Source organism: Onychomys torridus, chromosome 19 (genome assembly GCF_903995425.1).
Source record: "Onychomys torridus chromosome 19, mOncTor1.1, whole genome shotgun sequence".
NCBI lineage: Eukaryota > Metazoa > Chordata > Mammalia > Rodentia > Cricetidae > Onychomys > Onychomys torridus.
The window spans coordinates 59,471,709-59,734,114 of NC_050461.1; the positions used below are offsets into that span (position 1 = coordinate 59,471,709).

General features: G+C 43.5%; 2 protein-coding genes, 1 non-coding gene and 1 pseudogene across 26 annotated transcripts in view; 3 read left to right on the forward strand and 1 right to left on the reverse strand.

Moving 5' to 3' along the window:
* Nucleotides 1-16,014: 16,014 nt before the first annotated feature.
* Nucleotides 16,015-16,118, forward strand: LOC118570748. The gene has a single exon (XR_004943240.1). It is a non-coding gene; the product is annotated as a U6 spliceosomal RNA (small nuclear RNA).
* An 89,573-nt stretch (nt 16,119-105,691) lies between these two features.
* Nucleotides 105,692-108,685, reverse strand: LOC118570447 (annotated as a pseudogene).
* Nucleotides 108,686-108,902: 217 nt separating this feature from the next.
* Afdn (afadin, adherens junction formation factor) lies at nt 108,903-241,041 on the forward strand. 24 transcript variants are annotated; one of them, XM_036169159.1, is made up of 35 exons: nt 108,903-109,112; nt 149,316-149,511; nt 150,732-150,847; nt 152,676-152,839; nt 154,711-154,871; nt 162,416-162,573; nt 168,282-168,393; nt 169,732-169,899; nt 172,582-172,626; nt 175,456-175,550; nt 176,616-176,878; nt 179,090-179,159; nt 182,225-182,343; nt 185,145-185,206; nt 185,316-185,521; nt 187,093-187,113; nt 187,845-187,990; nt 188,262-188,356; nt 189,463-189,728; nt 191,014-191,157; nt 193,703-193,901; nt 197,174-197,277; nt 198,957-199,043; nt 214,460-214,525; nt 214,694-214,767; nt 215,234-215,352; nt 217,138-217,332; nt 217,898-217,989; nt 218,357-218,542; nt 220,964-221,956; nt 223,847-223,882; nt 229,911-230,045; nt 232,841-233,123; nt 236,830-236,914; nt 239,006-241,041. In XM_036169159.1, exons 1-35 carry the CDS (start codon nt 109,005-109,007, stop codon nt 239,157-239,159), a joined length of 5,523 nt encoding a protein of 1,840 aa, XP_036025052.1. In that variant the 5' UTR covers nt 108,903-109,004; the 3' UTR covers nt 239,160-241,041. The 24 variants fall into 24 exon arrangements, with proteins under 24 accessions (XP_036025052.1, XP_036025056.1, XP_036025059.1 ...); XM_036169163.1 differs by lacking the exon at nt 223,847-223,882 and having other exon boundaries at nt 150,735-150,847; XM_036169166.1 differs by lacking the exons at nt 187,093-187,113; nt 223,847-223,882 and having other exon boundaries at nt 229,917-230,045.
* Nucleotides 241,042-248,713: 7,672 nt separating this feature from the next.
* Nucleotides 248,714-262,406, forward strand: part of Kif25 (kinesin family member 25) — a 16,707-nt gene continuing 3,014 nt past the window's right edge. The window contains exons 1-6 of the mRNA XM_036168705.1: nt 248,714-248,752; nt 249,412-249,550; nt 251,338-251,441; nt 254,700-254,788; nt 256,862-256,898; nt 261,205-261,242. Coding sequence (XP_036024598.1) covers nt 248,714-248,752; nt 249,412-249,550; nt 251,338-251,441; nt 254,700-254,788; nt 256,862-256,898; nt 261,205-261,242 — 446 coding nt within the window. The remainder of the gene's footprint in view (nt 248,753-249,411; nt 249,551-251,337; nt 251,442-254,699; nt 254,789-256,861; nt 256,899-261,204; nt 261,243-262,406) is intronic.

Genomic DNA, 262,406 nt, shown 5'->3' on the forward strand with positions numbered 1-262,406 from the left:
GATTTGAGGAGACAGACAGATTTGCCTTGATTTAAGCACTACCCAGCATGCACAAGAACCAAAATGTCTCCTGGGACTCAGTGAATGTGTTGAGTGGGAGGAAGAGACATAAGAAGTAATGGCATCTGGCTCCTTCCATGGTATCTCTGTCCCTCCCAACAGCCTCTTTGCTCTGAGAGGATGGACAGGCATCTGAGTCTCCATCCAAGGGTTTGATCGACATTTGGACATCTGCTCAGTTGAGCCAGAGGGCTGTCCTGTCCTCTTAGGAGCCCAGGAGACTAGGCTGACCCAGCCTGGGGTGGGCTGCGTGTTTACTGTAAGGCTGTTGTTTACCTCAGCTTTGCTAGTTAGCAGAGCATGCTCATACGTCCTGCCACCCTCCAAGGGTTTTGTCAACAAGCAGCCACCTCTGCCCTCATGCCCCGAGATATGCCAGGCCACAGGAGATAACATTTTCCTTTCACTGAGTTTCTGGGTCAAGCCAGCCTTGTCGCTTCCAGGTTGATAAGGGGATGTGGCAAGACGTGGCCAACCTCTGATGGGCCCATTTGTCTCCCATGTTCCCGGACATATTCGCTACTTCATTGACACAGCTGTTCCCAGAATGTAGCACGTCTGTCAGTCCTGGCACATCTCCTCTCTCAGTTTCTTACCTCCCACTGAGAGGCCTGAATCGGGAAAGGACACAGCCAATTTGATTTTTCTCTGGTCAGCAGGGATTTCTAATGCGGGCAGGACTAAGTACTATGGAGGAGGGTTGGGGGGACGTGTGACGGAGGTGAACATCAGGAGTTCGGTGAACATCAGGAGTTCGGTAGACAGAGATGCAGACACACCAGCAATAGCAACTGGAGCTCACAACTCAGGGACACCAGGGTGTGATGCCGGGGAGGGGACATAAAGATAGCAGTCCGCACCAGAAGCTGACCCAAACACAACAGAACCTAGATGAGCCCAATTCTAGCAGAGCCCCATCCACCCACTCCCAAGTTTTCACCTAATGTGACTAAATCACTATCCATCCACAGAATCAGCTAATGATCAAAGGAATTTATTTGAGGGTTAACTCACAAGACAGGAATAAGGGATTATAGCAGGATCCTGGAAGTGGCGAGGCAAGGTCCAGGCTGTTCTCTGCCTTAATCTATCTCAGCATCCAAAATCCATGAGGTAGAGAGAACGCATACGTGCATCCCAGATCTCAAGGGTCCCTGGTGGCCACGCCCAGAGAGCAAGTCTCTAGCAGCTACTTGCTGCTTCACTAGGGGCAGTGCTTCAAGGCATGGAACAAACAACCACCCACTCCCAAGCTCCCACCAAAACGGGTCAAATGGTCACAGACCTGGCTAAGCAAAGCACACTGCTAGCTTGGGGTGTCTTTTCCAAAAGTGGCTTGTTTTCAAGAAAGCATGTTTAAAACGATGTGTTGGTGATATGGGATGACAAGATGGCAGCCTACAAGAGTGAAGGCTGGACAGGGATCAAGAACAGGCTCATACTTGAGCAGGAAAAGTAAGCGGCCCCACCTCCCAGGCACCCAGGAGCAGCTTATTATCTCCCCCGCAGATGACCCTGATCCAGACCCCTCTGCTGCTGAGGTGAGACAGGAAGTGGACATGGCGTGAGATCTAGGGAGAAGTTCCTTCTCCATGAAGCCAGTGCCCTGGGTTTTGGCTCCTGATATACAGCAAGGGTTGAGTGAGGGGTCCAGGGGTTGAGGAGGAGGCATTGGGAATGCTCATTCTCCAAACCTACCCCCTCTCCCAACCCCGTAGCCACAGAACCAGCTCTGGGATGGCCAAGAAGGAAGCAGAGGCATCTGCAGAGCCCCAGGCCAGTCTGGTCCTGTGCTTCACTGGCTGTGCACCCTGCAGGGATCATCTGAGCTGTGTGTCCTCCTGACTGAGATGTGTGGGTCCAGGAAGCTGACAGAAGAACACTTTTCATGCACAAAGCACATCTTGTGTTCTCAACCTTGCTCTACATAATTGGGCAGCAGGTATAGCCTTTCACTCAGACTTTGGGGAGCATGGTGTAAACCTCAGACCAAAGGCTTGAGGAGATTGACTTTGAACCTATCTCTTTGGGGAGGATACATGGTCACTTGCCTCAGTAACCTGTGTGCTTGCTAGACCAGGATTTTTCACCCCTGAGGTTCTTTTCCCCCAAGGACAATATAAGTCTAGGTATCTCCACAGCTTGAACCCAACAGTTGCATAGGCCATTGGAACATGCCTCTATTCCTCTAATCCAAGAGAGTGTCTCTATTTCTCCAACCCCATAGGATGTCTTCATTCCTCCAATCCCAGAGGGCTCCTCCATCCCTCCAATCCCAGAGGATGTGCCTTCTGGCAGAGAGTGATTCTGAAGTCTTCCCGAGTCATGGGAGCCGCTCACATAGCTTTACATAAAGGCCACCAAGACAAAATCCCCAGGAAAGCCTAGAATGTGAGTTCCTGCCTGTTTCTTGACCTGTGGTGTGCTGCTAGCCTATCCCACTCGAGAGTGCCAACCAGGACTGCTCAGAGCCCCTGGTCTCATGTCTCAAGCTCACTGTTCCTGTGGCTTCCTGTAAAGAATGTGTGCGCAGGGGATGCTGGGCAGCCCAGAAGCTGAGAGAATTCTGTTAGCATTGTGGACATCAGAGGATGTCCACATGGCTGAGGTCATGGCACTGCAACTCCCCTCAGCAGCTCAGGATGCCTAGGGTTCAGGTAGCCTCTCTCCACCCCCTTAGTATCTCTAGAGCACCCAGGCCCCTGGGCTGAGGTCTGCCCCCTGGGAACTCATCATGTTCATTCTTAGTGAATGGCTGGCTGCTCCAGGAAGTAACTCAAGGGGAGAGAGGGCAAGAGTAATTCCAGGCAGGCATCAGGTGACCCAGCCGTCCTGGACACGGTAACCCCACCAAGCAACACAACCTTTAGTTCTCTCATACTTCCTTCTTACAGTCAGCTGAGGTGTGGGGCCTGCTGGCCTCCAGGGCTCCCTCAGGGATCTAGACACTTAGCAGTTCCCAGGGAAGTTCATCAGGTCGCTTCCCAGGCGAGGTGCCTGCCTGGTCCTGGAGTGTGAGGACTAATCACCATCTAGTTTATTGTTCTGTTCTGAATTAAATACTAAGATGATCCAAAGTCCGCTCAGACGGGATGGAGATGCTGTTTGGACATCAGACCATCTGAACACCTTCTCCTGTGGGCAGGGCAAAAGCCAGACAGCACAGGGCTGCCCTTCACTTCCATCCTCACGTCTGCGTGGAGTTTAAAATGCTTCTGCTTGGTGTGGAGACTGGATGGTGCAGATCCCAGGCAGCACACCTCGTTCGTCATCAGGGCAATCATCAGCACGCTGTCACCGCCATTGTTTCCTTCCTACCACAGCTCTGAATGAGGTCTCCACACACTGTCTCATCAGAAACAGAACAAAAACACTTTCTCTCGATTCAGTAGAGCATGGCCTCGCCTGAGCTTAACGTGCTGGCCATGTAAGTGGGACCATTGTACAGTTGTATAGGAGAATCAGTACTGATGTAGTCCAGAGCCAAGAGGCCAATGTCCAGCATTTACGATTCACTAACCGTGAACAAGCCACTGGGAGAACTGACCTGTGCATACATCATCCACTCCGCAGTTCCCCTAGGCTCCTGGATACATATTTGATGACATGTTCGGTTTTGGTGGGACCAGATACCCATGAGAGGAGATTCATTACATTGAGCTGAATAAACTTCAGGGCAGCAGAGGGGGATGAATAATCAAATTAGATGAAGGTCAGGATTGGAGGAAGAAAAATTACCACTCTCCAAAACCAGGATTCTAGAGAATAACCAAGCAAAGAGTAGACAGCCTCCCATCTCGTTTTCCTTGGGCCAGTTTCCTTCCTTTAGGCACGCCCTGGTGCTCTGGGAGCACCTTGTATGGATTAGGTAGAGAGGAAGTGCATGGGACAAAGGACTGGCTTCTCAGAAGGCTGGGACAGAGGGCTCGGAGAGCTGACACACAGAGCGTTGCACGTTAGGACTTTCTTAGAGCACTTCTGTAATCCTAGAACCACAGGTGAAGCAAGGGGCAAGGCTGTGAGAGGCATGACGTAGGCCCGGGGCCTCAGGTCTATCTATTAATCTCTAAGCTGAGGCCACATCCTGGATGAGCACCAGACATGGTCCTCTCACCCCATCCCAACCATCTACAGAAAACACCTACTCCACCCATTTTCCTGTACAGAGTGGTTTGCTGATCGTAGGCAAGAAGTTCCCAGAACTGAAGCATCCTGGGAAAAGTCCCTAGGGAAGGCCCCAGGGGAGGGGCCAGTGGATTAACTTCTCCCCCAGCATTGCTGTTTCCCATCATGTGGCCCTGCGTTGGTTTGACGCTACAGTTCTGACCCCTCCACACTCAGGTCTGGGAGGGACTTCTCACCACTCGTTTGGAAGCACCGTAAGTGGGGAATGTTGCCCTCACCATGAATGTCTCACGCCCCGAGACCTTCCCTGGACTCGCCCTCAGTCATCGCCAGCTCTTCCCTTGGGCTCTCCCAGAGCGCCCCAGCTCTTCTCTCCTACACTGCTGGAACTCAGTGGAGGTTTGTCTGGTTCCCCAAGAACTTCTTCTCCAAACAGCACATCACAGCGTCCTCGCCTTTCTTGAAGAGATGTCAGACTCCTCTACAGCTTGGCTAGCCGTATGGAAAACAGAGCTCTGTTGCAGAAGGTCTGAACTTGGTTCACACTGTGTTAGGAAGGTGGTGAGCCAGCAGAAGTCAAGTGAGGACGTCATCCTAGACAGCCTTACCCAGTGGTGGCTACAGCTTCTAGGATAGGTTGCGCATAAAGAATGCTGGTGGTCCTGAATGGATACATTTGACATTTGTCGGCTGCAGGAGGTCTGAGCCGCCTACTCACATTAGTGAGAGCAGAGGCTTGCACCAGATTAGTATATTATTCCTCTGTGTGTGCGTGTGTGCGTGTGCGTGTGCGTGTGTGTGTGTGTGTGTGTGTGTGTGTGTGTGTGTGTCCATGTGTATTTGTGGAGGTCAGAGGTCAACCTCCGGTGGTACTCTTCAGGGGCCATCTGCTTGCTTGTTGAGCTCTCACTGGCCTGGGGTCCCTGATTAGACTGTCTGTCCCGGGGATCTGTCTGTCTCCACCTTCCCAGAGCTGGGGTTACAGGCATACAGTGCCACACCAGCTTTTTACGTGGGTGCGGGAGGGGGAAGTCAGGTCTTCCTACTTGCCCAGCCAGCACTTTACAGACTGAGTTGTAGCCCCGGCCCCACATCTTGTTCTCTTTGTTGATTCCAGATGCTCTCCGTCTTATTTTAATGTTTCTGGGGAAAAGCAGCCTCTCACATAGAGTGTGGGTAGGGGTTTTGTTTTTGTTTCCTTGAAAAGGGATTATTAAGTCAGGGCACATCTTACATGTGATGCAAGACTGTAGACAGTGATAAGTGTGGGCCAGACAAAGGCTCTACCTGGGATGTCTCTCAAGAGAGACAGTCCTCAGAAGCGGCCACACCCAAGAACTGGGCATCTTTCATCAGTAAAAGAACCACCATCAGTGGTTCCCTCCCTTGAGCTCCTGCTTACACAGGAACTGGGAGGTTACAGAGCCCCAGTGATCCCCAGAGCAGCTGCAGCTAAGACTCAGCTAACCCTCCATTCCCCACTCTCCTCCGAGTCTAACTACTGTAGAGGGCAGCTGTGGGATTCCTGGCTTCCCACTAACTTCTCTGAAGGAAGAGAAAAGCCAGATGGACAGATCCCGATGGCTCCCAACCCATATTTCTCTGCTACCCCAGCCTGTGTGCACACTGTCACTGATGTTTTAGCTCCAGCCTTGTGTGTGTGTGTGTGTGTGTGTGTGTGTGTGTGTGTGTGTGGTGTCTGTGAACTGTGCCATCACTCTGTCCACGGAAACAGATGTGGGCACAAGAGGGACAAGAAGACCTGTAGGCTAATTCAATGCCACTCCAAGTGAAGACCTTTGGAACTGTGAGGACCTGGGGGTCTCACAGACAGTGGGTTCTAACAAGGAGGCCACTCAGGACCCACCTAGCTCTGAACATTCATATTCCACAGCTTTATGAACAGAGTCACCACCTCGTCACAGCTTCCCAATGAACTCTTCTGACTGCTCTGGAGAACACTCATGTGGAGTACTTTAATCAGGGTTACAACAGTGTGTCCTTCACCAAGCCTCTTCCTCATGTCTGAAAACTCAGAGGAGCCCTCTGCTCCCTGGTCTTCCTTTTCACAGAGTCCAGGCAGGGGTGAAACACAAGGTCTCTCCTGGTGGTGTCTGGTCCTACCCTGGCCCCGCCCAGGGTTTTAGCTGCCAAGAGTACACCCCCTGCCCTGCAGTTATTCTGTGTGTCCTCCACTGGCTGGTGGGATTAAAGCCGGAGCAGCCACAGGACACAGCCAGCATGCTCACTAAGGTGGAAACACAAAGGCTTCATCTCCCGGGACTGTCACAGAAGCATCAGCTCGGCCGCAAAGGCTACAGATGAACCCACAAGGCTGGGGACCACAACACTGTTCTGCTGGGGCCTGGGGCTTTATCAGATTCATCTCCAAAGCTCTGCACACAGGCTGAGAACACAGAGCCTGAGAGGGCCCTCCCCACCACACACATGTACACACACGAGTCCCCAGGAGCAGCCTCCCTCCATGAAGAATTCTACCACAGTTCCGTTCTCCTCCATGGACCTGGGGTCTGGATCACAGCAGCCTTGACTTTCACGCGTAAGCAACACTTCCGCTGCCCAGGAATACAAAGTAAAGTCTGGGGCTGGTGATGGTGGACACAGGAAATGGGGGCACAGGCCTCATTTAACTGGAAGTTAGTGTTTTAAAATTGCATTTACATTTTGTTTGTCACAGTGGTAGGACACAGAAACCGAGAGACGTTTTCAAAGTCTACAAGCCATGAAGCTGTTACCAACCCAAATGTGGTCAGGCCTCATGGCCACCCTGCCCTAGGGCTGGAAGGACAGATGTCCCACCTGTCTTGAGCTACCTGAACAGACCCTGATGGTTACAGACTACTGCTTAGGTTTCCTGCCCTCTCACCTGAAACCTGGCACCACATGGAATTCACCATGGAATGCACAGGACTTCTTTACAGCAAAGGTTCTCTCTCTCTCTCTCTCCTCCTCCTCCTCCTCCTCCTCCTCCTCCTCCTCCTCCTCCCTCTTCACACTTAGACATACATACACACACACACACACACACACACACACACACACACACACACACACACAGGTCAGAAAGCCTTTTCATTGCTGGTTTATGAATGAAATCATACAACCTGTACATGAGTAATGGTTTCTACAACCTAGACTCACACAAAGAGTAGCCACCTCTCCCAGATCCTGTTCTCTGAGCCTCTTGGCCCGAAGCTGGCTGTACACGTGGTCACCTTGCACTCCAGCTAGGAAGAGGCTGAATTAATTGGACTCAGCTTGGCCATCACCCAAGCAGGGCTGCCCTAGTAAAGCGCCATTCTCTCCTGCTTTGGTAGCTCCAGCAGAGAAAGGTTCAGCTTTCTGCAGAGCTTTCTGCCCTCTTTGGGGTCCTTTCTAGGGCCCAGGCGGAGCTCGGCTGAGGTGGAGAGAGGGAAATGGGGCTGGAGGAAGCTTCCACGCAGAGCAGTCAAATCTGGTTCCCACCAGATAGCACCCTCTCCACAGGAGTCCACAGTGAAATGGCATTGGGCACCAAAGACTAAGCATTTTCACAGAAAGGTGAAGCAGGTTTTCCTTTCCAGGGCACAGAGGAAATCCCCAAGGCTCCTGGGATATTCGGTTGGAACTTAGAGCTGAGTGCTGGGGTCTGAGGTCCACTCAGATTTAACCTTGTAACCTCGCAGCCCCTCCAACCCCCCACCTCCCCCACCCCGTCATTGGCCGCTCTCAGCGTTTCCCTGTGGGGCTTATTTTTAAACACTATTCACGGGAGCATCCCACAGCGCACAGTGTGGGCCTGAGGCAGCTGCGCGCTTCCCTCTCACACCAATTAAAGCTTGATGCTCCTTAGCATATGAATCAAGGCACCAGGCAGTATATTTATTGCTTGCTCATGCGTTGTTACCTTCTCCAGTTCTTCTCCCATCGGACTCCTCCTGACTCCTGGCCCCTGAGCCCGGGGTTGGCCCATTACACCTGCAGCTTCCTTGTGCTATGCCCCCGGTCCTGAATGTCTAGTTTGCACTGACTATAATCTTTCCCTGGACCAAATCAGGTTTTATGCATGCTCCCAGGGCACCTGGGATCTGTACCAGTTGTAAGGAAGATGTTTTTGATGAAATATCAAAAAGAATGGGAAATGTAGGGATTCAGTTGACTAGCTGGCTGGCTGGCACCCTTGAATTTGAATTCTAAACTAAAAAACCATTGAAGGGATTTTGAGATTTATTCGGGTCAGGAGACATGAGGAATTCTTCTAATGAATGCACTGCTCCTCGTCTTTCCCATTTCCAGCTTTTAAAAAAATTCTCCAGGCTGACACTGCCTATCATGATTTTAAGAGATTAAGGAAGATCTTTTCTCTCAGGCCTGTCTGTGAATATGGATGCTGTGGGTTACTGCGTATGTGCTCTGAAATGCAGCAACCGTGTTCTCCAGGAACACATGGCGTCACTGGCTGGAGGCAAGCCCAGGCCTTTGATATTGATCAACACACGGGAATTAGCCAGTGAAGACAGATGAGGATAATGCATGATAGCTCTGAGATCCACAAACCCTCTGACACAGGCTTTGCCTTCCTGTGAGACTCTCAGAAACAGAAGAATGGCTGGAGACTGTGTTGTGTTTGCATGGCGTGTGTGTGTGTGTGTGTGTGTGTGTGTGTGTGTGTGTGTGTGTGGTGAAGCATACACATGAATGCACAGATGCTCCCCAAAAGGCCAGAGAAAGACACAGAGTGTATCTTCCTCTGTTGTCTTCTATCTTATTCCCTTAAGATCAGGTCTCTCACTGAGCTGGAAGCTCACTGTTTTGGCTAGGCTGGTCAGCAAGCTCTAGTGGCATACCCATCTCCATTTCCCAAGGCTGGGTGACAGGCACAAAGAGCCATGACCGGCTTATTATGTGGATGTTGCACAGCAAGTGCTCTTACCTACGGAGCTGTCTCTCCAGGCTTGTTTGACATTCTTTTACCTTTCCCGAACCTTTTAGAGGTCCTGAGAGGAGTCTAAGCTGAGCCCTGGGTTGGTCCACAGGCTTTGATTTTGTCTGTTCACAGCTCACTTGGCATCTCACCTAACCCTGAGCCTTTTGTTCCCAGAATCTCTAGTGGTACTCAGAGGTACTGTGTAAACAATACAGGATGCAAATGGCACTAAACACCTTCCCTGTGTCAGGAGCTGAAAAGGATGCTTTGTGGACCTCCAGCCCTCCTTCCTCAGGAAGGCAAAACAGGCAAATGAAGCAGGAGACCCAGGTGCCCCTCTCTTCAGCAGCAGGAGTAAGCCAAGGGGACGCACCAGCTGGTCACCCTTCCCCCATACTGCTCTGGCTGACACACAGCCCTGATGTTCTTACTCAGCAGAGCCAGTACTAATGAATGCCCAGCGAGCTCCAGCAGACGAGACTGACCACCATGTGTGCCAGGGCAGGGCCCTGAGCCCTTCTGTAGAGCATGTGCAACCATTCTGCTCTGGAGAGGTTGCGGGGGACTTGATGAGGGGTGTGGCAAGTTCAACTATCACTTGTTCCGGGGATAGGTGGTCCCCAGTCAGAATCAGGAGTCAGGTTAATGGGTGAGGACCCAAAATGAATGTTTTGGACAAAACTAATGTGGACGAGGACACAGCATTTGTCAAAGGACAACAGGGCCAGTGTTCTAAGAACACCAGACTTCTCATAGCCGGAGAGAAGTGGGTCAGTGTTCCGATGCAGGAGGGAGCTGGCTGTAATTAGTCTCTTCTCCCTGTCCCTTGTCCATCAGCACTAATAAATATCTGTGTAATGGGTACACTGATGGTTTTCTTAGACCTCAGGGAGCAACATCCCACACTGATTACTCAGGTGGAAGCAGGGGCCGGGGTGCTAGGCTCCCCAGGTTTGGCATGGAAGTTAGAAGCATTGGGACGTAGATGAGCAATGGCCTGGGGCCTGAAGGGCAGCCTCCTTCCTGGGAAAGAGAAAGAGGACCGAGACCCACTAGCCTTAAAAACTGTTTGTTTGTTGGCTGTCATAAGCTTGTGCTGTGGCTTTGTGCTTGAAGTGCCCCCAAAATTCACCTGCCAGACGCTTGTTTTTCAAGCTGGTGATGCCGGTAAACAGGGCCTTCGGTAGTGATTAAATCATAATCACTCTTCTCGGAGTCCTCGAGATGGGACTGGTGTCCTGATAAGAAAGGACAAAAGTGATTAGCCAAATCAGGACACAGGGAGGAAACATTCTCTGCAAACCAGGCAGAGCCTCCCCCAACACCAGGCAGGCCAAGGCATGACCTTGAACTTCCCACCTCTGGCCCCAAACAAACAAATCCATTTGCCTGTATGCTGTCCAGTCTGTGGCTTTTGTTACCGCAGCCTGAGTGGGCCGAACCCCACGTGTTGGCAGTGTGGTAGTTAGGAGACCTGCACCAGCAGAGATTGCTCCCTACCAACAAGAGGGAACCTGGGAAACGGGAGAGGAGAGGGGGAGGAGGAAGCTACAGAAAGAGAGGTGTGGCCCGGGGAGGGAGGCCAAGCTGCAGAAGTCAAAAACGGGGAGCATCTGGGGACAGGGGATGAAATTGGCTTCTTCCATTATTTCTGGTCCAGGACTGCACTCTTTGAACCTAGCCTTATCTCCACACCTTCTCCTAGAGGCAGGAGCTCACTTACTCACGGCAGCTCTTTGTGGGGGCTCTTCAGGAAGAGAGAAGTGGGCTCTAGAGCCAGGTAGGAGGGACAGAGACCCACGAGTGTGGGATCCAGAAGTCCATGTGGGCCATGTTGAAGCTTCTGGAAGAACATGATCCATCTCCCCACCACCACCACCCCCGACAGCACAAAAAATATTCCGAAATTCAGGAAGGAATATGGGTTTGCCACATGCAAAAAAAGACTGAGGTGTGTATGCAGTGAGCAAGGGAAAGTGCACACCCCGTTAGAAGATGTCAAGGAGAAGTAATTCAACAACCGAGTCACCTATGTGAGTCCCAACATGTGAGCTCATGTTTAGTTGCAGCTTGCCCTCCTGCTCAGCCACCACGGGGCAATGCTGTCTTGTTCCCTCCCCAACCTGCTCGCGGATGGTGCTCCTGGGCTTCCCTCTGAAGGCTCCCATTAAGCCTAGGACTGCCATGCTGAGTATGAACACCAAAAGATGCTACACCTTTTCCCATTCAGCCTACCAGGCATCCTGTCCTCACCACCAGGCTCCAACTAATATCTGCTTTTCAGTGGTACTATGGATAATAGATAAATATTCTTTTTGTCTCTGTAACCTCCATGTTGTCTCCAGATCAGCGGTGATGTATTCAATTCAGCAAACAAACTTAGTGGTCACCTCTGCCCTGCTGCCGCAAACGTTCTGAAGGGGGCTAGAGAGTCAGTCAGTGAGTAAGTGTTTGCTACACAACCATGAAGACTTGGTTTCAAATCCCTAGCACCCACATACAAAGCCATGAACAGCCTACAACCTCTACCCTGGGGGTGGGGAGGCAGAGAAAGGAGGGCTGTGGACCACCAGCCTAATCCCAGGTTCAGTGAGAGACCCTGTCTCAAGAAGTAAATAGCCTCTGCAGGTACATGGGTGCACACATCCACGTGCATGCATATGCACAGACAAGTACATACATACATGCACACAAAAAATAAACAAACCAAGTATTTTTAAAAACAAAGCAAGTACTTAACAACTTCATTATGTTAAATTAACTTTAAAGGCATAAATGTAGTGAATTTCCAGCTGTCTAGCTTTAGGTCCTGCAGAAAAGAACTTGTGGTCAGGAAGGGTCAGCACCCTTCAAGCCTGCTCCCCTAACTCTAAGGTCCACAGCTGGGAAGGGTCCTCCCTTCTTTCCCTGGAATCCAGAACTGGAGGTGGCTTTGCCCACACTCCCCCTCTCCGGCTGTTTGTATAGTCACCGCCTCGCTGGAGGACAAGAGAGCTTTGTTAACTGTGCTGGGGAGGTCAAGGTCCTTTGCAGCTTGCTTGTAGTTTCTCTCTGAGACAACTTGGCCATGAACGTTGCCCCTCTGGGCAGATGCCAGTCACCCTTCCCTATTGTGAGCGGGAGATGTCTGTCCTGCATGATGGGAGACAAGTGGCTCCCATGAACCACGTAGCCCACCAAAGAGAGTCTGCTGGGCCTCAGAACTGGCTCCAGCACTGAGGAACAGCATTCTGCAGCAGAGTCCCTGTCAGCTCCCACTCAGGCATTGATAAGAGCCTGTCTAAGCACCTGTTAGAGCTCATGCCTCAGAATATGGAGAAGAAGCATAAACGGCACTTGTTTGTTTGAATGCTTGGTATGCAGGTGTGCAGTGTTTTGATGGGGTGCAGACTTTGTCTTGAGGAACAAGTCTTTGAGAATTTTAGCCCACCCCCACTTCAGATCTGTGGTGAGGGACCATAAGACACACTGAGGCAGGCAGGCAGGAGGTAGCAGAGTGGGTCATCGCACAAGGTTGTAGATGTTTGGTTCCCCCACATAGGATGGAAACTGGAAAAAGTGTTTCCCATCTCAACATGACCAAAACCGTCCTGGGGCTGGTAAATGGTTCAGCAGGTAAAGGTGCTTGTCACTCAAGCATTTGACCTGAGCTTGACACCTAGAACCCACGTAAGAGTGGAGGAAGCCAATGAATGCCAAGTTGCCCTCTGACCTCCACACATGTGGCACACATACTTGTCATGCATATGTGACAGTATGAGGGCATGAGTGTGTGTGTGTGTGTGTGTGTGTGTGTGTGTGTGTGTGTGTGTGTTTATATTCAAATAGTTCAGGCGGTAGCAAGTGTGGCTGAGCAGTCTGAGCAGTCTGAGTATGCATAGTTCAGTGTGTGTGTTTATATAAGTGCAAAGGGATATGTGCATGCATGTGAATGTGTCAGTATGCAAATGTGTGTTAAGGGAGTAACCACGTTTTTGCCCTCAGTGCTGGTGGAGAATGACCAGGCTTCTTTTCTAGCCCTTCTGCTACTGGCCACCAAAGCAAGAGAAAGTAGACTGAGCATCTATCTTCCTGGCTCTGGCCCTGTGATTCGGTGATATGAGGTGTGGATTTCATGATTAGGTGTGAAACAGATTTCTCTCCTAGGAGTGAGAGAGAGGCCAGTAAGCTACAGAATTAGCTTGGATGGCTGCTGGGGGGTGGGGAGTGTCATACTGACAGGAAAGCTGTGTTTGATGTCTTGGGGTCCCACAGCAAATGCTGAGAACTTCCCACCATGCTGGAGGATTCATCCAGAAGCAGGAGGCACAGTTTCAGCCGGGATCCCTGACCCTTCCTGAAGTGAGTTCACATGCTCCCATGAGAGCAGCAGTGTGATATGAAGAGAAGAATTGGGAGAGAGCAGCAGATGATGCTAGAAAAATCTGGAAGGTTTCAGGAAGTCAGGTCAGCAATCTGAAAACAAGCTCAGAATAAAAATGTTTTATCATATGTAACAGAAGTCCCCAAGGGCAGCCATCCCCTGCAGCCCTGCATTTGGCGTTTTAAAACAAGTGTGTATGTGTATGTGTGTACATGTGCCTCAGGAGGCCAGAGGACAAACTTGGCTGTGGATCTTTGAGTTCTGTCTACTTTGGCTTTTGAGACAAGGTTTCTCATTGACCTGAAGCTCATGGAGTTAAGTATAGACTGGATGGGAGCAAGCCCCAGGTACCCTCCTGTCTCCTACTCCCCAGCACCAAGATTATATATATGAGCACCACTATGCCAAGCCTTCTTCTATGTGGCTTCTGGTGGGGGCTGGGGGGGGGGGGGCTCAGGTTTCCATGTTTACCGAGTGAGCGATCACTTCACCCACGTTTGGCTCTTAAACACAGTCTGCTCGACACAGTCCGTCACTCTGTTGTTGCGTGTGCCATTTCCTACAGTGAATGATGCATACACACATTGCTGTGGTGTGTGCACGCTCTGGGGGTTCTTGGGTCAGAACGGTGAGTTTCGAAAAGAAGAAATGGTCTGTGATCTTGAACATAGCCTACCATGTGCCTCATTGAGCCTGACACTGCAACCCATCACTCTGCTCTCCCTTGCAGGAATGCGCTGTGCACGTGTCTCTCCCCTCCAAGGTGTCTGTGTGAGGCAGAAATCTTCACCTCTGAGTGAGGAGGTCTCTGTGGGCTCACAGTCCTCTGAGCTGCTGGACATGGACATGCATTCATTTACAGTGAATGTAAGGAATCATGTTGGCCTCTCCTTCTTGACAATGGCTGTAGTGTATACCCTAATAAACTTGCCTGGGGAATCAAAGGACAGAGCCAGCCACTATTAGACAGTGTAGGTTAGACAGTGGTGGCACACACCCTTAGTCCTATCACTCAGAAGGGAGAGATCAGTCTGGATCTCTGTGAATTCAAGGCCACACTGGAAACAGAGCCTGGCAGTGGAAACACACGCTTTTAATCCCAGTGCTGGGAGGCACACATGCCTTTAATCCCAGGAAGTGATGCCTAGGCAGAGAAAGGTATATAAGGCGTGAGGAAACAGGAACTCATTCTTTTGAGGCTGAGGATTCTGTAGAGGTAAGAATGTGGCTGACTGTTCTGTTTCTCTGATCTTTCAGCTTTCACCTCAATATCTGGCTCTGGGTTTTATTTATTATTATTATTATTATTATTATTAAGACCTTTAAAGATCTGTGTTACAAATAGCAGTGAGCTGACATTCACTGGAGACTCAAAGCTTGCTGCATGCCTGGCACTTTCCTCCACAGAGCAGGAGGGACGAAGCTTGACCAAGGCATCTCACTGCCCCTCCTGAGTGTACCTGTGCAGTTTACCTACAGAGTTAGCTCAGGTTCTTGGGGCACCTTGAGGCATTGCTCACAATGGTGGCTGGGCTCATGGATTCATACAGGTATCACAACGTGACGCTCACATTCTTTAGTCACAGGACATTGCCCATGAGGCTCTGGGTCCCAACATGACATAATCAAGATTAAGGTACAGAAAAAATATTACGATCAATCACATGAGCCTATTAAATGGGTAACAGAATTTACTAATATATAAATTGAGGAAATACACCCATGAATACAGAACGGAGTAGGCAGCTGAAGTCGTCCTCTGGTCTGACTGGGAGTGAATCCACCTTGCAGGCAGGATCAGGGAGAAGGGGAATGAGACTCTTCTCCAACTCCTTATAAGAAGTCAGTACAATGGCAGGAAGCACCTCCTCCTTTGGCACACCTCCCCCCCACCCCAGCCCAAGGTCATGGAGGAGCAAATACCACTACAGAACAATGTTTCTTAAAGCAGAGGGGAAACAAGGAATGAGACAGGTTTGGCCACAGTTTATCCAAGACACCCATCATCTGGTGCTGGGAGGTGTCTGTCACATGGCCTCTAGGAGAAATGGCATACAGCAGGTGGGATTTATGAAAGTTGCAGAGGCTCCCTCACCTCCCTGCTCTTCCTGATTGTCTTCTAGCTGCCACTGTTTCCTCTTCACAAAATCATCCAGACATTTGGCTAAGTGTTGTGGTTTGAATCTGAAGATCTCCCATAGGCTCACATTTGGACATACGATCCCCAGCCAGCAGAGCTATTTGGGAAGGTTGTGGAATCTCTAGGACTTGGGGATCTTACTCCAGAGTGGGCCTCTGGCCATGGGCCTTGAAGTCTGATAACCCAGCCAGGCCTCTTTGCCAGTCTTTGCTGCCCCGTTGTAGTTAAGCTGCCTCCGCCTCACACCTTTTCCATCGCGATGGTTTGTATCCCCTCCAACTATGAGCCAAAAATAAACCTTTCTTTCCTCAGTCATTTTGTCCCAACTTTCTTGAAAACCTCCTCCCCTCCTCCGATCTGAGCTTTGATTCCGAGGCCTCTCTGAACCAGAATCCAGGCATGCTCACTTTGGCAGCACATATACTAAAATCGGAATGGTACAGAGATTAGCACAACCCCTGTGTAAGGTTGACACAAAAATTTGTGAAGCCTTCCCCACAACACAAAACAAAACAAAAAAAACCCTCCAAACCAGAAGCTGGGTGGTGGTGGTGGTGGTGGTGGAGGCGGCGGCGGCGGCGGCGGCGGCGGCGGCACATGCCTTTAATCCCAGCACTCAGGAGGCAGAGGCAGGAGGATCTCTGTGAGTTCAGTCAGCCTGGTCTACAGAGTGAGATCCAGGACAGCTAGGGCTACACAGAGAAACAATCCCTGTCTCGAGACACCAACCAACCAAACAAACAAAAAATAAAATGAAACAACAACAAAACCAGAATCCAAGGAGGGGATGCCCAGCTCTTTCCTCATAGGTCCATGCCCTATGGAAACCTCATTTCTTTCAAGTTAGCCTCCAGCCATTGGAAGGTCCTAGAAGCCTCAGAACCCACCCCCCACCCCACCCCCACAAGGGACCATTTTCTCAGAGGATGTGTCCTAGGGGACAGATTCAGCCTGAGGCTACTCTCCTAGTGAAAGGAGTAGCCTGTGCGCAGTGTGATCTCAGCTATGTCCTTCAAATTCTCAGTGCCATGCTCAGCCCAAGCCCACGGGGCTGCCACTTGCTGGCAAGGCCAGAGGTCAAGATACAGGATGCCAGTCCTCCAGGGGGCAACACGCTGTCACTCACTAGATACCAAAGTATAGAGTGCACCACATGGAATAAAGGCAGGGCCACCTTATGCAACTCTGTGCCCAGACATGGTGTCCTGACCGTCCTGATCATGTCCCCCAGGTTTGCTCCTGTGTGTCCCCCACAGGTCACTCTCCAGCAGGACAGTTTTTCCCTGGCCTGGAGATACAGACAGGCCACGTACTGTTGTGGCCACCACCTGCTGCTGTCACCACGTGGGGATAATTTTTCAAACTTCTCTTTTGTTGATCACTTACCATTCATCAGATTTCTGGGTCAGTTGTGAACAAGCAACTTTAAATAGGAAACAGCTTCCTGTGTTTGGGGAGGAAGAAATAGCATCCCAAGTTAAAATGAGCTCTGTTGACGGCTCACTGGGCAGAGAAGGGAGCCTAGCACTGGGCCGCACTGCCTCTCACCCCTCCCCCACCTGTCTGTTTCGAGGAAGACCGCTTGTATCAGGCTTCCAGCTGTGCTTCCGGATCCCTTTCACACTAGGACTAGAGCACGACAGTGTGGGTGCTGCTTATGGAAGGAGCGAAGTGTAATTGCAAGATCCCACCTGCAGGAACCCGGGGAACAGATTTAAAGACTCAAAATAGACCACAGCCTGCAGCGTCATGATGTGCTGGCTGGAGCTGCTGCTGCATGCCCTCGGCCCAGCTCTAGATTTAAAGAAATCACCAGATCTGGTGGGAGAGTCTGTGATTGAACTTTCCCATCAGTACATACTGGCCAAAGCTCAGACCTCAACAGCGGACACCATGCTGGGACTGTAGCTTTCCTGTAGGGTTCATTCCAGACTCAAAGCTTAGCTACAGGGAAGAGAATCCCTATCTGCTCTAATGTTTTGTCTCACCTATAGCTCTGATTTTGTTATCTAAGCTTCATTTGATCTTTGAGATGGCCTTCCAATCTCTAGCCACCAAGGTGTCTTGTTATTTTTATTTATTTATTTGTATTACTAGGGATTGAACTTAGGGCTTCATGCATTCCAAACAAGTGCTCTACCACTGAACTATGCCATGGGGTGGTCCTTCTGTATGCTGTGAACATGTGTTGCTCCCATTGGTTGATAATAAAGGTGTTTGGCCAATGGCAAGGCAGGATAAGGGTAGGCGGAACAATCAAACTGAGAACTAAGATGAAGAAGGGTGGAGTTGGGGCAGATGCAAGCCAGCTGCCCAAGGAGCAAGATGCCAAGTAAGCCACAGGCCATGTGGCAATGCATAGATTAATAAAAGTGGGTTAATCAAATATAAGATCTAGTTAGTAATAAGCCTGAGCCATCAGCCAAGAATTATCATAAGCCTCTGAGTGATTATTTGGAAATGGCTGTGTGGGGGGGGGGGGCAGAAAAGCTCTGATACAGAACTATATCCACAGCCAGCTTGAACTTTTTATTCTGAGGCAAAGTCTCACTAAGTTAACCAAGTTGGCTGTGAACTTGGTCATCCTCCTGTCTCAGCTTCCCAAGTAGCTGGAATGACAGACCCTTTCCACCAGACCCCGATAAGTCCATTTTGAAATATGGACACACTGAATCTCAGAAGTTGTGGGGAGAATGATTCTGGAGTCTATTTGCAGAGACAAGTGTGAAGAGAGAGAGAAAGTGTGATGATAACTCAGCAAAAACACTGGAGTCGCGCCTCAGATGACCTGGACTCCAGGGTGAGGGACATCAGACCCAGGAGCACGAGCTGTTCTCCTGTGACAGAGAACTGGAGTTGCCCCCTGGAGAGACCCCCATAGCTGCCGGTCCCTGCCTGATTCAGCCTGTCCCAAGAGTCACTCCAAACACAGCTTATAAGTTACTAACTGAGGCTTTCCGACCATGGTTTAGTGATAAACTTTGTATGTGATCCAGCAAAATAGAAGCCACTATGTTCAAGCCAGCAATAATCTTCTTAGCTGGGTGGGAGGGTTGGGAGGGGGGGCGCGGGGGTAAGGGCAGAACAGAGCGAGAACACAGCAAGAAACAAGAAAAACACGACCTGTTCTTAACTGGAAGGAGAGCCTGGGTGTGGTTCAGTGGGCAAGTGCTTGACTAACTGTGAGTCCCCAGGTTCAATACCTAATACCACCTGAAAAAGAGAGAAGAGAAAGCAAGCGGGGGTGGGGGGACTGAGAGGGAAGAGGGAGCTGGGAGAGGAGGAAGGAGGAGTGTTGGAATAGTGGAAGAGGAAGAGACGAAGTCAGAAGGAGAGAAGAAATGGAGGAGGCTACCATTTGGGGAGGAAGAGGAACAAAGAGGGGTGTGTACCATGAGAAACAAAGATCCTCACTTCACAGTAAGAGTCCTGGCAACTCCGGGCAGCCAAGCTGTTTGATTTTTTTTTTTTCCGACCCTGCAAAGAGAAGCATCAGCATAGAGAAAAGGCAAAAATGGCTGGCACAACAGTTCAGCACACAACAGTGTTTTTGGTGTGTGTTCCTAATTGCAGTTCTCTGCCCCACCCCCCCCCCCCCCCCACTTCGATCCTTCATTGTCTGAATTCTTCAGGGAGAGACTAGATTGTACCTCCTGTGATTTCCCAGGTTCAGAATGTGAATCCCTGTCTATTGTGTATTCAGAGACTAGAGACTCCCTCCTTTTCTGACACCTGGGCTCAGTTGTGCAGCAGGCTACCTGTAACTTCAACCTGGGAGGAGCTGAGAACGCCATGGTGAGCAGGGCCCAGCTGCCGGCCCTGGAAGATAGGGGCCCAGTGCCTCCTGCTCAGTTTAGGTTCTCTAATGCAGCTCATTCGGAAGGTGAACCATAATGATTTATTTATTACAAACACAATAAGGCAAACCCGGCAGGCAGGCAGGTCAAGGGAAGAAAAGGTGTCTGATGATGATAACGTGTAGACATATCAGAAATCAACCAAGCCTTGGATCTAACCCCAGTGGCCATCACCACCTTAAGACAAGGGGACAGCACACACAAAACCAAGAACGGAATGACCGGAAATTGCCTGCCTTGTCTCATGCCATTCACATGTCCAAGCGGAAGAAATGGCTGCCAATCACACACACACACTGGGGGTTTCAGCACGCTTGAAACCTCCCTCAGAACTCTCCTTAACTTCATGATGAACTCACAGGGGAGCAAGGGACACGATCCCCCTTCCTCTTTCCTTCTTTCGCTTTTTCTTATAATGAGAATGATCTTGCTGTAATGGGTTAGAAGAATTAACATTTTTTTAGAATGTCCGCACTACCCGATGCAATACCACCATCCTAGTCAGTGAAATTTTTTAATCAAATTTCAGATATTATATTTTACAGAAATAATAAAATAATAAAATTCATATGGCATTTTTTTAAAGCTCAATAGATAAAGCACTCTTGCTTCAAAAGAATAAAATTGGAAGTATTGCACTGTTGGGTTTAAAGATACATTACAAAACCACACTAATACAAACAGAATGATAGTGGTTAAAGACAGACAGACCAAACAATGAAACAGAATCGAATCCCCAAAATAAACTCAAATATGTAAGTAAATTCATCAGCTTAAAAAAAAAATTCCTTTTCCTTCTACAATTGTCTTTAAATAAATAAATATATCCGTTTTCTTTCCTTCTTTTTTCTTTCTTGAGACAGTCAGGACAGGGTGGGTGGGAAAGCCAGGGCCAGGAGTAGGGCTTTGGAGAAGATCCCCAGCTTAGCAGACCTTCCAAGAGACCAGCAGTTGAAAGACATGCCATTGTGGAAACGTTTCGTCCATAGTTGCTGTCAACCCCAGATTTCTTTGCAGGAGTGGAGAGCTGGGAGGGCAGGGCAGGTGCAGAGGCTGCTTTCTCCAAACCTTGGCTACCAGGAGTGACCACAAACCACATTCTTGCAGTGACATGTTGGAAACACTGTACAGCCTGTCCTCATGGCCTAGGTGAAGCATGTGGAGCCAGCATGTTCTTCCCCAGGCATTGGAGCACAGAGCTCTGTGACTTGTGAATCAGAAAGTCCCCAGGGGGCCAAATCTCACCTGGACTGATCATTGGGGTGCCGATGTTGGGGTTGTGGGTGCTCTTTCAGTCTCAATAGTGTTGGGTCCTTTGATATACACCCACAGCAGTATGGAAGATAAACCAAGATTATGTGCCTCTTGGGACCATTTCCTTAATCCAAGACAAAGGCCACCAGCCCATGAAGCTGTCTCTACTTTTAGCCTCCTTTTTCTGTACACAAGCTCACATTCTTCCCTGAGAACCTGAGTTCAGATCCCAGAACTCATGTAAAAAGCCAGACACGGTCGGTCACACATGCACCTGTAATGCCAGCTCTTGTGAGACAGAGACAGAAAAATCCCTGGGGCTTGCTGGCTGCTCCCTTACCTCCATGTTCAGTGAGAGACCCTGCCTTAAGAGAATCATACAGAAAGTGGTAGAGCAGAACACCTGATGTCCTCTTCTGGCTTCTGCACACACACACACACACACACACACACACACACACACACACACACGCCTCACAGATCCTAAGTGGTGAGACATCTGAAGACCACCGTTAGGAAATTTCGGCAGAGGCACATGTGGGGTGTGTTTCAGCTCACACTGCCATCACCTGTGTAGACAGAGGGCCATGCACAAATGGCACCCCTAGCCAGACAGTATCTCTGGACTGAACACATGGAATTATGGGAGCTTTTAGTTCTTCTGATTTCCCCCCACTTCTCTGTTGTTTAGAGTTTTGTTTTGTTTTGCTTTTTTTTTTAAACTAAAGAGATTATATTTATTTCACAGATGGGAGAAAGCAAGAATGAGAGTTTTAATGTAAAGTTGTCTTTAAATGAGTTTTTAAATTGTTCCTTATAATAAGATGCCTCTCAAATGCTGGGTCATTTACCGTCTTAGTCTATCTTCAGAGTTGTTGTTACACAGCACACTTTCCCCTCTTTTCCTCCTCACCTTCGCCCTCTTCCACCTCCAAAAAAAAAAAAAAAAAAAAAAAAGACGATGGACTACACTGGCAAAGGATTCCTTTTATTTTGACGGAGAGTTAACTTTTTGAAGTATAGGCCATCATGTTTCTATTCACACAACAGCATTCTCAAAGTCCAACAGATTTCACTCTCTGAAGCACTTTTCTATGAATCTTTTTTTTTTACTATGGTAGAATAAACTAATGAAATCACTTAAGTAAGTTCTCTGCGACCTTTGTGACCTGTACACAGTGTCTGTGACCTCGCAAGACATGAGCTTAAATGAAGGACATGAGCAAGCTGGTTGGTTGGGGCAGCTAAGATGGAGGGTCTGGGAACACTGGCAGCCTGGCCTCAGTAGACAGCGTTGCTGGCAGCTCTCCCCAAATGGCTGCCTCAGTTATCCTCTTCACAAATCCACCTGCTCCGAGAGGAGCATCTGCTCCGGGAGGAGCACCTCGGAGCAGCCCCCAAACCTCACCATCTGAGGGCCGCACCATCTTTTCTATTTCTAGCAGAAAAACAAAACCCAAAATGCTTTTGCTTTTCTTCTTTCTTGAGCTAGCCAGTGAAGACAGAAAATTCTTCTTTTTAAAAAATAATTTACTTTTAATGTCATGTACATACATGTATATGTATAGTCATGTGAGTGCAGGTACCCTTGGAGTCCAGAGGAGGGCACTGGATTCCCTGGAGCTGGAGTTACAGGCAGTGGTGAACCACTTGATGGGGATCGGAACTGGGGTTACCTCTCCAGGCTCAGTCAGCAAAGTGCTTGTCTCAAGAGCTTGAAGGCCTGACTTTGGATCCCCAGCACTCACACAAAAAGCTGCAGTGCCTGTCTGTAAACCCAGTGCCCGGGAGGTAGAGAAAGGAGAATTCCCAGAGCTGGCTGTCCTACCAGGCTAGCAGCTTAATTAGTGAACTCTCAGCTCCGTGAAAGTACTCACTTGAAAAGTAAGGTGGAGTGTGATAGAAGGAGACAACCACGATGTACAGGCTGATAACACGGGAATACTACGTGCAAATGGACTGATATGTATGCGTACACTTCGATGGAACATTTTATTTTCAGTCGGGCTTGACCAAAATGCCTGCGGTGTTCCCCGTCTCCTATCTCCACCAAGTGGGTCAAGCCCCCTGCTCTCCACATGCTCTCGGGGTCCAGGGCCTTCTCAGGCTCCTTGGTCTACATCAGCCTGGGACTGTGCCCACCTCAGGTGATCGTGGGAGAATGCAACTCTCTCTTGCAAGTCTCAGCTGCCAGGCAGTCATGATTCAATCTGAGGCTGACCACAAAACCACAAGAGAATTGAGATGTGGGTAGATGACAAGGCTGCCTGGGTCACGTGGCTAGGTGCACTAGCTGAGGTCAGCACCCTCAGTCTACTCTGGTGAACTGCTAGCTGTTCTGTCCCATGGGCCCCCGACACACCAGAGAACAGGTCACAGGCCGATCAACCTTGGGGGAGGACAGGGTGAAAACACACCTTCCGACTCTGGACATGCCGTGGCAGATGAACCACCAGGAAAGTCTCCAGGGACTCCAGGCAGGGGCATGAAAGGAGGCCCCCAGGCAAAGCCACCGGGGAGAGAAGAGGCTTGTGAACTAGAGAGAAGGAGCACTTGGGACTGAGTGGAGAAGTCTGAGGAAGAAAGGGTGGTGGTAAAGGAACCAGCAAGATCTTCACCGCGCCTTGTGGGAAGCCCAGTGTGTGTATGGCTGAGACGCTCACTCCCCATCCTGTCTCCTCACTCAGCACCCACGGCAACCACCTCACAGCTGCAGTGAGGGTAAAAGAGAGGGCTTCTATCTGCTGGGAACCTGGCCTAAGGTGGCCACATGCACATTCAGGAGGTTGTACGCCCTGCATGCTGGGGCAGGTGTGTTGCCTGAACAGAAGCCCTAGGGCTCCTGCCCCTGCTACTAGGGTTCCCACCAGAGTCTAAGACCCTCTCCCCCAGCTTCCAGCCTGCCCCACTCCCTCGCTCTCTACCTTACCTGGGATCACAGCTTGGCCCGTACTCTGTCCTTGGAGATATGTAGTGTTCCAACTCAGCTACCCAGCACTTCGTGGAATTAGCACTTTTCCCGGGCATCTCTGAGTCCTAGCACTGGGAGACTGTGGAGCTCTGACCACGTGCACCACCTCCATTCCCAAAGCCAGCCCCCAGGTCCTTTCTGTGCCTCAGAGGCTGGAGAGCACTTGGCCGGTGGGTACAGCCTCCATTTGGTCTCCTATGGCTCTTTTTCCTCCTCACCATTTAGAAGACAGGAGAAGAGGTGAGACTCTGCCCCCATGCTAACGAGGGACCACCAGGAGCCCCTGACAGAACAAGTTTTGTTCAGAATTTCTCTCTCCTCCCTCCCTGCCCCCTGGGAGTTCCTTCCTAGGTTGCAGGGGTGGATCCGATTGGCCTCAGCAGAGTGAACTACAGCCTCGATGAGCATCAGATTGGTTAATTACAGCAGGCCAGCCCACCCCAGGGTTGGGCCTGCCTCGGTGCTGGTGTCTACATTACTAACATGTTGTCCCCTTTCAGGACTAATGCCCTGGGAAGGAAAGAGTTTAAATTAATCTCTCTGGCTGCAGAGGGTCATATCCCATGGCTGGGAGTTGGGTCCATTCCAGCAGGTGGTGCAACCAAGGACCCCACCCTGTTTCTGCTCTCAGAGCCTGACAGAAGTGGAGGCAGACTGGGCCAAAGCCCCTGCTGGGGCGGCCTGGGGAGGAACAGAAAGCCCGTGCCTTTGTTAAGTGTCTGAGTCATCCCACGGGCAGGCCACACCTGCCCTGCACTTCCTTTTTCCTGACTGTGAGGTGACCATTTCCTTTTTATGTTGAGGCCAGCTTGAGTCAGAGTTTCTGTTTCTCTCGCTGGGAGCACCACCTATTTCCTCCCATTCAGCAGGACCCAGAACCATAACGTCGAGTCTGGTGCACAGAGAAATGCTGTATTTTAGGCCTATTACGTTTTAAGAATGCGATTGTATGCCTCCTTAGGCTCCTGAAACTAGGAGGTTGAAAATAAGGACACGTCAAAATACACCCTGTCTGTTCTTCAAATATCCTATCCAGGTATGCTGAGTAGTAGAGTCAAAACTTCACAACACACACACACACACACACACACACACACACACACACACACACACACACACGAGAAAGAGAGAGAGACAGAGAGACAGAGACAGAGAGACAGAGACAGAGACAGAGAGACAGAGAGAGAGAGAGAGAGAGAGAGAGAGAGAGAATATCCTATGTCTTAAGTACAGAGTTTCAAAACCACTGGTCTGTGGTATAGTCTCTTTTTTATACATATGAAAACACCCTCTTGATGTTATTTCCAAGCACATCATTGATACAAACTTAATATAACCATCTCTCCCCCTAGCATTTTTTAAAGATTTGGTTGATGTAACTTATTTTCTTTCTAGTCATAGTAGTTCAAAAAAAAAAAAAAAAAAATGAATGTTTTTAGCTGTCTTGTGGTTTTAAAATTTTTAAGTTTTATAATCAGACCCACAATCAACCATTAAGAAGAATTACACACTAAGAAGGCATGGAGACCTTTGTATAAACCAAGAACAAGGAGCTTGTAGGCAGCTCAGGAAAGTGCTTGTTGACCAAACAAGAGGACTGGAGTTTAACCAGACAGATCCTGCAGCACATGCCTATAACCCCAGGATTGGGGAGACAGAGACAGGAAGATCCCTGGAACTCTTTGGCCAGCCAGTGTAGTAGCTAAAGTGTCGAGTTCTAGGTTCAGTAAGAGACTTTGAAAGATAAGGCAGAGTGGCCAGGGCATGGTGGTGCACATCTTTGATCCCAGCACATGGGAAACAGAGGCAGGAGGATGTCTTGTGAGTTTGAAGCCCGTGTGGTCTACATACTGAGTTTCTGGCTATCCAGAGCTGTATAGTGAGACCCTGTCTCAAAAATAAATAAATAAACAAACAAGTAAGGCAGAGAGTAATTGAAGCTATGAAACATGGACCTCTGACCTCAACTCACAGATGTATATGCAGGTAAAAAGATACACAAATTTTCAATGAGCGGAAAATAGTAATCTTAATGTAATTAGCTTCCAGTTTTCAACTTGACACACCAGGCAACGTCTATCAAGGAATGGCCTCTATCAGACCAGCCTTTGGGCCTATCTGTGAGGTATTCTCTTGGCTGCTGATATAGGAAAGCCCAGCCCACTGTGGATGGCACCTTGCCTAGGCAGGTGGGCCTGGGCTGTATGAGAAATGTAGTTTGGAAGCAAGCCAGTAAGCAGCACTTCTCCACAGTTTCTGCTTTGGTTCCTGCCTCCAGGTTCCTGTCTGCAGCTCCTGCCCTGGTTCCCCTTGATGATAGAATAGAACCTGTAGGCTGAAATAAACTCTTTCATCCCCCAAATTGCTTTGGTCATATTTATCACAGTAACAGAAAGCAAGTGAGGACACTCAGTTTTGTTCTTTTCTTGCTAGCGCCCATGGTGAGTATCTTTGCATTTCTATTGCTGTGAAGAGACATCACAACCACAGCAACTCTTATAAAGAAAACATTTAATTGGGGTGGCTTGCTTACAGTTTCAGAGACTCAGTCCATTATCATCCTGGCAGGGAGCATGGTGGTATGCAGGCAGATGTGGTGCTGGGGTAGTAACTGAGAGTCCTACATCTTGCAGGCAATAGGAAGTCAATTGAGACACTGGCTGGTATCCTGAGCATAGGAAACCTCAAAGCCCACCCCCATGATGACATTCTTCCTCCAATAAGCCCATACCCATTCCAACAAAGCCACACCTCCTGAAAGTGCCACTCTATGGGAGATTATGGGGGCCAATTACAGTCAAACTACTCAGAGAGTAGGATGCCAAGTCCTTGTCCACCATAAATGGTAGTAGCCTTCCTCTCATAGGTCCATGTCTTCTCCCAGGGCCCTCTTTGAGCCATCCTTACCATCTTATTCCCTCTACAGAAATTCTCTTCCTCTCTTGTCAATCCACAGAGGCCTAGAATAGTGCCAGTAACCCTCCTCATCACAGTGTTCTCTAAGTCCTGAGGCAGAGGTGGGTCAGGAATGACCAAACCAGGTGTCTGCTTGCTCCTCTTCCTTAGTGTTCCATTCCAGGCGTGCGGCCTGTGAGCCCTGTTCACTCTCAGACAGAGGCAGAGCATGCCTTCCACTCTGGGTTTTGGGTTCAGTATTCTCAGAAGTGGGGCTTCAAAGCACAGGGGGCACAGGCTGAAGATCAGCAGCATGCTTGCCCTAACCTGACTTAAAACTCCAATAATAACCAGGAACAGGATAGGTGAACCCCCAAAGAGGGTGGTTCAGAGGCTTCAAAGGATCCTCAGGATCCCAGGCCTATCAATGGTGAGACTGTCATATCCAGAGGACAATGTCCAGGGGAAAAGCACACCTCTCCTTGAATAGCCTTCTTAGAGACCAGCTATCTTTCCCATTCATGACAGAATCTGTCTGGCTTGAACCAGAACCTAAGAAGTGGCACTTGTGACTGGTAAGGTCTGCTCCTGAAGATGGTGGCTCCCACTCAGCATCCCCTCCAGTACCTAAGTGCTATCCCCATTCAATGATGAGGACAGCTCCTGCTCTAAGTGCTGGGGGCCACTCCCAGCGCTCATGCTCAGGGACATGAGGTCAAACTTCCCTGTGTCCAGTGTGGGGATGTGTGACTTGCATGAAACAGCCACAGAACCTCAGTGGTTGAGCCTTGCTGAGCCCTCTCTATATCTGGAAGAAGCCACTGGCCTAAGAGGACTCATCAAGGCTCAGAAAAGCCACTTGATGCAGCTGGCTGGTATAGATATAGGTGTCTTCCCAGGACTCCATCACAGACTTGCCAGAGAGCACCCAACCTGGAAAACAGAAGCCCCATGTTCTATGATGCCAATGAGGCCTTATTGTTGTTTCATGTGAGTAGCCTGGACGTACTCTATGGACATGTTCCATGGCTATGCTCCATAGTGCCTATGTTGGATGGACAAGCTCCATGGACATGTTCTGTGAGCATGCTCCATAGTTATGCTCCATGGACATGCTCTATGGGCACACTTCACCAAAGTGTTCCGTTGCTATGCTCTGTAGGAATGCTCTGTGAGCATACTCTATTGGCTATGTTCTATGTCTGTACTCATCATGTGGGAAAGTGTAAGAGTGTAAGAAAGATCTCCTCAGCAGGAAAGGGTACCCCACATCCTACTGCAAGCAAATCAAGACATTGGGACCCCAGAAGTAGGGGAAATGCACTATGATACTCAAGCTATGATTGCCTTACAAAGTGAGTAGGAAGACAACCTACTTCAGTTTCCATGACAACGAGAGCAGCCATGTCAAAGTGTAGAGAGGGAGGAGGGTGACCCTGAAAACTCATTATTCCTTTCTGAGTCACCAAGACAGATGCAATCCTCTCCTTGCCCTACCTTGGTCCCATGGTCCTGCGTCCCCAAATGGAGGTGCAGTTGGAGGAGTCGGAGCACTGCCAGGCAGCATCCTTTTGCAGTCTTGTGAAGTAGAAGGCCAGTGGTTCACACCACAGTGAGCATGTTCTGCTAATGGCCATCCAACACCTGCTGCATTCCTTCCAGGGAAGGAATAGCACAGGGGTAAGGCATGAAGTGCAGGGTGTGATTGCAGGAGGCTCTCGAATGGCCACAGCATGACAAAGAAGAGGTCAGCAGAAGGAGCTCATATCCCCGGTGCTGCCCGCTGCCACAGTGATGGAGTGAACCGGAGGACGGGCTGCCCCATTTCTTCTCTCAGAACCTGCAGGAAACAGCTGATGTGGACCCCCTTCTGAAGCCATCTGTGTGTAAGCATGAGTCCCCTAAACCCCAGCACCTGGTCCCAGCAGGGCCTTCTGGAGCCGGAGTCCTCAGGTAACATGTGTTGTGTGGCTTGTCATTTCTTTCCTTCTGGGACAACAATGTCTGCACTTTTCCTTGGCCAGGGTCCAAGAATGGATGAAGTCAGAGAGCAGTTGGCATTGCCCAGTGGTGTGTGAGTGGCCTTCATGTCTTCTACTCTCCGGTGGGGATGTCTGCTTCTCTTCAGGATGCCTGCTGCAGGCAGGGCACTTGTAGCCCAGCTTGAGTTCAGGGAGAGGCTGTGTGTGGCATTTGCCTGTGCATTCAGGATCTTCCAAATGTCAGTCAGTCATAATCTTTGTGCCACAACTTGGGGGAAGGGAGTGTCAACAAGAATAAGTCTGTGCCATTTACCAACTCCTTTAAATTGTCCTCTGCAATGCCCCACCAAACAAATATAACTCAAAATATTTTAAAAATAATTTTTAAATAGGGAAATTCCAGAGTGAGGGCTGAGATTCATTTGGGGCAAGGATTGTGCTTACAGCTTTGGCTGATGGAAGAGACTTGAGCTGGCCCTCTTCCTTCTCAAATTCCAAGCGGTAGGCCCAGTTATGGACACCAGAGAGGGACTTGATAAGTAGAGTCAAGTACGGAGAGGTGGGGAAAGTGCTGTGTGCTCAGATGACAAAATGCAAACACAGGTACCACAGCCTCAGAAACAAAACCAGCTGCAAGCGCACAGCGCCATTTGTCAGTTTACATTGACATGTCCCCTAAGGCTCATGCAGTAATGGTTTGTTTACCAGTTGGTGGGCTTTGAGGAAGTGATTATGTCCTAATTAAAAGATCAATCCCTTGCCGGGTTCATAATAAGACGAAGTTCTTGGGTGGGGAGCCCTAGTTGGAGGAAGTACATCGTTGAGAGCAGAGGGGTTTGATCTGAAAAGATACAGCTTTATTCTCAGCCCCTCCCCCACTTCGGACCGCAATGAGGTTAGCAACCTTGTTCTGCCTTGCCTTCCTCCATCATGTCCTGCCTTTTCCCACAGCTCCAGAGACCCTGGATCCAGCTGTCCCCTGACCGTATCTTCTGAAACCGTGGGCTGAGACAAACCCTTCTGCCCCTAAACTGTTTATGGAAAGCTGACTTACACACCATTCCTTTAGACTTGGATTCCAACTAAAAGCATTTTCCTGGAGCAGAATGATGAAATCAGCTGGTAGTCAATAACTACCGGTTCACAGAAAGAGAACTTTCTTCTCAAAAAGTGTGTGTCCTTTGGCTAAAGGGGTCAAGAAATGTGTGTGAAAAAAAAAAAAAAAACAACCAAAAACATGGCTCCCTGCCCAGAGTACTTACCAGACCTGTCTCTGAGGCCTGCACCCGCCCCAGGGAGAGTCCTTCAAGGAGAGACAGTGGCTCCAGGCATGTTCCTCTCCTCCCTGGGCTCCAAGCATGCTCCCGGAGCAGCCCTCACTGTATGAGGGACTGACTAAAACGCCTGGTGGAACTCTTCAAGCAGCTCACGCCCCAGAATCTTGACGACGGACAGGCTAGAAAGAGACTGGCACACATGTTTATTTAATGTAAGCTTCTGTGACATGGGAACCTTCCTAGGGAACGGAGATGGAAAGGAGAAGCTAAACATGGCTACCTGACAAATGCAGGGATGGGGAGTGGACAGGTGTGAGGAACTGTCAGATGACAGAGAGGCGTGGCTTGAAAGAGTAAACAGAGGTCTCATAAGGCCTGTGTCAGGGTTCTGTCTGTCTGTCCCAATTCAGGGATCATGGCTCCATCAGGGCCTCCTGTTTGGTTCCATACTCCCAGGTTTGGGTCTGTGCCCCATGCCCCAAAGTTTGGGTCTGGAATCCTCCATGGTCCCAGGTTTAGATTTGGGCTCTATACCCTAAAGTGTGGATTTGGGCTTCTCCATGATTCCAGGTTTGGATATGGGCTTTCCAATGCTCCTTGATGTGGGTCTAGGTTCCTCCGTGCTCCTGTGTTTGGTTCTGGGCTCTATGTTCCTAGGTTTAGGGCTGGGTTCATACTCTTTTGTTAGTCTGAAAATGGATTAATCGGGGATGCATTTCATTTGAGTGACTTTACTTTTGTCTGCCTTTCTAGAAGTCTGGGAAGTCAATGTTCCCAAGCTTGAGCTTCTAGAGACCATAGGGAGCAGACTGGGACACATTGTTGCTCTTCCTCATTATTTTATTCCCTCCCCCTCCCCCCACTCTCATAAGAGTATCAGTGACTTAATAGTGAGGACAGGCTCCCACCAGCCACAGCATCTCACCAGGTCTTTTCCCTCTGTGTTTGCGTGAGTATGTGAGGGAAAACACGCCCTCCTCTCTCTACACATTGACAGGGCACCTCAATGACTGAAGCAATCTGAGGAGAAATTTCTCTTTTAAAAAATGTCCTTTGGGTTGGGCATGGTGGTACACACCTGTGGTCCCAACACTCAGGTGGCAGAGGCAGGGGGATGGATACATGACCAAGGCCAGCCTAGTCTACAGAGTGAGTCCCAGACCAGCCAGGGCTGCACAGTGAGACTATCTCAAAAATAAACGGGGGTGGAGGGAGACAGAGAGCGATCCTCTGGCTTGAGAAGAAGGTGGTCATTACAGCAATGGACTTTAATCAGGAAAGTGGTCGTCTGGAGAAATTGCAGGGTGTGGAACAAAACAAAAGGAAGTGGGTAAAGCAGCCTCCATCCATTCCCAGCCCTCCCCTAACCCCAGCAGTCTTCTCCCGACCTGCCCTCATCTCTCCTGGAATTTGATAGGAAGATACCTACATAGGTAAGAAAATACAGGGTGTGTTAACCCTTCATCTTTCCTCATGCTATACTAATCCTGCGTCTCCCCATCATGTTCTCTCTCTCTCTCTCTCTCTCTCTCTCTCACTCACACACACACACACACACACACACACACACACACACACACACTATACAAACCCTCATGTCCTCCTGCCCTGCGACCTGTGGAATCCTCTCTAGGTCCCGGTTCTACACTTAGCAGTGGAGACATCACAGCAAATGAGGTCACCAACCAGCCAATCAAATGCCTCTGGCCCAAGGTGACACGGGAAAGGGGGTGGGGCATAGAGATGAGACACTGCATGCCTCACCCACAGTCATATGCTCAGGGTCTGTGCAGCTAACAGTCATTCCTGTCTTGCTGGCTAGTCATAAAACACCTGTGAAGCAGAGCAATGGCATTCCCTGGTGTGAATGGGTTTCCCATGTCCCTTTAGAGATAGCTGAGCTGTAGGACATAGTTGGGTGAGACTTCCCAGACACATGTTTAAAAGAGGAAGACGGAATGTAGATGTAAGGGTTGCAGCAGCAGCCACTTTGCAGCCATGAGGGAATGTTGCAGGAGCTGGAAGCTATATGCTGGGGACTGTGGGCCTGACAGATAGAAAGGACCCGAGTCCTTGAGGCAGAGAACAATATGCTACTTGACTTGCAGTTTTACTTTATGTAGGAGACATACCTGGGAGGTGTCTAGTATATGGGCTCTGCAAACCTCGAGGGACAGCTGGAGCTCCAAATAAGACAGCAATGTCCCTTTTCCTAGGCCCTTCCAGAATTTATGCATTGCACTAAATAATTTAGCTGCAAGCTCTGTGAGTATTTACTGTTTTCTGACTAGCTTCGTGATGGATTACTCCCCTTTTACCACAGGATCCTAACCCCAGGCACAGAAAAAAACATAATTCATCGTTAAACCCTGGACAGGATGCAAAAGGAGGGAGTGAGTCCTGGGTCAGCCAACCCTCCCTCTCCTTTTCTGTGTGCATGGTCATGATGTCACGCTCAGAGGGAAACTGAGTCCCAAGATCTGCTGTAGAATGAGAGGTCACAGGCCCAAACCCGACCCCCAGGAAACCATCAGGATGAGGTTGGAACTCACTGAGTGATGCCCAGTAGTTGCATCCACACCACCTTATCTCTGGACGCCACACAACCCACAGCTCTTTGGTCATCAGTTTCTCTGAAGAAGAATGGTACTGACTGATTTTTTTTTTTTTTTTGAAAAGACGTAAAAGTTAAAATAAAAGTCTACTTTGTTCTTTTCTGACTGATCGGAAGTGAGTACAAACTGATTAACTCCCTCCTGGCATTACATAACCTAACAGCAGCAGCTGCCTCCTGGGGAACCAGGAAACAGAGTCGGTGGTGATCTGTGTTTCTCTGCATCAGTGAGCATCAGCAGGCCACAGGTTGACTCAGCCCTTCACCCTCCCGGTGCCCTCAAGTCTCATCTCTGGGGGGAGGGTTGGAGCTACATTGGGCCCCACATCCTCAGACCGACTAGCAGGGGGTCAGTCCCTCTGAATATCTGACTGCAGTCCTACAGCTCCTCACACAGGGACGTGGTGGTGGGATGAGCGGAAAGTCTCTCCCCAGCCTCGTCCAGACAAGAGGCAAAGAGAAGAAAAGGGACCACAGCTGCTGGATGCCCCGCCCCTCTTCACTTGAGAAGACCTGTTCCTGACCAGCATTGTCCCTGCAGCCTGTGGTTCCTGGTCAACTCTAGCTCTAACCTCTGCTTGCTCTCTGTGCTGAACACACCTAAAGACAGGCCCCTTTGTCCTTGTGTGCCTGCACCTGGTCCACCAGGCGTCCTGGTGATGGCTCAGGAAACCTCTGTCCCCTGTCTCTAATGTTGCCACCTCCTAAGGGGCACCTGGGTTCTGTTGATTCCCAGAGCAACTTCTCTGCTGAGTTCCAAACTTAATGATGACCTTTCCCACAACCTCCCTGCTGACTGGCTGGTCACCTTTTCATCCCTGAGCCCATTCCTCGGGCTCTCCTCTTCCCAGGCCTAAAACAGACTGACCTATCAGAAGAGGTCATCAGTGATGCTGCGGAATTCCCTTTCAACCAAGGAAGTGGGCAGCAAGGAACCTGCCAACTCCAGCTGAGCAGAAGCTCTTCCTGCTTTCTGCAGAGTGCCTGTGGAGTGGATACACATCCTCACTATGGCGGGTGCTTGGGACCACAGAAGCACACCCAGGCCCCTAACAGTAGTCCTGTATCCCCCCTCCACCCCCCCACCCCCCGCCCAAGTCAGGAGGCCTCACCTGGAAGGGAAGTAACAGGACAATCGGAGGAGGATGTTTAGAGAATGCAATCAACAAACACAGATGAAGCCAGCAGGATGGGGTAGCTGCTCTCTGAGCCTTCCAAGGAAACACAGGGTAGTCAGTTCAATTCCAATTCCAGATAAGAATGAATAGGAGACATATTTAGATGAATGTCCTGTTTTGTTTTGAAGCATGCTTGGCTTATCTCGGATCCATCTGTGCTTATGCCAGCCCCACCCTAAACTTCCCAGGAACGAGCTGGTGTCCCATGTGCAGGAGCTCTCTGTGGGGTCCTCTGGAGAGAGTCCACTCCACCGACAAAGAAGAGAAGATGTTGTCATGGCTATGCTAGGTCAGGAGGAACATGGTTCTAAACTTGCATCCTTGGAGAAGGAGCTGCCATTGTATCTGGCTGTGTTTCAGAATATCCGGGTCCTGGGCTGTTTTCTCTGACTTTTTTGGGCTGCAGATTCAGGGCCGAGGCTCAGTGTCCTGGAAAATGGAAGACAGCATACCTGCCTGCGGCTGGGAGCTCAGGGCCTTCATTCTCCAAGGCTCAGGGTCTCCCACAGCTTGCTTCTCTGAGGGAATATTCTGAACAAAAGCCACAGGCTTCTCTTGGCCTCACCTGCAGGTTACAGGATAACATTTAGGTGCCAACCTGCTAGTGAAAGCAGATCATTGATTTGGATTTTGTGTGCATGTGTACATACTGTACATTACAATGGAATAATAATTTTTATGTATGTATGTATGTATGTATGTATGTATGGATGTATGGATGGATGGATTGATTGATTGATTTTTTGAGACAGGATTTCTCTGTGTAGCTTTTCGCCTTTCCTGGAACATGCTCTGTAGCCCAGGCTGGCCTTGAACTCACAGAGATCCGCCTGCCTCTGCCTCCCGAGTGCTGGGATTAAAGGCGTGCACCATCACCAGCGGCTTAAAAAAATTATTTCTTATCCTGGAAATTAAAATATAACTTCATATGTTAATTTTGGACACTTTTAATAATGTTCTTTTTTTTCAGGCTTCTTCAAAATTTATTTGTTATATGGGGAATAAAAAGAAAGGTGAAACAAAATTATTGATTAAAGAGACACAAAGACATGAGCAATTACAAATTTGGGGCATGTTAAAGAACATGGGTTATACAGAAACAAGCAAAATCAAAACATTATGGCATTTATGAAATATGATAGCCTGGGGCTCTGGGCCAGCTCGGAGATCGTGACAGCTTCAGCTTTTCCGGCCTCCATCACAGCTTGGATGAGCCGATTGGGTAAACGAAGTGCTCACAGCAAACCTCTGCTTTGCCAGCTTGTTCTTTGCTCTGATGTCAGCTACTTTTTAGGTACACGAGCTGTAGTGTGGAGTCCAGACTCCAGGCCCCTGGCACCGGTCTGTGTTAGTCCCACGGGGGCTTGTCTGACACTGCCAGATGATAGGAGGACCCACTCCTGGAAACAGGCTCCAGGGACCTGTGCTCTGCTCCCTTTCCATCCACACAGGAAGAGGGGGCCACGCGGCTCCCGCTGACACTGCAGGTCCCTGAGCCAGTGCAGAAAGTTACTCAACTGTAATAAATCCGCCTGTCTCTGTGGGCCACGGAGAGAAAATCCAGGGTGATTGACAGAGCAAATTGGATCCCCACTCCCCAATCCTCTTCTCATTTGCAAATATATTAGTAAGAACCTGCTGTGGGCCACTGCCAGGAAGCCATCAACCTTGCCTAACAAAGCTGGTGCCATCCCTTAAGACAATGCAGAGGATGCTGGCTTCCCAGCTGTTAGTTGGCAGGAACTTACCCAGTTGTGGGGAAAATAAATCCAGGATAAAGAGCCATAATTTACAAAGGGCAGCTCCTGCCCACTGGGACAGGACAGGGTTTTACTGACCTAGTTTGGAGTAACATCAAATTCCCAGCTTCCCACTTAAGAGGGACACAGAGTTATGCTAAGGAGTCTGGTAGGAGAGCTATGACTGAATCCTTTCTACCCTCCTCTAAGAGTTCCGAGGCAAACAGGGTACAATATATAACTTTCTTGGTGTGGTTTTTAAACAGTAATGAATCCACAGTCATCACTAGACTGGGACAGAATGGGACAAACACAAAGCAAGGTTCCTGTGTTCTCACTCTTCTGGCACCAGCCAGTCACAGGAGACCACACCAGTCCACCTGAGCACTCAGGTGGGGACAACAACAGGGTACAGGAAGGAGATGAATGATCAAGAAGGGAACTCTTCCATCCCATCTGTTACTCCCGCTGTTGTCTCAAAGAAGAGAAACAGAGCATTTGAAAAGCAATTCTCAAAACAAAAACAACCTTTAAATAAACAAGTAAACCTTACAAAAGAAAGAAAGGAAGGAAGGAAGGAAGGAAGGAAGGAAGGAAGGAAGGAAGGAAGAAAGAAGAAGAAAGAAAGAAAGAAAGAAAGAAAGAAAGAAAGAAAGAAAGAAAGAAAGAAAGAAAGAAAAGCACTTCTCTTAATTACGTTGTCACCTGCTTTCCCCGAGGGCCTGTGGGCCCCAGAGAGAAGCTGAGCTCAGACATAGGTGGCAGTCAACAGGCCTGATGCCATTGGTGGGACGTCAGCACTTCGGCACATGTCCTACAGCCCACAACTGCTCTGCTGTGGGGTCTTCTCTCACATTTGCCCTCCTTCCTCCCAGCCCCAATGGAGGAATTTCTCCTGAAGAAATTTGGAAATAAAGGTCTCTTGTTGTGCTGGGCTCAGTCCTAGGTCAGCTCTCCACAGCCTTATGAGCTTCTTCCCACAGACCCCTGAAGTACTGCTCAGAGCACTGGGAATGTTCAGAGCTCTGAACCTGAAGATGCACTTAAGCCTCTCTGCTTGGCTATCAAAATATCAGCTCCCCTAGAGCTGGAATCAGGCATGGAAAGGAACTTCCTTGGCTCAATAAAGTGTTCCTCCAGGAACTCCAAGGTGTCAGAAGACTTAACGCAGAGAAAACGGTTAACTCCACTACCAAAGGAGTTGTAATTTAGCAGGCTTCGCGTGGGTGCTGATATGCAGCTTTATTAATAATCAAAAGTAACCCAGATGCCCTTCAGGCAATTAGGTAAAAATGATGGTATGGTCAAACAATGGAATATTTAGTTCTAAGAAATAAAGAACTCTCAAACCATGAAAAGAAGTAACAACTGTACATGCATATTGATAAGTGGAAGGAGTCAATCTTAACTTTAGCTATACCGTATTCTGGAAAAGCCAAGACTATAGAGGTAGTAAGGCCAGTGGCTATCTGGGGCTAGATGGGAAGGGGTGCTGCAGTCTGGATCTTGGGTGTTCTGCAAAAGCCTATGTGTTGAGGGCATGGTCCTCAGCTTGGCACTATGGTAAGCGAGCCCTGGTGGGAAGAAGTTAGAAGTTGTCAGTATGGAATGAAAGGGGGATATTGGGACTCTGGGCTCTTCCTGCTTGTCTCTGCTCCTGATGGATGTGAGGTGAACAAGTCTCCTCTGCTATATGGTCCCACCACATGGCGCTGTCAATGCAAAAACAAACCACAGCTATCGTCTTACAGGGGATAAGAGAGAGTTGATTCTGGAGCCATTTTTGAGTGACCTATGGTCCGGGAACACAGGTTTAGTTTACCCCAAATTCCAAATTTCAACATGAAAGCAGTTTCATGAAGTTTTACAAAAATCATAAAAAGAAAGTCATAGATCAAGGCAAGTTTAAAATACATGTGTAGGGACATCAGAGAGGTGGGTACAGTAAGATGGGAGGAGTTTTTCTATTGGCCCAAGATACTGTCTGATCACAGTCATAGGCCTGCTAATAGAGTCTGTCCTATTAGTCACAGGATGTTAGTTCTTACACAGAGGTGTATAGAAGTTTTCCTGGGTCCTGCAGCCGCTCGGTCACAAACACACAGAGGCTTATATTAATTACGAACTGTTTGGTCTATGGCTCAGACTTATTGCTAGCTAGCTCATTCATCTTAAATTAACCCATTTCTATTACTCTGTGTATTGCTACATGGCCATGGCATTACCAGTCTGCTGGCATGTTGCTCATTGGGTGGCTGGATGGCGTCTCTTGACTCCACCCTTCCTCTTCCCAGAATTCTCCTAGTCTGTCTGCCCCGCCTACACTTCCTGCCTGGCTACTAGCCAATCAGTGTTTTATTAAACAATTTGAGTGACAAATCTTTACAGTGTACAAGAGCATTATCCCACAGCAGAGGTGGGCAAACAGTGGCTATTCCAGAGGGCTAGAAGTAGCCCACAATAAGGTAATTGACCTCTGTACCTGCAACATTCTGGTTTCTCCACAGTACTGAAGTTTTAATCCATCAGTCTGTCTCTACAGATATAGCTTCTTTTCTTGATCTGTTCACAAAGCTGCCCCAGGACAGGCCTGAGAGCCACAGGTCCATCTGCTGAGGTCCTGTGAGCCCAAGTGAACCTTTTTTCCTTCCTAAGTTGAGAATTTCTGTTATTTTGTTACACTGATAGAAAGCTAACCCAGGAGGGATGAACAGGCAGAAGCTGGGGGCTTTTAGGGTGGTGAAAATTCACATATGCACATATTTTTGTACTCTTGAGAAACTCCTAACCAAATGTGGACTGTGAGTGGTGATGGGTAGCTGGAGGTTCCTTAGTGCGGCAAACGGACCACTGGGACATTGAGAGAGGGGAGGAAGGCCCTGCTGAGGGCCCGTTGGAAATCTCTGCATCTTCCACCTAGTTTTTCCTGTGGGACTAAAACTGCTCTAAAAGCAAAAAGTCATTTTAAAACTGAGAGCCCAGCGGGCATGAAGGCTCTGTGGTGATAGGCATTTGCTGACAGGTCTGCCAGGCTGAGTTCAATCCCTGGAACCTCCATGGTGGAGGGAGAACACAGGCTTCCTCAAGTTGTCCTCTGCCCTCTGTACCTGTAGCAAGGCACACACCCACTCCCTCCCCCACAAAATGAGTAAGTGTAATTAAAAAACATATTTAGTGACAGCTAAACAATATCCAAGTAAATATTAAGCACTTGTATATTTCAGAGACTGGGAAACTGAAGAGCATTAGATACTGTGTCTGAGTATAGGTGTGTATCCATCCACCCTTCCTCCGTGTGGAGAAGTCCTCCGTCTGTGCTGAGCAGTCCTGCGTGTGGCCTGTGGTTCCCCTTCCCTACTGTCGATCTTACAGGCCACACCCAGGAAGACCACTGTGGGGACAGCTTTGCTGTCCCTCTGCTGTTGGGAGCTAGCATCCCTGTGGCTGTGTCTAAGACTATTGACTTTATGCCACACAGAACCAGGGAACAAACCCAAAGTGGAAGAGAGGCGGGTCGAGAGACACAGCCCTCCCTGTCAGCTCTCCCATGGCACAGCATGTCTGAAAGAAGCAGTTTGTCCATTCTGCATTCCAACGCACACGCTCATGAACTTGTCTGGATTCCTCACGCACTCGCCGGTCATCCCCTCCACCCATTAGGGTCCTCCCTCCAATTCCTTTCTCACCCTTGTTACTGTAACAGCTTCCCCCACATTGTCCACCTGTGTGGGGAACTCCAGCTTGGAAACTATCCCCTAGGGTGTTGAGAGAACACTGTCCAGGGCCCAGCATTCCAGTTGCATCCCCTGAGCGAGGGAAGGAAATCCTGTGTGGACACACAAGCCTTCCTTAAACCTTTGACCCATATCCAGCCCTGCTGTTTGATCCTTTCCCTCTGAAGTAGAGCATGTTTCAAAGAATGTGGCTAGGAATGGATACAGGAACACTCCTAAGGTTGCCAGCCCTCTGTCTTGCAGTGGACTCCGGCCTCTCTTGGTATTTGTACAAGTGTGGGTTTTCTGGCCAAACAGCTCATTGTAAACAAAAGCCTAAATTCATCCCGAGACTGGCATTCAACCTACTCCGTTCTATCTTTTTTGAACTCTACTGAGTCCTGGACTCAGATTTGACATTGTGCAACTTCCTGACAGTGTCTGGCCATTATCCTGCAGGGAAAAGGCTATTTAAGTCCCTACTCACAACCATACCCATTAGCCACAACAAAAACAGGCCTTTCAGTGCCCAGGATGGTGCCCTGAACTTGCAATGCCCCTTGCGATCTGAGTTAAATTACAGTGCTTTCAAAGCTGCTCCCCAGCGAGCCTGCAGAATGTGGAGGCTTCGGTCTCCCGCCCTCCTCTGTGGATCACAGCTGCAGCTCCAATCCACATGAATGAAATCGAGAGGACACCAAGGGTGTGACCTGGTGCCTGGGCCTCAGACCTTGGTAGAGCCCAACACTGCAAGGCTATGGGAGATCCAAGGTATCTGAGGCTTGAGCTACACAGAACCTTTTAGATATCTGGAGCTAGCCAACTCCCCTCAGGATACAGTCTTCATGCAGAGATGCAGCCCCTAGCGATACCTCCAGGGTCCTCTGTCTTCACATTTACCTGTGAAGCTAGTGGACATGGTGTCCTCATTTCACAGATAAGAGCTCCTGTGAATGAGAGCTTCTGTGAATTCCCCGGGATTCCAAAAGAAGAGAGAGACAAAAACTCACAGTTTCTGCTGGCTTCCAGCCCAGCCATGCTGTCAGGGTATGAAGGGACAATAAAGTACGTGGAAAACTCCTCAGCACCCTCCTGGCTGACTCCCTGACTGCTCTGACCCACGCTCTGTGCCATGGGCCCCTTCTCTGGAGACCCTGCTCTCAGCCCTACAGGGACCTGAAACTGCCTGTAGAGTTACTGGGCTTGCAAAGACTGGCCTACAACATGCCAGGCAGGCGGTCTCCTGTCCAAGATGTCTTTTGGCCACTCATCTCCTCTCTGATGTTACATATGTATGTGCCTTCCTCCATTTCTGCCCACTGGAAGCCCGGGCTTCTTGGCAGAAAGAGCCCATCCCAGAGAAAGTCCAGTGTACCAAGCGCACAGGGGACAAAGGGAAGTGGGCTCCTTGGACCCTGCCTTGGGGTCTTGCTAGGGAGGAAACAGTCCCTAGGATTGCTCCTGTCTGTCCTTGCACCAGACACAGACAGATGGTCAGAGCTGAGGTGGGGACCCTCCCCACCAGGGCTCACTCACCACACAGATGGAGAGCCTGTGTTTGAAATCGAGCAAATCTTCTACTTACCTACTGAAAAGATCCATGACTTGAAGAGGCCCTCACAGTTCACTAGGGATTAGTGACCAAGATGGGTGACCAAAGCCACCACTCAAACCAGAGTAACTGCTGCCAGCAAAGCTGCAAAGGCACCTTACCTGCACCAAGGAAGGTCATTTGCAACTTGTGTAGTGCATTAAAAAGAGAGACTAGGAAATCAGGGGTCCTGCCTGCACTGATACCAAAGGAGATAAAAATGGATCCCACGGTCCTCCTGGCACCCCACTTTATATCAGTAAACAGGCAAGGTGGGGTGCAGTGTCTCTGAGTCACATGATAGCCACACTGCTCTTCTTGGACTGTCCTAGCCAGGAAGGTCCTTGGGGTCCACTGGGCTATCCCTCTCTCAGGACACCCTGAAAAGCATTTCTACCCAAACACACACTTGGGAGGTGTTGGGAAAATACCTACAAGCACAAAATGCTCAAGATCTTACAAAGTCTGGAGAGATTTTTTTTTTAATAATACCAACCCAATTTGGTTAAATTATAGTACTTTCATATGATGGAATACCATGTAGTAATTAAACCTTGTGTTGCAGAATACTTAGTTGCATGGATCCCTTTGGTATGTATTAATTACAAATACATTGACATGGAATATACACTGTAATCACAATTTTGAAGAAAGTATATAGCAAAGAAGGAATCCAATGGTGACAGTGAAGTCATCTTGGGTAATTTTCTTCATACACCTTTGTGCACATTGTGGCCCCATGTTGGGCACCATCTGTGGTAACCTTTTCCAGGGTTCCTATGAGGAGGAGAGAGGGATAAGAGAATATTAGATAGAAAGATAGCAAATAGGAGAAAGACAGAAACACAGGATAGCTTCGGGAGGACCTGGGTCAATACCCCATGGCCTCTTCTGGCTCTTCAAAAGGGCTTTTTATAACAATGCCAAGGGGCGGGGCAAAAGATCTCCCCCTTGCTAGATCAAAGCACACCACACAGCCAAGTGCAGATCCTTCCAAACACCTGGTAACCATGCCTGTGGTCAAATCATCTTGTGCAGCCCTGCTGGATAAAGCAAGCTCAGATTCTTGGACCCTGAGTAAGTTCTCACTAGGAAAACTCTGTGGGTCTCTGCAACACATTACATTTTTTTCTGCAACAAATTCAAACCCTAGAAGAACAGGGATGATGAGTATATAATGGAAGAAGCAGAGCTATTGACTATTTGCTGGCCCAAGCTCACCAGCTTCCTTAAGGTATGCACTGCAGCCTTATAGGTGGTACAGGCAGGGCCTAGCCTGTATGTCACCATACATGTACACTGCTGAAGTTCCTCTTCTATCTATGAATCATCCAAGCAGGCCTTTCCCCAGATCACGTGTGGGGAAACTTGAGTTCCAGAGTGCTTGCCCTTAGAGAGGGCAGACTATCTATCCCTAGAGCTCATGAGAGGCTGGTGGCCCACAGTTGGACAGCCTGGCCATAGCTGAAGGAGCTCATGTTTTCCACAGGAGAAAAGTGGCTCAAGATAAGCTCAAGGGGGAGGAAGGGGAGCCAAGCACTCCTGAATTTTCCCTCTTTGATTTATGTATGATAGCACAAAATAAACAGAGTTCCTGTGTGATCAGTGGACCGTCACTCTTCCACACATCAACCTAACTGTCTTTCTATCACCCTGGAAGTTTCTTTCTATGCCTTTCCAATCAAACCCTCCTAAGTTCTGTCCTCCGCTCAGGCCTCCCCGTAGAAGCCCGAGCAGGTACAGTTCAGCCCCTGGTGCTGGGCTCCTCTGGTGTCCAGAGATGCTGTTGTTTGTGTCTACCATCTGTCACTTTGTTACTAAATGGTGTCCTACTGTGTGAACACCACACCATTGGTAACTCACTTCCTGATTACTGGACATTTTGGCTGTCTCCCATTTGGGATTGCATCCAGTTTGGTCTGTGTTGTAAATTCCAGAACAAGTGTTTGAGCGAATACAGTTTTCTGTGGCCTTGGATAAGCGTGGAATTGTTAGATCATAGGAAAGATGTATGTTAGGTTTGGGGGCTTTTGGTTTGGGGAGATAGGGGTTGAACCCGGGGCTTTGTGCAGGCTAAGTATGTGCTCTATAGCCTTGGCCCTGGGAGATGCATGCTTGACTCAACCAAAAGGTGTAAAGAGCTCTCTCAAGCAGATGCTCCACACAGCACTCTCGTCAACATGACCATCGTTCTAATGATATTCACTGAGGTTTTAATTGGTACCTCTGTGTTGACGCACGATGCCAAGCACCTTTCATCCTCTTGGTTTCTGTGTGATGTCCACGGCTTGTTTGTCTTGCAGTATGATTGTTGGTTTGGAGTTATTCAGGCTGGATCCTAGCTTTGCAGTTACGCATGTGGCAAAGCTCCCCTCTCAGTCTTGACTGTTAATTGTCTTAATCTCTTAATCTTTTAAGGAACAGAGATTCTCAATTTTCATGAAATTCAAATTCTGTTTATCACCCCCACCCCCTGCCACCCAATGTGCTATGTTGTCTTGGCTGAGCTCAATTTATTGGGCTCAATTTATCCTCCACCTCAGCCTCCTGATTAGCCACAACTATAAGTGTGCATGTCCATACTTAAATGTGCTTTGTTTTTATAGTTAGTGTATTTATGTCTTGTACAAGAATTTCTTGCTTAACCCAGGGTCACTTGAATTTTTTCCTATATTTTCTTCCAGAAACAGGATATTCAGGGCTACAGTCCATTTAAATTATGTAGGGGCAGAAAAAGAAGTCAGATTCCTTTTAATTTACCTACACATATTTATTTTAATCCAAACATCTGTTTTTATATTATGTATATATGTGTAGGTACATGAATGCAGGCTTCCTCAGAGTACAGAGGGATTAAGCCCCTGACACAGGAGCTGGGAACCCCTACAAAAGCAGTGTGCACTCTTAACTATTGCCATCATCTCCCAAGCCCCTCAAAACATGTATTCTAAAAGACTGCTGGGGTTGGAGATATAGCTCAGGAGTTAAGAATGCTTGTTCTTGCAGAGGACCAAGGTTAAGTTTCCAATACCCACATGGCAGCTCACAACCCTTCATAACTCTAGTTCCAGGAAATCTGAAATGCTATCCTGAACACTGGACACCAGGTATATGCACATGGTTTGCAGACATATATACAAACAGTTCATCCACATAAAATAAATCTTTAAAACAATTTCCATAAAAGGCTTTGCTTTCTCCATTCAGTGGACTTGGCAGGTTAGTTACAAGCCAGGTGGGCACACATGAGCAGACCTGCTTCCAGACTGTGCACCTGTTCCAGATCTGTGTCTCCACCTTTCTCCGAGTAGCCTGATCCCTGTAGCTCTGGAGTCAGCTGTAAAGTTTGATCATGCATTTCATTTCTCCAGCTACGTTTTTTTCAAGACTGTTTTGAATATTCTAGATCCTTTTAAAATCTTGGCATTTAGAATGATATTATCAGTTTCTATTCCTAAGACCCTGCTGGGTTTTTATAAAGATTGAACTGCATCTGTGCTCACTTGTAAAAATTGACACCATAACAATATTGAGTCTCTTTGTCTGTGGACAGAAGCCAAGGCTCTTTTGAGACTTCTTTCTCTCTCTCTCTCTCTCTCTCTCTCTCTCTCTCTTTCTTTCTTTCTTTTTTTTGGTTTTGTTTTGTTTTTCAAGACAGGGTTTCTCTGTGTAGCTTTGCACCTTTCCTGGAACTCGCTTTGGAGACCAGGCTGGCCTCGAACTCACAGAGATCCGCCTATCTCTGCCTCCCAAGTGCTGGGATTAAAGGCATGCGCCACCACCACCCAGCTGACTTTTTTCATTTTTATGAGAAATGTTTTCTGTTTTTTCAGTGTCGAGGTATTACATATATTTTATTAGATTTATTCCCAGGTATGAATGTTTTTGATGTAGGTTAGACAATAGTGTTTGTCTTTAATTCTTATTTCCACTGCTAATGCATGGAAATGTAACTAGTATCAGTCTTCACATTGAACCTCTGGCCTTGTTAACTCATTTATTCTAGAATGTTTTTGTATATCCCACAGGGTTTTGACCATGTGCCACAGTATGCCATCGGTGAGGAATGACAGTTTTACTTTGTTTCAGAACTTCCTGCATCTTTTTCATTGACACTGGACCACCTAGCCCCCTGTGCTGAGGAGCACTGTGAGAACAGCTTTGTTCCCAGCGTCAGGGGAAAGTCATTGTCCCTGCCCCGTGCACCAGGACAGCCACTGTAGACCTTTAGAGATTAGTGCTGAAGTTCTGTGTTCTTTGTCAAACATCTGTTAGCACAAAGTTCATAAAGTGCTTGCTGATGGTGCACGCCTTTAATCCCAGCACTCAGGAGGGAGAGGCAAGTGGATCTCTGTGAGTTCCAGGCCAGTGGGGTCTACAGAGTAAGACACTATTTTAAAAAAACCTTTTCTGTGTCTACAAGATCATCTCACTTTGCTCTTCTGTTGCTGCAGCTGCTTATTCCAGTTAAAGATGCATTATTCTAGTCCTCTAGGTCAAGCTCAACACGGGAAACCATACATCACATTTTATTTTTTTGTTTTGTGTCTTAATTTTTCAAGACAGTGTTTCTCTGTGTATCCCTGGCTGTCCTGGGACTCCTGTGTAGACCAGGCTGTCCTAGAACTTAGAGATCAGTTTGCCTCTGCCTGCTGAGTGCTGGGATTAAAAGTGAGCCACCACCACCAGGTGTAACCTTAAGTTTCTGTTAGAAACAAACTTTCTAAGAGAAGATGCTAGAGCACCTTCAAAAGGATATTGTTACTATTATTCATTGGCAACTGCATATTCATTCAAATACCAGTGTATCAAGCAGTGTGGTAAGGGGGTGGGGGTAAGAAAAAGTCTATGTTCCTGTCACTTCCGGGTCAGGAACGTGAGGGATCCTTGATCCAGCATGTTTTTTGGGATGCACTTAGTGTCAAGGTGAGTAGCAGAGATAGTGATATGCATGGTTGACAAGGATAACCCCCTATACCTAGAACAGTGCTCAGAAAATTGTTGATTTTTTCCCCCCTCACTGAATACTTGTTAAATAAGTAAACAAATGAATGGCAGGAAGAGGGACTGAGTGAATGATGGGATGTGTGGATGAGTTAGTAACCAAATGAATGAAACATTATGTGAGTGAAATGCTAATTATCCAGTTGGTGCACAGGTTTATAAAAGAGTAGATCCCAATCCCATATGTGTGCTGCTAAGACACAGCAGAAAAGCTGTTATTGTGGGAAATGCAGAAGGAAAAGAGCAGACAATCAGAGGCTCTGGCCACCTCCTCGGTTTAGCAATGCACACATTTCTATTATTTTTGTTAATCCATTTGTTTCTCTGTGAAAAGGAAGAGTCAAACGTGCTTATATTCATCCATAGCAAGAAAACGGGGCCACTTCCTCCTCTCACTTAGAAAGAGCAAAAGAGGAGTTGGCCACTCTCCATTGCCCCTAGGGAGCCACTAACAAAATATTTGCTTCCCAGCTTCATGACCTTGACTCCATGAGGCCAGAGGCCTTGGGTCCATGGGGAGGAATGCTTCCCCCATGGAACAATGACAACAATGATTTCATTGAGCTGGAAGCTACGATGTCATCTAGCCACTCAGGGGTCCTCATGCATCTGAGTCAACAGGCAAAGAATGGGGAGACTGTGCTGGATGATGCAGGATGATGCACATGGTGCCAGGGAAAGCTGGGATGCTTCTCCAGCATGGCCAGGAAGAGTGTGCCTAGATGCAGCAGCTTGCTGCGGGTAGCTCTTGCTACAACCATGTCTTGAGTTAAAGATCACTGAAAAACTGGACTTCAATTCAGATGCTGTGGCCAATGGCCCAGACCCTTTAGAAAGTCAACAGGCAGCCAAAAGAGGTGCCTGGTGAGGGCACAGGAAGCAACACAGTGGACAGTGGAAGAACTGAGAATGTCCTCTACTTATACCAAGAATAGGGTGTTATCTCAACAAATCTATCATAAGTGAAAAATATCAGAAGTCAAAAATGCACTTATCAAATGGTTGGGTACTTGCCTCTAGTATGCCTGAGGCCCTGAATTAAATATCAGCATCAAAGTAAGTAATTAATAATGAATAATTCTCAAAGCTGAGGAGGAAGGTCCATGTCTGCTGTGGAATAATTCTTTTGTACACTGTGAAAATGTGTTGCTCTCATTGTTAATAAAAGCTGATTGGCTGATAGCTAGACAGGATTTTTAGGGCAGAGAGAATGCTGGGAAGAAGAAGGGTGGGGTCTGAGTAGTCTCGAGCCAGATTTGGAAGAAGTGACACGGGAAGTTCATAGATGAGGGAAACAAGCCTTGTGGTAGCACATAGATTAATAGAAATAGGTCAGTTTAAGTTGTAAGAGCTGGCTGGAGATAAGCCTAAGCTATCAACTGACCATTTATAATTAATAATAATTCTCTGTGTGGTTATTTGGGAGCAACTGCCAGGACACTGAGAAACTGCCTACATGTGTGTGTTATCATAGATCTTGAGAAGCTAAGGCCAATGGATCATGAGTTTAAGGCTAGCCTGAGCTATGTAGTGAGACTGTGTGTGGAGATCAGGCTGTGCCCTGCTCTAAATTAGTCCATTTGTGTTGTTGTTTTTCATTCTTTTAGGGGAGCCTGCTACCAGCTTCCAAATAAATCACACACAGAGGCTTATTCTTAATTTTAAATGCCCAGCCTTAGCTTGGATTATTTCTAGCCAGTTTTTCTTAATTTAAATTATCCCATCTACCTTTTGCCTCTGGGCTTTTCTCCATTCTCTTACTTCTGTAAATCTTACTCATACTCTGTGGCTTGCTGGTTGTGTAGCTGGGTGGCTGGCCCCTGGAGTCCTCCTCCTTCTCTGGCTCCTCTTCAATCTCTCCTCTCAGATTTCTCCTTCTATATATTCTCTCTGCCTGCCAGCCCTACCTATCCTTTCTCCTGCCTTGCTATTGGCTGTTCAGTTTATTAGACCATCAGGTGTTTTAGACAGGCACAGTAACACAGCTTCACAGAGCTAAACAAATGCAACATAAACAAAAGTAACACACCTTAAAATAATATTCTATTACATATCTGTATAGTGAAAAACACAGTTTCAGGCTGTGTTTGCTCTAGGGGACTGACTCCATTTTATGTAGCAGATTTTTTACTCCATTTTGAGTACAAATGCGGAAGCACAATGACTCTGCATCACACTGTGTACTCACCTGTCCCAGCACCAACCACGAGGCACAGACTGATAAATAATATTCCTATAATAAAAAGGGCCCCACCTTGTCAGCTTGGCACACAAACACATCACTGTTAAGCCACAAAGCAAAGCTCAGAGGATGGAGAGGTTTAGGGTGGGGGAGGGGTGTGAGAAGTATTGAGAGGAACCAGGGCTCTGGTGGCCAGCTTCCACTTTGATATGTTAATAGGCATTCAACCTTTTATCTTGGGTTTCTTTGGGATCTAACAACTACCACTTCTACACCAATCCGAAGTTGACTGGTCACAAGTCAAGTCATCATAAGTTGGGCACCATCTGTAGCTATAAATACTGGTTCGAACCCCAAGACCAGCTGTAGAACTGTGTTGTTGGGAGACTTCTTCCTGAACGTTCTGAATGCTTGTATCCGCGTTTACTCTTTTCTTCTTTCTTCATTGTCTAGCCGGAGATGAATTAATAGCAAGCAACTATACACCACAGTTCACGAAACACAGGCTGTCAAGGGGAAGAGAGACTCTCAGCTAAAGTCAGGTGTGCCCCTAGAAGGAACAGCTAACTGTGTGTGTGTGTGTGGTTGTAAATGATAGTGTCGCTGAGGACAGAGGAGTGGCTTTGCTGTTGGTGTTGACTTGTCCAGCACAGGCTGTGGGAGTTAGTCAATGTGTCATAGGTTGGGTTCAGCTCCTGTCGTTGGTTAGACACCCTATAGATAGAGCCAACATTGTGAAGGCAACTACTTCAAATAAGGTTCATTATCACTGGGCTCCTGTAAAGTAGCTGGATCATCAACTGAAGGCATTCTTGGGTAAATGGAGTGTTCCCAAGCAAGACACTCTCCATCAACAGACAATCCAGTGGTCCAGTCTGTCCTTTCTGGTGGCCTGCCTTATAGAACTGCCCACCCCCAAAAGCCACATAAGCTAATTCTTTGCACTGAATCATATCACATCTATGTCTACTATCTCCTTTTCTCTGGTTAAATGTGGACTGGTATGATTTTGTTTGTTTCCAGAAATGTAGAGAAACCAAACTGACTAAAAGCTGAGGATTTTTTCTTTCAGGAGAATGAAGGAGAAAGAAGGGCATCAGATCCCATATCACAGCTGCAAAATCAGCTGTGAGCAGAAAAGGGCTCACAGTCAGCTGGCAGCAGAGGGGTTTAGTCATGGCTCAGCTGCCCTGTTACTGAGTGTGAGGTCAACAATGTGGAGTCATATGGACCTGAACTTGAACTTCAGCTCCCAGGATTAAAAAAGGAGGCATCCCTGGAAGAGAACGTTATTGTGGATATCACAGAACCACGTTCATGGTTGTCTTTGGGAGCAAGAGCTCCTCAGAATAGTATCTCTGAACTCCAAAGGCCCATGAGAAGTAGCAGAAGATGCCCCCACTTTAGCTCCGTCTATCACCCACAATTAGACTTTCATGTTCAGGAGAGTTTGCTACCACAATCACAGTGTTTGTGTGACCTTACTCCCCACAGCCTCTAAGTTATGAGCCATCCTGAAGCTGCATCCAGAAAAAGATGTCCAAAGCTAAGGGTATCTAGGCATGAATTCTGGATTTGAATGCAGACATGGGATGCAGAAATTGGCATACACCAGACAGGCCTCTTTCTGCGGACTAGTTGTAGGGTTTTTTTGTTTGTTGATTGGTTGGTTAGTTGGCCTTTCTTTTTTTGAGACAGGGTGACAGGGTCTCTATACATAGGCTCTGGCTGTCCTGGAACAAACCGTGTAAACCAGGCTGGCCTCAGACTCAGAGAGATCCACCTATCTCTACCTCCCAACTGCTGGGACTAAAGACATGTGCCACCACACTCATCTGCCAGTTGTAGCTCTTGACTCAGTCTTATTGGAGCTATGAAGTTCCTCCAGCGCCTCCACCTACCAGGGCTGGGAGGTTAAGAACTAACTTTGCTCATTTAAAGAAGCCTGAGCCACTCCACTGCTACCCACAGACTCTCCACCCTCCGGTGTAGCCCATAGCTTCCACTCTGGAACGCCAACGTTTCCAAGTGGTTTAGGATTTCAGTCATTGAGAAGTTTAAAATTCTTTGTGTACCAGCTACCAGGTTACATTATAGGTAGCTTTTTGGTGATCCATTTTTGTCTGAGGCCTCACCAGGCTAATGGAGACACCTTTGGCTGGGGGAGGTGCCTGTCTTAGGAATGCTGGCTTATCTCCTGACAGGCTTGGTTCCAAGATAAGAAAGCCAAAAACCCTGAAGAATTAAACAACCTGCCACGGACAGAGGGCAGGTCCTGGACCTGAGACCTGAGAACAGCTTTTGGATTCCAGAGATTACATGCTTTGGACCCAGGAAATAAAAGTATAAATTTCTCATTGTAGAAATTCAAGTCTGATGAAATGGGAGGGGAGGCACCCCTCATCTGGTTCTCTCTCTCTCTCTCTCTCTCTCTCTCTCTCTCTCTCTCTCTCTCTCTCTCTCTGAGAAGCTCCAGTGTTCTTGCCTCCAGGCTTTGGGACAGGAAGTTCTTGCAGATCACACTTAGATGTGCTAAATTCCAAGCATTTTGTGAGCTTTCACTGACCTTACTCTGGATGACTGGCTGGGTTACCCTCTCTCTTTGTAAGTACAGTGATGGAAGTCTCTTTTCTGTACCCTGCTCGGGGAGTCCCGTGATGTTTCTGATCCACCTCAGATAAGAGAGGCCTGGGTCTGGGAGGGCATGGGAGGACTTCGGGATTCATGAGGCATGCTTTTCCTGTGTGAGTGTGGCTGGCTCTGATGCAGACATGGGTCTGGGACAGAGTTCTATCTATGCACAGCACCCTCCCCTACCAGGGAGCAATGGATTCTGAGACCACTGTCACATAGCTCTGCAGATCTGGGGACCTAGGGTCAGGAGAACTGTAATAGCACTTTATGCCTGCCCCGTCCTTCTCACAGCATGGAGCAGTAGATTCCCAGGCATGGCACAATGTCACATAGCATGATGTCACATAGCACTGTGGATTTGAATTCTCAACCCAGCTTCTCTCTAAATGTTACAGTGACTGCTCGTGGCATTGGCTCCTCTCTGTCAAACAGGGAGCTGTGTTCATGACAGAAGCTGGAAACTATAGCCTAAGGGGCTGCTGGTGAGCCCTTACTCAGTCAGCTGTGGTAAACTTGTGTCTTTAATCCCAGGACTAAGAAGGCAGAGGCAGGAGGATTTCTGAATTCAAGGCCAGCCTTGTCTACAGAGCTAGTTCTAGGACAGCCAGGGCTACACAGAGAAATCCAATCTCAAGAAGAAAGAAAGAGAGAGAGAGAGAGAGAGAGAGAGAGAGAGAGAGAGAGAGAGAGAGAAAGGAAGGAAGGAAGGAAGGAAGGAAGGAAGGAAGGAAGGAAGGAAGGAAGGAAGGAAGGGGGAAGATCCAGATTACTACTGGCTTTAATTGTTCCCACTGCTGAGCCCACCAGCGCTCCAAACCCATGGTTATTGGTTCACCTATGCGGCTCACAAAACAAAACTAACAGATGTGAAAGTGAGAGATTTGTGGTAAGGGATACGGACAGGGTTTGGTAGGGAGGTGGGGGCTGAGAGTGGTCAATATGCATGGTATACATATACAAAAGAGAAAAATAATAAAAATTTAAAAATTGCCAGCTTAATTTTTTTTAAGGCAGCCTAGGCCCTGCTTCCTATTCTGCTTCCTGAGCTGCTGTGTGTTAGCTCCCCCTGGGCTCACATTTTAGCCCAGGCCTGGAGATGTTTCTGACCTAGCAGAGCTGGCTTTCATGCCCTGGCTCTAGACTGGCCTGGAGCTGGCCCTTGCCATGCTGGCTGGCCTGGCTAAAGAAGATGCCCCTGTGACATGGGACGTGGAAAGGAGCAGCTAGGGAGAGCCTGTGCCCCCTCCACAAAGACCTCAGCCTGAACAAGCTGGGTGCTCTGACTACCACCTGCTGCTAAACCTGGGAAGGAGTGCAGAAGTTCTGGATCCATGTGAGCCAGGAGTGCCAGCCCTGGGGAGACCCCCCCACTCATCCTCTCCTTGGATTTGGGGGAGGCACAGGCAGGAGTAGTCTGTGGAGTGAGACCTGTGTCCCCTGGGTGTTGGGTCTACCTACAGGTGGTACCTCCAGCCAGACCTCAACTCTGTCTGAACAAAAGCCAACTCCATTGGCTGCCTAAGCACTGGCTCAGTCTAGAGGGTGACATACAGCTGTTTAGACCCCACAGGATCTTATTGATGCCCAGTCAGGTCATGCAGGATATGTTAGTGATTAGATTTGCAAGAGCTATGCTCTGGGGATTTTGCAAAGAACAAGTTCAAACCAAATTTGGGGAGCTTCTTGGTGGAAGGTGAAGAAGCACTCTGTTCCTTTGGTTCTTCCTCCACCATGCCTACTGGTGCATTCCTGAGAGCATCACTCCCTCAGATCCTAATGCCTCAGGGGCTGGCTTTGCAAACTTCAGACTTCAACAGAATAGCAAAGTCTTTAGGTTTGGGGTTTACCACAAGCCAACAGCAGTGATGTGGATGAGGCCCTCGGCTACCATGACACCTTGGTGGGTGAATGAGTGTGGAATCTCTCTCATCCTCTGGCCACCTGACGGCCATTCTCTCACTGGCCAGGACTGTTTAGAGAAGGTAATGAAGGAGGAGCCCTCAGGGTGAGGTGTGGCCTGAAGTGAGTCTTCATTCTTCTCGGAGTTGCATTATTGATGAGCACACTATAAATTTTTAAACAAAATAAATAATGTATTTAGAGCAGCGCCGGTGTGTGCATATTTACCAGTTTGAGTGACTTAAATAGTGGACAATGTGAAAATGCTTGTTTTAAATGAATGCTATGTTTAGAGAGCAGATTCTTACTTTCAAACATTTCTTTTGCAAATTATTGTGTTGATTAGTGTCCTTGCTTGGGGACGGGATATGAAATCATGTTTATTTAATACCTGTATCAGACTTGTTGCTAGTGTGTGCATGTGCTTATGTCTGTGCACATCCATGCTGGGCGAGAAGGGGGCTAGGAAAGCCCCCACACAGCTGCCCATCCTTAGTGAGGTTCCTGTCTTTTCAGGAGGAAAACAGCCCACACCTGTGCCCTAATGGGCTCTGTTACTCAGAAGGGATGAAGCCAGGGGGGATCTCATGCTCTTGGCTGGAGGATTCATCAATGTCTGACCTAGGGTGACCTCAACTTTTCCCTACACAGAAGGGGGAGCCCACCGGTTCCTGCCTACCTCTGAAGCGGAGGTTCCAGTGCAGATGGGGTGCCCCAGGAACTTCCCTCTACAAGGTATCCTAGTGAACAGCCCTGTCACCTAGGCATAGAGGAGCCCTCTGTAGCAAGAAAGTACTCAAGCCCCAGCTATAGAGTTTGAAGTGCTGCAAGTCATGTGTTGAACTGATGCATCTGCAGCTTATTGGTGAAATTATTAAGGCCATTCCATGTAGTTTAAAGGGAGGTTTATTTTGTGGGGTAACTTACAAATGAAAAGATAGGTTGCAGGTTCTGGGAAAGGTATGGCACAGTCCAACGGTGTTCTCTGGAGAACTCTGCTCCATCTACCTCCAGCGTCCAGGGTCCCAGAACCAAGAGAGGCCTCTCCTCTCAATCCTGGGTCTTCCGCTTCCTCCTCAGCCCTGCCTTGTGGGCGTGACCATTACCGAAGCCTCAATGGGGGCTGGAACTTCCAGGCCAAGGCTGGGATGGCTACCCACTACAGCAGCTGTCTGTCAGAGACTCTGCTACCCGTTCCCCCAGCTGAAGAGAGGCCATCAACCTGTAACCCAAGGGATTGCCAGTCACCTAAATGAAACAGGTGCAGACAGAATCATGGAATCTGCAGCCCAATCACTAACAGCACTGCCCCTCCTGCCATGCCAGTGGCTGCTGTGGTCATGGTCTCCTGTTCCCAATGCCGTTGGTCACCTAGGAGAGGGCCTCCGCCCTTGGAGAATCAAGTCACCTTCAGTGTGGTGGGAAAGGACACACCTTAGTTTGATTTGACTGCTTGAAAACACCGGCAGTGAAGCATGGCTGATTACAAATGCTGGCCTCTTGGTTAATGGTTGCAAGCCACTGCCTAAGCAAGGAAGGCATGCCCGAGCAGAAGCCATAGGGTTATCACCTAGGCCACTGATGGAGGACTAAGACCATGGGCATCCTGCAAAGGGCTCAAGGTCAAGGCACCAATGGACCTGAAATTCTTGTGGCTTGGGCCTGTCGCTCCGTTGGTAGAGTGCTTGCTTTCCTGACACACACAAAGCCCTGGGCTCCATGCTCAACACAATGTACCAGGTAGAGCAGAGTACCATGCCTGCAATCCCAGCACTCAGTAGGGGAAAGAAGGGGGATCCTCAGCTACATACTAAGCCAGACTGGACTAGATGAGAACTTGTCTCCAAACAGATAAATAATGAAAATTGGAAGGCTGAATTTCTCGGTGTTGCTGTGGGGTTTGTTTGGGGGCACGTGTTTCTGGGAAAGAGATTTGAAACGTGTCTGGTTTGTAGAATTCTTCATCCTGGAAAGTTAAAGACCACAATGGAGGAAGACCTTACATGTGATATAATAGGGAACATTTTGAACACAAAGGAGACTTACATTTTGAAAATGGAAAAAGCTTGCCATAGAGGAGGGTCTCATCACTCTTCCCTAGGGAAGAAGACATGAACAGCGTTTCCTTCTGTCTTTGAGAAACTTTACTTCCTCCATACCCAGTTTTCAGACTCCCACACACCCCTGTGAAAACTGTTTCACCGCATTTGGTACAATGTTGTCTGTTGATGACCAATCGAGTCAGCCTTGGTCTCTTTGGTATTTGGAATGCATAGTGTTCCACAACGTACAGCCTGGAGGCCCTGAGACAGTCACTTCCCCTTGGTGAACATGCTTCCTTAGGTATTAGGAGACGCACTGGTGTCCACTCAGGGAGATATGTCTGGGTGACTGACAGGTGCAAGAGCCTTACAAAGCTCACAGAGGATAATCAGGCAGTTACCTCGTTCCTTCATGAATATAATAAAGCTCACAGAGGATAATGAGGCAGTTACCACGTCCCTATATGAATATAACTGATTTTCTATCTTTTTTCCAGGAATCAAAAGACTCTAAAGTCTCACAAACTCCTAATCCTTCTATCTATTGTAAGATTCAACTTCTACCTCCTTATAGTATAGTGTATAGGCTCTTGATAGCAGCCTGGTCTGGTGCTCAGAACCAGTCACAGACTCTGCTCTGGCTTCTCATTGACAGTGGCCTAGATGCACCCCTCACCCCAGGGGGAAACAGTTAGCCCCTATACCAGAGGGTGTCTGTCATGGGAGTATCCTGCCTCCACAGGAAGGCTAGGAGTCCTGGATCTTATGCTCCAGAGCCAGCTCAGGGCTTCTGAATCATCTTTCTGCAAGTACAGTCACAGTCAGCTCAAGCTCTGGTCACCCACACTAGATTCCAGGGCCAGCCCCTGGAGGAACCTGTTGGTCTGCTTACCACCTGGCCCTGAGAAGCCAGGCTTGTTTGTGATTTCAGTAGTAAGTTACATAATAGACCCGGGCTGGCTGTTTGGCATGTCAGATACACCCATCTGGATTCATGCAGGGATCTTCACCTTCAAGAAGGATTTGTGGATCCGTTTCTCTAGAGTTAGGGTGCACAGGGTTGATCCAAAGCATGACATGGTGGGGCACATGCCTGGAGACTGATATGTGTCTGAGTCCCGGGGCTCCTACTGTCTGTCTGTCAACAGAGGTTGCCCTGCTTGGGTTTCCACCTGCTGCAGTGACCATCAGGCCTTTCTCTTTTCTGGAACACCCATTGTTTGCCAGATTGCTGGCTAGCTTCCATTTGTGCTAACCCCAAAGCCCCAAAGTAGATGGTGCAGATGCCCAGGTACAGCCTGCACTCTGTGGTGCAGTGACCCCAGAACTCATGCTTCATCACGGCTCTGCCGCTGCTTGTCCCGGGCACATGGGGCAAACACCTAGCTTTAGCTCTCCTGCCCCATAAGTAAATAATCAGTCTTCCCCTCTAAGCAATAATTAAGAAAAGCAAGCGAGATCCAAGCCCATCTCATGAATCTACAAAGGACATGGCCAAGTGGCTGTAGCTGGTGCTCTGGGCTGGGCGCTGGTACCAGTGCCAAGGAAGCCACCCTGCCGTCAATGATTGCACTCAGCTAACCACACCACCTGTTACATCATAGCCACAATCTCAAAGACTATGAACCACAGAACTGGGGTTAGAGAAGCTCAGAAGCTTCTTGACATGGGCATGTGGCTCAGGACAGGACCTGCATCAGCAGAGCAGGATGGACATGGGGTCTGCCTTCCTGCCAGCACCCAGAAACTGCCATGGCAGGAGGCAGGCTGGGAGGCCCCAGGGTGCCTCATGGGCCTGGCTCACACTTTCCACAGGAGGAAATAAGAACACCTCCAGAGCCACCCCAGGTACCACACACCTCTGGTCACCACGGTCCCAGGTGCCAGCTCCTCAAACTTCTGTTAAATCTTTTAATGATTTTGGTGGGATTTTTGTTGTTGTTTTTCAACTTTAAAGTAAAATTCAGGTGTGTGTTCAGAAGTCATTTTCTCTTTCAAACAGGTCAGGATACTACATATATATATATATATATATAGTTTGGGGGTCAGCCTATGAGGTGTGTGTACTTTCCACTTACTGGTCATGTGGTTCTGGGTTTCTTTATTGCTCCTATGAAAAGTGGAGTGAAGTAGGGCCTAGCTAGAGAGTTGCTGGGGAAATTATTTTCACTAGTACATGTAGTAATCCTTAATACCATGGAAAGTGCATACTATAGAAGACTTCTGCAAACATCACTTGGTCAATTCCTTCCCCTTCCTTCCCTTGTTGGGAGGAGTCATGCATACAGACACACTGGACTTCACCAGCATGGGTCAGTCAGAGACTCGTGTAAGTAGGATCTGGTTCACATCTTGGTAATGGTGGCAAGTTTAAAGACAGGCACCAGGGCGAAAGGTCCCTGCTGTCACCTGAAATCCCTCTGGTTCTCAAATGGCCAGTGTCCCATGAGTCACTGAGAGTACAAAGAACACCTCCATGCTTCCTTCGGCTTTACATAGAAGAGATCCTGATTTTATAGGGCTGTATCCTCAATTACTTAAGGGTTCAAGTGGATGGAAGCGGAAGTGAGCCTCGGCGCCTGCCAGCCACCTGCCTCCTGCTTTGAGGTCTCAGGATGAGCAACACTGTTGGAATGCTGAGTGGTGTTACTGAAGACCATAAATCTTAGCATCAGTTAGCCTCATTGCCTCCCAGTTCTCATCCATGCAGCTTCATCTGCCTGGAGTGAAGATGCTTGCCTGTGGCTCATCTCTGCACACACAGCCATTTCAGTGACTATCTCTGGGAATGGGTAAGAAAAGGCATCAGCTAAAGCTCCATAATTATTGTCCCCATTACCCATATTGCTTAAAGTCGATGAAACCGCCCATCCACATGGCCTTCTGTAGACAAGATAGCTGTGCTGGGAAAGCACAATGCAGGAGATCACTGGCCTTATGTCAGAACACCAAGATTGCTGTTCCCTGGGGCCAACACAGGACAGATGTCATAATGGCAGATGCCTGGGTAGATGGACTTGATAGTCAGTGCAGAAATGGCATTTGTTTCCATAGGTCTTGAGTACCCTAGTTCTCCTAGACAATCTCTGTCACCCACCTGGCTGCCAAGCCTCCTGATGTAGACATGGTCTTCTCGGGATCCCCTAAATTATTCATCCATCCAGCAGATGTTAGTTGAGTTACTCAGTGCCAAGCGCTATGATGAGTCACATTGAAGCCTTCCCCTGGAGCGTGGTATCACTGAGGGGAGACAATCAGGTTAATGACAGTTATGTAAGCTGCACGAAACATATGCTGTAGTAAATGTTCAGACATTGCTGGAGGCTGGGCCATAGTTCCCTCGGGTTGAAAGCTTCTGGAGGAGCTACCATTGGAGCAAGCCTTCAAGGGTCCTCAGCAGAGGAGACACGTGACCGTGATCCTAGTGGTTAGCTAACCTCTACCTTCCTGCTGAGCTAGACGGTACTTGACACTGTTCAAACCCTGGTAGAAAGATGCATGCAGTGAGAGGCCTCACGCCCAAGGGCCCCCTCCCCAATATGGGCAGCTCCCCCACCCCTTCATCATTGACTCTCAATCCTCAGTCTGCTTGTCTGTTGGTGAAATTATTAAGGCCACTCCACATAGTTAAAAGGGAGGTTTATTTTGTGGGGTAACTTACAAGTGAAGGGATAGATAACAGGGTCTGGGAAAGGTGTGGCGCAGTCCGGCGGTGTTCTCTGGAGAACTCTGCTCGGTCTACCTCCAGCGTCCAGGGTCCAGGAACCAAGAGAGCCCATGCATCCGGATCTCAGGTCTTCAGGGTCCTCTCTCTCGGCCCTGCCTCATAGTTGTGACAGTTACGGAAGCCTCAGTGGGGCTTGGAACTTCCAGATCAAAGCTGGAACAGCTACCCACTACACTTGTCCTTCTATTTCTTAACATAAATGCAAGCAGATGATAATGTATGTTACTATCCCTCCCTTTCTATGTAGCTCTGTGTTCATTTTCCCCCGTTGAGTTCCAGATCTTTTCCCCTGGCAGCTTCTTTATTCTCTGACAGCTTCGTATTCTTCAAGCAGACCTGGAGAGGCTGCATCTGAGTTGTTGTCCACTATCGGTCTGTGCTCACAAGCTACACCACTGTGAGCAGCCCTGTGTCCATGCCATTCTTCGGGTGTGATGCACATGTCTGTCGTATTAAATTGACCTGGGGCTGCTGGGCCGACTGAAGTGCGCCTTTCCTCCTGAGGTGGTGCACCGCCTCATCTATCTGCCAGCAGCCGTGAAAGCACAGCTGACTGTGGGCTGCTGGAGGAGACTCTGTCACCACTTACTCTGGATCTCCTGCCGCAGAACTGATGGCTTGTGGCAATTTCACGGTTCCTTTTCAATTCCAAGTACAGTTGCGTCTTCCCATTTCCAGGCCCTTGGAGCTGTTTCCGGGCTAGCCCTGTCCCTTTACCATGTGTGAATGAGCTCTTCCTCTGGTTCTGATACCTGTGATTCTGATCTTCTGCTTTGAAGACAGAAAAACCTATCAGGGCATAGCACAAGAAATAAAGGGCCCGAAGTGAGGGAGACCTCCCATCTTGAGGTTTACTTATTCTCCGCTTCAGATCAGCTCATCTCAAACCTAACTAGACTGTCACAGTCCTCAGAGGTGCCTGGTAGATAAGCTGTGTACTGCAGCAGCCTGTCAGGCCCCAATCTCTACTGCTGCTTCCATCCCTCCCTCTACACAACAGGACAAACACTCTTTCTGACCACAGCCACATTGTCCACCTGATCTCGATGGGATATTCAAATATGGCTTCTGGAACCTTCCATGGGAAAGTTCACCATGTCTAGAATGAAGGAAATACCTTGGAGTTAGATCTGGGAAAGACAAAAGAAGGAAGGGGGAAAGCTATGTTAAAAGTCACCCACTGTTGCCTCCAGCACTGTTCTGGAAGCTTCTCAGATCATGCTTGCCAAACCCAAATCTGACTGCAGAATAGAAAGCCAAACATTTTAGGAAAAGCCTTCCCAGGAGAAGAAAGTGAGGTGATGAACCCAGAACCACATCTCTGCAAACAGTAGGTGCTTGGTGATTATTTTCTAAGTGGATAAATGAATGGGCACAGAGGAAGCTGTGTGGGACGATGCCGACTATGCAGTCTGAGGACTTTGGACATAGTACCCATGAGCCAAGTCACCCCAGGGGGAAAACCAATTGGATAGCTTCTTAAAGACTTCATTCACCCTCAGCCAAGACTACAGTGCTCCACAAGGCTTCCTGTCATCCTTGACACACCAGGGTCAAAGGTGAGGAAGTATTTTGAAACTATGAGAAATATTGGCTCCATCCCTGGCTTCCCAGCTCTGTCCAGAGGCTCTGTGATCCATGTCCTCTGCAGCACATGGGAGTTTTCTCCTGCCCAAGAAGCCAAGCAGCTGGGAGGTTCTGCTCCACTTAGTTAATGGCAGTTGCGATGACCACAGATGTTTGCTGTGGGATATTCTGTATGTCAAATGTGTTGCTTTGATTGGTTAATAAATAAAACACTGATTGGCCAGTAGCCAGGCAGGAAATATAGGCGGGACAAGCAGAGAAGAGAATTCTGGGAAGTGGAAAGTTGGGGCTGAGAGACACTGCCAGCCGCCGCCATGACAAGCAACATGAAAAGACACCCACTGGTAAGCCACAAGCCATGTGGCAAAGTATAGATTAACAGAAATGGGTTAATTTAAGATAGAAGAAGTAGATAACAAGAAGCCTGCCACGGCCATACAGTTTGTAAACAATGTAAGTTTCTGTGTGTTTATTTGGTTGGGTCTGAGTGTCTATGGGCCTGGTGGGTAAGAGAGATTTGTCCTGACTGTGGGCCAGGCAGAAAAACTCTAACAATAAATGGCGCCCAATGGGTTGGCAAGAGTTCCCACCTAAAACCTGAGAAAAAAGATTCTAAAACGAAGTTAAAAACAGCTTCCTAGTTATCTCTCTCAAGTTAGCGGCAGCCTGCTGGTTTGAGCTACTATGACGTGTTCCTGGCATGTGCATCTGACCTGCAGTGTGGAGGGAATGAGGAATCTACAAGCGGCACTTTACTCTGCTCCATGGTGGATTTAGCCTTTGCTAGTTAAAAAAAAAAAGGTTTCTGGGCTATGCACTGCTTTGATAGAACTGCTTCTGATAGTTGATGGTACACATGGCTCTAGACCCAGAGCTGGTGGTAAACTGTACCACCACCATGTTGGGAAGCTGAGGTGGGCTGAGCCAGCAGCCACAGTGGCGTTTCAGTCTTACAAAGATGGATATTACACAGAGAATCTGGTTTATGTTGTCTTTGGGATTTTTAACTGTAGAAAAAGATTTGATCGTAAAAGCTGTTGAGTTAAATAAATATGTAAATTTTAAAGGTACCTTGACTTCAAAATTTGGATATAAGGATATGTTACTTTGGAAAAGAGTCTCTGCTTTTGTTTCTACAGAAAGCCAGAGGCTATGGATTTGTTCCAGATTAAGATACATCAGTTTTGATCAGCCAAGACCACATGAAAGGTCTCTGATGACACCATGGCCCAGATGATCCAACATCCAGAATGGTTTCAAAGCAACTGGCTCAGAGATTTACCCTCACGGACTACTCCATACTCCTAAAATTTTCTTTGTGTCCCCATACAATACAGTGTGCCCCTCCAGCAGGAGTAAGAAAAACTACGCCCAAATTTCCAGCTGGCTTTCGAGATGGAATTGGCTCACTCCTTCTCTAAACCCAGACATATTGCTGAAAGAAAAGGTTAAGAGATTCTTGTGTCCCAAATCAGAAGAGCCCTTGGGTGTGGGACAGAGAAAAACCAATATTTTTATTTAAATCACATTGATTATAAATGTGATCTCTTTCTAAAGATAAAAAGGGGATATTATAAAGATATAACAGTCTGAAAGGGTAGATTAAGGAACTTGCTTCTAAAGAGCAACAACTTGTTTAAAATGTTTTACTTTGGTATAGATTTTAGTCTATTGATACAAACTTAAAGTTAATTTTGTTATACTGTGTGTATATTTCTACACTTGTTTAAGGTATTATGTTTGTACAGCTCATTTAAAATTATAAAGGATAATTAAAAATAGATTAATAATTAGTCATCTATGATAATCATACTCATAGCCATGTTAGTTAAGTCTTCTAGGTATACACAGAGATATTTCAGATAGATAGGTAATCTTCAAATACTTCAAAGACCTACAGAATATGGCATTTAAAATATTTTTAAAATTTAGAATTTCTGGACAGTGAGACATGTCTGCTCCTGGCAGCACTGTTTTACTTCAGAAAGGAGGATGGGCATTGAAGATACTTCATATGGAGTTTATCTTCACCTTGGCAAAAATAGCCATTTGGGCAAGAAACTGTTCTTACCTGGACTGCTTGATCAACTGGGCATGCAGGATCCATAGAAAGGTGACCACTGAACTTTGCTTGACAAAATGGTCCTTCAGGTTCCTGCTTCACAGAAGAAACTGCCAGACATTCTACAGGACACTAAAAAAAGTGACCAAGAGACTCTAGCCCTGTGGGCTGAAGACAAATGCCCCAACTTTACAAAGGAACATTAGGTGACTGTCCAGGCTGCCAGCTGTCTCTGTCTACCATGCAAGACTCCCCAAAGTTGCTTGCATCCTTCTCCTGGTTCTCAGGTAATATTTCCTTGTGAGGTCTTTGATGTTGAAGACTAGATAGATATTATTTCCTCAGTTATGATAAAAGATAAGTTAGATATAAAACCTTAAACTCACAAATATAAGATAGATAGGATATCTTCTTTAATATTATAACTGTAATTCTTGCTTGATAATTGTTTTGTTATCTGTAATTTTACTATGTGAAAGTTAACCTTCCTTTTTTAACAAAAAAGAAAAGGGGAAGTGCTGTGGGATGTTCTGTATGTCAAATGTGTTGCTTTGATTGGTTAATAAATAAAACACTGATTGGCCAGTAGCCAGGCAGGAAATATAAGCGGGACAAGCAGAGAAGAGAATTCTGGGAAGTGGAAAGTTGGGGCTGAGAGACACTGCCAGCCGCCGCCATGACAAGCAACATGAAAAGACACCCACTGGTAAGCCACAAGCCATGTGGCAAAGTATAGATTAATAGAAATGGGTTAATTTAAGATAGAAGAAGCAGATAACAAGAAGCCTGCCACGGCCATACAGTTTGTAAACAATGTAAGTTTCTGTGTGTTTACTTGGTTGGGTCTGAGCGTCTATGGGTCTGGTGGGTAAGAGAGATTTGTCCTGACTGTGGGCCTGGCAGAAAAACTCTAACAACAGATGTTGGGCAACCTTTCTAAGCACTCGTCTGGTGTTAATGCCTTGGATCCTCCCCACAGCCTCTCTTTACGCTGTTCAGTTCAGAACACCAAGAAAGGTCCAGGTCCCCCAAGGCCACACAGTGCTGGTTGCCATTCCCCTGCTGTCCCTAACCACTTCCTTAGAGCCACTCACTGTATATCCTCCCTTTTCTTCCTCCCTCCATCACCCACTCCCCATCTACGTATGTTGATTTGGCATTAATGACTCTCACGTGTTGCTACTTACTAGTTGGGCAACAGTCCAAAGAAGGCAATAGCAAAAAGGGAAGGAAGAGACGGAGACACTCTGTTTGGGCTGGCTGAGAAAGGTGAGGCCTTCTGTAGCATGGAGGACCCCCAGATGGTTTCTCTGCTGCCTTCGCTGCTGCTGCTTTTCTGACCTCATCCCAACACCGGTCTTCCCTCCTTTCTCCTCACCTCCTATCACCCTGGCACTACCTGAGAAAGCCTCTTTCTTCTGAGTCACCCTTCCCCACAACTTCACCTTAGCCCAGAAGAAGTCTGCGTCCTTTCTAGAGCACAATCTTGAATGGAAGAAGAAAAGCAATTGGGTTTTCAGTGACAAATTACCTGGGCTGGAATGACATAAGACCTTGATTGTGATGATTAGTAGAATTATAGCCAGACACATCCCAGCTTCCACAGCTTAGTTATCCACACACTACATAACAGGTGAAACCTGCTCCTGGGATAGCCTCTGCTGTAGATTTGCAAACTCTGAGCTTCCTTGATCCTATTTTCACCAGCATAAAATCAAATGTCAGCACATAAGCCACTGCCAGGAGACCATGGGAGCGCCTACATAATGGAGGCTCTGTGTTCCCATCTGGGGCAGAAGAAAGGAGAGCAGCTTTGATCAATAAATAATGTACACAGTAGTTGGGGCTTTCCAAAACAGCCAATGTGCAAAGCCCTAAGACTGAGCTGTGCAAAGCTCACATGCTCTGCAGTTCTCACTGTATCTGATTATTCCAAGTTCCTATAGGGTTGCTGTCTGCAAAAGCAAAGTTAAAGGCTAAAAATTAGAATGAAATAAATAAAAAGCAAGCCCATTTCCTTCAAAGTTTGAAGCCCAGACACTGTCTGTAGCTTCTATGTCAGACGCCTGCCCAGAAGTCCCTTCTTCCCATTAGGACAGGCTCCGTCAGCCAGATGTTTTCTGGGACAGCCCATAGTAATGATGAACCATGACAATAGTTAGCACTGCCCACAGACATCCATTGTGGGTTTTCTGCAGCTCATAAAGGACTGGCTTTCTGGTCCTTTGTTATAGGGATCCCCACATGGCCAGGTCTAGGCGTGGAATGTCTGCAACATCTGTGGAGAACATGATGTACTGAGATGAGACCCTTATGTGTTTGCTCCCTCATCTAGTGATGTGCTTTACCTGTCCTGGTCCAAGAATAAAGGCAAAGGAAAAACCACCGACCTCATGACCCCAGAAGGCATGCAGGACAAGCAGGAGCCAAGTGAGTGAGCCTCTGTTGGGCTCTGCAGTATCTGGTATCCAGGCTTCCTCTGGACATCCATGATGTACTGGGTCCTATTCTCAAATCTTCAACCAAGGGAATGCTTTTTGTGCCCAGCACAACCACTGAGGTCATGGTTGTTGACAGATCCAGATACCAAGGCAGAAAATAAAGAGTGACAGGAAATGGAGCGTGAATATGTGACCATCAACTTTTTGTCACTGTGAAAAAATACTTGAGATAAGATAAGGAGGAAAGACCAACTGGGCTCAGTCTGGGTGGTTTCAGTCCACTGTTAGTTGGCCCACTGCTTTGGGGCCTTCAGAGATGAGGCCTAGAGAGAGTGTGTGGCAGAGGGAACTACTCACATCATGTCAGCTAGAAGACAAAAAGAGAAAGAAAGGCACTGAGGTCTTTGTATCTTGAAGGGCACCTCCCCGTGGCCTCATGGGATGATACTATCAGTTTGGCATGATCTAGAATAAACCAGGAGATAAAATTCTTGATACACCTTTGAGGAAGTTTCTAGACTGGGTTAAATAAGGTGGGAAGCCCCACCCTAAATTTGGGTTGTACCATTCCACGGCTTGGGGAGCTCAACACCACAATTCATCTCTTTCTGCTTCCTGATTGAAAATTCGGTGTGACCAGCTGCCCCATGGTCATGTTCCCATGTCTTCCCTATCATGTGACCAGCTGCCCCATGTTCTTGCTCCCATGTCTTCCTTACCATGGTGGGTCCTACAGCAATGGAAAACAACTGGAATGTCTCACTTCCTCCCACCAGGTCCCACCTCTTGAAGGATCTGTTATGTTCAGTAGTGCCACTGGCTGGGGGCTGTGAGAAACATGGACTGTTACTTCACAGTGAGAACGCTGGAGACTCAAAGTGACCAAAGGGAGGCGATTTTTGTTGTTGTTTTCCACTTTTGTTTTTTGCTTTTGCTTTTGTTTCTTTTGGCTTCGCAAAGCAAAGCTTCCGCTCAGAAAGGCAGGCACACCGATTGAACCAGGAAGCAGTTTTTATGACCCTAATGCAGGTCCCTTCTTCCCTTTCTTCCTTGACTGAGTTGTCAGGAGGGCATCTTACACATCAGCTGGGTCTTTTCTTTCCTTCTACTCCTTGTGTTTGCCTGTTTCTTAACAATGACTTTTGTGCGTCTATCCTTACATTTTGCACCCTGTTCAGTTTAAAGTTTATCAGGTGCATGACATTGCAGGCAAGCTAATTATTTTACTCTGAATTTTCAATTTGAGTTAGGTTGGGGGTGACCAGACTGGCATAATGTGGGAGGTAGCTGATAAATCCAGTGTTTCTGTTCATCTGTAATGCTGACTCACATCACCTTTGAAAATGGACCATCATTTTATTATAGAGAGCAAGACTTTAACATGTGGATCTTTGAGGGACATTCAAGACTCACACTATGGTCTTAAATACTGTTTTATATTCCTAATTGTGCATCGTGATGGAAAGTTATTTCCCTGTTCCTAGAAACTGACATGCATTGAGAAATGTGACCATATGTCCAATGGTAAACAGGAGACCAGTGAAGAACACTCATCTTTGAAGAGTTAAAACAGCACAAGAGCCCCATGGGGTTCTTAACTATGTCCTGGGCTTCCAGTAGCCTGGACTTCATGGGTCCAGAGCTTAGGCTAGTGGTTGCTAAGTACGGGGATCAGCACTTCCCTGTCATCCAAAAAAGCTGTCAGCAAGGGGGAGAACAGGTTCAAGTTCTACTCCAGAAGCCCAAGTGTCCAGATCATCACAAAAGACATGCATTGGACATGGTACTACTCATCAGTGTACCTCTGTTTCCTGGGCTCAGAGAATGGAATTCTATTTTCAGTCATATCTGAAGACACAGTCCTCTGGCTTTGAAAATGTTGAATCCCTCACATGCTGTGGGCTCAGCCTGCCCTGAGGATCAGCAGAAGATTTATGTTTCTGCTCTCCTCATCCTAGCTCATTGATTTGGGCAAGAGGTCTAACATCTCTGTTATTCTCCTTGTCCTTGAAAGGCTGAAGGTGAATTGGGTCTGGAAAGAAGGCAAGTTTATTTTCCTTGTTTTTAAGATGAGTGATGGGTGGCTTCTGGTGTGCTCCTGGCCAGGCTTGCCCAGCCCAGCCCTCTGTGAATGGAAAGAGAGCCATGGGTGCTAAGGAACCATAAGAATCCACAGGCAGACCCAGGACAGCAGACAGATGTTCTAGAAGAGGTCACAACTGGACACAGTTAGCAAATACAAGACGGCTTGCCCATGCAAATTCTGGCATGCTTCTTGCAGGGATCTGACAGAGGTTAGACAGCAGTGTATCTCCAGGTGTGTCTTCCCAGCTCATGAGCTTTGGTGACAGCACTCCTGGCGAGTCTTTTCTCAGTCTCAATGGATTCTGATTCCTGTAGTCCTTACCTCAAGGACAGTCATCTTCAAAGGCATTCACTGGCCAAGGATATTTGAATTAATCATAAGGTTACACACTCTGGGCTCTCCCCTCCCCCAGCCCCACCCAGGCGTTAAAGCACAACTCAACACTCAGGAATGAAACTAAGATGTAAAAGCACACATGGCCTCCGTGAGAAAGAGTATTTGCAGACAAGAACTGAGCTGGATTAAATCGGGATTTTCTATCTTCATCTCTCTACCAAGGGCTCTTTGGGGATGAATATAAACTCTGAGACTAAGAGCTGAGCTGGGCCCGGGCACAGCTCTTCTTTATGTGTGCTTTGTTTCCATTCTGACCTAGGAGGCACACACAGGCTCCTTCAACCTTGAGTGTCCCAGATTTTGCGTCTTTTGATGACTTCTCCTCAGAGGCTGAAGTATAGCATTGGCATTATGCTATCGGTGAGCTCAGAGCACTAGCTTCTGAGTTCAGCTGTAGCCAGGCAAAACCAGAGAGATGCTGCTGGACATCTGGGGACAGTGGACTCCAGGCATCAGCCTCACATCTGGAACACCTGGACCCTTAGCGTCTTACCACACTTTATTGCACCCATCCAGCAAGGCCAAGCCCTCACCTGTCAGCTCCAATGATGATGATATTTAAATCTGGTGGCTTGGATGCTGTTATTCAGTAGAGAAAGGATCCAACCGTTCCACAGACTGAGATCCGGAATTCCTTTGGGGAAGGTTTTTCTGCTTTGTTTTGTTTTCTGTTGTTGTTCGACCACCCTACTATGAGCTCCTCCAGCTGTGCTCCAAGATGCACAACTCAACTCAGCACATAACTTTCTTCCCAAAAAGTCTTGAGGGTCGAGAAGAGGCAGGAAGACCATAGCTAGTTCATCAGGCTGGGCTCCAGCTCCCTGAGGCCAGGTATATCCACTGTGCATGTTGCTTAGAGGCTTGAGATCTCAGGTCCTCTCTAAAAATCAGAAGCACTGGGAGCTCCCTGGCAGTGTAGCTGTACGGGAGGAGTATAAAGTGGCATGTGGCACCTAGAAGGCATTTCCTTTGTTATGATTTCCTGGCAAGTTGGCCTATGTGCCCCTCCATTTGGTAGTTGGTGATCTTGTACCTGTTGGTTTTTATAGTTGTTAGAAGGCAACCTCCACAGGCTGCTTTTGATCCTGGGAGTTGTGATGGGGTGCAGGGTGGGAATCTGCAAGGGTTCAAGAGTTTTCTCCTGTGACAGAGACTTCAAGAAAGGCTGCATTACAGGCCTCATGGAGAGAAATGTACAACTCCTTCTAACCATTGTTAGCATAGGCCACTGTTTCAAGATTTGGCATCTACCTTCCCCAGCAAAGACTAGATTTTGTGATGACTCATCTTCATTGGCAACTTAAGTAGGCTTAGAATCCCAGTGGAAACACACCTTTAGGTCACTTCTGTGGATATTAGCTGAGAAGGGAAGACCCACCACGAAAGACAGAAAACAGACTGGATGTGAGCAGCCTCTCACATTCCCCATTCCTGCCCTCACACCTTCCTAAAACCACTTCCTGTCACACCAGGGGAATGAGAACAATGCAGATGAGTTGGTTTATGGCCAGTTGATGGCTTCCTCCATCACTTCTGACCTGGCACTAGTACCAGAGTCAGCAGGGGCTGCATCACCATTTCAGAAAGGAATAAGAAATCGCCCCTGGAATTCCTGCCAGAGCAGTTCGAGAGGCCACTATGAAGGCCTCTGAAACACTCATGAACCACCACGTCTGTGGGGATGCATCTGTGGGACAAAATAGGCCACTGTCCCACACATGATCCACTCTGGGGAAGAACAAGCCACAGCTCCACATGATCCACACACAAGACAGGTGTTGGCTTCGTTACCATATTTCTACACGTGGGGTCCTGTGAACCTTTCCTTCAGTGGCCATGCATTTCCTCTCTGCTTTATTAAAATGATCTTAAGATGCACACATTATTTTCTTAGTTCCATTTCTTTTCTTTTTCAGGTTAAATTATGGCTCTCTAATTAGAACACGAACATATCCAAAACAATCCTCAGGGAAATTCTATTGCTATCATTTTCTGTGAAATAGCCTTATTTTTCAAAAGATAGTCTCCCAATATTCAGTTTCCCTTGGTGATAATCAGTGTATATGCAAGGCTTTATTTAGTTCTGTACAGGGACCAAATTTTAGCTGAATAAACAGAATGGATGAACAAACTCAGGCTAGAGGAATACAAGATTAGGCTCATTTTTAACAAACATACAAGTTTTAACAATGAAAGCTGTTCATCAGGCATTAATTTCCAGGGTTGCTCCTAAGCCTGATGGAGACTTATGTTCTCCATCCCAATGGTACATGTTATAACTCTTGCAAGACTCCCGAAAGTTTCTTGTATCCATCTTCCATTTCTCAGGTACCATTATATTCCTTCTCAGGTCTTTGATGGGATTGAAGACTAGCAGTTATAGTTACAACTTAGTATAAATATATCTTAGATAGAACATATTAAATATTAGATTTAGGTTCTTTAGGATAGGACACCTTTTGGAATGATCTCTGTAACATGCCATTTACCTATGCTCCAGACTTCTCTGGATTTCAGTATGTGTCTCTTGTTTGATATTGTTTGTGTTGGTTGTAGTTCCATCTTACCTAGGTATCTTATCCCTCATTACTCCTGGACAATATTTGATAATCGTTCCTATTGTACATAGTCTTGTATTAGGTTAGAACGTTCTTATTTAGACCAAAGTGGGAGATGTAGTGGATAGCTGTTCCAGCTTTGACCTGGAAGTACTACCCACATTGAGGCTTCGGTAACTGTCATGCCTACAAGGCGCAGCTGAGACAAGAGCCCTTAAGACCTGAGATCGGGATGTGCCAGCTCTCTCAGTTCCTGGATCCTGGACACTGGAGGTAAATTGAGCAGAGTTCTCCAGAGAACACTGCTGGACTGTGCTACACCTTTCCTGGACCCTGTAACCTATCCCTTTACTTGTAAGTTACCACACAAAATAAACCTCCCTTTTAACTATGTAGAGTTGCCTTAATACTACAACCAATAGCAGGGCCCTCAGGATAGGCATTACAGGCCCCACAGTGCATAGCTCATCAGCTCTGCCCATCCCCTTCCCACTTCTTCCCTGTGAAGCCTTCTGAGAGGAGAGTCCATAGTAGGGTTCTCTTACATAAAACGTGATCGCAGAGGTGGCATTGCCCAAGGAGGCCCTGATGTGGATGAGGAAGTCAGCAAGTCTACCTTGTCAACAGACATGCAAGTGCCTTTCCCAGGATGCTGGGGTGAGCAGTACCAGCTTTGCCCTGATGGCACCCTCAGAGATGACTCAGTTTCTCTGTTAGGAGAACCCAAAAGGTCCCAAGTGCACATATTCACATGCAGAGCTGAGGGATGCTCCCTGGCCCGATGCCCAACTCTCCACAGCCTGATCAGACTTTCCCTCACCTTCCAACAATTCCAAGCTTGAGCCAAAGCAAGCGCCTCAAGTGCTCTACTTAGTAGTCTGTTTTTCTACACTTCAACTCCTCCTCCAAGCCAGAACCATAGCCCTGCCCTAGTCTCCAACATTTCCCCAGCCCTGCAGAGTTCAGGCTCAAGCACATCACCACATCTCCTCTGCTCTGATTCAGGGCACCAGACTGGATGCTGTGTGAACCTTTATTATCTACCACTTCCTTTCAACCCCAGTTTCCACCCTGAGGAGCATTCTGAAGACTGTTACTTCCCCACATATCCCTGTTCCTAAGCTAGGAGAACTTTGTGTGAGCCCCCACCACCTCCTCTCTCTTATCAGCACCTCCAACGCATGCTCAGCTCTTTGCCTCCAGCCCAGCTGTCTTAGCCATTTGGTGTTGCTATAACAGAATACCTGGAGCTGGATACTTTATTTTAAGAAGAGGTTAATTTATCTCATGTTGCTTCTAGAGATTTTAGGTCATGGTGCAGGCATCTGCAAGCTGTAGTGAGGGCCTCCTGGCAGGTGATATCATAGAGGCAGGATCTTGTGCCAAACAGATCACATGATAAGATAGGAAGCCAGAGGCTAAGGAGGCCAGACTTTTTCTAACACTGGAACCAGTTCACCCTTGTATAAACCAGTTTATCCCAGATCAGAATCAATCAACTCTGATCCCACAAGACCCATGGCCTATCCCCTTCTTAAAGATCTGTTGCCTCATCACACCCCACTGCAGGTTGTACTTCCAACACGGGAAACCCTGGGGAACCTCCTGAGTGTCATATCCAAACCGTAATGCCAACTCACATGAGCCTGTCTTTCTAGAACACCCATGCCCCTCTACCAACTGCCGAGGAGCCAGACTCCAGCCTGAGCTGGTATCCTGGCGCTCCAGTCTGTCGCACGCCTCACGCCTGCAAAGGAGCTGCCCTGTGGATGTTTTCTGTGTATTCCCATCCCTAAGTTACTCTCAGTCCCCATCATCCCACCACAGTAAGCCTGTGTCCTGACCCTACTCCCTAAGATGCCCACCAACTGCCGCTGAGTTTAAACCTCCTTCTCCGGACCTTGAACGTGTCCAGCCATAGTGCCTGCTCATCTCCTCCTGGTCCAGGTACTGTGGTGGGCTCTGTTGTAAACCTGGCACTGGGTTTCCCAGCATGAGTGCATGCATGGAAATGCAAGAAAGCTGCAGATGCCTTGAGAACCCATACAAACTGGAAAGCCCACTCCCAGCCACAGGTAGTGCCCAGTGCCAGGAGTGAAGAGAGTTAACAACCACACAAGCAAATGAACATATAAATCAATGTATGCTCAGAAATTAGATGCTGAAAAATTCTTGGGTGTAGCTGGGCATGGTGGTACACAGCTTTAACCCTAGCACTTGGGAGGCAGAGGCAGGTGCATCTTTATGAATTTGAAGCCAATCTGCTTTATACAGAAAGTTCCAGACCAGTCAAGACTACATGGTAAGACCTTGCTCCCCCCGCCCACACACACAAAGTAGTGATACTAATTCTCAGGCATATCCCCTTAGCTTCCAAAACTACAGTTATTACTACAACTCACACATAGCTACTGACCGATATATGTGCATTACAGTACAAATTTTTCATCAGATTGTTCCAATAATCTTCAGATCATCTGCAAATACCTAAAACGTGCATGACATCCGCTTAGCTTACAGAACTGTCTTTGAATGAGCTATGGTTTAACATGGACTATCCCTGAAAGGTCTTCTGACACCTTCCCATTTTATTACATAGTTGTTAGGTGACATCAGTCGGAAGAGAGAATGTCAGGTATCAATCATCACTGATATACTGGATGGTGCAGAAACCATTTCCACTTTGAACACCAATTAAGGGAGAGGGGTCCAGCCTTAGTCATGCTATTAAGCCAAACAATGGAACTGTTTATTGAGGAGTCATAGTTAACTATCTTGGTGAACTTGACCTACAGAGGTCTGTGCCCTTGATCTAGTTTCAGAATTCAAAGTGTTCAACCACCTTTGTATTTGCTTTGTTTCTTTACTTTCCCACCAAACCACAAGAACGTTTTTTGTATAATTCAGCGGACAAATTGATGGTTTTCCCTCTTAAAGTTTTGTTTCAAATCGTATCACTTCCATCTTGTGTAAACATCGTCTTCTAGCTTGCCTTCATTCTCCATCTACTTCTTCTGTATGACTCTGTTGACTCAGAAACATCTACTCTGAGCAAGGAACACTGCCTGTTAGATCAGGGATTCAAATAAGCAACAACAAACATCTCTGCTCTCAGTGGGTTTGCCATGTAGCAGAAAGAAAACAACAATAACAGAAAAGACACTTGTGTGACTTACAGACAATGGATGCTGCTGTTGAAGCAGTGGTCCAGGCCAGCCTTTCTCCCTCTCCTAGCAAGACTGCCTCTCTTTCTGATCTGAGGAAATTCTCCATCTCTTGGTCAGAGAGCCGTGTTTATCAAAGTGAGTTCTCTGCTGTTCAGCTCCTTTCATGGCATAGATCTGTTAGACAGGGCCGTGTAAAACCTATACACTGGATCAAATGTTCCCTCAGCTGAGCGCAGAGCAGTCCTCAGATCCGAACATGTCCCCAATTTTCACTTCTCCTAGTACTTCTCTCTCTCTCTCTCTCTCTCTCTCTCTCTCTCTCTGTCTCATTCAACTGATGCACATTACAACGTGACTGCTTTACAGATTTCATCATACACATCTATTTTATATTAACTATATTTTATTATATCCAGATACAATTAATTATGATCATTTTAAGCCATCTCAATAAAAAAATCTGGAAACTTAATGGCAGAAAGGACATACTTTGTCTGTAGATTTACACTGACACTGTGGATACTAAATGTGTGCTGCGTAGGAAAAATTCCCATTAGAACCAGTTTTCCCAGCCCAGGGTGTGGCTCAAGGCCAGAGCATTTGCTTGCCATGCATGAGGTCTTAGGTTCCATCCCCTGCACTGCAAAAGAACAGAAATTATCTTTTTTAATCACTCAAATTATGGATGCTGTGTATTTACAGGTGTCCCCCACATCTGCACAACCAACAAGACCATTAAACTATCTCAATTATGGCACTTTCTTATGAAAGAGGGATGGAACTGGATTAATAATGATTGAAATTTAACTACCTTCATTTGCAAGTATTTTAAGAAGTTTCAACAGATGCATACTTTGAATTAAAGTAACAACAACAACAACAACAACAACAACAAAACTAGATTACAATGACCCACCTATAAGGGTCACCACGGGTGTTATCTCATACTACAAGTTCTAGAAGACATCCGTGTGACCATTAGCTGGATTAGAAGGCATTGAGGAACAATATAGTTCTTTCTACACATCTCTTACTGAAAATTATCATCTGGGCAGTGGTGGCCCACATGTTTAATCCCAGCATTTAGGAGGAAAAGGCAGGTAGATATCTTAGTTTAAAGCCAACCTGGTCTACAGAGTAAGTTCTAGGACAGCCAGGGATAGAAAGACCCTGTCTCGAAAAAACAAAACAACAACAAAATCTATAATGATAATTTTTCATAGTTATTTCCCCCATCAATTATCATGGGTTTCTTTCCCTGTTTTAAATTCTTGAGTCTCTTCCTGTTCCCTGTCCTGTCTCTGTTTCTTGATCCACCCAGATGAGAAAGTAAGCTCTCACCGCTATGCCTTTGTCATCGACAGGCTGATCCTTTAGGCTGCTTTCTCCAGGCATTTTGTCACAGTGATGAGAATACATATATATATGCTTATATATATTGTATATAAACTCTAAGACTTTAGCAGAACAATATCTCCCTAGCTCTAAAATGTGGATGATTTAACATTTTTAAATCAAATGTGGTGGTGGAGTCCTGTAATCTCAGAATTTGGGAGGCAGAGGCAGAAGGATCAGGAGTCCAGTATTATCCTGAATATAGCAAGTTTGAGACCAGCCTGGGCTTCTCCAAAAACAAAAGCCTTTTTAGATATTAATAAAGTTAGTGCTATTTGTACCTAGAATTTATGACACTATCAGTAATGAGTCATGTTTTGTGGAAAGAGCCAAATTGCTGCATTATGTTTGATCGGTTGGTTCTTTAAAACAGAATTTCACTGCATAGCCTAATCTATCCTCAAACTCTCAGTCCTCCTGCCTCAGCCTCCCTACTGGAATTATAGGCATGTGCCATCACATCCAGTTTAAACTGATTCTAAGTTCAGCCACACAGATTGTGTGTGTGTGTGTGTGTGTGTGTGTGTGTGTGTGTGTGTGTGTAAGACCCTCTCTTGTGTAACATCAAGTCCTGTTCCAGGCCAGTCTATGTACACAGTGCCAGGTATTCTAGGCAGTAAATCTTCTTTACATTATTCCTTCTCTGTCCCCTAAAGATTGAGAAGACGCCCATCTGTGAAAGTTAAAGGAAATATTAGTACAGGTACACAGAGTGCTGCTTGTCTGTAAGATTCCGTTTTGATTCCTATAGCCACTGTTTCGTGTGCTCTAAAGAAATGCAACCCACCGAAGCAACCAGAGGCTTCTCAGAACAGCAAAAAGAAAGCAGACTCGGCTGTCATAGATGCGCTCCCTGCCATTGTTAGCACGGCCTAATGAGTTTCCCTTGTGACTTCTATTTTTGTAAGAAGATCATCTCATCACAGTCCTTTGGTGCAATCTACAACCACTGAGGACTCAGTCGAGAATTCTGGCTCACAGCTCTTGCTGGACAGCATGAGAACGTTGGACCCTCAGCGGACACGCTATAGGACCATGGCACGAATGCCTGGAGACCATCCATGTTCTGCCCATGCAGGTGACTGTGTCACCCGGGAGAACAGCAAGGAGTCAGCCCTGGTTTGTCCCACCCCTGCCATTTCTAGATCTTACGCAGTCTCACATGCACTGGTGTTCCATGGTCCCGCCAGTGGGCACTCTATGTGCTCTGCTGTGTGTGCTCCTCAGACTCAGAAACGACAGTCACGTTGTATTACAGATAAAGGATTGCCAGAACTTTTCAGGCTGCTCTGTCCTGGTCAGCACAGTGAATTATTTCAGCACACCAGAAGTATACTGAATGCTTTCAAAGAATGGATCCGCAGTCTCTGGCTCCTTTACCCAGGGTTCTTATCTCTGAAATGTGGGCGGGTTGAATGAGGACAAATGCAGAGCGTCCTAAGCTGCGGGGATGTGGGCTCTGTGGGGATGTGGGCTCTGTGTGGCTAGAGCTCTGGGTCTGAAGGAGACTAGGAAATATTGTGCTCCTCTCTGCCTCGGGTCCAGGGCCCACCCACTGGGATCTCCTATCCATTTGCTTCGGGTCGGCCACAGACTTGGCTACTTCATTCCTCTGGTTTGTTTTTCTCCTTCAGAAATTCAGTCCCACTGAATTTAGTCTACCGTCTACCAACTGCGGGTAGGGGAAGTGTGATTAAATGATATTAGTGTGTTGGGGTGTGTGTGTGTGTGTGTGTGTGTGTGTGTGTGTGTGTGTGTGTGTGTTTTTAAAGAAATGCTCTGCTTCTCCTGTCTCTTTTAATGTATGCACACGGACAGTATCCTGGCATCCAGAAGGAGGTGGCTCATAGAGAGCTGAGTGGCAGCTGCTCTGTGCTCATCTGGTGTCAGTCCAGGGCCATGAATAACAGGTGCTGTGCATACCTTTGGAGGGCCCTGTCTAGCTTCTGAGTGTCCAGGTATCTAAACCACACACACTGCTCTTCCCGGTGTCTGCCGGGCAGCCTGAACCACAGCTACAGCACACTGTATTTGTTTGTGGTGGAAAGAACAGTCTTGCTCAGAGAGCTGGACAGTCTGCTCTAGAATGGATTCTTCATAAAAGAGGGGCAGTTGCTGCCAGCAGAGAGGCTTGCTAAAGGTAGGGCAACAGAGAAGTTTTCCCAACAGGAAGACTGGGGTCTGAGAATGGGGCGGGGCTGACCTGAAATATGCTAAGACCCTGGAGCATCACTGCCTGTCCCCACAATTCAGCAGCAGGACTTCCACACATAGGGTAGACTCCATGCTCCATCTTTCCTAGCACACACCTAGGTCCTGGGACTGAACCAGGCTGAGTTCAGAGGGGATAAAGCCGGACAAATGGAGACAGGCGTGGCTGCCATTCTAAGACTATAGAGTGGGGCTGGGATGGCCCAGTGCTGGCGGCAAAGGGAAGAGAAATACCAGCTTGTAGTAAGGAATTTGAAAGTTTCTATTTCTGAGTAAATGCAAGTTAACTATGTTCTGCTCCAGCATTGCCTCTGCATTAATGTTAGCATCAAGCATCTGGAAGAAATCCAATGTGAATGAAAAATGTCTCTGGTGCCGTGGGATGCTCTGTGTGCTGTGTATTACTCTGATTGATTGATAAATAAAATGCTGATTGGCCAGTAGACAGGCAGGAAGTATAGGCGGGACAAGCAGAGAGGAGAATTCTGGGAAGTGGAACGCCGGGTCAATAGCCTGTGTGCCGCCACAGCTAAGGCCACGGAACATGTGGCAACATAAAGATGAACAGAAATGAGCTGGGTTTAAATGTAAGAGCTAGTCAGTGGTAGGTCTGAGCTAATGGCCAAACAGTTTTAAATAATAGTAAGCCTCTGTGTGATTATTTTATGAGCAGGCCATGGGACTGTAGGGCCCAGACAGGACTGGAGAAACTTCTAGCTACACTCTGGAATAATCAGGGAGCGATAAACATCGGCTTCAGTCCTTCAAACGCCCACTTGACAGTTAGGCCTTCGAAAGGTCACCAGCTCTGCCCATCGAAGGTAATTGGAGTCTAGTTCCCCTCTAATTGACTTCACAGCCTCGTCATGAAGGATGAATCCACAAACCCAAAGTGCCTGGGAACGTGTGCGCAGGAGCTTTCATCTGGAATAGACAATGACTTTGTGTGGGTGGCGCTGTGGTCCCCAGCGCCCACGACTGAGAAGCTCACTCTCATCCCCCACCTGGTCGCACCAGGCTTCTGTGACCACCACTGTTTCTATCTCCTTGTGATTGAGTCCAGGCCTTGCAGAGATGCCTCTGGAGGGTACCTTTCTTGTCTGCTTGCCTTATGCAGAGACCTAGAAGCCTTTTCTAAATGCTCTCTAGTCTCTGGCCAGGATCCCCGTGCAAATGTTAATTAATGGTTCTTGCACTGCCGTCCTGGGTCATTATCCCTTGATGATGAAACAGGAGTCTCTTAAAATGTCACCATCACTCAGGGTCAGACTGCAGGTCTCTTGTCTCATGTTCTCCTGCTATGCCCAGCCACCCTGGCTGAAGTCATCATCACAGAGCCACTCTGGTAGCATCCCTTCCACTGTGACCCCTCCCACACAGTGACTACAGTAACCCCAAAGCCCTGGGATCCCCACCGCATGCTGCCTACTCTCTGTGGGTACCATTCCCACGATCCCCACTCTCTGTCTCCACTCTGTGTTCTCACAGGCACCCTCCCTGTCCACCTGTCTCAGTGTCTTCTTCCCTTCTACACCCCTGTCCAGACTATTGTCCCAGATGATGCCTGGGCGGCTCCTCCTTGGTTCAGGAATGTAGAAGGCTAGTAATTACTGACCATGGCAGACTGCCTGCTTCTGTCTAGCCCTGAGGACTGGGCCCACCAGTCCTGGTGCCTGGTCCACCCTCACTTTTCTGGTTATCTCTGAACCCCCTTTGCCTTTTCTCTACCTCCAGGCTGCAGCTCCAGTGTGCTCCCTCAGCTCAAAGCAGAGCATGCTTTGGGAGGAAGGTCTCGGGGAACAGAGCTGACGGTGTTCCTCCCATAATCAATCCTCACAGGCATCCTTGGTTCCATTTCACAAACTGTCAAGCCTTTTACTCAGGATCATAGGGCTACGGTGAGGCCAGAACAGGACTCCGGCCAGCTGTCTTCACTCAGAAACCCAGGACTCTACAGAACCATAAACAACTCAACTCAAAGGCTGCCTACCTCCCCTTTCTTCCAATTCCTCGAGCAGCTATAAGTGTCCAGAGTGTGCAGGAAGTACTTGAAACAATGAAGCAGTGCTTGGTGAACATACTCAAGACCCTGGGTTCATCCCCCATCCCCCTAACAAACACAGTGTCCCCTGCCCTCCATCCACCTTATACTGTCTTCTAAGTCCTCCAGACTTGTCTTGACCTCACAGAACAAGATGACACTCCACTCTCCAAGGAAATGCTCAGCTACTGACCAAGTTAACTTGCTCTTGTGTCTCCTGTCACATCAGAGTGCTCAAAAGCCAGAGCGGAAGTTAAAGGCAGACAATGGTCTCATCTGTTTCTTATTAAAAAGGACATGGCGGAAAGTGTCTGGAGAACTCAAATAAAAGCCTTCCACTGCTGTAGAATAAAGGAGAGGTTAGAGACTTGACATGCCTTCTCACCACCTGCCAAATGAACTTTTAATTGTTTTCCTACAATGCATTTTCCAGGGGAATGTGCGAATCACCTGCTTTTCCTGAAACTAGCTTACTCTCTCCTTGGTCTATCCTTCCTATGCCTCTGGAGCTATAGAAACGAAACTGTGCTGGCAATCTCTGTAGTTCTACCCTGGGGGGGAGAGCATACAGAAACGGGAAGTTGAATCTCTGGTAACCAAGTCTGTGGCTGTGAAGATGGAGATGAGGTTAGCTCAAGACTCATCTTCATTTCCCCAGGTAACTTAGAGGCCTCACACTGAAACCAGGCAGGTACCAATGAACCTGAGTCTCTTCCTAAAGACCCCAGCAGTCATTCAGGGTCTGCAAGAAGACTGTGATTTGAAGAGAATCAGAAGAATCAAGCTAGATGTGGTGGCTCCCATTGCAAGCCCAGCACTTGGAAAGTTGATGCAGAAGGAGTTTGAGACCAGCAGGAGCTCCACAGTGAATTCAAGGTCCACCTGGAATGCATGAAGGCTTGTTTAAAAAAAAAAATCTGAAAGAGGAAAAAAGAGAAGAACTAAACATCACGAGACACAAACCATCACACAAGTGAGGCCATTTAAATATCTTTGTGGTAGTGGCCTACTAGGCCACATCCATGCTGAAGACTTGTCAATCATGAATACAAATAGCACAACATCTTGGCAAACAAATCAGCATGTGAATGGACGTACCACAGAATCAGGTGGCCTTGGAACTACACTGGCTACATTGATCAGGCTACATTCCTTTCCCAGAGAAAGAAGAGTGTCTCTGGATGGCGGTCCCCTGTGGTAGCCATGCTTAACATCAACAATTATGAAAACAGAATGTGGTGGCCTCTATCTGTGAGCAGGCATAGAATCATAAATCCTCTCTCACCAATCAGTCTTCTTTATGGGGTAGGGTGAGAGACTTGATCGCCAGAGAAGGTAACTTAACCACAGTTGTGAACGGCAAAGTGAAGAGCCTCAGGTGTCTGTCCTAAGGGGTCTAGTGACGGCTACGGCAGCCCTTGTTGACCAGTGCCCTGGGCCAGGTGTGGCAGCGTGACAGTCCCCAGTGAGCATCCTGGCAGGTAGCGGCCATCCTGGCAGTTGACAGGCCCCAGCTGAGAAGCAAAGCCCTATCCAGCTTTCAAGTTTCTATGGCACCTCTCCAACCTTCCTACACATTCATATGTTCAGTCTTTTAATTTTTGTGATTCAGTTTTGATTTTAGGGAAACAGTTTGTGTGATTTGAGAACTGTCAAGTCTGGAATCCATAGGACAGGCAGCAGCCTGGGCGTTCGGGTGGCAGTGGATAGATTGCTCTTTGTCTGAAGGCTATTTAGATGCAGAAACCTCAGTTCTTGAGAAGGTGCTCAGGCCTTCAGCGGATGCGATGAGGCCCACCCTACTGTGCCCCGTGGTGGTGACATGAAATGAATGCTGGCAGCATTCCAGCCAGCTGACGGGTTAGTCGCCTCTATCTTGGAAGCAAGTTTCACACAGACCTGTTCTCTGCATACTTGAAGTCCACACTGCTCAGCATCATTCAACTTTATCACAACCCCCCATTTTCCTCTACCCTGTGTCTTACTTGTGTGATTCTTCTGCCACATTAGTGAGCCCAAAACAAACCTACTGTCATCCATGTCCCCAGGAACACACAGCCTTGACACCTAGAGCAAAGTTCTCAATCTTCTTGGTCTCGGGACCATTTCTACTCTCAGAATTTATCAGAGGTTTTGGTTCTGTAGGTAATTTCTATCAGTACTTACTTTATTAGAAATAAAAACTGGGAATTTTCCAAAATTTAATCCACTCCAAAACAGCAATAATGAACTTATCACATATTAACATACGTGATATGTGTTTTTATGAAAAGTAGTCACTCTTTTAAACACAAAAATTGGTGCACACAGTTCAAAAGGTACACTTTTGCAAATATGTTTAAGGTTGTGGCTTTGATGTATGTGTGGTCAGCCTCAGACCTGCCTCTGTGTTCAGCCCATGGCAGTAGATTGCTGTGGTAAACACGGGAGAGATAACGCCTCAGTAACCTTTTCGGATAATTGTGGGTATTCTTCTTTGAAACTCTTCTGAAACCAGACAAGAGATAATTTCTTAAAGGCTGATTGAACCTTAGAATCTGAAATCAGCGTTTTTGACACTTCTTAGGATCTAGGGCTTGCACTCTGCTGCCTCCTCCTTAGATGTTTGGATTGGCCGGATCTTGTAGGTCCTCCCATATAGGTACGCTTCACTTGATATTAAGAAGTCACAATTAGTAAGAAATACTGCCACTGATCTCACCATAATCTCTGAGTGCTGAGAAACTGACAAGCTCATGCTGGTGAACACATGTTTTTTGGAAACTAATTTTCACACAAAATCATGTGTGTTGTTGCCAAGAAATGCTGCCAGTTAACTTTTTTAGGAGACAACTTCTTTTCTAGAAAATGCCTGTCCAAGTGCCCAAACTTGGATGACCATAGTGTATCTGCTACTTGGTGGTGGTCCAGGGAGAAAGTGGACAGAATGTCCATGAAGTAACACCTACCATGCTTCAAGGCTGCATGGAAAAGCTCTGTTCACACTTTTGTTTCATGCCACAGAAAAGCAAGAAGATGGTGTAGTCAAAAGTAGAAACCTGCCAGGGTGAGTAACTGGCACCGCTTCCTGTTCTCAAGTGGAACCGGCATTATCTCACTTTGGATGCTTCCTGCTGAAGGATGCAGCAGCCGGGGACCAGTGCCAGCGGACCAGCTCCCTCACACAGAGCAAGGAAAGAACATGTTTGTCCTTATTACGGACAGCATTGTATTCAGCTTGGTAGTCATGGTAGAGTTATTCTGAAAACCGATTTGATCTTGCAGACCTTGTGGATCTCTGGACTTTGGGAACTGCTAGATGGTGCATCCCAATCGGTTCCTCAGCTATCTGCGCCTGCCAGTGTGGTGCTCTGTTTCACTGTAACTTGGCCTTCTACTGAGCGCATCCCACTAAACTAAACTCTAAGGTCGCCCACGCCCCTTGGATGGCACTTGCTGTTTCTGACCGTGTAGTCTGGGAAAGTTTGGCAGACCTTTAGTGTCTTCAGTTTTCCTCTCCAGCAAAGGAGTGAGAGTATCTAAGGTACCTATAGCTAATGACTATTAGTTCCCAGTCCCTGCTCCTGCTCAGGGTGAAAGGCTCCAGATACCCCCTCAGGCAGGCTCATTTTCTCTTGGAGTCAGTTCCCAACCTCTAAGGCAAGGGGTCACTAAGGCGGGATTTAACAAAATCCTGTCACAGTTTTTCTCCTTGAATAGAAATGTAATTTTATCGTTTTATGCTAGGAATGAGGAACTCCAAGTAAACCAAGACCTTTGTCACCAGGCTTACAACTAACCTTCAGCTACTCTGCGTGTGCATGAAACAGGGTGAAAAGCAGGGATTGAGGGGAAGGCAGGCTCAGAACTGTCGGCAGGCTGCCACCCACAGCATCTGTGACAGCAGCCCTGGAGTTAACTTTAGTCTTTGAATCCTTTGTCTTCACATTTTTTTTTTATCTTTCCTTTGAGATTAGATATTCTGAACATTTAAAGAAAAGTGGTATTGGGTTGGGGATTTAGCTCAGTGGTAGAGCACTTGCCTAGCAAGCGCAAGGCCCTGGGTTCGATCCTTAGCTAAAAAAGAAAAGTGGTATTTTGTACAGGTGGTATGCCAGTCCAAGTGAGCAAAAGTGGCCCTGTTCCTATATCCTTACGATCACAGCATATTATACTTTCCTGTGAGAAGTCCACACACCTTGTTGTAGAATCCATTGCAAAGCACCAAGCGAGAGGACTTGGGTCACCCTCTTATGCAGCTATTGGGGACCGATGTGCAAAGCTGCCATCATTCAGGCAAAGTCACAGGGAGGCCATGCCAGTGTGCGCCCAGCCAGGACCAAGGCAGTACTTCTCCCACTGCGAGACTTCGTGGGACCTGCCAGGGAGGCTGCTCTGATTTGTAAAGAGGTTAAGAAGAGCCTTGGGAACACTAACAGGGGTAGCATCAGAAGGCCTGGCTTGCTGCTGGCCCATTCTTATTAGTAACGAAGCCTCGTGCTTGACATGGAGAGATACTTGAATACTGAGTGGATTCTCAGCACATTTCTTAACTCTTCCTATACCCAGTCCCTACATTTACAAAATAAGAGATTTCAGACAATTATCATCGTTATAACAATGTCTTGATTTGACGTACCTATTTTTTCTACCAATCTACTTTCATACACAATGAAAACAAATTACAATCAAGCTTCAGAGTTTAGAGCAATGGGAATAGGCCCATCAAATTCACCAAAAATCAGATTCATAAAATTCTAAGAAGAATGCAATTCTCTCTCTCTCTCTCTCTCTCTCTCTCTCTCCCTTCCTTCTTTCCTTCCTTCTTTTAAATTCAGCAAAGTATGTGGGAAGAACTCAGTCCCAGCCTGGTTAACATTACCATAATACCTAGCCCTGCATACCTGGCCCTGAATCCCTCTGAGCTGTGTTGAGGGAGGGGACAACATTCACCTGAGTGTTCCTGAGGAAAGGAACCACATTCTCATTTGTCCTGTGCTCTTGGAGCTGGCCACAGATCTGGTAGGCGCTCAAGAACAACTCATGGACAAGGGCCCATGTGGGAAGGAAAAAGGCGCAAAGCCCAGAGCTACCTTTCCTTCTTCCTCAGTCACAGGCAAGAGGACAGCTGTGTGCACTGTGGGTGATTCATTTCTCGTTAACCCTTTGGAAACTGTGCTTTAGACTAACAGGTAACTTAGCAACCAACCCACAGAGGGTTTTTTTTGTTTTTGTTTTGTTTTTGTTTTGTTTTGTTTTGTTTTTTTTGTTGTTGTTGTTGTTTTTTGCCATAGCCCTGGGAAATTGTTCTCCAAGTGCAAACAAGAGAGAGGAATGATATAGCTCTTCACAGATGACACTGTGCAATGCTGGCTTATGAACACAGGGAGAGGCTGCATGGAACAGTTCTGAGGTATCTTTGTGGGTCAGGATTTCATGTAAGGATGTCAACATTTTTTTTCTATTGGCTGGGGTATTTAAAAACACAGTGCCCCAAAGCAAATAATTGTTTTGTTTTGTTTTATGTCTTTCTCTTACATGAAGCTCCTCCAAAATTCATGTGTTTGAAGCATAAGCCCCAAATTCAAACGTTGATGGTCTTTTGAGGTAAAAGCTATAAGAAGCAATTGGGGTTTCTGAGGGTATTGATGATACAGCCCCCTGATGGCATCTGGGCAGAGGTAGTAGCCGAGAAGCCCTCAGACAGCAGCCACCTGCACAGTGCCTCTCCACGAGATAGTGTGTGTGTTGGGGGGGGCGGTGTGTGTTTCTTGCAGCATCTAGCACCCCTGACTCACTGGAGCATGATCACGTCTGTCACACAGGACTGAGCTGCTCCAGGTCTAAGCCAGTACCTGCCTCTTCTGAGAGCTCAGCTGAGCGGTATCTGGATGCTGGCAGGGGTCCCTTACCAGCTCTGGCCAGCCTCTCCCCACACACAATGAGAGGATGCTGTGCATTTCCAGGCATTGATGGCCACTGCAGGGAGTCCCAACCCATACATTTTCACAATAACCGTGCAATTCTGAGCTGAGAAGGAACGAGGAGCCTAGAAATCAGGCAAGGGAGACTCTTGGACTCTCCTGTCATGACCCAGGACTCCACCTCACTGCATTACCTCACCCTGCAGAGGTGGAGCCTCCCCCTCTAGTTTTCTGTCTAGGACTCAGCAGCAATGATCGACAGTTCCCAGGAGAGTCCCCAGATGCCACCAAGGCTGTTTTATTAACATGCATGGCTCTCAGAGGCAGTGATTGCCTTTATTTGTGAGGTGGGAGCATGCCAATCAAAAGGACAAGGGACATCAGCATCCCTAATGGCCACCTCTTTCTCAGCTGCCCCCTGGTCAGGGTTTTCCTAACCAGTGTCCCTTGAGCACGCTGAGGATGGACGTGGGGCGGTGTGGGAGGGCTGAGACTGCAGCACTACCCCTTCTGCTGGATGTCCACACATCTCTAGGCTTCAACTGAAGGAAACACATTTCTGAAGGATTTTTTTTTAAAAAATGTGTACCTTGTTTGCAAGGAAATCAGTGTCATATCAGTGCTCACTATCCAGGAGAGTAAGAAGGAAGGGGAAGTGTGGTGACATGTATTGAGTGCCTACTTCTTGCTGGTCTTCACGTGGGCTGTTCTCTTCCACACTACAGATATCAGCAATTGCAAGAGCTGCCCCAAGTGGAACGCTACCAGACAGACACTGACCTTGTACTAATTCTGTTCTGGATCATCCTGTTCCCATGGGATCCCTGGCTGCCTGTCTTTCCCAGTGACACTTCTCAAGGTGGATCATGTTTCAGGTTTGTAATTCCTTAAACATCTTTCCTGCTGACCCTTCCCAAGGCCTGGATGCTGTTACCTAAGAAATGAGCACAACAAAGATGCATTAGAGACTGAAAATTAAAGCATCAGGGTGTGAAGGTTTAAGTCCCAACAGCAGCTGGAGAAACAACCTCGGTGTAAAGATGACTGGCAGCCGTGCCAGCATATTGGCAAATATCAGAAGTTGGCATTCTGAGCTGTGTGTCCAGAAAGGCCGCGCTGTACGGCCAGGCGGTGGTGGCGCACGCCTTTAATCCCAGCACTTGGGAGGCAGAGGCAGGCAGAACTCTGTGAGTTTGAGGCCAGCCTGGTCTACAAAGTGAGTTCCAGGAAAGGTGCAAAGCTACACAGAGAAACCCTGTCTCGAAAAACAAACAAACAAACAAAAAGACCACGCTGTACCGAGCACATATGGGTGTGTCACCTTAACACACATTTCCTTATTGTTTCTCCTTATGTATTTCAGGGTAGACTCAGACCTGTGATTCTCCTGCCTCCCTAACGAGTGCTGAGATTACAGGCCTGTGCTTCTGCGTCTGACCCATTTCCTTATTATTCGGGAAACAGAAATAAGACTATGGCCTGTGCTACATGAGCAAATGTGACTCCTGTTATCCAACTGGAAGTGGAAACTTTTCATTAAGGTATTCCGGAAATTTCCAGAAATCACTGAAGAGTATCAGCCTGCACTGAAGCTAGGTAATTCCTCTTTTCTCCAGTGACAGCAGTGTAGGGTTAATCCATGATTATAAAGTAGACAATCCGGACCTTCCCAGAGATCAACATGCCACTCAGATATGATTTTGGACGTGTCAATCCCCCCAAAAGGTTAGAGTGATATAAAGGCAGGGATCCACCAGGCACCTGGGCTAGTGCAGACTGAGACACATAGCAAGACTGGAATATGAACCAGGCTTCGAAGGCTTTGTTAAGAGAATATGAAATTCTTCACTGGTAATTTTTGCATTAAACATATGACAGACTATACTATTTTGTATACATGGGGCAAAACATAGTATACAGTTACAACAATTTTTGCCTGTTTCTTTGCACTGTAGTAAGATAGCTAAAGGAAGGTCTAAGTGGTATTTGTGATTGTGCTATGTTCCTGTTGGACAATGCTAGGCTTTACCACCTCAACATATCTGGTGGTTCCTATCACGTATATGGTTTGTTTTGGTTTTTTTGTTTGTTTGCTTTATTTTTTGTTCTTTGACTTTTGTTTTGTTTTGTTTTTTCAAGGCAGGGTTTCTCTGTGTAGTCCTGGCTGTCCTTGAACCGTAGACCAGGAGGGCCTCAAACTCAGAGATCTGCCTGCCTCTGTCTCCTGAAAAGCTGAGATTAAATGCATGTGCCACCCCCACCCGGCTCCTCAATCAGGTTTTTTTACTTAGTATCTTATTAAAATAAAAACTACTTTTCTGAATCTTATAGAAATTTTAATGGAATTATATCCATCATTATTTCTTATTAGACTGTAAAATAAGATGCCTGGGCATGGCTTTAGTAGCTCCTGAGGTCTTCTTAGCGGCACTGTTCGGTGACATTGAGCTTGGTGAAAAAGCTTCCAGGATATTTCTAGATGATGAGTTCCAGCTGGAGACTCATGCAGCAGAAGCTCTTTAGCTAGCTCTAAGCACTGTTAGTAGGTCCTGTTCCTAACCTGATCATGGGAGGCTTGAGTTTCAGAGGTGGGTGGTGTAGGTCTGACCCCACTGCATCATCTGGGGCTTGCAGGCTTGAGCTGGTCACTCCAGCTCTTTGTGACTGACTTTTCCATTTGTGGCAGAAAAGCAATAGTCCTTCAACAAAGATATCAGAGGGTTATGAATGCAGGAGGGGAGAAACAGAGACACTTTGCGTGTAAACTTTGTGGGATGTGAAATAAGACCTTTTCTCCATGGAGAGCAACAGGAGAACATGGTTCTGAATTGGATAAAAATGATCAGTTCAGTTAAGAAAGACAGACAGGTTTCTGACAGTTAATGAAATTTCCATAGACTGTGATTTTTTTTTTTCTAAAAACCCATATTTATCTCAAAATGAAACAAGCAGAAGCCTAACCTAGTACTTAGGGCTGTGAAAGCCACCCTCTGTGACACACTGTTTTACTGGCTGTGTGTGCTGTGGACCACAATTATTTAATGTTTGCCCTTCACTTGTATAAATGGCCAGCAGTAAACCTGTTTGTGAGGGGCGTGGCTGAAGTTAATAATGGGCTTTTTTTTTTTTTTCAATGGTTGGAATTAGGGTTCTCCTCTTCTTGGTGAATCAAGAGGCAGCAGGTGACAGCAGGCAGGCTTTCCCGGTTTCCAGGTCCCTGTTCTACAGGAACACCAGCTTAGGTCTCATGCTGAGCACCCTTGGTATCCTGCAAGGGCCAGGAAGCAAGAGAAAGGCAGGTAGCTGCCTCCCCTGGAATGCTTTCATTCCCAAACAGGAAGTAGATTTGCCAGAAAGCACAGGAAGTGAGGTCATGTGGACAGAGAGCCGACTGGAGGAGTCTGAAGACACTTCTGAGGGGGAAGGACATCCCATCGTGTTGGCCCAGGGTCCTCGTGCGGTCTCACTGCTCCTCAGACCTACCAGTGCACAGTGGAAAACCAAAGGCAAACCATTAAGATTAGGTACCTTTACCCATAAAATAACTATGTTATTTAGTGACAAGTCGAACCAAGTTTAAATTTCTGCTGGTCCTGTTCTCAGCCCTTTGCTCTCCTCCAACGGGTGCCCTTTTTATCCTCCATGACCGTTCTTGACTTCTGTTTTATCCATTCCACATCCCTCCTTCACCTCCCTTCACTACCACACTTCTCCACAGAGAAGTCACAATTCCCTTTCTCCTTACCCACTGCCTAGCCCTGCTTTAATAAGGCTGAAATATCACACACACACACACACACACACACACACACACACACACACAGAGAGAGAGAGAGAGAGAGAGAGAGAGAGAGAGAGAGAGAGAGAGAGCGCTGCAGTCTTCCAAGACCACCTTCAGAGAGAGATGTCCTTGCAGAAGTTCCTCATACCCTCCCAGTGAGCCCAGAGGACACCTGTGTCTCTGTCTTTCCAAATCTCTACACCTGGAACCCCCCTTCTTCTCAAGTTCCAGAAACTGTTCTTTCTATACGTCCTCTAAAATTTCTGTGACTCTTTGTCACCCCCTTGCTTGAGTCCCTCTTCTCACCTGCCCTCTCATGCTGGCATTCCCTCAAGGTCATTCGCAGTCTTCCCTTAGGGACGTGCATGGCAAGTAATGGTGGTCTACACACCTGGCCCTTGAGGAAGTCATGGCACCATCTACCTGTCTGTCATCTCTAGTCTTCTTCCCTTCTGTCCATTAGAGATAGCCTCCCACTGTATTGGACATGGTGGTTCTCAGGATTAGATGCACTTCAAGAAACAGGAAGAATAAAGGTTCTGGAATGTTCTGAAGAAACCAAAAAAGTGGCCTGTGGGGAAGAGATCAAAGCAGGCAGGGATGTGGAGTCCACTAGAAAGTCCTTACCGTGTCCAAGAGTGCAAACGAAGGGCTGGGGAACTCGCAGGGTCTTTTTCCAGGCTTAGTTCTAAGACTGAAGCAAGGAAGAGATGCTTAGAGCACACCGTGCTGTTGGTTTCCTGCACCTCGGTGCTGCTGGATGCTCTCCCCAGGGCCCTGACCACGAGTTAACCTCAAGGGGCCGCTCTGGTCCCCTCAGCTTGCACAGCGCCCAAATCCTGTTTCTCCGTGTGTTTATTGCGCTCTTCACACCGGTGGCCGTGGCTGGGGACGCCCTTCCTGCTCTTGGTTCACTCTTTCTTCCTCCCTCCCTGGAAGACAACGCGCCCACTAAAGGGTTAACCGAGGGGCGTTCTGTGGAGGGATTGTTTACACAGGTGTGGACAAGATTAAGGGAACTCTGGAAGGGTGAAGAAGGTCATCTGAAATCTCAAGAACAGGCAACTCCATAGGCACGGAAGTTAGGTCGGTGGTTCCCGAATGCTGGAGGTACTGGGGGAACCTTAAAGGACTGTGAATGGGTACCAGGTCTCTTTTTGAGATTCAAATGTTCTAAAATTGATCTTCCTGGCGGCTATTCAACTTCCCATGCTCCAGAAACCACCACAATCATGCTTTGTGAATTAAGTTTCAGTAGAGCAAATAGGCTTTATTTATTTATTTGTTTGTTTATTTTTATTTTATTTATTTATTTTTTGCTGGAGCTGAGGACCGAACCCAGGGCCTTGCGCTTGCTAGGCAAGCACTCTACCACTGAGCTAAATCCCCAACCCCTCAAATAGGCTTTTAAAAAAACATTTATTCTTATTTGATGTACATTGGTGTTTTGCCTACACGTAACTCCAGGCAGTTGTGAGCCACCCTGTGGGTGCTGGGAATTGAACTTGGTGCTCTCAACTGCTGAGCCATCTCTCCAGCCCCACAAATAGGCTTTTACAAAGACAGCAGCTAGAATTAGCCAGCGTGGGAAGCTGGAGGCTTTACCGCTTGTGCGTCTACCGGGAGAGGGTCAGAGGTGTGGAACTTAGAGCCCAGATGGTTCTGAGGGTCACCTGACAAGGCCGGGGCTAGGAAAGAATACAGCTACTGCCTGACCTGGCCTTCCTCCCCAGCCTGTGCTTCCTGCCGCTCAGATCCAACAGAACAGGGGCCAGCCATGCTGGGCACAGGGCAGGTGGGGCAGGACCAAGGAGGATCAGGCAAGCCTTGCTGGAATTACTGGAAGATGCAGTCTTCCTCCTTCCTTTGTCCTCAGAACTTGTCTCGGTGAGCTCCTCCTTAGCTCTTGCACTGTGGCACCTGGTACGCAGCTTGTCAAGTACAGTGTCCCTGGACTCGAGTTCCGGGGGGGAGGGGCCCACTTGCTTCCTGCGCACCTCTTTGACCCTTCCTGCTTCTCAGTGACTAGCCTTGTGTTCTGTTGTTAAAAAATCAGTGTCACAACAGTGCTCACCCTCAGGAGAGTCAGAAGGAAATGCAGAGCGAGGCAACACGGATTAGGTGCCTGTTTCTTACTGGTTTCCACACGGGTTGTTCCTCTGCCGCGTTTACAGGTATCATCTGTATGGCACACAGCAATTGCAAGAGCTGCCCCAAGTGGAACGCTCCCAACGCTGACCGCGTGCTTGGTGCAAGAAACGTCCGAAAGAGTGAGAAAACACGCCCTGTGAGCTGGCGTATCCCCAGCCTGCCTTTGTCACAGGATTTCCCTGTGTGGCGAAGGTGTGTGTGTGTGTGTGGACAGAGAGAAGGTGAGGATGACGCTTCCCACAAGCCAGGGCTGCCTTTATGAGGCGTCAGTGTGGTTCTCACAGTGCCAGAGGTAGGTGTTATGGCCTCTGTTTACAGAGGAAGATATGGCCTCGGTGTTGGGAAATAGTCACAGCAAAGGAATGTGCCAGCAGCAGGACTGTCTGCTTTCCCAGATTACTGCACCAGGAAGACGAAGTCATCAGAAAGTGACATTCACACTGCTGTGCCGCTGCCCGTCACGCACTTGTGTGGTACAGTTGAGGGGATGAATGCTTTCTGTCGTGTGTGGTGGATGCTTTAAGCCTCCCATCCCTGCTAGTGACTATCCAATAGTACATGCATCACAAATGTAAGAAGGCATGGGGGTGGGTGGTCGAAATGGGGAATGTTTTATAAACTAAAGAGCCAGCTCAAAACTGCCTCCTGAAAACTTTGGCTCACAGGCAAGGATATGCATTCTGGGGGTGGTACCTGAAGGGTCAACCCCCAGAAATACTATATAGAGGCCTTTCCAGCTAAGGGAAGCAGTACACGGGGCCAGTCTGGGTGCTTTCTTTAGGCAGAAGTTCTAATGAAATGGTTTGACCAAGAATGCTACCTGTGAAACTTTTACAAGAAACTCTGCTATGATTTTTAAACGTGATAAACTTGTCCAGTGGTTGGTTTGCCGTGTATGATCACTGCCATGTTGGCAGATGATATACATGCTGGCAGATGCCCAGGAGGTGAGGCAGGGAGTAGAGTATGGGCAGTCCTTTCTTCAACACTCCAGTGCCGTGAGATCCATAAGCAGACTTTGCCATTGGAAAAGTCTTCAAGGTCATCAGCACATCCCACAGCTCCGTGGCTTAGTAAGTGTGCTGCTGACTTTTCTCAGAAAGAATGATTGTCCCTTTTTCTTCACATTTTCATAATCCACTCTCCTATCCCCCGAAGAACACAGTAAGAAGTCAGAGTGAGACAGAGCCACTGGACACGTGGCGGTGTCCATCTGCTTGTAAATACACACTGTGCTGTACCAGGTATGCATGGAATTGGTGGCATTTTAAATACACACTGGAGGATAGAATCCATTGTTTGGAAGGATCTGGAAAAGGCGGGAAAGTGCATCAACTTTCACCTCTGAGTCTGTCATGTAGATCTCCCCACAGTAAAGTATTGAGATCTGTTAATTATTACACTTCCTAACTGAAACCTGAAAAAAGGTCAGTGAAGTGTGGATAAACATTCACCAGGTTGTGTGTGTGTGTGTGTGTATTCCCAGAGTGCCAGGCCATTCTCACAGTCATCCTGAAAGCTGGCAAGCTTCCAGACTTGCCACCCTGCCCTGGTATTGTGCTTTTGGCAAAGGACTTGAGCTTCCTGACTCAGAAGCAAAGACTCCCTTGCTCCCATCAGTCTGCAGTTTTCATTGTGTGTTTGTACCAGCTCCCTTTCCCGGACAAGTCCCTTGAGGGTGACACAGAATGCCAGAGGGGGCTATTGAAGACGTGGTGAGTTTGTGTTATAGCTGTGTCCAAGCTCAGGAAACTCCATGCCATTCAAATCCGACCTGTAGCCTCCTGGGAGTCCTGTTCCACCCTCCCACCAGGGTTAGAACGGTGGTCCACGACAAAGCTGTCGGTGAATGGGGAAATGCTCTCCCAACAGGGACCAGTATCATCTCACTTAATATAGATAGTAAATAGTTCAAAGGGTAAGCAGCCTGCTAAAGGTCAGCACATCTCCTAAATGAAGACTCAGAGCTCACCTCTAAAGAGGTCTGACTCTAGAACTCAGCCCTCCAAATCCTACAATAGAATAGCACCAGACACAACTAATCAATCAGCAGATGAAAGACACACACACACACACACCCCGAATTTACCCTTCCAACACCCTAAACACAAAGACATTTTCATTGACAGGCCTATTTCCATCAACTTGTTTAACAGGGCTTCACAGGTTGGCAATTATTATGCTGCACTTCTCCTGAGCAGAATGAGAAAGCAAGTCAGAGGCCAGAGGGATGGCTCAGTGGGTAAGGGTGAATACTGTCCTTCCAGAGGAGGCCAGTTTCCTTCCCAGCACTACACAGGCAGCTCACAATCCAAGGGAACCCAGTGCTTCTGAAGGAGGCACATACCCATACTCAGACATGTCTACATAATAATAAGTATCTTTAGAAAGGGAAAGAGGTAAGCCAGGCAGCAGGGCAGTGAGTACCAGGCACCTGGTGTGTTCCTCCAGTTTGGAGTACCAGGCCAAGCAGGGACCGCCACCTGCTTGGACCCTGACACTTACAACGCATAGTGGGTGACCCTTCAGTTTGGATACTATGGACTTGTAAAATGTGAAACCAGTTTTATATTTACAAATTAAAAAAACAAGTTGGGTTTATGAACTTTTCAATTTTATTTATTTATTCATTTGTTTATTTGTTTGTTTGTTTTTTGTAGCTTTGTGCTTTTCCTGGAACTCACTCTGTAGCCCAGGCGGGCCTCGAACTCACAGAGATCTGCCTGCCTCTTCCTCCAGAGTGCTGGGATTAAAGGCGTGCGCCACCACCGCCCGGCCAATTTTATTTTATTTTATTTTATTTTATTTTTTGGTTTTTCGAGACAGGGTTTCTCTGTAGCTTTGGAGCCCTCCTGGACTAGCTCTGACCAGGCGGGCCTCGAACTCACAGAGATCTGCCTGCCTCTTCCTCCAGAGTGCTGGGATTAAAGGCGTGCGCCACCACCGCCCGGCCAATTTTATTTTTTATGTACTTTTATTTTTTTAATTTTTTGACACAAGGGTCTTTATGTAGTTCAGGATAGCCTCAACCTTGCTATGGAGTAAAGGATGACCTTAAATGTCTGCTCCTCCTGCCTGTACCTCCTAAGTGCTGAGATGTGTACTATCGTGCCTGGTGTATGGAGTATTGGTGATCAAACTCGGGCCTTGATGAATGTTAGACAAGCATGTCCAATGCAGCCATGCGCCCTTAAAAAAAAAAAAAAGTCTGGTTTTTTTTTTTTTTTTTTTAAACAAGTTTTCTCTGTGTAACAGCTCTGACTGTCCTGGAACTCCTTCTCTAGACCAGGCTGACCTCGAACTCACAGAGATCCACCCGTCTCTGCCTCCTAAGTGCTGGGATTAAAGGCAAGCGACACTACCACCTGGTAAAAACCATTTTTCAATGTAGGTTTTATGTGTACTTCTGCAGAGATTTCTTACCAGGAAATGTTTTTCTTTGGAAGAAAAAATATTTAAATCTAAAGATTACAGCTCATGTCTAGAAATGGAAAAGGGGGTTCAACAATTGAAATACATTTTATTGTCAACGTCAAGTCATTTACCTGTTGACGTTTATACCATCTGTGCTTTTTTTCAAAGGGTGGGAATCAGGGCAAAACTTCTCAAGATCAGTGTCTTTTTCAGGGCCAGGAAGAAAACAGCAACCACCTTTTTTGCATAATTCTAACCACTTCAAGAAATGAAAACCACAACAGGAAGGCACTCTGGTCAAAGGATGACATTACTGTGTCTACTGCATGGAGAGCAGAGGTTGGATCTTTTCTTCCTGCTTTCCTGAGTACTGTTCAATTAGGCCAAGCAGAGCTGCACACGCCTCTAATCCAGCACTCAGGAGGTGGAAGCAGGGGAATGCAAATTGCAAGCAGCTTGGTCTATGAATCTCAATTTCTTTCCCCATTTTAAAAAACACTTGTGTATGAGTGATGACGTTTGTGGGTGAGTGTGGGCATACTCCGGTGAGTGTGTAGAGGCCAGAGGAGAACCCTCTAGAATCAGTTGTCTCTGCCCATTGTGTGTTACAGGGATTGAACTCGGGTCATCAGGCTTGAAGGGCAAGTGTTTAACCTGCTAAACTATTTTACTGGGCCAAAATTTCCTTCTAAATAAAATTTCTTATTTAGAGTTTAGAGAGTATACTGAACTGTTTTTGGTTTTTTGAGAAGCATAAATAGATTTATTTATGTGACCATATTGGGAAGACAAACAAAGAAGTTGAATGGCCACTGCCGTCCCTACCTCAAGTTCATCGTCATCATTTCCCCTGTGCTGTGTTTTAACCTGTGAGAGGACCAAGGAGGACATCAAAACAATCAGAACAGTGCCTTGTGGTTCTGGAGCACCACTTCTTCCCCTTCCCTTGATACATGCTTTGCAAATATTTTCTTCTGACAGACATAGAATCTTGATAAATCACAAAATTCAGACATAAATATTTCCAGACTAAGCTTCTCAGATTAGCTGGGAAGTTTTATATTATTAATTCACCTGGGAAGCAAGGTATGTTTCACTCTATTTTTTTGTTCTTTTGTTTTTGAGACAGCCTTAAATCCTTCTTTCTTCCACTCCCATCTCCCAAGTTCTAGCCTTAGGCCTGAGCCATGACATCCAGTAAGAGTTGGCTGTCTTCAAAAAAAGATATAATAATATCTTCATGCTGATAGATTTGAAATATTCAGGAAAACTGGACATCACCTCAGAGAGATGAAACTTACCAATATGGAATCAATAGCTCTATAACTACTCCAGGAATTACATCTATATGTAAAGCTCTTCCTCCCTGACCGTGTCTATAAAAGTTCAAGGGAAGTGGGGAAGGTCAAAGAATGAAAAAGGAGACATTTCCTAACACTTTTTGTGAAGCCAACGCAACTTTGGCACCAAAATCTAATGGGGATATGGTAAGAAAGACAAAGAATAATCCAGTTTTTTTGTGCAAATGGATACAAACTTTATACCAGGAAATCAATACTAACAATGTGGAAAAAATGCCAACATCACAAAACTATAGGCTCATTCCTGGGAGTTGTAAAATAACATGATGAAAAGAGAAATATTGTAGCCATATGATTAATAATGAGAAGAAATTTAAATTAATTTAAATCTACTTACAATTCAAAACACTCTTAGTAAGCTGGGAATAGAATAGTAGGTGCTTTGTGATTATGATAAAGAATCTTTTTAAAGTAAATATTTGAAAAAAAATTAATAGCGAGATGTTGAAGTTTTCCGTTTGGATCCTAACTTCGGCAATAATGGCGGAAGGCGTGTCAGAGGTCACAATACCACCATTACTTGTAGTTAACTGAGTAGAAAAGGATGAAATGAAATGCAGCTCCCAGGTATTGTGGAAGGAAAGGTTTATTGTAGACATGGTGGAGAAAACAGCCAGAGACATCTGGAAGGGTCCAGACTGACCCAGGCCAGGGGAGGAGAGAGAGGGCGGGGAGAGGAAGAGATGGAGACAGAGGAACCAGGAGCCAAGAGGCCAGGAGAGAGCTGGGAGACCAAAGAGGACACATAATCCAAGTGGCTGAGCCACCCAGGGAAGAGACGCTAGGAGGAGGGAAGTGGGAGCCCAGTCCCTGGAGGGGAGGGGTTTAAGGGAGGGGTGGGGTCAGAAGTGCTGGGAGGGAGAGCTGGCACCCCAGTTAGCCATTTGTCCCTAGGGTTTTTTGAGACCTAACATTAACATGATTATACATAAGAAACAAAAATTAATAGAATTTAAAAGTGTTTTGTTTAACAAAATCGTTAGACACAATATGCATAGTTTAACAATCATTTATATTTCTGTGAACTAGCAATAATTGGAAACCAAAATATTAAAATAGATACAAATATACAAGAGCAGAAAGTGTCAAATACTTAAGATGAAATCTAAAAATACACCTACGGCTTATATAGACAAGTTACATAGCATCATTAAGAAAAATTAAAGGTAATTTTATTAAAGATAATGGGGATAGTCCATGGATTAGGAATGTTATTGTGATAAATACATCAATTCTCTCCAAAGTGATCTAGAGACACAATGTGGGCCCAACAAAAACCACAGCTGGATTTCTTAAGATAATTAACAAGAGAATTATAAAATTAACATGGAGCAGGTAGGGCCACTGAGAGTCTTAGCGGCATGACAAACTTTCATAAGAAGAAAAAGGTAGAAGAATTCAGTTGACCAGGCCTAAGACTTGGTTGGTGTATGATTTCAGTGACTGAGACAGCACTTTGTCAGTTGATAGCAAAGAGGCCAAAGGAAGTGTGAGACACACAGACACTGAAGGCCACAATGCCACAAAGGAAAGGGATCAGTGTGAGATGTGCAGACACTGAAGGCAAAGATGCCACAAAGGAAGGGGATCAGTGTGAGACATCCAGACACTGAAGGCCACAATGCCACAAAGGAAGGGGATCAGTGTGAGACATCCAGACACTGAAGGCCACAATGCCACAAAGGAAGGGGATCAGTGTGAGACATCCAGACACTCAAGGCAAAGATGCCACAAAGCCACAATGCCACAAAGGAAGGGGATCAGTGTGAGACACACAGACACTCAAGGCCACAATGCCACAAAGGAAGGGGATCAGTGTGAGACACACAGACACTCAAGGCCACAATGCCACAAAGGAAGGGGATCAGTGTGAGACACACAGACACTGAAGGCAAAGATGCCACAAAGGAAGGGGATCAGTGTGAGACACACAGACACTCAAGGCCACAATGCCACAAAGGAAGGGGATCAGTGTGAGACACACAGACACTCAAGGCCAAAGATGCCACAAAGGAAGGGGATCAGTGTGAGACACACAGACACTCAAGGCCACAATGCCACAAAGGAAGGGGATCAGTGTGAGACACACAGACACTGAAGGCAAAGATGCCACATTATACAGCACTGAGATTGCTTTTTTTCAACAAATGTTGCTTAGAAAAATACAACCTGAACTGAACCCTAAAATTAATATTTGGTGTTAAGTGCAAAGAGTCTAACAAAAAGACCTGAGGAATTGAAATAAAACATGTATGATTCTGAGATGGATAAAATCTCTCAAATAGCATATAAAAGAACTATAATTATAGAGGAAAAGACTGATAAGTACAAATTTAAATCTAAGAACAAAGGACAATGCCACAAGGGTGAGAAGACAAGATGCAGAGGAACAGACAGAGTCAAAACTTCACATCCAGAACGTATTAGTATCTCCTCCAGAAAATTAAGACAGATGACCCAGTGGGCGGGAGATGCTCAGTCCATAAAGTGCCTGCCACATAAGCATGAGGACCTGAGTTTGATGCCCAGAACCCAAGTAAAAGTCGCTTATAACTCCTGCAGCAACGGGAGGCAGAGCCGTTTATAACCCCCAGCAGTAGGGAGGCAGAAGCAAGAGGATCCCAGGGCATGGCCAGACAGCCTAACCGAAGTGCCAAACTCCAAGCCAGTGAGAGAATCTCTCACAAAAACAAGGTAGGTGGCACCTGAGAAATGACACCAAAGTTAACCTCTGGCCTTCAAATATATGTGCACATATGTACACACACACACACACACACAAAACAAGAGACTGCAAGATATCATAAAAGGTGGTATCCATACAAGTACTAGGTGAGAAAATATTTTCATTAAAAATGAGGAAAATGTGAATTAAGACTCTAAACTCTTAGGACAACGCCTACTAGGATGGCTAAAGACTGACATTCTCACTGCATCCCTGAGGAGCTGCTGATGGAAAATGGATTCGGGACTCAGAAACCCGTGCCTGTGTACACCTCTGCTCTTGCAGCTCCTGCACGTGGACTGCAATGACATATGTACCAGACTGTACACAGGGACATCTGCAACTATTCAGGCCAGCACTTTCCCTAGAGAGTGGAAACCTGGAATGAACTCTCAGGTTCACCAACTATGGGACAGCAGGAGACTCTGATGGGGTGCTGTATGACAATTCATGTAGAAACCAAACATGCAGCACAGACAGAACTCATATGATTCTATCTTCATAAACTTCAAAAGTAAGATGACTTAATTTATGGTGTCAGAAATCAGGATAGCGCTCCACTTTGCCAGAAGATGAAGGGAAAGTTTTGGGAGAGATAGAAGCATGACTCCAGGAGTGGAAATGGTGTTTTTTTGATTGTTTTTGAAGTTAATTATGCTGTACCGTTACGGGGTGTAATCTTTTCTATACAGATCCACATAAAAATGTGCGTCAGTTAGGTGTTTGCAGTAATGTGATGTTAAGGGGGAATGAATGATTTAGGAAGCAATATTGCAAGGGTGCAGAGGACAGAATATTACCAGCTACAGCATGTCATAGCCTAGGTTGCCTTCTCAGGAATGAAGAAATAAAGGGAACCTGTGATGGCTAAATAAGAAAAATTGCTGTGAGGTTGCTAAAGGGAGCTCTCAGTGTGACTGAAGGTGCTGAGCACAGCCAGTCCAGACTGGAGCAAGCTTGCAGCCACATCCCCAATGCCCTTGGCTCTGTTTTCTCACCTTAAGACAGTATGTGAAGAGAAGCCTGCTCCTGTGTTCTCCGACACGGCACATGCATGGCAGCATTCTGGCTCTGTCCTCCAAGCCCTCTGTGTGCATTAATTAATCTGTGTGCTTTTGCAAAAACAGAAGTGCATTCATAATGATTGTCTATCTGCAGCTAAGAAAATATAATTGCAAAGTAAAAATAACAATCTTCCCTAGAGCTGCTTCCTCAGACAATCTAATTAGGGATTAAAGTTCTTCCCTAGAGGCCTGTCTGTGAACTCTCCAAGTGATTTTAGAGGAATTTCATGTAGGGAAAGGCTGCTGATCTTTCTGAGTTAAAATGTCAGTGTCATTTGCACCCTGATTCTTTCTTTGGGGTGGCCACCATTCTCTAAGAAATATTTAAAATATACCTGCTTTAGTTTCCTGCCAAAGAAAATCCATAGTGATACAGATTTTCAAGAACTGGGCCCTTTTCTTCTCTCTTTCTTTCCCTGCAACTTAGTATCTGTTAGCTGGTATCTTATATCTAGCTTTTAAGATTAGTATTTTGTAATTTGTTGCAACTCATTTTGATTTTGTTCTTTTATCTGCATTTTATGTGCATTGGTGTTTCGCCTACATGTATGTAGGTGTGAGGGTGTCAGATCACCTGGAACTGGAGTTATAGTTGGTTATGAGCTGCCATGTGGGTGCTGGGAATTGAACCCAAATTCTCTGGAAGAGCAGCAGGTGCTCTTAACCACTGAGTCATCTCTACAGCTCAACTCATTTTGACTTTTCAACCACTTAAAAATGTAATTGTATATGGTTGTGCATGCCTACAGTCCTAGGCTTTGGGAGGCTAACATAAGAGGCACAAGAGTTCAAAGTCAGTCTGTCTTTTAAAAAAGAAAGAAAGAAAAAGCCAGGGGTGATGACATATGCCTTTAATCCCAGTGCTCAGGAGGCAGGGGCAGGCAGATCTCCATGAGTTTGAGACCAGTCTACAGAGCAAGCTCCAGGACAGCCAGGGCTGTTACATAGAGAAACCCTATATTGAGAAAAAGAAAAACCAAAATAATCCAACCTTTCAAACTCCCACTCTAAACCTACAAAAAACTCAGATGTAGGCCATACCTGGCCCACAGGTTTGTAGACTCTGTTTAGAACATTCACCTTTGTCTACACGTTAATCCACAGTCTACATGATCAACTGCTTGGGAGAAGGGAAATTTGTGTTGGAGAAAATTAGACTAAATTATACTAAAGCACTTTTTTAAAATTCCATTTTTACTTTACTGATATTTCAGCATTCCAATTCAAATGGTAATACTATCTTCTTTAACAACTGGATGGGAAATTAAGGGTTAAATATTACCCTCTTAGTGGGGGAAATCTTAATATTGAGCCTGAAAGCTTATTTTCTGGAATCCTAATTCAAGGTTAACATCTAGAATCATACAAAATTCTCTCATAACCAGCTGCTGAGATGCATGCTTTAGAAGATGCTAATGACATCATACATTTCTCATAGGAATTACAACCACAAATTATTGAAGCTGCCGAGTACTCGATTTCATTAATAAGGTATTTTCGGCCACACCGTGCCTCATGCTAGCCTGCTGAAACTATGTGGTCCCAGTTTGCTGTGACACATAGTCACTTTAAAGGATGTAGTATCTAAATGAGGATTGCTTTCTTCCTGTCAAAAACCTGAGCTAATCTGCTATAAGCATACATTTATTCAGTTTTCCACTGATGCTTGCTTAAATCTCTGGTAAGCAGTCAATTTGAAAGCCTTAAATCAAGCATTTTTCACACATTTCAAGATACTCAGACCAAATGGAGTTCAAGATAGACGTGAACAACTTTAGAAATTTCCATTTTATGATGTTCAACTTTTCTTATAATTGTTTTTTAATTGGCTTTTCTTGTGACCATTCAACTTAAATTCACTGTAATCCTAGTGCGTAGAGAGCCTCGGCAGGAGGATTCAGAGTTTAAGGTCATCTTTGGAGCTACATGGTGAGGTTGGTTGACGTCAGCCTGGGCTACATGAGGCCCTGCTTAAAAAAACAAAAGCAAAACTTTAAAAAGAATTATCCATTGTAATTTAAAGATTTACTTTTATTTATTTATTTTTGTATATGTAGGTGTATGTCCAAGTGTGGGTGTCTGTGCATGTGGACGTAGTGCCCTAAGACTAAAGAGGGTGTTGGATCCACTGAAGCTGAGCTCCCAGGAGTCGAGAGGCAGCTGATGTGGGTGCTGGGAATGGAGCTGCAGTCTTCTGCAAGAGTGATGGATGCACTCTTAATGGCAGAATCATCACTCGAGCTCGGACTCTAATTTTAATTCATTACTATTATTTGAGATAGAAATGTACTGTGTTGTCCTTGCTGGCCGGGAACTATGTAGATCAGGCTGGCCCCTAACTCACAGAGATCTACCTGCCTCAGCCTCCCAAGAGCTCTGATTGCTGGCATGTGCCACCACACCCAGCCCATCCTTGAGGATTTCATGGAACTTTAAAGTTATGTTTTGCCATATTAACTACCATAGATGGGCATCTGCACCTTGAGAAAGCATACTTGGTGAACGTACTAAGTGGAGATATCTGTCTATGCAGTATTGTAACTGTTTTACAAGTCACCAACAAAAATATTATTTTTTGAAAATTTCCTTATGTTTCATACTTTGTTTTGGCCAAAGGCAGCTGGATGGAGTCAGGACCGTATAACTCTAAAGCCACACTGGTTCCATCATTCTGAGGTAAAACTTCCAAGAAAAAGAGACAAAAAGCTCTGGGTTTCTGTAGGAGGTGCTGGCAGGAGCTTTTGAGTGGCAGAGAACACTTTGGCTGAGTCTATGGAGATATTTGAGTCTGGATGGGCCACGTTATCTTGCTTTAAGAAGGAACCCCAAATCTCCATTCTGAACTTATTACAGCAGAAATTAATTTTTGTAAATAATATTGCAGGGACTTGTTGGTCCTCCAGAGCCATCGTCCTATGGCTGTAGCTGAGCCCTAGTTCCTGGGCATTGTGACATCTCCAGTCATTCATGTCTCTTTCCCCCGTCACTGCAGCAAGACAAAGCAGAGCAGTATACCACTTAAACCAGAAGTGACACACTAGTTTTTCACGGTTCATCGACCAAAACAAGTCATGTGGCTGTGCTTATTTTACAGGGTGGAAAGCAAAATTCTGTGAGCTCAAGCAAAGTTGAAGCTTGTGAACAACAGAGAAGGTCAGGGTTTCATCTGGTGACTGTGAAAAGGGGCTTCCATTAGAGAGAAGTGGAGGTATGATGTGCGGGAGTGGAAATACACTTGTAAGACGGTGAGATTAATACTCTGCTTAGAAGTCACATATGAAACAGCAGGAAAATAAAGCCGCAGAAAGAGCTGCATAGTTGTCTTTGATGCTAGGGTTTTCCTGGGCTGATCACAAATGGGACCTTCCCAAGGCAGTGTCTGAGGAGGCTCGGTTTGCAGTGAGGAGAACATGCAAACCAAAGCATGGTAGAACAAGAAGTGCTAGGATTAGACAAAGGGGCTGGGAGCAAGCAGGCAGTGTTCAGGGTAATGCCAGGGTCAAAGAGATGAGCCTCTAAATCAAGCACTTAGAGAAGAGTCAGCAGGGGAGTGACAGCAGAGGAAAGGGAGGATTGGCAAGGAGCCCAGGAACTCAAGAGTCAGGGACTGGAAGGGGCATGGGCATCTGGTAAGGATAGGTGAGAATTTCATCTACAGAGAATGCACAGTTTAAAAAGGTACAGTATAGAGTGTGTCAGATTCATTAAACTTACTGAAAAGAAAACAACATAGTACAGCCTCCCCCTTTCCAAAGTACAAAAGCACAAGATATTACGGCCTCCAGTGGCTTACAGTCCTGCAAAGACTTTAGAATGTTATAGAAATCTTTGAACAAATGGGAATTCTAACGCAGCGCCTTTTAATAATTAAAATGAGGAGATGTGTGCATTAACATTGAATGATTTTCCTCTTTTCTATGTGGTGCTTCTGTACAGTTTCCCTCAGAGCTCTTCAAAACTCCCCTCAAGTGGTCAATGTTTAGATCTAGAACAATTTGTAAACCTTCACTGGATCCGACCCTTGTGGCAGCTCAGTAAGGGCAGTTAATGTAAATTGTCATTCTTTTTTATGTCCCATGAGGAAACGAAGGTTTGGATAGCCACAAGGACCTGTTTACAACCCTTGATAGTGTCAGAGGTGGATCACAAGCCTGGGAACTGTGGCCGTTGGCTAGTGCTGCTCCCCTGCTCACATACAGTGTGGGAGCAGAGACAGGCTCACCGGAGTAGAAGGAAATGTGTGGCCTTGGGAAAGTGATTCGGTCTCAAGGTCAAATAGAATCTGAAAATTTATTTCAGCCATTGATACCCAATGCCGACCCAGCACCAGACTCACTTAGGGAGACTTAAATACTGGCCTCTCCCCGACAGTCTGACTTGCTGCGTTTGGGATGAGGCTGAAGGTGTATTTGTTAGATTTAAGTCATTTGAAATCATATACGTATCGTATATAACTTGCTTGTCTCTCTATGTAGCCCAGGCTTGTCTTGATCATCTGAGAGCTATGATCAAGTGTGCCCCACTGTTCCCAGATTGCCTTCTTTACCTTATCATTTCTTAGTCCTCTCCATTCATGCATTTCTTTAAGGCTCCTAAAATGCATTTAAGTTCTTTTAGGGATATCAGTTCTAGTCCTCTGGAGTGAAATTTCTCTCTGGACTGCCGATTGGGACGGTCTTTCGGCAGTCGATCTCTTCATGCACTTTAGGAATTTCTGGTTCGTTAGCTTATGTTACTCTCGGCAGTCTCTTTGCTAGGAAGGGCCGTGACTATGGGGGCACCCTGTTGTCACGGATGGGTGAATCTGGCTCACGCACTGGCTGGGCTAGCATAGTGACTGCCTCTGTGGCTTCTCTCTGGGGACGTCAATCACACCGCATGGTGTCCTTGCAGCAGCTGGCTCCTCTCCGAAGCACTTTCGGCCACCACTCCCCACCCAACAAGAGCCTAGCTCTGTGCAGGGTCTGTATGCGAAGGGTCTCAGTGTCCAGCAGGCCTCCACCTTCAGCCCCTTCTTGCCATTGGGTTTGCCCTTTTAGAAAGGGGTGCTCAGCCGTGTCCCAGTGGCTTCCTTTTTACTCTTGGTGTATATTAGGGCAGATATGTGTGTGGCAGAGGGCACATATCCATAACACCATCTTAGCAGAAGGCCAGACTCAAGCTTTCACTTCTCATGACATTAACTGACATTGTCAACAGCACTTTAAAAATTTTTAAGTGGCATTGCATTTTCAACAGCAAGCAAAAACCCTTCATTTCATATTTTTGATTTATAGACCCATTAGTAGGTATATTTTTTTAGGAAGCATTCTTAGACATACTTTCTGAATTTCATGAACAAGGCATTTTCTCAATGCTGCTTTTTGTTCCTCTTATTTTTATTGTTGGTGAGGCATTCTAAAATGACATTCACTTTTCAGTGGATACGTACTTTTTACTTCTAAAATAAATTTTGTTGATTGTGGTGGCCCATTCCAGTAGGATATGCTGAGAAGGCAGAGGCCAGTCTGGGCTGTACCTTAGAAAGCCAGGTATGGTGGTGCACACCTTCAATCCTCACATTCAGGATGCAGAGGCAGTCTCTAAGAGTTGGAGGTGAGTCTTATCTACACGGTGAGTTTCAGGTCCCCCAGGGCCTAGTGCTTGCTAGGTTTCAAACCAAGACCTTGTTATATTTAAAAAAAAAAAAGGTTTAATGGGAATTTACATTTTTAGAATATCAGTTTTTCAGAATTATATAGATACATATATATTCTATATATGTAGCCCATATGAAATATTATGTACATGCATAATTTATTTGAAAGGAGCATGAAACATACAAAATTAGTTGATAAATTTGTATTTTTCTTATATGCATTGTGTTTACAGTATCTTTCTAGTCCTCTTACAGAGCTGGTGAAGATTTGGTGTGGGAACAGGGTTTATCATGTGGCTCATCTTGGCAGTATCTTTGTCTTCAGTACTGAGGACTGAATACAGGGCCTATTGCTCGATAGGCAGAGTCCACCACTGGGCCATGTCTTGGCAGCTCGTTTTGTCCATCTACACCAGGAAGGAGGGGAAGTCGTACTAACAGTGGTAGTGGATCAAACCTTTCATTACCAAGTCCTGCCGCCATCTCCTTTTTCTTGAGACAGGGTCCTACCACAGAGGAGCCCTGGCTGGCCTGGGACTCACTATGTAGAGCAGGTTGACCCATGAGTCAGAGAGATCTGCCTGCTGGGATGAAAGGCATGCACTACCACGCCCCACTTCTACAATCTTTTTCCATCACAATTCTCTGTAAACACAGCTTTCTGGAAATTTTACTAGGTAAGCTAAAATGTGACTAAATAACAGGCATATAGAAATATGATGACGTAGAGTTGAAAGACACATCTCTTTATTAAGTAAAGTAGTGCGTATCTATGGAAACCTAATCTGGAATTCCTCCCTTCCTTCTTCCCTCCCACCCTTTTCTCTTTTTCTTCCTTGTTTCGTGTTCAAAGAAGCTAATCAACATTGACCTTTCTAGTCTGTAGGTTCTGAAAAGGAGTTAGCTGTTTGGTTTTCAAGGATAATTAGCTAGAACAGTTTTCCTGTGCAGAGGCTTTGGTGGAAGACAATCTGTACCAGCGTGCTGTGGCTGCCTTCACTTTTATTACACCCTTTAACTTTATAGTTTGTTTAAAGAACATCCTTTAAATTGATATACCTACTAAAATGGTTTGTAAGCTGATTTGCGCAATTATAAGACTGAAATATTTCAACATTCTACTAACTTGCCAAAGTTTGAAAGTTATTGACAGTCAAGTGATCTGCTGCTCAGTAAACATGGTTGCTGTATCTGTGTCTGCTTTTCTTAGATGTGTTCATCTTGTTCCTGGTTCTACTTCTTTTTGGGGGCTTGTGCAGATTGAGACAGAAAAAGGTTTATTGCACATTGTTGGTTGTAGAATTTGTTTTTAAAAAAATACCTTATTAAAAATAAACTTCAAAGGGTTAGGGTGTAGCTCAGTTGGTAGAGTATCTGCCAAGCATATAGGAAGTCAAGTTTCAAATTCCCAGACCTGCAGAAGCTGGAAGTAGTGACACACACATGACAGTCCTCTACTCTGGAGGTACAAAGGGAGGAGGATCAGAAGTTCAAGGTCATCTTTGGCTACCTAGCAAATAAAAGGCCAGCCTGAGATACACAAGACTCTGTCAAATAAAGAAAGAAAAAAGAAAAGTTAAAGTCTGGCTAGAAAGTTAATAAATATTAGCACTGATGGTTCTTTTTGTGTAATATATAACTATTTTAATATCTTTAAAATCAGGAGCTAAATATAAAGTGGAAGCACATTTCGAAACTGACTAACAGATTATCAAGTCAGCCTCATCCAGTACTCCTTGTTTGACTTCACAGACATCAGCCTTCACTGAGTCTGTCTCTGTATGGATGTAGTTAACAGAACTCATAGGATGTTAGGTTTTTCTGCCTTCTTTTCTGTATCACGCCATCATGCATGACCAGTCATCATGCTATGAACCAAAAAGGATCATTTGGATATCTTTTAACACAATTTTCCCCACACAGATATATATAAACTATTTATTAACAGCAAAGGCCCAGGGACTCATTTCTTCTTGGAAACACCCACAGTACAGCCCCAGAGGCCAGTGTTCTTGGTGTGCCGACCTCGGACACGAAGGCCCCAAAAGTGGCGCAGCCCCCTATGGGCTCTAATCTTCTTCAGACGCTCCAGGTCCTCACACAGCTTGTTGTCTAGACCATTGGCCAGAACCTGGCTGTACTTCTCGTCCTTCACGTCCTTCTGTCTGTTCAAGAACCAGTCTGGGATCTTGTACTGTAGTGGATTCTGTGTGATGGTGATCACTTATTCCACCTCGTTCTCCATGAGTTCTCCAGCCCTCTTGGTGAGGTCAATGTCTGCTTTCCTCAACACCACATGAGCATATCTCCGCCCCACACCCTTAATGGCAATGATGGCAAAGGCTATTTTCTGCTGCCCATTGATGTTGGTGTTGAATACTTGAAAAATGTGCTGGAACTTCTCAGGGATCACTAGAGACATGGTGGCGGCACACTAGGGATCACTAGAGACATGGTGGCGGCACAGTAGGCGGCGTGTAGGCCTCCTGTGGAAGAGCTAAACATAATTCTTTTTATGATACTGGTGACAGAGCTCAGGCCTCATGTATGTTAGGGACCTCTGTCCCACCAAAGCACAGCCTTAGCAAGCCCTGACTTTGAGACATGGTTTTCCTAAGTTGCCTACGGCCCAGAGCTTGCAATCTTGCAGCCTGAGCCCTGTCCCCTCATATTCAGGTTATGGATTATTACTCTCCTGACTGGCTATGTCTTTTTATTCTTTATGGGGTATCACAACGCACGACTCAGAACATTATTTTGCTGCCTCTCTCTTTTTCTTGAACTTGGATTTTACTACCAAGGATAACCTTGAATTCCAGGTCTTCCTGCTCCCACCTCCGAATTCTCAGAACTCAGGCCTGAGTGACCACTCTGCACTTACCTTTGTGTCAACAATGACAGTTGGTGGAGGAATCTTTTTTTTTTGGCCAAACACAAACAATTCTTAGATCATTTGTGACTGTGAGGATCACAGGTATTGTATGTATTTCAAATTGCTTTTAAGCACTTATCAATAAACTAATGGCTTACTATGAATTAGTTTGGGAACCAATTCACTGCAGATGGAGCTGTTAAGTAAACTGGAAACCAATGGCAACTTCTCTACAAAAACAACTCTACACAGTCCATACCTGATTTCTAGCAACACTGAATTTCCCCTTTAGCAATACAGAGCCAGGGGCATTAGTTACCGTCACTGGTAACTAATTCTGTAAGAGCCAGTCATTGTCAGCAGGAATAAAGCTCTCCACTGTCAAAATCAGTTTACACTGCTGTGATCAGCGGGAACTATGTGTGTGCAGGGTCCTGAGCTGCACTGCCACTAGGGATCTCATCACAATAAAAAACGAGTCTACACAGAAGCACGGGAACTTAAAGGCACAAAGGGACAGAATACCAGGACAGGAAGATGCATTCACACACATATGCTTTTCTGCAAATCGCCTCTCTTTAACTACCAGAAGAGGATGAGGGGTCTATTGAAGAATTCATTCCCCATGGCATGAGTTCAACACTAGGCTCCTTTGCTGAAAAGCCTCCTTATGTGGCTTTGCTGTGCTAGTGCAGCCGCAGAGCAGACAAAGCCTGGAGGACAGATGCTCTTCTCTCCTACGAAAGACGAAATCCAACTGGTAGAGAGAAAACATATCTTCACACTGGAAAGGGTGATGGCAAAAATAAAGAGGCCGTGTCAAATGGGGCGTATCACTCTCAGCCTCGGTGAAGGTTTTTCCTTAGAGCATGTCATAGAGAATGCTAGACACCAATTTTACCTGGATGAATGGGGGTGGGGGGGACAGCTCTTTCGGGATATGTTCTCCAGCAAACAAATATTTTTGGCAAAGAGGAGGGAATGAAAAAAGACAAAGAAACAGACGCCTGTAAAACCCACATTTGCTGTTGCAGTTATTTTTTAGGTTTCTAGGTTTACTGGGACGCTCTAAAAGACTAAAAAAAAAAAAAAAAAGAGTAATAACAAAAAAAACCCAAAAAACAAACTCACGCTAATGTCTCTCCCTGCTCTTTAACTCTGGTCCAAGCTGTCTCCTCCGAGGTGGCATGCGCTCCCCGGAGACACAAAGGCCGCTGCCGCTCCCTGCCCAGGGTTGAGGAATGCGGGGGATTCAAACAGCACCCGGAGCCGGAGAAGGAGGACTCTGAAAACATTTGCACTGACGCTCACCCACAACCATAATAATTTATCTTTCCTCCGGAGAAAGGTCAGCTTGGATTTGACCCCAAGCAGCCAGTGCACCCCAGAGGTCAGGGCCGCGGCGGGACGGCCAGCCAGTTCCGCCCGCCGCGCTGCCCACGCCCACCTGTCCACCCGGCTCGGCAGCTCCGGGCCCGCCCCAGCCGTCAGGACGCCGCGCCGCCCGGCTGCCCGCCACACCTCAGCCTGCCCAGGGCGGACCCCGCACGGCGGCCGACGGGACCCAAGCCGCTCCGGTTAGAAGCTGCGCGGGGCTGGAGGACCCGAGCGCTCCCGGCAGGACTCACGGACGGCGGCACCCGGCGCCGCCCGCGCGCACCCCGGCGCGCCCCCGGAGCGCGCGGCCAGGCAGGCAGGCAGGCAGGCAGGCAGCACCTAGCGGCGCGGTGCGGAGGTGCGCGGAGCGCGCGCGCGAGCGCACGGGGACGCGCACGGCCGGCGCGCACGGCGGCGGGCGGGGGGCGGCGCTCGGCGCACCGGCCGCGGCTGAGGCGGGCTGAGGCGGCGCGGGCCGGACGCGGGCCGAGCCCCGGCGGAGGACGCGCGGCGGCGGCTGCGGCGGCGGCGGCGGCGTTGGTGGCGAGGCGGCCTGCGGTGTTCGGGCCCGGCCGACCGTGGGGAGGAGCGGCCGCGACCATGTCGGCGGCGGGCGGCCGCGACGAAGAGCGGCGGAAGCTGGCCGACATCATTCACCACTGGAACGCCAACCGGCTGGACCTGTTCGAGATCAGCCAGCCGACCGAGGTAAGCGCCGCCGCCGCCGCCGCCGCCGCCGGGGCGGGAGGGGACGGCAGAGGAGGGGGCGCGCGCAGGCTGGCGGCGCGGAGGCCGCAGGAGACGGAGCGCAGCGCAGCGCAGCGCCGGGGTCCCGCGGCCGCCCCTCCCCCGCCGGCCCGCCCGCCCGCCCGCCGGCCTGCGCGCCCGCCAGACCGCGGACCCGCCCTCGCCCGCGGCCCTGTCCCCTCGGCCTCCGCCCACCGTGCTGGCCAGCAGGGTCCCTAGGGGCGGTGGTCCTTGTCGCCGCTTGCCGCGCCCCGCCGCCCGGGCGGGGTCCCAGGCGGCTCGGTGGCCTGCGGAGCTGGCGGGCTGGCCACCTGCGCCCTGGCGGGACGCACCTGGATCTGCACTTGCGTCCCCGGGAGCCCCCCACCTCCCCGCTCCTGGCTACCCACGTGCGCCCCCCGACCCCCACCTGTGTCACCGGCACCCTTTCTCGTCGCGTCCTTGTGTCCCCAGACCCCACTCGCGCCCCCAGGGACTCCACCTGGCCGCCCACCTGTGCCCACACAACCCACCTGTGCCTCCCGGCCCCCGCCTGGCGGCGCACCGGTTCCCCACCCACCCCAGCGCTCCTCCCCGGCCCCCCAGCAACGCGGCCGGCCCCGGGGCCGTGGGCTTCCCCCTCCCTGCGGGGTCCACCGGGCCCTGCCTGGGGCCGACGCGTCCTCGTCGCGGCCAGTTTCTTTGATGGCGTCTTCCTAGTGTCTGGACGCGGATCTCGGGCCCCCTCCGAGGCACGTGACCGGCCGGTGCTCGCGGCGGTCTGAGCCCCCCGGGCGCCCACTGCGCGAGTGCGTCCGGGCCCGGGGGCGGGCGGGCGGGCGGGCGGGCGGAGAAGCAGCCCCCGCTCCAGCCCCGGGCAAGCGGCAGTTCCTATCTGAGCCGCGGGGAGAGTTCTGGACGGGTTTCGGGGTGGGGTGGAGGCAGGTAGCTAGCCGCTTAGGACGCGGGAGGTTGTGCTGGGTGGCTGGCGGGAAGCCTCCTGCGACAGCGGGGCCGCGCGACCCAGGCGGGGACTGCCACTACACAGCTCCGCACGTTACCCAGGATTTGTGTCGGGTCAGGAAAGAGCTCTAGTTTTGATTTGTTATAAAAGGTGCTTGCTAAAGTACAGCAGCGCTGAGCCGCGGAAACGTGTTGGGTAGATGGGAACAGTCTCTTCAGATTTAATCTCTTTCATTCTTGGCTTTCCCCTTTTGACTTAATTTTGCCTGCGGAGGAAGGCTTTCCCTTCCTTCGGTCGGTGTCACCTTCTTGTGAGCACACTTGACCTAGTTAGAGCCCTTCCTAATTGACAAGCTAAGGTAAATTATTAGGTTCAGGTTGCCAGTTTGAACACTGAGGTTGTTACTCCTGATTCATAATTCATCTTCTATAATGATTTTACGAGCTACGTTTTAGTAAGCAAATTTACTGTGTAGTTAGTGTTCATTCATAGAACTCCTTTAGAAAGGAGCCATCTAGTAATTTAGTTTCAGCATTATCTTGTCTTTCAGAATAATTAGCTTGATTTTTTTTTTTAAATGGCAGGATGAAATTTGGAGGTAAAATATTGCTAGTCATGTGAATTTTCTACCTTTTTTTTTTTTTTTGAGAGTTCTTAAGGTTAAGAAAAGGAGTCTTTTCAGTCGAGAAGTAGCATTGAGCTCAATTTTTAGTCGTAAATTGAGGCATTAACTTTAAAGAATTTCAAATAAAATATATTTGATTTAATTTGATTCTATTTTAGAAGCATAAAGTTGAAACTTTTATGTATTGGTTTTGAAGATATGCACAGTTATTAAAGTTGGCATGCTTTTTGGGAGGTCTCTCCCCTCCCTCCAGTTATTCTGCAGAGAAAGAGTTATGTAGACAGTTAAATAAAATTAAGGACCTAAAAAAAAAAAAGAGAGATTATCTTTTTCATAATCCATTATGATCATTTACATCTGAAATTTCTATTTTTAGAAATGACTTGTAATTGAAAGCTTTTCATGATGAAGTTATTTTTCCAAAAATGTCTAATTTAATTTTTCTTTGCTTTATTGTTATGTAATGGCTAGCTCACATTTTCTGTTTCATTTTTTTGAGAATCTTTGGATCCTATTAAAATTATTCTGTGCTTTAATTTAAAGCTAAGCTTTATGTTTAACATATCATACATCATAAAGTAAATTCAGTCCTCTAAGGCCAGTGGTTTCAACCTGGTTTGTCTAAGCTTGTATCTGAAAATAATTTTTCCATCTAATGCTTGCCTTTTATGTAAAAATAAGCATTTGGCTGTTATAAATCAAGCAATTTTCTACAAGAGGATAAATATTATACTAACTCTTACTAGATGTTCAATACACATTGAAAAGATTCCCTGGAGAAGTTAATTTGTGGAAGATACAAGCCTTGTATTTCTTTAATTGGTCAGTCATTATGTATATTTTAAGAGTATAATGAATCACTTTTCTTTTTTTTTTTTTTTTTTTTTTTGCTTATTTTTGGTACAGTGATCAGTATCTCTTATCACATTTTAAACTCCATTAGTGACTTGGTGGTTTCTGACAGCTTTGATTACCACTGATAATTCTTTCTATATTTAGCAAGGTGATAAACTTGAACTATATTTACTTTTGAAGAAAATTGGAAATGTTTTGGCATCATCCTGGTGAAGGTTGCTTTTTCCTTCATGTTCACATTTCTGTGTAAAAGGGGTACTTTGAAGGAATCAGCAAGTTGCTGTTGAATATATTTCAATCATTTTTTCCTTGGGTCTTAGGTTCTTGTGTACTTTGTGAAAACAAAAAATTCATAATCTACACTAAATGTGAACATTTTATGACTTGGAGATTGGTGTTAAGCTGAATTAATGCCTTGACTAGTTATTAGAAACTAATAAACATGCTTCTTGTAGCATTTTGGGATTCTGTTCTTTTAAAGTTAGGGCTTTATTGCTTTAGGGATTTCTAATGATTCATGATAGCAGAGTACCCCTGAGAATCTTTTTAACTTCCCAGTACCTTTTCAGAAGAGGGCTTCTCTGGTGGGCCACAAGTCTCACCAAACTTACTGGATTTTCTCTCTCTAATTATACAAAGGCAAGAATTCAAAGGTTTATTCTTGCAAAGTTGCTGTCTGTCAAAATTGGTACTTAGTAAACATTGTGAAAAGAAATATTGAATACAGTATACTTTGTGTATGCCTTTATTCCTGACAACATATGGTGGAGATGCCTTGTAAAAGTTTATTGAAAATTGTTTACATAATAAATAAATATTTGTTTTATTCTTACTTTTGCATTAAGCTTATACTGATAAACTTTCTAAGTTAGTGACCTTTTAGCTTCATGAGACACCTTTTGGTCATTTATTTAGTTCATTTTTTTTTTTTTTTTTGCCCCTGGGGGAAAAATAATCCACAGTTTGTGTGGACACCCCCATATGCTTTATTATCAGTGAACATGGTTCATTCTGATTCCATGGTTAATCTTAGAAGTCATGTGATGATATTACCTAAAGGATATGTGCAAAAAATAACTTGGAGATTGCCATCAGAGGTGGACTGGGAAGTATTCAGGTGAAGAGGTGGTAATTGCATAGCTTATTATAGCTACATTTGTATTTTAACTGATACTTAGGTTGTAATGATGCTTTGTCATGCAACCCTAATTATATTTGAAAATTTTAAAGGTAACAGTGGTAATTTAACTATTGATGCTGATGAAGATCTTTTTCTTGTGACTGTAAAATGAAACAGGTGGTTATTGGTGAGATTTAATAGTCATAGCCATCCTGTTCTCTCTCTCTCTCTCTCATTGAGATTTTCAAGACAGGTGTCTTGAAAATTGGTGACTACTTAGGTACTCTGTGTAACAGCCCTAGCTGTCCTAGAATTTTCTATGTAGACCAGTCTGGCCTCAAACTCAGAGATTTGCCTGCCTCTGCCTCTCAAGTGCTGGGATTAAAGACCTGTGCTACCATGCCTGGCCATCCCGGTTTTTTTTTTTTTTTTTTTTTTTTACTGTTTGAGACAGAGTCTCCCTAAGTAGCTGTGGCTGGCCTGGAGCTAGTGTTTCTCCTGCCCCAGCCTCTTAGTGCTAAGATTATAGGCGTGGATACTTGGCTTCTTTTACTCCTTAACTTCAGGGATTGTTACAGTCCTTTAAAGTCTTTATGTGCTGTAATAATTGGTTAAATTTTGTGTTTGTATAGCTCTTGTCTAATTTTTTTTTTTTTTTTGTCTCTCATCCTTAAATTTTTTTACAGCTGGGCAGTGGGGGTGCACACCTTTAATCCCAGCATTCTGGCTAGCCTGGTCTACAGAGCAAGTTGCAGGACAGCTAGGGCTGTTAACACAGAGAAACCTTGTCTTGAAAACAAAGGGGGTGGGGTGGGGGAATAGAAATTTATTTACTTATAACAATTTCAAATAATGGTATTGTCCAGAAATTTTTTAGCAGGTTAATTTGTAATTGCTGGGTGGTTAAACTCTTGGAACAACTTGTTTTCCTGAGCATTCTGACTTGTGTAAATGCTTTATACCCTGCCTTTCTGTTTGAAATTCACACATATGTGGATGTCAGCTATTGATTGATTTACACCCCCTATTTTTCCACTCGAAGTCATATACTTAGGTACATTTTGACTCCATGGAGGGAAAATCAGAACAGCTGGTGATGGGAAGAAGAGAAAAATTATGTTGACAGGAAATGTTTCCCATGGTAGCCAGTTCTTATACTCTGCAGCATGCTTGCCGGCTGTCTTTTGGCATAATTGTTACACATTTGACATAGATAACAATCAAGTTGGTATCTTCAAATGTACCAACCAGGTAGGTGTCACTTTCCTCCTACAAACATCACTAATATCTGTTCTCTGGAAGCACAGGTCTGTCTTGAAGTCCTGAGCAATTTTGCATACCAGATGCTGGAAGGGGGTTTGAAAATTAGCAGCTGGCATCTGGTGGTGTCTGATTCCGCAGAGTGCCACAGCATGAGGCCTACGGTCATGCCAGCATGACAGTGAACTGTTGAGAAAGGCTTCTGTAGCTCCTTGTTTTCTGGGAAGCCTTGTTGCTGGTGAGCTTGCATGTGGTCTGCTCTGCAGCAGTCACGGAGTAGGGACTTGACTTCCTTGCCCTCTTAAGCTGATGCCTGTCAGCCTAGATACAGCCTTGGCGTTATTGGTGACTACTTAGGTACGTAAGCTAGAATGGCATTTAGACCAGTTTTAATTCATTGTTCTATGCAATTGTTGGCCCAGTGGAATATGAATTTTGTAATTGTGTATTTTTGTGGAACTGTAACTGATTAAATGACAACAGTAGAATATCAGTAGAAGTTGGCTTCTATATTGAAAAAAATGGGAACCATATTAGGATATGGTACCAGTTTGCTGGAAGCTTAAGAGACAAGTTTATTATGTTATCATGGATGAATTGAGTAGTTGTAATCTGTAGAGCATTATTGCTAGACATTGATTATTATTCTGGTAGCATAGGTTAACTTGTTTATAAACAATTTTGCCAGACTTGAACTTGGGGGTAATGTCAGAAAATGATATAATAACTATTTAGATATAAACTTACTTTCCATTATTATAAATAAAATGGAAATCTATGCTAAAAACTGTAGTGCCTTAATAATTGAAAGTTATTTCCACATTAGGGAGAACACTGGTTTTTGTTGAGAAGTTTGGGGTTTCTATTAATTTCCTGGCAGAGGTTATATGGAGACTCAGCTCATTTACCTAGAAGATGTCCAGGACAAAGATCAGTAAGTGTGTTTGGCTTGCATTCCTACTTGTAAGATAGGTACTAGAAGTGTTCCTGTATATACACTACATGCATACCTACATACAAGCTACAAACATTCCACTGATTCTTTATCAATTCTGAGTAGGTTAAGTGTTTGCTAGCACTGACACTCTGAGACGGCCTAAAATTCCCTGGTAGGCTGCTTGCTAGTGTCCCTCTCTCTGGGAGTTGATGGCAGGTGTGTACATGCTAATAGATTGCAGTAAAAATACAAGCACAACAAAAATATTGTATAGAATTACAGGTAGTCTGTTTATAAGTTGTAACATAAATTAAACAAGTAAATCTAATGTTTAAATTCCTGCTGTATTCCGAAGATACCTTATTACATACATGTAGACATTATAAAACCCAGAAAAACGTGAGCTCCGAAAACAGTTATTGATCTCAAGCACTTAGGAGTTCAGAACTGGATTAAAGCAGTCTGGGAGATAGCAAGGGTGATTGTTTGCTGGTCTTAGGTTATTTGGCTTAGATTTCTTTACCTACTCCTGGCTTGGACAACAACAACAAAAATTCACTCACAGTTTTGCATATGTTAATAACCCATATCATATAATTTAGAGAGTGAATATACTTAATAAAGTGAAACTAAGCACACAGACAGAATGCTTACTTATAATGCTGGAGAGTAGTTTCCTAATGTAAGTTGAGCCTAAAAGTTGAAGAATATGAGACCGCATAATTCAAGTTTACAGGTATGTGTCAGGAATGAAATTATTTAGAGACTCAGAAATTGATTACACTGTTAAGTTTTTACTTTGAATATATTTAATATGCTTTACCTTGTAAATGATTGCAGGAGGGTGACCATTCAGAATACTGTGTAACTTAAGCTGGGTGCTGTTAATTTGAGCAGGACAGTAGGCATAGACTGGCATTGCTTCTCTTAGCTCTTTGGTAGTGTCAGAATGGACTGGGTGCAACTGTCTTTTCACTTACTGCCCTTTTGAACTTGTTGGAGTTGGCTAACTGACCCTGGACAGGCAGTTCCAGACCTTTTTCACAGACTGTGTGTGTGTGTGTGTGTGTGTGTGTGTGTGTGTGTGTGTGTGTGTGTGTGTTGTGTGTTGTAAAACAGTTTTGCATTTTGGTAAGGTAAAATCTGACTGAGAACACACTTCAGTGGGGGTCCAGCTCTGTGGAGGAATGTGCCGTAAAATGTGTTCCAGAGAATGTCACTTAAGAAGCTTTCTGGTTTTCAAAATAGAAGAGTTTGACTTGCCAAGTGATGACCAGTGAAAAGAATGCCCATTTGCTGTTTGCCTGCTTCACTAGTTAGGAATCTTCTCTGTACTTTGTCAGAATTGTAGCTCCTGGTTCTCTGCTGCTTGGTTTCATGTTCTCTCTTAAAGGAGATCAAATGGGGCTGGAGAGATGGCTCAGTGGTTAAGAGCCTTGGCTGTTCTTCCAGACGACCTGGATTTGATTCCTAGCACCTACATGGCAACTCACAACTGTCTGTAACTCTAGTTCCAATGGAGCTGATGCCCTCTTCTGGCCCTGTAATGCACTGTACTCACGTAGTGCACAGAAATACACACAAGCATAAAATATGAAATAAAATACGTACACATGAAATAATACAAAAAATGTAAAAACTTAAAAATACATTTAAAAAAAAAAGCATGCTCAGTGGTAGAGCATTTGCCTAGCAAGTGCAAGGCCCTGGGTTCGATCCTCAGCTCAAAAAAAAAAAAAAAAAAAAGGAAGGTAGGTAAATGCTGCCCTTTTTGCATTTCTGATAATTTTTAGAGAACTTGTTCATTTAGTGGTATTTTGTATGAAGACCTATTGTTTTCTTTTTCTTTGTGTTTTAATGAAGTTTATTATAAAAGAACCATGCAAATATAAATATTACACACCCAAATTAACCAGTTAGAATTGGCATCTGAAACAGAAGCTGTAAAACTTCACATTAAATTTTACATTTTCAGTATTGAATATATGTTATGTACTTAGCCACCACCAAAAGCAAAAAAAAAAAAAAAAAAAAAAATCTGTAACAGAATTAGAACTAGAAAAACAAGTTTTTATAACTTGTGTCCATTACCTGCGTTCAGTCCTTCCTCACTCCCATATTTAGCCTTCCTTGTTCTTTCTTTCATGCTATACTGAATCCGCAGGTATATTTGCTTACATATGTACAAATATTCTTGTCTAGAGTCTGTAGCATGAATCTTAAAAGTTCTTATTAATGAAATCAAACCCGAGACCCCCATTGAGGCTTCGGTAATGGTCATGCCCACAAGGCGGGGTGGAGGAGGAAGCGGAAGACGGAGGATCGAGAGGAGGGCTCTCGCTTCCTCCTCCACCCCGCCTTGTGGGCGTGACCATTACTGAAGCCTCAATGGGGGTTGGAACTTCCAGGCCAATGCTGGGATGGCTATCCACTACAAGAGTCTACATATGGAGGAAATATGTGGCTTATTTCTTTCTGAAGGTATGTGACCTCATTAAATAGTCTAATTCCATCCAATATTCTACAAAATTATAAACTTAATTTTTCTCTAGAGCTGAGAAGTATTTTGTTTTTTAATGGATACTGAATTCTCATCTGTTCACTGTTGATGGGACAGCTGTGCTGGTTTCGTTGCCTTGCTGTAGTGGATAAGGCAGCAGAAAAAACAGGGGTGCAGATATCTCTATGGTAAGGTGTAAACTTCTGTGGGTATATGGCCAGGAGTGAAATAGCTGAGCCAGATAGTAGTTGTACTTTTAATTTTTTAATTTCCAAACTGGTTTCCACAGTGACGGTATTAGTTTGAACCTCTACCATAGTGTATATATAACAGGTCCTTCTTTTACATGCTCTCCAACACTTATTGTCAGATTTGTTTTATTACTATTTTATGTGCATTGGCATTTTGCCTGCATGTGTGTCTGTGTGAGGGTTGTGGATAGTTGTGAGCTGCTATGTGGGTGCTGGGAATTGAACCTGGACAGAGCCACCTCTCTAGCCCCAATGTCAGATTTGTTAATGATGCCATTGACTGGGGTGAAGTAGTATCTCAAGAGTAGTTTTAATTTGCTTTGCTCTGATGACTAGGGATAATGAACATTAAAAGTAGTTATTGGACATTTGTATTTTCTAAACTGTCTATTCATCATTTGTTGATTGAAGATTTTATTTCCTTGGCATTTAATTTAAACAGTTCTTTATAAATTCTGGATATTAGCCTCTTGTCTGAAATGTAGCTGGTCAATAGGCTGTTTCTATTAATTCTGCTAATTGTTTCCTTTGCTGTACAGAAATTGTATTTTTATGTAGTTACTTGGGGTTATTTCTTGTACTGTTGGTCTTCTATTTAAGAAATCCTTGCCCACTCTGCTATCTTAGTGTTAGTGACAGCATCACTCTGTATGAAGGCCTCAGCTTGCTGCTTTGCTCCTTTTGCTTTGTGTCTAGTTTCTATGATGGGATTAGTGGAGGAAACAGAGCAATGTGGCCACTATAGGAAATCATCACACATTTAAAGCCTATTTTATTTTGAAGTTACATTACCTTCTACAAATGTGCTGAGTATAAAATCCAAGATACTGTCACTTTTACTCATTGTAATTTTTGGCCATCTGTACAAATGCCAACACATGGGAGAGGCTAATATTATCTAATTATTACAAAAAAAATAGCTTATTTAGATGACCTGACCTGAAAGAGCCACACAATATTCCAAGGTTTTAGGGGACTACAATTTATAAGCTATGCCCTAAATAAAATATTTAGAAATGGCTGTACTTTTTTTTTTTTTTGTCTTGGGGCTGGACATAAAGCTCAATTATAAAATACTTGCCTAGCAGGCACAAAATCTTAGATTTAATCCCTAGCACTGTAGCAATGATGATGATGATGATGATGATGATGATGATGATGATAAGTATTCTAAAGTTTGATTTCTGCGAATGACATTTTTTTCAAGTGGGCTATAGCATAAATGTATAATATTTTAAATAAATATAGAACTTATGGGAGAATGGATTGCAACGTTAAATTTAGATGTCTTTCCTCACTTTGTGTGTTTTAATATACTCCATTTTAATTTTTAGTTATTGGTGATACAATGCAAACATTTTTTTTCAAACATTCTTAACTCAGTAATACTGGCCATACCTATTCACAGTAGTGACCATCAATGTTTATTATTCTAACCCTTTGAGAACATGACCCACCCAGTCATATGTGTGTAATTTGTAGTCCTGGGTCCATTTTCAAGAGTGCATGGGGACAGAAAGCAGCAATGTAGTAGTGTCAGTGCACTGTAAGGAACCAGATTTCCTTGTCTAATGTTGACTGTAAGTTCTGGAACTTGGTTGACCATTTTTTTTTTTCTAATTGAAATAGCCTTTTTTTTTTTTTTTTTTTAAATACAATATAGTCTGAACATGATTTCTCCTTCCTTCCCCATCCCAACCCTCCTAAATCCACATCTTTTCTTTTCCCTCTCATTAGAAAACAGGCAACTAAACACCCTCACACCCACACCAGAATAGGACAAAATAAACAGGGAAAAAAATCTGACCTTTTCTTTTTCTTAACTTTTTTTTTTTTTTTTTTTTTTTCTGACAGGGTTTTTCTGTGTATCCCTGGCTGTCCTGGAGATCTTTGTATACAAGGCTGGCCTTGAACTCACAGAGATCCACCTGCCTCTGCCTTCTGAGTGCTGGGATCAAAGGTGTAGGTCACCACAGTCTGGCCAGACAGACCTTTTATTCTCCTCCCCTAAGTAGAGAGCCTGAGTTATGCCCATTCTTGGCTGTCTCTAGACGAGTCTTTTTTCCTCTCTTAGAATAAGTCTTGAGGGAAAGACAGGCATAAAAGCACAGGTAGCTTCTATATGCCAAAAGCCTTCGTGAACATTTGGAGTTTTAATACTTTGATTTCTGACTGGCAACATTTAAGAGCCTTATATTTTTATCTAGTGGTAACTTGTTTCTCAACAGTATGTATACTGTTAATTCCTGGGTGTGTATAAGTTTCTTTGGCTATTTAGATATGTTATATTTAATAATATAGACAGCACTACTGAACTGTATTGATGGCATACTATTTTTAAACAGCGGCGAAAAAATGCTTATTATTAAACAAATTTAATAGTGTAATACAATTTAGACAGGGAACCTTAATTCCTGAGTATATGAATTTGTAATAATACCTCTTCAGATCAGTTAAGCTCTAAGAGGAGGAGCCTGCTGTGAGTACCATGGACAGTGATTTTGCTGCATGTAATGTTTAGGACTTGCAGTGTTTCAAACTGTTAAGTTTGGCAAAGATGACCTTGTTGAGTTCATGGTATAGTTAATGTGATTTTTATACCAAATTTGCTGATTACAGCTTAAATTTTTAAAAAATTACTTTCATGAAATTGTTTTGGGGAATCTCAGGGATGGAGAAATTGAAGAGAATTAATCAGGAAGAACATTGAAAATACTTAGGTTATTTATGGCTGATTGTTAGTATTCTTGAGTACTGTTAGACTTGAAGTGGCTAATGGGATTGCATTGTAGTAAGTTATTTATTTAAAGGTGTTTGTTTCTTTCTATTACAAAATGCATGCTTTAGATATTTGGAAAATACTAATAGAAACAGAGAAACAAATTATCCAGTGGTATGCTGTCTGAAGAAATTCTTTATTATCTTTAACACTTTCTTGCAGGATTTTATTTCACTTAGGGGTGGGAGTACATGTTATAAGTGGTTAATCACTTCCATTTTATCTAGTAATGATGAATCATATTTCTTAGCTGCATCTCTGTCAAGAATTTAGTTACTAAAATGAACCCAGCTTTTTCTGGTAATGACACTCCACACTTCATGAGGCCTGCTGTGTGTCATTGCTGGTGTGTGTGTGTGTGTGTGTGTGTGTGTGTGTGTGTGTGTTACCTCCTTGAGTTCTCATGACAGTCGTAGGAGGGAGGGCGTTTGCTATTTTGCTATTCCCATTTGTGAATGACGTGTAAAGCAGAGTAAGAGTAAGAACTATGCAAGGGGACACAGCCGGTCAGTCACGTAGCAGTGAGATCACACTGACTGTTAACTAGTTAACTGTTAACTAGTTGTAGCATGAATCCTATTGGTCTTAATAATAAAAACCTGGAGCCAGATATTGGAGTAAATGTTGAAAGATCAGTAAAGGAACCAGCTACTAGAGAGACTTCTTACCTCTACTGAATCCTCAGCCTGAAAGGTCTGAGCTCCTGTCTCCACCCTGCCTTACCACTTCCTGTTTCCTCCTCCCAAGTGCTGGGATTAAAGGTGTGTGCCATCACTGCCTGGACTCTAGTGGCTAGCTCCTCACTCTGATCTTCAGGCAAGATTTATTTGTTTTTAAAGTACAAACAAAATATCACCACAGTTTGTAATCCAAAAGTAGTGTTTAAAAGTTTTATAGGATGGTAACTTATTAATAAAATAATTTAGAGCTGAATGTTCAGGAAGAATTACAGCCATAATGCAGTAACATGTCTCTTCTGGTTAGCTCATCTTCTGTGTGCACATATAGACACATTTTGCACATGTGCATGAGTATATTGATTTGTGTGTGTGTGTGTGTGTGTGTGTGTGTGTGAGGGAGAGGGAGAGGGAGAGAGGGAGAGGGAGAGAGGGAGAGAGGGAGAGGCAGGGTTTCTCTTTGTAACAGCCCTGGCTGTTCTGGAACTTGCTTTATAGATCATGCTGGCCTCAAACTCACAGAGATCTGCCTGCTTCTGCCTCTGGAGTCCCAGGATTAAAGGCATGTGCCACCACACCTGGCTGAGAGTATTGATTTTTAAAAATTATTCATTCATTCATTCATTCATTCATTCATTCGTGTGTGTGTGTGTGTGTGTGTGTGTGTGTGTGTGCATGCACATGTGAGGAAGTATATGGAAGTTAGAGGACAACTTTCAGAAGGCAGTTTTCCTTTAACCATGTGGAGTCCTGGAATTGAACGCTGGTCATCAGGTTGATGGCAGGCATCTTTACCTGCCAAGCCATCTTGATGGCAGGCCATAGCATATTGATTTTTACCTTGCCTTCTTAAACTCCATTGCCATCTTTCTTTGAGGTAGTTTACCTTGTCTCTGACAGCCCAGATGATACATGCCATATTTTTTACTAACTACAGGCAGAGTATGAAGTTACTGTGTTTCCTACACGGCAGCGAGACCATATGAGTGATGAATGTGTGAGCAAAACTTTGTAGCTGTACTGAAACCTTTCCTATGCTCATGGGGCAGGGAGAGAGAGGATGAATGTGAGACAGTGCATTCTGACAGTGCCCCTGTTTACTCATTTAGTGCTCACACATGGTCTATGGGTATACTAAGTGAGAATGTGACATGACATATGATCCTTTTCTTGCTTAGCTTGATTTTAGTGTGGAAGATAAAGTGGAATAAAAATGGTTCACTACAAAAAGTGTCTTTGTTTAGGTAATGGGGATGTGGGATGTGTTTATAAACTGGGGCTTTCAGATGAGAAGTGGGATTGTTTTGGGATTAGGCTGAAGACATTTACCTGCTGTGTGACTTACCTGTAGTGTGCAGTTGTTTCAACATTGTAGGCTGTAAGGTAAGCAAGAGAAACTGGGTATGATAGGAGCACAGTCAAGTTCAGATGAGTCCATTTTGGGCAGAGGAGGATTGGAGAACTGTTTTTGTGATAGAAGTATTCAAAGTTGTTGAGCTCATATAGGTGTTGTGATTGTTGATAGTGATTTGCTTTCCTCCCTGTAAAAGGACTTTAGGTGTTTCTCTTTTCACAGTATAAGTTAGAGATGAAATACTGTATCTATCTGTGTACATGGCTGTGGCTATACTAGTCCAGTTGGGACTGAGGAGACTGGTGTCAGCTAAAACCCTGGAGTGTAAGTTGGGTTAAGCACCATCCCAGTGATGAGCTGGCCGGAGACCTGGGCCATATTGCTCTTGCCTGTGTGAGGCAGTGACCTGAATGAGTTAAGTTACTGCAATTTGCATGGAAGGAGAGAATGAAGGTTATAAGGAAGTAAATCAGACTGATAGGAGAGTGATAGGAAATGTTTTGAGAGAAAGGAGTTTATGGAAATCCCAGGGTTTACTTGGATATTCAGATATACAGTGATACCATTAATTAGAGTAAAAAGTATATGTGGTTAAGTTAGAATTGGAGTGGAGAAGAGTTCTTTTCAAATTTATCTAATTTGGGTTTCCTAAAAACTTCATACTCAGACAGTTAAGAGTAATGGGAACCTGGGATTCCAGATAACTGTATCAGGGAGGATATAGCATAGATGTAGTTGGGGGTGGTGGTGGTTATGGTACCAGAGAGACAAGAGACCTATGTCAGAAAGCTCAAGAACGTCAAATGTTGGGTGCGTGAAAGGGAGGAACTGTCGAAGCATCCTGAGAGGGAGTTGTCACAGAAGTCCAGGTTAGAGAAGTGTGCTTGTTCTTCAGTCAAGTCAGGCACACCTCCTGAGTTTCCTGTACCCTGCTTCGAAGTTTTGTCAAGTTGATTTTAAGTACTGCCTGGTCTTGTTTAAAGTGCCTTCAGTACTCACTGGAGCACTCACTCTGTCACTCTGTAGCATCATGGTGATACTGCTTATTATCTTCTGTCCATCCTCTAGCATTTGTCATTAATAGGTTTTCTGTCCCCCCATAATAGGCTTGCTTCTCTGCCGACGCAGAAAGCCAGATCAAGCTGAACTGAAAAAAGTATAACAACAGGTTTATTTGAGCAAAGCAACTCCTGGGTGGGTTCTCCAGTCCGAGATTGAGACCATAGAAGCCGCATGCCCAAACTAGAGCAGGGACATTATATGGGTTGTAGGTGAGGGGGTGATGATGTGTCTGCTACAAGCTGTGTTTGTGCCCAAGTGTGGTCAAAAGCTGAATGCCAGGGGGGGGGACTTGGTCTGCTGGTGGCAACAGGAGAGGAAATTGCTATAGTCTCCAAGAATGTGGAGCTGGGGTTTTGACGTGTTGGAGATCCTCTGAGAGGGTGGGATTGGGGCGGGGGGGGGGGGGGGGGGGAAGGACGCGGAGTGTGCTCGGGCTTTCCAGATCATGAAGGGGTGAGATGGAGGTTGCAACCAAATGAACAGTCATGATTTAGTGAAGTTGTCTGTGGTGATTAACATTGGTTGTCAACTTGACTGGATCTGGAATCAATTAAAAGACAAGCTGCTGGGCACTCAGGAGTTTTCTTGACAGGTTATTTGAAGTAGGAAACTGACCCTAAATATGGATAGTATCATCCAGTGGCAGCCCAATTAAAATAAGGTGAAAGAAAGAAATTTTGCCTTTGCCTGCTTGCCATCACTTGTACTGGCAATTCCATCCACTGTGTTGCTGCTGCTGTGTTTGTGTTCCGTTGCTGATATTCATGATCCAGCTTCTATAGCTTTCTGATGAAGACTGAAAACTGGCAGCCTCCAGGAATACACCAGGCCTTTAGTGCCTTCAGCTTTGTATTCTTGAGGCACTAAGCCTGGTGGGTTGAGCATCTACCTGGCTTTTGGCTGCTCTGGTGTGACTGAGCTGCTGTTGGACTACCTGGACTGTATTGTGTAAATCAGTCTCATAAAATCCCTTTAATGTATATTACTTTTATTGGTTCTGTTCCTCTAGGAGCCTTGGCAATACATTTCCAGTGTTCTTTTATCATCTGTAGGAAACACTATAAAGATCCGTTTTATTACTTAAAGGGCATTTTCACTAGTGCCTGTTTATTGAGTCAGGGTCTTACTGTGTACTTACTCAGAATCCTCCTGCCTGAGCCTTCTGAGTACTGGGATTACAGGTGTGTACCACCACACCAGGCTGGCCTTGCATTTTTGAGGTGCTGCTCTTGGGATTTTGCTGCTGTCCTCCATGTCTCCCTCTTTTACTTTCTCTTCCTTCTTCCCTACCTCCATTTATCATCTTTGTTTTTTTATTTATCTATTTTTTATTTTTTCCTATTCTGTTGAGAGGTAGTCAGGATAGATTTGTTTCTTTCAGGGACTCTGGGTTTGATTCTCAAGTGTTGCCTAAAGTGAGGCTGTGTAGGCACAAAGGCCTATAGTCCCCACAGTTCCCAGAGGTGGACTCTTGAGGATCAGGACCTCATGTTGGGCTGTAGTCAGCCACAGACCCATCTGGACTAATTTAGACCCTGTCTCAAAAACCATGAATGAAAACTCACATCAGAGATAAGTGTGTGTTGTCATTTTTTTGAGATAGGTTCTCTTTATGTAGTCAAGTCTACCATGAAACTCCTCATCCTCCTGTCTCTGCCTTTGGAGTTGTAGCATTACAGGCATGTACCGCATGTACCGTCACCTTACCTAGCGGTGTTTTGTTACTGTTTTTTTAGTTAAAAAGCCTTTGTTGTTGTTGTTAAATCTCCTAACTACTACAATACTTTATTTCTACTCTGATCTTTGAAGAAGTCTCCCATTTCTTTGTGCATCTGACTCATTTGACCTTTGCCTGTCTTGCTGTTGCCTTTCTTGAGAGCCCAATTTCCTAATCGCCAACACCAGCTGTCCATTGTGGTGCATACAAAAGACTTCGATCACTGCCCTGTTCTCCTTCCCCTCTGTCTTCCTTCCCTGTCTCCTCCTCCTCCTCTTTTTATTTTCCCTGCTGGCACTAAGTCTCTTTTTAAAGACTCTTCTTTCCTGTGCCCTTAGTGACTTTCTTCCCTCTTCCTCTGTTCATTTGTTAAATAATAAAAAAACAAAACTGTATAGTCACCCGTGGGAGCCATTGGTTTGAGATGGAGCAGGCAAACAGTACACAGTACACACACAGTGTGTAGCTGACACAGTGCACGTTTGATGTTCACAGGCTGACTTCACACTGCATGTTTGCGTAGGGATTTTGTTATGTTGGCTCCTAGGACCTCCTAGAGGAGTTGGAGACCTGATGTCTAGTAGCTAGCTGGCAGCTCCTTTTTGTAATGCTGTCTTATTCACAGTGTCCTCCCTGAATTTCAGATACTTGGCTTTATGTCACTCTTCATGTCTTAATGCTGTTACCTATCACAGAGTCTGGATTAAATGTTCTTTGGAACAAGTGTCTTGCCTTTGCCAAGATCCAGTACCAATTTTCAGTTTTAGGCTGAAAACCAGTTGAGAATATTCTCAGGAAATGCTGCCTTGATTTTGTTCAGCTGCATCTGGTAAAATTGCCATTTGTGAATTTTTTTGTCATCTACTCATGACAAACTAATCAGAAAAACAAAATCAAAACTATGTTTGATTTTGGTGGACAGTCTTGGTTGGAAAGGGCATGTTATAGCAGTGCAGAGGAGATAAGGGAAATAAACCAAATCCTGGGGGTCCAGTAGGAATTATAGTGCACATGGCTAGAGTTGAGATTTTTAGAGTTCCAGTACTATGGTGATCTAGTAAAAGATTGGCCAGTGTGAAAATACATGGCTTCCTTATAAACTTGATAAGCCCCTTTTCTTCTAATCATTGCACAGTGTGCTCATATGACCTTTCTGGACTCGCCCTTGCCCACTATCCCGGATTCTTTTAGCCATCTCTGACCTTCTCCCTGCAGTGACATAGAGGTGCAGTGGGGAAGTCTAATAAGGCAAAGGCATGGCAGTATTGCTTACATTAGGTACAAGCTACAACAGACATTTCATTCTCAAGATTGAAGAAAGGAGCATTAGTTTCCAAATACGTCACACATCCCGGGGTTGGGGGGTTGGGAGAGCAGTTATACTAAACTTGAACACTTTGAAGACAGGTTCCTGCACTGTTCATTTTTGAGATTTGAGAGCAAGGGCATTATGTACACTATGACAGATTTTTGTCAACTTAATTCAAGCTGGGGGTCTTCTGGGAAGGAGCCTCAATTAAGAAAATGCCTCCGATAAGGTTGGCCTGTAGGTAAGCCTGTGGGTCATTTTCTTGATTAATGATGGATATGGGAGGTCCCAGCTCACTGAGTGTTGCCACCCCTGGGTAGATGGTCTTGGGTTGTATAAGAAAGCAGGTTGAGCCAGCAAAAGAAGCAAGTAAGCAGTAGAAGCTCTAAGACACTGTACCACTGTGCTGTTAACATTAGAAGAACATTGGTTATAGATAGGCGGGTTTTTGTTTTTTTTTTTGAGATTTTTAAGTGTTGACTACTTTTGATTATTTTGTCCCTGTTTTCCAAATAACTGCAAAAAAAATTACCAAACTTATTTTTACTTTTTATTTTTTTTGAGCTGAGGCTCAAACCCAGGGCCTTGTGCTTGCTAGGCAAGTGCTCTACCACTGAGCTAAATCCCCAACCCAACTTATTTTTACTTTAATGATTCATTCCTTTCTATACTGAGTAGTTTCTTAAAATGAACTAAGGTGTTATGTATGTATAGATGGACATATAGACACACCCTTTTCTCTTACACCTCGTGTGTGCATATGTGTGTGTGTGTGTGTGTGTAAAATAAATGAACTTAAAATTTCCCCCAGGACCAAAGCGTATACTTGGAAAGGTTAAAAAAATAAGCAGTGACTGTTACAGAAATTAGCTTTATTGATGATTGTAAATATAGTCATGTGCCACTAAATGTCTGGGTTTTAAAGAAGTGTGTCATTAGAATTTGTCTTGTGAACATGGCATATATGATACTACTACAAACCTAGATGGTATAGCCTACCACATTTCTAGGCTATATGGCATGTGTGTGTTTCATGTTAGATATGTATGTGGTTATCTGATTACTCAAAGTGATTAATGAGCTTTTTATTTGTTGTGGCACATCCTATGTCAATGATAAAGTAGTCTTTTTTTTTTTTTTTCAGTTTATTTCCACAAACATCATGATAAAGTGTGGGAGGGGGGGCAGAGGGGGAGGTCCTCTGCAGATACCAGGACTGTTAGAGTGTTGATCTGAGTGAGACAAGAAGAAAGTCTGGTTTAACTTGGTAGCCAGTGTTGGTTCAGGAAAATAAAAAAAAAATAAATAAATAAAAATAAAAAAAAGAGTCTGACACTGGCTGGTTTATTTTAGGCATATTTAAGTGCAGTCCAATTTGGAAAAATGTTTCCTGGTGTGACACAACCCTGTGTGCACAATAAAGCTTAAGGCATAATTACATCAAAACTCTTTTCAAAGTACATGTTGACTCTTCCATGAAGATAGATTCTATAGATAAACTACATGTGTCATCTTGAGGGCCTGGGGGAGGATCTGGTGTGGTCTCTGTCATACAGATAGCACAAAGGTCACTAGGCTATTAACTACCTTCAGTCTTGTTTGTAAGGGGTAGGGGCAGGTGTTGCCTGGCCTTACAGATAGTGCAGAGGTCACCAAGGTTATTAATTACCTCTGGTCCTGTTAGTAAGAGTCTAGGGAAGCCTGGGGATGCCTGGGGGAACCAGATGTGGCCTGGCCCTATAGGTAACACACATGTCACAGATGGCTATTAGCCATCTCCATTCCCAGCCTTCTGGGCAGAAGACAGATTCCTCTGAAGAGACAACCCTGTGTGTTTAACACTCCTAGTTTCCTTAGTGCTTACCTGTGAGCCCTCACCAGTGAAAATACAAATTAATAGGCTGATAAAAAGGTATCTAACATTAAAAAACAAGAAAGTATTCTGTTTTCTAGGGTACTTGCAGAATCCTCTTTGGGAACGGGGGAGTAGCCAAGTATTGGTTGTCTAGTAAGTGCCATTTTCAGAGGAATTACACATTATAAAATTTGTAAGACCCAGACAGTGTAAAGCTCACATTGATTGCATATTCTGGGAAACAATTGCATTTTGTGAAGATGGTCAGTGAGTATATTATTCTGTTACCTATTTCCTGTGAACTATTCATATATAAAAGATGGTAAAGTGGATCGGTATTCTGCTCACAGTTTAAATTGGTTCATTTTCAGGATGAGTGATAAATTTCTGAACATTTCTCTGCAAGCCCACCTTGGTCAGAGTTATCAGTGCCTCATACTACCAGGCATCATTTTGTCTTGTTCTGCCATCTTATCCTAAGCAGCTGGTGTGTCACTCATGGCGTTTTCTTCTCTTGGCGCCCACGACTGTTTGTTTGTTTGCTCTGGAAATATAGAGAAACACATGGGCTTGGGCTGTGTAACCGCCTTTTCTCCATCTTTCATCTTCATGGCTTTAGAGTTCATATGTTCTGAATTTATATTGCTGAGCTCCGGCTCCTTACTAGCCTATTGTTCTGTAGACATCTCTAGGTGCAATCCAGGAATTGTAGATTAGCCTAATTGACTGACTGGGCATGCTGTGTTCCTTCTTCAGGGCGCCTGACATTTATCCCTGACACATTTCCCTGGTACCTCATGTCTAACCTGTCAGCAAGTTCTACCACTACTGGTTAGTTGGTTGGTTGGTTGGTTGGTTGGTTTTTAAAACTACTTCTTATACTTGTACTTACTCTTGATCCTTGTCCGACTTGTCTTACCTGCCACTTTGACTGTTCAAGTTTTGTTTTGTATGGTGTAGTATTATATTGTATCAGATATTTCTGGTGCATTACTATTTTCTTTTCATCCAGATACTTTCTTAAGTCATGTAATTTTTCTGCCCACCCTTGTTTTTATATTCCTCAGAGAGTTCCTTAGCTTGTAAAGCCGGTAAGTTCTCTCTCTCAGTAAGTTATAAGGTTTCTCATTCTCTTCCAGATCCAGTTTTCCTTGAGGCTTTTTAAACATGCCAGCTGGATTTTGCCTGGGTGTCCCCACTGCTTCCCTGGTTTGAAGTGCTTTTTCCCTGCAGTTAGGCTGTGCTGAAATATCATTGTAGACAAGTCGTCTTTAGCTCCCTACATGGCATTGCACCTTTCCTCTCACCCCTGGACCACCTACAGTCCATCCCTATGGTCCTTATCTGTGTTTCTTGCTAGACTCTTAAACTACATGAGAGTAGGGATTTTTCTGTTCCTAGTGCCCCAGAGGTAAGGAGAGCATGTGTTGATGATGATTTAACACCGAATTAAAGTATTCTGTCTTCAGGCTTAATGTTTTTGAGTACTCTTCAGTTACTAACTTGCTTTTACTCTTTGGCTCTTGGCTCCCCACTTAGCTCCCAAATAAATTTCACATGGAGGCTTATTCTTACTTATGAATACCTGGCCTTAGCTTGGCTTGTTTCTAGTCAGCTTGCCTTAACTTTAAATTATCTGGTCTACCTTTTGCCTCTGGTCTTTTTCTGTTCTCTTACTTCTGTAAATCTTACTCTTACTCCACGGCTTTCAATGTAGTTGGGTGGCTGGTCCCCACAGTCCTCCTCCTTCCTCCCTTGGTCCCAGATCTTCTTCTCCTCTCAGATTTCTCCTTCTGTACATTCTCTCTGCCCTCCAGCCCCGCCTATCCTTTCTCCTGCCTTGCTATTAGCCATTCAGTTCTTTATTAGACCATCAGATGTTTTAGACAGGCAAAGTAACACAGCTTCACAGAATTAAACAAATGTAACATAAACAAAAATAACACACCTTAAAATAATATTACCCAACAGTGTGCTTTAAAAAAAAATTATAACGTGTCAAACTGCCTTTTTCTTTTTCCTTTCCCCTCTCTCTTCCCCTCCCTCCCTCTCTCCCCTTCTCCCTATCTTCCCTCCCTCCCTCCCTCCCTTCCTCCTCCTTCCTTCCTTCCTTCCTTCCTTCCTTCCTTTCTTCCTTCCTTTCTTCCTCCTTTCCTTTCCTTTCCTTTCCTTTCCTTTCCTTTCCTTTCTTTTCCTTTCTTTCCTCCCCCCTCCCCCCCACCAAGACAAGGTTTCTTTGTGTAGCTCTGGCTGTCCTGGAACTTACTCTGTAGACCAAGGTGGCCTCAAACTCAGGATATTCCACCTGTCTCTGTCTCCCTAGTGTTGGGATTAAAGGCATGTGCCACCACTGCCTGGCTGTCCAACTGCCCTCTAAATATTTAAGTTTCTTCTGCAGTGGGCAGCAACTGATCAAAATGTTGAAAATGAGATACTTATTGTTGAGTGTTCATCTGTAAATGGGACATTTCTATCAATAGCTCCATAGCTTAGGAAGCATAAGAAAAAGAGGGAGCATTCTCTCTTTTTACAGTCTTTCACGTAAGAGCCAGAGGATAGGAAGAATTCTTAGAGACACTATCATCTGGACATGACATGACCATCATACTTATTCAGTGTAGGTATGGTTACCTGCATAAGTTATGCATACAGTCAAGTCAGCATTATCAATTACTAGTCCAACAGGACATAATTTAGACTCAGTAGGCTCCTTGCATCCCCCAAAATGGAGAGGCCCTGAAGGTGGGAGGGGAATGTGTTGGCGGTGTGTGTGAGGAGTAGAAAGGGAAATTGGGGGTGGATCAGTGTATATACATGTATGAAATTGTCAGAATAAATAAAAGATAAATTAGTATAGATTGCACTACTGTATTACTTGATATTTAATGTTTAAAGCAACATCAAAGCATCACAGTGAAATGAACTTTACTTGTCCCAGCTTTAAGAGTTATGTTGGTTTGCTTTCTATTTCTTCTCTTAGAGGTAGCTTCTATCTCTTTACTTTCTATTCTTTGATAATTAATACTGGGAATATTTAGAGTCCTAGTCCTAAATATCTTTGATGAACTCTCCTGGTCGACACATGGTTCTTCTTGGAGAGTTCCTGTTTTGAGAGCACCTTCCTCTGCTGCATATCCTAGATGCTTCCTTCCTTTGACTCTGAAGTAACTGTCATCATTGCTTGTTTTGGATAATGCATTGCACATGTGCATTAATTTCAGTATTACTGTCAGTCTATTTTTTCATGTAATTCCCAGAACAATAAGGGATTCATCACTATTATTGTGTACATTTCTTTCCATTGAATGAGGTTCAGAACCTTCAAGACTTAAAGACAGCCTCTATGTTTTCTACCTTTGGTTCTGTCTTTCTGTCTCCTTAGGAAAACTACTGATCTGGGCACCATATATTCATTTTAATTGCTTTATAGAATTCCATTATCTAAATAAAATGTGGTTATTATTCCTATTTCTAGCTAAGAATGCTTAACGTTCTTAGCTTTTCCACAGTTAAAACAGGAAGCTAAACATTTTTGTTTGTTCCTTTCTGTACTGATAGGTTTTATTTAGTTTTAATAGTGAATAACTAAGGGTAGGATTTTTATATTCTCATTTACTAGGTATTGGCCAAGCAAGATGACCTAAGTCAAACTCACACTTCACTTTCCAGAATAGTCCATCTTTTCAAAAGTTTGTATTTGTTCTCATATTCTTTTAATTATTTATATTTTGTCCTTGTCTTTCCAGTGAGCTCTTTGTCCTTTAAATTTTGATTTAGAATTGATTTGTAGGAGTCCTTTATATAACTGAATAACAATCTTTTATATATAAGTTATTCTTCAAATATGTTATTCTTGTTCTTCATTGCATCCAGAACTTTTAATGTAGCTTTAAAATTTTTTTTAGATTTTTCAGCCTTTGATGTTCACGTTTTCTCCCTCTTGTTTGAATATATTACCTATTCTAAAAGTTTGACAGTTTAACTTTTCACATTTAGGTACTAATTGGTCTGGACTCTTAAGACACACCAAGGGAACTCTTTTCCCACTAGAGGTTCTTGCCCCATGCCAGTCATTGAACGGTCAGACAGGCTTTTCTAGCCTTTATTTCCTTTGCATGAGGTTCTTGTTTATTTTCACAAGCTCAGATATGTTTTGAACTTGTTTATTTTTCTCTGTTATCTGTTGTGTAGTAGAATGCTTCCTGAGTGTTTAGTTTGTCTTATTGAGAACTGAGTATGTTTACAGCCTTATTTTTGTACAGCAGGGTAAGAGGTAGTATAGCAGGGTAATTGATGAAAGTATGGATTCTCATTTCAAAATAGCTCAAGAGAGTTCTGGCCCAAGCTAAGTATCATCCCTCTACCCCCAAGCTGAGGACAGAACCCAGGGCCTTGCGCTTGCTAGGCAAGCACTGTACCACTGAGCTTAATCCCCAGCCTGGCCCAAGCTATGTAAGCATGGTCAAGTTACTTTATCTTTGTTTGCTTTGTTTTCCCCATGAGACATTGTAATATAAATTGTATTAGTAAATTGTCATGTGCTGTTGTGTTTGTTGAATGCTGATTCTAAATCAAGAGATGGGTCCCTTTGGGACATGTTTATATCATGTGTTCTCTGAAGACCCTTTTCTGAGGCAGACTGCCTCTTGCCTCTGTAACAGGAGAACAGCAAATAGCTAAAGAACATTGCACCCCTGAGAACAGCCAGAAGTTAAACCATTTCCAACCAGGTTACTATTTATCCCATAGTCTAAAAATGCCTGCAGTGGGAAAGAGAAGTGGGATGCTCATTTTTGGAGAGGGCAGTCTGCTCTGCATAGGACTTTAGTTGGGAACACAGCTGGCTGCCTCAGGGGCTTCCCCAGTCAACTTCTGCTGGGTGTGTATCTGATAGGGTATGTGTCTGATAGGATGTTTGCTCGCCCTCTGTTTTCTCTGCTGGGTGTTGGAAGCACCTGATTTGATGTTTTGCCATCTCTCAGCTGCTTCTATCTGGTGTTTGCTATTTGCCCCTTTACTTCTGTTTGCTACATACTTAATAAACTCACTCTGCTTAACCAACTCATTCATTTGAAGCCTGAAGTACAAATAGTATATAGATACGTCTCTCTGGAACAATTGGGATAGTATCCACTTCCCAGGGTTTTGAAATTTTAAGTAGATATATAAAAACCCTTTAATATATAACATTTGGCATAAGGTAGGCACCTAGTAGCCTCTGGGTGTGCATTAATATTTGCATTATGGTATTATTTTCTGTGTTTTCCTTTCTGTTGTCCTCCTTTGCTTGCCTCTTTGTAGCAGAACATCTTGCTTTTCTTAGGATGAAAATTCACAACTCTATGTTTAACTATATCATTTGGTGTTCTTTGCAGGGGAGCGGCAGTTTTGGTAAGATAATTAGGTTTGGTGTTGTGTTTTAGGTTGACTCTGCATTCCATAATTTAAAAGGAAGAAAGTTTATTTTTATGTTGTGTGTAGTTACATCTAGAAATTGTATTTTTTTTTTTTCAAAACTATCCTTAAGAGGCTGACATATGAATAAGTGGGAAAAGGTACTTGCTGTAAGCCTGACAAATTGAGTGTAGTCCTTGAGATTCACATGGAAGGAGAGAACGGACTCCTGCAACTTGTCCTCTGGCCTCCACATAGGCACTGGCATATACACTTTTCTGCATACACATATATATGCACACACACACACACACACACACACACACACACAATATGACACATTTTAAAAAACGTATCCTTAAATTAGATACTGTGACTAGTGTATACTGAATCACTGATTATAGTGTTTGGCATAATGACACGCTGCATGTCTGTATCCGTGTCTTGAGTGCATCCCAGTGATGTGTATCATTACTGAAGACCCTGTTCCAGAAACCACTTTTCCTTTTCTTGGTTGGCATATATGTGCACTAGCTTGATACGTTCGTTTAACTGGAAGTTTGGCTGAAGCAATTGCTCTGGTGCAGAATTTCCCTGTCACCGATTGAGTATCCAGTTCCATTACTGGTTCTATTCACAGTAGTTCTCATTTTGTGAGTCATATCAAGAAAACTCATTTGAAAAGTGAGTTGTTTGCTTTGGTCTTACTTTGCTCTGTTCTTTTCAAAAATAAGCACAGTTAGAAACTCCCCTGAACAACCAGACCTCCTTCCTAAAATGGCTACTGATGTATGCAGCTTACCTTTTTGTTCTCGTCAGGCCTGGTGCTAAGTGACATTCCAGGCTGCTGTGGTCATTTGGTAATGCAGACAGTGCAACAAGAAGATAGGCCAGGGAGCTTGGTAGTACCAGGTACCAGCGGTAGTTCAGGATCCTGCTAGTATGGCAAGGAAAGTGTTTCCGTTCTTCAGCAAAGCAGCTAAGCTTTCTGTTGTTGTTTATAAGCCCCCCCCCCCCCCACACACACACACACTAGAAAGCTGTAACATTTATGTCCCAGGGACTACTCCAAGGTTACTGTTTGTTGTTTGCTCTTTCTATCTCTTCTCCAATTCTCAACCACATGCATCTATCTTGGGTCAGTCGTGAAAGACATCAACATAAGAATACTGAAGAAAGTACTCAAATTTAAAACTATGATCAGAATATTGTATGAAAATTCTTTTCAGTAAAAAGAAAGTAAATATTTAAAAATGTATTTGCTAGTTAATAATAGTAAAAAGGGTAGAGCTTTGAAGATCTGTTCATTTAAATAGGTGGCTTTGAAGATTTTTAAGCATTGAAATAAATTGAGTGCTGTGATTTCAGTTTTAGTGTAGATGTAGGTGGGAACATTTTGATTAGAGCAAATTCTGATGAACTTGCCATAGTTTAAAAAGGCATTTTGCACTGATGGAAATAGTACAAACATATGTGAATGATAGCTTATCAACCTTAGAGCATATAATTTGTATGGGGCATTACCCTTACTGAAACTTACAAACTTTCTACTTACGAATTATATATACAAAGGTTATAAAGATAGGTTTTAAAAAGATAATATTATAAAGATAATGTTTTCTCTACTTGGGCTTTCTTTTGCATATTAGAAAGTAGAAGTTGATTTCAGGCTCATGGTTATTTGAACAGTGTAGATGAACAGTCTTCTTAAGTAAGAAACACAAGCCAATTGCAGAGTTAAAAGCCCAAGAGGTCAGAGCAGTTAGCTGAGAGCTGAGACTTAAAACCGCCTTTCTTACCCTTAGCTGTCACTGTCGTCCTTCCCCTCAGAAAGAGGCCTCCTTCCTGTGTGTCTGTCCTTTTTATTGACTTTCTGTTCTGCCTTCTCATTGGTTGTAAACCCAACCACATGACCTACTCGTCACTGCCTGTCTGTACAGACCTTCAGGTCTTCTATGGTTGGTATTGAGATTAAAGGCGTGTGTCTCCATGCTGGCTGTATCCTTGAACACACAGAGATCCACCTAGCTCTGCCTCCCAAGTGCTGGGATTAAAGGCAAGTGCCACCGCCCGGCTGAGATTAACAATTTAAATTATCGTTCATTCATTCATTCATTCATTCATTTCTTTTCAGTTAGATGTGTTTGTGGGGGCATTGTGTTATAGCATGTATGTGACTCCACCTGTAGGAGTCAGTTCTCGTACTGTGTGGAGCCCTAGGATCAAACACAGGTACTCAGGCCTTTACCTTACCTACTTAGCCATCTCATCACTATAGCTATTCATATTACGTCCCCTCCCACTCCACACAATGTTTTTGGAGACAGGGTCTCTTCACATAGCCCTGGCTGTTTTGGAACTCACTATATAGACCAGTCTGACCTTGAACTCACAGAAATCCACTTGCCTCTACCTCCCGATTGCTGGGATTAAATTTGTGTACCACCACTCCCAGCAACTATTTTAACCTTTAATGTGAAAATTTCAAGCAGGTGAAATCCATCTTCCAGTCTTTGTCTTTTAAGGCATTATTTTGTTGTTATTGTTGATGAGACAGGGTTTCCCTGTGTAGTCCTGGCTGTCCTAGAACTCACTCTGTAGACAAGGCTGGCCTCTAACTAACAGAGATCTGCCTGCCTCTGCCTCCCAAATGCTAGAATTAAAGGTATGAGCTACCACACCATGCATTTTGTTGTTATTTTTAGCTGGACTATTTTAAAAAGAAATCCTAGAACATACTATTTTATTTCTTCTTACTTAAATATGTGTCTTGCCAATAACAAAATTACCCTTAATTCCTTGTTGTTATCCACAAATTAGTATTATCCCTATTCAAATTTCCCACCATCCATCAATAATATGGTTTTGTGTTAGTTTATTTTTTATCAGACCTGAGGTTCACACTTTGCTGTTAGTTCTTTTAATCTTAGAGTGCTTTTAAATACTATAACCTTTCTGAGAACGTTGGTTGGTTTTCCTATAGAATTTTCCAATTCTAGATTTCCTTTGCTTTTTTTTTTGCAGAGTGAAGGTGGTTTTGCTGGTGTCTTCAGCTTTAAAGGCTCTATGGATTGAGGCTTAGCCAGGAGATACATTTCTTAAGCAGGGTTGAACATTTCACATCTGTCACATTAGATCGAGTTGTGATAGCCCCTCTAATGTCAGGCTCTTTATTAGCCATCATGTAATGGTGTCATCTGTGAGGTTTGTGTCCTGGTCACTTAGGGTTTACAAAATCATCCTTTTCTAATTTTATCATTTCTCATTTGTTGGTTGAAATTCTTTGCAAATAGAAATACATTTCCTCATCATCCAAGCCACAACTGCTTATTTTTTCCGTTTGTTACTTTTTTTTTTTGGCCTAAGAATTAAAAAATAATTGTAAAAAATGTTTTGTGTATATGTGTATAAGTACCAGTGCATGCAGAAGCCTGCAGAGATCAGAAAAAGCATTGGATTCCCAGGAATTAGAGTTAAAGCTATGAGTTGCCCCATGTGCTTAGAAACTGGGTCATCTGCAAGAACACCAAGTGCTCTCAACAGCTGAGCCATCTCTTCAGCCCCATTGCCTAAGGAGTTTTTGTGTGACACTAGATATAGGTATAAAACATAGGCATACAAATCAAGCATTTACTGATAATGAATCATAAATTTATTTTGAAGTAATTCTTTAGTACATACATATACAATTCTGTCGTGTATTAAATTTGCACACTAATTACATGGATGTGCTTTCTTACCTAAAAAGTTAACTCTTAGCCAAACATTTGATACCTTAGGACATAGAACATCTTTAGTGTTTTACATAGTTAATCAATATTTTGATTTCATAATCAATACTGAGTGCTGCTTTGCATAAATATGTAATACAAAGTGACAGAAGTAAATTTAGGACCATATCAGAAATTATTGGATATTTCTAATCTCAAAGTAAAGTTTATGAAATGATTTATTAAACTTAGTAGAGCCACTGAAACAGCAGATTTTAAAGCCAAATAAACATTCCAACAATCCAATCCAAAGGCATACAAATTTTATACTTGTATAATGAGGAGTGATGATAGGAAAATAACTGAGTTTTTGTTTACAATTAAACTACCATGCTTCCATAAAATCAGAAAACTTCCTATTTACAGTAAAAAGGAAAAAAAAAAAAGCAGCTTCATAATGTACCATAGTCTCCAATCTGGACTGATTTGTTTCAGGCAGTGTGAGCTGGCATTGTGTGGTGTGGCAGCATGTCCAAAGTGCTTGTGTGTTGTGTTCAGAACCAAAGCTGTGGTGAAGTCACAAAAGGCCGCATGGGCTGGCAGAAACATGTCACATTCTTAGATTTATTGATTTGTAGATTGATTCTGGATTAATTTTTAGTTGTGAGTTGTTCAGAAACCTTGTTCTAGTCTCTGGGCGTGGTAGCCCATGCCTCTAATTCTACAACTCGGGAAGTCAAGGCAGGAAGATCATCAAAGTACAAACCTGCCAGTGTGGCAGGTTCCAGACAGCCAGGGCTACAGACAAAACAGGAACTGCTGCCAGGGTTTCTTGCCTTTGGTGACCTACAGTCACCTACAGTCATAAGAAGCTGTGATCCAAATTGTAGGAAAGCAGAATAATGTTTTTCTTTTCTTTTCTTTTTTTATTTTTAGTTTATTACCTTCATTGTGTCTCTTTATTACCCATCTTGACTTTGACTTAGTTCTTTTGGCTTTCCTGTTTTTCTTTAGTGGGTTTTTGTGTATTCTGTAATTCAGTAGGTTGTAGTCTTTGGTCCTGTGTCCTGTCCCCCCGCCCCCCCGCCCCCCAGCTGCTGAAATTCAAAACTTTTTCTGACTTAGACTTTGAAGGTATCTTCTTCAGAGCCTTGGTCCCTAAGAGGAGAAGGTATGTAAGGTGCAGAGTTGGCGCTGCTTGTCTGCTGATATCTACAGGTTGTCTTTTTTTTTTTTTTAAACTATAAATCATCCACTCATTTACTCAAGTAAACTTTATTCAAGAAATGCATTGCATACAACAGATACATGACCATAGTGAAAAGAAAACAAAATGCTTTCATACCAACTTATTTTTATTATAGTCCTATTTCTGTGACTCCTTCATTCAGAAAACAGGAACCACTTTTTCATTAAGCTGTGGTTCCTTTTCTTTTAATCTAACTTCAGCTTAAGGAAGGTTTAGTTTTATAGAATTATGAAGTTAGCTTTTCATCTGCACATTATAATTTAATTATTCATAAAGCCCCAAACTATGTACGATACTAGATAACTTTGAAAATAAAATGTCTATATGATTATAAAGTAAAAAAAACTACTTCATATCATTAACAGCTGTGTTGTCTTTCTCCTATTCTCATTCTGTTTGGCATATACCTTAGAGAGCGAAAAGTAAATACAAATTTGTCCACTTTTGTATTTGGATGTCAAGATAATTGGTTATCATGTAGTGTTCAATTTCTTCAGTGACTAATTTTACATTCAAATTGTTACCCATGTATTTTAACACTACACTTTCAAAAACACTTTTGGGGGACGCGTCACCATAAAGGGTGGGAAGAGTGTATGACATTGGAAATATAAAATACATATGGCTACATAAATATGAGAATAATCTTATTTATCTACTCTAAATGGACATCTGTGTTATCTATAAAGTTGGTAAGACATCCCAAAAGAAAAGTTTATTTTTTGAGACAAAGTTTACCTTTGGAGACCTGACTAGCCTAGAATTTGTAATCCTCCGCAACTGGGAGTATAAAACCAAAAGTTTGTGAGTTGTTTTTTTGTTTTGTTTTTTCAAGACAAGGTTTCTCTGTGTAGCCCTGGTTGTCCTGGAACCTACTCTGTAGACCAGGCTGGCCTTGAACTCACAAAGATCCACCTGCTTCTGCCTCCTGAGTGCTGTGATTTAGGGCATGTGCCACCACTGTCTGGGACAAAACTTTGTTTTCTAAAATCACTTGGACATTATTTTCTGTGTGATAATGTGATCAGTTTATTATATAGATTCATTTCATATTGAATCTTTTTAGTGTTTGTATTTTGTTAAATTTAATTAAAAAATAATTTCATAGTTCCAAAAAGGAAACCATGTAATAATTATAATTAGAAAATATGCTGCTGTGTAAGGTGGCACACGCCTTTAATCCCAGCACCTGGGAGGCAGAGGTAGGTGGACCTCTGTGAGTTTGAGACCAGCCTGGTCTACATAGTGAGTTCTAGGACAACCAGGACTGCTACACAGAGAAATCTTGTCTCAAAAAGCTGAAAAAAGAAAAAAAGACAAGAAAATATGCTTCTCCCCATTGATGAATGCATTTTGGTTCATCTTATGGATTTTTTTTTTGAAATGTAGTCAAATGGATGTTGTATTTGGTGCCTCCTTTTTTTTTGTAATAGATTTTTGTGATGCTCGTTGTTCTAATTTGCTTCCTGTTGGTATGTTAAAGCACTGTTGAAAACCAACTTGGGAAAGGTTTTATTTCACTTTACACTTGTAGGTTGCAGTCCATTTTTGAGGGAAGTCAGACAGGAACTCAAGGCAGGAACCTGGAACTAAAACCACAGAGGAATGTTGCTTATTGCTCACGGATTGGCTTTTATGCTCAGCTAACTTTCTTATTTATCTCATACCTACCTGCTTAGGAATGGTGACAGGTACAGTGTGCTGGTCTCTCTCCCATCAACACTCTCATAATCATGGTGAAAAAACAGTGGATTTGGGCAATTCCTCAGCTGAGATGTCTTCCTTCCGGGTGGCCTGCTGCCATGCTCTTGACTTTGTGCTTACTGTGTCTTCGGCAGCACTCTACCAGCGTCTGTAAGAGCCTTCTCATTGCTTAGGGGCAGCATCTCATCGCCTGACATGCTGTCTCAGGGTTTCTATTGCTGTGAAGACACCATGACCACAGTAGTTCTTATAAAGAAAACATTTATTTAACTGGGGCTGGCTTACAGTTTCAGAGGTTTAGTTCATTCTCATCATGGTGGGGAAACATGGCAGCATGCAGGCAGACAAGGTGCAGGAGGAGCAGAGAGTACTATGTCTGGATCTGCAGGCAGCAGGAAGAGAGAGTGACACAGGGCCAGGCTTGAGCTTCTGAAATCCTAAACCCCATCCTGTAGTGACATACTTTGTCCAACAAGGCCACACCTCCAATAATGCTGCTCCCTATGAGTCTGTGGGGGCCATTTTCATTCAAACCACTAAACATGCATATACTGGAGTCTGTTCATTTGGTCCTCAGGCAGTTAACATGTTTTGTATTGTATCTTATCCTTGGTGGTAGGACCACAAAAGCAGGATTATTGTGCTAGTGTATGTGATTTTTGCAAAATACTGCCAGTCTGCTCCTTGGCTATTTTCTTTCCCTCCCTCCCTCCCTCCCTCTCTCTCCCCTGTCCCACAAATAGTATATGTTGTCAGACCTTTTGGATTTTTACCAGCTAGGGTTGTTGAGGAAAGGCCTCTTACTGTTTGTTGTATTATATTGAGATGGTTTTGCCATGAGTTGAGTGGTTTATCATTTGTACATTTAAGAGCTTATTCACCATTTTGATAACTTCTTGAAGTTTTTTGACTTATTTTTTAAAAATTGGGGTTTTGATCTTTTTCTGAATCATAAACTTTTGTGATGCAAGTTGGAATTTTTTTGTTAGTTGTGTTGTGACATGAGAGATGTGTGTTCCATTTTGGACAGGTGCTCACTTGGTAGCTCTGGCTGGTTTGAACTCACTGTGTAGCCCAAACCTTAGCCTTAGTCTCCTGTGTGCTGGGATTTGAGCCATGTGCTGCCAGCTGCTACACCTGGCCCATGGGAGTTTTATGTCTATTTGTTAGCATTCCTTCAGTTGCATTAGGGTCTTAAGCATGAGCTTTTTCTCTGTGTTGTGATGGAATTTACTGTGCTTTCTTGTACAGTTTCTTTCCACCTCAGTTAATGCAATAAAGGGAACCTTAGAAGATGTGCCCAGAGGCCTATCTCCTACGTGGTTCTAGACCTCATTAAGTTGCCAGTTGAGATTAACCATCACAGACAGAGTACTTGTTGAAGTGAGCCAAAGTTGCCTCCTTTCTGAAGTACTAAATAATGAATATTGGAAAAAAAAATTCTTAATATATAAAATGATAGAAGCCTAGAAGTTAACAACCTGCAACTAACTACAACCTAGCTGGGTGCAGAGCTATTTAGGAAATCACCTCTGACTTCTGTCCTCTACAGACATGCAAAGCATTCACACATACACACTCCTGTCCCAAATTTACTGAGCAGTGGTGGTTGTTTTTGGTAGAGTCTTACTGTATAGTACAGGCTGGCCTAGAACTTATTACCTAGTCTAAGTGCAACTCAAATAGCAATCCTTTTCTGCCTCAGTCTTCTCAGTGCAGAGATTACAGAAGTGTACTAATGTGCCTGGACATATCTTTGTTTTCACAGTACTTAGTAGGGATTGAAATAGGGTCTTGTATACACTAGGATTTTTTTTTTTTTAAAACTAATTAAGGAAACTGGAATATATAGCTTCTGGGCTCTAGGTGTCTTTTTTCTTATTTTCCTATTCATTTATTTCTTCTCAGACTTTTCTTATACCTACTGTAAGGCCATAGAAAAATAATTACTATCATAATTCTCTTGAGATGGAAGCAGGGGCAGAAGCTGTTTTTCTGTGGCCAGTGTGCTTAAGCCCTCTGTTTCCCCCACTTAATGCTGATGATGATAGAACTCATCTCTTAGGTTGGTAATTAAATGTAAAATTCTTAATACCCAAGATTTAGAAAACTCTTTACTGTATATTAATTACAATAATTATTACAGTTTGTCCATTGAGTCACTATAAACCCAAATTTTAGGCTCAGCAATTGATTTTATTACTTTAGGTCTTATAAAACTTGGTAGACTTATTCACACCAGCCAGATTTAGGATTGGCTGAGTAACTAAATAGAATGTTAATCTTAATTATTAAGGGACTATTCTGGTTATAAGTATACATGGCTATTCTTGTGGAACATGAAACTAAATTACCCATTAACACTTAGGTCTTGTTAATTGAAGTCATGTCCAAGGTTTTTTTTTATAGACTATTTTATTTCAGCTTCATAAGACCTGGAGAATTGTTTGATTACAAAGATCAGCAGGACCAAGAGTGAAGATACCAGTGCCTCCTCACTCCCTGGAGGTTTACTTTTCCTCTTTTTATCACAGCTTTGTGGAAGGGTAGTAGCTGACCACATTAGTAAGAGAAATTTGTACCCGAGTTTCCTGTAAAGGGCACACGATACGTAAGACTTACTGTGAGGACAGTGCAGTTGTCTGTGTCTGCTCCCATCTAAAAACAATTGGTGATTCTGGGGATGTTAGAGAGCATGCCTTCCTTGTCTGCTAGTAGCAGGCACTGTGTCTGGGTGGTTTTTTGTTTTGCTTTGTTTGCTTGATTTTGGTTCTTTAATAACAGGTGATTTGTATTACTTGATAGTTTTCAGAGAAACTGATGCCTTCTTGGCAAGTACATCGGACTGTTTCATTATTTGAAATGGTACAAAATTGATTTGTAGCAGAATGATTAAGTACTATGGACATTTACCTGCTTTTATGATGTGACACCTGTCAGAGCTTTGGGCACTCAGGACAGTTGTGCAAGTGTTCTGGATACTTAAGGAGTGTTCAGTGTGATATAAATATGTCTTCAGGCTGTCAATAGGAAAAATCTTGCGAAACTTGGGGTGAAAATATGGCTCCTATATAGAAACTTAAATTTATACAACTCTATTTTATTATGTTTTTTTTTCTTTCTTTTTTTACTGTGTTGTCTTAGAAACCTGTAGAGAAGAGACCAGAATCTGAAGAGGAAGACACTTAAATAAGTCTAGTGGGCTAGGGAGGCAGGAGGGAGTCTGAAGCAGGGACAGAGTGTAAGAGCTGAGAAAGCAGCATGTAAGAGTATTTGATACAGAGGCTGGCACTAGGAAGTGTTGATATTACTAACACTAATTTTCAGATTCTAGTTCAGATACCTAATCGACATGTGTTCTGACAGACTTCCAGGTTAACATACTAACACAGCAATATTTAATTGGCATGTCATCTATGCTCTTGCTATAATTTCTGGAAGACCCAGAGCAAAGGTCCAACTAACATAGTTCCACTTAGACTTGCTAACTCCTTACACTTCATCAGCTCTCACCCCATAATTGGTGGCCTTCTTGCCTGTAGAACATACGCATGCTTAGCTTAATCCCTAAGGGACTATGGATGATGTGTGCTTTGTCAGTATATATTCCAATTCCTAGTATCATTGGTCTTCCATTGACACAGTAGGAAGAATGCTTGATAGGCTAAGACTGAACAAGCCCTGGAAAACTCTGAACTAGAAATATACTTGACTGCTTCCCCCTTTTTGCTTTAATTCCATGTTTATATACTTGTTAACACCATTCAAGTACTGCTTTTTTTTTTTTTTTTTTTTTTAATGTATACAGTAGTTTGCCTGCACACTAGAAGAGGGCACTAGATCTCATTATACATGGTTATGAACCACCATGTGGTTTCTGGGAATAGAACTCAGGACCTCTGGAAGAGCAGTCAATCCTCTTAACCTCTAAGCCATCTCTACAGCCCCAGCTTTTTGTTGTTTAACTGAGTATTTTTAATTCATTAGTATCTGCAGAAAGGGTTGTGGATTTGGGAAAACTGGAGAGGTTAATTGGTCACTGAGTGAGAATTTGGCTTCTGAGAGAAGGGAAAGCTCCCACAAAGCATAAAGGTCAGCATGTAAAGGTATTTTACATGCTACTGAACCTGATGACACACTGTCATGTCTGGAGCATGGTAGGAAGAGAGAGCTGACTGCTACAAGTTGTCCTCTGATCTCAACTGGGGCACAGTGGTGTGTGTACCACCCTGTTCAGTAAACAAGTGAAGACTTTGCTTTACCTCTACCTGGTTTCTGATTTACTGATTAGATGCAAAGGGTGAGCAGAAAGAAGAATCTGTGGTGCTAGTAGCACAGCTAAGTCTTTATTCCTGCTAGAGACATGGGTGTGACCTGCACTTAGGTGAGACCTATCTTTTGGAATTTTGTCAAGAAATCAAAGGAGGCTCGTAGTTCATGAACTTCAGCCTGCCATAGAGTTGAGAGGAGACTGTGAAATCAAACTCCTTGGGCTGGAATTCCACCATTGATTTTCTCCATAAGATTTGAGATGTATCTGAAACATTTATTTTGTATGATAATTCATACAGAAAATTAATTAAAATGTCATTTATTTAAAATGCTAATATTGGGATTAGGAAGATTTCAGGTATTTTTAAGAGCTCAGAGTGGGGCAGATATGGGCTTCCAGGCCAGTGGATCTTGGTTTTAATTCTCTTAACTGGCATTTTCTTTCCTCTTTGAGATAGACTGATATACAGGGTGGCCTTGATTGAACTCCTTATCCTCCTGCATCCCCTTTCCAAGTGCTAGGATTACAGACATGTCATATGTTCAATGGTGAGAGTTTGAAGTAGGGTTTAGTAATAGTATCTGTTAAACAGCATGGTTGTAAAGGCAATCAAACAATGCATATCAATGTTATGCCTGGCACTGGCTGAGAACTTAGTCAATGTCAGTTGCTGTTGATACCAGCTGCTCTGTAGTTGGTAGTTTTTGCCCTTTTTGGGGCCCAGCTCCCAAATAAATCACACACGGAGACTTTTTCTTACTTACAAATGCCCAACATTAGCTAGGCTTGTTTTTAGCCAGCTTTCTTCTTTTCTTTTTTCTGTTTTTTGAGACAGGGTTTCTCTGTAGCTTTGGAGCCTGTCCTGGACTAGCTTTGTAGACCAGGCTGGCCTCGAACTCACAGAGATCCACCTGCCTCTGCCTCCTGAGTGCTGGGGTTACAGATGTGTGCCACCACCTCCCGGCCTAGCCAGCTTTTCTTAACTTAAATTATCCTATCTTTTATTTCTGGGCTTTTACTTTTCTCTATTTTTGTATATCTTTCATTACTTCACACTCCGTATCTTGCTGGGTGGCTGGGTGGTTGGCCCATGATGTCGTCTTCTCTTCCTTTTCTTGTTCCTTGATCTTGATCTACCCAGATTTCTCTTCCTCTTTTATTCTCTCTACCTGCCAACCCCTCCTGTCCTTTCTCCTGCCTTGTTATTGGCCATTCAACTCTTTATTAGCCCAATCAGGTGTGTTAGACAGGCAAAGTAACACAGCTTTATAGAGTTAAACAAATGCGGCGTAAAAGAATGCAACCCATCTTTGTATCATTAAACAAATGTTCCACAGCATAAACAAATGTAACACATCTTAAAATAATATTCCACAGCATTGATGTAGTGGGTAGCTGTTCCAGCTTTGATCTGAAAATACCACCCCCTTTGAGGCTACAGTAACTGTCACACCTATAGGCGGAGCCAAGAGAGGACCCCTAAGACCCGAGATCCAGATAGGGGAGCTCTCTTGGTTCCTGGACCCTGGACACTGGAGGTGGAACTTCACTTGTGAATTACCCCACAAAATAAACCTCCATTTTAACTACGTGGAGTTGCCTTAATAATTTCACCAATATCTCCTCCCCCTTTTTGTCTAAATAAAAATAAAAGGTTTTAACTTTAACGTAGTAAAACTATACACAACAAAAACAATTATCAAGTAAGAATTACATTTGCAATAGTCTGTCCATTTGTAGTTAGCATATACAGAGAAAATAATGCATTATCTATCCAATCTCAGTGAATCCAAAGTTTTATACCTAATTTACTTTCTATCATAACTCAGGAGAGCTGCAACTATAACTATCTAGTCTTCAACTCCATCAAAGACCCAGAAGGATATAATACAATAGAGACATTTGACTTCCTGGACAGTCACCCAAAGTTCCTCTGCAATCTTGTGGCATCCACCTTCAGCCTACAGGCCCAGAATATCTGGCAAACGTTTTAGTGAAGTAGGAAATTTGAAGGACTGTCTGCCTTGTTTTGGCAAAGTTCAGCGGTCTGTTTCCTGTGCATCCCGCATGTCCAGTCTGCATAGCGCATTGTCAGTAGTCAAAGGCATGATCAGTTTCTTTTTCCAGTGGCTAACCTTGCCACAGTGAAACCAAACTCCGTAAGAGTTTCTTTAATGCCTATCATCTTCTCTTAAGTAAATTGGTGTTGCCAGGAACAGATATGTCTCACTGTATCATGAAAAACTTTGTTAACAAAACATTTTAAATGCCATATTCTGTAGGTCTTTGAAGTATTTTAAAACCATTTATCTATCTAAAATATACTTATTTAACCTAGAAAACATACCTAATGTTACTACAAGTTTGATTATTATAGACTTATTACTAACCTCATTTCTTATTTATAAATTGCATCTTTAAATGAACTGCATAAACACAATACCCCAAACAAGATTAGAAACATATATACAATGTAACAAAATTAACTTTAAACTTGTATCAATATACCAAAATCCATGCCAATGCAAAATATTTGAGATTAAGAATTGTGTTTTTATACTGTATTTCTATATTTCCCTAAATATAACAAACATCCACGACCCACTAATTAACCAAAAGCCTCCCACACCTCTCTTGGGAATGTAGGTGTTGTGTTCTGCAAACTGCTTCCTCTGTCTCTGGACAAAGTATCTTTAGGATCCCTGAGAAATTTTTGAGATAATGGCCATGTCCTGGGAGGACCAGCAGTAATCTTTGCTGATAGATATCCCCTGTGAAGGTCAGGACGTCTCCCTTGATCAAACCTGATCCATCTCATTCCTGAAGGAATTCACAATCTCTATCTTCTGTCTCCTGTGGGAACAGAACTCGAAAGCATTTTGATTTCCATTGACAAATGTATTTTTTGACTGATTTTTAAAGTTACGGCATTCCTAAAGTGTATAGGCTGGTTTATTTAATCAGTTCCTCTTTCAATTCCAGGTCTCTTAGCAGCTGTTGTTTGCTTCTCAACACCCAACAAATTCAAAAGCAACACAATAACGTACAGGATCCTGACTGACTGTGTATTCCCATCTCTGTGTGGCTTATTCTCTTTTATTATTTTACATCTTTCTTTAAAGACTTTATTATATTTAAACTATTTCTATGACTGGCCATACCCCTTTTCTTTCTTTTATAAGTCTATGCATATTGTAAAACACACTGGAACCTGTTTAGAGGTTTATTCCATCTAGACCTCTTTTTGCCATGTATCTTTTAGCCTTTTTTGACGGCAGGAACACACTTTAGACTGCTAAGCTACACCCAGACCCTCTGAGCAGCGCTCATGGCTGGCTCTGCCCACCTCTGGGGTTGTGAAAGCCAAGCCTAAAACTCACACCCATGTTGGAGGTGCGTGACTAGGAACTGCATTCAACTTTCTTAGCTGTAGAAAGCCGGTACCTGTATTGCCACAAATGGTTTTTACTCAGCTTGCCATTTTTATTTAGTGCTGCTCTGCTGACTGAACAGCAGTACCTCCTAAAAGAGCCGTGTCCTTTTTATTATTTATTTATTTACTTACTTTTTTTTTTTAAAGCTTTCTCTTCTCAAGCCCTTTGGAAATTCAAGAGCCCCTTGTTGGTACACCAAAATGTTGTTGGTTAGTTTTTGCTCTTTGGCTCTTTTGGGGAGGCCTGCCACCCAGCTTCCATACAAATCACACACGGATGCTTATTCTTAATTATAAATGCCTGGTCTTGACTTGTTTTTTGCCAACTTTTCTAACTTAAATTATCCCATCTACCTTTGCCTCTGGGCTTTTTCCTTTTCTTCTGTAACCTTACTCTCACTCTTACTCCATGGCTGGCTGGGTGGCTGGGTGGCTGGGTGGCTGGCCCCTGGCATCCTCCTCTCCTTGTTCTCTTGCTCCTTTTTTTTTTCTCTCAGATTTCTTCTTCTGTTTATTCTCTCTGCCTGCCAGCCCTGCCTGTCCTTTCTCCTGCCTTGCTGTTGGCTGGACAGCTCTTTATTAGACCATCAGGTGTTTTAGACAGGCAATGTAACACAGCTTCATAGAGTTAAACAAATGCAACATAAAAGAATGTAACACATCTTTCTATTACTAAATAAATATTCCACAGTATAAGCAAATGTAACACATCTTAAAATAATATTCCACAACACTGCTCTACTGCCTCTCTATATGTGAGAGGTAAGGCAAAAAGAGACTCTAGACTAGTAGTTAGCGACCTTCCTAATCTGTGATCTTTAATACACTTCCTCATGTTGTGGTGACCCCCAACCATAGTTATTTTTGTTGCTACTTCATTAACTGTAACTTTACTACTGTAAGGTAAACATCTGTGTTTTCTGATGGTTTTAAGTGATCCCGTGAAAGGGTCCTTTGACCCCGTAGGTTGAGAAATGCTGCTCTAGACAACTGTCCAAAATCATACTTGAGTACTAAAAACCCATTTTGTAACTTCTAAGATGTTTGTGATAAACATTGGGGAAAAAAACCTAATGGATAGTTTTTTCATTTATTATTACTAGAGAGTGAATATTTTCAGAATAACTTCTCCAATAACATATTTTGTTTTCTTGTAGGATCTGGAGTTTCATGGAGTCATGAGATTTTATTTTCAAGATAAAGCTGCTGGAAACTTCGCAACAAAATGCATTCGGGTATCTAGCACAGCAACCACTCAAGATGTGATTGAAACATTGGCAGAGAAGTTCCGCCCTGACATGCGCATGCTGTCCTCTCCCAAGTATTCCCTCTATGAAGTGCATGTCAGTGGAGGTCAGTGGAGGCTGTGTCCTGACCTGGGTCAATAGTGTCATGATCAGGTCCCAAGGTTACTGCTCATCTCCTTTTCTTTCATTCCCATACTCAACAAAGTGATTGACAGGATGGCAAATTTTAAGTCTGAGAAATGTTCAAATTCTTGCACATAACATTTATGAGAAATTATGATAAATATATTTTATGTATGATTGTTTCTTTAAAATAAGTACCATTAACATTTATTAAAAAATTCACCCAACATATCTGAGTGTCTTGTATATCAATGGTATTGTGTGCTACATGCTTTTGTAGGAAATCTCAGGTATAGATAATACCGTGATATACTTATAACCCAGTTAAATATTGTGTAGGTCAAGTCAGTGATCTTGCCATCATATTTTGGCATTCTGTTAACAGCACATTTTTATTATTCCTTGGGAACAATAGGACATCTTGAGGAAAATCACCCTATGTATTTTGTAATTTCTACTTGTTTTAATATTATCAGTTGTGCAAGACTATTACTGGGGAGACATGAACAAATATTTATTTACCCCAGATAGAGAATCAACAACAGACCAAAGTCTAGCTTGATGAACCACTGAATTTTTTGGGGGGGTTACTTAGAGGAATATGAGTGAGCGGGCACATGTCTCTGTGTGTGTGTGTGTGTGTGTGTGTGTGTGTGTGTGTAGATTGGAGGACAATTGCACTGAAGGGAAGGCTAGTGCATCTGTCACTTGAAACAGGTGATGGGTCTATTGCCATTTCTTGATAAGGAAAATCTGAATCAATGGAGCTGTATGTACCATTAACATGATTTCCTTATTTTCTAGTTGCATATGGGATAGTTTGATATATAGAAATGTGCATCTCTTTAGTTTTCTCAGTTAGATCAGAATAAAGGAAGTGTTCTTTTCTGGTCAGTGTCTGGCACTGGATCTATGGTGACAAACACACTCACTAGCAACAAGATAGCCAACTAATTAAACCGATTTAACATCCTTAATAATACATTTCACCTGGTCAGTGTTTAGCATGGTAGAACAGTAGCAACAAGGTGCTGGACTAATTAAAACTGGTACAAAATTATAAACAATACATTTCAACCTATCAGCAAGTAGAGGGACTAAAGTACTTTATGTGTATAAATTAAATGTATCTCATAGGGCAGATACTGTGCTCATGCCATGAAATGACCACGGCTTGTTCTTCTTTCCATTCATGTTTTGAAGAAGAAAGAAGATTAGACATTGATGAGAAACCTCTAGTTGTGCAGTTGAATTGGAACAAAGACGATCGGGAAGGGAGATTTGTCCTTAAGAATGAGAATGACGCCATTCCTGCCAAGGTGGGAGCAATCCCTGTGTCTGATGCTGGCTGCAGTCTAGAGCTGGGTCAGCAGCACGGACAGGGTTATGTTCTGCTGTGGGAGCCTCTCTCCACTCTTCCTGGAGTCCTTTACCTCTCCAGTCACACTGGAGAAGCGGTCTCTTCTGTCTGTTTTGTCGCCCACTCATCGTTCCTCACTGTTCCAAAGAGGAGTTCTGTGTGCTTTTGAGAAAAGCTGATGACCAGCTTGTCATTTTCAGCTTTCTTCCAAATTAAATAATTAAAATTCTGCTGTAGGAAGTAAAAAGGACAAGGGAAGTGTTGGGTACCTACTGTGATATGCAACTTCCTAAGGCATATTTAAAGCATTTTCATATACTACATATTTAAGATTAGGAATCAGGGAACTTCCTTGGGTGGTGTAATAGACTTTGTCTTAGTTGCTGAGATAAGATACCCTTACTGAAGCAACTTAAAGGAGAAAGGGTTTGCTTTGACTCACAGTTGGATGTGGCAGTCCTGGAGGCAGGAGCTGGGCACAGCTGATCATACTTCATGGATATAATTTGAAAGTATGTAGTTCTGTGCTGAATTGAGTGGCATCTTATGTAATATTTGGTGTTAACAAGTGGTAGCAAATACAGAGGTTAAATATCTTCTAAATTTTCCTCTTATGAAAACACTATTACTGTATAACAGCAAGGATTTTCTGTGTCTATGTTGTGTATCTTGGATGGCTACACAGATGTGCTCTTGGTTTTCATTGTCACTGGGTTCTGGTGGCTAGCTGCATTGGTGGCACATGTGTGTAAAGTAGAATGAATCCCATGGCTTTGCTGTTCATGCTTTATACCCTGATTTCAGCTTGGCCACTGATCCTTACTGGCATGTAATACGGTGTTATAAGTGTCTATGAATGAAATGGGATAATAATAGTAGTAGTAGTAGTAGTAAGTAATAATAATAATAATAATGTTCTTTTTTTTTACTCACCTTGTAATGAAGTAGATTTTTCCCCTCCTCCATACCATAACGATTATTTTTCTTCTTTACATAGTAAACTACTTAAAAACAATGTAGCATTGTATGTTAACAGGCTGAAGTTGTAGGTTGAAAATTCAAATTAAGATAAGCAACTAATAAACAAGATATGGAAAATAAATCAGACATTTTTCAGCAGGCCTCTTGCTATCTATATCTAGTTCTTATATTGTAAATTAACCCATTTCTATAAATCTATACTTTGCCACATGGCTTGTGGATTACCAGTACTTTTATGTCTTGCTTCTCATGGCAGCGTCTGGCAGCATCTCCTCTGCCCTTTTTTCTCTTCCTGTCTATCTGTTTGGATTTCCCACCTGCCTCTAAGCTGCCTTGCCATAGGCCAAACAGCTTTATTTATCAACCAATCAGAGCAACATATATTCAAGTGTACAGAAAGACATTCCCATCAGATTCCTTCTCTCAGGTTACTTTATGATGATTTTTTTTTGGTTTTACTTATTAAAAGTCAGATTTCCTGATTTGTACCTTATTTTCTTTCTTTCCTTTTTTTATTACACCTTATTTTTTATGTGAATTTGGATTTTTGTTTTCTTATGAGTCTTAAGTTGAGGTGAAATTTACATATGGTGAAATGAATACATCTTGAGTGTACAGTTCCCTTCGTTGTGACGGATTTTACAATGTCACTCTCAGCTTAGTCAGGTGGCAGCGTGCTCCCCACCTCTTACTGTGTGAGTTGTTGACTTGTCTGGCTGCTCATGGATGCAGGAAGCAGCAAAGCCTCAAGGCCGGGGGTGGTCCCTGGGTGGTGGTCGGTGTGCTGATGATGTTACTTTTACCAGAAGGCTCAGAGTAATGGACCCGAGAAGCAGGACAAAGAAGGCGTTATCCAGAACTTCAAAAGAACTCTCTCAAAGAAAGAAAAGAAGGAAAAAAAGAAGAGAGAAAAAGAGGCATTGAGACAAGCCTCTGATAAGGAAGAAAGGCCTTCTCAAGGGGATGACAGGTAGTTCTTTCTGGAAATTTTTTTGTCACTGTGGGTGTGCATAATACAGCTGACTTGACTCAGTTATGGGTAAATGAGGGCAAAGCTGAGTGAGGCTGCCAGGCTTGTTTCAGAATGTCAGGTTTTTCCGTGTGTGGCAGGCACCCATCTCAAGTACAGAACACTTACTCTAGGCAAACACTAGTTAACAGTGTTTTTCCTGAGCAGACCACCAAATTCAGTTGTCCCTATGTCTCCAGCCAGTCCTTTGGAACTCTCTTCTCTGGTTTTGGTCCCAGAGGCAATTGTGGTTCCATATTCAGTTCATACAAGCTGGCTAGACTTGGCAGGACTAGGGAGCTGAGCAGATTTTCCTTTCTGAATTCGGATACACCTTGGACGTTCCTGTTGTATCTCAAAAGCCTGGTTGTAGGTATAGCCTCTTAGGATGTGACGCCTGTGTTGCTGATTGTGAATAGTATTGAGTAGGTTTATTTAGTGTAGTTATGCAAGAGAAAAAAGGTGCATGGATATACTGCTCCTATATGGAAAGCATCCTAGTAAAGGAGAGTTTAAATATGACTTTATGAGGGGTACATTATTTAATTTAGAAAATGAACTATTTCAGATGAATTAAATCATTTAACTGATAGCTTAAATTGTGACTTATTTTGAAATAAATTATTTTGTGATTACATATTGATTACAGTTATGTAGATATTGTTAAAATTTATTCAAGTATTTAGGGTTTTTTTTTTTTTTTTCATCAGACCTTATATTCAGTTTCTGCCCATCACTTTGTACAGTTGATTCCTTTGCAGAAACTGTTGAAGCAGTATCCCTATGAAAGTTTAACTTCAGGAAAATAAATACTGGTGAAACTTTGAGGTTTTAGAAACAGTCATGCAGCCGGGTGGTGGTGGTGGTGCAATGATGGTGCATGCCTTTAATCCCATCCTCGCTCAGGAGGCAGAGGCCAGCCTGGTTTACAGAGCGAGTTCTAGGACAGCCAGAGCTACACAAAGAAATCCTGTCTCCAATACCCCCCCCCCCCCAAAACAACAACAACAACAACAACAACCACCAAAAAACCCCCAAAACCCATCATGCTATTTAATTTAGGTCCTTCAAATTTACTATAATTTTAAAGTAAGGTTCTTAAGTATTGTTTCTTATATTCTATACATCTTTATTTTTGCTTTGTTCGTTTATACATGACAGTTGAGTTGTAAACTTGCAAAGTTTGATTACAGATTTTTTAGTCTATTAGTTTGTATTTGAAAGAAACTGTGTGTGGTTTGTTTTGTTTGGTTTTGTTGTTTTGAGACAGTTTCTCTGTGTAGCTCTTGCTATCCTAGAACTCACTCTGTAGACTAGGCTGGTTTCAAACTCACAAAGATCTGCTTGCTTTTGCCTCCCAAGTGCTGAGATTAAAGGTGTGTGCCACCACCTCCTTGATGAGAAGCTCTGTGTGTGTGTGTGTGTGTGTGTGTGTGTGTGTGTGTGTACTGTATATATTATATATATATATTTTTTTTTTGAATATATATTATATTTTTGTTTGTTTGCTTTGTTTTTGAGACAGAGTTTCTCTGTGTAGTTTTGGTCCTGTCCTGGAAACTTGCTCTATAGACCAGGCTGACCTTGAACTCACAGAGATCCGCCAGGCTCTGCTTCCCAAGTGCTGGGATTAAAGGCGTGCACCACCACCACCACCACCACCGCCCAGAGCATGAGAAGCTTTATTTTTTTAAATTAACACATTGTAACTAGAAATATCAGACCTGTAAGGGGACAGATGTTGACAGATGACATTTGCCATTGTGATATTTATATTTCTAAAAGGAAAAAAAGTTTAAAATGTTGGTGATTTTTTTTTTTTTTTCTTACAGTGAGAATTCTCGACTGGCTGCTGAAGTTTACAAAGACATGCCTGAAACCAGCTTTACTCGAACAATTTCTAATCCTGAGGTGGTTATGAAACGGCGGCGGCAGCAAAAGCTTGAAAAGAGAATGCAAGAGTTTCGGAGCTCAGATGGGCGGCCTGACTCGGGTACAAAGAGAATTGTTTTTCTTCATATTCACTGTAAAATGTATTCAGTTTTACTTTTTATAAATGTATTTCTGAAACTAAAAAAGGGGAGGTAGCCATGTATGTCTTACATAGACTTCTTTTCACTTAGAGAAAGTGTTAGTCACATATACTTACCAGCTTGGCTTTTTCCCCCCACCCCCTCCAACCCAGAAAACATTAAACATATCCAAAATGTGCAGATTGGGGATTTAGCTCAGTGGTAGAGCACTTGCCTAGCAAGCGCAAGGCCCTAGGTTCGATCCTAGCTCAAAAAAAAAAAAAAAAAAAGATAATTACCACAATTTTGAAAATTATCAACTCATATTCTTCTCTTTCACTGTGTATTGTCCTCTAAGTCCCAAACTACTATTTTGAAACATACTGCACACTTACTAGTTCATCTATAAATATTTTAGTATATTTTCATGAAGGGTGAACATTCATAATAAAATACAACTCCAGTAACATTATCACATATGGAATTAGTTATTCCTGTAATTGCTGAAACTTTCTTGATTGCTTTTGATATTCTCTCTCTCTCTCTCTCTCTCTCTCTCTCAAAAGATTGAGTCATATATTTTCAAGTCTGTCATTCTAGAATTCCTTTTTAGTTTACTTTGTGTTTTGTTGGTTTGTTAAAAACTTAGGTATGCTGGTCGGTTTTTGTCAACTTGACACAAACCTCGATGTATCTGGGAAGAGGGAATCTTAGTTGAGAAAATGCCTCCATAAGATTGGCCTGTAGGGAGTCTGGGGGAGGTATTGTCTTGATTAATGATTGATGTGGGAGGACCTAGCTAGCTGGTGGGTTGTCCCTACTGGGATGGTGGTCCTGGGTTGTATAAGAAAGCAGGCTGAGCAAGCCATAAGGAGCAAGCCAGTAAGCAGTTATCCTCCATAGTCTCTGCTTTGGTATTGTTCTTGAGTTTCTGCCATGACTTCCTTCAGTAGTTGATGGTCAGCTGTAAGCTGACATAAACCCTCTCCTCCCCAAGTTGCTTTCTTATGGTCTTGATTGCAGCAGTAGAAACCCTAACTAACACACTAGGTTTTTTTGTCTTGTAGATTTTGGTGACATCCTTTGCTGCTCATTACTGTTTTCCCTTCTGTTTTTTGTTTCCTTGATTAGGATGTAGTTGCAGGTGCAGATGAAGCTGTTAGTGTGGCAAGAATATTTTCTTTAATGTCCTCTAAAGTTGACTGGTGATGATTAAAACGTTCTTATAAATTTGAGTTTAAGATTCTCCCTCAATTTGGAGTCCACTACATCTGTTTTCTTTCTGTTTATAAGATTCATACCTGGAGCCAGCTGGTGTCTGATTTCAGCTGGCTTTCTTTCATGGGGAGGTATCTCTTCCTTTGCCATGGAAATACTTCTCCAATGGTCCTTCTTCCTTTAAACTGTTGTGATTTTAGAGAACTGGAATGCCTTCTGCAATTATATTCTTGCTTGCCAATGATCTTAATAAATAATAATAGTGTTAAAATAAAAATAAGTTTAGTGTTTGGGTGTGGTAGCCCCTTCCTTTGATCCCAGTAGAGGCATGTGGATTTCTGTGAGATCAATGCCAGCTTGGTCTACAAAGCAAATTCTAGGCCAGTCAGGGCTATGTAGTAAGACCCTGCCTGTCTTTTTCTTTTCTTTTTTTAAAGGATTAGCAGTATGATCCTGAAAATATTTTAAGAGTTTTGTGAAAATTTGTATATGTATGTATATGTGTTTACTTCCAAAGAGATAAGACAGATTGTTGTTTTAACATAGTTAATTCCTATTTATATGACAACATTCTGTGTTGGTTTATACTTGGGATTCTTTTCCTTTTTTTCTCCTTTTTTCTTTTTTTGGGGGGGGGGGGGTGGGGGCTCCTAGACAGGGTTTCTTTGTGTAGCCCTAGTTGTCCTGGAACTCAGTCTGTAGACCAGGCTGCCTTGAGCTCACAGACATCCACCTGCCTCTGCCTCCTGAGTGCTGGAATTAAAGGCACGCACTGCCACTGCCCAGCTGTTTTCTTTAGAGTTTTCCCATTACACAAATAAAATACATTTAGAGGAATGTGGCTTCTGTTACCGTACATGGCAATGCCTGCTGTGCGTAGCACAGGGTTTTCCTGCCTTGTTTCCTCCATAATACCTTGCAGTTGCTTAGTGTTTCTGTAGGAAGTAGATAGGATCAAAAGAGTCGAAATAGTTGAACTATATATTTTTAACTATTTGAATAAAACTTTGATTTAACTAATTGGAAATTGTATCCAGCAAAGAAAATACATGTTATAAAGTAAGAATTCATTATAAAGTAGTTTCACTTCTTAAAAAAAAATTAGGATAAGCATTTTGAGTTTCAGAAAGAAATAACTGTATTAGAGGACTTTATCATTAATCTCACCTTAGCCCCCAAAGTTTAGTCTGATGTCATCCCCTGTGTTTCTTTTGTAGCATTACCTTCCAGGTGCTTGGTACTTGAGTACTACAGTGCTATTCAGAATACTGCGGAGCTAGCTTACTTGATAGTGGGGAGACTCTGATGGTAGGATGTATAAAATTTCTTTACAGACTTCATAACACTAACTTATTTTGAGAAAAATCATTTCATTCTGGACTTTGTTTTTCAAACCCAAGTCTTAATGAAAGGATTTTCCTGCCTCCCCAAGCTGTTGTCACAGCTTGGATACTATGTGTGCAGGAGCTGTTTCTGTTCAGAAGAGACTGTTTCATGCCTGTGTTCAGAGACAGTACCGTTGTCTGTTTCCTTACCAGTCCTTTCAGCTTCATTTGGGGGTAGGCTCCATGAACTGTGTCCTACTCTGCAAGGCTGCCCCATGACTGTATAATATGTTTGACTGCAAGGTTTCACTAGCCCCGAGCCCTGTAGCTCTCTTGCTCTCTTGCTGCCTTAGAATTGTATACTTGTTTCAGCTTTTAGTACCTTGAAACTGAATCTTAATTGGATACTTACAGGAATTATACTAGTGTTAATGATTATAGAAGAAAAAACAAAAACTTCAAGCCAGCTATGGGAGTGCATACCTATAAGCCTAGCAGTATCCTATTTACTTCCTCATTGCTGTGATAAAATACTTCAATGAAAGCAACTTGAAGGGTCTACAGTCTGCTGTGGTGAGGAGCACATGGCAGCATCAGGATAGCATGATCAGCAGCCTGACTGGTCCTATTGCATCTGTACTTAGAAAGCAAAGGATTAACAGAAAATGGGGCTGGGCTAGGAAGCCTCAAAGTTTCCCCAGTGACCAGTTTCCTCCAGTGAGAGTCCACTTTCCTAAAGGTTCAGCAACATCGCCAAACAGCGCTGTCAGCCAGCTGGTGACCAAATGTCCTAACACCTGGAACATTTCACATTCAAACCACAACAGAGGCTGAGAAAGTTTTGGGTCAGCTTGGGCTACATATTAAGATCTGCTCAGAAACAAACACAAAATCGAGGAGAACAAGGGGCTTCTTTGTTTCATAATTATTCTGGCAAGGTACTTTTGAGATGCAAAGGACTTTGCTTAAATGTATAGTCTTGTTCTGTCATGCATCAAAATTTATATACAGAAAAAGAAAAAGTATTTAGAGAGAGCTAGGTGGTGGTGTACACCTTTAATCCCAGCACACAAGAGGTAAAGGCAGGTAGATCTCTGAGTTTAAGGCTAGCCTAGTCTACAGATCAAATTTCCAGGACAGTCAGGGATACACAGAGAAATCCTGTCTCGGAAAAACTTTAAAAAAAAAAAAAAAAAAAAAAAAGATTTAGAGAGACAGAAAAACAAGGAAGAATACTGGTCACGAAAGGAACATGAGAGATACTTATACATGCTAACTACATAACAAGCCTGAAGGAAGGAGTCTAACATGGTTGCTTAAATGAACTTTGGAAAATGAAACCATGGTACCACCTCAGGACTATTCAGGTAGGAGCTCAGAAGTGTGTGAGTCATGAAAGAGACAAGTGACTGAGATGGCAGCTTTGAAGTCACTGGATCAATCATTCTTAGTGACAAAGTGACTTGAATGCAACACTGATGTTTTCAGGAAGAGAGTGAGCTATTGCATGTCAGATGGCCTGGGCCCCTTATTTATTTTCTGTAGTCATGGGTAGTACTTTGATGGAAAAATTCTTTATATTTTGTTAATAAGCTAGCAGAGAGTTTTTTGGGTTTTTTTTTTTTTTTTTTTTTTTTTTTTCTTTTCGAGACAGGGTTTCTCTGTGTAGCTTTGGAGCCTGTCCTGGACTAGCTCTGTAGACCAGGCTGGCCTCGAACTCACAGAGATCCACCTGCCTCTGCCTCCCAAGTGCTGGGATTACAGGCATGCGCCACCACCGCCTGGCTGCCAGCAGAGAGTTTTAAGGTTGGGATGTGGCAACTTTTCTATATAGCCTCATCTTCAGAGTTGGAGAAATTACCATGGAAGCAAAGTGCAGGATGGTTGTGAGGGAACTGTCCTAAAACACAACACAATCATGGAAGTAGTACATCGCCAACATGGATAGACTTGTGACCTCCTAGCCCAGATTGGAAGGCCATAAAGAGCAAGCTGAGGACTACTGAGAGGTCGGAAGCTGTTTCAGGATCTATAATAGACTGGCTTTTACTGAAAATCAGCTTGTGTAGATACTGATTGGCTCTAGAGTGAATAGAGGTTTGAGCGGAAGATGGGTTTCATTTAAGTGTGTTCTATGAGGTGCCGACAAGTTTTACCATGGCTTTAGTTTGGTGACTTGGTGACTAGATGGATCACTGCTTGGCAGTGTCACACAGGAATGGGACACAGGAGTGATCTGAGTGGTGGGGAGGTATTACCACCATGTGTGGCAAAGTCATTGGGTAGAAGTATGTCAGATAAAGACTTACAGCCATTTTTAAGGTAAGCCAACCAGCATTGTAGTATGTAGTTACACCCTCAGTTTCAGGAGACTGAAGCAGGAGGGTTGTTTGTTTGAGGCCAGCCTAGCTATATAATTAGACTGTATCTCAACAATAAAACAAAAGCCGATCTTTGCTAAGAACAGTTACTTTTTTATAAGGTTGCAAATAGTGAAGAAAATAGTCTATTAAAGATTCAAGTATTTGAACTAAGCATGTAACTTAGTATTAGTACTTCTTGTGTGTATAAGTCCAAAAATATACATTGGTTAAAGAAGTTTTTCCAGCATAGTGGAGTGGCTCATGCCTATAATTCCAACACCTGGAAGCCTGAGGCAGGAGGATTGCCACAAACCGGAGGTCAGCCTAGGCTACAGACTGAGTCCAGGCTAGTCTGTGCTACAGATTATGACCACATCTCAGAGCAAAACAGAACAGAAAGAGAATGAGCAAAGGAAAAAAAAAATCCCTGGTATAAGGAAGAGAAAAAGCAGAAAATCAAAGCAGAACTTAACTATCAAAGACTTTTTTTTTTTTGTTTTTTTTTTTTGTTTTTTTTTTTTTTGAGACAGGGTTTCTCTGTAGCTTTGGAGCCTGTCCTGGACTAGCTCCGTAGACCAGGCTGGCCTCGAACTCACAGAGATCCACCTGCCTATGCCTCCCGAGTGCTGGGATTACAGGCGTGTGCCACCACTGCCTGGCAAAATCAGACCATTTTAATGTATATCACCCAAGAATCTCTAGTAAACTCAATATTAGGAAAGTAGCAGTTTACTAAAGAAGTCAACAATTCAATATTTTTGTCAGCTTTTTAAAGAAAGGTTTATAATAGTTTGTGTGTATATTCATGCAAGTATGTGCTGCTGCCTAGAGGCCAAAAGAAGGAGTTGAGCGTCTCCAGAGTTGTGAGCTGCCCATGTGCTGCTGGGAAATGAACTAAAATAGCAGCAAGAGCTCTTAACCACTGAGCCATTCCTCCTGCCCCGGTTTTGTCTGTTTTAATAAGTCCCTGAGAAAAGTGTACCCTGATAGCTAACCTACTGTGGCTGTGTGCTAGTCTTTGAGACTGGAGACGGGGCATTCAGGGGTACCACCACTTATCTGAGCATGGTGACAGAGGCTGTAACTTTTCTAGGACTTGCCCTCAAAGTTTTAATGATGCAACTTTCATATCCTTAGCTGTATTTTGGAAGCTGATGAGGCATCCAGGCTCACACAAGCTTTGCTCCTGAACTTGTAAAGCATTTTAAAACACTTTTAAACAAGAGGTATATTCATATTTTATGATGTCTTCAAAGTGTAGCTGATCCAAAAAGTGCCTAATGTATTTCATTTAGTTGAGTTGATTTTTAAATTAAAATTTTCTTGCTGAATTTCTATTGTGTTGCTGATTCTCTGTTTGTTTTAAATTTTACTTACTTGATTTTGTATATGCACATGTAAGTGCAAGTGCACACATGCACAAGTACACATGTGAAAATCAGAAGCAATTCTCTGGAATTGTTTCTCTCCTGCTACCTTGTAGAATCTGGGCACAAGGTTATTAGGTTTGCAAGTGTCTCTACCTCTGAGCCATCTCACCAGCCCATGACACTCACACTGTTTTATATTGCTATCTTTGTCTCCTATATCCTGAATTGATTTCCTTCCTTCCTTCATCTGGTTCATTTGTTTCCTCTTGAAATTATTGATGGTTTTTACAAGTAGACTTTTGATGTCCAGTATTTCAATCATTTCATTATCTTCAGGTTTAGATATTGAGGAGTTAGCAGGGTTTTGTAGGCATTGTATTTTTCTACTTTTCTATATTTCTTGTGTTTCTGTTCTAACATTGTGCAAATATACTGCCTTGGTTCAGGGATTCTTTCTTCTTATTCTGTTGCTGTTGTTAAGACAGGGTCTCACTGTGTAGCTCTGGCTGTCCTGGAACTTATGTAGACCAAGATGGCCTTGAACTCACAGATCCATCTGCCTCTGCCTCCTGCGTGCTGGGAGTTAAGGCTTGTGTCTTAACTTCACCATACCTGGCTTCGTTCAGGGTTTCTTAATCTTGAGTTATTAATAGAAAAGAGATTATGAGAGTCAAATTGACAATAATGTGGCATATGTATATTTCAACTAAGAAGGGAACATACAAACAAGAGCACACCTGAGGAAGTCCCAGTCCCCTTCCTATTTCCAGGTCTTTAAATACTTTATACCCACATAGAACATTTAGTTTGTAGTGCCTAGGATTGAAATAGCCCCACCATGGTGGCATGGAATCCCTCATGGAAGTCTTTGGACTTGAGTACCTGAGGTCTTCTTATTTCTAGGTCACTTTTAAAATATTGGTTTGTTTAGTGGAACTAATACTTTGCTTCAGATGAAAGTTAAAAAGTAGAGGTGGAGGAAATAGGTCTTGTAGTTTACAGGTGGTTGAGCAAGCTGAGAACAGGGAAAGGTGGGAGCAGTAGAAGAGAACTGTACCACAGACAGACTCTGGAACCCTTCCTTCCCATTTTCCCTGTAGGAGAAGCCAGCCCCAGGCCGGTAGTGTATGTTTGTACTACTGCAGTTGGTGTTTCAGTGCCTTTTTGTAAGTGATTGGGGATGTTTGCAGCCTCTGCTACTGACTTAAAATGAAGATGAACTCAAAGATGTCAAAAAAATGTTTTCCAGGTGGGACGTTGAGAATATATGCAGACAGTTTAAAACCTAATATTCCATACAAGACAATCCTGCTGTCTACTACAGATTCTGCAGACTTTGCTGTAGCAGAGTCTTTGGAGAAGTATGGTCTGGAGAAGGAGAATCCCAAGGACTACTGCATTGCCCGGGTATGAACTGTGATTATTCATGCTAAGACTTTGCATTTAAAGGAAATTTTTTTTTTTTTTTTTTTTTTAAATTTTAGTGTGTGTGTGTTTACTCAGATACATGACCCCCCTCTACTTACATACACACACAGGAATAATAAATGTAGTAAAAAGTAATATATATTCTTTTGTTGTTGTTGTTTTTTGTTTTTTTGTTTTTCCGAGACAGGGTTTCTCTGTAGCTTTGGAGCCTGTCCTGGATCTCACTTTGTAGACCAGGCTGTCCTCGAACTCACTGAGATCCACCTGCCTCTCCCTCCCGAGTGCTGGGATTACAGGCGTACACCACCGTCAGCTGGCTATATTCTTTTTATAAATATTTATTTATAAAAAAAGATAAATTGAATAAAACATAGCCCAAAGTTTTACCAAAAGATAAGCTTATCATTAACGTTTTGATATATATTCTTACAATTTTTAATATATATATATTGTATGAGTCAGAGTTACAGAAGAATATAACCAATTTATTTATGTGTAATTATATAATATATAAATAAAATAGTCTCACAGTGCTTGCTCAGTGTTGGAGATTCAGAGAACCTGATGGCTGTTCAGTCCAAGATGTGGGGGATCTGTATATGCAGAGGGTCCACTTTGAAGGTAAAGACCTGATAGCTCCCTGGAGAGTCAGCTGCTCTGGTCCTCTATTGAAAGACTTGAGGAAGCTGGGATAGCATGTCCACGGGCAGTGGCTGCCGTGATAGAAGCACATGTCCACAAAGACTGAGGCTTACATATGGCGTTTGCCTTCTACCTCTTCCCTTTGGTTTCATCTGATCCCCCAGCCTGTTGGCACCACATTCAGGGTTGATCTTCCTCACTTCAGTTGGTAGGTCAGCCAGCGGTGAAAATGCACTTACAGCATACTCGGCGGAGTGCTTTACTAATCTCTCAATCCAGTGTAGTTGACATTCAGGATCAGCCATCAGAGGTAACATAATTGTATTTATATTAAAATCTGATTTAATAATCACCTGTGACTTCTCAGAGGTACTTTACCTATCTATGACTCTAGTTATCAAGGAATATAGTAATTGTTTATATCCTAGAATTGATTTTGTAACATTAAAAATACAACACAGCAGACTTTCTATTTAGCCATAAACTAGTTAGAAATCCTTAGTCTCTGAGTCAGTTTTAATTGTCTACTTATTTACTGCATTATTTGTCCAATTAAACTGACAGTAGTTTGTGTTTTGCTTTGGAAAGAAGGGTTAATTTTGGCTTGTGGTTTGAGGGTGCAGTTCATTGTGGTAGGAATGCATGGCAGCCAGACTATGTGGCAGCTGCTCATATTTTATCCAGTCAAGAAACCAAGATAGCGCTGTGTTCTATTACAGCAAGTGATTTAAAAAGGAGGGGTGTGTGTGTGTGTGTGTGTGTGTGTGTGTGTGTGTGTGTGTATGTATGTGTGTATGTGTGTATGTATGTGTGTGTATGTGCGCGTGCACACACATGCAAGAGTGGAGGAGCAGTCTCTTAACTGAATCTGGAGCTCAGTGTCTTGGCTAGGCTGGCCTGTGGGCTTCAGGATGCTCCTGTGTCCTTTGCCCCCAAGCACTGAGGTTATAGACATGTGCTATCATGCCTGTTTATTTAGTTTTTTTTTTTTTTTAATATTTTTATTCTTTAAGTATTTCTTGAATGCATATAATGTACTTTAATCATATTTACCCCCCCATACCCCCTAACTCTTCTAACTCCTCCCAGATTGTTCTCTACCCCCTTTCAATTTTATGTTCCTGCTTTTTTTCTTTTAAAAATAACCCACTGTGTTCAATTTGTGTTTCAAATATGTTTGCTCATGGGCGTGAAGCCATCAACTAAGCATGGTCAGTCTACCATGGACCATCATTTCCTTAAAGAAAGCTGACTGTCCCTTCTCCAGCAGTCATAGCTTGTCCATACCTCATTAGCTGTGGGTGGGGGCTTAGGAGCCGTCCTATTCTGTGATGGGATGTTGACTCCTCATCTTCTGCAGACAACAGCAGCTCCTGTGAGTTCATGAATTTGGGGTCCTGTACTGTTGAGAAGACACTCTTTCAGGAAACTTTGTCCACTGAGCCATCTTTCTGGCTCGTTCCTTTTAATTTTTATTTTAGCTTCTATATTTAAATCAGTATGTTCATTTTAAGTGAATGTTTATTTTGATTTTTTTCTTTTATTGGGATACCCAGTTGATCCAGCAGCATTGCAGAAAGGCTTTGTTTTCTCTCTCTCCCTCTGAATACTTTGTTCAGTCCCTTGCTTTCATTTGTATATGGGTCAGTTCATGTGCTGCACTCTTTGTTGATCTATATATTTTTTTGGCCTGTACTTTCAATGTCTAGCATCTGAAATTTGGAATTGCTCAATTGTTTGACAAAGTGAGGTTTTTATATAAATCTTTGATAACTAATATTCCATGGAACTACATTGCTCTAGGATAATGGACTTCATAACCTTTCCGTCTTCTTAAACTGAGTAGCTTGTAACCATTTTATCTGGGGCCTAGAGTCATAACAGCAGACTGTGAGCTTTATTGGTAGCCCTTTTTGAGGCTGATTTCTCTGGAGGAATGCCTTTACTTTTGGCCTTCTGCCCTAACCTGACCAGCTTTCTTCAGCAAGCTTAGGCAGCCTAGTTAATCATTTACTTGAGTTAGAAATGCATTATATTCTCAGCTTGCGTAGTAAACTGTAGCTGTTTCACAGTCTGCATTCATTGTTTCTATTTAGATAACTGTTTGTTAAGTATTTAAGGTCTTCTTTTCTGTTTGTTATCTATTCTGCTAGAATACAAAGTTAAGAACTCCCCCTAGAAGAGCTTATCATAATGGAGGGAGACCAGAAGGCCAAGAAGTAGAACAGAAACGGGGTCTTCAGACTCGCATGTGGCCTGGTCGGTGAGCTCTTAGTACACCCAGGCACCTAAAAAATTGTGGCCTAAAAAATGAGTGACACAGATAGAGGCAAAAGAGAAAATTGTAGGTCAGGTCTTGAAGCGGTTGGATACTAAATTTAATTAAAAATGCTAATGAAAAAGATGAGGTTAGCATAGGGATATTATTATTCCTTTCGTTTAAAGCTAATTGGAAGCCTTGTAGATAGGAATAGTAGATTTCTACAGAATTGTTTGCCCTGTTTTATGTGTAAGCACAATGATAGGTTTGCACACTAAGGTCTGTTGTGTTACAAAGTTGAAACCAGTGGCTTGGCTTCTTTTACTTCTTTACACTGAGTCAGAGTGAAGAGAGAGTGTAAACTCAGCAGAGTGTCTGTAGAGGCATCAATCACATTCTTCTCCCATGTAGTCTTGCTGTGGGAGGACCCTTTTCTACGCTGTGAATGTACATCCAGCCTCACAAAATACTACAGCCAAGACTTAACAATATTCTAAATTTTCTCAGGGTTGGTTCCCATAAGATTACCAGTGCTCCCAGTCAGCAGGAAGTAGTCTAGAGAACTATACCCAAATTCCTAAAATATTGTTTATGAATGTTTTCATTTAAGGGGGGGTTGGTTATAAATTGTTATTGGTCATAGTTAATCACTTTCTAAAGAAGGGTGGATATGATATAGAAATGGGGGGGGAAAGTAGATTATTATAATTTATAAAAGGGGTAGTTTATTGAATAAAAAAAAACTTATTCTCAAAATACTTTACATTGGTATAGATTTTAGTTTATTGATACAAATTTAAAGTCAATTTTGTTGTTTTGTATGTATATTTCTACTCTTGTTTAAGGTATTGTGTTTATATACCTCACTTAAAAATGTAACATATAATTAAGAAATACAGATTAATAGTCATCTATAATAGTCAACCTGTAGACATGTTAGTTAGAGATATATTCCAAATAGATAGGTAATCTTCAAACACTTCAAAGACCTACAGAATATGGCATTTAAAATGTTTTAATAACTTAGAATTCTTTTGATGTGAGACCCATCTGCTCCTGGCAGTACTGATCTACTCCTGAGAGGATGGTGGGTACTAAAGATCCTCCATATGGAGTTTGTTTTCTTTGTGGCAAAACTGGCCTTTTGGGCCAGAAACTGCTCTTGCCTCAACTGCTGACAGTAGCCCGCTGTCCAGTTTGGATGAGCAGGACACAAAGAAAAGCAACTGCCAAACCTTGCCAAGACAGAGTAGAACAGTCCTTCACATTTTCCTGCTTCTGAAAAGGGTTTGTCAGATATTCTAGGCCTATGGCCAAAGTTGGATGCCCCATTGTTGCAGAGAAACCTTGGGTGGCTGTCCAGGCAGCCAGCTGTCTCTGTCATTTCTTGCATTTTGGGGAAGTTACTTGTCTGCACTCCCTGCTTACTCAGGTAATACTATTTTCCTTTTCAAGTCTTTGATGGTGTTGAAAACTAGATAATTGTAGTTTCCTTCATTATGATAAAGGATAAATTAGATATAAAACTTACTCTCACTAAGATAGGATAGATAATTGAATGTTTTCTCTGATTTTGTCAAGTACAAAAAAATAGACTAGATATTGTAACTGTAATTCTTGCTTGATAACTATTTTTTATTTGTAATTTTTACTATGTTAAAGTTAAAACCTTCCTTTTTGATTAGACAGAAAGTGGGGAATGCTATGGAAGGAAGGACCCTTCTGTACACTGTGAATGTATGTTGCTCTCATGGATTGGTAATAAAAGCTTATTGGCCTGTAGCCAGGTGGGATAAGGTTGGGCAGTAGAAGCAAACTGAGGATGATGGGAAGGAGAAAGACAGAGTCAGGAGATGCCAGCGAGCCACCAGGGCAACAAGATGTAATAGAGAACAGGTAACGCTACAAAGCCACGTGGCAAAATATACATTAATAGAAATGGGTTAATTTAAATTGTAGGAGCTAGTTAATAATATGCCTGAATAGGCCAAATAGTTTGTAATTAATATTAAGCCTCTGAATGATTTTATAAAAGTGGCTGTGGGGCTGGGTGGTATAGAAAAGCTTCTGTTTACACAGTTTTCTTGAGTGAACAAGAAGAAGGCTATAGTAAAGATGCATAGTAAACAGTAACAGCATCATTAAGAGTACAGTGAGCACAATATCATCAAACAGTTGTCTGAAAAGAGTTGTTGAATGTTTATGTAATATACCTAAACACTCTACTTAAAATCAAGCTATGCAGTTATTTACAATAAAAATTATTTTGAGTTGTTAAGTACATTAAAGATTTCAGATTATATGAATTTGCTTTATAAATATTTGCCTGAATTGAAAGATGGAGTAGGGACTGGACTGCAGAGGACTGCGGTAGAGGAGTTACCTTTCCTTAGGAAATTGCTTGAAGGTTCACTATTCTATGTGTTTTTTCCATGTGAAAATTTGTAATAAACAAATGCAAATAGTTCAGTTCTTAAGAGCCAGGTGAAAAAAAATTTCCCAGTTCTTTGTCCACATAAGCTTTTTGTTTGAAGCCATTTCCTATGCTTTGTTAATTTTTTTTTCAGTGCTTGATGAGTGGTTTTTGTTGTTGTTTTGTTTGTTTGCTCATTCAGAGCAGTACTTTCGAGATAGGTATGGGGCTGTATCAGTGCTTAGAAACCAGGAAGATCATAAGTTTGAAGCCAGCATGGGTCATAGAGTAAGACCAAAAGCTAACAACAATACTTCTTTTGAGCACTTGCTGATTTGCTTTTGTATTCATTGTTCATTACTTTTTCATTAGGTTATGCTTCCTCCTGGAGCCCAGCATTCTGATGAAAGAGGTGCTAAGGAAGTTGTTCTTGATGATGATGAGTGTCCTTTACAAATCTTCAGGGAATGGCCAAGTGACAAAGGTAGAAGGTTTCCTCAGTAGTCCACCTCTCAGATTTCTGCCAGTTCTCCTTCATCGGACGACAGGGGAAATGTATGGGATGGGGCTTGGCTGCAGTTAGCCAGTTTTTTCATAGACTTGCTGGGCATTTCCTTGATGGTACCTTTGCCTGTGGAACCACACTCCGCTCATTTGAGTGTCCTGTGCCGATGACATGGCAGGTGAAATGCCACCAGACTATTAGCAGTGGAAGACCATTGTTATCGGTATTGACTATATGAGTTGTGTGGTATTTGAGCAAGTTTGTTGGATAGGGAAAGTACCCTACAACCCTAAAGTTTGTCCAGTAATACAATCACTTCAGATATAGGTTGAGCAATATTTACTGGAAATACTCAGAACCCAGAAGTGTTTGAGATTTCGGGACTTTTTTGACTTGAGTGTTTTTGCCTTCATAATGAGATACTTTGAAGGTGGATACAAGTCTAAGCCTCCCCTTCTTTTGTGTTTTGTACACACCTAACCTGCGTGTAATTGAGCCCATATGTTTCCATGTATTGGTGTTTGACCTGCTCCCTGTCATGAGGTCTGTTTTCATTATATCATGTTGGAAATTGTAGCATTTTGGATTTCAGGTGTTTGGCTTAGGGATGTTCAACTTGTGATGTGTGCATATTTGTCAGTGTTCAAACATTTTCCCTATTTCATAGCAGCAAAGTGTTTAAAGCTATGTTTTTGATGAAGTATAGTTTCTAATGTTAAGATTAAGATTAGTGAGTGCCTTTATATTAATGAAGACATAAAAATCCTTCCTAGTCTTATGTAATAAACATATTGCATTTGATAATTTAAAAATACAAAAAAATACTCTAAGAATAAGTGCATTTCTAGTTTTTTTAAAATACTTACTCTGCACTATTCTAGACAGTTATAAAAGTTGATCCTCATTTTGAAAGTTGTTTTGAATTTTGAGTTAATTTAATCATTTGAATTAAATAAAAATCAGGTCAGCTGAGATGTTTGTGTATGTGTATTTGTGTGTGAACATTGATATCTACAAGTGCAAGTTCATTTATTTTTAAAATAACCTGCTGTTTACTAGCACATGCTGTCTTTTGATAGTAGCTGTCAGTTAAAATAATCCCTGCATGTTGCTTGTTTAGGGTTTTTCAGAGCACACCAGGAGACTAGTTCATCCTTCACTGAGTAAGATTATCAATTTGGGTGAGCCATGCTCTTGTACTCCTTGGCAGATGTTATTAAAACATGTCTTTTTGGTAACGGTGGGCTAATGGCTGTTAGTTAGTGGTCCTCACCCCCAGGTCTGCTCAGTTGTTAATTACCATTGTTGCCACTCCAGGGATTTTGGTCTTTCAGTTGAAAAGGAGACCACCGGACTACATCCCAAAGAAAATGAAGAAGCATGTTGAAGGGAAGCCGCCGAAGGGCAAGGATAGAGCTGATGGGTCTGGCTATGGCTCTGCTCTTCCTCCTGAGAAGCTACCCTACTTAGTAGAGTTAAGCCCAGGTGAGAAAGCTGGTAGATCAGGAAATGTATGTTTTTAGCTTAAATGTTTCTACTTTTTAATATATTATTTTTAAGTGTCCATTTACTTGAAAAGTTTAACATTCATAAAATTTATTTTTTTTAAAGCTAAAAATACTTAAGGCCACAGAATACATTAATGCATGCATAAAAATAAAGTTCACATGAACAAAAGTGAATCTACCACAGGCTTTAAAGTAATGAATAGCATTTAAAAGTTTTAAGTAATCAGTTACTTTTAAGAAAAACTTCCCAAAGTAACTTTAGTTCCTAGTTCCTAGTTCATCTTCTAGGAACAAATTGAAATTTACTCTTCCTGTAGCCAATCTGTGTGTATTTGTATGAGGGAGAGATTGTGCTCTTATTTATGATGTATGTACAGTGTTCAAAAGGAATGTTCTTACATTTAACAGTTTGTCTTTGAAACCTCTTAGTAACTAGTAGAATGTTTTAAAGTAACATCATAAATTCATATTAGCCTTCTAATTATATCACATAGAATTTTTACAGCTAAAGATGTTGCCATAACTTAGTCATCAGATAGACAAATACACTGACATTCTTTTAAGTGTTTCATATATACACACATCCCCACGTAGTATGTATTTGCATATATGTGCTCTACATGACATTTACCAGTCAGCTAAAATTATATCATTTCTAATTTTGCTAAGATGTGACCTGTATTATTGAATACTATGAAGATATTCCATCCACCTCCTCCTAGTTAGGAACCAAAGTAAAAGCCAGTTAGTGATTATAGGAAAATAGCTTAAAAAGAATGCATTAATTACATAAATAATATATGGTTCCTTGGGCAGGTTTTTTTCCTCTCTCCTTTGGTTTCTAATGTTCGTTTTTATTTCTGAGGTTGCTTAAGTTGCTGGCTATTATAACTAACTAGAGGTTAGATTGGGTCTTTGTGGTGGAACAATCTTAGGAGACAGCTGAGTTACGTTGATGCAGACTGAAATGGTAGTGTTTCGAAAGCCACTGTAATGCACTGCGGCTGTGGCAGTGTGCTTCAGGGGATAGTTTTATATTTAATTCTGCTGGAGGGCCTGTTTTCATTGCTAAGCAGTTTGTGAGGAACTTATCACTGCTGCTTTGTCCTTGGGTCTCTGACTGGGAAGTTGATCTTAAGTTTTGTTTTTCATTGTAAATTGGAGACATCCTTGTGTTACTGTCTGTAATGTAAAGAAAGCTTTGGTGCTTGTTTATCTAAGCAAAGAAGAGCAACCGTTTTTAACTGAAAATTTATAGGCTGTGTTTCAAGTATGGGTCTTTAATGGTTCATTAAAATGTTGCATCAGAGCCAGGCAGTGGTGGCGCACACCTTTAATCCCAGAAAATCGGGAGGCAGAGGCAGGCGGGTCTCTGTGAGTTGGAGGCCAGCCTGGTCTACAAAGTGAATCCAGGACAGCCAGGGCTACACAGAGGAACCCTGTCATGGGAGGGAAATGCTGCATTGGTTGTAGAGCTTATGTTTGACAGTTGAAGAGTCTTAGTTGTTAGCAGTTGACAGTAATTTTTAAATGTGTAGTGGATGACAGATTTTGATAGCTAGTAAGAGGCTGTATCAGACATCATTCTGGCCTTAGAGACAGAATGATAACAACACAGATTAACCAACCTCATGTTCTAATGAGTGCTTCCATTTTGGCTACTTAGTTTTTCCTTGTCTCTCCGTTAATCAAATGCATAGAATATTTTATTTTTAAAAGATGACTGACCCTGGATAAAGAGCAATTCTGTAGTACTTTTCACCAAATACTAGCAGCAACATAATTGCATCTTCACTAGTATGTTTCTTAGCACTCTTATTTTTGGGCAACATTTATTGAGATCCTTACATAGATAGACCAATGAATATGAATAAGACTGTCTCTGATGCCAGGTGATGAGCACAGTTCAGTGTCAGTGATTCTCCAGGCCCACACTCTCTTCCAGGTTCTCTGGGATGCTGGTAAGAGCTGCCTTCATTGTTGCACAGGTATCCAAGATGAGGAAACATTACTTTTGTCCTAAAGCTGATGATTGTGATGACAGGCCTGAGTGCTAGAATAAGGTCTTTGTTGTAACAGAGCTATGTCGTGAGACCTTTTTAGATCAGTATGCTGAGTGAATATTTTCCATTATGAGAAATACTCATGCATATTGATATGTTATGAATGGATGAGGACTATATTTCCACTAGGCACATTGTCAATCAAGTGTGTACCCTCAGTGTGGAAGACCTGCCAGGTATTGGCAGGAGTTGCTGAGGTGCAGGTATATTTATAGTATTCTAGAAGAGTGGAGGCCAGGGTGCTGATTTTCTTGTGTTCTTTAAACAGAAGGAGCCAGCCAAGTGGGGTGGTAACCTCCTATCAGGTTAACTCACTGTTAACACAAGCTGTCCTGTTGCCTGGTGACTCACCTATTGTCCTGCTGTTTTCCTTAATAGTCTGCACTGGTTTCTAAAACACTGACTGGGGTCTACTGTAGTCTTTTCCACACAGCTCTGAATACTAGGGTAAAATTTGCCATTTCTTCCTTTGAAACATCTTACTGAAGCTCACCCTTTGCATCTCTTCTCCTCCTTCCCTCTCCCACCTGTTCTGCATGGTTTCTCTCCTGCTGATGCTGCCTTCACCTGGGTCCTGGCATGTCTCTTAATCCCAGGGAGAAGGAATCACTTTGCCTACTACAGCTATCACACTTACGAAGGTAATGCTATGCTTCATACTACTTTGTAATCAGGGCACTAACAGAACCTCTTAGGTGAACAACGTTGACTGAACAGACACTGTATGTGTAAGATGTGAAACATGTTCTCTGTTCGTATCTACTCAGTGCCCTGTGTCCTGCACCCAGATAATTTATTGGAAGCTGTTTTTTTTTTTTTGCCTTTCCCATGTTGACTCTGGAAAGTGAATGTAGGCAGAGGATTGACAACAGAACCGTAGACTGCAAGCAAAGGGCCTTTAAGTGCTGCTCTTGGCTGTGGTATGGCTTGTGTGTCCCTTTCATACTTAGAGAACAGGCTAAGCCAGCATCCCTCACTCGAGATTTGAAATGTCTTAAGTGCTGATATGAAAACAGAAGGGAAGTGCCTCATGGAATGGGTATAGTCATCACCCAGGCACTCTAAATGTGTTGGGTGCAGTTTCCTGTAGGCTGTGTGTTAAGCTGAATGTTATATTGTCTTGGAATTTATGTTTAAATGTAGGTTCTAGCCCCGAGATACGTGGTATATTAAATATATGTGACTATCACAGTATCTGGGGTAAAATGTCAATCTGAAACTTGACCAGGGCTCTGGTAGCCTACTGTGTCTGCTGTGGGTCTTGTTAGGGCTGGCCTGTAGTGCTTTAGCCATCCTAGTTTTCCACTGGAGAGGCGCCCAGGTGCTGTGGACAGTTGGCTGTGGACAGAGTGCTCCTGGGAGACGGAGGACAGTAGGAACGGAGGCTCCAGTTCAGAGCTGCAGGTGGGCTGCCACTGCCAGCGGGCCAGAGGCATCAAGCTCTCCAGCCATCCTCACTTGCCTTCCTCCCTTAGCTTGGACTAGATGCTCTGTCGCCCACTTGTCCTGTAGCTATTAGATTCTTGTCTATGGTTTTCTATTATAATGATGTGGTAAGAAAGGAGAGACTGGGAGAGCTGAGTCTGTTGGTGTCAAAATGTAAATGTTTTTCTAGCTGCTGAAGAGTGTTTGTGTGAACACTGCTCCCCACAGGTATGTCTTTGGTGTTCCTGTGGCTTTGACTCACACGGTTACTTACTTTGTTCCTTTGTAATTCATTTTGTAGTGTTTGTGTGGCTGTATTTCATTATACTTTTAGTATAACTGTTTGCTCTAGAACATTAATTATTAAAGAAGGCCCAGCTACCAAGGAGCTTGGAATTGATGGGGCCTAGTCAGTGGGAGTCTTTCTGATAGTATGGTTCTTGTGCTTGAAGGTCAGCAAGGGCATGGTTTGTGAACTGCCTGTGATAGTCAAGCAAACACAGTAGTAAACAACCTAGGAGGAGAGGAGTCCATGTCTAGGAAAAGCCCACAAAGCTTTGATTTTGTTTTTGGACGTGTTGTTGGCTTTAAACTTCTTTTCCTTAAGACTCAGTATCCAAAGTGCTGACATTAATCAAGCTAATCAGTGTTTAGCTTCTGTGATTTTGATGTTCATTCAGATCCAGAGGTTCTGGGAATAATTAAGAGATGAAAATATTCCAACTTGAGGGGGACAACACAGGTAGGCCATTTTGGGGAGATCCATAGTAGGCATGTATGTCTCTGACATACTCCAGTCTCATCTTACCTTCACCCAGTTGTTACAGATTTGATAATATTTCAGAAGTAGAAAATTATATCAGTAGAATGTTACTTTGTGTACTCTAAAACTAAAGTTGGTTCTGGAGAGCTTAGGTTTTTATGGTGTCTTTTGTTCGTAAGAGTTCAGATTACATCACAGCTCAGAGACTTTAAGATTTAAAACGGTCTGTGTACACACCAGAGTCCTCCAAACTTCTGAACCTCTTATAGCTAACATCTGATTCCAGTGACAAGATTTGACTAAATGACTTGGAAACAAACTGGAGAGACTCACACTGGTTTTAAGGAAACCTTGCTTGGTGTGTTTGCAGCCTACACTGAGTGTGGCTGTGGTGAAGCTGGAGTTGTATACTAATTCTTGTGTTCTGTGAGGTACACTTGCCATATGTTAACTCTGAAAACAGAGAGGGCTTCGGTGTGCACCCTTTGCACAGATGGGATGCAGTGGGTGAACGTGAGTGGGCTAGAGGCTGACGTCGCTGCGCTCTGTCCTCCTGCCGTCACCCATCCCAGCAGTCAGACGATAGCAGTTGTGCTCCCTGTTTTCTGTAAAGGACACAGCATTGGGTGGGCACAGAATCATAGGTAATCTGGAGGAGTGGGGTATGGCGTGAATATGATCAAGACATGTCTGAAATTCTCAAAGAACAAACTAAAAACTAAAAAGTCGTCCTTTCTGCCTTTGATCCCAGTTGTTCTGAAGGAAGTTAAGCATTTCAGTAGCATTTTTTTTGTCAGTGGTACACATTGGAACACTTGAGATTCAGACTGTGATTCAGGAGGTCTGGTGAGCTGGGAGGGTTGCACAGTTAAAGCGTTGTTGTTGTGCCCCACCACTGTACTGTGCTGTACACAGTATAAGGGTGCATGGGAATTCTACCCCACAAAGGTTCTGGTGTGAAGTAATGGCTTATGTCGTCTTATTCTGTATTCTCAATACAATTCCATCCTTGGAATCACCAAGGAAAATCTAGGGTAGTGTGCTTTGGAAAGAAGTATAGTCAGAAAGTTGTATTTAATGACACTTATATAGACATTTATATAGACCGGAGCCTACTGGTATCTATATCTAGTGTGTTAAGGTATATGATGTTAGTTGGAGACTCTTTGGAAAGAAGTCCTGAGAAGTAAAGCTGTACTATCCTTAGTAACAGAACTTGTTTGTCTCAAACATAAGATTATTAGACTTCACAAAAGGATCTCTTTGCCTTCTCTTCTCACAGACGGCTCTGACTCTAGAGACAAGCCAAAGTTATACCGCCTTCAACTAAGTGTGACTGAAGTTGGGACAGAGAAGTTCGAGGACAATTCTATCCAGGTACTTGAGCCTTTCACTGTCATTGCTCCTATCAGTAATTAACAAGCACATGTCAAGGGACCAGCCACATATGAATGAAGGAAAATGATAGACCTAGTATTTAACTGTAGGTCATTCTCTTCTCTGAGTCCCTTTTCTCTACTTTAGTGTAGAGAGAACATGATGTGTTTGTGTCCAGAAGGCACCTACAGAAACATGTACTGTTGTAGTAACATTCCAGTATGATGTTGACTTCTGCTTAGGAAGCAAAGGTGCTGAAACAGTTGATAGGTTTGTTTTAGGAAGATTGTGCCTAGTTTGCAGTCAGCAATACCCAAGCATCTTAAGAACTTAAAGAAGGAGTGTCAGAATTTGACATTGGACTTGTCCAAATCAACTTTGTTCTTTACTACTTGTTTCTGTATATGAGAAAAATGGTTGGGTTTTTAGTTCTGATTTATATAATTTATTAGTTCTTTTTTTTTTTTTTTTTAAGGTTTATTTATTTATTATGTATACAACAGCATGTATGACTGCAGGCCAGAAGAGGGCACCAGATCTCATTACAGATGGTTGTGAGCCACCATGTGGTTGCTGGGAATTGAACTCAGGACCTCTGGAAGAGCAGTCAGTGCTCTTAACCTGAGCCATCTCTTCCAGCCCAATTTATTAGTTCTTAACAGTAAAATATAAGTAAGGTTTTTTAGAAATAATAACTTTCTGTATGGATTCATCTATTTATTACCTAGTTAATGTTTCAGATCATATGCTTTGTGTGTGTGTTGGGGAAGGGGGATCCTGGGGTTGGAACCGAGTGCCTCATAGAGATTGTCAAAGACCACTGAACTACTTCCTGAACCCCAGTCATACTATTAGTAAAGCAGAGTTACAATATTTTTGAAAACAAGTTCTTAAATGTTAAAAATGCCCAGATGCTTTGACATAATTTTACACTATTAAGAGAGAAATCCACGTAAGAAAACAAAAAAATCCAGGGCTTGTTAGACTGTGTCTATCATGGCAGAATGTGAATGTTTTAAGCACTGTGTACTTCATGGTGGAACTGTCTTTTCCTTCTCTTTTCAGTTGTTTGGCCCAGGAATTCAGCCTCATCACTGTGATCTCACTAACATGGATGGGGTGGTCACTGTGACACCCAGAAGTATGGATGCAGAGACCTATGTGGATGGCCAGCGCATCTCAGAGACCACCATGCTGCAGAGTGGCATGAAAGTGCAGTTTGGCACTTCCCATGTGTTCAAGTTTGTGGACCCCATCCAGGACCATGTTCTTTCGAAGAGATCTGTGGATGGAGGCCTGATGGTCAAGGGCCCAAGACATAAACCTGGGTGAATGTGATATTAAGGATTTTAGAGTGTTTTGCCTATAAAGTAATTTCAGTTAGATGTACATACCTTTTTATTTTCAGTTTTTAATTACATTTTTTATTTTCTGTGTGCATGTGTTTGTGCCTGTGGGTCCTGTGGATCAGATTCAGGTTGTCAGGCTGGCAAGCAAACAAGCAAACACGTTACTCACTCCATTTTCCCATCCTTTACTTTAGTTTTAAAAGATAAAAATGAAGGGTCTGAAGATGTGGCTCAGTGCTTAAGAGCAACTGCTGTTTTTGCCAAGGACCCTGTGTGGTTCCCAGTGCCTGAGTCAGGCAGTGCTCAACCATCTGTAATGCTAGTGCCAGGGTCCGATGTGGGTACTACACACACGTGTTGTATATACATATGTGCAGGCACAATACCCATGTAAAATAAAAATAAAACCTTTTAATATCCAAGTGAAGTTTATAAATTGGGAGTTTTTTGTAAATTTGTATTGGTTTTGGAGCAAAAAGAGTAGAAAGATTCTGACTTAATCTTGAAATTGGAAGTTCTGACTGATTTTAAGGTTTCTTTGTTTTAAAGCTGATCTGATCTTTGGATCATCACCCTGTGAACGAATAGTGTTTAAACTACCCTCCTCACTCTCAAGCCTGGCTACAAAGGGGATCTATTGAAGAACTTAGCTTTTTAGCTCCACCTAGTGTTTTCATGAGGTCTTGCCGTGTGGCCTCTTCTGTTAAACTTTTTTTGGGAAAAGAGTTTTTCTTTTGGTAATAATTTTGGAATCATACACTGTTAAGCTACTTTGTATCTATTTTATAGGTTAATAAGGTATCAATCTTGGGGAAATATCTTCCATAACTCTTACACTGTTTACAAGAGTTCTAAGTCCATAGAAGTATAACCTGCCCAAAGAATATAAGCATAAACCAACCTGTAAACCACTGTGTTGATGGACTCTGTACTGCCCCACCTCCATTTTGTTTGTTTGTTTTTTAAAGACAGGGTCTCGCCATGTAACCCAGACTGCCCTTAAACTCACAGAGATCTACCTGCTTAACGTGACATTGGTTACCTTCACACATCTGACACTTTGGACCAGATGTTATTACTATTCAGAGTTAACATTTTTTTCTCCAGTGAACACATCATGACATGCACTGGTTTAGGCACAAGGATGTTTGAAATTTCATATGCCATGTATGAAGTGTTTCTAGTTTCTCACCTTGCGTTGCAGTTTTTTTGTTTTTAATTTATATGCACTACATGTGTACAGGAATCCAGCCCAAGTTTACAGTAACTTTGTACTGACTTATGCCTTTAGCTGTGAGTATCATACCTTCCCTAGTACTCAGAACACAATAATGACATACAGGGGCTCAGTGGATCAAGACATCCCTGAAATCCCCAAACTGATGTTTTGGAGACAGTTACATGCAGAAAGTTAGTGATAATTCAGTTTTTGGTAAAAAAAACTTCTTAGAAGTTATTTTTCAGAGCATAGAGTATTACTTTACATTGCAAGTTATTTTATTTTCTTAGGAAATTATATAGCGTAATTTCTAATAGAAAAATTATTTGAATTTCAACATTACTTGTTTCAGTCTATCAATGAAGCTTTGAAATTAAACCATGTAGTTCTCAAATGTTAAGACAATCCAGAATTAGCCATTGCTTTATTCTTACAGGCACCTTTAGGCTCCTTTTCCCTTAAGTTGGGACCAGTGTGTTATATTTAATCTTTATTTGTGCCAAAGAATATAGTTTTACTTGCTTGAGCTGTGTTTCTAATAGAAAAATACGATTTTTTGTATTATTTAAAATTTTTATTATTTTCTTTATATATGATGTTTTGCCTACCTGTATATCTGTATGTGCCTGGTGCCCACAGAGACCAGAAGAGAGTATTAGATCCCCTAAAACTAGAGTTACAGATGGTTGTGAGCTATTAAGTAGGTGCTGGTAATTGAACTCAGGTTCTCTGCAAGAATAACATGTACTCTTAATCATAGGGCCATCTCTCCAGCCCCAGTTTTTTGTTAACAACAGGACTCTGATAAGAAAAGCTCTCATATTTACTGTCACATTTTAAAAGTCTATATGCCAAAATAAATGAGTTTATTAATGATCTCTGAACATTGGAATACTGTCTGTTGTTGATGTGTTGAGAGTACTACCTTGTCAGTTGAAATTTAATTTTTATGTTTCTTTTTCATTCAATAGAGCCGTTCAGGAGACAACCTTTGATTTGGGAGGAGATATTCATAGTGGGACAGCATTGCCAGCAAGCAGGGTAGGTGGTTATGGATCATGACCTGATCATCTTGTAGGTTGGGTGTTATAGGGTGCTCAGGAACAGAAGCCACTTTGTAAAGACTTGAGTTCACAGTAGCCTCTCTCTGCTGTATCTGTTCACCCAGTGGTACATAATGGAAGGTAACTAGCTGTTCCTTTTGTCCTGAGGTCAGGATAGAGTGCTTTCTCTTTCAAGTGGGCATGTGTGTTGCCTGTGCTACTACTGTGTGTACCTAACCTCTTTGGCCAGATCCTGCTGAGGATGAAGTGCCCTTGCTCCTTTACTTCCCTTGATACAAGTACTAGATCCCCATTGGTTACTCCCTTCTCTAAGTCACTCTTTGTTCCTGTATTATAAAAGTCATTCCTCCCTTCATCTTGGTGATCTGTTTCTGGATTACAGTTACTGTAAAACTTGGTGAGCTGAAACAGCAGCCCCTTCATTTATTGATAATTGGATGAACTAGTTTGAGTTTACTAGGGCAAGCTGGTTTACTAGTCTTGCTACTGGTCCCTCATGTGACTGCAGTCAGCTAGTAGGTGAATCAGTGACACACTTCTGAGACTACCTACCTTGCATCTCTTTGCTGTTTTGGGTTCTTTCCAAAGGACTCTTTTTTTTTTTTTTTTTTTTTTTAAGATTTATTTATTTATTATGTATGCACCATGTATGACTGCAGGCCAGAAGAGGGCACCAGATCTCATTACAGATGGTTGTGAGCCACCATGTGGTTGCTGGGAATAGAACTCAGGACCTCTGGAAGAGCAGTCAGTGCTCTTAACCTCTGAGCCATCTCTCCAGCCCTCCAAAGGACTCTTTAAACGAGAGCAGTCAGAACTTATAGTCAGGTGGTGTTCTATAGGACCAGCATCTTGAACTTGCAGGTGTTCTTAAGAGTTAGGCCCAGGGCTGATATAGCACCATTTTTCTCCTGCCTTTTATTGGTTGAAACTAATCAGAGTCAGATTTAAGGGGAAGAGGTGTTCTTGAGATGTGGTATGTTGGAGACCATGATAGAACTAAGCTGGGAGCATTCTCATGTGTGTCCATTACAACATAGGTCCTCCTGATTTAGTTGCTGGCCCCACTCTGCTACTCCACTTTCGGCACAGTTTCTTGACTGCATCCTCTGAGGTGGCTGTTGGTGTGTCCTAAGGTTGGTTGCGTCTACCAGGCTCCTGTCCTCTACTGTGCTTTCTGTGTTCTTGTGACAATAGTGTCTACGTATAACCACTCTTCTATATATACTCTTCTACTTCAGGTTGCTCTGTCTTTATCCCTGGACCATGGCTTGGTGGTTCTTTCTAGGTGAATTGTTGGTACCTCTTTCTCTGATATACTTAACTCTGATAATTGGAGAGCTAAGCTGTCAGGTCTAGGGCCCTGTCCCTCCTATTTATACGTGTTCCCTTGGTGACCTTGCCATGTTGCCTAAGGTTATACCCATTTGTTGTTCACTATCTCCAAGTGTGTGCCTTTGACTCTGGTTTCCCCAGACAGAGATCTTCAGAGACTTGATTGACTTTCTGTTCTGTATTTGATGGGTATTCAAATTTAACATAGTGAATTAAGCCTGGCTTTTGTTTTTGTTTTTGTTTTTTTCTTAAACTTACTTCTTTCTCATCTTCTTCACTTTAGTAAGTTATACCACCAACCATAGCTTTGCCCAACTGAAGTCTGTCCCAGGTTGCCTTTGATTGCTTTCCTTTGCACAGTGCCTGTGTGAGGCTGTCGTATCTTGTTTTCTCTGGCTGTGAAGTATCCGCATGCCTCTGCTTACTCAGCATTCAGCACTCCCATAACAGGGCAGCGCGGTGTTGTGAGCAGCCGTTCCTCTCAGGTGTTACTGGCAGCCCTGGCTGGTTGTCATTACTCTTGAATTTTAGGGACATGCATTTGGTTCTGTTGGAGCACTGCTGTCAAAGCCTCTGGTTCCTTTTCAACCTACACATCATGGCCTTCACCCTCGCTTCACAACTCCTGATACTCTGATTTCCTCCCTCCAGGGCTGTTGCAAATAGTGTCTTCCCCTCCCCTCTCACTCTCCTGCTTGTGTGCCCACTTCTCATTTACCGTCTCCTAGATCTTATTCTTTGTTTTTACATGATTGGTCCCTTCATGTCTTAACCCGTCCTCCTGATGAGGTCATTCTTGAGCAGCATCCAGTCATACTACTGCATGTAAAGCTTTTGGGTAACTGTTATTCCTACCTTGTGTCTCTGCTTTCTAATTGATGATGTGGGCTATGAACACTGGACACAGGGATCCTGTTTCATAAATTAATTGTTGTGCCTCTAATGCTGCAACAGAACCTTGGCACATACAAATGAATCAATACTCTGGAGGTGAAGCAGAACTTTTCTCATAGAAAGCTTGGTAAATAGAGGGAAAATGAAAGTCCATTATCCACAGTATATAGATGACTCTTATTAACATTTGTGAACCCTTTCCAGAGTGCTTAGATCGTAGGGAGGTGGGTGTGCCTGTGCCTTTGCGTTTACTTATGTGTTTCAACTCTATGAGGCTCTTGTCTGTCTATATACCTTTCTGTACTATGTTATACTGTTAATTGTGAGCAGGTTTTCTGTTTGTTTTCTTAAGTCATTTAAAAATAATTCTTTAGTATATAAGCCCATAAACGTGTCCTGATTTATTTTTTCATTGCCATTACTGGTCATTTATAAGTTATGTTTTTAAAGTTTTAAGCCTAAAATAGTGCCATCTGCTGGCCAGTTTTATTTTTGTTACTGTAACTGAGGAAGTAAAATGACTATTCATTTTGTCTTTATATTTTATTGCTAAGGTTTACTCCTTACTCTTTGAAAATTGAAATGTCTGTGTTTTTTCATGCTCATGCATTCACTGCTGTGAGCTTCTGGGCAGGACACTGGACTCAGGGTCTGGAGTGTTTCTGGATGATCTGTTCTGGGTCCTCACCTTCCCTGCACTGCAGCCAGACCCACATCAGATTCCTGCCTGCAGGATTCCTGCCCGCAGTGCTAAGGGTGAGGCATGCTTGGTCGGTGTGGGAGGCGCTCTAACACTGGCTTCCTCTGCAACAGAGCACTGCTAGACTGGACAGTGACCGGGTACCCTCCACCTCCAGCACAGCTGAGCGAGGCATGGTGAAGCCAACCATCCGACTGGACCAGGAGCAGGATTATCGCCAAAGAGAAAGCAGGTGAGAGAAGTGAGCACCCTTAGAGGAGGCATTGGGGTAAAGACTGCTGAGGTTATAGATTTAGCCAGAAGTTTTAGAGAGTTGACCAGGCTTTTATGAGTATTTGTATATCACTGAATAAAATGAATGTATAGTAATTGCATTCCTTCCTTGCCACGTGTGGCCTTTGGATACTGGCACATTGGATTTTACTTTCTCTTTTAAGTTGGCTGCTCTATAGCATACAGAGAAAGGGAGTTTTTATAACATTTTAGTATGTGATCATTTTTATAGAAAAATTTAATTATTACATCCATTTCTAGAAGAAATTTAAAAATATGTAAAGACAAGAATAATTTTGAAGAGACAATCCCTGTCCCAGACTCTCATGTGGTATGTCTCCCTGCTGAGGCAAGCAAAGTGTGGATTAGTTTCCTTACTTTGTTGCCTCATTTCTTATGACACGGAGCTTCTCTGCTTTCTGTTTTCTTTTATGCTTTTTAATATGTTACCTTCATGAATCAGGAGTCTTTGTTTTAAGCAGTGTAGCAGGCTGTGTCCCACATGCTCATTGTTAAGTGACACCATAGTCCTTAGAGCCCTAGAGGCCACAGATGGGGAGAAGGAAATGCCAAGTGAACTCTGCGCACTGTTGGCAGGGAGCTGGAGATGTTATTGACCTGTTACAAGGTTTTGAAGAAGGCATTCTTTCTGTTCTTGTCAGACATCCAGAACAGATGGTTGGCAGAAATGGGAGACTCGGTACAGTCAGAGTCAATTGTCAATGCAGTCAGTGCTGTAAAAAGACTTTTATTACCTTCCACCCTCCAGCAGAGGGCACTGTGTATCACAAGATTATTAATAACTTCAGTCCAATAATATATATGTAGTTATCAACAAATATTATAATATTTTTATTGTGGATTTTTTGACTAGTCATGTAAGTTTTTTTTTTTTTTTTTTGGCTGTGTGATTATTAGATGTCATAAAAGGTAGTTCTCTTTCTGTGTTTACACTTGTTTGGGGTGGTATAGAGTAAAGGATTATAGTATCCATCATGGTGAAATGTTGAATCAGTATTGGTTTCCTTTTTGGTCTGTGTTTTTGAGATGGGCCTCACTATAAAGTCCCGGGTGGCATTGGACCTCAATATGTGAGCCAGGCTGGCCTGGAACTCACAGACGTTCTTCTGTTTCTGTCTCCCAAGTGTTGGGATTCAAGGTGTGCTTCTACGTCCGGCATGAGTTGATACTGCAATGACCACAGGCATGTGTCTATATATGATGGGGAATGTGACTGTGAGACTAGGTGGGACGAGGACAGACAGACCATGGAAACAAGTACATATATTCTTATTTTTGCAAAATAGCTATGTGAAGGGGCTAGTCCTAAAAGTTTTATTTACACTATGGATGTTGTTTTTTGATGTTAAGACAGGACGGAAACAGATAAACCTTCTAATTCCTACTACACTTTTCACATTGACAATGCTGAAATTAGCAGTGCTTAATTAATCTAGTTTAAAATCTTGGTCATTTTAATAAATATATTTAAAATTATAATTTTAGGTAAGCTCAAACATCCTCTTGAGTGAAGGGAGTAACTTTTAATTATAACCAACATTTTTTTCCCCTTTTCCAGTTAATATAAACTCTTTATTAAATTTGTTAAAACAATGAAATGGCCGGGCGGTGGTGGCGCAGGCCTTTAATCCCAGCACTTGGGAGGCAGAGCCAGGCGGATCTCTGTGAGTTCAAGGCCAGTCTGGTCTACAAAGTGAGTTCCAGGAAAGGCGCAAAGTTACATAGAGAGAAACCCTGTCTCGAAAAACCAAAACCAAAACCAACCAAACCAAAAAAAAAAAAAAAAAGATAAAGAAATGATGAATAATTTATACAGTTTATCTAAGCTAATTCTTTTAAAAATTTGAAACTGCCAGCCAGGCAAGGTGGTGCACACCATTAATCCTGGAGGCCAGCCTGGTCTACATAGTTGATTCCATGCCTGTCAGGGCTTTGTGGTGAGACTGTGTCTCAAAAAAAAAAAAAAAAAAAAAAAGAAATAAAATACACTTTTAGTATAAGATCTGTACTGAAATAATCATGCATTTAAATCATATTGTTTTCTTAAATTCTTAAGGTGAACTCAAATTTTTAAATTACATATTGGAGTAAACTTTGAATAATATAATTTAATGAAAAGAATTTTGCCTTTAAAATGATAATAGTTTGTGTTAACTTACATTATGTTCTTTTTCTTTTTTTAAAGATTGTGTGTGTGTGTGTGTGTGTGTGTGTGTTATATGGGTTCTGGGATTCAAACTCTGTTCTCAGCATCTTTTTTCACTTAACTGTTAAGCAGTTTCTCCAGTCCCTTGGTATTCTTTTCTTTTTATTCATCTTTTCATGCTTGACAAAGGTGAGAGAATGAGGAGAATGTAGCTATTTGTCGGTGGAAAAGGATATTTAAGTTAGCTGGTCTGTAAATTATTAGAAAACTGTATCTTTTCACTGTTACCTGAACTGGGTGGCTTAGATCCTTGTCTTCAACATGTGGTACTCATTAATAATCCAGACACGTGTATCTTATCTGCCCTCACGGTAGAAGTCTGTCCTTGAAGGAATCCACCTTCTGTCTACTCATCTGAATGTGTGTCTAGATTAACAGAAGAGGCTAGAGACTGTGCCGTGTATGACTTAATACTTCAGAACTCCATGTGGAAACAAACTAGTTTTGGACATGTGCACAGGTGGCAGGCAGTGACGTTGTTAGCTGTTGACCTTACCTGAAGGCAATTTGAGTGATGTCAGTTTTTCTTTTAGAACTCAGGATGCGGCTGGGCCTGAACTGATACTGCCTGCCAGCATTGAATTCAGGGAAAGCTGTGAGTCATTTTAGATTCTACTACTAGTGAATAAGTTCATGTTCACTTTTCTTCAGATGGCATTCCTACTTTTTGTTCATTTTTCTTCTTTTCCAAAATCTCTTTACAGCTGAAGATTCTTTTTTATCTGCCATTATAAACTATACCAATAGTTCTACAGTCCATTTTAAGTTGTCACCTACGTATGTGTTATACATGGCATGCCGGTATGTATTGTCCAGCCAGCACAGGCCCGACATCAGTCCTACAGAGCGCACCCACAAGGCCATTGCTGTTGTCAACAAGATGGTGAGCATGATGGAAGGGGTCATTCAGGTGAGTGTTGGCCCGGCAAGCCTGATGGGAAAATGGTGGCCATCTTGTTAGTTTCTGTGACATTTCTGGTTTGGTTACAAGTTTGCCTTTTTTTTTTTTAAATAAAATGCATAGCTTTTAAAGTCAAAAGAAATTAAAAACGTTTAAAAAGTTTCTCTTCTGGAAATTGTAGAGTAAATGAAGATAAACTGTGTATATTATAACACAGTCATCTTAAAATTAGCCACTGTGAGAAAGTGCTGAGGTGATAGTTTCTTTGAATTTTCTTTAGATTATTGAAGTGAAATTCACACAGTGTATGTGTGCAGCTCTACCTTGAGAATGTTTCTCCAGTGCCAAGGAGATAGCCGTCCTCCCTCCACAGGCCCAGGTGCTGCTTCGTTCTGAGGAGCTTGCTGTGGGGTAGAGAGTGTATGTAGTTTTGACAGTATAGATGTAGGCTCGATGGGTTTAAGGACAAACTTATCAACTTAAGACAGACTTCTTTCACGGCCCTGTTAAGAATTTCCTGTTGGTAGATGGTTTGCTTCTTTTAATACTCAAAATCCATCGTTGATAAAATTGGCACAGCTGTTTTTTATATTTGCAGATAATTTGAGAATTTAATTATAAAGGCTATTATAAGTAAATTTACAGATTTTATAGTTTTCCTAACTTAACCAATGACTTTACTCGGCTAAGAAACTAGCTGAGGTGTTAAATACTTTGTTTAAATGGTTTGTTAATTAAAAAAAAAAAAATCCTGGCAGTATAATTTGAGGGAAACCGAGGTGGTTTTTTAATACTCTCAGAGTTGTTTTTAAAAGCCGAAAGTTTTCCACAAATATTTCTTCCACACTTACGTGATTAGCACAGAAGGAGTTTGATGGGTGGGCTTGTTCAAGCTAAAGAACCGATAAGAAGGAAGGTCCTTTTATCTGGGCATTTTGTTATTCTAGTATCATCACTTTATACACAAACATACAAGTGTCCTTTTCAGTTGTCATTCCAAGTCCTTGTCTGTCTCTGCCCTGTGTGGACTTAGAAGCCTGTTTCAGACTGTGGTACTTGAGCCACCAAACTGCCTTTGAGAATTTGTCCTTGCTGGTGTCTTCTGGTGAGGACTTTGACTACTGTCTAGAAAGGCTTAAATTTCAGAGTAGGCTTAGTGTAAAATTGGAGCACTCTTTGTTGGTGGAGAAGAATTATGGCAGTAAATAATTTCAGCAAGTAATTCTATTTTCAAAATATTATTCCCTTTGGTATAGCTGTACTAAGAATTCTTATGTACTTTAAATTTTTCAGCTTTTATTTTGATTGGTTTTTATTGGTCTTGTCATTCTCATTCTCATAGTTAATTCAAGGGAATGGACTCCCTCACCTTTAAGTAGTAAGCCCACGGTATCATTTTTAAAAAGTGTTTGAAAGTCCTTCCGTTGCATATCTTTTATGTCAGATAATTTGGGAATAACTAAATGTCGTGCCTCATGTCGTACCTTCATGTTAGTGTTTTGATTTCTTTAAACAGTCATGATTGTTTACAAGTTTCTTTCTCTCGTTCTGCTTGATTTCCCTCGTCTGTTTTTCTCCAGGAAGTAGACCAGGTTGATCAGGTAGGACATGCTGCTGGGAGCTGATCCTAGCTGTGTTGGCTTAGCTGAGTTTCTCATGCTGCTTCCATTACAATTATGATCCTACAAAAACTGGACTGAGCAGTTCATAACCCTCATTCAGCAACTGAAACATGCAGTACTAAAATCCTTTTGACTGTGCAACTTTATCAGCATTTCATAATTTCTGCTTAATGCACTTCAGTATGGATATGAAATGACAAAAGCTCTGTGCCTTCTCTATTATTTACCCTTGGTTCCTGTTCTTTGGATCTCATCTAAGGTTGCCTGGCCTGCAAATGTGGTCGGGAGAGGACGTGATAGATCAGTACTTGATACTGAGTTGCATGGTGTCTAAGCCAGTGACTACAAGTATCAGGGTGGCTGTGGGTAACCATGGATACATGTGTGTCTGCTACACAGATTACCAGATAATGCACAATCTACAATTTGGTTTGGTAATATACAATATCTCCATTCTCTACTGATTCTGCAAATTACATCTCATTAGACCGATATGTCTGTGTACATGAATCTTGACATGTTGCAGTGGTTATTTGCTTCCCATTGCTCTGCATGTACCTACATTTCTTTGCAAGTATCTGGTATCTGTGGTAAATACCTGGTGAAGATGGGAAGGTACTGGTCTATCTTCAGCTTTTCAGGAGTATTCCTATTTATTTCTAATTTTTCTGATGTCTTGCATTGTTAATGGAAATGTTTTCTGTCCACAGAAACAAAAGAACATTGCAGGGGCACTTGCTTTCTGGATGGCAAATGCATCTGAACTTCTCAACTTCATCAAGCAGGACCGCGACCTTAGTCGGATCACACTAGATGCCCAGGATGTTTTAGCACACTTGGTTCAGATGGCATTTAAGTAAGAAGCACATTTTGGAAAGAGTTAACTCACATGCTTCCTGTTCTGTTTACAAAACGAATACTAAAGATTTGTATTTAACCTAATTGAAGGTGCTTACCAAGAAGCTTGGGAAATTGTGCTGACTTAAGAGCACTGCACTCTGGGGCTCCGATTCTAGTGTTCCAGAATCCAAACTTTGTTATTTTTAGTGGAAACTATTCTTAAAGAATATGGAAGTCTAACACTATCTGTGCAACTTGCTAAGGTGACTAAAATCTTGTATTTCCAGGTACTTGGTTCACTGTCTCCAGTCAGAACTTAATAACTACATGCCAGCCTTTCTGGATGATCCTGAGGAGAACAGTCTGCAAAGACCAAAAATAGGTTAGGGTCTTATGTGCCTTCCTCTAACATTTAATTTGACTTAACTTGGCATTTTGTTTTATTTTGTTTTTAAGATTTATTTTTATTTTTTAATCTTTATTTTAAGTATATGGATGTTTTGCCTGATTGTATGTTTGTGTGCCGTATATGAGCTAGAGTCCAGAGAGGACTGAATATCAGACTGTAGTGAGCTACCACATGGGTGCTGGGAATCAAGGGAATCAACTTGGGTCCTCTGGAAGACCTTTGTTTTGTTTATTTTTTGATGCCGCTGACCTTTGTCTGGGTTACAGGCCCAACAAGCTTCTGCTGTGCCACTCTGCCAAGGACCTATGTTTTCATTTTTAAATTTTTCTGTGTATATGAACTTGGACTGCATGTATATGTGTGTATAGTACCCATAGAGGCCAGAAGAGGTCATGGGATTCCCTAGAACTAGAGTTACAGATGACTGTTAAATGCCATGTAGGGTGCCGGGAACTGAACCTGAGATCTTCTACAAGTGCAGCAAGTACTCTTAACTTCTGAGTTACCTCTCCAGCCCTTAAGTTTATCTTAATGTTGTAAGGGGTGTGTTTCTTTTTTTAAGATTTATTTTTATTCATGTTTTGTGTTTGTATGAGTGCATGCTGTGGGTGCCAGTGCCCAAGGAGGCCAGAAGAGGGCATTAGAGTCCGTAGAGTTGGGGTACATGCAGCTGGGAAATGAACTTGGGTCTCCCAGAAGATGAGCAAGTGTTCTTAACCATGGAGCATGGAGCCATCCTCCAGCCCTGGGGTTGTTTCTTAATTTTTTTTTTTTTTTTTTAAATTTGGTGGCCTTTGAAATAGCTTCTAAGGAACTGTCGGATTTATGAGTAATTTTCACTTTTGCTTTGCTATGCTGGTAATACATAAAAGGTCTTTAAAAAGTCTTCTAGGTTAATTTATATGTGAATTGCAGTTAGTTAGTAACTGCATGTATTTGAAACCACATCCCTGCTTTCTGTTTGAATTTGGCATTTGTAACTGGTTTGATAGCATTTGTTAATTGTCTAAAGTTGATATAACTCAGAAGGTTCTGCAATGACATTTGGTCCATGGGTTTCTATTCCATGTCCCGAACAGATGATGTGCTGCATACACTCACAGGAGCCATGTCCTTGCTGAGGCGCTGCAGAGTCAATGCTGCCTTGACCATCCAGCTATTCTCTCAGCTTTTCCATTTTATCAATATGTGGCTGTTCAACCGATTGGTGACTGACCCAGATTCAGGCCTGTGTTCCCACTACTGGGGAGCAATTATCCGCCAGCAGCTAGGGCATATTGAAGCCTGGGCAGAGAAGCAGGGGCTAGAGCTGGCTGCTGATTGTCACTTAAGCAGGATTGTGCAGGTGTGTACAAGGTTGTACTCCATTCTCTGAACTTCTCCCTCTTTCCTGTTCATGTATTTTGTGTGGAATTTCAGATTTTTATGGTGAGCAAGAACTTGGGTTCAATAAAGCCTCAGTCTTTTTCTCATTGCACATAGTCAAGCAGTGATGTGGCAGCATCTAGACTGTTGTAACAAAGCAGCTAAAACTAAATGTCTCAGTAGACATTTATTGTCTCCCACTTCTGGAAATTAGAGGTTGAAATCAAGGTGCTAGCCATGTGAGTATCTTTGAGGGAGTATAAATCTGTTCTACCAACCTCTGGTAGTTCGCACCCAACTTAGGCATTTGTTGGACAGTCTTTGCCATAGTCTTTACATGGCATTCTTGGATCTGTGTCTGTCCAGGTGTCTGGTTGTACAAGGGCACCAGTAACACTGGCCTCCTTTTTAACTAACTGTGTATAAACAAGGTTTCTTCTCATAATACTCAGGCCTCCAACATTAGAATTTCAAGGGGCATTGTTCACCCTATAACAAGGTATATAAACAGTAGGATAAAATTTCATTGAAGTGTTCTTTTTGTTGAGACCAGGAAGATATACTTTAGAAAGCCGTATACTGAAGGATAAATGATAATTAGTTGCCAAGTCACATTCTGCTATCTGAACAGCTCTCAGGAAGAGCTTTAGATACCAAAGACTAGGAACTGGTGTTTATAATTAAGGAAATGAGTTATATGCAACCTCAAAACATTCAATTAAATTTTTTTCTAATATATTAGCTTTTGCTTTTTATGCCTTCATCTTCTCCAAAGATATTAATTATTCTGAGAAGATAGTTAGCCCTCAGCTCTTACCAAAATTCATATCAGCAAGACTCTCTGATTTCTATAACTGATCATCTGGATTGCTGTATAAATATACAAACTTTCAAAGAGACCTTTAAAAGTGCGTTGTAAACATCAATACTTGAATCAAATTATGTTAAAACATAAAAACTAAAGTAAACCCAAGAGGCTTTTAGAAAGCCCACAGAAGTCCTCCTGTAGTTTAATCTATGCTACTAAATGTTAATGTCTCTTTACAAGCATCCTGCACTTCAAAACCAAATTAGCAAGTTATTAGCTTCACAACTGTTACCAAAGGGTGTTTTGCTTTGTTTGTTTTGTTTTGTGGTGCTGAGGATTTAAACCCAGGGCCTCATATGTGATACTGAGTGTGGGCTCTTCCATTAACCTGCACTCTCAGCTCCAAAGAAAAAATATTTTTAGTATCTTATTTCATAATATTTGTTCTTTTAAATAGGCTACTACTTTGCTTACCATGGATAAGTATGTACCTGATGACATTCCAAATATAAACAGCACATGCTTTAAGTTAAATTCTCTACAACTTCAAGCCTTATTACAAAATTACCACTGTGCACCTGATGAGCCTTTTATTCCCCCGGTAAGTGAATATTACCATGATACCATGAAGAATTTTCGTGTCTGCACAGGAAAATTGGGATGAAGGGGGGAAGTAAAGAGAAACTTTCTCAGTGATGTGTCAGTAACTTAGCTCACCTAAAATGATCTTAAGAGATCATTTTACTCTGAAGTCTTAGCTGTTTGGTGCAAAGAATATAGATTATGTAAGCATTTTAAGAAAGAAATTATTTAATTTGAGGCATTGCTTCTTGAGAAATCTTTGAAAGGACTAGAGGAAAGGAAGTTGATTTGAAGTTTATACCACCATGGTTAAATACCAGAGAGCCAGAGCTTCTATTAAAGCTACAAGGATACTTTCATATATCACATGTATACTCCTGCCACCAGCACCAGCATGAATCTTCACTCCATAGCAGCCTTCTAGATTCCATACATCAGTGTCTGATTGGTAACAACCACCGTCTACCCAGAGGACAGTCTAGAGTTTTATGTCTACTGATCTCATGCTGTAATAGGACTTGAGGGTAAGAAGCCCGCCGTCTGTAATATCTGTCCCCACTGACTATTTATACAGAAAGCTGTGCTTCAGATACTACCATCTTAAGTCAATACCTGAGAGAAACAGTTTGGAAGAAAAGATTTGGGCTCAAGGTTTCTGAGATTGAGTCCATGATCAACTGGTTTCATGACCATGGGCTGTAGTAGGGCAGAGAACATTATTGCGAAGAAGATGCTGTGAAAGAGAGCTGCTTACGTCCCGCAGCCAGGAAACATAGAGCCTGTGGAGCTCTGTCCTTTGGTCATGACATGGTGTTGCCATCTTAAAATCAGAGCAACTGATAACTCACACTAGACAGACCCTCAAGACACAGGATTGAGCCCACTAACATTTGTAGTGGAATGGGGGAAGACTCACAGGACCCCTGTCCACCTGAAGATTCTATAAGCAGGTAACAGTTGCTGGGGATTGAGAAACTTCTCTCTGGAGGGGTAGCTGCCTATAAGCTGCCCATGTTCTTTTTATTGGGTAATCCCATTTAAATGTTTACCATGGCGGACTTGGGTGGAATCATTTCTTTGACCTGTTCTTACTCTCTCTATACAGGGTAAGCATATATGGACTCCTTCAGGAAAAGAAATACTCAAAGACAGGAAGGGGCCATGGCAAGATAAAATCTTTAAAGATTAACAACTCTCCCAGTGACCTTTTTCCAGTTAGACCCAATTTTCCCTGGTTCCACCACTTCACGATATAATCTATTCAGATTTTGAATTTACCAACTATTAATTCATTGACAAAGACAAGAGCCCTTTTGACCTAATCATTTCCTGTAAGCCTCACCCCTAAACATAGGGGTAGCATGCCCTCAGTACATAAGCCTTTAGGGGGATGCTTCAGATCCAAACCATATACCATCTACCATCTGAGCCAGTTGTGCCTAGATTATGCTAGTTAATGGATAAATGAAGTTCAGTATTGAGTTTATATCGATGAAAGGTACAAAATAGCCAAACAGTGAAAACAACCCAATTAGTAATACAGTGCACCAGAAAATCATGTTATAGTGATGTGAAGGAATGTTTTGTGATTGCTACCACAATGTGTGTGGATATTATGATGCATTTGTTGTAAAAGAAACAGTATGTGAATGCAAAATATATGCAGTGGCTTCCAGCTATTTAATTTCAAGAATAGAGAAAACTCTGTGACATTATAAACCTGGGTAGTTGTTCCCTGTATGGAAAAGGAAGATGGTGGTAGAGCCCAGGGCCGCTTCTGAGGGGCTACTGTGCTCCTGTTACTGAAGCTGTGGGGAGGTGAGCTGGGGTCTTCATTTTAATGAGTCATGTAATAATACATGTGAACTTCACGTTTGCCTTCTTTCTCACCATTCCCCATCCCCAGATGTATGTGTGTTTGTGTTTCAGTAATGTATTTTGTAATATAAACCATCCATAGACCCCCCCCCCCCCCAGTTCTGCAGCTCTTCTAGTGAGACTTCCAAGCATAGATATTTTAACCTGTGGTTTTTTGTTTGTTTGTTGTTATTGTTTTTTTAATGTTCATTTTGTGAGATTTTCTCTATGGAATTGCATGTTCTATAAAAAATAATTATTCACAACTTAATAACAATGTGTTAAAGAATTGTGCAAATAAATCAACTGCTTTGAATAAGAGAAGAATATCTTTTTGTTTGTTTGTTTTGTTTTGTTTCATTTTGAGACAGTTTCTCTATGTAGCCCTGGCTGTCCTGGAACTCACTCTGTAGACCACCCTGGCCTTGAACTCCTGCCTCTGCCTCCTGAGTGCTGGAATTAAAGGTGTGTGCACCACCACTGCCCAGCAAGAACATCTTGTGGTAAAACAGTGTTTTAAAGCCATGAGTAGTAGGGAGTTAATCAGCTTCTTGTTCTCTTTTTAAGTAGGGTTTGGTGTGTGGACACTTTATTAAGTCAGCTTTGTATGTCCTGTTGAGTGCTCTGCCCTGAGGTCATGTCTGTGACATAGCAAGGTGCTCCCATCAGTGAGCATCTCTTAATGAGTCAGCATTTGTTTTCTGCAGGATCTCATAAAAAATGTTGTGGCTGTTGCTGAGAACACAGCTGATGAGCTCGCCCGCAGTGACGGCAGAGATGTACAGTTGGAGGAGGACCCTGACCTACAACTACCTTTTCTTTTGCCAGAAGATGGCTATTCCTGTGATGTCGTCAGAAACATTCCAAATGGTTTACAAGAATTTTTAGACCCTCTGTGCCAGAGAGGTAAATACTACTAGTCATGCCTCAGTTGGAGTACGCAGCTGGGTTCAAGTGAGCATTGCACTGGCCCTCTGATGACAGGCCTGAGGAAGCTGTGTTCCTGTGACTCAAAAAGAGTTTCACTGAGATGGAAGATCTCACATGCCCAGACACAGCCTGTGTGGGTGTGTTGTGTCCTTGATGGAGCACCTGCTCTTCCCACACGGTGCCATAACAAGGGACCTTTGTATCCCTCTCTCCTGCTGGTGGAGAACAGCACAGGCCCCTGGGTTCTGAGTGGTCTAGCCGGCTGCCACCCAGCTGTGCTTTCATGGACAAGTCACCCCTGGCCTCTGTTCCTTCCTCATAAAGTAGGCCAAGAAGAATGAGAGTGGACAGATTGCTGTAGAGGGAGCCTCTGAGTGCCCCATGTCCCGTGACAGCTTCTAGGGCTACCACCAGGTAGACTTGTAGCTGTCTCCAGCTTTTCCCCGACTGCTTCTGTGACCTTTTTTTTTTTTTTAAGATTTTTATTTATTATGTACACTGAAGAGGGCACCAGATCTCATTACAGATGGTTGTGAGCCACCATGTGGGTGCTGGGAATTGAACTCAGGACCTCTGGAAGAACAGTCAGTGTTCTTAACCTCTGAGCCTTCTCTCCAGCCCCCTCTGTGACCTTTGATATACTGTTTTGCTGCTGTATAACAATTTTTTTAAAATCAGTTTTTTTCTTAAAGTGTGGACTTTGAGGCAATACAGATTTTAATATACTCTGCTATATTTTTTATGATGTAGAGAATAACAGATGAGTAGGAAAGTAGACCCAAAGTATAGGGGTTCAGTTAAATACCAAATAGTAAGACTAGTGAAGGTACTGCAGGCATAGGTAAATGAAGTGAATGTGATTTTTATTTTTTAAGCTTCAGTGACTGTTTCACTCACCACAATAAATAAGTTTTACATCTTCAAAAGTATAGTGAAAAAAATGCATTACATTAAAAGACTGCCTCTTCTCATGAACTCTGTTGTTGGCAAAGCAGTTTTGTACGTTAGCCCTCCCAGCAAGTCTCCTGTTCTCAGAGACACGAAGTCCGTGGTAGAGGAAGCAAAGGTTTAGTTACTCAGGAAAACTGCGTGTGAAGTTTGAAGGAGAGTGAACAGGTTTCGGCCTGAAAAGCCCTCCTTCATGCATGGTACAGGTAGTCCTGTGACCAGATGCAGGAGCTGAGCTCCACTACAATAGTTCTGAACATTCTAGGCACCCTGTTTAATGAAGAACTCAAACTGGAATTCAAGCCCTAGTCACAGCGTGGGGAACACAGTAAAGCGACTTGACTGCTTGCTATAGAGCTACTTAAAGGTGTCTCTTTGTGCACACCTCGGCAGATCAGGTCTAAACCATGGCCTTTAAGCAATAGGCACATTATCCCCAGCAGTGAGTCTCCTGTATTACTTCTGTTCATAGGCTGTTTAGCTGCTTTGAGAGATACCATGTTTCTAGAGTTGCTTCCAGAGGCTTTCCATCAAGACCATGTAGGAGCCAGTGCCTATGTTGCTAGTTCATTGTAAAGGAGTGTGAGCATTGTGCCTTCCCAGTGAAGGTGTGTGTGAGTGTTGCACCTTCTCACTTCCAAAGGAGGGTGTAAGTGTTCTCTTCCCAGTGGTGGTGTGAGTATCCTGTCTTCACAGTGAGGATGAATGCCCTGTCTTCATAGAGCTGAGTACTGTGGCTTTGGTTTGGCTGGCTTCCTCATTCCTGTCTATACTCACTTAGGCATGCTTTATGCTGACACTCAAAAATGTGTTAATTAATATCTTGTAAATAAGTAAGCTAGGAGACTAATCTGCTCCAACTTTGCAAATGGACATTATTTATTGTGTGCCAGTTTTGTCTTGTGCACTAAAGGTATTTGCCAGCATGGAAACAGTGAGGTCATAACTTGACAAAGAGTTTCCTTCGCATCTTCCCCTAGGCTTTCTAGGATAAGTAGTCTTAGGCCATTTGGTATTTAATTCTGGCATCCATATATTGTTTCATACATGTTGGATATTTATAGTTCATACAGCCTAGCACATAGATGCCTTTAAAGGTATAAAATGGGTTGAGTGTTATGACATTAGTGTTTCTTAATTCTTCACACTCTATTCTTTATAAACTGATTAAAGAACTACTGTGTACTCCCAGGGTCCTGCCTTTTCCTGCCTCAATGCAGTGCAGTTCTGTGAAAGACTATAAAACCAGCCTAGACCAATGCCTGGGTTGTGATGAGTACCTCAAGCTATGACAAATCAGTTTCCATTAGCAGTATAGTACAGAGCTTGTTGTGGAAATCTGACATTTGAAAACATGAAGCCTTGTTTACAATTGTTGACATTTCACATTTTTACTAGAGTTATAATTCTCTAAAATATGAGGAAGAAAAGCAAATTCTGGTTAACTATCAATGAAACTAGGTGGAAACATTTTTTCAGGTGAAATTATGTTGTATTTTTTATTTTAACTGATGTTCTTTATATTTCCCCTTCCCTCTCCACAAATACATGTCTGATCATAGCAATCCAAATTATTCTCCATTGGTAAAACACTAGACCAGGGAAGACTCTGGCTAGGGCAGCTAGGCTTCAGACATGCAGCCGTCTGCATGGTGAGCTCTTGAGCAACAGTAGCCCTGGAACAAACTTCAGAATTATGGAAAGTCTGTGTAATACTCTTTTGTCTAAAAGAACTGAGGAATATAAAATAAAATTTGACTAAATTAAGATGATATGCCTTTGAATAAAGGCCTTGGTATTTTAAATATGTTCTCTATCCTGAATAAGGACATCAGGAATACTTTGGTGGGAATATCAGGGATCCATCTAAAGGCCTTGTACATAATATGCAAAGTGCTCTACACTCAGATGTAACAGAAAAAAAGGTAAGGCAAGGGGATCATGAGTTTGAGGCCAGTCTAGTCTACAAAGCAAGTTCAAAGCTCCTGCCTCAGAAAACAACAAAACAGAACTATTCTTTAAAACTTTAAATGTGTATGAGCTGAGAAAATTTGGACAAAATGTGAGAAAGGACCCTCACAGCCCTAGGGTGTACAAGTTAAATGGTCTGTATGTCATTGAGGGTTTTCCTTTCAGGTGGAATGTACAGTTCTGCAAGACTGTATTTACAGAGCAGTTCACCAATTTTCATAGAAAAAAGAAAAACAGTTTAAATCAATAATCTGTCTTGTCTCCCTTGTTGAAAATTGTATGGGATTAACTGTGTCTGATCTGTTTTATAATTACTATTTCCTTTGTAGGGTTTTGCAGGTTGATTCCTCATACACGTTCACCAGGTACTTGGACAATATATTTTGAAGGTGCAGATTATGAAAGTCACCTTATGCGTGAGAACACAGAACTGGCAAGTATTTGAGGTTGAGATAGATTAAAGTATGAGATGTTCCTAATGACTTTGAAGAGGTGATAGAATTTACTCTTTGCATACATGGAATGTTGTGATGGAAATTTTTTAAATGATTTTCTAATACCAATTTGATTCAAACATTTTAAAACCTTGATTCGTAAAAACACATGTACTTTACTCCCTGAGCCAAGTCTGTACAGTTTTGTGTAATACTAAATATGTATGATCACAGTTATGGCAGCCTACATATTTTTGAAACATATTAGTATAATAACTTTGAAAGATTTTATTAGAAAAATATTTTTAGTGGCAAAAACATTTTATTCTTTTTCTACTGATTTCTACCTTAAATGTGTATCTAATAAATCATAATTTCGAAATAGTAAAGCATTTCACTCATCTTAAGGAAAATTATACTTTGCTTCAAATACAGTTTCAACAGATACTTTTTTATATAGTGTATATATTTATATAAAATTTTAGATTTAAACATGTATTGGCGTCATCTCCTAAAATTGAATTGATAGTTGTCATTATACCAAATATATGGGCTCACTACTAACAAAGTGACCGTTCCTTTTTATTGACTTCCTTTGCATGTTTTTGGTCAAATTTAAAATAACAGTGTCAACTTCTGATGACCAGATTTTATAGGAGATCAAGTACTTCTTGGATTTATTAATTGTTCATCTTTAAGATTTATTCTCAGATTCCTCAGGAGCTAGATCTCCAGTCTTTTTTATATAAAACAAAAATTTTAATGTCACATAATTTTATTTTTCTTTGGTAGTCTCTTCTGGGCTTTATAGTTAGTTGCTTTCTGTTTAATCACTATTAAGTTTTCTCTCTGTATGCATTCAGTGCTCACTCTGGACCTTGCTCCCACTTCAGTGTGAAGTTTGGCAAGAGTGTAATTTGTGACATAATGCTTTCCTTAAAAAAAAAAAAAAAAAGGCCGGGCGGTGGTGGCACACACCTTTAATCCCAGCACTGGGGAGGCAGAGGCAGGCGGATCTCTGTGAGTTCTAGGCCAGCCTGGGCTACAGAGCAAGATCCAGGACAGACAGACACCAAGACTATACAGAGAAACAAAATATAAACGACTGCCTTCGAGTCTGTCTATGCCCTGGCTGCCTCCTTTGCTTGACTGTGCTCAATCCCTTTGCATTTCTTGACAGAGTACTGGGAATACTACTGATGTATCCTGTTGTTCTTTATGTTCACCATTTTAAATAAAATGTGCAGTTTCTCAAGAGAGGAAGACAATAGTTCATCTCTCTTACAGCCATTTTCTGCTATTTTCCCAGACAGTGTGAAATAATTTTAAACTTTTTCTTTGGAAAATGAAATAAAAGGTTAACAGTTTATTTTAAAAGACTATAAAGGTAAAAATTGTGTTTTGTTTTTATGGTTGTGTTTTCTAACCTGATAGGGATGTAAGCTTAATTTTGTTTCTTAAATTAAATCCTTAATATTTAAATGGTATTTGTAACTCGATTCATCTTATAGACTTTAGTCAAATGATGCAGTGTTTTGTTTAGCAAATGAAAAGTACCTGGGGTAGTGGACTTTTTATAACCTTTTTGTTCTTTGTTTATTACAGATTAACTAGCTTTCTAACCATGTGAAAGCACTTCCATTTTAGTCACGAAATGAGCCTTTTTTCTCATCTTTAGGCCCAGCCTCTGAGGAAGGAACCTGAGATAATCACTGTGACCCTAAAAAAACAGAATGGAATGGGCCTCAGCATTGTCGCAGCAAAGGTAAGACTGAGGGAGCCCCTGGAGAGCATCTTCTCCCATGTGTGACTATGAGTCAGCATGGACCAGAAGTGATGGGAGCTTTGTTGCCCTGCAGAGTGCATGCTCAGCTTTGCTTCTGGGAGAAGGGAGCATGCTGCCTGAGGGGTGAGCCCTTCCCTGGGAATGTGGCTAGAGCGAATGGTATCTTGAGATGGAGTAGATGCCCAGGGGAAGCTGTGACACGGATCTTAAGAGGTCTTATTAACAAAAACCCAGAGCCAGACACTGAGGTAAAGCTGAAATATCAGAGGATAGAACAAACCACAGCCACCAGCTATGACCTCACCAACTCCACGAATTCCTCTGACTGAACTCCTCAGCCTCCAGAGAGAGTTACTTCCTGTATACTCATGCCTATATTCCTTTCTGTGCCCTGCCATCTTACTTCCTCTCTCCACCCAGCTACATCACTTCCTCTTTTCACCCAGCTCTATCACTTCCTGACAGACCTCTATGGTTAACTAGCTCTGGGATTAAAGGCATGTGCTACTGCGCCTGGCTCTGTTCCCAGTGTGGCCATGAACTCACAGAGATCCAGATGAATCTCTGCCTCCCAAATGCTAGGATTAAAAGCGTGTGCTACCACTGTCTGGCTTCTATGTTTACTATAGTGGCTGGATTTTCCCTTTGATCCCCAGATAAGCTTTATTTGTTAGAGCACAAATAAAATATCACCACAGAAAGCAGTTTAAAGGATGGTCAAAATTTACTGGGCACTGTGGGAAAAGCAAGTATGGCACAAGAGAAATAGTTGCATCTTTCACTTTGTCATAGCAGGTATCAGATCTTTTCAGCCTTCTGTGTATGGCTGGTGGGGACCCAATAACACAACCATTCTAATCTCTAGGTCTTCTCTACTGGAGGGTGGATTGGAGCTTAGCATACATGTGTATATCCATCTGAGGTGTTGACAGCTCCCTCATCCTCCCTGTTCTCTTGGCATCTAAGTCCTATTAGTCTGTTAAAGGATGATTTTTTTTTCTTTCAGTTAAAAGAAAGTAATAATATGACTAGAAGTTATTATCTTTAAAAATAAAAAATAAATAAAAAAGCTTCCACAATCATAGTCAAGTATTCTCAGGGGAACAAATGCTTTTTTTTTTTCAATGAAAATTTTAAGTTAGCATACAAAGTAATGGGTTTGGTAAGTATGTTACTATATTTGGTTCTAAGTCATTCCCCCACCACCACCAGCACCCCATTGCTGATTTCTTGTGCCTTCACCCCACTCTGACTGGTTCTCTTCCCCAAGTCTTCCTCAGCTTTTATATGCTATCACTTCCTCTTTTACAAATATTATTTTTAGCTAGTATTTAATGACATGCTTTGTTAAGCTGATAGCTGAAATTGTTGTCTGTGTCCTGTTTTAAGAGACTGTGAGAAGCTTGGAAGCACCATAGAGCATTGTGAAAGCAGAGCATTCCAAGTTGCATGATGCAGTGTATTCTGAGAAATGTTTTAAAATAGTAACAGTAAATTTTGTACATCAGAATCCTGTTACACTGAATATTAATTAGAAATTGATATTTGAAACCACATTATTCCCATTGTGGTGTTTTAAAGGTTGCATTAAGTCCCTTACCCTTGCCCACTGATTTACATACAGTGCACATGGCATGAAGTATAGGGTCCGACTATGATGTCAGCATTGCACCATGTAAAATAATGAGGAGGTCGTCAAAGTCATGGCTCTTGACTGGGAGGGAGCAGATTGTAAGTACACAGGCCTTTCTAATGTGCGATTCTTGTGTGTATCATTCCTTCTTGGATCTTTGCCCTTTACGCTCATTTTCAAAACTAGACATCAGGGTACATGCCTGTAATCCCAGCGTTCAGCAGTAAGAGGCAGGAAGTGGAGTTCTAGACCAGCCTGGGATGCATAGTGCAATCCTGTTTCAAAAAACAAAAAAGCAAAAACCCTAAAATACAAGGTTTATGGGCCCTATCTTGCCAGCATGTGCCTAGAGCTCACCTGTCCTGAGCTGCTTGCCCTTGAGCCACAGCAGACCCGTCTGTGACTTCTTTTCTGGTACTTCACAGCACTGGAGTTTGATCCTCAGGAGCTGGCTCTCTTTGTCTCTATTAGCCAACTAACATTTTTCTCTCTAGTGGTAGTGTTCCCTAAGTCAGCCCATGGGTTGTGACAGACAAAAGTAAGAGCTTGTTTGTTTTATTTGTTCTTTTAAACATGTGTGTGTTCTAGTTCCCTTCTGTCGCTGGGATAAACACTGTGACCAGCACCAACTTGCAGTGGAGTTTATTTCATCTTAAGGTTGCAGTCTATCATTAAGGGAAGTGAGGGTGGGAACCATGAGGGCCACTGCTTAGTGCCTTCCTTCAGGGCTTGCTCAGTTTGTTTTCTACCTAACCCAGGACCACCTGCCTGGGCTGGTTCTGCCCACGGTGGGCTGGGGCTCTCCTACAGCAACCAAGGAAATCCCCCACAGATATACCTACAGGCCATTCTCCTAAAGACACTTCCTCAATTGAAGTTCCCTTTTCCCAAATGACTAGTTTGTATCAAGTTGATAAAAACTAACCAGCAAAATGAGCCATTTATTTATTTAATGAATTAATTTGTCAGTACACTAAATTGTCAACCATGAAACTATATTTGAGCTTTTTAAAACTTAAGAGATAAGTAGATTGATGAGCATGAAAATAGTCATCTAAGCAATTGTGGGGTTTAGCTGGTCCTTGGAATTAAGACATTAGAAAAATGGCCCAACAGAGATATGTTATGGATAGACATGAGGACATAAGCAGGGAAGAACAACCAGTGTTGTGTGTACCATGTTGGAACAGCCTGCATCTGCCAGGATAGCCAGAGGTGGTGGGGTGAGCTGTGCTATGCAGTGTGAAGAGTTGTGGGCTGAATGATAGAGGAGTCTTGTTGTCTTGTTGGCAACACAACAAAATGAAGGGTTGGAAGGAGGAAAAGGTAGTGGTGTCTGAGACTGGGGCATGGCTGAGCAGAAGGGCCTGGAACTGTGGACAAGTCTGTTCAGGACAGACTGGAGGAACCTGTGTGTGTACCCACCACAGGTCCCTAAAGCTCAGGGTCTGTGGAATCACCTGTGATAGACAGAGCAAAGATCCAGAGCCTCTGATCCTACTTTACTGTTCATCTCATGTGGCCCAGATCATACAGCACACTTCTAGACCCAAGCTCAGAACATTAGGAAACATGAGATGTCAGCCATGGAGCCATTTTCTTTCTTGGTTATAGCTGAATTACTGCCCATTTCTAGAGGGGAAACAGAAGTTTGGAGATCAGTCTGCCACACTCACACAGGGAAGATTTAACTCCTGAGATGAGTGTAGCTTAGTGGTGAAATATCTGCCCAGCACCTACGAAGCTCTGGACTGGCTCTTGTGTACTGCAAAGGAAAACAAAACTGAACAAAGAGACCTTAAGTTCTGTATTATGTTGTGGACGTAAGCTTTTTCTCTAATACTGATCTTACTGGAGAGTGACCATTATCAGAGTTACTGTTATTTCCAGTTGAAAAAGTTTTCTAGTGCAGAATGACTTGTTTTCTCTGGACTCCAGTATGACTTAGGTTTTGATTTCCCTGGTATGGTGTCCTGATGCAAAGGTCCTAGTATTTCATAATAGTAGGCTCAGGCTTCATCTTGCATCTTTGCCCAGTCTTGTATCCTCTGCCAGGTATCAGGTAGAGAAATAGGACATCAAGCCAAGCTGAAAGTCATAGTCCAGCCTATGTTCCCTTAAACTTCATTTACAAGTACAGGTCTTGACTTATTGGTCGCCCTTGTAAAGGTGGGTCTTGGCAGAATTGTATTTTTTATACTTAAGGTGTAATATGATCACTGTTCTGCTGTGTGGAGTGGGGGTCATAGGCTTTGATGGTTCATCTTTATTGTCACCTTGATTGGATTTAGAATCACAGGGAGACACCTGGATACCTTTATGTTGCCTATGAGGATGTTTCCAGAGAGATTTAACTGAGATGGGAAGACCCACCTCTGTGATTGCATCATACCATTGAGTGGGTTCCTAGACTGTTCAAAAAAAGGAAAAAGAAGAAATGAGTTGAGCACCAGCATTTACCTCCCTTTGCTTCTTAAGGGTAGATGGTGTGACAACCATCTCATACTCCCACTGCCATGCCCTCTCAACCATGGTGGACTTAATCCCCTTAAACCATGAGATACAAACAAACCAAAAACTTATCTTTAAGTTGCTTTTACCAGGCACTTTTATTATGGTGGGAGAAAAGTAACTAATGGACAGGTTTTCTGGACTCATCTCCCAGAGAGAGGTCCTAGTAGCTGGGGTGGCAGAAGGTAACCACTAACAGAAATGTAGGTACACTGAGGCCAGACCCTGTGAGGGAACTTGTTTCCCTCCTGCCTTGTTGAAGGTTGGTAGTCTCTGGGCCATCGTCAGAGCTGGCAGATACTTGTTGGATAACAGTGTTCAGATGGGATGAGCCAAGTGTAACAGGTCAAAGAGGGAATACAGGAAGGAATCCTGGTTCAGACCTGAGCAGCTGGGGCCTGTAGGCAGGGCTGCCAAGGAAAGGAACCTGCAGAAATTGGTGGAGGGGAGATTGTGAGTTCAGGATTGAACATGTCACACTTGAAGTTTTGGGAGCCTGGTAAGGTAAATGAATGTGTTTTCTAGCAGTGGCTTGGATAATGTAGCCCAAAGAGTTAGGGCCAAAGGGCCAGGAGTGGTGGTGCATGGGTGTGGTGATGCATGCCTTAAACCCCCGTGCTTGGAAGACAGAGGCATGCCAATCTCTTGAGTTTGAGGCCAGCCAGGTCTACAGAGTGAGTTCCAGGACAGCCAAGGTTACACAGAGAAACCCTGTCTTGAAACACAAACAAAAAGTTAGAGCCAGAGAAGAAATTTAGGAATTGATATATGGGCACTCTAAAGGAAATAATTAAAAATTCTCTGTCAACTAGACAGTGCCATTTTAATATATGAAATAGTAGTATATTAGCACTTGTTTTTTGAATGAGACAGATGAGTAGCTGTTTACCGTTTCCATTTCCATACTGTGTTTGTTGTGTTCGTAGTATGGGAAGGAAGGCTCAGCAAAAGCAAACACAAGTCACCTTGGGTGTACAAGCCGCAGAACAGTACAGGACAGGTGAGAAGTGTATAGTCTCTGTAGACAACAGTGATGGAGTCAGCTTACCACTAAGATGGTGAGATAGATCGATATTGAGACCTGTCTCCTGCTGACCACTTGTGCTCTTGGCAGCACTGCACTACTCTGTGGTGGTATGTGTTCCCCGAAATATTGTGCACCCTAATAAACTTATCTGGGGTCAGAGACAGGACAGCCACAATATTAAACGTAGAGGATAGGCAGTGGTAGCACACGCCTTTAATCCTAGCATTCCAGAGACAGAGATCTACCTGGATCTCTGTGTGTTCAAGGATACAGCCAAGCATGGTGACTCACGCATTTAATCCCAGAAAGGAGTGATGGCAGAAAGCAAAAAGATATATAAGGCACGAGGACCAGAAACTAGAAGCTTTAGGCTGGTTAAGCTTTTAGGCTTCTAGCATCAGTTCAGCTGAGATCCATTCAGATATATGAGGACTCAGAGGCTTCCAGTCTGAAGAAACAGGATCAGCTAAGGAATTGACAAGGTGAGGTAGCTGTGGCTTGTTCTGCTTCTGTGATCTTCCAGCATTCACCCCAATACCTGGCTCCAGGTTTGTTTTTATTAACAAGACTCTTTAAGATTCGTGCTACACTACTCATCCTGCTGTGTCCCAAGAGGCAGGTCTCTACTTCTGCAGGTCTGTTCTTGTGCCTTTAAGACTAGTGACGGTTGTCTTTCCTCATGACTGAACAGGAAGCCATAGAAACACTGGTAGTAGCTGCTTAAACCGTGTAGCTCTTCCTTCCACCTAGCCCTGCTGTGTTTTCCTGTCACCCTGTGTGCCTTCCTGTGTCTGCACTTGTGTTGTTTGCCGCAAGTCTGTGTGTTTAATCTAGGCCTTTTTCCTTTTTCACTTGGTGTATGGCTCTGCCTCTGTAACCCTGAACCATGTTTTGATATTAAGTTCTTCTCCTTGCCCTCCACACGGTGGTTAAACTTTATGAAATCCAGATGATTTGGAAGCAGTGAGGGTTTGCAGTTTACTTTCTGAGACATTGCTCTTGGAGAGTTCAGCATGCTACTTCTTACTCATCTGTGGGACAACATGATTCCGACGCTTCCTGTTTAATTTGGATTTTTAAAAAATACAAACAATTCCCTTTCATTTTTATAACCCTTTAAAGCTTAATAAAAGACAAAGGGAATGAAAATCAGAGTGGCCTGGTTGCATAAGAATCTGAGAGTTGCATTGGTTCCAGCTCATGTTGATAAATGCCATACAGTGTCACAGCGTCCAGCTGAGCACTGTGGCAGTGCATTCTCGAAAAGCCAGCTGTGCTGGCTGCTGTTGAAGCTGAGAGAAGTAGACGGCTGGTCTCCAGCTCAGGACTGCTGTCCTGGAGATAAGAATGTGGTTCTCTGTTGTTGGAAGGACTGTGTCGGTGGTGAGTTTCTTCAGGGTGTTGTCCTTGATGTTCTTGTGCAAACTGTGATCTTTAGAGAATGTGCTGCTTCTTCCACTACGACTTGTTTGAACCTGTTAGTGATTAACTTGCTTGTGAAGAATGAACCTATAATGTAGCTTATAATTACACACCCAGATAGTTGTTGTTCTCCGTTTATGTTTGAATACTTAAGTTCATAGAAATGTGAAATTCTCATGATTTTTACTCAGAAAAAACTTAAGTTTTAACACTACTTGTTATAATATGGTGAGAAAATTCCTTTAAATAGTAACCGCTGCTATGTAATTTCAAGAGCACATAGTCAGATACTCATAAAAACTTATTTCTGGCTACTTTGGTGTTTCAGAGTAGGCTTTCTCCATAGCCTTTTGTTGTGGTGGTGTTTTTAAGAACATAAAAATGTTAATTTATAGAGTGTTTACTATATATTACAATATTTTATCTAGAAATAGTTTAGTACCTTAAAGTTGTTATAGTTCTTTTAGACTAAATACTGAGCTTTAAGTTTTTGAATCTTAGCTTAAACCACAAGGTTTCTATAGTTTAAAAAAGTGAGAGCAAACAGTGTCTGTTAATGGCCACCTTCTCTCTGGAAGAGCAAGTTCCTCGTGCAGACTATCTAGGTCCTTCCCATTGTATTCTTTAATGGTCCTAGACCCCTTTGTGGGAAAGACCTGGTTAAAGGAGTGAACTCAGGGTTTTCAGTTCCTTTGAAAAGCTTGGAGAGATGGCTCAAGATTGAGAGCACAGATGCTTTTCCAGAGGACCCACGTTCTGCTTCCAGTGCCTGGGTTAGACAGCTCACGGCTGCTTCTAACTGTAGGTCCAGAAGACCCAGTGCCATCTTCAGGACTCCACAGGCATGTACACACATAACAAACATTCAGAACTCCCCCACACCCGGCACACACACATATTAATAAAAATGAAAAAGTCTTTTAAACAGATTATTTTTGTTCCATACTACCTCTGGGGCAGCAAAGAGTCTCCCACAAAAATGCATGAAGTGTCTTTCTCTTGAAATGACACAGTATCCCTCGTGGCTGTGGTTTATGAGTTTGGAACAGTATTATGTGTTTTTGCTAAAAGCAAAATAGTGAATTACCTAAGAAGGTAATTTTTTCACAGGATTATTATTACCTAAGTACTTATTTCTGGGATTGACTAAAATACTGAATTCCATTGGAGCATTAATCTAATAACATAATTGTTATTCTCTAAAGAACACTTTTTTACGGTGTGGTTACACAGGAAAAGAACAGCACCCACCCCCTGATACCTCACCCTCACTTAAGGCAGGGACCCAGGTGTATATACTCTGCAACCACACCTTAGATAGCTTGTAGGGCTCTCTCTCAACTTGGAGACTCCTAGGATGTTCTACACAATCCCTTCTTTTGAAATACCCCTTCCACACTGGACCCGTTGTCAGAGGATTGTGGGTCTGTCTGGGAATCCCATTTCAGAAACTCCTGGCTGGTTCATCTCATTTGTTTCATAGAGAGAAAGGAGGGATGATGTGGTCAATTTTTGTTGTTTTGTTGGTGTTTTTGTATTGATGTAAAAGGTTGAACACAGCTGAGGTTAGAGCTCAGCTTATGGAATTCAAGCTCAGTTACTTTGTTTACCACCGTATCTGTTGGAATAACTTACTTGTTTTGAGAATTGCTGCAAGTGAAATTTATGTGAAGAAAGCATTTTAGAACCAATTTAAAAATTAAGGTAGTTGGTAGAAAAAGATGTTCAGAGTGTTCTTAAAACCTTTGATAGTTGCTTTGAGAAAGCAACTAAAAGGTGAGAGGAGAGTGCTGGTGAGCAAACAGAGCTTACCTATAGCACCTCTGTCTGAGAGTTTCGTGTGGGCTGCTCTTGGCTCTTAGGTCATCCAGCCCACATCGTTTTGTGCTCCAGCTGGGGAGTCTAGGCTGGGCCTCCACCCCAGAACAATAGGCTGAGCCCTGTGTTCCTTGGCAGACACCTCTTCCTCTGGCTTTTTTTTTTTTTCCTTTTGGGTTGTGTTTAATGATGTTTTTATGCTGTTACTGAGGCACACTCCCACACACTCAGTTGGCAGCCAAGCTGTCTGGAGAACAGGCTCCTTGTGGTAGTGCCTCCCTACAGAGAAGAGAACTGGCGGCATCTTTCAAGCTTCTGAGACGGTAGTGAGAGTTAGAACAGACAGACGGACAGCCTTCTTTCTGGACCTTCACTTCTCACCAGAGGCTGAAGCAGCTAATAGGTGTGTTGAGTGTCTCTCTCTAGTCCGGGTTGTGGGGTGGGAGGGCAGTGTCCTCCGTTTTCTGACATGGTTTATTTTCTTTGGTTATGTTCGTTCCTAACCTTCCACAGGTGGAGTTCAGATAGTTGCCCTTTTTCCTCCTTTACCCCACTCTTCCACATAAACAGAAGGAAAGGACCCATCTGTAGGGTGCAGTTTTAAGATAGAGTATTGAGTGTCTCTGGTATAACTAGGTGTCCAGATCCTTGCCTTCTCTGGGCATTACCTGTTTATTTGCTGTGTAGGCGGTCTCCAAAAAAACGGTACAAAGGCTGAGTTGACCCACCTTCAGCATTGTACTGTGGATATGGATCTCAGGTGTTCTGCAAGGGGAAAATGCATGTTATACCTTTTATTTAAGTTTGCTCAAATCATTTAAAATTATAATTAGCAAAATTGGCACTACCTCATGTCTGTTTTCTTTCCCCTTTCATTCAAGGAATTGATTTATTAAATGAGAAGTTTGTAGTAGCTATGTTTAATCTTTTAATTTTGCAACTAAGTAGAATATTTTAGGAAGCTTTAGACAATTTTTTAATTATGTAGCCCTATGTATTTATTTCAATATTATTCTCATTACATTTCTCATGGTTAGAAATCAGGATATGTAGTGTTAACATATGTGTTACAGTAAGATGTTATTTGGACAGTTTTGTGCATAATTATGAATTTACTGCTAATAATGGTGGTGACTAATAAACTACAAGACATAGCAAAAAAAAATCCTTTCCTTCTTAGAGTAGTGCTATTCAGTAAAAATATTATGGGGCACACAGGTAACTTAAAATTTCCGCCTAACTATTTTTTTTTTAAGTAACTTAATATTTTCAAAATGTTACTTTAATACATAATTAGTATAAAAAAGATTAATAGGGTGTTTTCCATTCTGTCTTCATACTATATCTTTGAAGTCAAGATACTTCATTTTGGACTAACCACATTTTGAGTACTGTGTAGTCAGATGTGGCCTAGTGACTGTGGTATTGGACAGCAGGGTTGTAAATGGTTCAGTACCATTTGGCCAGTGCCATTAAGCTGTTCTGTATACTACTGTTGGCTTCTGGTTAGGGCTTACATAGGCTATGCATGCAGCCTTGAGTGGCTGAAATGCCACACACTGACATGCAGCATCAAATATGAGATAACTTCTAGACTCTATTTTTCTTTCTTAGGAAATTAGTAGAACTAACATAGAATAAGTTTTAGTTATTATATGTCTATAAAATAGGAGCTGCTACCTCCTGGTATTAAAATTTGAATTTGGTCTTACTAGGCTAAAATATATTGTGCATTATTTAGAAATAAGATCTAAGTGGTTAAATGCCTCAAGTTTTCTTTTTATGTGTATGCCATGTTATTTTATGTGAATGAGTGCTTTTTCTACATAAATGTTTATATACCACATGTATGCTTGGTGCCCAAGGATATCAGAAGAGGGTGTCGTATCCCCTGGAACTTAAGTTACAGACTATTATGAGCCACTCTGTAGATGCTGGGGACTAAACCCAGTTTCTCTGCAAGAGCAGTCAATGTTATTAACCACGAAACCCCTCCAGTCCCCAGAATTGAATTGTAGTTAGTTCTTCTTTAAACCCTAGACTAATTAACATATTGCTATTTCTATTCAGATGAAATAGTGGGAATTCCCAAAGAGGTAAGGAATTTTTGTAATGCAACATATGACAGTTTTTCTAGGAAAAGGTGGGTAGCTCATCATGTGCTGCAGTTGAAAAGAGGGGCCATCTCACTTGTACAAATAGCTGTAAGGCAGGCCATTTAAGCAGCTGCCTTCCACAGGGGAACAAAGAAAATTCCACATGAATACAAGTGAAAAAAGATGTTATCTCTTCTGGGAGAACAGAGGACAGATGGTGGTTGGTAGGTGAGTCTAGGAACAGAATGATGGAGGTTTATGGCAGAGCCCAGAGTGCAGTTGAAAATGGTATATTGGGCTGGTGATGGTGGTGGTGCACTTGGGAGGCAGAGGCAGGCAGATCTCTGTGAGTTCAAGGCCAGCCTGCTCTACAGAGTGAGTTTCAGGACAGCTAGGTCTACACAGAGAAACGCTTCTCAAATTTAAAAAAAAAAAAAAATTAATTAAAAAAAAAAGAAAGAAAGAAAATGGTGTGTTGGGAAATTAATACCTGAACATGCACTCAGGAAGGAGAAGATGTGTGCTTTGCAGACAGCAGGCAGATAGTCATGTCTGGTATGGTGATGGTATTCACATGTGCTGTAGACAAGCTAATTTTTCTAGTTTAGGTGGAATGTGGAGCATGAACAGATCAGCCAGCCATCAGAAGCATTTCCTCATTTTGCCCAAGTATTTCTGACACTGAAGATGTGTTCGTGCCTAGTTTAAGATTCATAACACTATCATTAAGTACTTACCACATGATCAGTTTTAAATATTTAATTTATGCTTATTAAAATTTCACATTGTATATGTATGTATGTGTTAAGTCACCTAACTTGAAATAGCCAGGATTTGAGGTTATTTAAATAACTTGTAGTTCATATTGAGTTTACAACGTATGCTTGTGTAGTAGAGGTCTAGAATGTAGAGCAGCTCTGACTAAGGGGCCTAGCGGTTACTCAGGAGTGTGATTGCTGAAGCAATGATTAAATGATTAGGACATTTCTGCAGGAAGCAACCACAGTGGCATTGATCTCTAAGTAGGGACTGTGTGTTGCTAGCCTCCTGCAGACAGCAACCGAGTGTGTGCAGGGGAAGGCAAACAGACTACTGTGTTTCAGATCCGTCCATTCCATGATTTCAGAAGGTGTCCTCACTGTAGTCTGTCCAAAGTAAGAGGAAGACTATTTTGGGGTTTGTTAATAATACTCTGGAACATACCAGAAATGATGTATGATCAATTTATTGTTAAAATATAGACTTGGTGTTGTTTATAGCAGTGCTCCTAAAATGTGTTAGTTATTATTGCTAAATGTTTTTCTTGTCAGAGATGACAGTAGTTGGTTTTTATTAAAAGGATAAATGTTTACCATTTAAATTGTAAGGTCAGGGGCTGGAACAGTTCCTCAGCACTTAAGAATATGTACTGCTCTTGCAGAGGCCCTGAGTTCAGTTCCCAGCCCCCCATAAAAGGTGGCTCACAATCACCTGTAACTCTAGCTCCAGGGCCTCTGTTCTCAGTGGGTGCTCCACTTGTGTGCACAAACCTATACTCATACAGGTAATTAAAAATAAAGTGTTAAATAAGTTGTAAGGTCTGTGTTGCATTACCAAAAACTGCAATGCAGAAATGTAATCAGGCTCTTGTGCACACCACCAGCAGTGCTACTCTGACGTTCAGTAAGCATTGCTTTCCTGCCAGTGAGGTAGGAAGCAGACACAAATGAAATAGTTCAACTTAAAAAAGTTGGGGGAGGGGGTTAGTTGAGCCTAGGACCCCAGCCATGCAGCCCTTCAGGAGATAAGGAGATAAGGCAGGATGTGGCTGTTAAACTATTACAGGCAAACTGCACCAGAATACCTGTCCAAAGGGATGAGGACAGCATAGGCTCACAGTGGGCTTTTACTCAGAGAATGAAATGATCATCTAAAGGCTGAGTTGTAGAACTAAATAGATCTATAAAAAATTGAATCTGTATAATAGATTATATAGAGTTATGAAATGTGTTCTAATTAATTAGAACTATAAATCCCCAGTATAGCACATGAGTGCCGAGAGAACCCTGACTCCAAAGTCATTTCCTATGAAGGAAACTGGTACTGGCATAGGTGAAACTGAGTAAAAGTCATTCTTAATTTTCTTTTGCCAAGTTATTTGTCAACGTTCAGAAAGTTGCCATTACCGAGTGCCTACTATGGTCTGTGTACCTTTTTAGTTCCATCAATTCCTTTATATATACATTTTTTTATTTGACAATTTTATGCATGTATATAGTAAAATATGATCATATCCACCCCTACTTCCCTCCTCCATAGGCTGGTCTGAGACTTGCTGTGTAAATTAGATTAGCTGAGAACTCACAAAAGTCCACCTGCCCCTGCTTTCTGAGTGCTAGGATTAATAGCATGCACCTCCATCCCCCAATTGTGTGTGTGTGTGTGTGTGTGTATCCCCCTATTAAGCCCTGTTAGTGCTACCCATATGTATATACCGTGTGTGCAGCCATTCACTGAACATGGGAAACCTACCAGTGGCTACACCCCCAAAGAATGATGTTTGTCAGCAGCTATCAACTGCCAGTAGCTGCTGACTTGTGGGTGAGGCCCTGTAAGTTCTTCTCCCACCCGTGCTGGAGTTTGGCTGGCATCGACTTGCTCAGGCAACTGTAGCTGCTGTGAGTTCAGGACTGCAGTGGCCTCACGTGTAGAGGTCAGCATCATCTCACAGCCCTTCTCCCCATCCTCCAGCGCACTCGCGCATGCTCGCTCTCCCCCGCCCTCCCTCCCTCCCTCCCTCCCTCCCTCCCTCCCTCCCTCCCTCCCTCCCTCTCTCCCTCTCTTGTACAATGTTCCTTGAATTTTTCTGGGGAAAGAGAGGGTTTGAAAAAGATGTTCCATTTAGGACTGACCACTACAACCTGCCCTCATCATTTTGACCAGTTATATGTCTTTTCATTGGCTGCTGCCCATTGTATAAAGAAGCTTCTTTCACCAAGATTGAGAGTGACAAATATGTGGATATGAACAAGTATTTAGAAGGCAAATTGACAACACAACCACTTAGTAAAATAACAATAAAAGGTTCCCCAGTAGGATCTCTGTGAACTCTCAGCCATGGGCTTTTGACCAAGATTACCAATCACTGAATTCCCTCTGTGGAGTAAACTGCAAATACAGTCAGAAAGCATTTGGTCACAGGCATGTCACTATTGCTGCACTGGTGCGTCTTGTTCTGCAGGCGGGTGTTCCTAGCATGCAGGGTCCATCCCTAAATAAGAAAGACTGTTGGTATCTTTTCTCCTCAGCAGCCTGCATTGTACCTTCTGAAAATATGAAAGTTAGCCAGCAAGGAAGAAATTTCCCTTTTGGTTTGAGGTTGATTTTTATATTCTGCAACCAAAGTTTTTTGGTACTTTTAGCAGTAGGTTCTAACCATGTAGTTATGGTGGGCAACAGTGCCAGTAGCCTGTGTTGTTTTGGAGACTTCTGGACCCTCCTTGACCAATAACTTAAGGCAGGTATCCCTGGCCCTGCAGGTTTCATTTGACCCATGTCTTCTGGAGTGGCCTTACCCACTCACACAGAGTACCTGTTTCCTGTTACTCTCACCACCATCCTTGTATGCCGAAGTTAGCTTTCTGACTACAGATTTCCATAAGGCTTTCTCATGTATCCTTGGTTGTGTTTAACCCATACCTCTCTCTCCTCCATTTCCTCACCTTCCCCTGCTTAACCCTTTAACCCATTTCATATCAGATTTATTCTCCTATCCCCGTCAGTTACGTTTTTAAATTGGGTTGCACTTTAGCAAGTTTCCATATGGCTTTTTCATACTCTCTTCCTTTAGGTTGATCCCCTCCATCCTCTGATTACCTATAATTTACTGTGGCACTGCCACCTATCCCAATTGTGTTATTGTGGCTGCTGTGCATACCTTATGACTGTATCCTCCTTCCTACTGCAGGAGTAAAAAGGAGCCATGTCTCAGCAGTAAAATCTGTAAACTAAAATTATTAACTAATAGGGGAAATATGGATAGTTTGCACATAAATATAACATCATATTATTATTAAAAATCTATTTATTGAAATAATTTTTTGATACTTATTTTTTCCTTGTATGACATAAATATCTTATAGCTATTAAGTTGAATGTATTTTCTACTGTTGGTACAAAAGTAAATATACTCAGCTGTGGTGCTTCCATTAATACCCAAGAAAGGTCATGCTCATGACTGCTTTGTTTCATAGTTCGAATAAGTGATCCTGAAATTATACATGACACCTGTTTTTCTTGAATATTCCATTAGTTTTTTCATAAGAATGCTATGTATTTGTGTTTGAATCTTTAGTTGTATGTGAGTTACAGTATAGTATTTTCTGGATAATATTTTCTTACTTAGCCCTAGCCCCTCTTAATTGCTTGCTGCAAGAAGTTCTTTTCTTGTTTTGAAATTTAAACTATATGTTTCAAAAGAGTGAGGATAGGAAAGGTAGTTACTGGAATGTAACAATACCATAGCTGACTTTCTGTCCTGACCTGGTTAAGAGTCGATCACTTGAAGAGTTTCTCATTCACTTGGGTTTGTGGCTGTTTAAACTGTGTAAAAATAATTCTTTTGAGTATTCCAAATCTAAGGGTGTTTTCTTATTAAATTGTCCATGAATTGACTGATTTTTACAGAAGTACTTTTCTTCTAAACTTGGAACCATAAAATAGAAACATTCTTAACTAGTTTGTTTTTTTATCAAAAAATATGCTCTACTAATACAGTTTTTATAGTTCTAGTTTTTGTGTAAAATGAGGCCTGGGAATTTGTCAAGTTACCCATGTGTATGTGGGCAGGCTATTGTTCATTTCTTGCAGTGCAATTTCATTGTGTTGCTCTGGCTTTGTTTTTGCATAGGGTGCTGGCCAGGATAAACTGGGAATCTACGTTAAATCTGTTGTGAAAGGAGGCGCTGCAGATGTGGTCAGTATTTGTTTTAAAGGAAACAATTGAAGGGCATTATGTACTTTAGTGTTGTAAAATGCTGTGCAGATGCTTCTAGCTGTGGGTGCTATGTGGTGTGAAGGATGCTGCTGTGTACTAACAACTATTTTTCTTTCTCCCTACACTTGAATTCTTCTGGTGGCTAAGGATGGACGTCTAGCTGCTGGTGACCAGCTCCTCAGTGTGGATGGACGAAGTCTGGTTGGACTTTCTCAGGAAAGGTATGACTAATTGGCTAGTTTACAGCTTAGTTTTAGTGTATTGAAGTGATATTTTACATTTAATTTTTAAATTGGAATTCAAAAAGTAGTGCTGAAATAGTTCCATGCCCTCACACACCTTCACCTTTTTAATTCTAAAATTTAGAGTACATGAATGTCATTTTTCTATTCACTCATAAATATATATTTTAGTCTAGCATATTTCTTTAAGTGAATATATACATGTTTACTTAGTACTTGTAGAATTTTTGAATATTGTCTGAGAATAATATAACATAGAACATATTTACATGTTTTTATAATTAAATTTCAAAAAGGATGTGGGCAGGAGGTAATCTTTCTGAAAGGCAAACTTATTTCCCCAAACAGCTCTCAGGCTGAGGAACCTGAGCATGAGTGTTGTGAACACAGGCTCTCCTATGAGAGTGAGCACTCAGTTTTCTTATACTCTGTATTTTCTTTCTAGGGCAGCAGAACTCATGACAAGAACCAGTTCGGTGGTCACACTTGAAGTTGCAAAGCAAGGCGCCATCTATCACGGCCTGGCCACCCTCCTTAACCAGCCATCCCCCATGATGCAGAGAAGTAAGAACTAGTGACTCAAGCCAGCATAGCTGCCCTATACTGATCCAGCGCTGTAGTATTATGCCTCCCCTAAAAGGGATCAAAAGCTGGGGCTGGAGAGATGTTCAGTAGTTAAGAGCCTCTATTCCAGAGGACCTGGGTTTAGTTCCCAGCACTCATGTGTTGGCTTACAGCTGTCTGCTCTTCCAGTTTCAGGGCATTTGACGCTCTCCTTTAACCTCCTTGGACACCAGTCAAACACGCATGTGTATACATGCAGGCCAAGTGCTCACATGTATAAGATAAATTATTTTTATAAAGGGAGGTATCAGAAGTCCCATGTAGTAGCTGCTGGTAATGTTACTGCCGAGTTCTTACAGTAAGAAGCTGAGAAGGAGTGCAAGGTGCTGAGAAGTACTAGTAGGTCAGGGTTCAGACGGACACCAGCCAACTTGAAGCCCACACTGTGTTCACCAGGTTCCCCTGGTTCTCAAAGATCATTAACCTCAGCCCATTTAGCTGAGTGTCTGCTGATGGACTCCTAGATTGTGTACAGAGTAGATGGATGCTCAGGCACCAGTGCAAATGAATACAGTTTTAATTTTGATAGGCATGATCAGAACATAAAGTCTTTAAGATTATTTCCTGCTCTTTGGAAGAGATTGTATATGCATGTGTATAGAAGTAGATCTTTTAGTTCTGCCTGTGCCAAAATAAGGCATGGTTATCTTGCCATATTTCTCTTCAGAGAAAACTCAGTTATTTCAGCAAAGTAATTTATTTGTGGAAACTGATCCTCCAATTATATTAAAATATTCAAGAAAAAATCAATATAAATTTAAGGCTTCCTAAAAAATTATTTTAGAAACTACAACAGGAAAAAACAGTGTGACTTTACTCTTCTGTGATCAACCTTAATGATAGTTTGCTAAATGTGTGCTCAGTCTGTTAAGTGTCCTCTCGTCAGCCCTCTTCTCCCAAGCCAGCCTGGGAGCTTGCACATCCCAGCACCTACCTGGCCTTTGTAGTGTGTTATAGTATCAACAAGAAAGATGTCTGACAGCCTAGCATCCCGTCTACTAGATCAGAGCAACAGCGAGGTTTCCTGACAAAGTCATGTGTTGGCCTGTCTAAGCAGAGCATTATTTAGATCCCCAAGAGGGAAGTGGGTAATGAGTCAGTCCCAGGTGAGCAGATGAGAAGACTCAACAGTAGACACGGAGTAGAGAATCCCAGCAGGTGACAGCATGGGATGCCATGACTGATGGATATTAATATGTACTTTGTCAAGTGAGAGAAGTGTATTTACCTTTGATGACTTTTTAAAAATTACTCTAAAAATAGTTACAGTTCAATTGTTGATAAAATAAAGTCAATTTCCCTCATAGATACACACCAATTAAGTGAAATATTTTCTAGTCACAATATTTTTTTAAATGTTTGAAATTTTTTTTTTATATAAAACTGTTTGTGATGGCATGCACCTTTAATCCCAGCACTCAGGAGGTAGAAGTGGGCCTCCTGATTTCTGTGAGTTTAGAGCTACCCTGATCTTTCTAGTGAATTCCAGGCCAGCATGGCTATCCAGTGAGACCCTGGGTTTTGTCTTGTTCTGCTTGCTTGCTTGTTTTTGTTTTTTTTTAAAGCTGTACAAAGAATATATATGAAAATCACCCTCCTATACTAAGAACAATTATGGAGTATAAGTATTTTAGATGCATCCTTTGAAGCTTTTCTCAACATTCAAAGCAGACTCTTAGAACCAATGAAAGGAACAGAGAACAAATGAATCCACTTTGATTTCAGTTTCAGATCGTCGTGGCTCAGGTAAACCCAGACCAAAGAGTGAAGGTTTTGAACTCTATAATAATTCAGCTCAGAATGGCTCCCCAGAGAGTCCTCAGCTGCCTTGGACAGAGTACAGTGAGCCAAAGAAACTCCCTGGTGACGACAGGCTGATGAAAAACAGAGCCGATCACCGCTCCAGCCCCAATGTGGCAAGTAAGAAGAATCGTTTCCTAAGTGTGCTTGGTCACTGCCAAAAGTTGGGGCACATTGTACTTGTTAGTTATCAGTTGTTTGCATCTGTTGGCTACCTAGAGTAGAGTTTTCATAATATTTGACCGAAATAAAATTTCCATTTTGATTGGAAAACCCTTGGCTCAGTGGACACTGTAGACCAAAATCCATTGCTGATGTCTCTGGAAAAGGGTATCAGGTGGCCAGCTTAAGCTGAGGTCTTCTACTTTTTAGAGAGTTGCTAACAAAGAAGTAAGAATGGAAGGATATTTAATAGAGACCCCCAATTCAAAAGGCCTTAAGTATTTACTCTCTTGACCAAAGATGTCAGCCATGTCCAGACCCTGGAGAAAGTCCTTTTCTGGCCTGTGGTGGCAGGAGACATGAGGGGTTGTATGGAGTTGGCTTCTTGTACATCTTTGTCTCTGGCTCTGTGCTGGACATCATGCCAGTGTGTGATGTGGCTACTACCTTTGAAGGAATGTTGCTGTGTTTATTTTACTTGTTATTTAATGTGAAACTGGGTTTTCTTGACTGTCTCTAACAGATCAGCCTCCTAGCCCTGGAGGGAAGAGTCCATACGCCTCTGGAACAGCAGCTAAGATAACATCTGTCTCCACTGGAAACCTCTGCACTGAGGTCTGAGAATGAGCTGAAAGGCTTTCTCACTTGTAGACTATCCAAGTTGTCTGATACAGTGCTCAACAAGTTACATTGACTATATAACTCCTGAATTTTTGTTATTTAATATTTTTACATTTAATATACTAGTTGGATAATTTAGTTTTAAATTAATAAATCTGGGGAAAATAAGAATTACTTCTGAGTACATCTAGAAAAATTAAGATATTCTCATTATTCACAGTGTAGAATCAAATTTTAAATTTTTAGCACAGCACTTAATGTACATGCTTTTTAAAAAGATTGTAAAACAGATCACAGGGTATTAAGTTAGCCTTTCAAACAATTTTAAATAGCTCTTTCTCTTTTTCTTTACATTTTACAGGAGCAGACCCCTCCACCTAGACCTGAAGCCTATCCCATCCCTACTCAGACATATACCAGAGAGTACTTTACCTTTCCAGCTTCAAAATCCCAGGATCGTATGGCTCCTCCTCAGAACCAATGGCCAAATTATGAAGAAAAGCCACACATGCACCCAGAAAGTAATCATTCCAGTATTGCAATCCAGGTTAGACATAGTGGATTCACAAACTTCTCATCTCTCAGAGGCGTATGGTACACTAGTTTGTCAGGATAAAGTCAGTGATGGCTGTTTGTCATTTTCTTTAAAAACATTTATTTGTATTAATTTGTGTGTCTGTGTGTGGGGGGTGGGGGAGAGCGTGCATGCGTGAGTGCACGGGGCACATGGACAGAAGTCAGGACAATTCTCTCCTTCAACCATGTGGGTTCTGGAGATCAAACTCAGGTCTTCAGGCTTTGGCAGCAAGCACCCTTACCCTGCTGAACCATCTTGCCCGCTCAAGATGGAGTGAGTTTTGAGACACAATTGGTAACTTTAAGTACAACAGTAAGATTGTCCTCTTATTTTTGTATGTGTGTGCTCAAGTCTGAGGCAAAAAGGAGTAGGCTGAAATATAGAACACCCTAAGAAAAGGAGTTCTGTGCTCTCAATGTTTGGTTAATGAAATGTTGGTAATGTAAGGCAGTTAGAGCTTTGAAGGCCAGGCTCACTGATTTTAGGAGTGAAAAATGAAATATAGTGACTGACATAAAATGAAATATAGTGACTGACATAGCTTTCACTTGGTTCTGTCCCTGCCAGTGGATTTGGAGGTAGGGCTGAGAAGTAAGACATACAGAAAACATATAGTGAGTGTTCTTAGAGTTGCTGACACAGTGGGTGCCCCTGAGGGTCTCCGTGTGGAAAGACTCTGGCCATTTTAGATCCCATCCCAGGTGCTTGTGTGGAAGAACATTTCTGGCTGAAGGAAAAGGCCTGGACATGAGAAGGCAGGACTGGAGTCTGAAGGCAAACGGGGCTCATTAGAAGGTTGTGGGAGCCCGCTAAGGAGTTTATACTTCTGTCCAAATCAATAAAGAAAGAGATGTCAGTCTGGGGAGTTACACTAGGAAGTACCATTAGACGTGACCGGGAGAAGAAGCAGCTTCTTCTTGTGCTTTCAAGAGAGAAACAGTCTAGGACACAAATGTATGTCCTGGAGAGTAAATGATGTGGGAATCCCCAAAATAATCATTCCTCATTAGAGTGGTTACAAAAGACTATTTTCAGGGAGACATAGGATTAGAGCTGAGCCAAGGATGAGAAAAAGACAGGCAGAGAGCAGAAAGGATTGCACCCATAAGAACTGTGCACCAAGGTCAGAGGACACTTCCTTTAGAAGACAGAAAGTGATCCTCTGGTCTGTCCCTGGAGGACCACATGACCACTAGCAGCTGGATGCCTTCTCCCTGCCTGTCCCACACCTTCTCCAGTAGCAGAGCAGGACTATGTCAGGCAGCAGGTGCAGCTACGTTTTGTGGTGGGGCCAAGTCTCTGTTCCACGGGTAGCATGTAACTTGATGATGATCTTGTGTGGTTTGTAGATTGGGTTGCCACCATGATGAAAAACCCGTGCAAAGATAAGCTATACCCGAATGGAGTTAATGTTACATTTTCCTGTTACAGTTAAATGGTAACTCATATTTTTTAAAGGCAAAAATAATTTATTTTTCAGGTTTACATCTTCAATTTCTGTTTACTATCAAGGTGGGATAAAGTTAATTGATTTCCACATCAGTGATCGTTTTTATGAGGATAAGCCACTTCAATACATGCCACTTTTCAGGCTTCATTACTAGCCTTGGGGGGAAAACATTTGTTTTAAGCTCTTTCCTTATGTACTCAGAAACTTTATCCTCATCAAAATACACTATTACTTTTTTTCTCTGCTAACACTGGAGATGAACCATCCTACTCTTGCATGCTCAGCTCAATCCAAGAGCTCACGAAGCTAGTCCTGAGCTGTAGAACCCATTCAGATTGAGCCATGGATGTATACAATGAGTACTGTGTAATAATTAGAATTATAGAACAGGGAATTTTTGTTGCTTTTCTAGGTTTCCATTCCACTCTTTCATCTATGGAAGTCAGGTGTGACTGGTCCCTCTGGAGTCTGAGCAGATGCTTTTTCCTGCCAGCCCCAGAGTGCCAGTGCCAGACATAGCATGCATCATCAGATAGAGAAACACTGTTCTCTGAGGGAAGCAGGCCTGCCTTAGGGCAAGGGTGAGGGCAGGAGTTACCCAGTGAAGAGGGTAACTTCCCCTACTCCACCTTTTTGACTTTTTGTACCCAGAGAGGTCTGGTCCTTGTTCCCCCTGGGAGCAGGACACCCCTCCATGTGACCTGCAGACTGTGCAAAAGCACCAGGCCCCGCCCTCTGAGGGCGCATGGCCAGATATCCCCAGGTACACGTGCTCCGATCAGCTGTGTGGTTTGGTCAGTGAACCATAAAGCAGTCTGTTTCTGGTTATACATTCATTCCACCATTTTTGAAGTCTATCTTCTCTGTGAAGATGAAACGTATGAAATTTTGGTAATTAATCTGGTGGATCCTTGAAGTATGACATTTTCCTCTTTTCTCAGCGTGTTACCCGTTCCCAGGAAGAGCTTCGAGAAGAGGTTTACCAACTTGAGCGGCATCGAGTAGAGGCTGGCTTGGATCGCAAGTGTGACAGTGATTTGTGGATCAATCAGAGCTCCTCCGTGGATTCCAGCACATCCAGCCAAGAGCACCTGAACCACTCCTCCAAGTCAGTCACCCCTGCTTCCACTCTGACCAAAAGCGGTCCTGGACGTTGGAAAACCCCAGCAGCGGTACTGCCCACCCCTGTTGCTGTCTCCCAGCCCATTCGAACAGACCTACCTCCACCACCCCCTCCACCGCCTGTCCACTATACCAGTGATTTTGATGGCATTCCAGTAGATTTGCCCCTCCCACCTCCTCCTGCCAACCAGGTAGGACCCCAGTCTGCTCAGGTGGCTGCTGCAGAGCGGAAAAAGAGAGAAGAGCATCAGCGGTGGTATGAGAAAGAGAAGGCCCGCCTCGAGGAGGAACGGGAGAGGAAGCGCAGGGAGCAGGAGCGGAAGTTGGGGCAGATGCGCACGCAGTCCCTGAACCCCGCTTCCTTCTCTCCTTTGGCCACACAGGCCAAGCCAGAAAAGCCCTCCACACTACAGAGGCCCCAAGAAACAGTCATTCGGGAGCTGCAGCCCCAGCAGCAGCCCCGCACGATTGAGCGCAGGGACCTACAGTACATCACCATCAGTAAAGAAGAACTGTCCTCTGGTGATAGTCTGTCTCCAGACCCCTGGAAACGAGATGCCAGGGAGAAGCTGGAGAAGCAACAGCAAATGCACATTGTGGACATGCTGAGCAAGGAGATCCATGAGCTGCAAAACAAGGTGGACCGCACTGCAGAGGAGAGTGACCGCCTGCGGAAGCTAATGCTGGAGTGGCAGTTCCAGAAGAGACTGCAGGAGTCCAAGCAGAAAGACGAGGATGATGAGGAAGAGGAAGATGATGATGTGGACACCATGCTGATCATGCAGCGCCTGGAGGCTGAGCGGAGAGCCAGGGTAAAGGGGAGAGGCCTTGGTTGTGCGTATCTGTGCTCCCTATGGTATTTTCTGGGTGTTTCTGTGGAAACAGCTGTTTTCACAACCGTAAGGAAGAGTTTAGAGGCTCTTGGTTTCTCCTGCTCACTCTGGCTAACATGTTGCAGGAATGAGCCAGGCCCCTAAGGGCTTCATTGTTTTAATTAGCCAGCCCCATAGTTATACTCACTACACTTCAGTTGAGAAAACAAGTACTTAGTAATGACCACTCCAGGGCTTGGCAATGTTTGGCTTACAGGGCCAGATGGTAAATACCTGAGATTTGGTGGACTGTGTAAAGTGTAGTGGCCACTTGGCTCTCTTGTGAGCAAACACTGAGGAAACCACACAGGAAGCTTCTGGCCCTGGTGCTAATGATGAGCAAAGAAAACTTCAGTGTCATTACCAGATGTAGGATCTGTGCCTTTATTTTATGATTAATTTAGTAATTGCAGTTGTAACATAAAGATGCTAACAACTTTGGGTATAATTTACATCTCTCCATGTTACAAAAATAATCTTCATTATTTTTGTTTCAAATAAAAATTTGGTAGGTAAATTTAAATTTAGCCTAATGCAAATTCGTTCTTAAAACACCAAATTTTGGGTGAAAACTGGATTCTTTGCTCCCTGTTAGACATGGTGGTTCAGAGGCAGTTACTGTTATTAACTTGGGCACTTGATAGTAACTTGTGGAGAGTGCTGTTGTCTGTCATGTTAGTGAGTTTTATTGATACTTTTTATCTATATAATTTTTTTTTCTGATTTCTTTTCTTTTTCTTTTTTTAATGTTGTACATGAAAGGGGTTGTTAAAACAGCTGTTAGGTCAGACATCTTACTCCAAAAGCATGCTGAAATTTAATCTTTGATGATATTGTAAGAGTCCAGTAGTATGATCATTCCCTTTTCAGCTTGCTCTGTGAATTTTTCTTGAAGACTGTCACACACATACTTCTTCATATATACATACTTCAGCATATACATTCAGTTTAAATACCTTTTAGATACTAGCTTTCTTAAATGAGAACAGAATGTAATTTTGAACAGTTAAATTATTTTAGTAATATTTTTCTAGTGTCCTTAGTAAACGTTCTTGAAAATAACAACATGTACCACATCAAGCATTTTATCTGAAAGAGCAGCTGATGACTGGGGCGTCTGCTGTAAGGAGGCACTGAGTAGTTCTCATTGTGCTTAGTATGGTCAGAGCGCTCAGACACTCCAGTGTCGCTATTGTCTGGACTGGCAGAACTGTGTCCCTCTCCCCCTGACTGGCTAGGGATGCTTTGTGGCTTTGAATTGCCTCCAAACCAAGATACACTAAGCGGTGGCTGCTGCTGTTTGTGGCCAGTGATCACACAGCCTCAGTGTTACTTCCTTGACATCTAATCCTAATAGTGAAAAGGTAGCTACTACATTGTAACATCTCAGTAATCTTTTCTGTGAAGATGAAAATTTTATTGAAGATTTGTCATAATTTTGCAAAATTGCTACTACTTTGAATATTTTGAAGCCTTTAGTATGGATTATGAAGCTTAGAAACTTTTTATATTAGTAAAAAATAATTTCATTTTAATAATTATATTTAGTTTAAGATCTTAGTCTCCAAATAAAAACACTAAGGAAAGTTTTGCTTTTTTTTATTTAGTATTTGTGTCTCTTAATGGTAAAACTCAAAATATTAATGACATGGACATTTTTCTGTTTCTGAATGCTAGAAGTTAGTCTGTGGTTCTATAGTTTTCTCATCAAGTTGTCCAAAACATGAAGCATGACAGCAACAAAGATGCCGGTGGCGGAATACAGGTCTAAACCTAACTTTTTTTTCACACTTCATCTTTCTTTTTTCCCCCCTTCTCTGTTGCCTGCAGCAGACTGCTATGCCAGCAATCTCTGTTCTAGATTTGGTATGTTCTTGTTTCTTTCCCTTTGGTACTTTTTTTTTCTGTCTTGATTTTCATTTCTCCTTTGGTGATGGCTGTTCTGTGTTCTCAGTAGTCAGTTCTCCCGAGAGCCTCCTGCAGGGGTCAGGAGACTAGCTCTGTGATTAGAAGCATGCCTCTGAATGTTACTAGATTAGTTACTCTACTTCCTCGTTAACTTTAAATGTTACTGTTTGTTTATGGGCTTGACTTTTTTACAGTTTTAGTCATAATTTGATTCTGTGTATTCTTCAAGTATGTGAGCAAATGAAATACGTTTTGCATTGGGTAATTTTATTCTTGATGGATTAGAAACAGATTTTAAGTATGTTCACTGTGGACTAACTTGAAAGGACGTTGACACTATCCCAGATTTAAAATGTAGCTAAGATGTCACTGTTTATGGTAAAGCAAGAGGTTTCCTATGAACCTGCGTTCTATTTTTCTTAACACCATGTGGAGATTTTAGTTCATCTAACAGATAGACCAACTTATGTCTGCCAGCAAACAGTTGCATTTATATTTTGCTGTTAAATCAACATGCTTAATGTCTGCATCAGAGAAATTTGGTTGGTTATTTAATGTTCTCTATGCTTCAGTAATGTGTTTATATTACCCAGTAGACAGTTACAATCTGACATATATATTTATATTCTTAACTCAGAATCTACTCTATGTCAACTTCTAAATGATAAAAAAGCCAGTACTTTAAAAACTCCTTGAATTAAAGTTTTAACTGTAGTAGCCACCTCATCAAATACTAGCCCCCTCTTTTCTGTTTTTGCAGCTTGAGGACAGGCTATCCAGAGAGGAACCTTTTGTTATAAGCATTTCCCCTCCTTGTTAAACAGAGGAATATTTTCTGACTTCTATATCTTTGTTCTTTATATGAAACAAAGATAATAAACATACACCCCACACACAAACTTTATGTATTAAGTTGTACATAGGTTAGTTATAATTTTTGCTATTGTTACTTTTGTTTGATTTGAGAAAGTGTCACTGTGTGAGCCAAGATGGCCCCAAACTCATGATCCTCCTGGGCTTAGAGGTGTGTACCACGTTACCCAGCTTAGAGTCATTCTTGGTATTGGGTAGTCATTTAGCAAGTATTTACCAGTATCCCTTACAGAGCAGGCACTTAGCAGAGGCACTGTCCCAGATGCTAGCCAGCTCTTGGCCCAAGGATGGCTTTCTGTGCTGTGGCGTTATCTTTGATGTATAATACTTAATAATGCGGGGTTGGGGATTTAGCTCAGTGGTAGAGCGCTTGCTAGGCTCTACCCTGGGATCAGTCCTCACCTCTGGCAAAATAAACAAACAAATAAATAAATAAATAAATAAATAAATAAATAAAAGTTTTATTTCCAGTCAACAGTTCCCAGTTTTTCTTCTTTTAAAGGATTATTTTGATTATTAATATTGATCTTAACCACTCTGTTTCTAAGCACTTCCTATCCCAGTTCATTAGTAGGTATTAATATTATTAACAACAATGCATTATTCACAGAACTCTTAACATGTCAGAATTGGCAGATTGCCTTGGGAACCTCTTCCAGGGAGTGAGTGGTAGTGGCAAGCATGTGCTCTCTGGGTAGCAGTGCTGCCCTGCAGTCTTAAGACATGTTCTTAGCATATTGTAGGATGTATTTGGGGTGACTCATGGGATAAATGAGGCAGGTTTTATCTTGTTAGGAGCTGCTGAGTTCCCTAAGGTTGGAGGACTTCCTAAAAACTGATTCTTACTCTTCCCTTTGGCCTCCCAGTGGCCTGATGTCACCATTGGTCCACAGCCTGCCTCCTGCTCATTCTAGATGCATAACTTTAAGACCATAATGATGCCAGTGACATCCCATTCATGGGTCTAGTCTCACCCTCTTGAACAATAAGATTGGTGACCAACATGCCTGTATACCGTCTCCTCCTGGTGGCAGAGGTGAAGCTTTCCACATACAGCCTGTGCAGAGCTAACTCTCTCCTCCTTCTGTGCCTTTTGCACTACAGTCCACCCTGCCTGGACCTCCCCATTCCAAGAGATGCGTGTTAGTCATTTGAGCTTTACAGCCTTACAAGATCTCATTTTACTCTTGCTCCTGCCCACCTTCCTGTCTTGGCTGCATCGCTGTCATTTCCTGCTGGGTTTACTAGTTGAAGTCCAAAAGCTGGTCCTGGTAATGGCTGTATAACACAAGTCTCTGCTCTTTTTGAAGTCCAAACCCAGTTGGGAGCCGTAACCACTCTGTCCCATAGAGCCGCTGTGAGTTTGCATTCTGGCCTGCATTTTCCTGTTACATTATGTGTATTTTCTGCTTCATCAAAAGCACTCCCTTTTCATTAAGTGACATTCTGGGCTATCCCCTAGATACTCACTGGGCCTGTTCATCCTTCAGTGGCTTGTCTGAGCTCTGTTTTGTCACCACATATTAATGGGTCATGTGGTACCCTGGGTACCATGGTTATAGGAATGAGCTTCTACTGTGAGGTGATACAAGTGAAGAGTTGTTTGCAGAGATTTCAGTGGCTCTTCTAATAAGTCAAACACTATTATTAGGGCTTGGCCTTTGTATAGGAAGTGCTCAGAACCTCCCCAGGTGTAAAAGGGTTGAATCAATAGCTGTCTGTAATCCCTGTAATCCCAGCGCTTGGGAGGCAGAGGCAGGTGGATCTCTGTGAGTACTTCAAGCCTAATTAGGGTATAAACCATCAAAGAAAACATTCAGATGTGTTCGGAACCTCTGAATCTTTCTGCCCTGCTTAGAGGCCACTGTCATTTACGTTCAGAGCTTAGAACTCATATATTTCTTTAAGAAAACAGTGTGGGCTGTATGGTATATACTAAGAGGAATTACTGCGTGCTGTCCTAGGTGGTCTTCTGCCACTGTGAGAGGGGACATTGTTTTCTAACCAATTCTGACACTAGACGTAGAGCTTTTTCCTTAGACAGGAATAGCTGGTCCTTTACAGATCTAGGCTCTAACCCGGTCTTAGAGTATCAGAGGACTGATTTCAAGGCTTGCCTATGTTCGTTAAGTAACAGTTACAAGATATCTTTAGTGTTAATCTAATTCGTCAAAGTTTTTTATATTATTGTCTTAAAATTGAGGTTGTATTTTAGGGAAAAAAAATAGGTATACAGCAAAAGGATTTTTAAAAAGCCTTTAAAGACTCTGGCAGACTTCAGAGGTCAACAAGTAAAGGTTATCACGATCTGTTTCATATTAAGATAATTTAAACGTTAATTTAACAATGATAATAATATTAGTATAGTTTGTGAATTTATAAACACACAAATTTCAGCCTACAGTATTGTTTGAACTGAAAATACTGTGTTAGAAATGCAGACTGGTACAGAATCTGGCAGGCATTCCTACTGGCCTTGAATTCCAGAGTGTGAGGTTTAGATTAGCACTGATCCAGACTGCCTTGATTGGATTAGGACTCCTGGCCCATGCTCAGTCACACTGTTACAAACAGTTGTCACCAGGCTACAGAACAAGTAGACTGATGCTAAAGATGCCCTTTTGCTATATTGGACGTTTATAAGGCTTACAGTTCAGTGTCCTGTGTGGAGTTGTACTTTTGAAGAAATTAAGAGGTACCCCTCACCCCTGACTAATGCTTATGGAGAGGGGAAGGTGGAAGTGGGGTAAAATATTTTAAAGGAACAAAACATTTCAAAGTAAGAAATACACAATATACTAAACAATAAAAAGAAATGTCTTAGTTATAAAAGCACTAGTTAATTTGTCTTTTTAAAAAATATAGTAACTTATGAATTAAATACACTGAGAAGACCCCTGGATGACCTCCTCACCAACTAGGAGAATGTGGAGCCATACTTTTTGGAGAAAACGTCTCTCACCAGATTTATGGTCCTGCAGTTGTACTTCAAACTTTATCGTTGAACTAGTTAGCTAAGCTAGTTGAGCAGTGTCTCCAGGCTAAACAACAGCACGAGCTTAGTTCTGGAGAAGGGGAGTGAGGCTTTGTGTTTGCCCTTAAATTGCTTTCTCTGAGCATTTGCAGGTTCTGGTGCTGTTGGGTTTTGATGCTCTTGTGGGTTGCTGCTTCTGATTTGTCCCAGTGAGCCATGCTCTTTTATTTTGACATTGCCTGGGACGACTCCTCTGGGAAGTGCACAGTTGGCTATAGCCAACTCACTGTCATCCTCAGGGAAGACTTTGATTCCTAGTTTCTTTTTTTCTTCATCAACAGTGTCTATGCTTGCTATAAAATATACCCTCTAAATCCCAGCCTCTGTTTGGACTTGCATCTACCTTCTTTTTGAGAAGACAATTTTTCTCAGATGTTTTATTATTTATAGACATGAGTAACCCAACAATAAACAGGCTAATTCTTTTCTGCTAGATATAGTGGGGGGTTTTAATTCTTTACTTTATGTGTATGAGTATTTTGCCTGCATATATGTTTGTGGCTCTGGAGGCCAGAAGAGGCATCAGATCCCCCGAGAATGTAAGTTACAGATGATTGCCAGCTTGCTAGGAATCACACCCCCTAGAAGAGTAGCCAGGACTCTCAGTGGCTGACACATCTCTCCAGCCCTAGATATGAGGCTTTATTCCATTGAAAATAAGGGATAAAATTATTAGATGTGGGGGGGTCTGTTTCTTTTTTTTATTTGTTTTTGGAGACATGGTTTCTCTGTGTAGCCCTGGCTGTCTTGGAACTCTGGAGACCAGGCTGGCCTCAAACGCACAGAGATCTGCTTGCCTCTGCCTCCCGAGTGCTAGGATTAAAGATGTGCGCCACCACTGCCCAGCTATATTTTTTTTGTTTTGTTTTGTTTTTTTAAAGCATACATATGCAATCTAAATCTATACATTTTTTTTTTCTGTAAACAATGTATAGGAAAACTGGTAATTTTATAGAAATTGAACTACATCTCACAGGAATCTTATGAAGTATTTCTGAAGTGGCTAGAGATCAGCAAAATAACTTGGGGGTTCTTTCAAGTTGTGGAGCATTTGTATCAGTCTTCTCAGTGATGTGTCATAGTGCTGCTGTCAGTGTTACTACAGCACAGATCTGTGCACCCATCCCAGTGTTGCCATAGTCTGGGGTACCTGACAGCTGTATAGATCAGGTTGGATAAACTGGAGTCTCTGTCCCACCTTAGAGCTTGTGATGCATAGAGAAATATGGTCGGGAGGGTGAAGGAGCCACAAGAAACAAGGAGCAGCATGCCACAGGCATTTGAAGGCAGCTGTTAGTGTCTGCATCTTCTGTTGTTTCAGGAAGGTAGAGAAGTATCAGACGATGGACTGAGACCAGCATGAGAGCTTTTAAACTAGCCGTCACCTAAAGCAGAGTGTTGTGTATTGGGGAGTCAGCAGTGGTCCTCCATATGCGTGTGTACACAGAAGTAAGCCAGAATGAGTGTATTCCAAACCCCAGGTTCTGACTCTTAACTGGAAGTCTGAGGTCATGTCTGCTAGGAAGGGCCTCCTAGAGTCCAGGCTGATATATGGAGGGTGAGGAATTGCTAGAGGAGAGCCCTAGTCTTTCACTCCACTCCCCAGGAAAAGATGGACTGGGTTCAGAACAGGCAGTCTTGTGCTGCTGTAAGATCTACCCACATCCCATGAGAAAGGAATTTCTTACCATTCGGGGTGGTTGTGGTATTCTGTAGTTCTTAAAGTGGAGCCTATTGGTGATTTGTAGGAGGTAGCTAACACATTTACTAGAAAGAAAAAATTGAACTTGATTAATGCATGAGTGGATGAAATAACTTGTTTCTTTGAGTCATGATTAATGGAAGAGTAACACTGGGACTGTGGAGACAAAGCTTTTAGGTAACCTACTTCGACATGATAAGAGTTAATTAATCTATGAGCTTTACCAACTTCCAGCAGTGATTTAGCTTGGTGTTTTCTACTTGACTTTCTGTGTCTGTGTGTGTGGGTGTGTGTTTGTGTCTGCTTGTTTCAGGATGTGCTTTTTATGTCTGTGCTGGTGAGTTACTGGGTGAAAGTTAAATTCAGTTTATTGTTAGTTGCAGGATGAGGAGCGCAGGCGCCAGCAGCAGTTGGAAGAGATGCGCAAACGGGAAGCAGAAGACCGCGTAAGACAAGAGGAAGACCGCCGCCATCAGGAGGAGGAGCGAGTAAAGAGAGACGCTGAAGAAAAGGTTATGGTCCTCTAAAGGCAGCTAGTTTTACCAGATTAGCCTGAACACAGTGATTGGCTAGGGCAAAGGGGGCTAGAAAGTATGTGTATCTAGGATGCATAAGACAGAACAGGGACGGATCTTCCAGCTTTTGCTATTGGACCAAAAACTCTAGCCCCATCTGGCCTGCCTACCTCTCTTCTGGACTGTCTTCAGGCTCCTTTGCCTTCTGAGCTGGTCTCCCTCAAACTCTTGAGCACCATGCCCCAGAGCAAGGGGTCTGGGACAAGATAGTGCTCTGGTCTTCCCAGACAGGGTCCAGGTGGCTTTTATGAAGGTGTTGCTTGTTCAGTTATTGTGAGAACTTAGTGTGCGCTCTGGGAGACAAGAGGAACATAGCAAGGCGGTCAGTTCTCATTCACCATTTCAAACAGGTTATTCATGAAAACTACTTAATTCTGGTTGATGGTAAAGAGAGTAGATGGCTTGTAAAACACATACAAGGAAAATTTAGTATGCAACTCAACAAATATTCTGGTTATTTCTATATGTGGGTTTTAACTTAAATAATTTCCATAGTTGAATTTTAAAATCATAGCAATTTTGACATTCTTCAAAGCAGGAACTTTAAGATGTAGTTCTCAGATCTTTTTGTGTCTGAGGCTGAGGCTCTCTTGGGTGAGGAGGCTGCTACCTTGAGCCCAGGTTGGCTCTGCCCTGTCCCTGGAGATTGCATGTTGCTGTGTGGTTTGAGAGAAGCTATTTTTCTCGGTTACTTACCTTCTGTGAAGGTAGAAGCTCTGAGTGTCACTACTTCTGATGGATAAAAGTTTAGTTTTTATTAATAGTTACTTCCTTGATAGTCTCAGTGAACTATGTAAATAGGAACACCCCTTCCCCCCAAAAAGCTAAAAATCATAGAATTTTAAGGAAGGTCTAAATTTTTAATGAAGTGATGAATTGGTCAGAAGACAATCTAAGAGTACGATTGATAGACATGATGTGGCTCATTGAAATGAAAACAGAGCGGATGATGTGAGGCCACAGCTTGCATTTAAAGCAGTGTCTGGTATCCTACTGTGTCCTGCCAACAGTAGAGCAGTTCTGAAAGACTGAGCATGGAGGGCCAGTGTACCCGTGAATCTTCTTCGGCTTGTGTTAGTTGAAAGTGATGATCCCTGAAGGAAATCAGGAGGTGTCCACACTGGAGCCAAGTCTCTAGGTTATGGTGGTGGTCTCGCTTTGCTGTTTTTTCCCTGAGAGTCCTCAGGCTGCAGGGAGGGTGCTTTCCCAGCTCAGGGCTGGCCAGCTGCCTCATTATAATTAGAACAGACGGGGCCTTGCTGGAGCTAGATGAAGCAGCTTGATAGTTACATCAGAGCTGTGCGCTCAGAGAGAAGCAGGCTGTGCTTTCTGTGTTGAGAAACTCTAGGTTATTTAATTTTTCCAACATGTGTTCTCGTAACTCATAATTATGTCAAACATACTTGTGTTTTAGTAACTGTTTCTATAATTGAGTAGTCACTGTAAAAAGAAACTGAAATACTATTTTTACTACAGAATGTCCACAATTGATGGGTTTGATTTGTTATGGAACATGTGCATTTGTTTTCTGGATAAAGTCACCATGGTCATTTAATTGTATCTGCTCTTGGTATAACCGAAAAGGTTGGTTGGCCTCTCCATACAGTGTTACCAAACAATTGTTCTTCATGTAATTTTAACGTTCTCCACAGTGCCACTTAAAAGCCACAGAAGTCATTGTAGCTTAATTACCCAACCTAAGATAGTACCGTTTTGTATAGTCAAGAAGATAAAAATATCTTTCCTTTAGGATTCTACAACATAGAACAAGAAATGGAGCTAGAAATTGGGGCCAGGGTAATGAGTGGGACTGGCCTTTAGTCACCCCTTTTCTTCTCAGACTATGAAGCAGGGAGCATTGTGTGTTCACTGTGTGTGCTTGTGTGTAGCTCTAGAGGGACCAGGGAAGAATGCAGCACAGTGAGGACCAGAAAACATCACACCAGCAAGGTCCCTAATGTTAGTTTTCTGTGATGGATGGATTTCAGCCTGACTGCACTTGGTTTCCTAGCATTGAACATTTGCTTAAGTCAAGGCAGATTATTTTGTTTGCTCTTTCATCCCTTTCATATTTACTTTCTTCTTGTGCTCTAAAATTCTGTCAATCCTTAACAAAACTGTGTTGTTGCCTTTTTAAATGTTAAAAGAATTTCAATAATGTCAACTGTAGTTTGCCTGAATGAAAATGTACAGTGTGTGTCAGAATATATCTGCTATTACTATTAATGCGTGGCTCTCATTTTCTGTTCTTCAGAGAGTTTATTAAGATTTGAAACATACATTAACTGTGGAAAGCATACTTGTTAGATTGTGGCTTTGGGAAATGAATGATATTTCTTACTGTTTATGGTTTCCTATTGAAACACAGAAGAAACAGGTAAGTTAATATCCTGTCCAAACAGAAAAGGAGAGAAGGAAAAAAAAAGTAAATGATCCCGACTCTAATTGTGTAAATGAAAGGTCCTAAGATTTGACTAATCCCATGCTTCTGAACAGTTGTGTTAGTATGGAACAGTATGTGTGTATTCATAAATCTGGAGATGAGAAGAGCTGAGTCGGCCTGCCTCTTCTGTTACAATAATTATGACACTGGAATATGTCCTGTGGACATGCCAGTGGAGTGGTGGGTAGTGATGATCAGTGTACCTCTCATTCCCTGTGGAGGCATAGAGTGTCCACTGATTCCCCTCTGACCCTTGACCTTTTGCACTCTTGTCTATTCCCGCCTGCAGAGGCGACAGGAAGAAGGGTATTACAGCCGCCTAGAAGCTGAGAGGCGCAGACAGCACGACGAGGCAGCACGCAGGTTGCTGGAGCCTGAAGAGCCTGGGCTGAGTCGACCTCCACTTCCACGGGACTATGAACCCCCATCCCCGTCCCCAGCACCCAGCGCCCCTCCTCCCCCACCTCAGCGAAACGCCTCCTACCTCAAAACACAGGTCCTCTCCCCAGACTCGCTGTTCACTGCCAAGTTTGTTGCGTATGATGATGATGAGGAGGACTGCGGCCCAGCAGGTCAGGATAAGTACCCCTGCACAAGGAAGTCTCATGGGCACCTTCCTCTTGCTGCCCTTAAGCCGCAGCAGCCCCTCTGCCAGCCACGTCCAGCCTCGGATGGCATCTTTCTCTCCAACTCATTCCAGCCACCCTTGGCCAAAGCCAACAGTACTGCTAACAAAGCAGGCCAGCCCCCACCCCCTCCAGGCAAACCGAGCTTCTACCGTCCTGGCCACTGGAAAGGTAGAGGTAAAAGAGGGAATGGCGAATCAGACCTCTCTTGTCTTGATGATTGAGCCTGGGATCTCTGTACCCCTGCCACTTGGTACCGTACAGTGAGACCATGCCTGTCCTTGGCCTTGGGTATTACCTGATCACTCTCAGCATGTGATCTCCCTCTGCCCCTGATTGTGGTGTTTGTGCTAATGCTCTGTTAATTTACCCTTGGTACTCCAATTGCTCTTATACTTTAAGGCATTCCGTCTCTTTAATCCACTGACAACAGCCAGTCCTCCACCATTACCAAATTATTTCAAGTACTGTTGGTCTTGGCTTTTTTTTTTTTTTTTCCTGTACTTTAAGTAATTCTTACCTTTGGTCAATAAGTGCCTTCCCAAACATACCAGTGTCTCTAAAGACAGTGCCAGAGTATCAGCTGCACTTTAAGTTGACATCATTTAATGTGAATAGAACATTTGGTTCTGTTCCTGAGGCTATGCAGTGACTCATACATTTGTGGAAGCTTGCTTGGGTGTTGCAACACCCACTGAACTAGTGAACAGTACAGCTTTACTCCTAACACAGGCAGCTCTTGCCCACAGACCCTAGTCCTGAAGGTTTTCCTCTGTCCCTCTTACTTGTTCCATCCCCTTTCATGATCTCGCTCTCTTGAACATCATGGCACCCAAGCCTTTGTAGGCTTGCAGCTTCTGAGTTAGGGAAGGGGCTGTCAGTGACAGCAGAGGCCATTGCCACAGAGTTGTAGTCAGCACTGAATTCATGCTGAAAGAATAGCTCAGTTATATTCAGATTGAGACTTGAGACTACTCGGCCGTAAAGGGAATGGAATGCTGACATCATGCTCAATGTCAATGTGGTTTTTTAGATCAGTGTGAGTGGCTTCAAACTCCTGTGTGATTTTCACACAGACCTGTAAACGCAGCAGTTCTGAGAGGATCCAGCCTCTCAGACTCCGTGGAGTGAGTTTGTTTCCTACTCACATGACAGAGTTTTGCCAGAATATTCTGTCTTTTTTCCCACCTGTATCAGACTTGTAATCTATTCTGGAGAATGAGTATGTAGTAGTATCATTAAGTCACTCTGAAAGCCAAAAATCTAATCCATTTATAAAATTTCTGTTATAAATGTTGAGAATTCGGTGCTCTTTCAAGGCATTTATGAAATAGCAATAAATTTTGAAGCAAAATGCTATTGATCGTATATCAGATTTTATGAATGTTGGACAAATTTGATAGTCTCAATATAGTTAGGAATCATACCTGTCCATTTTGGCCATCAGATGTACTACTAGCCCTTACTTCATCTCACACCTAATGAACCACTCCGGAGCAGGTCATGGCCTCTTTGGAGCCATCTGCGGCACATGCCTCAGGGCGCTGGCCTTGTCTTTTTGTCTTTTTATGTGCTATGTCTAGCCCTTTCTCTGGGGAAGCATACTTCTGCAGGTGGGACGTGGCCTCTTCCAAGGGGTCATATGAGATCCAGAGCTTGTGGAATTGAAATGATTAAGACTGAAATTCAATGGCAATATATCTTTAAATGATGTTTTTGTTTCACTAGAGCTTTGGAAATTACTTATGATTGGCAATTTTATACATATGGCCAGCTCAAAATTGTAACATTATATCAAACTCTAAACATTCTGGAAGATTGGAGAACTGATTATTGCTCATGGAAGAAGCCAGTGTCACTCTCAGCAAAGCACAGGACTATAAAAGCAGTGTCGTAATAACAGGCAAAATGAATGTAAAGTTGGGAATTGAAACCTACCATGCAAGTTACCCATGTAAGAGTCCACTGTGGGTTGCCATGTAGTAGAAGTATGTTTTCTGCTCCTTTTCTTTTTCTTTCTCTCTCTCTCTCTCTCTCTTTTTTTTTTTTTTTTTTTTTTGAGTCTTTGCTGGAGATGACCTGCTCTGTGGTGACTTGGAAGGCCTAAATTTGGAGTGTTTTGAGGTTGCAGTTTGAAGGCTGCTGGGCTCTGTCTAGATAAGTCCAAAATACTTTATCCACAGGCTCTTTATATGGAAGAAGATCCATTCTCCTGCCTCGTGTCTAAAGTGGAGTGTTTTCATGTAGAAACATGATCATTTTGTGCTCTATTTGATCCAATCTTGTCCATGTTTGCCAAAGATTCTGAGCCTTTTGTACTCTGTTTTGTTAGAAGCTGATTTCTCTCATGGGATCTGTTTTTATTTCATGAGTGCTTTGTCTGCATGTGTGTCTGTGTCACCAGGAAATTGAGATGGTTGTGAGCCTCCACCCACCCAGATCTTCTGAACTGTTGAGTTCCTTCTCCAGCCCCTTACTTTATTTTGTAATGTTTCAGTACATACTGCAAATATTATTTATTTCAGCATTATATAATTTGATACGTGGTAAACCTTTATCTGTATCATCTCTTTATGCCTCTTGAAGTCTTGGCAAATGTTGGCTAACTGGTTGACATCAATCAAGCTCAACTGTGGTTTCTTGGCCAAGACAGACATAGTGTGCATAAGGCCAACCTAACTCTGCCCTCATATTTGTTTTCTTAGGAATTTATCAGCACTAATGTGGAATGCCAGGAATTTTGTTCTAGTTTGGTTTGGGTAATTCATTTGTTTCAAAGGCTTGATTTTGCTTTTAATAATTACATCTATCTTGAAAAAGAAATCTAGCCGGCGGTGGTGGCGCACGCCTTAAATCCCAGCACTCGGGAGCCAGAGCCAGGCGGATCTCTGTGAGTTCAAGGCCAGCCTGGGCTACCAAGTGAGTCCAGGAAAGGCGAAAAGCTGCACAGAGAGACCCTGTCTCGAAAAACAAAAAAAAAAAAAAAAAAAAAAAAAACCAGAAAAAAAGAAAAAGAAATCTAGTAGTTAATCCTAAACAAAGGAACTTTAATCATAGACATAGGCTTAACTCTTAAACTTAGGGGCTACATTTGTTCTCAGTGATCGTGGCTGCAGAGATGGCTTGGGTTAAGAGCACTGAAGTCCCGAGTTCAATTCCCAGCAACCACATGGTGGCTCACAACCCTCTATAATAGGATCTGATGCCCTTTTCTGGCATTCAGGTATACATGCAGAGCACTCAGACACAAAATATAAGTAAATACAATTTTTAAAAAATTTTTGAAAAGCAGACAAAAGCAAAACTCCTAAGTGTGTTGGAGTGTGTCTAAACGATTTTGCTCACTTCCCACTCAAGTCTCCTGTGGGTCTTCTGTATTTGTGATCATTGTGCCATGTGCTGACTTGAGTGAAGTGTTTTTTAAAGACTGTTGTAGTTTGTCCATTCTGAGAACAAAAGGCCTGATGTCGGTTAGTGGATGGATGAATTTTACACTGATGAATCTTTGTGCATGTGAAGAGCCTTTGATTTCTCATTTTTTCAATCATTAAAGAGCCTTGTTTTCCTGAAGACACTCTGTCATGAGTAAAGTTTTAGAGATAATTAAACACTTTAACTTGGACCTTTTTTTTTTTTTTTTTTCATGGAAAAGGACCACACTCTTACACGGGATCTGCTGGGACAGCTTTGGGAGCCCATGATACTCCTTGGGACCCAAGAGAGAAGCACACTAGAAGGTACTAGGGCTGGGCCGAGCTGGGTCTAATCTGTGCTGCTTTATTCTCATTTTTCTGCCCTTGCTGAATTGTGTCAGACTTCATCAGGCATTTGGGTGTTTTTTACTGTACAAAATCATGTGAGAATGTAGTGGGGATGGGGGTGGGGTGTTTGTTTCCCCTAAGACAGAGTCTGTCTCTGTAGGTCTAGAACTTACTGTGTAGCTGTAGCATGAATCTTAAAGAGTCTTATTAATGAAAATCAAACCTGGAGCCAGGTATTGGGGTGAACGCTAGAAGATCAGAGAAGCAGAACAAGCCACGGCTACCTCGCCTTGCCAATTCCCCAGCTGATCCTATTTCCTGAGACTGGAAGCTTCTGTGTCCTCATCCCAATGGCTCTCAGCTGAACTGCTGCTTGAAAGCCTGAATGCTTAACCAGCCAAAATGCTTCTAGTTTCTGATCTTCACGCCTTATATATCTTTCTGCTTTCTGCTATCACTCCCTGGGATTAAAGGCTCACTTTCTAGGATTAAAGTCGTGAGTCTCCATGCCTGGCTGTTTCCAGTGTGGCCTTGAACTCACAGAGATCCAGAGGTATTTCTGCCTCTGGAATGCTAGGATTAAAGGCATGTGCTACCACTGCCTATCCTCTATGTTTAATATTGTGGCCATCCTGTTCTCTGACCCCAGATAAATTTATTAGCATGCACAATATTTTGGGGATCACAATACCACCACATGTAACCACACTGGCCTCAAACTTGTGATAGTCCCCGTGCCTCGGTCTCCTTAGTACTATGATTACAGGTGTGAATCACCACACTTATACATGTATTTTGTTGGTTTTTTCACTCTTTTGGGGGGAGGGAGCAACACCCAGCTCCCTAATAAATTCACACACAGACGGAGACTTATTATTACTTATGAATGCCAAGCCTTAGCCTGGATTATTTCTAGCCAGCTTTTCTTAAATTATCCCCTCTACCTTTTGCCTCTGGGATTTTCCCCATTTTCTGACTTCTGTAAATCTTACTCTTACTCTGTGGCTTGCTGTGTAGCTGGGTGGCTGGCCCCTGGCTCCTCCTTGATCTCTCCTCCCAGATTTCTCTTTCTATATATTCTCTCTGCCTGCCAGCCCCACCTATCCTTTCTCCTGTCTTGCTCTTGCCAGTTCTTTATTAGGCCATCAGGTGTTTTACACAGGCACAGTAACACAGCTTCACAGAGTTGACAAATGCAACGTAAGCAAAAGTAACACACCTTAAAATAATATTCACTACACATGTAGGCTTTTTTAAAGTTGATGTTGCTAGCATGGCTTCTGTTTGAGATAGTGATATTGGACCTGCCTGCTGTAAGACTGAAATGCTGAGGCATGAAGACCAGGCCTGTTAGTGCAGCCTTGTTAGCACAGGCTGATCTCTTCTGGGATTGTTGTCTGCCCTTGTAACAGTGCTGGTCTATCTTTTACTATTAGACTGGGAGTGTCTGTTAATGCCTCTCAAGTATGTGGAAGGTTTGTGGAAATGCTGTGTTTTTAAACTGTACCCTCATTAATTAAACTTGGTTAGCTGGCAAGAAATGCCTGCTTGCTGAAATTGAACTCACTGAGTTTGCTACTTTCTTGCCAGCCTTCTCTGGAAATCCTATCTCTTCCTTCTGAAGCTATAATTACAGGCTGGCTGCCATGTATTCCTAGTATGTATGTAATCTCTGGTTAAGCACTGAGCCTTCTCTAGTCCCCTTATTCATTTTTGAAAGTTACTGTGTTAAGTAAAGATAATATTTTGCCCCTTTTCTACTGGATGTATTTATTTATTACTGTTTGGGGAATTTGTTTTTTAAGTTGAAATCTTAACTGTTTGGCCCAGGTTGATTATAGGCCTATGCCACTGTCCCTGCCCTCCGTTTATTTAAATGTAATTATATGAGCATATGTTGGCTTTTAAAGGTCTGACCGACTGCAGCGTAGGTACAGCTGTCTGAGCCCCACACACAACGTGCAACAACAAACAAGTGTCGCTGGAACTTTACGATCCCTCTGAAAATTTACTAAAAGGAGGAACTTGTATTTTGATGCATAATCTTTTGTGTTTTCTCTTGTGCAGCCAAGATGCAGACTTACCTGGCAGTTCTGGAGCCCCTGAAAACCTGACATTTAAAGAGCGTCAGCGCCTGTTTTCACAAGGTCAAGATGTGTCTGACAAAGTCAAAGCGTCTCGTAAATTAACAGAACTGGAGAATGAACTGAACACTAAGTGAGAGGACAGAGAGGGCACTGTGCTCACACGAGTCTGCCCTGGGCAGTGGTTTATGGGGTGAGCCTGAGGAAGAGGGAGCAGTTCTGTGTCTAAGTGATTTCTCATTTCTGTTTCTAAAATGGTTGCAAGTTAGAGATGTTCCAATTCTAAGAAATCTTGTTTTACTGTACCAAGAAAATCCTGCCTAGTTCTCATTGATTTGACTCACATGAAGTTATCTTTTTTGTTGTTGTTGTTGTTAGCTTCTTTGAGAAGTCTTGGGCTCACAGTACAGAGTGAAGGGCAGTAAAGATCACAGGGTATTTCCTCTACCCTCTCTTCCCATCGTCATTCGAAGGACAGTACAGTAGGCCAAGAAATGACATTTCTGTTCTTTCTCAAAACTCCACTTGGCTGCCAGACAGTGACAGCTGAAGGACACAGACCGTTGCTGTGTTCTAGTGGAGCGTATGTTCAGGAGACACAGGACCTGCCTGGAGTTGCTTCCTCCCTAGCCCCAGGGCAGATGTCCCCACTGTACCTTCTGGAATGTGCATTAGGTGACTAGATGGAGTTTCTTATGTGTAAGGTGCACAACACATCACTCTTGATGAATGTAAGCCTCCTGATCAATACTAAATGTTTGAGATTGAGTATCTAATTAATAATTCCGTTTTGAAAATTCTCAAAATTTTAAAGATTTAATCTTAGAGGATTTTATTTTCATAAATACCAAATCATCATTAGACTGACTAATCAGTGGGGAAAATTAAAGATGACGGTTATGTTCGGAAGTTACTAATGTTTCAGATATTCCCTAGGGTCTAGAGTTCTCTAGCAAAGCAGCGTCTGTGTGGATAGGAGCAAAGGCATCTGAGAAGTGTGGGAGCTCACAGGTGGCGGTCACATGGCTATCGGAAACTTTAAATTTAGGAAAGGAGGATTTGTGTGGTTCCACTGTCAGAAAAGGGAGGAGTTACTGTGCCATCTGAATTTAAACACTGTAAGAATAACCTTGGGTGGTTGAATCTACATTTCTTTCATAGCATAATGGAGTTTGATTTTAAGTTGTGAGTTTGTGCTGCCATTCCTCCAGCTGATCGTGAGAGACAGATCAGTTGTTCATTTTTGTATGAAGGCAAGCTTTATGATTTCAAGCACACTTCCTGTTTGACAAAGCCCTAATGTGGGTCCAGATGATCTTTCTATACCATCCTGTCCTCTTACAGATCTGTACATTAGGAAAATAGGCACACTTTCAAATAGAACAGAGGGATTTGCAGCCCTAAAAACCACTTTTAATAAGAGTTGTATGATAAATTGTTGAAATCCAAGTGTAAATATTTTTTATGTCTATCAAACTTCCTATTTGAAAGTGTGCCTTTGCTGTTTCTTCTGTAAGAGAATCAAATGGTCCTGAGAGTTAATGAAGGCTTTGCATACTTTCCTTGCCTCGGAAGTGCAATCTCCTTGTTTCTGGAGCACACTGGCAGTCTTTGGGTGGCTTAGCCGTTCCTCCCAGAGAAGAGCAGACACCTGCTGTGGCTTGCACATGGGAAGACAGGTGCACACAAGAACCTGCAAACATCTGAAAAAAACGCATGTGTGTTTGTGAAACCCATAGTGAAATGGACCTGGCCATCCCTGGACAGTGAGATCTAATGTGAATATGTGTTGTAAGAGCACGTTACATAGAGTGTGTTACTGTGGGGGAAACACCCAAACTGCTGTTGTTTTCCATTTCTACTGTATTTCAGTTGCAGCCTATTTTTAATAAACTTTGTATCTATTTAAGTGTATTTGCTATTGTTTTCAAAGTGCTGACAAAGTCTATATTTGTAAGGCCAGCCTCCCCGCCCCCATTCCCACCTGTCACTACTTCATTAAACAACGCTGAGTGTCAACCCTGCCTCCCTCAGTTGTTTTTCTGTCCATGGGTAAGTGCTGTTTGATTGAAAACACAGCTAGCTAAAGACTAGGCTGACATTTTCACAAGCGTGGTCGTCGGCGTCATCATCCGTCGGCGTCATGACTGGTGCTTGTGCATTCAGCAATCCCAAATGGCCACTGGGACCATGTCCCATTTCACTTTCCCATCTTGGTGAATGGACTCTCTGAACGGTGATTAAGCACATTGTATAAAAGGTATCCTGGTAATGAGGTGTTTTCAGATTTATAATTTATAATAAGATTATGCAAAATGTAGGTTGGTTGACTGGGCAATGGGTAGGTCGTGGGTGAGAACACAGGAGCAGGCCACTGGTATGTAACACGAACAAAGGACCTGTGGGGGCTGACATTGTAGGTATGGTAGGCTCTCATCAGGGAGAGAGACTCAGGAGGCAGGACCCAAGAGGACTGGGAAGAGATGTAGGTGAGAGGTTTTCAAGGCTATAGTACGGTGATTTATATTCTACAAGCACCAGATCCCGCAGTTCTTGAAAAGGCATGAGCAACGCCGATGTTCTATGAGCTATGAGCCGGTAAGCAGCGCCCAGGAGAAACTTCTGCCGGTAGGCACCGCGCATGCGCATGAGCAAGCAGTCAGAGAGAGATACTCCGTGACTTAGCCACGCCCTTCACTTGCTGCCAGGAAATGCCAGGTCACTGTAAACTGTGGGGCTTCTCAGAACAGGGGTTGCGAGAGCTTCAGCATCAAATGCGGGTGAGTATGTGGGGAGCCCAGGATTTGATACCACGCCTCCCAGGGCTGTGGGGGACCTGGGAGAACTGCGGTTGGCTTGGGAATCACACTGAGTTGTGAATCTCACCTTGAGCTCTCTCCATCTGCCTAGTTTTCAGCATCCAGGATCTAAGGATGATTGACCTGTTTTGTCCCAACTGCCCTTAAGGCTCCTTCCTTCCTTCAACTCCCACTTGAGGTATTCCTGACCGCTCACCGGTCCCTTCAGCCCACCTCGGGGGTCTCCTAACCTGGCACCTTCCTCAGCTCTGCTGAAATCTTTGTACTGAGCAAGCTTGGGGACCACAATGGTTTACCAACAGTAATTATATAATCCTAACCGTTGCCCTCTTAGAGCACACAACAGAACCAATAGATTGCTAAAATAAATTAAAATATAAATGCTATACCCAGCAGGGATTCCGAACCTTACAAGATCTATAATCAACTCCACAAAAGAGTACATGGATGGGCTGTAGGGACCGAAAACTCCTGTTGCACAGTGGAACCTGAAGGCTTAGAAGAGAGGTCTCTGTGGAGAGTGATATGTGACCAGCCAGGCCTTGGTGGTATGCTGGAAGCAACATAGAGGCTGAGGGACCAGAAACTTAGGCCACACAGGCTCTTGATGGACACCTAAAGACTTAGTTCTACCAATCATGGAGACAATTCAGAAGTGAAATTATTGGAGGAAAGATATGGTCTGATCTGCATTTTAAAAGTGACAGTTTGCTGAGCAGCGGTGGCACACTCCTTTAATACCAGCATCTGGGAGGCAGAGTCAGGCGGATTTCTGAGTTCAAGGCCAGCCTGGTCTATAGAGCAAGTTCCAGCAAAGCCAGGGCTACACAGAGAAACCCTGTCTGGAAAAACCAAAACCAAAAATAAAAAAGTGACAGTTTGTAGCAGACAGTGGTTCCTGGCCAGAGAGACCACGGACTGCATAACTCCCCCTTGAAGGACAAGGCTTCCAGGGTAGAAAATGGGGAGCTCTGGTGAGTTCCAGAGACAGCACTTAAGATCTTTGCAAATTTGCCTAAGAGTGCACACTGAAGGAGGGAGCATTTGTTCCAGCAAAAAGTGCTAAATTCTTTGAGGGCAGCACATTTCTGTCTGCTTCCAAACCCCTGCTCAGCTATGCAGAAGCTTCACCCTGGGGCTGTGTGCCTCAGCACCCAACTCAGGACCACTTTTATCTTACCATGAGGGGACACATCTCAGTACTTCTCACCAATCCAACACTGGGTTGAGGTGAATGTGTGGGCTCCTGTCACCCAGTGCCACAGCGAGCAGAGTGGAAGTCCCACTCAGGCCAAGAAGTTAAGATCTAGTTTGTTTCCCCCACCTCAGTTGTAGGTATCAGGCTGCATGATAAGCTAGAGGCAGGCTAAAAGCTCAGAGGAGGGCACTTTACTGAGAGCACAGAGCTGGCTCAAGACTTGCTCAGGAGATGATCCGTGAATAAGGGTAGATTGAAGCTCTCACAGGAGAGATGGGTTTGCAGCAGTGAGTTGCAGGCTCAAGGGCACACCATGAATGCACATTTCAATCTTGGAGGGCTGCCTACAGAACTGCAGAAGTTTCTGGGCTTGAGGCTGGAAGTCTTGGGCCAGCGATTTGGCCCCAAGTCTTTCCTTGGTTTGCAGGTGGCTGCTTCCCTATAGTGTCCTGGGGTCTTCCCTCTGTGCACCCTTGAAGAGCCTGTGGCTCCGGGGTTGTATTCAGAAGGACACCAATGAAATTGTAAAGGAACCCACCCTCCAAGGCTTCTTTAAATCAACCACCTTGTAGGCACTGTCTTTGGATGTTACCTGCTGAGGTACCTACTGGGACTTAATACTTCACCCATCAAGTTGTGGGGGTGGGGGCGGTTACAGCCCCATAACAAGCCACAGATTACACCATGGCCTAGCAAAGGCACTGGAGAGAACCTTCTAGGGTCAGAGCAACCCTGAAAGGTTGTCCTCACAGACTTTTCTAAACCCCATTCTAATTGGACCAGACTTCAGAAATGCTTGTGTCCCAGGACCATGGGGAACACATCCTTCTGACACTGCTGTACAGCATTGTTCTAGTGGTGGAACTTGAGCATTTCAGGAGGAAAATGAAGGAAAAGGCATTGCATCAGAAAGGAAGAATGAGGCAGTCCACTGGCAGGTGGAACCATATTATAGATATGATCCTAAGGAATCTGCTAAAACCTTTTACATTAAAAAGTAAGTTCTATAAGAATATAGCATCCATCTACAAAAATAAATGGCATTTCTGTGTTCTAGCAATGAATCCAAGTAAAATTAGGAAAACATTCCATGTATAGTATCCCCCCCCAAAAAAAATGAGTATATTTTGAAATAAATTTGACCAAACACATACCAGACTTATAGCTGCAGCTGCTATTATAGTTTGAGATCTAGGAATTAAGTAAATTTCATCAAAATATTCCAGAGATTTTTTCATAATGAACTGAAGGAATTTTAACAACACTGTATAACTCCTAGGTTTCAGATTTATTCAATCAGAGTTTAGAATTACAGAGAATATTGTCTCCAAATGATTACAGCTTTTTTTGTGAGCCAGTAGAGAGTAATTTGCTTAACAGGAGAGACTGCATCCCTATCTGGAGACTAAAGTTGCTGCAAGAGGGACTGAATCGCTAGCAAAAATGACTAGATCCATGAAAGGAAGGACTGAATCTCCTGCAGGAATGATAGGATCCCTAGAAGGAGGGACTTAATTTATTCTCTGAGGAGACTGGAGCACCAGCAGGGTACTGACCTTTAATTCGAAAGACTGTATGTTCAGCAGGATGAACTGAGTTTCCAGGAATGATGCACCCATAGCTGGGACACTAAGCCCCCAGTAAGATGACTGCACCTGGACCAGTCATGTTGGGAGTTAAACATGCACCCCATTCTTTGGTTTGTAAAATCCTAGCAGTCTGTGCTCCAGCTTCCTTCCAGAGTCCAAATCCATTCCCCACCTTCCCATCCTCACATAAATCCTTTCTCTTCTGACCCTCCAAGACCACCCACATCTACACACACACACACACACACACACACACACACACACACACACACACACACCCGTATGTGTATGTATTATGTATTTTTCATCCCAAGACAGGGTCTCTTTATGTAGCCCTGGCTATCCTGGAACTCACTCTGTAGACCAGGCTGGCCTTGAACTCACAAAGATCCACCTGCCTCTGTCTCTCAAGTGCGGGCATTAAAAGTGTGTGCCACCACCGCCTAGCTGTTTTTGTTTTTTGAAGGTAGACTGATTCTATGGCTTCCTTTGTAAACTCTCCACTTACCGGCAATGCTCTCTGGTACCTTTCTGACCAAAGGATAGAGAATCTGGAGTTTTGCATTCCTAGTTAAGTCCATGGGGCTGCTGCTAGTAGTGTCAGGACTGCCCTCGGTAGGGAGGGCCCAGAACCTTGGGGTGTGGGTGGGATAGCAGGCCAGCCCTTACTGAGGTGGGCTTGTCTTGTCCCTGCAGTATGTGGAGAAATCTGAGCAATCTCACAGTTGACCTTTCCTGTAGTTCTTTGCTGAGACTGTTTCTACTCTTCCTTGTTCAGTCACAGTATTTCAGTATGACCAAGCAAGTGCTGTGTTGATGGGTTTTCCTTTTGGATCCTTGGTCCTAGGTCAAAGAAGAAAGAATAGCTGAACTGGAAACAGAAAATGCTATTATGCATCTGAAACTGGCAGAGGTAACATTTTAATGTGTCTTGTAGCTGATAGACCAAGCATGAGTGGCTGTTTGGAGTCAGCTGCTACACTTGCAAAAGATGAACAGGGAGAGTGACTTTCATTCCATCCTTTGTCCCATTCAGTGAGGTGGAAGGCACTCTTCAGTTGACACTTAGCATGCCATCCTACACTGGAACAGGGATGAGTTCTAATTTATTTATCTTGGTGCTCACAAGTATTTAATGAATAATTCATTAATGATACACCCAGCAGCTGTTTCTTAGCAGATGTGTTGTTTAATTTATGCATCATGAATTCATCTATATTAAGTTGTACAATTCTGTGTTTAGTAAATTTACGGATACACATCTGCTGCAAATTTTTTATGTTGCTATAACAAAATACCTGAGATTCTATAATTTACAAAGAGCATTTGTTACTTTCAGTTTGGGAGTCCAAGATGAAGGCACTGCAGGTTTGATATCTGTGGCCAGCTCGTTTCTCTAATTGATAACTGTCTAGATGTCCTCATGTGGTTGGAGTGGATGAGCAAATAGCTCTCTAGTCTTGTCCATTTATGAGGGTAGAGTCCTCATGATCTCATGCCCCCCCACAGTGGACATTGTTTGTTAGCATGAATCTTGGAGGGCCGCTGTACTCTTCCGTAGCTCCTCACCAAGCTGTGGAAGCTTGTTCCCCTTTTCAGTTTCCCTTAGAGCCTGTTTACTTCTGAACAGTCCCACACTGATCTGGCAGGCAGTCTGTCCAGCCCCAGCCCTTCAATCTGTCTACAACAAGTTGCTGGGCCTCCTCAGGGGCGGCCTCCGCCCTCATCCACCCTTTTTGAGGGAGCTTATCTGCTCTCAGGGTCAACCAGGGACTGAGCCAGAAACTAGAAGCCTGTGTTGGGCAGGGTCCTCCCGTAGGAGCTCAGACACTGTCTCCATCACAGGAGCACATCAGAGACTCTGCTTCCTTCCTTCTCTGTCCTAAAACGTGAGGGTGCGTCTACCTGAGAACTGAGTACTGACCTATGTGCTCTTCACCTTGTCATTGGGTCACAGTACTGCGTGTGATGTGAGCTTTTGGCTAGATGTGGACACAAATGTGGTTCACTGTGAGATGTGTGGCTGGTGTCTCTGAGAGGCTGGGCCTGCCAGCATCTGCTGCTTATAAAGACAGTGTAAGGATAAACACCCCCCCCCTCAAAAAAAAAAAAAAACCCACACAGGAAAGCAACAAAATGAGGTAAACTCCACAGTCATCACCTTGTTCATTCAGGGCCTTTCTACTGACACCTGTGGAAACCAGAACTCTGGCCCACCCTGCAGCGTCTCTGCTGTCCTGCCAATAGCCTTGTCCTGGAGCTGTGTTTTCTCTGTCCCCCTTGCATTCCATAGGAAGTACTTCCTGTTACCTTCCCTAATGCTTCCCCCAAATTCAGAAAGATCTTTGGAAACTGTGTGCTGAAAAGCCTGGCTATTCAAAGCCCTTCCCAGGTTTGGCACTGCCCATAAGTGAATGCACAGGTCCCTGACCGCTGTGCGGGTTTTGCAACCCCTTCTGTCCTATCTCTTCTGAGGTCTGTCACTCACAGCCTTGATTTGGGCGCTGTCTGTGCCTTCAGCCCTGAGAGCCCAAACCTTGAACTGCCCATTCCTCTAGGATTCCTTCTCTGACTCTCCCCACTCTAGTTTAAGCTCCATTGGCGTCTCTCTTCCTGTGTAATATGTATCACGAACAATCAATAACTTTCTTTTCTTGGGGGGGGGGGGAAGGTACCTGCTGGGTTTTCAAGGTTTTAAAACTTCATTGTACTTTCTTTCTATACAGTACCAGGAAAGGATGAACAGGAGCAGCCGTGAGGCCTGGCCCTATGCTCTGCTCAGAACGAGGCAGTGTCAGCAGGGAAGAATTCATGCAGCCTTCCTCCAGCTTGGCTACCAGACTAGGGTAGAACTGACCTCAGCATAGCAAAATCACCTTTCATTCATGGAATGTTGAGTGGTGTGGGGCTTAGGAGAGTCCCTTTGCCTCTTCTCTGTCAGAAGAGGCTCACCCCAGGACACTCAGACAGGTTCAGCTTTTCAATGCTCAGTAAAAGAAAGCCCAAAGCATTTGTTGGCACCTGAGCAAAAATGAGACATAAGTAGTTTTGGGGCCAGTAGACAAATGGCCTGAGAAAGCAGCAGTGGAGACTTGGTCTCCTAAGTCACAGCTGTTGTTTTTATGTCTGTGGGTGTTTTGCCTGCATGTATGTCTGTGTACCATATGCATGCAGCTACCCTCAGGGCAGAAGAGGGCATCCTATCTCCTGAGACTGTAGTTCCAGACAGTTAGGAACTGCCATGTGGGTGCTGGGATTGAACCCCAAGCGGTCTTGAACTGCTGAGCCATTTCTCCAGCCCCCACAGTGGTTATTTTTTATAGTTTAATGATAGAAAATATTTGTAATAACATAGGTATCCCATCCCCCTACACCATATCCGAGCAGTCCTTAGACTGCCGGTGGCCTCTGGAGGAAACGCCAGGAAAACAGGTATCTCACTTAGTGTATTTGGCAAGTCTCCAACGTGAGATTGTGGTAGATATTTTTATACCATTGATTAAAAACATTGTTTTACCTTATGTTAAAAACAATGTGACCAGGGTGGGAAACAGGAAAAAACAAAACAAAAAAACCCAAAACAAACTCATTAAAACAATGTAAGCACCATCTGCAAACAGGATTAACCTGCCATGATCAGCCATGAAGGCTTAAACTGTGTTCATTCAGAATAGATTCATGTAGAACTCATTGTAAATTCCCTCCCACCCTAGTAAAATCAGCCTACCTTTGAATAAGCTGTATAACTATCTGTGTTCTATATAGTAAAACTACCTTGATTCAGCTTAGCTTTGCCATTTTTATTAAAATGTTTCTGTGCATGGAGGAATCTCCATTATTCATAACTTAAAAAAACAAAAACCGTATGTTTAAGCTCAAATAACATTCTGATGTGCTATTGAGAGTAAATACTAAACCAGGCCACATCCTTTCATCTATTCATTGTCAAATCATCATGCTGAAAGTCCTGGGATAATTGCTGGAGTTGGACAGGGGGAATGTGTGACGCACAGGATATTAGCTGCATTGTTCCCAAAGTTCCCTGAAAACTCTGATGCAGACTGTTCCTGGAACTCTGTCACGACATGGACATGGCAATTTCTTCTGACTTGCCTGAGCTCATGGTAATGAAGCCTCCAGAAGTTGGTCTGGACAGCCCATCAGAGCTTTGCTCTTGATTAACATAGCCCAAGTGTGCCACCAAAATCACCAGGATGTTAAAATGGGTCAGAAGACTGTCCATGATTACACAGTGAGCTATACTGCAGAAATTGATCATATAACTTGGTCTTCTGTTTTTCTAAGGATCTTAATAATGTGGAATATATGAAATCATGAGCTGCTCTCAATGCACTAACCCCAGAACTATTGAGTTAGAATTTCTGAGGAGGGCTGGTCGGTGGTAATGCGCACCTTTAATCCCACCCAGCACTTGGGAGGCAGAGGCAGGCAGATCTCTGTGAGTTCAAGGCCAGCCTGGCCTACAGAGTGAGTTCCAGGATAGCCAGGGCTGTTACACAGAGAAACCCAGTCTCAAACAAAACAAAACAAAGCAAACAAACAAAAAAGAACTAATGAAGGGAACCTGGGCTCATGTGTGGCAAACACTCACCTTGCATGTTTGAGGAAGAACCAATGCTTCACATGCCCCTAGTTCACAACAGGTTGCTGCAGGATTGCTGGTGGTGGGCCACATTCCTGTTCCGTGGGGCTTTTGTGATTGGTTGTACACTGTAGTGGCTGATTATGGCATGATCGGTTGTGCTGTGTTTTCATCACACAGAAACTTCAACAAGATGTCAAGGAGCTGCGGAATTCTTTCCTGGTGCTCTTACAAAGCCACCAGGACGGGTACCAGAACTGCCTCTCTGACATAATGGCTGCTGTGCAGGGGGCACAGCTGAGCGGCGAGGCTCTTCGAGGTGAGAGTATGACCAAGGACACATAGAGGAAAAACCTCTCTGAACAGTGACCGGCCTGGGAGTCCAGCCCCATGTCTTTTTACTCCTGGTGTATACCTAATATGATGGCAGTAATAAATGCCGTGCCACTTACACCATGATGGAATGCCTCCAGCTCCAGTGTTGAGCCATCTGCCCACCTCCCCGGTAGCTCACCTTGCTACAAGGCCCCCTCTTCCCCTCTGACACCCACATAACATTTCCTTAACTTTGATGTTCAGGGCCATGAGCCTCCCGGTCAGACTTCCTCCAAAATAGGAGGTGAAGTGTTGTGTTCTGCAGTTCAGCTGTCATCTCCAGGAGTCCTGCTTATCTCCCTCCAACTGTACTGTGTGTGCCAGAGCCCCATGTACTCTCCAGTGTCATGCAGTCCACACCTGTGACAAAGGGAAACTGGTCATCATGCTGATATTTCAAAAGAGGTGCACCCAAGCTTGCAGCTGTTTACCGCTTTGGGGCTAGGTTAACATTTCATTTTAGATAATGATTGCCCTGGGATCTCACTGTTGTCTCCACAGGAAAGTTCAGTTCAGTAACCTCCTGGAGGTTCCTGAGGCTTTTGTAGGTGTGCGTGTGTATGTGTGTATGTATATGTGTGAATGGTATGTTTGTATACATGTGTACATGTGTGTGGTATATGTGTGTGTGTTATGTGTATATATGTGGTTTATGACACATTCATGTGTGTGGTTGTATGTATGATGTGATAGATGGAGTTGTGTCCATATGCTCATGTGCGTGATGCCTGTATCTGCTGTGTGTGATGAATACATGAAGAATGTGTGTGGTCTGTGTGCATGGGTAGTATGTGTAGCGTGTGTATAGGATGCGCATGTAGGGTCTTCACTTGCATGCTGCATGGGAAGAGTCAATCATCTTTCCCAGAAGTGAGGACACATAACAAACTAAAGGGAAGACTGAGAGAGGAGCAGATGTAGCTTTTCCCTAAGAAATGCTGATGTGTGTGATGATTTTGTAGCCATGAATCACTCCCCACTACCCACAGGGGTGCTGTACATAATGTGCCTATGAAATGCAGCCAGGAGGGCATCCCAGACTGTTTCTCATGTTTCCAGGTTTGGGGGAGGAAGGTCGGTCTCAGGAGGTCCTAGTCAGCCAAGACAGCATGTCCCTTTCAATTCTTCTCAAGACACAGGTCCCAACCAGCATCCTTTGCTCAATCAGCCTGTTCCATAACTGACAGGAAAGCAGGCAGCAGCAGTTCATGTTATAAGCCAAGGAAGACGAGAGCCTAGCCGAGAGCCTAGCCATCAGCCAACCTAGAGGGACTCTGTGTAGATTCCTCAGAGTAGGGGTTCTCACCTCTGCTGTGACTGAGACAGGCACCAGGAGTCTATGTGAAGCAATGTGGCTCTTCCTGTAAAAGATGGAGTCATCCTGGTGGGACCGAGAAAATGTTGGGTCTCAGATGTACAGTGAGATCCAAAAGTCAGCCCAATTTCTGCCATGTGGCCTTGTCCCACCCAGAGGGGGCCTTATGGAAACCTTTGATACTTGAGCAAGCTGCAGGGCTAGGTACATTTCAGCCCACAGTGGGTGGTCATTAGAGCCAGGACTCCATCTGCATCGTTAGTTACCATGATCATTGAGCACCCAGAACCTCAGTTGGAGAACCCACTGTGGCCTATCCTGCCAACCTCCTTATGATTTGAACCTTTCTTGGATAGGAGACTGCAGGGTCTCCCCATGAGAACTGGGCTGTAACCCGGGGTGATCTGTCCCTGCAGCTTGTCAGTCAGAGGCTGCACATCTACAACAGTGCTTGCAGGAGCTGGATTCACGCTTCCGTCTGGAACAGCAGAGGAGGAGAGCCCTCCATAACAGCCTGGTGGTGAGTGCCTGCATTGCCAGCACAGTGGTCCAGCAACTCAGAATATACGTACATACCCAAGGATGATTGTGAGGCAACACCTGAGTGACAGTTGGCCAATATTGCTAGAATCTAGAGTAATGCTTGAGGGCAAGAGTCACAGCCCAAGGTCGGGCAGAGGAAGTAAGAGGGAGCCAGCCTCAAATTGTCAGTTAGGATGAAGCATCCTCTTCACCCAGAAGCCACTGGCCACTGCTCAGTCAGGAGGCAATAATAAAGAGGAAAGGGGTCACCATAGTACTGGGTGGGGTTAAGAGGCACCAGTGGCCGTGGTCACTATAGGTAGGTAATATGATCATAACAAAACATCAAAAATCGACAGTTAACTGATGTGAGATGTGGGACAGAGATGGGTAGAGGGAGATTTTTCAGGATATAAGAACCCAGAAACTCAAGGTCTCAGGCCTTGCAAGCACGTTCCTCCCTCAAAGCCTTATACTGTTTTTCTCAACCACAGAGGAGGCGCCAAGGATCTCTTGCCTTTCCAAGAGCATAAGACCTAAGGTCGCTTGGAAGACCAGAAGTTCAAACTCAGGCCTCCACACATTAACGTGAGCAGCCAAGGCCTACAGTTCATTTGGCCAACTTGCTTCTCACAGACATGGCTTCTGTGGGGTTTGCCCAGTGTCTGTGAACCCTGCTTACTCATTTCCCAAAGCCCGTGTGTGCCTCTGGTGACAGCTCCTCTGGACCTCAGCAGTCCTTGAGCATCATCTGCTTACCTGTTTCAGTGCTCAGAGTAGACCCTAGAGGGTAGTTTCTGGGTACCGTAGAAGATGGTTTCTGGGTACTTACAGTGTAACCAGCACTGACTAAAGCATTTTAGGGAATTCTCTCTTTTTTTTAAACTTTTTTTTAATTGAAATTTTTTTTCATACATCATATTTCTGATTATGTTTTTCCCCTTCCCCAAACCCTCCAGGTCCTTTCTATCTTCCCAATTTCATATTCTCTTTCTCATTCTTAAAAAAGAAAAGCAGACCAGAACAACAACAACAACAACAACAACACACACACACACACACACACACACACACACACACACACACACACACATTTTAATTTTCTCAGCACTGCTGGTTCTTAAGAAAAAAGTTCCCCTCCCTGGACAACCCAACAAGAGCTCATGAGAACATGGCATTTCCACTTCTCTCCAGGTACTAAAGACCTAGGTAGATGCACAGAGCCTGATTGCAAGCATTTGGGGGCAGTATTGCGTACCATGCAAATAGACAGGTTCCAAATGTGCTGACCAGCTGGCTGAAGTGTACCACCCACTGGTCTCCTCAGTGCCCAGCTGGAAAGCTCATGAGAGAAGCTGAAAACCCTGCCTTCAGGATCCTGGTGGGGTGTAGAGGTCTCTCCTCATTGTTCACAAACATCCACTAGGCTCTGCCATGACTTTGTGTGTCCTCGATTTTCTGATGCCTTTGGCATGTAAAAGGCAAACTTCCCACAACATAGGATGATAGAAAATTGAAAAGGATCAGGCAGTGTTGATGGGCTGAGCCTGCTTTAGATACAGAGAGCCAGACAGATGTGGATGACAGATGCTGAAGAGTGTAGAGTCCCCACAGCAATGATGCACCCTGAACCCAGACAGGTTCTGACAGCAAGGGTCATGCTTGAATAGCTATTGTAATCGGACTTTCTTTGTACTTCCAGCTCCCAAATAATGACACAGAGACTTCTTAATTATAAAAGCTTGGCCTTAGCTTAGGTTTGTTTACAAACTAGCTCTTAAGATTAAATTAACCATTTATATTCATCTACACTCTGCCATGTGGCTCTTTACCTCTCTTCTCCATTCTGCATGACTGGCTCCCTCTATGTCTTGCTAGCAAAATCCCCAGTGCTGAGATTCCTCTATCTCCCCAGAAGTCCCACCTAGTCTCTCCTGCCTAGCTATTGGCCATTCAGCTCTTTATTAAACCAATCAGAAGGAACCCTAGGCAGAAACACATCTTCACAGTATACAAGAAGATTATCCCACAAGTTATTGATATCGCTAGGTCACCTTGATGACTTCCAGACAAATATAGACGACGGTCTCAGCTTTAGTTGTAGCATCTTGACTGCTGGACTCAACTGTCCAAATGTTGACCGTCCCATCCTCCCTACCCCCATTCTAGGGTGGCAAAGATCCCTTCTGTTTCTAAGGCTAGCACCTATACTCTGCAAGTATATGGGTCTGTCGGGTCCCACCTCCTCTCCCTGGTCTCTCACTTGCCCACATCCCAGTCCTACTTTGCGGAAGCATCCAGGGCTGCTTTGCCATGTGAGCCTTCCTACCACAGTTCACCTGCATATTTACTGGTGTGCTGATGGTCCTCACACTTTCCTGAGGGTTCTTCTGTAGTCTAAGCTAGGCGGAACCAAGGCTGTCTGAAGGACAGCCAGAGGCATTTGGTTACAGGATACCTGGTTACCAGGTATGTTGGACCTGACTGGTTGTCTCCAGCCCAAGTCAGCTATATATGAGTCAGAGCTGGCAAGCGGGGAAAGACTCCAAGGGTTGTGCTGACCTCAATCCCAGTCTCAGTGCAGTGGCCCCAGCCACCTCAGGATAGCACTGGGACCGAACTGAGTGAATGGATAAGAGAAAATGGTGGCTGGAGGCATCATAACTGAGCTCAGGATGCTTTCTGGTACCTTGTAGAAGATGGATGGACTGCTTCCAGGCAATCCCCCAGGTGTCAAAGACCACACTGGGGAGGCTTTGTCACCCAGGTCTGGGGCACTGGTGCCACCGCCTGAGCAGCGACTTCCTCAAGGTCAGCAGTGTTTAAGGTCAGCTTGGCAGAAATGGAACACAGCACTGAATCCTGTGTTGACAGTATCCACAAAACAACATAAATCCTACATTCGTCCCTCCTCTGACCTGGAGGAGGCCAGCCTTCCCAGTGCGAGCACAGCTCACTTTCACTCTGTTTTCCTCTGGGCAGTAAATCTCCATGATGTCATCTGGATGACCCTGTGGAAGGTCAGGATACCAGCCCCAAGCCAAATTCTTGAAATTCCTCCTAAAATGCCTGAGAGAATTTAGTCCATGATACCAGGAAATGGATATTTGTTGCTACTTAAGGAACAAATCTGTTAAAGTTGAATACAAAATCTCTGAGTAGCACTGAGCTGGCTGCCCTGTGGGGAATTTCAGAGGTCAGGGCCTTCTGCTGCTGAGCCAGCCTCTCCGGTGTTGAAAGCTCTTTGTTGTTGTAGGAGCTGAAAGGAAACATCCGAGTCCACTGTCGTATCCGTCCCTTTCTGTCATATGATAAAGAGTTGGATGGTTCAGCTTCACAGAACTGGTAATTTACTTTCTGTCTGTGTGTGGCTCAGGTTGGGGACGCATGTGCAGAAAAAGGCTTAGGATAGTGGCAGGACTTGCAGGGCCCTGTGTCCCCAGCCCTGGACCCTGGAGCAGCTCCTGGTGCCTAGGTAAAGCTGTCTTTGGGGGGTGGTGCCCCTTGGTGATGATGCAGGGCAGGCCCAATGGGACCAGGTTTGAATGTGGCCAGAATGTCTGCATAAGCATGTCTATTGGGCTAAGTCTCTGTCCTGTCCAAGTAGCAGGGTCTCACCCCACCCAGCCTTACCCTTTAGGTTCCTTCTTCTAGAGACCTCTCCTCAGTGCTAAGGCATGTCAAGTTGTGATGGCTGCTACTTCTGACTTACAGGAAGTCTTGGTGGTGATAGTGAGAAGCTGCAGTGAGTACTTGACCGCTAAGCTCAACAGGACATGTCCTGTGCTCCTAAGAGGACCCAGACCTCTGTCTCCTTCCTTCCTTCCCCTCTCAACTCTGTCTTCCCTACCTCTGGGCTGGGCTGGTCTCTTTGGGATCTGCAGTGGGTGTTGACTCCCTGGCTTGCTCCATGCTTTTGTTCCATTGATCCTATTGTTCCATTCCATACCAGTTTTACTCTTCTGAGAGGCCTAGCTGAGACTTTTCTGTTTATATTACATACTTCTAGTATGACACATGCCATCTCTGGTATGTGTGCATGTGTGTTATATGTATACATGTTTGTGTAGGTGCATACACAAAGCTACAGGAGGTGCTAGGTATCTTCTATCATTCTTCACTTTATTCTTTTGAGGCAGTGTCTCTCCCTAAACTTAGAGCTTGAATTTTCATCTCAGTTGGCTGCCAATGAGCCCCACACATCTTCCTGTCTCCACCCCAACTTGTTAGAAATATGCAAGACCGTGCCTGGCTTGTTATATGGGTGCTAGGATCCAGACTCACATATTGAAGTGCTCTTAACCATTGAGCAATATTTCTAAGCCCCAAATATTATCTGTTTTTAGTGGTGGCAGAGATGTTTTCTTTTCAAATCTTTAAGTCTTCCATTCTGCTAGCCATTGTGCATAAGATGCTTTCACACCAGTAGCCATGGCCATTTGTCCATAGCTGCAGCTGGAAAAGAACAGTGTCCTGTAAGACTTAGTTCTGAAGAGCAGTGAGCTTTCCTGAGCATGCCTTTCAATCCTATTCACAGGCTTGCTTCTGTTACACTGTTAATCTGTTCTCATCTACAGGGTATGGCAGTCATCCCCAAATCCTCGGTCTAAATGAGTACAAACTCCGGCAATAATAATTGCTTTCTCGGTCACCCCCACTGCATCCCACACTCCAGATGAAATGCTGAAGAGTTCAGATGCAGATGTTTCCACTATGGCTGGGTGGTCACTGGGTTGTTCATCTCCCTCAAAGGCCCCTTCTGAGGTGGCAGAATCTCCATGGATGCTCTTGTTGCTTATTCTTCTTCAATTTTTGTTTTGAAACTTACTGCTTTTCCCCCCCAGGTTCCTGTTTTCTTTCTTTCTTTCTCTCTTCCTTTCTCTCTCTCTTTCTTTCTTTCTCTTTCTTTCTTTCTTTCTTTCTTTCTTTCTTTCTTTCTTTCTTTCTTTCTTTCTTTCTTTCTTTCTTTCTTTTCTGAGACATGGTTTCTCTGTATAGCTTTGGTGCCTGTCCTGGATCTCGCTCTGTAGCCCAGGCTGGCCTTGAACTCATGAAGATCCACCTGGCTCTGCCTCCTGAGTGCTGTGGGTTCCTGATTCTTACAGACACTGGAGCTCCTGTGGGCACATAGTCCGGCATTGCTTTCCTAATCACTCTTGTCCTAAAACTGGCATGTGTGTGGGTGATAGTCACATTGTGTGGATCCTACCCAGAGTTGACCCACCCTCAGAGCACATGCAGGAGGTGGGATATAAAATGAAAGGTACAGAAGGAGAAGGTGCGATATGTGGCAGAGGTTTTAGAACAGAGCATTAGGGAAGCAGGGTGTGGACATAGAGCAGCAGGCATAAGAAGATTGCCAGTGTATAGAGTTTGGATGTCAGGAGTGTTTTTACACCCGCTGTCTTATCTCTACAGCACCACCCCTGGAGAAGTGGCCCATGCTGTTGATGATGTAAGTAGCCCCTAGTGAGCAAGATCAGAGATAATTTCACTGGCACATCCCATTGTCCTGGGTCCCCTGGAAGCACTCTGGGATGGAAGGGCATGCACTGGTTTCATTCTTTGTGGTGTGCTCATAGAGAATAAGGATATATTTGTTTCCCACTAATGTTGGAGCTGACACTCCTGATAGCATGTCTGTGTGAAGAAGTTGCTTTGCCAGTGTTGGCTTTCTGGTTCAAAAGATTCAAGCAAGCAAGTACTAAGACCTTAGCCATTAAGAAAATACAAAAGCAGTGATGTGAAATATGGACTTTGCAGTTCTGAATTTGAAAGAGGCCTGACTCTGTTTCTTCCTAATCTCCTCAGGTATCTTAGTTTTATCTGCAGAAAGGCTTCATGGAAACAATAGGGACTCAATACCCAATTGTGGCTGGATATGTATCATGCTCATGGGTTGAGGAAGTCCTAGATGACTATACTGGGTCCCTTGTATCCATAATAAATGAAGTTCCACAGACAATGACCATGAGTCAGGATGCAGAACCCAAGAGATGCAAGACTGAAAACAGAATTTGGGGAAGGACTAAAGCCAATTGAAATGCAAGATGATGCTAAACATTCTAAGCTCCTCACTGTTTCAAACACACTGATTACTTTTATAGCTACATGGGCCTCAGTACATACTGAGAAGGGTAGAGGGAAAGAATTACACATCTATGATTCATCTATGGTACCCTTCCCATAAGAAATAGATTTCAGGAAAAATAGTTTTTGAGGGGAAGTTTATCTTTATGGGTGATGCCATCTAAAACACTCAGAGTAAAAGATGAGTTTGGAACATCAGCAGTAGCCATTTGGGCCTTCTCATTAGTCCCCTGCAGATGTTGCTGCCCTTGGAGCTGACAGAGTCTTTGTGAAGTTGTGACATGGGATGACTTTATGTCCTTGTGACAGGCCAAAGTACCTGCATCCTGCCATATCTCTAGACCATCAGGCTGAGGAATAAACAACAGTGAAGGATGTTTCACTACAAAAAGAATATGATTTTCCTAACAAATAAATATATAAAAAAGATAGAGTAGAGGAGGGAGAGGCTATAGTATAGGACTCAAGTTATACAGTGGTCTCTGTGGCTCTGTCAGACACAACTGTGGAGGGTGTTGGGGACATCTGGGAACTTGGAAGGACATAAATGCTTCCATCTGACATGAGCCAAGAGGAAAATGTATGATAGGTGAAAGCTGCTTGCCCAGGGCTGACCTCCCCTCGGTGAGGAAACCCTGGTGTGGTGCTGCCACAGAAAAGAGAGGTCAGCTTAGTCCCAGTGTGGTATATTAGGGTGGGTAGAGTCTTTAAGAGATAGGGTCTGGAGCAGGGAAGATGGCTCAGTGGGTGACAGCAGTTGCTATGCAAGCATGAGGACCAGAGTTTGAACCCTCAGCACCAACCAGGTGTGAATGTGTATGCCTATAATATCAGCATAGGGAATTGCCGGGCAGTGGTGGCGCACGCCTTTAATCCCAGCACTCGAGAGGCAGAGGCAGGCGGATCTCTGTGAGTTCGAGGCCAGCCTGGGCTACAAAGCGAGTTCCAGGAAAGGCGCAAAGCTACACAGAGAAACCCTGTCTTGGAAAACAAACAAACAAACAAACAAACAAACATCTGCATAGGGAGGCAGTGGGACACAAGAATATTCTTGTAGCTTACTGGCCAGCCAGCCTGGATGCAACAACAAGCCTGTTTCAGTGAGAGGACCTATCTCAAGGTAGTAAGGAAGAGGGTGATGAGAAAAGAGACCAAATGTCTTCATTTGGTCTCTTCATGCACACACACACACACACACACACACACACGCACACACACGCACACACACACACACGCACACACACGCACACAGACACACACACACACACACACACACACACACACACACACACACAGATGGGGGTGTCTTCTGCAAGGTGATTACGTCACTTCTAGAGGGAGCCCATGTAGCAAGAACCAGTTGCTATAAGAAGGACCGAACTGTTCCCAAATGCCTCTCACTTCTCATCCTGTCATGAGAGCTTTCTTTCAGGCGCATATGCCAACGATGAAACACAGGACTATGACAAAGGTTAGACCACCAAGGTTACCCCATCTGTGAACAACAAAACTCATCCAAACAAACCTCTCCTTGCATTGCTCAGCTTCAGTTCTTCTTCTTCTAGTGGCAGAAAGTGGACTGGCTCAGCTGCTCTTCAGGTAACACTTAGAAGGTGTGATTAATAACTCGCTGATTAGGTTTGAAGAGTCCTTGACACTTGAGGAAGCAGACTGTAGCTTTACAGGTAGATTGAGATGGTTTTCCTTTTCAATTTAGACTATGCCAAAAGAGAAAAGTAGGTGTGTGCAAGAATATCTATAAGATAGAACATGTCTAAGTGTTCGGGACAGGGTCTCAGCACTAACACTTTCAATTCTGTCTCGGTGTACACACTAGAAAGTCTCCAAAAATCAAGTTATATTGGGTTGGGTTGGGTTTATATTTTGCTCTAAATTATTACAGGCATCACAAAATAAATTGAGAAAGCCACTTACTGCTAATATTGGCAGTGTTGAACTTAATTGGAAATCTCAGGACTATGGGTTGAGTGTGACCACTCTTTTTGGTCATGAGAATTAGTATGGCTACTTTTCAGGTCATGAGAGTTAATATAGCCACTCTTGGGGACTAAAGAAATGACCCAGAGACTAAGAGACTGGCTGCTCTGAAGGATTGTTTTTTTCTTTTAGACTTATTTATTTTTATTTTATGTACATAGGTGGTTTGTCTTCATGTGTGTATTGCACAGTGTGCATGTGTGCAGTGCCTGCAAAGGTCAGAAGAGGGTCAGACACTCTGGAACTGGAGTGACAGATGACTGTGAGACACGACATGGGTGCTAAGAACCAAGCCCAGGTCCTCTGGCAGGGCCGCCAGTGCTCTTAGCCACTGAGCCATCTCTCCAGCTCCTGCTCGGAAGGTTTTTTGATGTATTGTTGATTACTGTCTGTTCCAAAAGCTTGTTTCATAGGAATCAGTCTTAAGATTGTGTGTCATAAACTTTAGCAACACTGGAAATAGTTTTAACGATTTGAAAGCCTTACCTTTTTTTGTTTTTGTTTTGTTTTTTAAGACAGATAAGCTGTTTAGTCCTTTCTGTCCTGGAACTCACTTTGTAGACCATACTGGCCTTGAACTCAGATACACCTGCCTCTGCCTCCTGAGTGCTGGGATTAAAGGCATGTGCTGCCACCACCACCAGGCTTCTTTCTTTCTTTCTTTCTTTCTTTCTTTCTTTCTTTCTTTCTTTCTTTCTCTCTCTCTCTCTCTTTCTTAACAAAAGGTAAATAATGACTATAGTTGTTTTCAAAAATTAACAGAGCTCTAGAAATAAACACTTTTAAGAACTTTAATTTTTTTCTTTAAAGCTATTTTTATTACATTTATTTGCTGTAGATGTGTATGTGACATATGCTGACATCAGTGGACAACTTACAGGAGTTGTTTCTCTCCTTCCAGCTTGACATGGGTGCCAGGGATAGAATTCAGATGGCCAGTCTTGGAAGCAAGCTCCTTTAACATCTGATCCATCTCTCCAGCCCCCAAAGTATATTTTGTTCTATCCCCCACACTGTATTGCCCCAAGCACTAGTATTGCTAAGGCAATCAAAAGGAGACCTTCAAAAATCTTCAGGGTTTGAGGTTTAAAGACATCCCACAGCTAGTTGTAGTGGGACACATCATTAATCTCACCCCTTGGAAGGCAGAGTTAGGTAGATCTCTGTGAGTTTCAGAACAGCTTGGACTACATGGTGAGTTCTAGGACAGCCAGAGCTACATAGTGAGACTCTGTCTCAAAAAACCCAACAAAACAAAACAATACCCCCCCAACACACACACACACACACACACACACACACACACACACACACACACAAAGACATTTCATCCTCAAGTTGATAGAGCTCTCAGAGTACCAGTGACTATAAACAGCACCTACCCTAGCCTTTCCAGTCTGCAGCCTTCTGGTCAACCCTCAGGAGCATCCATTGAGAAAACATGTCCTTGAGCAGATTTCTGCCAGCTGGTGGGGAAGTCAGGTTGTGTTGCCTCTTTATTCTATCATCCCTTAGCAGACTTCCTGGGCCCTGCCAAAATTCCACTCACCACATTCAGAGGGCTTAGTGTTTTCAAGTCTAACTCAACAAAATAAGATAACATTTCTTTTGATTGTAGCATTTGGGATTGTGTTTAAGAGATATCAGCAGAATGCAAACTGTTTAATAAGTAGGTCTGCATGTTAGGACTGCATGCAATCTTATCTGCTGAGTGAGTGAATGGTTGGTTCATGACCTTGCCTCTCTTGGCTTTCATGGTATTTTTATTCCTGAAGCCTGAAGAGTTTATGTTGGCACCTCCTGTGATCTCCGTGTCCAGCACCTCTGGACTTACCCTGTAAGCAAGAGCAGATTCACATGGCTGCCCTTGTTCTGGAGAGCTCTAAGGTTTGCTTGTTTACACTTTTCATTTGATCCACATCTTCTTACTTGAAAGACTTGGGAGAACAGCTTGTTGGCTTTGCAGCAGCACCCGTGGACCTGCAGTGGAGGTTTTCCCTGCTACCGACTTGAATTCCTGAATTCCTATGACATGTTGAATAAGCTATCCTACATAGTTTTGAGCATTTGAATAATTAGTCCCTAGCTGGTGACTCTGTTTGGGTAGATTTAGGAGGTGTGACCTTGCTGGAGGAAGGGGGTAGGCTTTGTGGTTTCAAAGCCTTGCACCTTTCCCAGTTCTCTCTCTGCTTTGTATTTTCAATTCAAGATGTGAGTCCTCAGCTTCTTGCTCCTCCCACCACTACTTGCTATCATGGAACTTAAGCCCCTATAAACTCTCTGTTTTATAGGTTGGTTTGGTCCTGGTGTCTTATGACAATAATAGAAAAGTAACTAATACAGACATTAATATGAAGGAGTGTACTATTGCTGTAACACCTGGTCATGCTGGTGCCTTGTTTTGTTTTTGGAAGAAGGTGGAAGACTTTGGAACTTTGAGCTAGAAGAGATTGAACACTGTAGGCAGAGTTTAGTGGGCCATCCCAGTAGGAGCTTGGAAGACAGTAGTGCCAAGAGCCATGCAGACTGTGGAAGCCCAGGTCAAGAGGATTCAGAGGGGAACAATAGTTTTAGCAACTATGCTAAAGACCTTTTTTGTGATTTTTTTTTTTCAGAAATATAGCTTCCTTCTGCCCTTGTCCTAAGAATTTACCTGAGGCTAAATTTAAAAGTAACAGCCTAATTTATTTGGTGATAGAGATTTCAGGAGAGCCTAATATTGACTCTGTCATGTGATGATTAGTGATTCCCATTAACAGGTCTTCAATGAAAAAGAGCAAATGGTTCAGAAAGAAATACGAAATGTATAGTTTGGAGAGAAAAAGAATACTGGCAAGTTTAATATTATAGCCAATGCTTATGTTAGAAAGATGCG

Coding starts and splice junctions, on each gene's coding strand:
- Afdn (XM_036169152.1), top strand. CDS start 109,005: ATGTCGGCGGCGGGCGGCCGCGACGAAGAGCGGCGGAAGCTGGCCGAC. Junction 185,207..185,315: donor CATTGAATTCAGGGAAAGCT/GTGAGTCATTTT, acceptor ATCTCTTTACAG/CTGAAGATTCTTTTTTATCT. Junction 218,543..220,963: donor ATTCCAGTATTGCAATCCAG/GTTAGACATAGT, acceptor CTCTTTTCTCAG/CGTGTTACCCGTTCCCAGGA.